Source organism: Indicator indicator, chromosome 1 (assembly GCF_027791375.1).
Source record: "Indicator indicator isolate 239-I01 chromosome 1, UM_Iind_1.1, whole genome shotgun sequence".
In the NCBI taxonomy this organism is placed as follows: domain Eukaryota; kingdom Metazoa; phylum Chordata; class Aves; order Piciformes; family Indicatoridae; genus Indicator; species Indicator indicator.
Window position 1 is genome coordinate 27,834,905 of NC_072010.1, and position 288,358 is coordinate 28,123,262.

At 39.9% G+C, this 288,358-nt stretch overlaps 4 protein-coding genes across 5 annotated transcripts; 2 read left to right on the forward strand and 2 right to left on the reverse strand.

Annotated features, from left to right (window-relative positions):
• Nucleotides 1-36,084: 36,084 nt before the first annotated feature.
• Nucleotides 36,085-165,383, forward strand: FREM2 (FRAS1 related extracellular matrix 2). Its single transcript, XM_054394198.1, has 24 exons — nt 36,085-41,236; nt 47,212-47,301; nt 109,791-109,937; nt 112,118-112,348; nt 115,021-115,146; nt 116,019-116,270; nt 131,502-131,651; nt 132,896-133,105; nt 133,371-133,568; nt 135,498-135,662; nt 135,740-135,922; nt 137,326-137,456; nt 138,320-138,478; nt 139,511-139,814; nt 140,886-141,017; nt 141,633-141,964; nt 151,161-151,353; nt 153,712-153,816; nt 154,947-155,074; nt 155,158-155,292; nt 160,202-160,328; nt 161,769-161,956; nt 162,829-162,975; nt 164,871-165,383. The coding sequence occupies exons 1-24, from the start codon at nt 36,085-36,087 to the stop codon at nt 165,381-165,383; spliced, it is 9,498 nt and encodes a 3,165-aa protein (XP_054250173.1).
• A 44,461-nt stretch (nt 165,384-209,844) lies between these two features.
• On the reverse strand, nt 209,845-220,211 carry STOML3 (stomatin like 3). The gene is made up of 7 exons (XM_054385481.1): nt 220,160-220,211; nt 216,042-216,145; nt 215,246-215,318; nt 213,446-213,528; nt 211,687-211,890; nt 210,185-210,319; nt 209,845-210,045 (listed from the first exon to the last, which is right to left on the reverse strand). Exons 1-7 carry the CDS (start codon nt 220,209-220,211, stop codon nt 209,845-209,847), a joined length of 852 nt encoding a protein of 283 aa, XP_054241456.1.
• A 9,535-nt stretch (nt 220,212-229,746) lies between these two features.
• On the reverse strand, nt 229,747-247,369 carry PROSER1 (proline and serine rich 1). 2 transcript variants are annotated; one of them, XM_054380669.1, is made up of 13 exons: nt 247,325-247,369; nt 243,084-243,149; nt 242,285-242,353; nt 241,866-241,960; nt 239,936-240,029; nt 239,313-239,423; nt 238,347-238,430; nt 237,335-237,413; nt 236,035-236,130; nt 235,862-235,906; nt 232,137-233,898; nt 231,348-231,495; nt 229,747-230,067 (listed from the first exon to the last, which is right to left on the reverse strand). In XM_054380669.1, the coding sequence occupies exons 1-13, from the start codon at nt 247,367-247,369 to the stop codon at nt 229,945-229,947; spliced, it is 2,817 nt and encodes a 938-aa protein (XP_054236644.1). In that variant the 3' UTR covers nt 229,747-229,944. The 2 variants fall into 2 exon arrangements, with proteins under 2 accessions (XP_054236644.1, XP_054236652.1); XM_054380677.1 differs by lacking the exon at nt 243,084-243,149.
• Nucleotides 247,370-248,356: 987 nt separating this feature from the next.
• Nucleotides 248,357-254,982, forward strand: NHLRC3 (NHL repeat containing 3). The gene is made up of 7 exons (XM_054386543.1): nt 248,357-248,419; nt 249,583-249,735; nt 250,570-250,717; nt 251,185-251,385; nt 252,499-252,590; nt 254,148-254,260; nt 254,751-254,982. The coding sequence occupies exons 1-7, from the start codon at nt 248,372-248,374 to the stop codon at nt 254,977-254,979; spliced, it is 984 nt and encodes a 327-aa protein (XP_054242518.1). The 5' UTR covers nt 248,357-248,371; the 3' UTR covers nt 254,980-254,982.
• Nucleotides 254,983-288,358: the final 33,376 nt, after the last annotated feature.

Here is a 288,358-nt window from a genome sequence, read left to right on the forward strand (position 1 = left end):
GCTAAAAACCTACAGCCTGTCTTAACAGGCCAACTAATTTTGCTGATAGTTTGTAGAGTAGCTACACTGCTTTCTTCTCCTAATTTCATTATGGACCTGGGTGTCCTGAGTGGTGTAGAAAGGGAGAATCCCTCAAAGAAATGATATATCAGTTTGAACACTCAAATGAGATGCGCTACTGGGGAGAACTATATAAGCAATGACCCTTTTTAATGCCCAGTCACACTGAAGGACCAGACAGAGATGGAATCAGGATCTTTCTTCTGGGATGGATGCACCCATGTAGGTCAGTACTGTGCCCAGGAATCAAAGGAATTCTGTCAAGTTTGATTTTAACAATGGACCATGAGAAATTCTTCATTAATTACAATCTGGAAACCAAGATCTGAAACACAGAACACATTATTATTGTCATTATAGACAAACCTAAATTTTACAGATGAAAAGGAGTGAAGTGTGAGGCAGAGAATGGAAGGGAAGAGTAGAAAAAGCAGAATGCCTCCTATGACATTTTGTTTTCTGCATGGCTATATCCAGATAGGTTTAAACACAGTTGAATATTTTCCTTTCAGAATGAGACTCAGGCTATAAGCTGTAGGACACTGGATTTCCCTTTATTAAAGATGTTATTTTTTCATTATCATGCTTTCTTGGTACTTGCAAAATTAGGTGTGATCATCAGTCCACCCACAGTTTTGTGTGTGAACTTATGTTAAAGAAACACTTTTCTCAAAGCTTGGGACATATCAAAGGCATTGTTTGAGATAACCACATTGCTGAGGGTTAAAAATGGAGTGTTTTAATGTCTTCAAAGTACTGCTCTAGCTTCTTCTGTCTCAACAATATCTCAGATGGAAAGCATGGAAAGTTAATAGTTAGCCTCAGTCAGGATTTGGACTTTTTCCCCTTGACTACAGCTCAGAGATTGTTTTAAATGTGTTATTCAATTTATTCATATTCCAGGGAATCCATGTGGTTTCTCACATCCTGTGGTAGCTCTTCCTTTACAAAGCTACCCTTCGTTTTGTGAGCTCTCAAAAAATTTGTAAAAGAACTTCTGGAAAACACAAAAACGTGTATGGTTTTACTGTGTGCTAATTGAATGCCCTGAAAAACATGCTAAGACATGGGATTCAGGGGATGACTCACTTCCACAGGCAACGCACACACATCTCTTTTCATCCATAGATTCTAGTACTTATAAATACAAATTCCCTTATAGTCCTTCCTAGTAATTTTTTTCTTAATTTCCACTTCAGCAATGAAGTAGAAATCATTGATTCAGCAATGAAGTGTCATCATTGATGTGTTACCAAACAAATAGTGGGCAAATTCCAAGGCTACACAGCACAAATTAAGTATGTCCTCTGCATTCTTCTGTCTCCAGAAACCTTCGTGTCCTGGGGAATTTTGAATTTCAGACCTTGACAACCCTCAGAAATTTCAGGGAGTTTTAGCATATGCTTATCATCAAACTCTTAATTAAAGTGTCCATGGAACAGCTACAGACATCTTACTGTGGCTCTGTGGGTCTCAGGCACCACAAGCCAGATTTCATTTTCCTCCACTAGTCATGAGCTGGTGAAAACTACTTGCTTTTACTTATTTAAAAAAAAATGAATTCAAATAAAAAGACAAACCCACACCAAACCAAACAAACAGGCCAAACTATTTTGCACTTTTAAAGCACAGTTCACCGGTGCATCAGTAGTGTTTCAGCCAGCCCCAGGAAGAAGTTAAATCCTTAATTTTTCATGTGGAGAGGTTGAAAGGGATCGTAACTGGATCCAACCTACTTAGAGAAATAAGGGACTGTCAAACTGGAGCGAGGGCTTCTGGTACTGTCACTCTTATTTGACTAGTATGCAGCAAAGACTGCCTTCTATCCTCCCACTGCATTGCCTTCTTTAGATTCCTTCCCTCCCTCTCTTCTTTCCTTCCTTCCTTCCTTCCTTCCTTCCTTCCTTCCTTCCTTCCTTCCTTCCTTCCTTCCTTCCTTCCTTCCTTCCTTCCTTCCTTCCTTCCTTCCTTCCTTCCGAATGCCTCCCAAATTCCTTCCTTCTGAATTCCTTTCTTCCTTCCTTTCGAATTCCTTTCTTCCTTCCTTCCGAATTCTTTTCTTCCTTCCTTCCAAATGCATCTCAAATTCCTTCCTTCCTAATTACTTCCAAATAATTTCTGATTTCCTTCCTTCTGAACTCTTTCCAAATTCCTTCCTTCCTTCCAAATTCTTTCTTTCCTAATTCCTTCCTTCCTTTCATGTGCATCCTCTCAAATTAAGCTTTTCATAGGCATTGGTGGAAGGTCCTTAATATTTCCATCACTACAATGTCACCATCCCTGGATGTGTTTAAAAGCCATATAGACCTGGTGCTTGGGGACACGGTGTAGTGACGGACTTAGTGGAGTTGGCGAACTGGCTGGCCTTGATGATCTCCAAGGTCCTTTCCAGCCTGGATGATTCTATGATTCTGTAATTCTGTGAACAAAGGTAATGTTAGCATACCAGCAAACATCAAAGTGTTTTTGTTTCCCAGTTGTAGTGATTTCTTTTGATAACAATAAATCGTACTTTGCTGCTACAGAGTTTCATGGAGAATGATAACAATAATGACAGACCTTAGGGACACATCTTGTCAAAAACAATACTCCTGGTAGCATTGTCATGTGCCTTCTATTTATCTTCTCAGTTACTCTAAACTGTAGTTCTCAAAATAGCATATGGCAAAAAACACTCATCAGATTCTCTTTTTAGCTAAGAGCATTTGGGCAGCTGGCTCACTCTTTCTTCCCCAAATAGCACCTTTACTCTTCTGCAAAGTTCAGTGGGAGTGTAATATGAAAATATACACATGGCATGACCTGGCATTCAGATGAAGAATTTAAATATAGGCCTAACTATTCTTGTCCTAAGCAAGCAAATGCCTTGAAACTTATCATATTCACATGCTTCAAAGTGCTATACTTGCATAGAAAATCTCATTGCTCTCTTAAAGCTATATAAGCAGAAAGATGATTGAGTGTGCTTGCAGCTCTTCACTGGGGAAGAAGTGGGGTATACAGCTGTCATCATGCTGCCTTGATAACAGAGATGACAGAATCTATCCAAGATTCAGAATGTAACTTGTTGTTTGGTTTTTTTTTTGTTTGTTTTAGAGTTTCTAATACTGGAAAAGCTATTCCAAACAAAAATAAAAATAATAATCATTTAAAACTACATAAAAATAATTAAACTATAAAACTACAATTCTCCATTTCTGCTCGCTGGAAATCTAGGTGGTGAAAAACAACTGAAGTGGCTGAATTTTGAAAAAAAAATATATATATATATAAATTAATCTTGTTAGAAATACTCAAACCTAGCAGGCTTTCCTTTTTATTTGAATGATACAATCAGCATCCAATATCTGTTTAGGAAAAGATCCACTAATTAAAGTGTGGAATCAGAGATAGCACATTACGTAAAATAGCAGAAATACTGTTTCTGATTCAAAAATAACTGAGGACCAAGTTACCCCAAATCTTTACAGACTACAGTTCTAACAAACACAGAGATGTCTGTAGTCCTACCACATGAATGCAAATCAGAAGGGAGAATGACCCACCTAATTTTTGCTGTTGTGATTTTTGTTTGTTTATTTTGATGGTGAGGTTTGGCACTTATTTTTCATGGAATCACGAGGGCCTTCAAGCTGAAAGGAAATATTTGAAGATCCTTTTACTGCTAATATTAAACTAGCCTTGGAATTTTCAAACAGCAGAGACAGTCTCCTAATCACAAAGTCGTAGACCTGAGAAGGGCAGTTGCTGAGTGCTCTTCACAACAGATAAGGGGCACTGAGCTGACAGTCAGCCAGTGAAAGTGAGCATTGTTTGGTTTATTGTCAGCTGCAAAAACAATAAAGTCACAATGATTGATACTACTCACAGAGCTAAGAATGATGATGAACTGAATGAATAAGGTGCAGGAGTGGGTAAAAAATAGTTACTGGGAAAAAATGGTTTTTGATATATTCTAAAAAAACTATTTCAAAAACAAGAAAAAAGATTCCTATTCTTAAAAAAAAAAAAAAAAGTATTAAAAAATAACAACAGCCAGCCTCAGGGAGAACATGAAACACAGTTAAGAAAGATAAATGGAAATATAAAAATGAGAGGAAAAGAAAGTTGACAGGCATTAACATACATTAGAATCTAGTCTGTGTGTGAATGAGTCAAGAGAAGCAAAAGCAGGTGAACTTAGAGAGTTTGTCAGTGTGCTTAAGAACAATAAGAAAGCTCGGAATTACATGTAATTATATCTAGAATAAAAGAAACACTAGGAAGGTGGATTTTTTCCTGCAATGGAAAGGGTGAAATTGTCAGTAAGAGAGAAAAAGTTGTGCTTAAAACACATACATTTATGACATATAAATAAAGTAGTCCTGGATGGACTTTTTCAGAGTTTATTCAGAGCTTTCCTTGTGCAGGCAAGTCAAATGATCTTTCCAGCTAATGACTGAGCATTTAAGAGATAGAAACTAAAGGCAAGGGTGTAGTGTTAGACATTTACACCACATAAATCAAAGCAAGAATCTTTGTTCTCTAAATTCTTTCTGCAGGACTGCAGAGCTTCTTAATTCATTCCGTTACTGGCATTGCACTTTCAGTTCAGGTTTGTCTCAAGCGCCATGAAAAAGACTAGACACCTGGGTATGATGCCAAATAGACCCAGTGGCACACATGGAGCTTGTTACTGTGAAGTAGCTGCATCTATTCATTCCATTCAAAAAAATGTTGTAAGGGTTAGCCAATAACTATAAATGCCACATTAAAATTGGAAGAGCTGTAATTGCATTTCACATTCACAATATCACTCAGAGCAGGTATTTAAATAAAACTGCTAACTTTTATATTCATTTTCTTATTTTAGTAAAGGATCTTAACTTGCAGAATAAGGCAGTATTGTCTCTAAAAGGTAGGCAGTATTGTCTCTAAAAAGTAGCAAAACTACAGCAAAGTTTTACTTGATACACTTTAGATTCATTATTTTTGTACCTGTTAAATTTGGAATGGTAATTTATTTGCTGAGAATTAGTAGCTACACTGCATTGATTAAAGAATTTTCCAGGCATTGCTCTGGCCTGGGAAACATGGTTGTTCGGAAGACAACAGCTACAATATCAGAAGTGTATCTACCCTTTTGGCTGAGTACTTCACATTCTAGAAACAGAGTAGCCACTAGAGCTAAGATCATTGAATCCATTCTCATTTTTCATCCCCTACTAGCCAGCACTGTTCACACAAAGCTACATCTTTGGAGTCAGTTTTGGAGAGTGATCACTGGGCACAGGTAGAGAGGTGCAGATGTCTCACTAAGAGTTAACACACTCTACAAGACATTATCCTTGCAGATGACACCAAGCTGTTTGGTGTTGTCAAAACAGCAGAGGGATAGGATGTCATCCAGAAGGACCTGGACAAGCTGGAGAGGTGTGCCCAGGTGAACCTCATGAAATTCAACAAGAGCAAGTGCAGGGTCCCACACCTGAGCTGGAACAATCCTCACTATCAATACAGACTGGGGGATGAGGTGATAGAAAGCAACCCTGAGGAAAAGGACTTGGGGGTGCTGATGGACAAGAAGCTGGACATGAGCAGGCAGTGTGCACTTACAGCCCAGAAGGCAAATCGCATCCTTGGCTGCATCAAAAGATGCATTGCCAGCAGATCCAGAGAGGTGATTCCACCACTTTGCTCTGGTGAGACCTCACCTGGAGTACTGTGTCCAGCTCTGAAGCCCTCAATGGAAGGAGATGGACCTGATGGAGTGGGTCCAGAGGAGGGCCACGAAAATGGTTAGGGGGTTGGAGCACCTCTGCTACAAGGATAAGCTGAAGGAGCGAGGCAGTTCAGCCTGGAGAAGAGGAGGCTCCAGGGAGCTCCAGTACCTGAAGGGGGCCTACAGGAAGGATGGAGAGAGACTGTTTACAAAGGCCTGCAGTGACAAGATAAGGGGCAATGGCTTCAAGCTAGAGAAGAGCAGATTTAGATTGGGTGTTAGGAACAAGCTCTTTACTATGACAGTAGTGGAACTCTGGAGAGTTGCCCAGAGAGGTGGTTGAGGCCCCCTCCCTGGAGATATGCAAGGTGAGGTTTGACGAGTCCCTGGACCACCTGATCTAGTTGAGGATGTCCCTGCTGACTGTGGGGAGGTTGGACTAGATGACCTTTGAAGACTCCAGACCATTCTACGATTCTATGATTCTGTGATTCTATGATTCTATGATCCTGGGATGTGTTACACCACCAGTTTCCTCTATGTCCCAAGACACTCAAATGAACAAAGGTCATTGTTCTGTTTGAAGCTTCCACAGTAAGAGTGGAACAGCCTACAGTATGACTGATCAGCATGAAGAGACATTCACTGGAAGGTTTCCTAGAGCTGCACCGCCTCCAAAACCCCAAGCTGTGCCTTGGAGACATCTACTCTGAGTAGTCCAACACAACCAGGGAAAGCCAATAGCTATATAGAGGACAAGGCATGACAGTGAGAGTTCATGGACCCTTTTATTTTACTTAGAAGTATAAACTTAACCAAGATCAGTTAGTTTCAAGACACTTGAAGTCTTTCATATCACCTTGGAGTGGTGTGGTTGCTCACTTTCTTCCAGCATTAGGTACTGTTTACATGCAGTCATGCCTGACTGGCTCACTGATGCCTAGAAGGAGCCTTCTGTATATGAATTATCAACGCTGGAGTTCATTGTTATCCTTTCCAAATACTTCATCTAAGAGACTTACCAACCATTCAGGATGAGCTTCTCCCTTTTTTCCTAAAGTCTTCTACATCTTCCAAATCAGTATGAAAGAGAGGTGGCAAGGTAGGACTAGGTAGACTGTGTTATTCATGATATGCCCATCAGTAGAATGAAATCTGGTCTTTAGAGTTACTAATTTGGGGCATCTTTCTCTGACTGCAGAAAACACATATAATGTAGTCTTATTTTATCATTTAAATTTCTTCTGAAAGATTGTGCTGGATTTTGTTTGATGCCCTGTGGGCCTGAGAACAGACTCTGTGTGTGTGGTATATGCAGCAAGGCAGCTGAGAAAACGTTTGCTAATCATATCATATTATGAACTTCTGAAGAGTTCTAAAGTATGTGAGGGCTATGTTGAGGTTGGGCAGATGTATTATTGGCCCCTCCAGTCTAGAGAAAGCAATTATAAAGATCAAAATAGGATCTCCCAGTTTCACAACATTGCATTTTACATTTACCTCTCTCTAAATCTTGGGTATACAATCTTTTGTTTCCACTTCAGGGCCGTCTGTTCTCATTCATTCACTTACTGGAAGAGATCCCCTCCCACCACTCAGTTCATTTTCTCTCACTTGCACTTCTGTTGTGTAATATTCCTTTTCACATACTCCTTTTGCCTCCAAAATTATGTTAAAATTAAACAGCAGTAGATATTAAATACAAAGCTGGATCCCTGTAGATTCAAAAACATAGCAAAAAGATGGTCTGAAAGCTTTACTGTAAAATTCAGACAGATTTGTATATTTAGGATTTTAGATTTGAGAGTTTGGAAAGCATCTGAGCAAAGTCTTAAGAAGGGATTTGAGAGACAATATGCCAGGAATGAAAACTGCAAAGACTGTTGTGGAGACCAGAAGAGTTGTAAAACGTGTACAGGAGATGGACAGATAGTGACTTCAAAATGTCACCACATGGAAGCAGCTGATAGAACAGGATTTGTGAGTAGGAGAGATCTCACAAAATGTTGGTCAAGTGAGAGTTGTGCGATGAAGACAGGAAGTCTAGATTCCCCTTATCCGAAAACAAGTGATACAAGTGTTACCCTCTTTCAATGTCTCTTTAATTTGAGGGAGGCAAGATGTTTAATACAGTGTAGGTGCTAAAAATTGTCAGGAAATCTAAAAATGGGACAGGTGTAACCTAACTTCTAACTATACATGAATCTAAATGTAGTGGAAAGCTTCCATCTTTCTTTTTCATTAATGATGAGGGGGCTGGTCTCTTCTCCCAGGCAACCAGCACCAGAACAAGAGGACACAGTCTCAAGCTGCGCCAGGGAAGGTTTAGGCTGGAGGTGAGGAGAAAGTTCTTCACAGAGAGAGTGGTTGGCCATTGGAATGTGCTGCCCAGGGAGGTGGTGGAGTCACCATCCCTGGAGGTGTTCAAGAGGGGATTGGACGTGGCACTTGGTGCCATGGTTTAGATAGTCATGAGGTTTAGGGTGACAGGTTGGACTCGATGATCTTTGAGGTCTCTTCCAGCCTTCTTGATTCTATGATTCTATGATTCTATGATGTATACATTTGCATATCCATAAATCCCTGATTCAGCATTATCTTCTCAGAAGGAGAAAGAGCTGGGATGCTACTTCTTATGTAGGACCATATTTTAAAGACAACTTGCACAGGATCCATCTAACTGACTACAGATGTCTGTATGTAATACATAAAAGTTTCTAATGCAGTCATTGCAGATGTAACTATTGAAATGAAGTTCATTTACCAATATGCAGGCTTCTATTTTACAAGGAGATTAATCTCACTCTCAGCTTCATCAACTGGCTTTATTTCCTCTGACTATCAGAGACTTGCACAACTGTTTCAGATGCAGTTATTTCTGTTCCAGAAATCCATATTTAAACAGGAGAGATCAAACCTTTAATGTGTTGATGCATTTAACTTTTGATACTTACAAGAACATCCCCAATGAAGAGGAACATTTACTATACCACAAAACTACTTCATATCTGAGTAACAATTAAATGCTTCCATATTCCCAGGTAATTTAATAATTTGTTGGTGAAAGCAGGAAAAATACTCAACCAGCCAACCAACCATACAAAAAGTTCCAGGAACATATAAATCCTTCCCAGAAGATATTTAACGTAAATGCTTGTCATGTAGACTAAAAGCATCAAACTACCCACAGGCCTTGTTATACTGAACTACTAAATCAAATTTGCTTCAATGACTTGGAAAATTTGTATAGGAGTAACATCCTTCTGCCTAGGAAGTCTGACTTCACAATTTATGATATTGTTAAATATTTAGTCGTGAATTAACAACATGAATTGCCATACTAAAACATTTTATTTGAGATCAGAGACCAGAAAGTTTATTTAAAAGTTTATTTGAGCCTGCAGTCTGGCTTGACAAGATTTGTAGCACACAATTAGAAAGCCAGCTGGTATATTCACAAAGATACAAGAAGGTTCCCTCTAACACAGATACACACCCTATCCATCTTATGATACATTTTAACTCTGCTCTTTTTGGAAATACGTAATCTGATGAAAAAACATATTTAACATGATCTACTAGAAAGCCAGAAAGTAAAAAAGAAAATACTATGTTTAGATCACTTTCAGAAGGTGACTTTGAGGAGTTTGAGTTGTATATTTCAAATAAACAAGTCCATCAAAAAGCATGGCCATAGCCTGGTGGAGTTACTGGATTCGTCCAAAGATCATTCTGAGGAAAACTTGAAGGAAAGAAGAAAAAAGAGCTGAAATAAAGACATCACTTGGTCTGTAAAGGTTTTCACATACAGTATCAACCAGATTGGAAAAGGCCTTAGAGATCATCAAGTCCAACCTATTACCTAACACCACCTGACAAATAAACCATGGCACCAAGTGCCACTTTCAATCTTTTTTTTAACACCTACAGGGATGGTGACTCCACCACCTCCCAGGGCAGCACATTCCAATGGCCAATTACTCTTTCTGTGAAGAACTGTCTCCTCACCTCGAGCTTAAACTTCCCCTGGCACAGTTTGAGACTGTGTCCTCTTGTTCTGGTGCTGGTTGCCTGGGAGAAGAGACCAACCCCCACCTGGCTACAACCTCCCTTCGGGTAGTTGTAGAGAGCAATAAGGCCTCCCTTGAGCCTCCTCTTCTCCAGGCTAAACAACCACAGCTCCTTCAGCCTCTCCTCACAGGGCTCATGCTCAAGACCTCTCACCAGCCTCATTGCCCTTCTCTGGACACATTTGAGCATCTCAATGTCCTTCTTAAATTGAGGAGCCCAGAACTGGACACAGTACTCAAGGTGTGGTCTAACCAGTGCTGAGTACAGGGGCACAATGACTTCCCTGTTCCTGCTATCCACACTATTTCTGATACAGGTCAGGATGCCACTGGCCTTCTTGGCCACCTTGGCATGCTGCTGTCAATCAGTACCCCCAGGTCCCTTTCTGTCTGGCTGCTCTCCAGCCACTCTGATCCCAGCCTGTAGCACTGCATGTAGTTGTTGTAGTCAAAGTGCAGCACCCAGCACTTGGACTTGTTGAATGCCATCCTGTTGGACTCTGCCCATCTCTCCAGCCTGTCAAGGTCCCTCTGCAGAGCCCTTCTTCCCTCTAACAGATCAACAGCTGCTCCCAGCTTGGTGTCATCTGCAAACTTACTAATGGTGGACTCTATCTCCTCATCCAGATCATCAATAAAGATATTAAACAGGATGGAGCCCAACTCTGATCCCTGGGAGACACCCCTGGTGACTGGCTGCCAGCTGGCAGTGGCACCATTCACCACCACTCTCTGGGCTCAGCCCTCCAGCCAGTTCCTAACCCAGCGCAGAGTGCTGCTGTCCAAGCCACAGGCTGACAGCTTGGCCAGGAGTTTGCTATGGGGGATGGTGTCAAAGGCCTTGCTGAAGTCCAGATAGACTACATCCACAGCCTGCCCCACATCCACCAGGTGGGTCACCTGGTCATCAAAGGAGCTCAGGTAGGTCAGGCAGGACCTGCCCCACCTAAATCCATGCTGGCTGGGCCTTGGCCATCCTGCAGGTGCACTGTGATTGCCCTCAAGATAACCTTGCATGGCAAGGCTGACAGGTCTGTAGTTTCCAGGTTCCTCCTTCCAGCCCCTCCTGTGGATGGGCATTACACTGGCCATCTTCCAGTCATCTGGGACCTCTCCAGTGAGCCAGGACCGGTGGTAAATGATGGACAGTGGCTTGATGAGCTCATCTGGAAGCTCTCTCACTACCCTAGGATAGATCCCATCCATTCCCATGGAATTGTGAGGATCCAAGTTGCTTAGCAAGTCTCTAACTGCCTTCTCCTGGATTACAGGAACACTATACTGCTCCCTGACCCCATCTACCAGTTCAGGAGGCCAGTTCTGAAGCCCTCCTGTCTTACCATTGAAAATTGAAGCAAAGAAGGTATTTAGTACCTCAGCCTTTTCATCATCTTTAGTCACAATATTCCCCTCCAAGTCCAATAAAGAGTGGAGGTCCTTCTTGCCCCTCTTTTTAGCATTAATATATTTACAAAAATGCTTTTTATTGTCCTTCACACAAGTAGCCAGTTTGAGTTCTAACTGGGCTTTTGCCTCTCTAATTTTTCTCCTGCATGACCTAACAACATCTTCAAACATATCTTCAGTTACTCCCCCCCTTCCCAAAGGTGATATACCCTCTATACCCTCTTTTTTCCCTTAATTCCTTCAAAAGATGCCTGCCCATCCAGGCTGGTCACTTTCCCTATTGGTCTAAGGACCACACAGGAGCTAGCCATAGCTATTTCCCCATGGTTAGGAGTACAAGTACTCAAAGGCAGGTAGCCTTTGAGTATGTAGACAGGTGGCAAGATTAGGAGAAGTTTCTTTTTCTTTCCTGCTAAAGTAGCCCTCATCTTGGCATTTCTTTACTTGTGAATGTTTGACTTTGCAGATTTATTTGTCTATTAATCTAGCAGGAGAAGGAGTAAAGGGAGGAGAAAGGGAATGTTAATGGAAAATCTTGTGTTTTTTAAAAAGGAAACTGACCCCCTTCAGCATATCCATTTTGTAGCACTATAGTGGCCCAGAATTCATCATCAGAATTCAGCAGTTTGGGTCCTTTTGAGTTAATAGTAGCACATTTGTCAACATCTGAATAAATCAAGAGGATGGAGGAGGGGTGCACTTTGCAGAAAAAAAAAAAAAACAAAACTGACAATAGAGGAGGTTCAGGAATCCTGAATCAGTTCCAGGCTCCATTTGCTAGAGACCCTTCTGACCACATCCACATTTGCTCCATTTCCCCCCTTGTCCTGACAGGATGGAAATTTTGCTCTTTACACAGTATGGTTTTATTCTAACACCTGCAGGCAATACTAGCTCTTCTCTCAGTTCTCATTTCTCTCTACTTTAGTCACTTGATTGCTTCTTTTCAGCTAAGTGCAAAAAAGAGTCTTTTCACAACTCTGGTGTCACAAGGATACTTGTAAGCCAGGAAATTATTTGTAGAGCAAGCCTGGCTCAGATCATGATCTTTAAGAAGACAAATTCCCCCATCCCGTCTCACATCAGACAATGCTGTAGTGAAGGGCCTAAAACTGAACCCAGTATTCTAGATGCAGCATCCTCAGTGCTGAGTACAGGAAGACAATCACTTCTCTAATCCTGCTGGCCACACTATTCCTGATACAGGCCAAGATGCTATTTACTTTCTTGGCCACCTGAGCACATTCAGCTGGCTGTCAACCAACATCCCCAGGTCCTTTTCTTCTGGGCAGCTTTTCAGTCACTCTTCCTCAAGCTGGAAGTGTTGCATGGGGTTGTTGTGACCCAAGTGCAGAATCTGGCACTTGTCCACGTTAAACCTCATACCTTAGCGTTGGTCCATCAATGCAGCCTGTCCAGATGCCTCTGTGAAGCCTCCCTACTCTCAAGCAGATCAAAACTCCTCTCCAACCTGGTGTCATCTGCAAACTTACTGAGGGTGTATTCAATCCCCTTATCCAGATAATTGACAAAGATACTAAATAGAACTGGCCCAAACGTTGGGCCCTCAGGAACACCATTTGTGACTGACTTCCAACTGGATTTAAATCCATTCAGCATCAGTCTTTGGGCCCAGACATCCACCCATTTTTTTAACCCAGAGAACAGTACACAAGGCACAGATGTTATGGTAGTATCACAGCAGGTAGATCATTGGCAATGGCAGTTGCTGACATCACCAGCCCAGGCTGGGGATAAAAAAAGGCTGTACCAGTTCAAGCTAGAAGACGAGCAGTCAAATGAGCAGTCAGATGAGCAAGGACAAAGGGCAGGGAGGGTGTGGGGACAAGGGATGGAGGGTGGCTGCTTTGTACCACAGCTGGACATCTGGACAGAGAAGCAGCAAGGTCATGGCACAATCCTGTGCTCTCCCACCTTTGCACTGAGGCTGAAGAGTTGCCAACATTCTACAGAACAGAGAAGACAGAACCAACACCTAACCCATGGTGTTCTTACATGGAGCTAAAAGCTCCTTAGTGCAATGGACAAAGGAACCTCTGTGCCCTTTTCACTGCATACCCTGGAGCTGAGCTCCTGGTACCCTAGTACTGCAGCAACCATGTGACAATGAGCAGAATGCTGGTGGTGATGGCTACCATGGTTGATCGAGAATGAATGTCTCTTGGCTATCAGGGAGGCATGGAATAGACAGCCTTAGTGTGAGTCTGGCAGAGCCCTGGCCAGGGAGGCAAAAGCTGCCTGTGACAACAGGGGTTGGCTGCTTCAACTCATGGTTCTCCTTTCTTTGGTAGCTGCAGATCCAGAGAGGAATATGAGCAGGTCACATCACACTTCTGTTTCCTTCCTTCTCTACTACTCAGCCAAGAAGTATAGCAAATTTCTACACAGATACTGATATAAGGATAAAGAAACACTTCATCCTATACCTCTACAGCTTACCTTTTATCCTTCAATAGATGTCATGGGTCTACGGGCAGCTGGAAGGTCCCCACAGTTGTGGACAAAAGGAGCTCTGCAGCAGCCAGCTCTTTCTTTTCTTTTTTTTCTTTTTTTTTCCCCTGAAACTTATCACAGAACGAGAAAAGTTCTTGGTTTTGCTGTCTCATTGGGAAACTTTTGGAGACTTTTCCTTACTGCATTTATTTCTTCATTATATTTAATTCAGATATCTCTATGTGTGTGTGTGCATGTAAATGCAGTACATATACATATCTAAAGTGTATCTACACAAAAATCAGAGAACACACCCTGGCAGGCAAAAGACACCAAGGACCTGAAGGGCTCCCCAAGAGCAACCTGCAAAGTCCAACAGACAAGCCACATATTTTACATTGGCCCAGCTGTTATTTTCCTCCTTAGCAGCAGAATTTCAGCTTAGCAGCACTGGTGAAGTCACAGAATGGTGCTGGTAAGGCTGAGAAGAAAGGTGGTATCTGAAGGGTATATGGCACACACTGCTGCACAGGACAAAGGTCCTTGATTTAGCATTGTGGTTTGTATTGGTGCTTCCTGAAGATGACATTGAGCTGGTAGCAGATGTTGATCTGTTAGAGGGTAGGAGGGCTCTGCAGAGGGACTTTGCCAGGCTGGATAGATGGGCAGAATCCAATGGCATGAGATTTAACACATCCACGTACAGGGTTCTACACATTGGCCACAACAACCCCATGCAGTGGTATAGGCTGGGGTCGGAGTGGCTGGAGAGCAGCCAGACAGAAAGGGACCTGGGGGTACTGGTTGACAGCTGGCTGAACATGAGCCAGCAGTGTGCCCACGTGGCCAAGAAGGCCAATGGCATCCTGGCCTGTATCAGACATAGTGTGGCCAGCAGGAGCAGGGAAGTCATTCTGCCCCTGTACTCAGCGCTGGTTAGACCACACCTCGAGTACCGTGTCCAGTTCTGGGCTCCTCAATTTAAGAAGGATATTGAGATGCTCAAACATGTCCAGAGAAGGGTAACAAAGCTGGTGAGGGGTCTGGAGCACAAGCCCTGTGAGCAGAGGCTGAGGGAGCTGTGGTTGTTTAGCCTGGAGAAGAGGAGGCTCAGGGGAGACCTTATTGCTGTCTACAACTACCTGAAGGGAGGTTGTAGCCAGATGGGGGTTGGTCTTTTCTCCCAGGCAACCAGTGACAGAACCAGAGGACACTGTGGTAGTTTTAGGCTATAACTTTTACATTTTCCAAAGATCTTGAACAGAAAGTGGTAAAATGTAAATAAATCACTACTGGGTGTAAAAAGGAAAATAATCAATCCATTGGACAGACAGCAAACATAAGCTAGCAATGAAAACTATCTTTCTCTCTCTTTGGGCTTTCTTGCTTTGGGAGACACTAACTTTTTTCTGCTTGACCTTGTCTGTGTTCTTTGTTTTGGCTGAGTATCCTAACAAAATAACTCTCTGCTGTTTCCTCTTGTCCCTTTGTGTCCAAAGTAGGGGGGCAGGGAGTAGGAAGCTATTAGCAGCTCCCCTCGTTTTTGGCCTCGTTTTTGTGCTGTTTATTAATTGTAAATATTATTATTATTAACTGTAAATATTGTATATTTTGTACATATTAATTGCATTCCACTTTAGACTGTAGTTTTGCTTGTAAATACAGCTTAATTTGCTTCCAAATGGGCTGATCTGGCAATTTAATGTTGGAGGGAATATTCAACCCACCACAACACAGTCTCAAGCTGTGCAGGGGGAAGTTTAGGCTTGACCTTGGAAAGAAGTTCTTCACGGAAAGAGTGATTGCCTATTGGAATGGGCTGCCCAGGAAGGTGGTAGAGTCAGACCCACAAGCACCATTAGTGCTTTACTGTGGCAAGGCAAAATAAAGCTTGACACACAGGTGAGAGAATTAACTCTGCTTAGTAACAGAGAAGACAGTAACCATGAGGACACTACCATGCTGTGCCAGCTCTTCCAATTGCTTTATTGCAATGGCATAAGCAACTATCACTTGCTGCTGTATGCTTTAGATATATTACTGAGAATTGTGGTGCCCTCCTAATTCCCTTGTGGTGCACCAGGAATGGGATAAACCAAACTGATGGTGCTCTCAAGAGTACATGCCATTCCTGGGCAATGGTGCTGCACATCAGAAAGCATCTGCCAGTTCCCTGTCTTCTCAGCATGCTCAGGGTAAAGGAAGGAAGATCTCTATGGTGCAGTTCCACTACACAGCATATAGTGAGTTAGATCTCTATCTTCCTTTGTGATGCTGGTCCACTAAAGATTAAATCTGTCTCACGTTAAATGAAATTCATGTAAATTGGACTGCTCCAGGGTTAAAGCTTCTGAATTTTAAAATATAATTAACATGTAAACAGGTTACAAATGCTGTAACTACAATTGATGAATATATTTGTCTAAAATAAAAAGCTTCTCAAGTTCTGAAGCTATATTTCCTGATAATAATAAATGAAGCATTTTGGAAATTATAAAAAATCTTGTAATGCCTTTTTAATACCTACAGGATCACAATTAGATGACCTGTCTGTTCCCTCTACAAATGGCAAGAAAAACTCTGAAAGCTTATCTCAGTTCACTGTTGTCATTGTCACTGAACATTTATGTGTGTGCATTGAGGGCTGGCTGCAAGCCAAAATGTGTGTGCATATGAGAAAGAACAGAGCTTCACTCTACTGTAAAGGCACTGCTAAGGTTATCAGCCCTTCCACTTGTTCTCCTACCTATAAATAGACTGAAACTTTTAGTTACTGTACAATCTCAACTACAAAGAATTTCTGAAGAGAATAATTGGGAGTAATAGTGTGGGCAGGAACAGCCAAACCATTTTGTCAGATTGGTTTAAAGCACTAAACCACTACGTTGCTAATGCTCATTCTGTCAAATTACATGAGGAAAACAAAGATCTGTAATTTTTGTTGGCCTGCAAAAGTAAAAGAAGGTGCAAGCCCTCAGCTTTAGAGATCAACTACAGTTGTATCCACCTCTGCATTACAATAAAACAACAAAAAGAATACCAGCCAAAACAGATGTGGTAACTTGCTTTTCATGGTAACTGCTATTTTTGAGCCCTCTGCTGGCATTTTACTTAACAAAACAAACAAACAAACAAAAAAGGTGCAATAGAAATGATCTGACTATACAAACAGTCACTTACAATTCAAATCATAACCTCATATTATCCAAAGCATAGCTTCTTTTCCAGGAGAAAATCTACCTTCTATCAGTTTCCACTTCCTTGGCCATTTTTATTCACTGTTGGTGGGGGATTTTCCTCCCCTCTCTCTCATTTCTCCATCTCCTTGAATGTTCAGCATTTCATAGATGAGACTAAGAGAAATGTGAGTTGTTAACATTTGGAGTGTACAGCCCTGACTTCCATCCTACTCATCCTCCTGCCACACTGCTTGTCCCTCCATCTCCTCCTGTTTGCTCTGCTCATGTAGACTTGAGATCTCAATTCCTTGAGAGCAGCAGCAGAGAGTAGGACATGCTCATCCCTACTGGGTAGCCTCTCACTTCTTGCTTTTCTTGTTGCAGCACTGAAGAAATTACTTTCTTCAGACAGTGCTCAAATCTGTTTTACAGTCCTTTTTCAGCAGCCTTCAGAATGACCATACATCTCCACTGAGCTGTGTAATTTATCAACAGACCATGATCCAGTCAAACCTGAATGAGTTATTTCATCCTTCTCCAGCTGTTCCTAATAAAGTGTCAGGCACTTCAGTCATTCCTGGCATTATCAAATCCTAAATCCTACTGAAATTACCTACAATATTATTCCTCTGATCTCCTCCAGGCCCAGGCAGGCTTACCTTAAAAATCCAGAGTGAATTCCATGTTATATCCTTGGGACATCTTCCCATGTGAAAAGGGTTCCTTTGTATATCCTCCTTGCATGAGAGCTCAGTTGTCTGACATCACAGATCAGGTTCGAGTTGTACTGAGATGCTTCTCACCTCTTTGCTTCTTTCAGTTGGTAATGCTTGCAGCTCTTATTTCATTATGCCAGAGGCACAGCAGAGAGACTAAAACCTGTAGTAGCATAAACGTGAAGAACAGAAAGAAGAACATGAGAGAAACAAGTACTTGTAGCAAGTCAGACACCAGGGAAAGGAGAAGGAGCCACTGGACAAGGCGGCAGCTGAACTGTTTCTTTGCTTTAATAGTGAAGGGAGGAGTCCTTAGAGCATTTTTTTTTTTTAATTCATAAACTGAGGCAGGAGAGAGCAGGTGGTAGTAGCTGATTGTTGCTGACTCCTGAATCTGATAGTACTGAAGAAGAGGAGTTCAGTCCTGGGCCTGAGCTTTGGCGATGAACATTCACCACCTGAGAAGGCTGGCACGTACCTATTTAGGAGGGGGCTGCTAATAGCTGACTTACATTTGACACAGGAAAGGAGAATCTGAGACAACATGAAGGGTGGGATTCAGGTGCCTAAACATGCCCAACAGCAGTTTTTCAGATGTCTTTGTATATTTTATCTTTCAATCTGCTATTCCATAAGGCTGTAGCTGCTCTTCCATCAGACCTGTGTCATATTTAGTAGCCCAGTGTGGTGCCTCAGCATGTGATACCTAAAATATCACTTGGTGCCTATGCTTAGACATCCAAATCACTCTCAAGGTCTTTAACCCAAAAGTCTGGGGAAGAGAGGACATGGAGTCAAGATATGAAGTGCTAAATATCTGATTTTCCAGCATTTTTACTTTATCTCTTTCTTTTTACAGTAAACTAGATTTTATATCAACGTTTACTGAGAGATCATCTACTACCAGCATGACATGCTACACAAGTACTGTTAATGTCTAAGAGACAGAACCACCCCTGAGAGATTACTGAGGGAATGCTGTCTGATCAACATCAAGTATAACTATTCATTCTGTCTGACTGTTTGTTAGGGCAGAATTTAATGCTTAAAGTAAAAGCAGATCAAATTGGCAGAGGGATGTTTCCATATTTCTGTCTACATTTGAGTGAAAGGGAAAAGAGGAAAGGAGTTTAATCAGTTCTTTCCTGAGCCCTGCAGTCTACTGATCATCCTGGCTCTAGCTTGGGAGATTCTTCTAGGAACAGTATGTCCTTTTGCTCAAGATCTGGGCAAAAGGAGCAGTTATTTACCAAGTTAAGGTTCAGCAAAGAAAATATTCTATTCAAGCCATCATTCTTTTTCTGGGCACACTCTTTTCTTCACCCATGGAGACAAGATGACCTCCAGTCTTGTGATATGAGCATGTGTATGCAGGGGCTGGTGTGCACCCCCAACACAAAAAAAAAAAAAAAAAAAACAAAAAAAAAACCAACCAAGCAGACCACAAAAAGACCACCAAAAAACCCAAAGCAACCAAACGAACGAACCAACAAAAAAAAAACCCACCTCCTCAAAAAACAAAACAAAACCAAAACAAACCCCCAAACAATCAAAAAAAAAATCAACCACAATCAGCCCCAAATTTATACCTGTTGGACATATATTGGACGTATTTTGGATACTTTACAGGAAAGTCAGGCAGTACAGCCCTGGGAGGACTCCAGGACAGCCTGTGACCCCTCCAGCCAAAAGACCGGATGTCGTTGTTTAGCTGAGTTTACCAAGGACTGTGAAGATATTCATCTAAGTGCTTTGAGCAGCACTTCTGGAATAGGGCTTAAACCACATATTTGCACTAGAGCTTAGCAACATTAGAAAACTTTTGTTTACTTTTTTATGTCTAGTGTTGTTTTTTATTTTTCTTCCAGTGGGAAATAGTGATACAGATAAATGTACTTAGAAATAAAAAAAAAAAATAACAAAACTCTGCTTGCTGATGAATCTATCTCCATGTGCGTAGCGTGTCCTGTATATCTACTGCTTATAAAAATATTGTTTCTTATAAAAGAGACTTCAGTTCTTATGAGTTCTTTTTCTTTTGCATGTTCAGATCCTACATTTTTCCACTTCCCCCCTGCCCCTTTTTTTTTTTTCTATGTCAAAGCCTTTTATTAAAACACCTACTTAAAACCACCCAAGAAGCACAATTCTGAACAGAAAGCCAGATTGCTAATCATCCTGTTAGTTCTGTTTGGAAAGCAATGAGAGTGGGTATGAAAGGTAGTAAATGGTAAAATCTACCAATAACTAGAAACAGAAATAAACAAAAGACAGCAAGACAGTTTAGCTGGTGTTAACAAAGATATATTCTGATTTCTGCAAAGTCCAACTAGAAGGTGACACTGATCCTTCATGCACACATACAAAGCCAGATTATAGAAGGGGCCACTCCCAAAGCAGCACATGTTCCATTAACTATCTTACTTTCAGATGGATCAAATATTTTAAAAGTGAGTGATGGAAAAGAACATTCTTCTTGCTTCACTTTGTTTGTTATGCAAAGAAAAGTCTTTTAAGAGTTTATGGTAGAAATACGTACAGGCAGTCTCCTGTGCCATGTCAGGTGGGTCTGTTCCCATCAAACGGAGTTTAACTGACATCTCAGCCTTTAGACTGTATCATTAAAGACCTTCCGGGATTTAGCTTGTCCTTCCTTGAGTGCACCACGTGTACACGGTTGCTTGAAGGCAGAGTAAGAGGTTTAGATCTGCACTGTCTCTATTTATGATTGACTAGCAGAGATTGCAAGGCCTCCCCAGGCAATCTCCTTTGTTGGATTAGACAAACAGGTATTTGGTCTAGGTTCAGTTAATCTCGCCCTGGGGCAGGAAGGTGGACTACCTGACCACCTGACATCCTTTTTAGTCCTATTTTTTCCTACAACTTTCTGATTCCTTCCTGATAAGTAGGCTGCTAGACTCTTCACAGAGTAGGGCACTAGAAAAAGATGAGGACCAAAACCCGAACTTGTAAAGGTATTCAGAATTTTAAACTTCATTTATTTCTGTGGAAACAGAGATCCTAAATTGTTCTGTAGAACATAGACTGAGCCCCAAACTATTGCTTTATCCTGGGTAAAATAAGAGAGACATAAAAAGACAAAAAATAACTTAAAGAAGGATCCCTTAACTCACTTAAGATTTGTGCAAGGTCTTCTTCTTAAAGATATCCATTCTTTGCCAGTTTTATTTATTGCTTAATATTGTATTTGACTGATCAGCGCATAGTCTCTATGTCATGATTAATTCAACTCCTATTGAAACAAAAGATTCAATTACTACTGAAGTATTGATGCTGCCCAGATTACACAAAATACCCATTGCAGGTGCCTGCCTTAGCCATTGCTACCACATCTCCTGTCTGGATGGCCCTGAACAGTAGATAGACTAAGTGACATACTATTCCCTTAAGCTTAAGTATCATAAATGCTTGCATTAAATATCTATATATTTTCTACTTATATTATTAGCTCATCCCTACTACTTAATGTATTTTCCTTTCTGCTGATTTAGAATCTAATCCTTTCAATAACTCAAGTAGTGGTCATTACACCCTATATGTTGGTGGATTATTTCACAGGAAATATAGATAGGACTTTTTCCTTCAGATTTTCTAACTATATTTTTTTCTTTAAATAATTATTTTTTTCACTGATAAACTGTTTACATTCCTCAAGAATACTATATTAAATGTTTTGGCTCATGCTCCCAAAGGTTGTGAAGAGATAAAGATTTTGCTGTTTTAGCACTTCCCTATAAACAGTATCACATTATCACAGTATATCAGAGGTTGGAAGGGACCTCAAGAGATCATCAGGTCCAACCCCCCTGCCAGAGCAGGATCACTTAGGGTAGTCCTCACAGGGATGCATCCAGGTGGGTTTTGAAAGTCTCCAGAGAAGGTGACTGTGTAACCTCCCTGGGCAGCCTGTTCCAGTGCTCTGTCAAGAAGTTTCTCCTCATGTTGAGGTGAAATGTTTAGCCTGGAGAAGAGGAGGCTCAGGGGTGACCTCATTGCTGTCTACAACTACCTGAAGGGAGGTTGTAGCCAGGAGGGGGTTGATCTCTTCTCCCAGGCAACCAGCACCTGAACAAGAGGACACAGTCTCAGGCTGCACCAGGGGAGGTTTGGGCTCAAGGTGAGGAGAAAGTTCTTCATGGAGAGAGTGGTTGGCCATTGGAATGTGCTGCCCAGGGAGGTGGTGGAGTCACCATCCCTGGAGGTGTTCAAGAGGGGATTGGACATGGCACTTGGTGACATTGTTTAGTGGTCAGGAGGTCTTGGGTGAGAGGTTGGACTTGATGATCCTTGAGGTCTTTTCCAACCTTATTGATTCTGTGATTCTGTGAAATCTTCTATGTTCAAGTTTGAACTATGTCACATATCCTATAACTCTAGCTGTTGTCATCAGAATTTCTGTTATTTTGTCCTATTGGTAAAACAATGCCAGAAAACTCAATTAGCTGAGGCAAGGCTGGATCATAAATTATGCAGAGGTAGACAATCCTGAATAATACTCACAGGCTTCAACCTCTGAATATTACAACTGCAGTTTAAGGTGTACATTATAATCTACATTGCAGAGATATGTCTGGCAGCAAACTATCTGAATGGTCATATTTCTACAGAATACTATTAAAGGAGTTATAATCCACTGAGTTTCCTTTGTTGCTGATTCATAAACAGGGAAAATTTCCTGAAGGACTGATTTCAGACTGAACACCATTATATGAATGAATTAGCATACTTTGGGCTGCTGCCAGCCCTTGAAACTTGGGCCCTCCTCAGGGTCACTTCACATCCACAGTCACACTGACACTGGAAGAGACCTACAGCATAGATTCTAAGCTCTATAAATAAAGTCCTGTTAGAATTGTAAGATGTACAAAGAAGCTATAATATAAAAAAAATGAAATGTCTTTACAAAAGAAGCTACAACACAAAAAAGTGATATATTTTCAGTGTGAAGTTCTGAACCTATATAGGGATTCATGTAAATGTTCTACATAATATTTAAACTCTCAGAATCTAAATCAGAAACTTTATTTCAAATATTTAGAAAAGCTACAGTGCAATTTTACTGTCTCTTTAAAAATAACTCTTACATAATTTAACAGTGTTGAGGACTGACTCATATCAAGATCTTTGAGATCAAATTTCTGAGCATTTTCTCCTGTTAAATATTCCTCAAAAATACCTGTACAACAAGGCTTCCAATTCTTGAGTTAAACTGTATGCTTAGGGCTCAAAATTGATCTTATCTATAGGAGTATAAAGCAGACATATTTCCCACACAATAGTGGTATTGAAGGGAATCTTAAAATAATTTAAAAATAATTTTAAGTAAAATAAGAATTGAAGTGCTTAAACACAGTTGCCTTTAAGGTGTCTGCAGTGCAGGTTCCTGCATGCCTCACTGTAATTAATGAAGAAAAATGAATTTTAAATTCAAGGGTAATTTGATCTGTATGAGATTCAACTTCAGGATTAAATTAGTGAATTCCACATTTATTGAAGATTTATCATATTGTCTTTAAAGAGAACTTGAAGTGACTGTGAAATGCAGGCATCTACATTCATTCCTTAATTCACATCCCCAATTAGAGTAAATTATCAGGCCACCCAGATACAGGAAGATTAATAAAGTTGGAAGGAGCAGAAAAAGGGCATTCATGAACTCAGTAACAGTGAGGTTACCACATGCCTAGCATGCTGGGATCTTTTGGGTAAAGAATATGTGTCTATAGAATCCTACAATTGTTTAGACTGGAAAAAAAAAACTTGTAAGATCATTGAGTTCAGCTATTAACCTTACACTACCGAGTCCTCTGCTAAACCATGTCCCTAAGCACTGCTTCTGCAGGTCTTTTAAATACCTTCACGGATGATGATTCAAGCCCTGTGTACGCAGCACAGCTCCCAAGCGTGGATTCAGGAACTGATTAACCAGGAAGGAACAGTTTGCTTTAGCACGACATAACAAGTGTAGTATGTTATCACATATCCTATGTTATTCTGATTGCATATCTCAGAGCCCTTCCCCTTTGTGGGAAGGTGTAAACAGGTTAATTTTTTTATGTTTATTTTTATTTTTTAAGACAAAAAAGATCTGGTTGAAGGTCTCTCAGAGAATGCTGACTTGACAAGATGAAAATGTTACCTGAAGGGAATTACCCCCAGGAAAACTGCCTTTCAAAAAAATGTCATTGTATTTTGTTAGCCAAACATTGCTGATCAATCAAAGCATTTTAGCAAAGTGTTATTTCCAAATTAATTGTGCTCATAGAAGCTTCTTATAGAACCACACTCTTGCTATAGCACTTTGATATTAACCAATGTGTGTATTTCAAGTGGAAACCTTGAGATTTGCTAGCTCTTTGAAGGTGATTTTTAAACTTTTTTGTTTACAAACCTATGGAGTTAGTCAGTCATAATCCAGCTGTACAATCTTGCAATAATTTATCTGTTTCATCTTCATTTTGACTATGTTGCAGCTAGGGTATTAAACCTACGAAGTGCCTTTCTGAACTAGCATCTTCACATGCCCAGTACTGAGGCTCTTCCTGAGATTTGTCCAATCAGAGAAAGGTTGGGTCATTTGTTTTATTTCATCTGCCTCTTCAGCAAGTGTTTGCAAGTCAGTCTAAGGTGTACAAATTCTTGTGGCAACTTTTGCTTTTTTAATAATTCTATTGACAAATCATACTTGAATATGAAGAAAAGGATTAAAGATTGTGCAATGCATTTATAATGTCCTTTCAGTATCATTCAATTCTATGGAAGCAGTGTTTGAGGACTGAGGTGGTGCTGGGCCAGGAATGAGCAAGAAGCAGAAGACAGAGTGTTGATGTGAAATCATACGTATTCAGTACACCATCAGTGAAACAATAGCTTCTGTATGTCTTAAGAAGTGTTTCTTCTTGCCTCCAATTCACCATGGTAGCAGGACGAAAACTCCTTCTGATGCTTCCATGCTTCCTTTTCCCTCCTCATGAATTACTCAATTCTTGATGCAGAAAATGAACTGAGGATGCTGAGCCTTAGTAAAATGCTTTTACTATAGTTCCTGCTCCCTCTGTGATGCGCAGTCTGTGCTTTTGTCTTTTTTGTTTATTACAGCCAGTGAGTGATTGCCAAACAGCCTGTGGTTCTAGTAGCACTACAGCTGTAGCAGTAGGGAGAGACTATTGTCTCAATTACCTGAGCAGGATAAATTATTTTCTGTCAAAACCCACATTGCTTCATTTTCTAGTATAGAAACTAGCTCCATTATGATACAGTGCAGTATAAAGGAGGAATATTCACAAATATAAAGGAAATTCAAACTTCTAACAAGTGTCAAGATGCGAGGTAGTTTCAGTAATAACATAGACAAAACCAAACTGGATTTTCCTTTTATGAATGTCAAGCCAGCCTTTTTACTCATATCCTGGTTAAACTAGATAGAAAGCTTCAGCACTGACATTTCAGTCATTATGATGTTTCTGTTTATTAAGTCTGGCTTTCACAGTTTGTTAGATTTCATTTCAGAATGCTGTTGATCTAACAGAGATACCATTAGTCATGAGATACTTAATGCTAGAGTAGATTTGTTAAGCTGGATTGCTGTGTAAGCACCAGCAATCAGGCAACACAATTAATCTGCCCCACTTCCCTACAGCTTCTTAGTTTGTCTGGGTAAGCTCTAATAAAATTGCATATATATGTGTGTATTATATATTGCATATGTGTATAAATATGTATTTATTACAAGATGGGGTTGACTGTCCCATTCTATATTCAGCATAGTTCATCAGTGGCTGTGCTTTTGTGGTGTGTAATTAGCAAAACTTCAGGCATGGTGGCATTTAATTACAAGTCCTGTAGATAAACAAAACTAAGACAAACACCATGAAATACTGTATTTTGCTGTATGTCATCAGTTACTCTCCAAAGCCATTTTTACTTCTGGTAAGAAATACTTACTTTGACTACTGTAATTTCAAGGCACTTCTGAATCTCTAGCATGTTATCCCTCTTCAAGATTAAGTACTGTTGTTCCCACATTATAGCAGATAGCAGAAAAGATTAATAATCATAGGCTTGTAAATACCAGGAATCTGATGTAAGTGATGTGTTTAGGTTCCCCACTGTATATAGCTAGGCACTGATAAAGGGCAATCCAGTCCTCACACCTTCAGTCATCCTTTCTTTAAGGATGAAAAGGATGCTCTTTTAGAGGGGTCTGTCTATTTTCATCCCCGTGCTGCATCTGACCTACTCACCCAGGCTTTTCTTGTAGTAAATGGAGATAGAGAGGCTTTCAGAGCATTATTCATCTTATTCTAAAGTAGATACCTAAGGTAGGTCAGATGAATTGCAAATTAAAGTACCTTTTCTTTCCACTAATAACAAAAGAAGCCTGGAATGATGAGCACAAAAGTGCCCTCTCTGTAGGCATCTGATGTTAGGTGTAATGAGAGCTTTCATTTACATCAGATTCAGAGCTATCCTGTGGGAGTGTGCTCATTTGAAGTGAATTGATGTTTTTGTGAAGTGAACAGTAAGAAAAGCTACCCAAAGAATTTATTTTTTCCTTCCTGCAATTTGTCTGATTTCCAGTGCTGAGATCCAGGGAGTAGAATTGTCAGTCATTAGATTGGGCAGTAACATGTTCTTCCTTCCATCAGGTCCTTTGCTAGTCTAGCTTTACTGGGAAGGACATAAGGTGTCTCAAAACTGCTCTGTAGCCTGGCATTTCCGGTAAGGGGGAGAAGCACTCTTTGATTGTCAAAAGCTTACAATCTACCTCCAGTGCTTCCTGAGAAGATAGAGCACTAATTTACCTGCCTATACATACTGGTTTACATCTTCCTTAAAACAAACAGACAAAAAAAGGCCACATGATCTTTATGGTATATCACTTCTTGTCTGTCTCCCAAACCTTTATATAAAACCAGTAACAACAGTGAAGTCATGGTGGATGGTCTATGACCTGTGAAATTTTATTTTGTAGAGATCTGTAAGGATTCAGTTATCTATGCATATGCCTTGGAAGTTTTTTCACTAGATTTTATACACACACTTTTCTCCTTGGTTTCAGGTCTGAGAAAGAAACATACATGCTTCTCAGCTGAAAACTTCACCACTGAGGCTGAGAAATCCTGATATATACATAGAAAAGCAGATATTTAAGAAAATTCTCAGACAGTAAGAAACTTAAGAAATATATTAAGTTGAAGTAATAGAGGAAATTTAACTTCCACAAATCCAAAATAATTCATTAGATGAAATAATGTAAGTTTTCTGGGGCATTTAAAATGGGGTCTGAACTAATACTCACCACCCAGGAAAACATTTTGCTGTATTCATTGCTGACCTCTGATCGGTCGACAGTAAGGGGCATAAAAGCAAATCCTAAACTAGATGTGTGATGCAGTATAACACATTACAGAGATTAAGGTTGTTATATAAATGTATGGCCTGGAACACCACATGTAGAAATGGTCACTTGCTTTGTGAGGATTTTGCTTAATTTAAATGATTTCACAAACGAGGGACCCTATAGATATATCTATGATGTGTTTACTGCTCATTTGGACCTTCAGTGTGGAGTTTAATCCATAATGGGCCCTGAACAGACAGTCTAAAAAAGACAAAAAGTTTTGCAGGTTCTTAAGGCATGTACAAAAAGAGCATGTACAAAAGCCCAAGGGTAACCAGGAAATTTGCCATACGTGGAAATAGTACAAAGATACAAAGGGTTTGTTTGGGTACAAGGCTAATCACAGGCTACATTGCAAGCAGTCGTGCCCTGTAAGGGTCGCAGCATTGTTTGTAGACATACAGTGAGTATGGAAGGCCTGATGGTGACCCAGTTCAAAACCTGTGTGTGCTGTGGATCAAGAATGTGTACCAACCACATACAATTCATCCATTGTTTGAAAGTCTTTCAAATAAAGCTGCCAATTTTACTTCCCTTAAAATGGCTGGAAATACCATTAAAAATGCAAATACTAAGGTTATCTGGCTGCAAATACTGATTTAGCTATCAAAGGCAATTGGCAGGATCTCCCTAGATGCTGTTGTGTAGCTCCTGGTGGGGATCTTGATTTACCTGCTTAATTGCAGATTTATGTGGTGTAGCAAGAGTAATCTTTATGGTGGGTGAGATACTGGTGGCCTCTGACCCCATCCCTCATTATTTGGTGAGTGTGTGTTTGCTAATTGAGATGTTAATGGCAAATAGCTTTTATTTTAAGACAAAGTTTTGTAACTAACTGATTTAAAGAGTAGGGGAGGCAGCTGCACATGCTGTATGCTCTATCATTAAGTGGGTCCAGAAACTCTTACTGCAAAACACAATTTTTTCCTCTCTATTTTCTGCCCATTTGGCTAAACATTCCTCTTGGAGGACTTTCAATTTCAGTCAAATTTTCAGTTATGAATCTGGCTTTCTAAGTCACTTCTGACAGGGACATTATAACGATGACCAGTGTTTTGAAACTGATAGTTAAGTGTTTTTCCTTGCTTGTAAACAAGCCACTCAGAAAACTCAAAGGTCACAGCATCAGCATTTGAACATGCTGCAACACCTGTGCTTTGGATTCCTTTCCATATCAGAGCATTGAAGAGAGCTGCATCACATGCAAACCTGAGAATGCTTAAGAACAAAGAATAGGAAACATAGTAAGTGTTTGACATCACTAACTGGATGTGAAAAGAGAGGGATGCTGCTTCTTGTCCTCTTCATAATCTTGAGGCTTAGTTCTCATTTACTTTCCATGCTGTGGCTGTCTAACATAAAGGCCAGGAGTTTATAGTCACAGGAAAATGTGTATTTGGCAGTGATACTGTTTGAATTATAATTTGATGAGATTGCCTGTGTGGGATGGTTTTGTTATGACAACTGAAGCTACAAAGATTAGATAAAATTTTTCTTATAAAGCAGGAGAGAGAAAATTACAGTGACGGGCATCTTAAGTTCTTAAACAACAGTTTCTTCGGCCTTTGATATACAATTTTAACAGTTACCAAAGGTCAGCACATAGATGGCAGGATCATCTTTCAACAGAATTTGTTTCAGTTTTTGAAACGTACCATAATATCCTGAATCATTAAAAACATTCAATCTGGGGATACCTGACAGCTTGTTTGACTGAAGTTCTGTACCTAGTTTAACAATCTTTACCATGGAAAGTGACTGTATACTATATAAAATGCACATTATGCCATATTTACAGCATTGGTGTGCATAAAAATATTTAGTTGATAGAAAAGAGCTCTGTTAATAGGCAAAAAGCAACGATTTGGTTGATATAAATTCAAATAATTCTAAATATTATTACTAAGTATAATTCTCTGTCTGTGCACAATTACTACACTGTTATCAATAATTCAATTTACTCACCCACAGACAAACATAACTTCCTTCCATAACACCAGCAGCCACCCAAACCACATAAAAAAGATAGCAACACACATATAGATATTGTTGCAATTGTTATGAGAAGAAAAATAGCATGCTCATGTTATTAAAGCCTCTTGGCCACTGAGGTCACTCCTTTAGAGAAAAATGACTGGCTTTTGAATGAATTGTCTTAATATGGTGAAATTACTTGGTGCAATAGTCTCACCCCATTCAGTTAAAACCAAAACACATGCAGAAAAAGATTAACCAGTGTACCCCCATGATGGAGGAACATCACCCTCTGAATGAAATTTTGGCAATGCATGACTTCATTTTACAGGAACTGGGCAACTTCTCTCTCAAGTTATTGTAGAGATTTATCATAAGAAAATTTATTTTGGGCAAATATTCTTAATTTTCTGTCTCTGTGGCAGGCCAAGAGAGAAGATAGGCTTATGTGGTCAAAGGCTTTTCTATGTTTCTCCAGTAATTTCTACTAAAAGTTACTACCTTTAGGTACAAGTCTTCTGTTGCTTTTTTAAAGGGGTAACAAATCATAATGGCTGGAACAGTGACACTGTCACTGAAAGACACCAAACTGTAGTCAGTAGAGAGAAATGGACTACTTCAAAAAGTTTCACCTCAGCTACCTTTAACATCTGTGGTAGAATTAAATGAATTTTAACTCCTACTTTTTAACTTCATACTTCTTAATGTAGAAATCAGATAGGGACTCATAAACAATTGTCACAAAAAATAAAATTTGATTCTCTCTCCATTTCTATCTAGCTGAGACCATTGTGCCATCAGCTGAATAACCTTTCCTCTAGAATCAACCAAGTGATCTTTAAGCCATTAATGTTTTCCACAGACTACACTAATAAAATGCCTGTATTGGAAACATCAAAATGTACACAAGCCACAGTGCAAAACAGATTTATTGAGAAGCCATTATCCATCCTTTATGAAAGTATAAAAACAGGAATAGAGAGGAAGGGAAAGAAACCTCTGTTGCAATATTTTGTAACAAGAGGCATGTATACCTAAAACAAACAAACAAACAAAAAAAACAAACACCAAAAAAACCCAGCAAAGTTGCATATGGTGTAACTACAAGAAAACAAATATTTTAAGACTGTTAGTGGAGCAGGAGGATGTAAATAGCTTCACCTGAATCTGATCTCTTAGCCACTAAGTTATTTCCATTCTCTTTGCTTTTTCAAATAAAGTCAGGAATGTTTCCCTACTTGTTAATAAAATACAAGCTCTTCACTGTACTGGAATTTCCATGATCTGTAATTAAAACATGGCAATATAAATTAGACAACTAGTATAGACACAGTTTAAAACCACAGAAAAAAACCCAAAACAAACAAGCAAAAAAAAAAAAAAAAAACCCAATGCAAAACAACAACAACAATAAATCCAACAAAAATCACAGACACAAAAAAAACCCAAGCCCCCATAAAAACCCAACCAAACAAATCAGCACTTCAGATAAATGTATAAATATGGAAGACTTGAATGTGTTGACCTTCCCCAGTATTTACCTGTAAATAATAAATTTCTTACCAATAATCCCTTGCTGATACATAATTTCAGTTATAATCCATATAAATATAGTCTATGGCAATACATACCCATAACAACATGTACCTGTTATGGATTGCATATTGAGAGCAACTTGTCATTGTCACCAGTGACAACATTTGGCCATTTCCCATCAAGAACATTTCCAGCCACCTACCACTTTCATCCAGGGGAAATCTTGCAAGAGACTCAATAATTTTTGAAAACAGCTGCGTTGCTTTGTTGCCTTTATTGCACATCAAAGAACATGTGTGTGTACATTAGAAAGTAACGTTGCAGGTTCCATAACTTCAAAGAGTCTAAACAGGGGACATAAACCATAGGCAAGGAAGTTTGTTGGAACAACTTATTTACACTAGTAAATTACCAAGTCTTTTCTCATTGTTAGTAGGAGATCAAGAAGTTGTATTTTGGCTTTGAAACAAAAAGAGTGATCAAAAGACAGAGAGGAAATAAATGTAAAGGAAAACACATTTCTTCCGATGAGATCTAAGGTGGGAAAGCCCTTGAAGAAAGTTGACTTGAAAAGTAGGTTTTCAAAGAACCAAGGTTGAAGTAAAAATAGTGCTTAGAGATACCTGGAGGGTGAGCAGGGCACTGGTGCTAGGTAAGTGAAAACAATTTCTGGGGCAGCAGCAGGAATATCCTAAGACAATGTTCTAAAAAGAGCTTTAGAAACATGGAGGGTGATTTTGGTTTGGGGTTTGGAGTGAATGCTGCCTAGGTCATATTTACTACAGGTACATGAAATGTAGCAACCAGCGTTATACTCATCCCAGCATCAACAGAAAATAATTTTGAGAACCAGTGATATAAGGGTTTCACAAGCCAAGGAATTAAACCTTATCCTGAGAGAAGGGAGTAAAGTTTCTTGACACTATGAGGTAAAGATTTACCTGAGGCAAAGGGAAATAAAGCTATTGATGCAAGCTTTAGCAGTGTTAGACCTTTCAGGAATATCTTTGCCTGCAAAACAGCAGATATTTGGACCAAAACAGTCATGAAAGATATGGAGAACAAGTTCAAGACAATGCCACATTTACAGAGGTGGTGTAATGAGTGTCTCAGGAAGAAGAGAGAGCATACTTGAGTCAGCTATCTGCCTCTTGAGATACTTGACATTAAAACCAAATATAACTGAAAGTCACTGTTTAGCAATATTTGTGCATATATCCATGCCGAAAAAAACCCCAACCAACCAACCAACCAAAACCTTACACCTGTTCATTTATAAATAGCAACTTGCACAATAATTCACTAATGAAGAGAAGAAAAAGTGACTATGGAAGCAATAGAAAGATTGATGGTTAAATAAAGCTACAGAGAGGTAACCAGGACACTCATCTGTCTTATTTAACGTTTTCAAATTTTTACTCTGTTTCAACAGACTATTTGTATAGGATTGTTCTTTGTTCTTTCAGAACCAAAACATCTGTCATGTTGTACATGATGACAGTTTTCTCTGTGTTGCAGCAGGTACTGTACATCTTGCTTTTTACTTGGTCTTCTGAGTGGTATTAGCAATATTCCTTAAAAAAATGGCAAGTGATCAAATGCTCATGTATCTCATCTGCAGTTTCCATCCTCCTAGTTTCCTTGGTAAGATAATTAATGTGCTTTGGCAAGAGACGGCATATCTTTGTGACTTGTAAGTTATTGTGCTATTTGGAAAATGTTTTAAAAAAATCTGGCAGCTTTATGCCCTATTTAGTCTCCTTTCCCACACTTTAATCATCACAATTATTTTTAATTTTTATTAATTTATTTCACAATAATGTCTGGAATTAATTCCATTTTTCAGCACAAAACTACAAAAAATAATGCAATAACAAAAACAAGGCTTTGCTACCACTAGGTTGTTAAGATTATAGTATATCAACAGAGGGCAGTCTTTGATAACTAAATTTATATGTAGACTTGGTGAACAGTAAGCTTCTGTTTGTTTTATACAGGAACTATGAGTTGTATACGTTTCAATAAAGAATATAAACCTGTGAGCCATCATCAAAAGCTGAAGCCTGATGCCTCAGAAGATGTTGCATTTAAAATGAGAATAGATTTGCATTCCTTTTGAATAGATTTGCATTCATTTTTAAATAAACAAATGTATTAAAATATAGATTTATCCTGCTGAACTTCACAAGTGATTTATTTCAGAAGAAACACTTGTCGCCAGATTTCCATGAACACACTTTTATTTATAAATACTTTGTTACATGAGCAGGTTTTCCTTGTCTTAAACTTCTGTTTCTGTTTTCTGTTTGGTATTCTGACTCAGAAATACAATGCAGTCATGTGGAAGAGCTGCAAGCTTTCCTGCAAAGATATTCAGATTGTTTTTCCCCCTGGTCAAATACCAGTCACTTTCTTCACCACAAATTTAGTTAAAAAGATCAATGGGGCTGTTTCTGGGCCCAATTATGATTTGTTACACTGACTTCAGAGACAAGTGGTAGGATTTGGCTTTACATCTATGTCATTAGGGCAGAGTCTGTCTAATATGAATTTTCCTCTATGATTTAAACACAAGTGTTGGCACAAGCCAACCAATCAACAGGCCAAGGAACATCCTTTCAAAATTCTTACCAATTCTATAATCTGAAGCAATTTTTATTTTATGTTGAGATATTTAAAAAAAAAAAGAAAAAACTCATCTTGCACTTTGTACTTGGACTGTAGTTCATGGGCTTGTTTAATAAGACAGAAACTGCAAAAAATAAAGAGGATTCCTAATGTTTGTATGTGGAGATGTAGTACTTGATGATGGAGATAACAGAATTCAAAGAATCTGACCCTGTATCCACTGAAAATAAGAAATTTTTGTATCACAATTGAGTCAATCCCATTCCTTCACTATTTTTCTCATGAATTATTATTTTTTTAATTTAGTAAGATAAATCTTTAAAAAAATTATTTGTTGGAATGCCCTTCTCCATTCGCTTTCAACAGAGGTATTTCAAAAGCTATTCCTTCATCTACCTGATTTGTTCAACTCTCTTTACCAATTGAAAAGAAACATTCCAGGTATGATCTCTTGACAAACACCACAACAAATATTGGACTGAGCTTAACGGAGAAGAGATTGCTTTGTCACAAATGTGGTTCAAAATACATCATCATTAAATAGAACATATTTTAAAGGTACATGTTTATCTGCTATCCCTAACAGTCCAAGAACATTAAAAAGTAAAACAAAATAGTGCACTTTCCAGTTTTTTCCTTTCTGCTAGAGCAAATAAAATAAATAATAATTTTAAAAGTCGGAGGTTTTTTAAAGTGATTTATTACACATTTCCACAAAGTTTCTCTGTGTACACATGGTTTAAGTGGCAAACTCTGCCAAAGGAAATTTGTTTTGTAAGAAAGGAAAATCTTCCTCCCTTGAAATGAATAAACATGAAGATTTCTACTGAACCAAACTTAGATGGCACACATTTCCTTACAGGTTAAGATCTTCACACCTATGCAGGCAGATATGCCTTCAAATCACCGTGATGCTACCTCAAAACTCTGTGCTAGGTCATTTGGTTTTGGATTGGCTTTGTTTGGTTAGTTGGTTTGTTTTGGTTTTTTGTTGGTTAGTTGTTGGGTTTTGTGTGTTTTGTGTGGTTTTGTTTGTTTGTTTAACATATTTATTTGTTTTAAAACAGAATCCATGACTTGACCATGGACCATTATATCTTGCAATTCTAGTCACTCCATCCTAAATATTGTCATCTCTGGCAAAAGTAGATATTCACACTATATTTGTGAAACTCTGGAAACCCTTGGTCTTGGGACTCAATATTTTCTACTCAATTATCTTCCTGAAAGCTTAGAAATAAGACATTAACTTGCTGAAATCCAAGGTGAACACTTCGTTATGGTGGAAAAATAGTATTGGTCTTGCTTAATTTATTAGATATTTAACTACTAGAATTACAACCTCCTGCAGCAGCATCCCAGTCCAGAATTCATCAGACTTAAGAGAGTAGCTTCCTGCAGTTTTCCACAGGCATGTCAACAATAGAATATAAAAATGTCTCAGAAACTACTAATCCAGTGTTCTAGAACAAGAGTCCACTGGCATCTTCCCACCCCAAACCAAGATGAATGTTGGAATGTATATGTATATGTATATGTATACGTGGCTGACTGTACCCACACCTGATATTCCACAATCATGTTTTCCATACAGAGAATAAGGTCACATGTGTTAATGTAGCTCTGCCACCAAAAGATTATTTTAAAAGAAGGCATCACAAATTTACACAGTCGTTTCCCAAAAGCCTTGAGTCGTCCTTGAATCTGCCCCTCCTTAGCAAATTTTCGCTTTTCTATTCTTAGAAATGTTTTGGAAAACTGACTGTGGATCAGTGTCATTAACAAGTAAGAATTTTAGCAGCTGTGAGAACAAACGAATAAAAAGTCTGAGACTGCTACAAGGAATTTTAAAAGGAAAGTAACTCCAGCAAGCTCAGGCTCTTATTAATATACTTTTAACTTCAGACACAAGATGGCAGAAATGCCATAAAGCTTTTTATTCACCTACTGCTGTGACTAGTCACCTCTGAGGAATGAAACTGGGTATTAACTAATGCGGCTTGCCCCGGAGATACTTGTCCGTTTTCGTCCTAGCGCGAAGGCAGGCGGTGCCGGCCGGCAGGTCTCCACACCGACACCCCGAGGCGCACGCCGCCCCCACGATTCTCCTCGCCTGACCAGCCCTGGTTTCCCTCCAGGCACCTTTCTCTCCACCGCATCCCCGGTTAACCTGGCTCGGCTACCGTGCAGCAGCTCTCCTGCAGCCGACAGGAACCGAGCAGGGCTGCTGCCGCCCCGCGCTCACCTGTCGCCCCCTATCCTGAATGGAAAGGAAAGGCAACCTCCATCCCTCCCCAGCAGCAACTCAGTCACAACCCCGCTCTAGCTGTGCCCCAAGGAGCTAGGATTTAAGGCGAGAACGCGGACGCTTAGCCCAGAGAAGGAGGGGAGCGGCGGTGCGCTCCCGCTGCCTCCCGGGGCCACAGAAGTGCACTCCTCCGCTGTGGGCAAAGCAGTACCGCCCTTCCCCCGGCATGAGGACTCCGGGAGGTCCCTGACACTTTTCCCGCGGTGGCTGCCGGCAAGGAGAGTTGCACCGTCAGGGTGATCCATGACCCCCCTTGCCTTCCGCTTCTTCCCGTTCCCTCTGGAACCTGGCCCGCAGCTTTCTCTCCTTCTCCTGAAGAACCTGTTGAGGAGGCGGGAAGGAGAGGCTGTCCCCACCGTAGTTTGCAAGATTGGCAAACTGCTCTGTCCAATCGTGCCAGAACAGCCTCGTCCCCCGTGGGTTCTCATTGGCCTCTCGGAGGCGCAGGGCGGAGTTTCGTATCTCCCCTCCCGAGCGGGCGCGCTACCCTCAGAGCGCGGCGTGTACGTGGGGTGAGAGGGTTCTGAGGGGCCGCTCCGGCGGCAGGAGGGGAGTCGTCACTCGGTCCCTGAAACGTGCAGACGCCGTTGCCAAGGATTCCCAGTGCTCGCTCCGCCGGCAAGGACCATGCAGGATCTCTCCGGCGTACCACGGCGGATGCTGGCTGGCTTGCTACTGCTGGCCGGCTGTGTCTGGATAGGGGCGCCGGAACCACCGCCAGGCAGCGCCGCGATCTCCTCACCGTGGGCACCGGAGGCGGCCCCTGTCGTGGTGGCGAACCGCGGGCTGCGAGTGCCCCTGGGCCGCTCCGCCTGGCTGGACCCCACGCGGGACTTGGTGCTGCAGGTGCAGCCGGGGGACCGGTGCCACCTCACCGTGCTGGACGAGGACCCGCTGTGGCTGCGCCCGGGCCGCCTGAGCCCCAGGCGCTTCCCCTGCGACTTCGGGGCCCGCGAGGTGCAGTACTCACACCTGGGCGGCCGCAGCCCCGCGCGGGACCGGGTCCGCCTGCAGCTACGGTACGACTCGCCGAGCCGCGCCATGGTGCTGCCCCTGGTGCTGGAGGTGGAGGTGCTCTTCACCCAGCTGGAGATCGTCACCCGCAACCTGCCCCTCACGGTGGAGCGCCTGCGGGGCACCAGCAATCCACTGGATGCCCGCAGCCTGGAGTTCGCCTTCGAGCCGAGCAGGCAGCGCTGCCGGGTGGGCCTGCTGCCGCTGCTGGCCGGGTTGCCCCGCTACGGAGAGATCCTCAACTACCCCCCGGCGGCGGCGGTGGCGGTGGCGGCAGCCGCTGGTGAGGCGGCGGGGAGCGGCCCGGTGCCCAGTTCGATGTGGGACTGCGAGGAGTTTCTGCGCCTGGGGCTGCGCTACAGGCACACAGCAGCCGGAGGCTCTCCCAACCGTGACCTAGTGCCGCTGGTGGCCGAGCTGCGGGAGGCAGTGGGCAGTGGGGCACTGCTGAAGCGTGAGTACTTCCAGGTGCTGGTGCGGATCCGGGCAGGGACTGAGAATGTGGCCCCTAAACCCAGCTTCATGGCCATGCTCATGATGGAGGTGGACCAGTTTGTCCTCACTGCTCTTACCCCTGACATGCTGGCAGCTGAGGATGTTGAGTCACCACCAGACCTGCTGCTCTTCAACATCACCTCTCCTTTTGGCCCAGGCCAGGGCCACATGGTCAGCACAGATGACCGGAGCTTGCCTGTCTCCTCCTTCAGCCAACGAGATGTGAGGGAACTGCGCATCGCCTACCAGCCACCCATGGAGGACTCCGATCGGGAACGTCTCTTTGAGCTTGAGCTGGAAGTGTTGGACCCAGAAGGTGCTGCCTCAGAGCCCTTTGCCTTTGTCATTGTGGTGAAGCCCATGAACACTCTGGCCCCTGTGGTGACCCGCAACACTGGCCTTGTGCTTTATGAGGGGCAGTCACGGCCTCTCTCAGGCCCTGGTCCCAGTCCTAACTTAGTGATCAGTGATGAGGATGACCTTGAGCAGGTGCGGGTGAGTGTGGTGGCAGGGCTGAGACATGGCCACCTCACTCTACTGGAGGACACTTCAGCACCTGCTGCCCCTCGTAAACACTTCACGGTGGCTGAGCTGGCAGCAGGCCGGGTCATTTATCAGCATGATGGCAGTGAGTCTCCACTCAGTGACAACCTCGTGCTGCGGCTGGAAGATGGTGGCTCTCGCCACACTGTCGAGTTCCTTTTCCCCATTACCCTGGTGCCCACTGATGACCAACCACCTCTACTCAATGCTAACACAGGGCTGGCCATGGCTGAGGGTGAAACAGTGCCCATCACCACCCGTGCTCTTAGTGCCACTGACATTGACTCACAGGATGCTATCTTGCTCTTCACAGTGCAGTCTGGCCCCACAGCTGGGCAGCTCCTCCTCCGTCAAGCACAACCACCTCCTGGCTGGGAAGAGGAAGAAGATGAGGGCTTTTCTTGGAGGAGAGTGCCAGGTTTAGCTGGGAGCTCCCTGATTTATGAAAAGCCAGTGAGAGAGTGGCTGCAGCAGGACATTGTGGAAGGGCGTCTCTATTACCACCACTTTGGGCCTCACAGCCCTGGTCCAGGGGTTGTGTTGGACCAGTTTGTCTTCAGAGTCCAGGATGACAATGACCCACCCAACCGCTCCGGGCCACAAACTTTTGTGATCCGGGTACATCCTGTGGACAGATTAGCCCCAGAGCTGCATAGTAGCAGCAGCCTACACTTAATCGTTGCAGAACAGCAGGTAACCCCACTGCGGAGGAAGCACTTGTGTTACACAGATCAGGATTCAGGGGACCGTGAACTCCACTACACAATAACTCAGCCCCCCACTGACACTGACACTAATCACCCTCCAGATATATATGGAGCCCGCCTTGGATCCCTTGTGCTGACTGAGGATCACTCTGTGGAAGTTACCCACTTCACCCAAGCCCAGATCAATCATCACAAGATCTCGTACCGTCCCCCGCAGGAAGAACTGGGGGTGGCCCCTCATTTGATTCAGTTTCAGTATCAAGTGCAAGATGCAGCTGGCAATGCAGCCAAAGGGACTTTCACCATATACCTGCAGCCTGTGGATAACCAGCCTCCTGAAATCACTAATACTGGCTTTACTTTGCCTGAAGGAGGCAGCCACGTCCTTAGATCAACTGAGCTAGATGCCAGTGACACAGACACTGAACTTGCCCGCCTGAGATTTATCCTTACCCAGGCTCCTCGGTATGGCCAGTTGCAGCTTTCTGGGTACAGTTTGATTCCAGGAGGTGTCTTTGGCCTGGAGGATATCAGACAAGGGAGGGTGGTGTATGTGCACAGTGGGGCAGAGGCCAACAGTGATGTCTGCAGGCTTGATGTGAGTGATGGCGTTCATTTTGTGCCCATCACACTGAAAATGAACGTGCACCCAGTTGATGATGAGGTTCCTAGTCTACGGCTGCCTCCGGGCACTCTTGGTTCCTACCTGGATGTGCTGGAGAATGGTGTTGCTGAAATCACAGCTAATGTCATTCAAGGCACAGATGAGGATACAGATGACTTAATGTTGACCTTTATTGTAGAGGATCCTCCTCAGCATGGAAGCATCCTGGTCCAAGGGGTGCCTGCAGAGAGATTTTCCCAGAGAGATCTGCTGGATGGTGCTGTGGTATATGCTCATACAGGTGGTGAAATAGGCCTTTTGCCCAAAGAAGATACCTTCAACCTTACTTTGTCTGACCTCTCTGAAGAGTGGAGCATCAGGGGCAATGTTGTTCAAGGAGTTTCTGTTTTGGTGACCATTCTTCCTGTTGACAGTCAAGCTCCTCAGATTTTTGTGGGGGAGCAGTTTATGGTAATGGAAGGTGACAAACAGCTCATTACTCCTGCTAACCTCAGGGCTGAAGATGTAGATACTCCTAGTGATGATATACTCTGCACCATTGTTGCTCAGCCCACCTCTGGGTATGTAGAGAACATCTCTCCGGCCCCGGGATCTGAAAAATCCAGAGCAGGTATAGCTATAAGTGCTTTTACCTTGAAAGACCTCCGTCAACGGCATATTTTTTATGTTCAAAGTATACATAAGGGTGTAGAACCTGTTGAAGACAGATTTGCTTTCCGCTGTTCTGATGGCATTAACTTTTCCCAGAGACATTTTTTCCCCGTTGTCATTATGCCAATCAATGATGAAGAGCCTGAAATTTTTGTGCGAGAGTTTATTGTGATGGAAGGCATGAGCTTGGTTATTGATACCCCTATCCTCAATGCAGTTGATGCAGACATACCTGCTGATGAGTTAATGTTTACAATCACCAGGCTTCCCAGGCATGGCCACATTGTGAACCAGCTGGTCAACGGAACTGTCCTAGTGGAGAGCTTCACCTTGGATCAGATAACCGAGAGCTCTAACATACTCTACGAACATGATGACTCTGAGACAAAGGAGGACAGTTTTGAAGTGAAAGTCACAGATGGTAAACATACCATTAGGAAAATGGTATTCATCATAGTTATTCCTGTAGATGATGAGACACCCAGAATGGCTATCAATGATGGTTTGGAGATTGAAATAGGGGAAACTAGAACTATTCATAACAGAATATTGAAGGCTACTGACCTGGATTCTGAAGATAAAACCTTGACATACATTATAAGATATGGGCCAAGACAAGGCCTTTTACAGAGAATAAAGCCTTCAGGTGGAGTTGAGAATATCACCCTGGGGATGAACTTCACCCAAGATGAAGTGGATAGAAACTTAATTCGCTATGTGCATTTTGGCCAGGAAGGAGTTCGTGATCTTATCAAGTTTGATGTGACAGATGGAATCAATCCTCTGATTGATCGCTACTTTTATGTGACAATAGGTAGCACCGATATCGTCTTCCCAGATGTAATCAGCAAAGGAGTTTCTTTGAAAGAAGGAGGGAAGGTGACCCTTACTACTGATTTACTTAGTACCAGTGACCTGAATAGTCCAGATGAGAACTTAGTTTTCACTATTACTAGAGCACCTGTTCGCGGTCATCTTGAATGCACAGATCAGCCTGGGGTACCCATTTCCACTTTTACTCAGCTCCTTTTAGCAGGCAATAAAGTCTATTACATTCACACTTCAGAAGATGAGGTGAAAATGGATAGTTTCGAGTTTGAAGTGACCGATGGCTATAACCCTGTATTTCGTACTTTCAGAATTTCTATCAGTGATGTGGACAATAAGAAACCTGTTGTCACAATCCATAACCTGGTGGTGAGTGAAAATGAATATAAACTAATAACCCCGTTTGAACTGACTGCAGAAGACAGAGATACACCTGACACATTGCTAAAATTTATCATCACCCAAATACCGGTTCATGGTCAGATCATGTTCAATAACTCCAAACCAGTCACTACCTTCACTAAAAAAGATCTAAATGAAAATCTAATCAGCTACAGACACGATGGCACAGAATCAGTTGAGGATAGCTTCTCTTTCACTGTTACGGATGGCACTCATACTGACTTCTATGTCTTCCCCAACACTGTGTTTGAAACGAGGAAGCCTCAGACTATGAAGATTCGAATCATGGCTGTGGACAACAGCGTACCTCAAATTGTAATAAACAAAGGTGCTCAGACACTCCGTATTCTGGCCACAGGTCACATTGGGTTTCTGATTACCAACAAGGTGCTCAAAGTGGAAGACAGAGACAGTTTACATGTTACTCTTAAAATCAGAATCATGGAGGGTCCACGCCATGGCTTCCTGATCCACCTGGGGAAAGGCAACCATAGCATCAGCCAGTTTACCCAAGGTATTACAATACTCCATGCTTTATTTAGATCACTGAGAACACACTTTTTCATGCTAAACTCTTTAATAGTGGTCTTATTTATAATTACTTTATTATTTTTCATTTCAGTTTGTTAATGTATTGCATCTGTGACAGCTTTAAATAGGAAAGGGGGTCTACTGGATAAGCAAAGAATGAAGGAGTGTCTGTGCTTTGGAGAGTTTACAGTCCAAGTTACTGCAATTTGGACTTTTTATCAGTGATAGAAATTTGTGTAGCAGAATTAGGCTGCATATGGTTCCAGATCTTTAGAAGCTGAGTGCCTTCTTTAAACAGTTTTGTTTAGAAAATGCTACAGGAATGGCCTAGCTATTATTAACTAATGGTCATACTTCATCTAAGGTATCAGTTAGCTATATAGTCTCAACATATTTACACGTAAAAGTAAAGTAATTTCCCAAACATAGGGAAATAATAAATTGTGAGTGCATTTGTTGCTTTAATTACACAAACCTTAACCACAAAGTGTTTGTGGTAAATTAAAAAGTAATGTAAATGTTTTTAAATTATGTCAGTGGTACTTACTCTTTATATGGAACTAAAATACTAGATTGTATAAATAGGATGAAAACCACATGTGCCATGTGTTCTGAAATAAAGCCTCAATGCTAGGCTGTGAAGTAAATTAATTAAAGGGGGAGCATTAGATATGCTCCAGAGAATTTTCTGTGTTACTTTGCAATGAGTTAATAGCAGGCTAATTAACAATGAAATGTGGTTTCTTGGAACCTCCTACAGCTGTGGCGTGAGCAGACAGCACAACAGCATGGAGACTCCAAGTTATAAGGGCTCAGGCAAGCTGAGCTGTGTAGGTGGTAAGGCTGGAGATCAGCTCATAGTAGGCTGTATTCTGTTTCACAGAGCTCATACTGTAACCTTTGTTACAGTCTTGGTTGTAGTGATGTTCTCATCAGATATACAAGGTCTTGCAAAAGGGCCTGGTGAACTTTCTAATGTCTGGGGTGCCTTAAGTTTTTCAGTCTCGGTGTAAAAACAAGGATGACAATGGACTGAACGTCTAAGCTTTGTAAGGCTTCAGTAGTCAACTGCGAGTAGTATTAAGAGTACTGTTGTGAAAATAAGTGAGAAACAGAAGAGAATGGGAGTGACCAAATAAACAGATTATAATTTTTTTCTTCATATATTAAAGAATGTAGAATTATTGAGTGTATGTTCCTTGGAAGGCGACCACTGCCATAGCACAGTGATATTCCACTGTTTTGAGGGCAGGGGGGCGGGGGCACTGAGCTTAGGTACATACTCAGTTCTCTTTTATGCCATGTGGGCCAGGTGTACATTTGTCCAATGACAAAAATTAATTTATTACTTGTCTCTCAGTGGGCAGTTTGACATGTGCCATGTTCACTGGTCTTCATGCAGGCTTCCTCAATATCCTAGGGCTGCCTGAGCTGTGTGATAAGCATGTAAGCAGTATTCCTTAGGAAAAATTTGGGTTTAAAGCTAGTGAGAATCCCCAGAAAGTGATATAACTTCATGAGTTCCCTGACAGTATAGGCACAAGCGTTCTAATTTGTGTTGAGCTGAAGAGTGTTTTTAAGAAATAGACATTTCTGCAATAATTTCATGCTTTGACCTCTATAAGCAAACACCTCCTGAGCACCTGTGTTATTTCTGTGGTATCTCTTTTCTGAGCTTCCTGAAAGCTTTTTACAATGGTTTGTGGTTTATGAAGCAAACATAAAAATATCTTATGAATGCAGGGCCAAGCACTTAAGTGAGAAGAGGTGTCAAAAAGGCTGCATAAATGGACGAAATCATCAAGCTCACTTAGAAGATAATGCATCTGCTGAGGACAGGAAAAAGAGAACTAACTGGGAGTGAAAGTTATGGATGAAAGGGCATGGCCATTTTCCTCAGATGCCCTCATGTCTTTTGCAGCTTTGGCTATGGAAGAAGTTGTGGGTGGCAGGGAAACAAAAATTCATGATTGAACCTAGAAAGCTACAGTTTTGAAAAGTAATGTGATACACAGAAGTCTCATGTAGACCGAGCTTCATACTCAAAACTGTGTGTAGTTCACTGTTGTTTCTTACCTTGCAGGCCACTACAGTTACTGTACAAAGCACTGTCAAATCCAGAGTAGTGGATTTTGACACTGTCTCCCATAAAATCCTCGTAGGTAAGCTCAGGAAGTATGGGTTGGAAGAGTGTATTGTGATATAAAACAAAAACTGACTAAACAATAGAGCTCAGAGGGTTGTGATCAATGGTATAGAGTCCAGCTGGAGACCTGTAAGTGGCGATGTTCTCCAGGGGTCAGTACTGAATCCACTCTTACTCAACATCTTCATCAACAACCTGGATGAGGGGGTAGAGTGTACCCTCAGCAAGCTTGCTGAGATATGAAACTGGAAGGATTGGCTGACACACCAGAAGGCTGTGTGGCCATTCAGCAAGATCTGGACAGATGAGAGAACTGGGCAAAGGGGAACCTAATGAGGGTCAACAAGAGTAAGTGTAAAGTCCTGGAGAGGAGCAATACCTTGCACCAGTACAGGTTAGGGCTTTACCTGCTGGAAAGCAGCTCCATGGAGAAGGATCTTGGAGTCCTGGTGGACAGTAAGTTATCCATGGGACAGCAGTATGCCCTTTTGGCCAAGAAGGCCAGTGGTATCCTGGGATGCATTAAGAAGAGTTCAGCCAGCAGGTCAAGGGAGGTTCTTCTCTCCCTCTGCTTTGCTCTGGTGAAGCCATATTTCTGGGCTCCCCAGTTCAAGAGGGACAGAGATATACTAGAGAGAGTCCAATGAAGGGCTACCAGGCTGATTAAGGGACAGGAATATCTGTCCTATGAGGAAAAGCTGAAAGACTGGGGCTGTTTAGTGTGAAAAAGAGAAGACTGAGAGGGGATCTTCTTAATGTTTACAAATGTCTGAAGCATGAGTGTCAATAAGAAGGGGCCAGTCTCTCTTCACTTGTGCCCTGTTATAGGAAGAGGGGCAACAGATGCAAACTGCTGGAACGCAGGAAGTTCCACCTCAACACGAGGTAAAACTCCTTTACTGTGAGGGTGACATGGCACTGGAACAGGCTGGCCAAAGAGATTGTGGACTCTCCTTCTCTAGAGACTCTCAAGACCCATCTAGACATGTTCCTGTGTGACCTGCCTGAGGCTTTGGCAGGATTGATCATCTCAATGATCTCTGGATGTCCCTCACAACCCCTCCCATTCTATGATTCTATCATTCTATGAATTGGTGCAGGGCTTCTAATTAGTATACAGCAAATACTTTTGCCACAAGTACAGTGGGTAATCTTTTGCTTGTGAGTCTCATAGGGTTAACTGTGATTGCTTAAAGAGGGTATTGGAATGTGAAAGAATTAACTTCTTGAAAAAAAGTACCTAAATACTGCAAATAGTTAGTGCTTTTTATTCTTTTGTATTTAATTGTTAAGATAATCTGAGAAACACACAGGCAAATGAAGTAACAAAATGAAATTCATTGAGCAGTTCCTAAGTTTAATTGGGGACATTCTGTTAATTCCTTTTACAAGTAAAACGAGCACTTTTAACTCATTATTATTTCTTTGTGCTTTATAATTACAATTTGGTGATAGCAAATGCAGAGAAAGTTTTAAAAAACACCACTTGCCATCAGATAATTTCTAGTCTAGTCCTATGGTAGGACAGAAATACATAGAAGTATATTGTATATGGATAATCATATTGTACTTGCCTCTGCAAGTCAGGACTGGAATTTGTTCATAGCAGATAACTCATTAAGATTAGATAATTTAAAAGTGGGAGAAGTCTATTAAGGAACTACCAAGCCTTTCACGTTTAAAGAAGTTTAGTTGTTTATAACAAGTAGGTAGCTGATAATGTTTTGAGTGACCAAGTGTGTCAGACTGCTGAGCACTGTTTTGGGAGTACCCAGTCCCATGTGGGAAAGTTTGTGAGTAAGGGCCAGGTCACATCCCACAGCTCTGCAGGTGTGTCAAGAAGTTAGGAAGTAGCAAAAGGAATAGTGGAGAGTAAGGATCTATTGTGACAATAATATAGCTTGGTTGATATGCCTGGTTGATATCTGCACTCCATGTAGCCTCCTGAGGCCAATGATACCTACATGGCTACTACTCCAGCCAAATAGACAGCGCTTTGGAAGCATTGATTTTGTTCAGCAGTGCTTTTTTATCTTCTCTTTCAGGCAATTGTTTTCAGAGAGATGAGCGACTTATGTTGTGAACTGCATTTGTTTCTTAAAGAACAATTAATGTATGTTTAAGAATAATTAATACATGTAACCTTTAAAAACCACATCACTTTTACATAATTTTAAATGGGAAATCAGTGCCCTAACCTAGCAGGAATAATGTTTTGTTTTTTTTTTTTTTGTAAATGGAAAATTATGTTAGAGAATTCCAATATCACATTAATATTACCAGGCACTGTAGTTACACAGTAATGAGTTATGCTTACAACTAGACAAGTTTTAGTATAACTAACATAACCTAATCAGCTCTGGAAAGAAATCATAGAATTGCTCAAGTGCTCTGAACATGTTCTTAATAGAAAACAGGTCATTCCTTTGCAATTCTTTTGACAAAATTAAGATATTTAGATGACAAGTGGCTTTTTCTAATGAGTTGTCCCAGTCCTGCAAACACTGGCTCAGCTGTTATCTTTACATATATGTTGGACTCATGGATTTTAATAAGGCTACCCACATGGGCGGAGCTGAGTACTTCTGCAACTGTTTGCACTATGAAAAATTTATTTACTCCACTGGCATATAGAGGTATTTATTTCCTCTTTCCAACCACATGAATTTATGATCTTTAACTTTCAAATATTTATGGAAGAGATTCTTTGATGATTTATATTTGCTGATAATACTCTTGTTTGCTCTAGAAGATGTCCTCAGATTCTTTGGAACTGAGAATTTTGCGAGGAGCTCTAACACAGGCACTTGCATGTGCACTCAAATGAGGGGGAGAACTTGGGTGGCTCTTGAGCTTTACTTGAATGCTATTAATTTCTATTAATTTCTAACACTTTTTCTTATAAAAAAGTACCAGATGTGGATTTTTGCCAACAGCAGCCATTCAAAGAGACTGACAAAAATTATTTTTTATGTATTACATGTTTCTCATCATTGCTCAAGGAGAGGAGAAAGCACAATATTATTAAATATTTGTTCACCTTTCCATACTTTATTACAATTGATGATTCAAAACTGTTCATTGATTTTTTTCTTATTGATGTCTTGCCTGTCTAATTGCATCTGTTTACATTCTTAATCAATCACTAAGTGCTTTAGCACTGTTTATAGCAGTTCTTGTAGGTTATATGCCATTACCTTTGAAAAAATGCTGGTAGGAAGGATGATCTGATGGAGAGGGGACCTAGAAAGAATGAGATCTCTCTAGTTTAAAATGTGTAGACATATCCTGTCTTAGAGGTAAGCCATGTGCCAGAAGTAATCTGTTTCTAGAGTGGGTTGTGTGGACTAATTTGTCTTTCCTCTTGGATGAAGGGTAGAACTTAAAATAGAAAATACCCTGAGTTTTGATTCCATTTCAGCCACGGATTTTCTGTGACCTCTACAGTACTTCTCAGAGTGAAGAGTGAGAGAATCAGTATCTTAGTGAAGATACAAATCTGTTTAAGAAAATGCACCACTGGAAATATGAAATAGTTCTGACTATTGAGTTCGTGTTTTTACATTTCCTTTCAGTTCTTTTTGTAGATACATCTTAAAGGAAAGAGGGCACTGAGGAGGGATAAGTAAAGGGAGGGGGAATGGTATCTGTAAAACCTCAGCACTGTTAATACTGAAATTCATGAATTCTGCTGAGGGACCTTGACCTCTCTCTTTGGAGACCAAACTATTTAATACATGTCAAGTTTTCCTATAACAGTTTCCTACCTTCAGCATTTAAAATAAAATCTATTTTTTCCTGTCTCTTTCCAGCTGATATTGATGATATGAAGATATGCTATGTATTACGAGGGGGTGACAATGCCACCAGTGACATTTTCCATTTCATGGTTGAAGATGGCGGTGAGTACCCATAAAATCTGTGCTTTTGTTGGTTTTTGAAAGAGAAAAGTCTAAGTATACTTTAGAAGTTTGAGAACAATGAATGTAATTGAGGGAAGTCCATGTTATCTCCTGGAATATGATTTTGGTTACGACTTTCCCATATTGTAGACTATTTCTGGTGATTACAAAGAGATGTGTCAATGAAAGGGTAATGACATCTAATGAAAAAGCACTCAAACTACTCTAGCAAGAAAGTGAAATTCTTGACATTTACTCAGATACTTGGGTTTTCTGTAATTTTAACTTTGTATTCTCTGTCCAGCCTCTTTACATGTAAATTCTGATAAGCTTTTTATCTTGAGCAACTTTCTAAATTTTGATTTGCAGTTATGGTTGCCTACCTCTTTAAAGGTTCCATCCGTATTCACTTGAACTCATTGTCTCTTATGTACATGTTGCATAGCATTTGAGTTCTGATTCTATCTGGCGTAACATTACAGAATCCTCAATGGCTTGTCAAAGGTCTTTGTCTTGTGACTGACTTGAATTCTTCTGACTGTTAATATTTTGCAGGATTGTGAAGGATGCAAAAGAAAATAATAAAATCAAATTGACTATAGTGGGATATATTCACTTGAGGGAAAAAAATTTTGGGGTTTGGGTTTTAGGTTTTTTTTGTGTAGAGCAAAGAACAGCTTAAGAAGTAAACAAAACACGTAAACAGACTTCTTGTTTCACATCCAAAGTCTATACTTAATGTGGGTATTCCTAAATGTAGCTATTCCTCTGTGGTAACAGGTGGCTAGATTATGTTACTTCTAATACCTATTTTAATATATGATATATAGCTCTGTGAGTAATTGGCAATGAATTTTACTGGCTGATTTAATAATACACTTCTTAGAAAAAAATGTTTCAAGTTAGCTTATTTTCACCTCCTGTACTTGGCTTGTGTTACTGCCTCACAAGAAGCACAGCCAATTAGTGGTATTAAGATCAGTGAATAGGGATTTGTCCTGTCTGTCGCAGATTGAACAGTTTTATCACCATCTATCAATGCTGGGAGTGGGATATTAAAGCATGTTCTCCTATTCATTGTTCTGGACAAGAACAGAAGAGACAGCACCTCTAAAGACTTTTGAAAATGTCTTAGCAAATTTTTCCTGCATCAGAGAACAAGTAGTGAGATAAGAATTTGTAGCACTTGACTTATTTTCTCAAAATGTTTTCTTTTAACTAAGATTTAGATCAGAGAAATTTAAAGCTAAGATAATGGAACATAAGATGCTATATTTTCTTATTAATACCACCATTTTCTTAGGACAGGTGTCACCAAAGGGTGACATTGTTCATGGTTTTCAAGTTAGAAGTTGTTCATCTCATAGGTGAACAAATTCTCAGTCCTGAGATATTTCAAGGTTTCATATCATGGGAGTAATTAAAGACGAAGAAAGTTTGCTCTCAGCAAACTGATTAATATGATTTCTTAAAACTGAGTTGTTGCTTGAGAAACCAACATTTGTGAGACTTCTTTTCATGATATTTGGACACTTTCTAGTGGCAAAAGTGTAGTTAAAGCAAATTGCATTTAATGTGTTCTGACTCTATACCAAGAATTTTTATTTCATTGGAAAGCTTACCTGACACATCTGCTCTTACTTGGCAGAGCTGTTAAGCCTGTCAATTATAACAGCATTCTATTTTTCATAAGACAAAGAATCATCATGATAACAAGGTGCTTACTGATTTTTTAGTGCCTTTGGAACTTTTGATGTTATCGTCTTGCAGACTACTTAGCTAGGTGGTAAGACAGCCTTTGCTTTCTTGGGGCTGTTTGTTGATGCTGGAAAGTGATCTGTGTTGCATTTCAGAGTATCTCTAATTCTCTGCTAGACTGAAGCTGGAAGAACTGCATTTAAAAGGGATGAAGTAGTGATCAAAATGTTTCTATCTGTCTGTTTGAAATAACTCAAATTTATTAGCAGTGTCTTTAGATCCTGTAATGGGTGAAAAATCCAGCAATTGAATCTAGCTATGTGTCTGCTCTCTTCAGAAAGACATCAAAGGCAGTGTTTTGCAGCTCAGGTATATTTTGACAGCATCTTTGTGGTACCAAGACTATTGTTTTAGAGGTTTTAATTTTAAACCAGATCACTCTGAGAGACTACACATACGTTCTAAGTGAAAGATGCAGCACAGACTACCAATATCCACAGCAGAATGGCCGACATCATACTTCTGCCTCTTGTATCAGGAATTTTGCAGTAGTAACGGGTCTGTGATGGCTACCACACGGCACTTAATGCTGTAAAATGAAACAAATGGAACTTCACTTAAGCGGAATTGTGCCCTAGCCCATAAGTGATCCAGTTGAAATCAAGAGATGTTTTGAGATGTGACTCAGTAAATGTATATGTGTTCATATGATTCAACTAATGTTGTTTTGAATATGCCTCAGTGATGGGAACCTACAATACCAGTCCATGCGTTCTTCAAATACCAGGAATTAGAAAGCTGGTTTTGGCCCATGCCTCCTGTTGCCTGGAAATACTTTACTATGTTTCTTGGAATACGTGCTCATGGTCTGTGACCAGCAAATAGAAGAAAATCATGACTTTCTCTGGCTCCATCTTTCGATGGCTGATCTGTCCCATTCATCATATGGTGGCTTATGCTAGGATATGCAGAAGCTCTTCTGTTGCTCTCTTAGATGGTCATAGTCTGATGGAGCCCTGAGTCTGTTATCTCAGGAAATTGCCTAGAGGTCAAGTACAAGGAATCACAAAACTGCTCCAGTGTGAATTCTGTTGGGGATATGGAACGTCATCTATCCTCTTACATGTGTCTAAAATGTATGGAAAGCAAATCAGGGCAAGAGCAGACTAGGTGGGTTAGTTAGGGAAAAATTGACAAATCAGCACTCTGCCAACTCCTTGCCTGCACAATTTCTCACAGTGGGAGTAAGGTGAGTGCCATGCTGCATACCAAATCTTGACCTAGGATACAAAAGCATGAAATATGGTAGTGGCACAAACTTGTTTACATACTGAATAAGGGAGAAAACTGCAGAAAGAACTGGTTGAGGTTTTAAGTTCTGAGAGTCTTATTGTCATCATCAATTACCTACATATGTATGGATGTAGCACTTTTCTGTCTTTAAATGGCATGTTTCATAAGAGTAATTTTTAAAAAGTGAAATAAATGGAACACAATTCAGCTATTATCACAAATATATTTAACGGTAGAAAATAATTTTATTTGGTATGTTTAGGGATTCATCCTCAGGACAATCTGCTATTAAGTGGATGAGCCCTCACAATTCTGTCATACTTGGAACAAGAAGGTGTTGTAGTATATTGGATGCTGCAGTTAGCTGTGTGATGCTTTGAAATAAACTACCATAGTCCATATTAACAATTTGCTTTCTCTTTTGTCTTGAATTTTGATCTTAAACTGATCACAGTGGAGACCTGTTGATACTGTGAAAGTGTTAAGTCAATTTTTGCAAAACTTTCAACAAAATGTGGATTTTTGCGGGTTTTGGTTTTGTTTGGGATTTTTTCACAAAGGTTGCAAAACAGTCTCAATTGAATCTCTTTCCTCAGAAGTGGCCTCTTTAGCAAGTGCAAGCATGTGACAGTGATGAATCTTGATGTTTTTATTATTAAATTCATCACTCAGTGATTAGTAAAGGAACCAAAATTACCTGAAGGCAAGGAAAACAGGATTTTTTTTTTTCCTGTGCAAAGGAAAAGAAGGAAATCCAGACTGATAGTTGAACTTCTGTATGTGTTTGTGCTATGTAAATTTGCACACCATTGGGAGACTCACTGGAATGAAAAAAAAAATCCATCAGAAAATGCTTGAGCCCTTTAATTAGAGAAAAACAGACTTATGGAGTAACTTAAATCTGGTAAATTTGATGAGAAGCTGCAGTGTCTGCAGCAACTTCATATTACTGAAAGCTCAGGGAAGCTGGATGTGTATGGCCATGTATATGCATAGAGTTGGTGCTTCAGCTATTCAAAATGTTACTAATCTTAGAAGGAAAACTGACACAGAAATTAGCTCCAGTGTGCAATGCTCTTGTGTCTATTTCAAAACAGTGCATGTTAGAATTTCACACAATATTCTTTGTGAGCTGCCTGAGGAATTTTTACTCCTTACATAGGAAACTTGGTCTGAAATTGCACAGTTAAAGCTGAAGTCCATTGTCTAGCTTTACTTTATGCTCTGCTTCTCTGAGGTTTGTTAATGTCGCTGCTGTAGGTCATAATAATTGAATGTGGATCTAAATGCCCAACTACCCAATCTGTGGAAGGAATTTTCTCATGAAATGTGCTGTTTCAAATAAAGAGAAACTGGTTGAACTGGTTTATGGTATGTTTTTTGCCAGATTCTACTGATTGTGGAGAGTAAAACAAACATACCCCAAAGCTGGAACTAAACTCAAACCCCAGCACAAATCCCATACCTCCAGAGGCAGTATCAGAGTCAAATACATTCCCTTGTCCAGCAATAGGTATTGGGACTGGGGTAGCAGTACCACAGCGATGTGTCAAATGCCAGTGAAAGATCAGCGCTTCTCTGTAGAGGATTATTGTTGCTTCCACTTTTGCTTCACACAAGAGCAATTCTTTATTGTTTTTAGGTGTTTTGATAACTCTGAAATGTAAAGTCAGTGAAGCAATATTCATCTCTTCTAAATATTGATCTACCCTAAGATATATTTAAAAATATGATCTTGTTGTTGATCTGCTTGTTAGATGCTTAGTGCTCTCATCACAGTAGTCTGCCTTCCACGTTCCTCCTCCTCCCCTGTCTGTCTTTTAATGCTTAGGAAACTGTCAACTAGGATTGCAGCATTCTTGTAAGAAATTTGTGTTACGTGCCTCAGTATGTTTTGTTGCAAGAGACTGGTGCCATACTAGCAATGTTTTGCATTATATTAAATTTTTCCTGTTTTGGAGGTAAAAAAAAAAAAAAATCACCCTTATTTGGGCTTTTTCAACCTGGAACGTTGGGGGAGAAAAAAAGGAAAAAGATAGATAAAATAGATTTTGCAAGGAGGAAACCATTTCCCTCTTCAGCCTTAATCTGAGTGATAATCTGTCCCTCCCTTACCTAACTTCCTTCTCTGTTTAGTGTTTAAGTGGAGTCCTCCAAACTGTTTCTGTAGGACTGCTAAATTGAGTTTTTCAATGCAGTGCCTCTAGGGTAGAATGGTTTCAAAGGGGAAGTAATGACAGATTCTCAAGGCTGTTTTAGAAATGAGAGGATCACTAGGGAAGGGAAGAAAGAATTTTTTTTTTTTTCAGGTTCTTGGGGCAGCCTTTCTGACTTAAAGCCAAAGTGTTGCAAAGCCAAGGCTCACTGAAACTGGTGATTTACATCATTAACTAAATCTCATTTAAACTTTTCATTACAGATCCCTGAATGCCTTAACACAGCACTGTATTTTCCTGGGCTAATATTTGGCTAACTCCCCACTGATTTAAGGATCTTTCAAAAACACTTCCCTGAAGTTAGCCTTTAAACATTATTTCTGGGAAAACGTCATTGATTTTTCCAAGTATGTTTAGGCAAAAAATGATGTTAATTAAAGAAGCACTGTTCTAGTGTTAGAGAAATTTTCCATTAAGTTTGTAAAATATAGTTATTTCATTAGTCATCCTTCATTTAACTAAATAAAAAAATATTTTTAGGAATTTCATGATTCTAGTATGGTTTATTCACTTGTGAGAGAATAATGCTACACTCCTGAGTATAATTATTAAAGTAAAACTGTTGTCAGTGCTGCTTTTCAAAGATGTAATACTGATGTGTTTTCTTGGGTGAGCTAACAGTGTAGGAACAGACATTTTGGACTCAATATCTGACAGTTCTTAAGGAAGCAGACTGGTAAAATATCATTGGGAATTATTTGCAGCATCCTTGCTTGACCTCACACATGGCATTTGGGCATGGTAGTCTTGGCAAGAAATATCAACTACATTTATCTTTGGCTTAAAAACGAGGGCATCACATGATTCCAATATGCCATCATTTGCCAAGTACTGTATTGGATTCTGGCCTGTTGCCAGGCTTGTTGCTGCTGTTTGATACACCCCAGGTTGGTGTCCAAACAATGTTACGCATGTCACGCTTCTTACTGTAAGTATTACCAGGGAATTTAAATAGTAGCTTGACACTACAATTTATATAAAACCCTAACAAACCAAATAGACTTTCAAAACAAACCTTTCTGTAAATAAAAAAGTATTTCCTGGGGGCATTGTTGTGAATGTGGCTGCAAAGCCATTGCGGAATTAGTATCTAGAAAATCTAGTACAAATCTTATCAATCTCTGTGGAAAGACTTTAATTGTCTTATGTGTCATTTATATTTTTTTCCTTTGTACTGGTGTTTTAGACTGCAGGAAATGATTGAATTTTCCATTTCTAACTTGACTATCACCTTATCCTCCAAATGCATACTTAGAAAAGGGTCTGCTATGTTGCACAGTATAAAATTACTTGAATAGGCCAACTGGTCTATTTGGAGCAGTGCATTTCAGAATAACCCCTAGGCTGGTGGTTTAGATTAAGGTTTAGGGCAGGGAGATCTTGGTTCCAGCTCTCTTTGAGTAAGGGCCAATAGTCTTGTCCTCCATGTAAAATGAGCACCCTGACTGTTGGGTTGGTTGAAGGGAAATGTTGCTACACCATCAGTTGGTGATAGACATTTTGCTAGTTTTAAGATGAGATCACTTGCTGATCACTTTGAAAGAACGATGTATTCCCAACAGAATTGGCCAGTTTAGCTCTTGAAGATGAATCCTGCTTGTTTTACCAATCTGAATAGTGCCATTGATTTCATTTGACTTGGTCAGGTGAGAGGAGAAAAGATAATGCTCAAGACAGCGCTATAAGTACTTAGCAGACTTTTTACTCAAAAATAATAATTTTATATAACAATTTTGCTTTTATATTCTTTGTAGGGCCCAGCTAGAAGCAAAAGAAGCATAACATTGAGTGGTAAAATTAGGTCAAAATGTAAGAATTAAAGGGATTAAGGAGACACACTAAGTTTAAGTGGAAGAACTGGGAATTCTCAGGAGTAATTCTGATTGTGAATGACATGAGAACCTGCAGAAAGACACAAATTCTTAAACTGAGTTATAATAAGCCTGTGAAATTATATTGGTTGTTGGTTTCAAGTATTTTTGATTTGGACAGAGTAAAGAGGTCTAGAGAAGAATGAAATGAGAGAAGGGACACTGGCTGCTGTCGAGGAACCCTGCTCACAGCAGCGTAGTTTGTTTGATTTCCCAGCCTGTTTTTACTGAGGGATTCTAAATAGCCCTCAGGACTAGTTAGGCATTTATCACTTCACTTGCCTGTTAACTGCATAGAGTCCCTGGAGTTCCCATTGAGGTTCATCAGATAAACAGATTAAATGTATCCAACAAGTTTCTGGATTTCTTTAAAATAAGTCTTAACCTATGAAAATACATGAAGAATCGATTTAAATTAAAAATGGTGAAAACATAACGATATCATACATTGTCATCCAGTTTTTACAATTTGTGCCTTTTAATTTACAGTGTTCTCATTATTGTAAGATTCTGTTTGACCTACTAAATTTTACAAAGACCATTCTCGCTTCATCAGTCTCTGTGTACTTTCTGAAAAAATGAAGGCATTAATTTCATAAGCCCAAATTGTGCTTGGATGATGTTTAGGTTTTTCCTGACATTGTATGAGTAAGTGAATTAATTAATTTGAGCTGTTTTGATTTTTGTTTGCGTTTGGTCTAGATGAGAATTTCTTAAGTCAGTATATTGTGGTTTGTTTTCTCTGGGCTTTTTTCAGCTAATCGTTCTTTTGCAGATCTAACTAATTAGTTTTGGTTTTAGTACTAGAAAGAATTTCATTTAGCAGTAGGCCCTTAGGAAGCTTTTTGAAAAGACAATTTTTAATTTTTTTTCCCCTTTCCAAAGAAGGATTTTAGCTTGTTTAAGTTCAAGTCATTAGTAAAACATTAATTCATTCATCTTGATACAGCATTGCCCTGAATGTTTGCCAGAATTCCATTCTCAGTAACTTTTAACTGAAGTACCAGCATAGCACTTTTGTCATTCTGCTGTGTAATGTGCATTTTCTTCAAGACTGTAGGAATGCTGTTACCACACACCTTGACGCCTCTTTAAAGCTTTGTAGTTAGGGTGTAACATAATAATTAGAGAGGGAATTGTAAGGATACTTTAAAGAAGTATTTGAAGCCTAATTCAACGCCTCGAGTGAGACTCTTTGTGCCTAAAGGTTTGTGGTTTGATCCTGCATTAATAAAATCTATGAGAATATTTTTTTTTCACTTACTACTGTGACGTTCAGCAGCAAGGTTGCTTTTATTTATTGTCCATAAACTCTTTTACCCGACAAGTTTTTGGCTTAGGGCCCCTAAAGCGTTTAACTTCTTATTCTGGTATCTCTGGTGGTATCAAGAGCCCACTAGTTAAAAAACCCACTGGAGTACTCTGCATATTATTTTAAGACTTTTCTGGACTTTGTGTTGAATTCATTCATTGTCTACACTGTCAAATCTCAGTAATGCTCATTACACTGTCTTGTCATTATGGTAGAGGATTTTTACTACTGTGTGCTCAGATATATCTCTCCTGAGAGAACTGCACTGGGAGTCTTTTTGGATAGAGATAAAGGAGCTTAATGAATGTCTTTTTGTTTGTTTTGTTTTGTTGTGTTGTGTTTTATTTTCCCCGGTGATGCACAAATGGATCACTCTCACAGTTTTCCGCAGGGATAGGTGATGCAGTATTGTACATTTAAGATCCAAATGGCAGAACTTACTTAGTGGGCACTTTGAGTGCGATTGTGTCCCACATTCATTCAAATCAAGTGGAGGTCCTTAAAGTGCTTAATTTGTAGTGATAATAAATTTAGGCTCCCTCCATAACCAGTGACAAAATAAGAGATACCTTGAGGGTGAGTAGATTTAGATGTGACACAGGATAACTTGCTCTGAATTCTAATTCAGTTTTACTCATATTTCCTTTTTCTTGTGTATTTGGAATTGCATAAATCATGTGATTATTAAAGAGGACAACTTTCAGCACTGGCTGCCATATTTACAGGTTAGGTGGTAAGGTGGATGTTTTCAAACTGATCTGGGCATTACATCAAACATAGGAAAGGACAGGAGATTGTCAGTGTTTGGTTTACTTAATCACTGCATACTATATTCATTGCTGATACTTGAGACCTGTTCTCAGTTTTCTCTGCTGCCTGAGGAAGCTTAAATAGATATTTCCTACAGAACTGCTGTAGCCTTTAGGCTATGGGAAATGTGAAGTGAATCGCTCTCATTGAAGCAGACTCATTTTACGTGGAATGAGTAATTGTTCACTGAGGAGCATAGGTCAGACATCATATCCCGCGGCATCAAAACCAGGCTCTTTTGGGCTACTTCTCAGCACTTGTGAGTTCTCTGTTCCACCCAGCAGCGTGGAAAAGTCTCTTCCTTCGTCATCTTCCATTATGTGAAAGCCTAGCACCCTATTTTTTCCTGGCCCCTAGGAATTTCCACTTAACACCTGTGTGGGAGATCATCCAGCTAAGTTTTGAGCTTTCTGGCCTCCATCTTAATCCAAACTTTATTTTTATTTTCTTTTGTCCTTTTCTGCTTCCTGCTTGCTGCCATAGCCTGGTTGTATCAAGAATCATTGAAAGCTAATCAGATGGCTACCAGATGACTAGATCGGATGGGGACAGAAAGATACCTATTCTTAGAAGGAACTGGGAAAAAAATGAGTTTGCCTGTGCTCCTGCAGACTACTGTTGTTTCTATACTAGTGGCAACTTGAAATGAGTTAAAGTGAGGAACTGCTTTTGGCACTGTTTTGCTACCAATGAAAAAGCATGGGCAAAAAGAGCTGTGCTTGATCCTCCTGAATGCATTCTGAGAGGAGCGAATCTTTCACCTTTCAGAGTACCTGGAACAGACAGACATTAGGCATTAAACTGAAGCTATGTAGACTGCAGTGACTGAAAGGGCCTAAACCCAAGGGATTGTAATCAGCGTTGGGACCTATCAACCTTACTCATTGTTTTCAAGTCTGTTATGGGTTTAGTCCTATTCATCTAAACATCTGAGATACGTAACTGATTAGCACAGTCAGCCCTGGAACTATCTCTAATTACTGAATTACTGAAATCTCAAGCAACTGCCTACCTTCTGGAGCTGCCTGCTTATAAGGAAACCTCGCTCACCTCAAGAAACTTCAGAAGTTCCTCTTATGTGTGATGAATCTGTTCTCTGTTGAACAGTCTTCCCTTGGTTTCCACAACTGAAAAAGAGAAAAAAGCCAGATCTGTGGATTTGCTTTATATTTTTAGTATGAATATGTGCGTTATGTGCGTTATATGTGTGTTAGCTGTTTGGGACAGAGCTGCATTTCCTATCTGGAATATACTTTTGCAAATGCAGATGTACCCTTATTTGACCACACATGCCTTTGCTTGATCCTCTTATCAATAGGTAGGGTATTATTCTGCCAAAAAAAAAAAAAACACAAACCCACCAAAAAAACCCCAAAAAAACAAATAAAAAAAAAAACCAACAAAAAACCTTCTATGCTGTTTTTTTTTTCCCTGCAGTACTAATTTTCTTTCTTTGCATGGAATAGGTCCACATTGGCACATAACATGTTGTAAGATGTCTATTATAAGGCTTAGTTAAATTTCATGTATTTATACCTTTTGAGTACTTCTGAAAAATAATAATTTTCGTGTGGTTTAATTTCTTCACAGTATTCATTTTGACTTGTGAGTTTTTTAAACAATGCTGTTCATGTAGCGTAGTTCTTTGGTTTCATTCAATGAACTGAGTTGCAAGTACTCCCAGCTTAAGTCCAGTTCTGCTTTTATTCTTCTTTATTTTCATCCTGTTTGATGACTCTAGAATAAGTATATCTATGGTGTGGTTGAGTATTAAGTATGAAGATAATCACAAAGAGTTAATACAGGCCTTTTTTCACAGCATTTGACACAGCAACACAGGACAAAATAAGCTTAAGCATTTAATCAACACTGAATTTCATAGAATGACAGTTTGGACAGCTTGAAATGTTTTATTTGAAGGATCATGGATCTTGTCAGCTTTCACAAAAGCTGGGAAGTGTGATTTCCTGACAGGCCTTGTTTCATGAAACTTTGCAATAATGATGATTTTGCTAAATAAAGAGTCTAAGCTGCTTCTGGTCTGCTGGCAGTTTTTGAATGCTTGGTTTCTGTGGTTTACCTGTAAGAGGCAGTGGAGTAAAAAGGGCCAGTGCTGGAAGTTGAATAAATTAACAATTCAAATTAGAGATGGGAATGCAGTTTTAAGAGTGAATGGACTTAACCAGTAGCAGATTTTCAAGGTAAATGGTGAATTCTCCTGCAGTCTTCAAGAACAGGTATCCTACTGAAAAAAACCTGACCTGTCAAATTATATCCTGCACAAAGTTACTTGATATGACTTCATGTTTTCTTAATACAGAAGCTCAAGCTAAACCATTATAAGTACTTCTTTGGGCCTTGAAATCTATGGAGAAGGAGTTTATAGAAGGCCTCAGCTATTACTCATTTTGTATGCGACTAGAGTCAGCAGCAAAGCTCACCTGGAGTTCAGTGTGGAAAAACTGGAAAGAAAATATATGTAATTTGCATGAAGTTCTTGTGGGTGCCATTCTTTTAAAGTGTGTATTTAAGAAACAATCCTTCCTCCTCCCTGAACCCTCTACAAGATCCTCAAGGAAATTAAGAAGTGCTATTGTGAAAGTCATAGAAGGACCTTTAAATCACATAGCTGAAAAGCTAAGAATTTAAAGAAGATAATATAAAAGCTGAATGGTATGGCTCTTAAAATCTGTGGATTATGTCTTTTCTTATAGTCATTAGTAACATTATTTGCTTAGTATTTCAACATACAGTCTTATCCCTGTCCCACCCACCCACATTCTTGTAAAGTATATCTTCTTAATCTTAATGTTATCTTAACATTTTTCACCTCTGGGAAGTTTTCGCAAGAAATTCTAAAAGTAAGCAGCAGTTAAAAAGAAAACAACAGAAAAGAACACCCAAAGCTAAAAATTTGTACTGGTCTTGCTGAATTGTAATACAACCTTTTTCTTTTAACTATTAAAAAGCTGGAATTTGCCAAATTTTAACTATTTTTTAATGTCCTAAACCACTTGCTGTGCCAGCTTTTCTGAAAATGTTATGTGTAAATGTAGGTGAAATATCTTTTAGAATTAATTGTTTATCCTGCTCTTCTAAATACGGATTATTCTGGCGTAATCAAGTGAAATAACTCCATCCTTGTGTAAAAGAAAGCAGGGTAGCCAGCTTTCCATCCCTTCTGCAGAAAAGTTATTTCCACAAAGGTTATGCAACATGTTCTGCCTGATTAGTGTGTTACTCAGAAGACTTCAGCAGATCAGAATTAGATTTCCTGTTCATCACACTAGTGTCTGGCTTCTCTCTGGATTCCCTGCAACATGTTACCAAATCAAGGGGATATGGATGACTTTCTGCTGTGATTAGATCTTATGGCTCTCTGGTTGCCCATGCATGGTTACTTTGCTTTTGCTTGACTATGACGCCTTGAACTAATAGCCTGTAAGTAAATGTTTTGTAGTCTGCTATAAAAGGACTACATATATGTGGAATACATATATGTGTGCATAAATATATACATGTATAAGGGGCTGAATATAGTCCTTAAGCCAACTAGTCTCTTCAAGTTCATAGAGCAGGTAACATACTCTAATGGGGTATCTTTCTTTCCTGTTACACTTCTATTTTTTCCCATATTATGCTGAGGCTGCTTTGGTGAGTAGCATGGTTCACAGTTAAATCTTGAACTTTGAATTCCTGACATGCCTGAACTGGCTTTCTACCTGAAGAAAAACAAGTATTCCTCTTTCAGTACTTAGCTTTACATAAACAGGCCTTTACCCTGACCTTTGCCTATAGATACTGTTATCCAGTCAGCTAGCTGCACTGGAAGGAGGCAGAGCATAGTGCCTCAAGCAGCAGTCAGTGTTGAAATACAGAAAAAAATGCACATTTCTTCTGCATAGGAAATACTCTAGTTCTTATGAAAAAGAATTATCTGGGAGGTATGATGGTCAGGAAATTTTTTTCACATTTCTACAAAATAGTCCTCAGATCAACTTTTAGCTGTCATTGTTCCTAGTATCTACTTCTCCCAGGCCCAACCCAGCTTCCCAGTGTAGCACTGATAAGAGATCCTCAGAAAGGTAAAAAACCCAGGTGTAAGGATTAAGAGTAAAATGAAATATTTGGGGTGGGCTTTCAGTGGAAAGTGGTGTCCATGAATAAATTCAGAATAATTGTTTTTAATTATATTTTTTTAAGTAGCTTTTACTCTGGGTGTATTTGAAAAGCCTTTAATTACCTATTGTACAGTTTAGTAATATTTGCCTTCTTCTTTTCTAAGGTAAAAAAAAAAAAACAGTTCTTTTCTACTACATAAATACACTCTCTCTGAGAATTCCCCTTTGGGCAGTGTTATTCAGATCCATTCCAAAATACAAGACCTGTGTACTAAATTGAATTGAACGGGATACATGAGAGGAACAAAAGTATGATTAATTATATGTGCTAACATATTTGCTGTACTTCAGGCTAGCTGCATACCTTAGAGTAGCAGAACCCACTAGATATACCATGCTAAATAAATGTCAAGCGTTGCAAAAACCTACATTACAATCCCTTAATTGCTGGAGTTTGAGTGGTAGCTAAATCAAGCTAGCACAGGTACACTATCATGTACTTGCACTAATATCTTAATTTTGCTTTGTAGATACGTGTTTGTTTAATAAGATTTGGCCAAGTTCAGAGTGGGCTAGCAGCATACTTCCCTGGGCAGTTGTTTGTTTGGGGTTTTGTGTATTTTTTGTTGTTTATTTGTTTGGTTGTTTTGGTTGTTTTTCTTGTTGTTGCTCTTGTTTGATGTTTGTTTTGCTTGGGGTTTTTTTAATTGAAGATCTAAAGAGGCAACATATTTTAGCAGTCTGCTTATTTCAACATCATAACAAAAAAATTAATCTCCTCAGTGTAAAATCAGATTTTGCTCTTTCAAATTCATAAAGAAAATACAAAAGGTGGGAATAATTTAACAAAGATGTCTGAATCTGTGGTTCCAATTTTAATGGCACTTTTTGCGATCCTTTTATAGTTAATGGAGTTGTTAATCTGATTAAGGGTGATTCCAGCTAATTAAGTAGCTGAATTTCTTCCCTGGGATGGGTGCTCGTTCCCAGGGTAAGGGAGGCCTGAAACAAATACAAAAATTTAGACATCTAAAGATGAAAGCGATAAATCCCTATCCTCATCAGTTTTATTTGTGGGTGCAGGTGGTAAAAAACATTTCAAACCAGTTTCTAACTATCATCTTAATTGGATAAAAAAGATCATAAAAGGATAAGTATACATAGTTGGAAGCATCTGTTTTAAAATATTTGAAGTACTTGCTCAAAGCAGTGTAAGCTCCCTTGGAGTATAATAGAATCTCCTTGGGAACTTCCATTTGCCAAATATTTGTCTGTGCATTCTATTGTTAAGTGTCTGATTACAATGATATATGTGTGACCTCATCACTTTTGATACTATCATAGCTAGCAAAACAGTATTTGTCACCCTGCTTACTGGTGCATTAATGATCAATCAGCCAGTGCTCATGGGCATGGACATTTTGAAAAACTAAAGGTGTGTGTCCTTGATATGTTATGGTTCGTACTACTTCACTGAACCTCCCAGGAATTAACTCATGATCTTTAACTTGTTTTGATTTAGGGTCTAGTTCCAGGCAGTTGTTTCTTTGATTAAAAAAATGTAACAAAATGACCAAGATTCTCTTTCCCCCAGGTTTTTGCTTCCTATTTTACCACATTGTGTAGTTCTTAAAAATATGCATGTTTGTGATTAAACAGTTAATTTAAATGTTTTTTTTCTCCAAATCAAATATACATTCCTGCTGACAGTGAGGAAAATATATCTACAAGAAATACACTAAGTTTGCATGGGCAGTTCCCTGCTTTAGATAGTTGGGGATCTAGATGATACCCTTGATTTAAATTCTCATTTAGATTTAGAAACTGAAATGCAAAAATGAAAGAAAAGCACAGTCTGGGTGATTTACTCAGATTATGTAAGGCAAATGTCACACTATCAGAAATCAACCCATCACAAGAAAAGTACTGAAACAAAGGCATCACCTTTGAATATACCATACCAAAGAAGCAAGTACCATGAATTGTACTGTTAAATTAAAACTAATATGAAACAAAAGTGAAAATTAGGGGAACAAGCGGCTGAGCTTCCCTGCAGTGTGGGCACTTCCTTAAATCAGCAGAAAACAGCCTAGAGGTTGCTAAAAGTTAAATATATCTTTTTTGTCACAGAAATGAATATTGCTGTTCTTGTGTCCCCTGGAGGACAAGGACTTATAAAGCTTGCTGTAATATATGTATTATGGTAGTTAAAAATGGACTATTCAAAACATTGAAAGTTTTTATATCATGTTAATACAAATAATTAAAATTTCCTTATTCCACTAGGATACTCCTGAAATCAAAAAAGGTAGAGAATTTGTCAGAAGTCCAAATCAGGTTTATCAAAATCAGTCTTTCTCAAAGCCCTTCCCAAACAATTGTTAGATTACTGTGTACATCAGCAAGCTCAGATGGTTTTGTGCATTAGATGTGGGTTAGGCAACAGGAAAGATTAGTAGAGATTAACATTAATTATCTGTCATTAACAGGATATAGTGAAGATGCTGCAGTTTTTTTCATGAGGAGTTGGTGGTAATCTGTAAATGTGTGTGAGCAGCAAGGGGGCATCCTTACAAATAACAAACTCCAGAGTCTTTTGGCCTAGAGAAAACCAGAAACTTGCAGGAAGCCCAAAAATATCCCAGAGTAAACAACACTTACAATCTACCAGCTGCCCCGTACCCGCATTCTTACACCATTTGAGTGAGAGACGTGTTTGAGCATCAGAGGGAGGAACCTACAAACAATCAAGGTGCAGCTTATTTCAAACAGGTCATTGAACAAAGATAGATGAATTCTGTGTCACCACAGTGTCCCTTGAGGAGGAAGTCTACAGGATCCATCCATCTACGGGTGCCTGGATGTACAGTGGAGTTGCTCACTGGAGTTGCTGAGTTCCTGCAAAATACGTAGGTCCTGAACATTATTGTGGACAATCATTGTGACATTTGTTTTATAAAAGATTATGGTTGCTGTAAAGGAGAGTGATTGTTGAAAAGGTTTGCTAGGGATCCTCATCTACTGGTTTTCTTTGTGCAGGGAGAAATAAAGAACAAAAATATTTTAGATTCACAGAATCACAGAATTAACCAGGTTGGAAAAGACCTTCAAGATCATCTAGTCCAACCTATCACCCAACACCATCTAATCAGCTAAACCATGGCACTAAGTGCCTCATCCAGTCTTATTTTAAACACTTCCAGGGAGGGTGACTCCACCACCTCCCTGGGCAGCCCATTCCAACAGCCAATCAGTCTTTCTGTGAAGAATTTCTTCCTAACATCCAGCCTAAACCTCCCCTGGTGCAGCTTGAGACTCTGTCCTCTCGTTCTGTCACTGGTTGCCTGCGAGAAGAGACCAACCCCCACCTGGCTACAGCCTCCCTTCAGGTAGTTGTAGATATCAATAAGGTCTCCCCTGAGCCTCCTCTTCTCCAGGCTAAACAACCCCAGCTCCCTCAACCTTTCCTCACAGGGCTTGTGCTCCAGACCCCTCACCAGCTTTGTTGCTCTTCTCTGGACATGTTCAAGCAACTCAACATCTTTCTTGAACTGAGGGGTCCAGAACTGGACACAGTACTTAAGGCATGGCCTAACCAGTGCTGAGTACAGGGGCAGAATGACTTCCTTGCTTCTGCTGGCCACAGATTGATGAGAACAACACTGTTCTACACATTCTACATTGAAATCATTAAATGTTTTTGAAAGGCTGGTCTTTATAAGGAAGTTAATCTAAAAGTAATTATCTAGGATCCTTTTTTTGGTTGTGGTTAATAAAAACCATATAAACTGAGAAACGCTCCAGCCTGTTGTGGTACATCTTGGTCACTGGTGGAAGTTCGAAAATAGTTGCTTCTATGCACACAGTTCCGTAACTCCAACATAGAGTTTCCTTTGCTGAAATTAATTTTGTGGAGAAATTTAAGTGTGAATTACGTTAAAAATAAGTAATAATAATAATAAAAAAATGATTGGGCCAAATAATTGAGGCTCTATTTTAAAAGAGATATGACATTAAATGGAGCTAAAAGTAGAATGCAGGTTTTGACACTGGGTAATTTGGAATCACACATGGAGGGATTCTGTAAAATTCTATAATTTTCCTTAGCTGAGAAAACTCTGCAGTTCTTTTCACCTTTATGGTATTATCATGGTGTGCTCCGAATTTCTGAGTGTATCAGAAGTGTCTATTACATTTATCAGAGACTGGTGACTGTACTGTTAATCTGTGTCATCTAAACTGCTCCTCCCTAATTTGAGTGCATATTTTTTTAAGTTTAAATATGTGTTATTCATAACCCCAAAATTTAGATTCTGCTTTTTGCTGTTCCTGGTGCTTAGAGATGGTCATAGATCCACTTTATTTCTTTATAAACTTAATTGCTGTAATATATTCTGTAGATACTGGGAACAGTTTTAATGAGCTGAGGGAATTAATAGAAGTATGATTGTGTTATCTTTGTCTTCACTGTAAATTTGGCAAACCACTTTCATATGCGGTGGCCATTCATTTTATCTAAATAGTTGGGAAAGAACAGAGAGATAATTTTGCTGAAGTCAAATACCAAGAAGTTATGATTCAGATAAAATAAAATGCTTAGAGATGCAGGTAAAATTTTTTATCTACAATATATAATCCTTTAATACACCAAGTGATTAGAGAAAATAGGGAGTTGAGCACTGAAGATTACAAAATTGAAAACAAAATACTACAAATGCTTAATAAATATTTAACTACATTTTTCTAAATACCTGTGAGTAGTGTCCTGCTCATGTTGTTTATGCTTATGTGCATGCAAGAAATGCAAGAAACTATTAGCAGTGAATTAAATTAAAAAAAAAAAAAAGTTTATATATAAATACTCTCAGCTTTTAGGTACAAATAAATAATATGATTAGAAAAGAATCAGGTGCTATCCCAATATTTTTGTGTCTTTAAGTGGAGAAACTATATGGTTTAGAGATGAAGTTGTTAAAATAAATTTTATTTCTAATTCATAAAAATTGAAGGATCATAGGATCATTTTGTTTGGAAAAGACCTCTAAGATCATTGAGTCCAGCCATCTTACCAGCCAGCCTTACACCATCCTGGCCATTAAACCATATCCCAAAGTGCCATGTCCACATGTTTCTTGAACACCTCCAGGGACAGTGACTCCACTGTCTCCCTTGTCATCCTTTGCTAATGCCTGCCCACCCTTCCAGTAAAGAAATTTTTTCCTACTATCCAATCTAAACCTTCCCTGGGACAATTTGAGGCCATTTTCTCTCCCTCTTATCTCTTGATCCTAGGGAGAAGGGACTGACTACTACCTCGCTATAGCCTCCTTTCAGGTAAGTGTAGAGAGCAACAATGTTTCCTTTCAGGCTTCTCATCTCTGGAAGAATTTTGTCAGCTGCTCCTCATAAGACTTGTTCTCCAGACCCTTGATCAATCACCTTTGTTGCTCTTCTCTGGACATGCTCCAGCAAGTCAATGTCCTTCTTGTAGTGAGGGGCCCAAAACTAAACCCAATATTTGAGGTGCAGCTCACCAGTGCTGAGTACAGGGGCACAATAACTTCCCTACTCCTACTGGCCACACTATTCCTGATACAAGCCAGGATGTTGTTTGCCTTCTTGGCCACCTGGGCTCACTTTGCTAACTCATGTTCAGCCCGTTGTCAATCAGCACCCCCAGGTCCAAATTCTTCACGCTCAGTATGTGATTTCATGCAAGCCATAGAATCACGGAATAAGAGTGTTTCGAAGGCACCTCTGGAGTTCATGTAGTCTAATAGCCCTCCACAGAGAGGCACCAACTGGAGCAGGGTGTGCAGTAATGAACCTAGTCAAGTTTTGAATAACTCCAAGGATGGAGATTTCACAGCGTCTCCGGACAATCTGACCCACTGTTTGAATACCCTTACAGTAAAGAAGTTTTTCCTGTATTTGAATTCATCTTATAATTCGATTTGTCCGTGTTGTTTCTCATGCTTTCACTGGGCACCTCTGAGAAGGGATTGGCTCCCTCTCATTACACCTTCCTATCAGGTATTTTTGTGTATTGGTAAGTTTCCCACTTGAGCCTTCTCTTCTCCAGGCTGAACAATCCCAGCTCTTTCAATCTCTTCTTGTACCTTAGGGTCTTTAGTTCCGTAATCATCTTTGTAGCCCTTCACTGGGCCTGCTCTACTATGTCCTTGTCTCTTTTGAACTAGGGAATCCAGAGCTATATACTGCCTGTGCTGACCATAATGGAAGGATCACCTACTTTGACCTACTGCCAGGTCATCCCAAATGCATCCCAGGATGCTGCTGCTGTTCATACCATTATGTATCAATCAAGATTACCAGAAGCTTGTACTGTGGCAGTAAGAAATAAAAAATACCTGTAGCTTCATTTAGCCACGAAGAAGCAAGACTAACTTTTCAAGTGTACAAAGTATCATGAATGTTAGTGGCTTACAAAATTTTTTGCAAGAAGCATTTCCAACTTAATGTGAATCACTGGTAAGTGAGCTAGGACTAGAAACTGGTTTCAGGATTCAACATGGAAATGGATCTGTAAGAATAAAGCACATTTCAGTAGGATTGTGGAGAAATCATGTAAAAGGCTGAATGAGCAACTCACAGGATTTCTTACTGTTTAATACTTTGGCTCATGATGAAGCAATTGCAAGTTATTGTTTTCTCTCTCCTCTCTTTGTATGAGTTGAGTATTATGTGCTGGAGCATAGAGATTACTCTCCAAAATGGCTGGTAAAATTAGAAGAATCACAGATTTGGGAGGCAAACTTGAAAGTGTTAATTTTTAATTTCAATTTAACTATCTAAAATTAGGGGATATCAAAATAATCACATAAGGGGTATGAAATTATATTCTAAAAATGTCTGAACTATGATAAAAGTGTGCTGCTTTACAGCTGGAATGAATTCCATCCCTAATTTTTAGTTTAGATCAATGAACTGCATGCTGTTTGTCTGAGGGGAGTAAGAGGGGGAGAGGAAATCCATTACCATGTCACCTAGCACTTAACTCTTACAAATGAAACCTCCAGAGCTTTGTTTAGATAATGTTGGTACCTGTGCAGGGTATTTCAGGTCTTACACTGAACAAATAGCCTTTGGAGTGATTTGATTGTCTCCATCATCTGCTTATGGAGTTTAGAGCAGCTGGGTTTCTCCCTTAAAGTGTAGTTCAATGATGCGGTCAAATTGACTCGATGACTCGCTGCTGTCACAAGAGAGCCACTCTCTCTCCCTTATCCTTTTCTATCTCATCTTACACCAGTTTATAGCATACTAAGTTGATTCAACTAACTGTCCTGGGAGAATGCCAGCAGCTTTTTAGACTAAGTGAATGGTAGGTGTTGAATTGGTTTACCAGGCAAGTAGTGATGAGCAGCAGGGAGACCACACAGCTAGCAATGTGTGGACTAGAGAAGGTGATAGAGAACTGGGGTTTTCCAAGTTGAGGCTTTGATCTGTCAGATAGGTTCACCTCGGTTGTCCATCCGCACTGCTTCAGGCTTAGTTCAGGTGGGGGTTCACAGACTGCTTGAGGCAACAGAAACTGTTCTGCCTACCAAAAGGGAAGTCCCAGCTCCCCTTTGCATCTGGCTGTACCTGCTCCTTGTTTTGGCACTGCTGACTGCAGGCATACACAAAAATACAGATTGCCTCTGTCTACAGCATCTCATAATTAAGACCATTTTGCTACTACACTCTTGGGCTCAGGCTAAGGTTTAATAGTTAAATTAACAAACAGCTCTGTAGCTACTATTATAGAACTTTCATTACAGATTTTACTGGCTGGTGGCTTAAAACACATCTCCATTAGCATCTACTCAAGTTTTTCTTCTGGAGAGAAAATGCTTTTTTGGAAGTTTGAGTATGCCATGAAAGGTAGTATATTTTTGAATAATGTGATAAAAATTAAAAGAAGAAAATAATGAATAAACCAGGAAAATGGTGGAAAATTGCACACATCTGTGATATTTATGAGAAAAATCATCTTAATCTGTACATAAAGAAAAAAATTCCAATGTTATGTGTAGCATTACGCACTTTATTTATGCCTTTTCATTCATAATATTTTAATCACTTTCATTAAATGTTTAAATAATTTTAATTGCTCAATAAAGGAAACTTCTGTTTTTCCTTAGAATGTTGCATTGATGTTAGTGATGGATTTAGCTTGGAATTGAGGTAACAAGTGATGAAAATATAACTTAATTGCTCTTGTGGAAGGAACATTTTCCTGCAAATTGATTATCACTAGACCAAAAGTAGATTAAACATCTTAAGTACATTACACAAGATGGTGGTATGCATGTTGTAGGAGACGTACAGTTTGATTATTGAAATGACAGGTTGTGCACCTGTATGTTCTAACATTATAATCCTATAATACTTGTGCAATAGAAAGATTCAACTGGCCATATCTTGTGTTCTGCCAAAATAAATGTCATCCCTTACACCAACCATTTGATTAATAAGTTGAGCGTGGCACCCATGGAAAGAATAGACGATTGAAACAGTATCTCCTTTAGAGACATAAAACAAACAAAGAGTGATGAACCAAGTCATCAGGTAAATGCTTCAGTGTTTGAGCAAAGACTAGTGGAGAACTACATCAGAGGATTTTTCAAGAGTTAGCTTTGCTGCCTGAGTTAGGCTATGCAAACATTTCCACAGAGCAGGCTGGTGGGGGAAGGGTTACCCATGCCCCAGAGATTCAGGTAAACTGAAATAAGGGAATTAATGTTCATAGAGTCATAGAATGGTTTGGGTTGGAGGGGACCTTTAGAGATCATCTGGTTCCAAACCCCTGCTATGGGCAGTGAGCTTCCCACTAGACCAGGTTGCTCAAAACCCCATTGCACCTGGCTTTTAATAGTTCCAGGCTTGAAGCCTTCACAACTTCTCTGGGCAACCTGTTGCAGTGCCTCACCACCCTCATGAGGAAGAATTTCCTCCTAATGCATAGTCTAAACCTGGCTTCTTCCAGCTTGAAGCCATTACTCCTCATCCTGTCACTATGTGCCTTTGTAGAAAGTCCTTTTCCAACTATCTTGGAGGCCCCCTTGAAATACTGGAAGGCTTAACTGACATTTATGAATATATATTTTATATTTTTAAGTTACCAGTTCAATGAACAAGGAAAACAATTAATACAGAAGCTCTGAGCAGTCTAATTTTGTGCAAACTGACTGTTCTTGTGTGACCTCTTTTTCAGTCAGTAGCCATCCATTGCTGTCTCTAACACTGCTGGGAAAAATCCAGAGATGTTGCTGTAATAAAACAAGAAATTGCAGCATGTTTGTTCAGACATGCAGTGTCTTTAGAGATACCAATTTACTCTGACATTTTACTATCCCTTTTGCGTAACAAAGAAAATGTTGCCTCTGGAGATTTTTTTCTGAAGATGTCTCTGTTTAGAAACAGTACATGCAGGTGCATGCCAAATTTTCTGTTTGGGTTTGTGCTTGGTGTTGCAATGTTTTTGAATCTAACATATTTTCATACTGTGCAGCAAATCGCTGTGTTTTACATTTTCATATGCAAGAATGACAAGGTGTTTCTGTTTTCCCAGACAGTGTCATAAAGAGCTGGTTTGTGGCTTAATAGAGATGATTTTGATGAACAAAACATTATGGCAGTGTTGCAGTTAACCCATTTATTTTTCCATAGAGATGAAACGTAATCGTTCTCACTTCTGCGGAAGGTGATATGGTAAGATGACTTCTAAAACCATTTTGAACATCCACAGTGATTCTGGGCTGCACCAAAGGATGTCTAAACTCTCTATACATGATGGATGGTGCGTGTAAATCACAGCAACATAATTGTAAGGTAGAATAACGACTGTAGAGAGGTAACTGAACTGGCTTTACCATCTGGGCCAGATACTAGTAACACTGGAGCCACAACAGCATGGAATTCAGCTTCATCTGTTAGAGTCTGTTGTCCTAGGGGCAGTTGTTCATGCTCAGTTCTGCCTTGCCACTGCCATACACATATTTTGACTAGTTTAGAGTGGGGTGCCATGTATCTGTATGTGCTGCAGTTGCTTATTTGGATTGCAGTGCACGATGCCAACACATGGTGCCAAAAGCTTGATGGGTATGGCCACCCTCACTTTTCTCTGTGCTCAGGGTAGGTATGATGTATGAACCACTGCCTCTCAGCATCATAGGAACATTCTGCCCCAGTGAACTGACTGGGATGTAAGTAAGGCAAAGGAATCTTTGTGACGTCAAGGATCTGGACATTATTTTGTTGGTTATCCTCTTTTCTGGTTAAAAGCTAATATTTTTGCCTTTGACCAAAGGTACCTAAGCTTGTTGATGCTACTTGTCACAAGTTTTGTCTGTAAGATCTTCTTGAAGATAGTGCTAGGATTGCTAAAGTATTGACCATATTTGAAAAAAACAAGTTTTGACAGTCACTTACTGAGGAAATAGGTATGGTGGTTTAATATGTTACTAAATCCCTTTCTGCCAGAGGTAGGTGCCTTTTTGCAGAGTTAGCAGAGTGGTATGCATATGTTAGTAACTCCAGTGTTAGTCCAGCTCTGTAGAACTGCAAGTTTCAAGATGCTGAACTATGAATACGTCTTTTAGGGGCAGGGATGTATACTCTGCTTCACTGCTAGAAGTCAGCCAGTATTGTAGGAAGGGGGTGAACAGCTGTGTGGGGTAGTGTCTTAAAGCTGCTACAGCAAGATTTGCCAGGGCTTGCTGCTCAGATATGGTCATGAGATCAAGATTGGTATCAGAATGTACAGTACCATGCAATTAATTAATAAACTTTAGTCACACTTCATTTGAAATGTATGTTGATGTGTCTGGCATGTCCAAGTTGATACTGACTGCTGTCCTGATTGTACACAGATTTAAAATGCCAGATTGACAGTCTAATTGTCATTCAATCCACCACCCTCCTAATTGTACTCTCTGTATTTTTCATTGCAATTATGGAAATTATGGCATGTTAGTACAATACAGATTATGAATAATATGTTATGAAAAGAAATCCTCTATTTCAGTAAGCATACACAGAAAATTTCAAATTTTAACTGGATTTTAAAAATGTGCAGTTGTAACAAAGTAAAATAAGTTCAAGTTCACTTGTTAGCAGATTGTTCTAAAGTCTGACTTCTCTGAACTTGATGTAGGAGAGTCAGACCTGCATACTTTAAATAAATATTGCTGTAAAGGATAACATAATGATCATTGCAGTACTAGAAATTATTTTTATTACATAAATATTTGTATTACCTATAGCTGTCATATGAAATTAAGAATATACAGAATTGAATTTATATCTCACAGCCTAATGTAAGCAATCATGGAATGCTTTGTTGAGATAATTGAAATATAAACATAGTGATTGGCAAGTAAAGTTGTGAAGATAAAGGGGGAGTACAAGAGGAAGTGACATGCAGCATAAAAAAGATAAAACTATGGGCAATTGGTTTGGAGAAATTGGGAAGATGTATTGGTGCAGATGGAACTGTACATGTGAAAAAGCTTGACTTCCACTTTTGAACTGTTGTAGAGAAAGAACAAAGACAAAGGAGATATTCATACAGAAGAAGAGAAAGACTGAAAAGGAAGGTGCCATACATCCAAAAAACACTTAGAAAAAAATGGGAGTTTTAAGTTGTTATGAAATTAATTAAAGTAATAAAAGGAATTTTCCCTGGAGGAACATGAAATTTCAATGCTATCTGTGGCACTGCAGTAAAAAATGGTGATAATTTAGGAGGTCTAGATTTACAGTAATCAAAATGGGAAGTGAAACTGATGTGAAGATTTCTATGTAATTTGTCTTTTTGTTCTGTTCTTTCTTTGCCAGCTAGAGCACATATCTCTTCCATAACTTACATTGTGTTCTTAACTAGACGTTCTCTTTTCTTTTAACAAAAAAAAGGGCTTAGTTTGGAATATCAAGTTGAAATGTCACTCTTTCTGGTTACTTTTTACGTATGCCTTTGTTTCTTCTTGTGTGTTTTAATGAGAGATCTCTGAATTCAGCAGAAATATGTTCTTGACACTTTAAAAGGAAAAATGTGTAAGAGAATATCCTTTGCCTTCAACTTTCATCTCTTCCACTATGTGTTTGTTTGGTATATCAAGAAGTTCTTCATTAGATGAAACTAGTGTGGTTTCCATGAAGCTGATTGGAATGTTTGCTGAAATGCAGGCTGGCCACTAGAAGTTCCTGAGGGTCTATTATCACTGCAGCTAGGTCAAAGAGCTGGTCTCATCATGCAAGTGATTCAGTGTTCATACTGCAGGGCTGCAGTCAACTCAAGAGTGTAGCCATCTGTGCTGAGATTGCCAGAGCTGAAGATGCTCTGAGATGGCGTTTTGTTCAAAGTTGTTAGAGTTTCAGAACAAACCCTAGTGTTGAAGTGGTGTTCTTGGCTTACACAGGAGTGCGCTGTGCTCTCTTTGAGCTGTGCCAGCACCCAACATGCTCCAATGACTACTTCAGACAGAAAGACCTGGAAACTCAGTGAAAAAGGAGGTTGGTGGCATGATGTAAGGTAGAGTAAGTTTTAGCACAATGATCTCATCATTTGAGTGTGGATGCAGCAAAGTGGAGACAGATACTTAATGAAGCAATGACTGCCTGTTCTCTACATGGGGAGCTGAGCATCTCATGCAAATGGATATACAGATATTCTAAATAGTCTCATTCTGTCTCTGTTCTTGACTATTCCTGTTCAGCCACATACCTCTTTCTGAAGAGGTTTTAGCTTTGTGTATCTTCAGATGGATGACTGCTTAACCAGACCAGTTCCCTATAATGCCCATTAGTTAATGCTTCACCAAGTGATTGCAGTATTAGGCATCTCTGAAACAAATAAACCATTATAAATCATTATAATTAGAATTTATGCATATGGAGATATATTGAACTGGAACTTTTGGGAGTCTAACATGAATGCTAGTTTGCACTGGTCTGCCAAGAGCTGTGGCTGATCACATTGTTATTATCAAGTAAAACGTAGGTGTCCAGTATAGAGTTGGGATTTTGGGAAGTATTTGCTCCTTTGGCTGCAGTCACTGAGGATGAGGCCTAGAGCTTTTGTTATGCAATAGTAAGGGCAATAGCATACTGATTTCTATAGCCATTACAGAAGGTTGGGAAAGTACTGCTGTCATCATGTTGGCTGCTTCCTAGCAAGCAAGGAAAATACAGAATGCTTTGTGCTTCCACATCCCTGCATGGCAGAAGGAAGAGAAGCTGCTGCATTATAGATGTGTGATGCTGTTAAACACTTGGCCATTTAGGTGCTTTTGGTTTTATCAAATTTGAAGAAATTCTAGTAATTCATTAAAATTTAGAATAAAATCTTGTTTCTTCATCAATCTCATGTTCATCTCAAGAATAATAAACAGCAAGTTTTGCTATTAATAAATGTTGATGAAATGATGAAATCAAGCATGGGAAAAGTTAAATGTGAAAGTAGACATAAACTCCAGAAACAGTGTAACTCCTTGCAAGACAGGTTGCCCTAGAAATATAAACCAATTGTTTTGTCTTCATGCCACTTGAGTTCTGTCACTGAAACAATCATCTCTGCTGAGCTTGTCACCTCTGTGGCCATAAAGTGGAGTTGACGCCTTGCTGTATAACTGGAGATCTTGATACTGTTCTCCTAGCCTAGCACTAGAGATGGATGTGAAGTTTCACCAAAAAGCAGTGGCTCCTGACTCATTCAGATGTTTCTGAAAATTTTATCTGGTAAGGGAGAACTTCAGAGAGGAATTCAGGATTAATTATATAAGCAAACTCACAGTTATTTGCAGGCTGAACTAATTGCTTCCACCCTGTGCTAAACTTGACCTGATGCCCTGTATAGTTGCTTGCCTATCTGCACATCATCCTCCCCAGCATGTCTCATAATTCCCTTGTTATTATTCTTCCATTTTCTGGGTTTTCCCAGGCCCCTTAACCTTAACCCTGGATAATACAGAGTTAAGTGTAATTCTGTATTGCTAGAACTTTATTTCAAAATGTACAAGAGAGAATACAATGCTGGTTATGCCCAGTCTGAAGTGTTACAGTTGATTTTTCTCCTGGTGAGAGAAATGCCAGCAGACTGGTCTTTTGTCACAAGAGTGTATACAGTTACATGTGTCCTTTGTAGGATAGGATTTTTTCAGTAACCCGATTAAGGAGGCGTGTAAAAATGCATTTTTCATTTTTAAAGAAAACTGATCCTACTTTATTTAAAGCAAAACAATTCTGAGAAATTATTTTCTTCTCAAGTCCCTTCAGTGTGGTCACTGGTCCCTCTCTGGTCACTTAAGAAGATCTTAATCTACTGTGCATGAGTAGAAAATAAGGTTTGGAGTAAGGCACTAGACCAGGCTGAGATTAAAATCTCTGTGCAGTTTTTCAGTCGTGTCTCATCTGGATGGTAATCTTGGGTATAACCCTTAGTCTTGCTGTCACAGTTTATGCTGGTAGAAAAGAATTCCTCCATCTCCTTTTTGTTGTCCTTATTTAGCCTACAACATTTTTAAACTGTCTTTCAAGAAGGGGACTTATTTCATCTAATTTTGATTTGTTTTAGGTGTCTGGTTTGGGATGAGATGAATCCTACCCTTTGTTCACTAGAGACAGACCTTTAAGGAACTGAAGTATGACAATTATACTGCAGATTTCCACCTTTGTCCTGCCTCTTAATATATCCTAGAACATTCTGATCTCTCCCAGAGTAGACTAACCTATGGTTTGGAATATGGCTAATATATCACAAATAGAGAGTGATAGCCTGGTTGCAAACCATATTTACATGGATGTAATCTTATCCTTTTGAGATTTTCTTGGCCTTGTTGTGTGTGTGTGTAAAATATTATTCAGTCCAGTGTAATCCAATGGTGAGGTAGGGGGGAAACAAGCACCAAATATAATGTTTGTAAAATGCAGCATAATATTCCTCAGGCTGCTTGCAGTGCTTGCCATACATTCTGACTGTACTGCTGTACTGTCTCTTCAGGTGTCTTCAGTGTCTTGGACTTGTATTATAAATTTGTATACATAAAAATCATGTAGTTGCCAGAACTGATGTAGACTGTAGAAGGAAAACTAGATGAGGTCTGATACGATGGATTGCAGGCTGGAAAGCTGCAACTCGTAAGCTAGCAGTGGAAACACAGGTGGTCATGACAAACATATGAACTCCACAGAGGGCTTCACAACAAAAGATGACCAAAGTGCAGGGAGTCGTGTGCAGGGAGCTGTGTGTAGGGAATCTTCAGAACAGTGCTTTACTGAAACTGGAGGGGAGCACACATGGCACTAATCCAGGAAACCTCACCTTTGTATTCCTGGACGGGACCGCCCTGAGGAACTGCATTGGGACTATGTGTTTGATTTGCTTAGTGTAATTCTTAAGGGCTGTGATGAACACGTTTGTGCCGTTTATTACTGGCAGGCCTCGCAAAGGAATTCTCATTTTATTTGGAATCCAGGAGTGGCTTGGGGAACTAGCAGAGGGTTAATAACTGCAAAGCTTCAAGGCACATGAATCCCTTATGGTGCCTGCTCACAGCCTAATACACTGTTTGCCAGTGGGCTGTGTGTGTTGCCTGATGGAAAAGGCCAAACCCTATGGTGCCTGGGCTATGACACTAAGCTGTTGCTAGAGAGCATACGTTTTAGCAGTGTTGGTCATGACTGACTTGCTGGTTGTATCCTTGTGGCCATGTAACATAACTTCTCTCCTGCTCTGTCAAAACATGCCGAAGTCGGTCCTTGATTGCAGCTCACCTCTGGGACATGGTGGTGTGAAGTACAAAAAAGACCCAGGGCATGATACTGCAGGTGTTCAAGGCAAAGGCTCAGCCATGGGGATCATTTTCTACTCACTTAACAAGATCTGTTCTCACAGTAAACCAGCACCACCCTTAATAGCCAGGAAGTTCTTAACAGCCTCCTAAAGCGAGGCTGCAGTGTAAAAGTTTGTGTTGGTTTTGCACCAGATCTGACACATTAACAACATACTTTTCTATCGCCTTTCCCTCTCCTTTTCTCTCTCCCTTTTCCTCTTCCTCTCCCTGTATTTTGTTTGGTGTGTACGTCTGTGGCCACTGGAAAAGGGAACTTTAAACTTAGAGCACTGTGCTGTATTCACAATCTAGTACTGGGATGGGTACTCTATTTGGGCCAAATTTTTAGGCAGCTAGGTAAAATGAAAGAGATAATCATCTGAATTTTAAAAACCTAAGCATTGCCCCGTTTTTTTCCTCAGAGTCAGAAATGTGGAATGAATCTTGTAAAACACTGAAACAGAAAGTTTTTTGGCTTTGTAACAAAAATTATACTTAAATCCTTTTAGGAGGTACATTAACATTCATACACCTTTTTTTTTTTTTTTCCCTCTAGATAATGACATTAGCATAAGCTCCAAAAATATTTGTTAGCAAACTGACAGATATTTTCTGATTACCACAATTTTACATATTTATTGTGGTGAATGTATGCTAAACATACATTAAGCAGTGGTTTTAAATCACCTTTCTTTTTTTTTTTTTTCCTTTTTCTTCCCCTGCCCTTTCTGGCATAAAGTACATAAACCTTGAAAGATAATTTTTAACCTAGGAGTTACCCATTCATTAGCAAAGTTGAAAGCAGGATACATTAAGTAGTTGTTTCCTGACCTCAGAGAGAGCTGCCTGTGTGCTTTCAGATCTGTGTCCAATAATTGGTCCTACCTAGGGGGAAGAAAAGAAGAAAGAAACCACACAGACTGAGTGAATGACCACTGAAGGGTGCTTCCAGAGTAATAGCTGGCTTCTGGCAATGCTCCTGTTCATGTGACACAGTTTGAAATACCTTTTATGTTACCCAGGGATGTCTCCTACCTTAAGCCTTTAAAAGGTTGTTCTTGAAAAGCAGGAATATTTATTAGTTAGTGGGCTGAATCTTTAATCTTAGTGTTTATGCTGGGAGAAAAAATATTAGAGGACTTTGAATAAATGAAAATATGGGGGGTAGGAAAAAGATAATTTTCTGAACTTTATTTTCTACAGGTATACCAGACTGCTAACAGAAAACTTTGCCATTTAGTTAAGTTACTTAAACGCTTTTCCTGCAATTTAGGATTCTAGAATTGTTTTTAGTTTGTGCCTTGCCTATGTATAAAATCTGCTAAATGCGGAAGGTTAGTGCTTTTACTTTGAGCTGACTGCCTTGGCAAAGGGCAACCCATTCTAAACCCACTACTAATCCTACTACTACTAAGTCTTTGTCCTGGAGAGTCACTCTAGAGTGCCTTTGATTTGTCCATTTTCACTTCGCCTAAACTGACTTGAACAGAGTGAACTCAATTATACTGCTAATGATATGTCAAGGAAGAAAATAACCTTAAAACTGTAAGGAATGATGCTTTTGGAAGGTTTAATATGTGCATTTTAAAAGAGGTATTTGGTCAGTCCTTTGAATAACATTCTTGTGTTGCTCCTCTGAAGGTAATAAACTGCAAGTAGAAATGAGAGCATCTGAAAAACCTTAGCTTGTTTCCTTTATGGAACTTGTTAGTATTTTACACTTCACATAGCTTGACTGGCAAAAAATATTCAGGTTGTTTTGCATCCTATCTATATAACCTTTTCCACTTCTTCATTCTCCTTGGTATTATTTCTGAATTCTTTCTGTCATATTGAAGATGGTATCATGAAGGCTCATAGCATCCTTTTGGCTCATGCTGCAGGTAATGAATATAAGGAAAAACACTGAGTATTTGCATTCCACCTCTTCTGCAGTGTATCATCTTGGCTGAATTGGCAGAGAACAGGAATTAAGAGGGGCTGATACCATACACTCCAACACACTCTTTAAGAAGGGTGCTGGTCAGCTGGTCAGAGGAGTAGTGCCTGCATCCTTGTACAGTAGAGACTGAACTGAGTCAGGGATTGCATCATGTCTGTACCAAGACTGAGTGCAGGCTGTGCCCTTTCAGCATTTGACTGGTAAGGGAGAAGAGAGAATGTTTACTGCAAGGCACAAAGCTTCAAGGAACTGGGTTGTGGTAACAAGAAACAGTTTTTGTGCTGGAGTTGCACAAGGACTAAGTATTCTGATGATACTTTGAATGAATGATTTTTATGTGGCCTTTAGCTCACAGTGCTGATAGGAGGTGGATGCTGTGAAACTCATGCTGGGAACTAAGATGAAAAGTTTGGAAGTGAAGAGGATGTCTACATGCTTTAGCAGATAAGGATTTGGAAGAAAAAGAAGCATGTAAATGTACTTTTCTAAAAATATCCAATAAGAGGACAGTTAGGTTTGTACACATTTGGCAGGTTAGTGATGGGAGTTAATACTCATGTAGCCCCAGATACTTTAGAAAGAGTTCAAGTTTCAAGAACAGAAGGAGATAGGAATAAAAAAAGCAAACCTGGAAAACCACTACAGTAGGGAAATTTTTATCTGCAATACATTTCCAAATGCAGTTCAGCACATGTATCTACTTCTCATCTCTTGTCTATGGGAGAAGGCAAGATACACAGAATAATAATCAGCAGAAGAGACAGAGTTTCTCAATGGGCCCTTATTTTTCTTGCCATTTTAATCTCTTTCTCAGGTTAGATGTATCATGTAGCTAAACTGTTCAGGAAAAGAAAATATTGAAATGAGTTTTCCTACAGGTGGGTTAGTGCCTTTCTGGTTTGCCAGGAGATGTCATCACAAGACTGAGCCTCTTTGTCCAGGAGCTGTGCAGCACCCTTCCTTAATCCTTCAAACCCTTGCCAACTCATGACTGCCAGAAATGACTGCAGCATTTGAGTGTGTATTTTCTGGCTAGCAGCATGTGTAGGCTAACAAAGTGTTTCGAAGTGTTAAGTCGTCACACAGAGGAAGCAGGACTTGCTGAGACACCTTTCTGAAGAACTGATTCTCCTTGAGCTCTGCTGGCAACACAGAAGAAGTGCTTGAAGACTCTTCAGTTGGCGGAGGTAACAATGATGCCTGTGGCAATTCGAAAATAACAATGACAATGCACTAAATAATGTAACACAAGTATCTTGTAGGCAAGGTTGCAGGTACTCCATACACCTACAGTTGCAGAATCCAGCCTGTCTATTGTGTTCCACAACGGAAGGGTATGGTTTACAAAAGCATCCAGTGTTAACCTAATTCTGTCCTTGATGAATAAACATAGGATATTTACCATTGATCTTATCAGATTCAGAAAATTTACTGAATTTTAAAATTTAAAAACATGTTCCTGGTCCTTATAATCAAGAAAAGAGTTTTAAGAATGACTTGCCTAAAACTGCATATCTTGCAATAGTGCAAGTAGATCAATGAGGTAACCTTCTGGCCTCTAGCTGCTCTTTCACAACAATGCAGGTTTTCCATAGATCCCGAATCATCTCTGCCAGCCTGTGCTGACATCTGGTTTCCATAGCCATCTTAAATTACTCTAGATGCCAGTGCTTAGGCATCTGAATCACATAAATACCATATTTTTTTTTCTTCTGAAATCTGTAAACATGCTGTAGCAGCTATCATACATATGACCTTTCCCACACATGCATCTCAGTAAGTTAACACCAAGGGTCTCTTAGACAATCATCACAGAAACAGCTGTGGTGATTTAAGATATCATTGTCCTTCAGCTGTTCATTACTAAATCTCTGCTGAAGGCTGCAACCCCAAAGAAGAGTCAACAGAACTCTCTTTTTCTGCTTCACTGTAATGCCACCTGAGTTACTTTAAATTCCTGATGAAGGGGGTCTAAAATAAGATGATTCATTTGTGCTAGAGTAGATGAGGCAAGCTCACAATATTGATTCATTTGCATTGCTAGAGGGATGATGGGCAGCCAAGATATGCTGGCTTCTAATACCATTTCATTAATTTCTTTAGTGAATATCTGTCTGCAGCCTAAAACTAAATGTAACAGCTTAAATAGCTGCAGTGATATAGTTAATCTTCACGTGCTCACTCCAGTAGTTTACAGCATTGCCCCCATCAAAGACTAACTGTACACCAAAATCTCTGGCTTGCCAGTTGCTCATCTCTCAGGTTACCCAGCTGGCCTGTTTGATGGATACTGGAATTACTTTAATGCTCTGAAACCAGAAATGCAGGCACATCATTAAACAGTCTGCCTTTTGCATCATAATGTTATAAAACGGAAGTTGATTCTCACTAGAGTTTACTTAAACTCAAGGCCCCCTTCAGACTTTTAACATGTAACTATCTGCTGTGGATTTTCCACCTGTCTGTAGTAGTTTGGGACATTCTTGAAGCATGTGAATTCAATTTCCCTTCAAGTGTGCAGCTTTTTGCTTACTGACGTTTGCCCATGATGAGTCCCATGGAAAGCATCAGGGCCCATGGAGAGCTGCCAGCTGCCAGCAGTGGGGAGGGCAGGCAGGAGCTGTCTTCTGTTGATGTTTGGTTTGTACTTTGCCCTGTAGCGTGAGTCATTCCCTTCTCAAGAGGACAAGGTCTTAAAGGGTATCCTTCTCACAGAAGTGAGAAGACTGCTCTTGTACTACTTTGGTTATCTGAAGAAAGTTGAGAATGGGCCAAAACTAGTGGTGTACTAAGGACAACACAGCAAAAAGAAGCAAAGTATCATGGTGGAAGGAAATTATCAGCTGCAAGAGGGAACTCATTACAGCAGTAGAGAGGGTACTGCATGTATAAATGCTGCAATAAAACACAAACTTACTGGTTGCTTGCCACAAATTGCTTTCATGGTGCTCTTCCAGAACTTTTTAGACCATATGATAACCTAGTGGTGATAATTCTTCCTTGTGTATAAAAAGAAATGGTTTGTGTCAAAATCCCTCTGTAATTTTTTGCAGGGACTACTTTTTTATTACTAGAGGCCAATTTTGTCAAAATTACAGAAGTTTTGCAAAATCCACATTCGATTCAGTGCCTGATTTGATTATTTGGTAAAGACTTTGGCTCTAAATGTACAAATATCATCAACAAATCTCTTTAAAGAGCTGATTATTGCAATTGAAGCTGTCACTTTGAGAAATGGGATGAGATTATAAGGTCAATATGACAGATGCTTTGTTAAATGAAAACGTATGTGACATGGTAAAGCATCCAGCATAAAGCTTTATTTTCAGTTTGTTCAGTGTGTAAAACTTCTTCATGGCTATTTTGCAAGACACAGTACTTGTACGCTGTGTTTAGTTTCACTCATCAATCAAATCAACTCTTATGTTATGCCTGCAGTTGGATTAGAAGTACACAGATATTGCTGGTAGTAAAAACATGCCACTGTCAGCACAAGGCAAGTTAGAGTGGAGAACGGAGACTGCATTTTAGGACCTGTTTTCTGGCTGAGGATTAATGCAATAATCTCCTATTAAATAAGGATGGGTATCTAAAAGTTTTACAGATTACATGATTCTGAAATGCCATCAAGAGCTTTAAAAGAATTTACATCTGAACAGCTGCCCAATATGTCATTCAGATGACTTGAAATAAGAACGAAGGAATTGATAAACCTACAGAAATGTATTCAGGACTAGGAAACAGAGCTTGAAAACCAGAGATGCCTGACAGAAAGCCCGTGTAGAAATTTGTGGAATGTCATGTTTAAAACTGAGTTTTTTGATGGCTGTCTCTGCTGTCATCATTATTTTGCATTCGGACTTTTTGTTTGCTGAGAATCAAAGTTGACATATACTGGGTTTATTGTAAAGTTGTTACGTTTAGGAAGCTGGCTTGATGGATAAACTGTCAACTTCATTTACTTAAGATGTGAGCTTGTGGAGATGGCAAAGAGAATGTGTTTCTGATAAAGCACAGAGCATTGCACTGGGACAGGGAAGCAGTCCTGGAGAACATGTTGGGACATGAGTGATGGTGTGGCTATTCTCTTTCGTGCTGGTCTTACTGCACTTCCCCCACTGCCTTCTTATAGCATTCAAACACCTTTCAGGAGGAGTACATGAACAAACACAATTAGCATCTGACAAAAAATGTTCTTTCTTTCATTCTCTCCTTGGGGCAAAATGGTGTGTGCAGTGTAGCCTATCATATTTTGTGGGTTTTTTAAATGTATATGTTATACATTTGTTAAAGAGAAATCAGAGGTGTATACTGTGACTCAGGCTGAAAGATGTGTGATGGCTCTTCATTCCCATAAGAGTTAATTTCACAGACTCAGACTAGCTCCCAAGCAAGCTGTGTGTCCTGCACAGACAGGCTGTACCTTCAGGAGGAAAAAAAAAAAAAATCTTATGCCTGAGGAGTATTGACAAGCCAGTTGAACTGGAGCTTTAAGCAGTATTTTAAATATGTTTGATCCAGAATACAGAGTACCTTGAAAGAAGGTGGTTTGGTTTTTTTGTTTAAACGTAAGTCAAAGTTCAGTGAGAAGTCATCAAAAAGAGTGTTTAACAAGAAGACTGGACATAACCTTTAAAGTCTTTGTTGGTCAGATGAATGGGTGTGTTTGCTATCATTTGGCATTATGCCCTGTGGGCTGAAGGCCACGTGTTAAGGATAGGCCACATCACTGTGACCATGACAGAAGTGATAAAAACAAGTATAATTGTTTCTTCTGCAATTACTGATAAAAACAAGGCCTTGCCCACTGACATAATCCTTCCTTTTGCCTTCAAACATAAAACAGTCCAAGCTGTTTATGAAGTAGCCTATTATTTTTACAACAGTTCACAACAAAAGTAAGCCTTCTGTACCTAAACTGCCATCATTAAAATCAGAAGTGGACCAACATTCATTTTTCAAAGCTAATATCTTGGACATAATGAAATTTAGATTCAGTCCTAGCCAGTCATAATACTTGATTTAAAGCTTGCCGTCACAATACAGCTTCTATTGTTACAACGATTGTTACAACAATTGTTCTTAAAAATTCAGTGCAACATGTGCTTGCTTTGACTTTCTTTAAAGATGCCACCTCTCACAGAACAATATCTACAAGCAGTGCTTTGTGCCATCTGCTTGCCCACAAGATCTCCATCTTCCATTCCTTCAGCATGATAAACTACTCTATGATTTCAGAAAGGTATGTTGTGTCACATACCTATCTGTCACATATATATCTGTCTCCAAGAAGAAACTGATTAGCGTAGAGGTTTTAACTCTGAACTAGGTGAGGAGATTCCCATTTATGATTACATAGTCATAAGGTTAACTTTCATTTATTCTTGCAAAGGCCCAAATATTCAGACTTGACTGCTGTTGTCTGTAAAGGCTGATACCAATAAAATTGAGAAGGATTACATTAGATTACATTCTACTCATTGAGCATGCAAGGATAGCTATTTTGCAGATGTGATCTGTTCTTAGAAAAGCAGATATTCAGGAACATAAGCAAGATTTGAAAGTATACCCAAGAGCATGTCAGCTACAAAGCTTTTCACTTTTATTAGCTGACTGCAGTTTTGAGAGACGTCTCCTGTGCAAAGATGAAGTCTACATTAGTGGTGACAATTTCTGCAGGGAAAAAAAAATATTTTCTTTTGTCCTCTGTTGATATCAAGTGGCCACAGGGATGTTATTAGAGCTAAAATGTCATATATCCTAAATGCAAAAGCGAAAAAATTTTGGCTAGCTGCTTGCACTGCAGTTGCATTCATGCCAGAATATATCACCTACAAGACTTTTAGAACTTCATGTTTCTTATCCATTCGTCAGTCAGAGTTTAAAAAAAAAAAAAAAAGAACTGTCTTGTAGTTCCTTGTTTGACTGAGTCCTCATTTTTTCAAAAGAACACTTGCAACCAATATTTAGAAGTATAAACCTGTTGTTAATGCCTTGCTCCTGCTAGGTTCAGAAAGTACTTAGAACCATAGCTGAGAAAGACATGTCTTTTATTCCTGTTGAGATTGAAATAAAACAGGACATCAATTTTGTTTCATAATGAAAACAAAAGCTACTTAGATGTGTTCACAAACTCCACTGGAGGAGTACCCTGCAACCGTTTTTTTTTCTTAGTACAAATATACAAGGCTGTGTCCAGTTCTGGGCCCCTCAGTTCAAGAAAGATGTTGAGCTGCTTGAACATGTCCAGAGGAGGGCAACAAACTTGATGAGGGGTCTGAGGCAGAAGCCCTATGAGGAGAAGCTGAGGGAGCTGGGGTTGTTTATCCTGGAGAAGAAGAGGCTCAGGGGAGACCTTATTGCTGTCTACAACTAGCTGAAGGGTGGTTATAGCCAGGTGGGGATTGGTCTCTTCTCCCAGGCAACCAGCAAGAGAGCAAAAGGACACAATCTCAAGTTGTGCAAGGGGAAGTTTAGTCTTGATCTTAGAAAAAAGTTCTTCACGGAAAGAGTGACTGCCCATTGGAATGGGCTGCCCAGGGAGGTGTTGGGGTCAGCGTCCCTGGAGGTGTTTAAGAAAAGACTGGATGAGGCACTTGGTGCCATGGTGTAGCTGATTAGATAGGGTTGGATGATCAGTTTGACTTGATGATCTTGGAGGTCTCTTCCAACATGGCTGATTCTGTGATTCTGGGTTTCAAACACATTAGAGATATATTAAGTGACTAAGAATCATTGAATGATTTAGGTTGAAAAGACCCTTTAAAAAGCTGCAAGGATGGAGACTCCACAACCTCTCTAGTCAACCAGGCTAAACATCCTTACAGGAAAGAAGCTTTTTTTTTCATATTTGCATGCATCTTGTAATTGAGTTTGTCCTTGTTATTTCTTGCACTTTCAGTGGGCAGCTGGGCTCCCTCTCTTTACACATTGCATTGTTAAGTTTCTTTCCTTCTTTTCTCCAGGTTGAACAATACCCAGTTCGCAGTCTCTCCTCCGTATGTCAGATGTTGCATTTCCTTAATCATCTTTGTGGCCATTTGCTGGACTTGGTCAAATATGTCCATGTCTTGCTTGTACCGAGGAATCCAGAAATAGGCCCAGCACTCCACATGCATCTCACCAGTGCTGAGTAGTTGGGAAGGATTTTCGTCTTTATCTGCTGACAATGTTCTCCTTAGTTCACCCTGTGATGTTGTTGCCCTTTTTTTGCCTCGAGGGTGCATGGGCAGCTTGTTGCCCACCAGTATTCCCAAATTTTTTTTTTTTGAAAACTGCTTTCCAGTCAGTCAGTCCCCAGCCTGTACTTTTGCATAAGGTTTTTCCTCCCCAGGGGCAGGATGTGGTTGAACCTTATTTGCTTGCTGTCAGCCCATTTCTGTAGCCTGTCAAAGTCCCTCAGTAGCAGCACACCCATCTGATATATCGGCCATTCCCCGTTTTGTACCATCTGAAAACTTGCCGTGGGTACAACTTGCCCCATCATCCAGGTCTTTAATCATCCCAAGAGTGTTAGTGTACCCTTGGGGTACACCATTAGTGACTGGTCTCCGGCTTGACTCAGACAGCTGATCACAACTTTAAGGCCATTCATTCACCCAGTTTTCAATCCATCATGCTGCCTGCTTACCTAAGTCTCAGATTCATCAGGCATGATTTCGTCTTTGTAACTCCATACTTGCTCGTCCCTATCACCTTGTCTTTCATGTGTTTGGAAATGGTTTCCAGGATAGTTTGTTCCATCAACGTCCTAGCGATCAAAGAGAGGCTCACCTGCCTTTAGTTCACTGGATCCTCCTCCTTATCTTTCTTGAAGATAGGCATGACTGTGAAATTCTGCTTGAACAACACATTAAACAAATTAGAAAATACTGATGAAAAAGCAAAGTGAAGCCATGTTACTCAATACTGCTAATCCCTAAAAAATCACATAGTGTCAAAACAGAAAAAAAATCACAACTTCTTTGTATCTTTAGGTTAATACTCATGTTACTGATGCTGATTTTGAAAGCTGTACTTTACACAGAGTTTTATATTGAGATCCTACCTACTTGATGGATATGATGTTAATTACATGAGATTACAGCACTTGGGCTGCTGGAAGCAAGTTTTTTTTCATTCTCTCTCCATTCTTCTTCTGGGGATATCTGAGATTCCTACAGTTATACTCCTGTCACGGCTCTTGTATAAGACAAGACCCATTTGTGTGGTGTGATACTTGCCAAAAACAAGTAGAAAATTCCCCATTTAAAGTAGAAAGTAAACAAAAAGGAGCCTTTTAAAAATTGATTTGCCTTCTTAGCTAACTGTGGGTTATGTGTAATATTTTGACTATTTAATATAAACCAGAAAACATTTCACAGGATATCTTGTACTTAAAAATACAAACTGGCTAATTTTAGTATGCTTAAAAGATACCAAAGTCAAAACCTGGTACTGCAAGCTATTATTTCTCTTTAGTTAGTGAACAGAGAAACTGATAAACACCTGAGAAGGTTCCTGCAATTAAATCAGCCAATGAGATGATATAATAATATAATCTGTTGGTCTAGATGTTGATTATTGTGTTTCATATAGTAAGGCCCTGAAATGCCATGCTTGGTTCCATTATGTAATGAGAGAATGAACCTCCTTCAGTTTCTGTTGCTGGTTATTTTTCATTCATGGACCTGTTTTCCTCTGTGTCTGGAATGAATACCATCACCTTTTGTGCGCAAATTATACATATTTTAAAGACTAATTTTTATGAGCACCTACTGACTGTGTAAGCAGAAAGCCTTGCTTGTCTGTAGGTGCAGATTAATCTAAAACACAGTGCAACTGAGTCTGATCTGAGATTCTTTTTATGCCCTCCATGAACTTCATGCAAGGGAATGTGGTGATCCTCTTGCATACGCTGTCATGTACTATTAAAACATCACTGCATTTAAAACAAACTTGAACAAACATGAAACGCTGAGATAGTTTAATTGGTGCCAAAGGTTAATGTGAAGTTTATTTTGTGTGTGTGTCTTGGATACTGTATTGACTGTAACACAACCAAGAGGAACAAAGAAACTAAAGAACTCAGAGTACATTTTCTTCACTGATTTGCCCTGGTGTCTGTCACAGTCAGGCATATATGTTAATTCTCTAGTATGTAAATAAACAATGAAGACAAAGGACTTTCCAGAAAATATATGTTACTGGCTCAAGCACTCACATGCTTATATCTATATGTATACTTTTAATGTCCATAGGAGTACTAGACTGAAGAAAATCACTATGTGTGTTTACAGGGCTAGTGTATATGGAAGGAGCATTCACTTGAAGCATTGCAGAATAAACCTGCTAATGCACAGATTTTAGTTTTCAGATGAAACCCATATTCTTCATCTTTTATTCTTCTTTAAAGGCTGGACAACCCAAACTCTTTCAGCCTTCACAGGAGAGGCATTCCAGCACACTGATCATTTTTGTGGCTTTCTCTGGTCCTGCTGCAACATGTTCATGCTTTACTTGTGCTGAGGACTCCAGAGCTGGAGACAGTATTCCACGTGAGGTCTAACCAGAGCAAAGTGGTAGAATCACCTCTTTTGACCTGATGGTAATGCTTCTTTTGATGCAGCCAGGATACAATCTGCCTTCTGGGCTGTGAGCTCACATTTCTTAATACTTGTTTAGATTTTCATATTTAGCACATTGTTACAAGTGATACACTATTAATCAGGGAAGTTCCTTTTTTGGGGGAGGGGGGGTGGGGTTGTGGGGTGGAGAGGGGATTAGTCTGCAAAGCAAACAAAACAGTCTTCTGTCCATGTAGTTTATTTTTTCAATCATACAGTCACTTCAAAATTGATTCTTGTGGGTGCTTTATATGCTTCATGTTTGCCTGCTATAGGTAGGTGTCTGTGGAAATGTGAATAAGACATGAGTTTAAGGGACTTTATTTTTAAACGGTTAGATTTTTGTGTGTGTGCTTTTCCTATTAGGACATAAAATGTCCATTCCATAGGGTGACTTCTGATTTTTAAAGTGGGTGACTGGCGGGCAATTAGATGCAAGGTAGTGCCTCACAAATGATCAGAGCAAGTTGCAAGATTTCAGAGAGCTCCATCCTTCAGTTGCATCAGTTTCCTGTCCAATGAATCTTATGGAAAGGACCCTTAACAGAAAACTTGGGTATCTGTAGGTTTTCTTTTCTCTTGGGAAGCATTGTAAGGCTGGAACCTTTATGACCTCTTTAAATGGTTGCCACAACAACTCCTGGTTTCCATCAGGAATCGTTTTCATGTTGTGAAAAGTGATGTGATTTGTGTCAGCATCAAAGTGTGTGTTCTTTGATTACAGCCTGCGTTAGTGTAACGGGTTAAACTGCCTGTTGCCCTACAACACTGAAGTCAGGGCAAGTAATACACAAAAAACTCTGGGTTGAGATAAAGAGTTGCGATTAAAAGATTTTCATATAAATGTGATAACACAATACACAATTACCTTAGCCTATTGGCAGAAAACACACAGCAAAATTCAAAAAGCAGCAGCAAGCAGAAGCCAGCAAGCTGACCCACTCCCACCCATCCCACAGCCAACCCCACAGAAAAAAAAACACAAAAAACAACAAACAACACTCAAAAGTGGAACCCAAAGGCAGCAATCAGAACAGGAAGGCTCTTATGTTGCAACCTGAACTTCAAGCCCCATAATACTTTGCTCCAGCCAGCACTTTCATTTTGAAGCTAGGATTAGGGCAAGATGGTTTTCAATAACAGCTGCAGATTTCAACTCAGCCCATGGCAGCTAGATATAAGACTCCGCAATGAAATTGTTTCTTAGTGGAAATAACATGGAAAACTCACTTTTTTGGAATAGTGGCCAGATTTACACTCTACCACTAATCTATACCAGCAAGGAATGACAGCCTAAGGGTTTATGAAATTTCAGCATCAAGAGACAGAATTGCTGTCCAGTGCATCAGTCCTGCCCTCTCTCCACCCAGGTATTTGTCACTGTAATGCTGTGCTACGCTGCTCCCTTACACTGGCACAACCGTTCTTATTGCTTTGCCATTGTCAGACGAATCACCCAAATTGAACTCTTTCTTTCTGCATTTAGTTCTACTATAGGTAGTTTCCCAGAGTGGTTCCTTAAATGGGCATGCAGCCATTTAAAGAACACACACTTATGCCAGTCCCAGGAAAGAGAAGAGCAGAAGTTGGGACTGAGCGTTTGTGGAAAAACAGGGAGTTCATTCCTTAAACAGTGCTTAGTGTATACTTTTTGAATGAAGCCATGGCTCAGGGATGCGTTTTCAGTCAGTTTCACTTATTCATTAGGTTCGGTTTAACCTATTCAGTTGGAACTATCCCCACTATCAATAAAGGCTGGAGAATGAGGTGACAGAAAACAGCCCTGCAGAAAAGGGCTCCAAGGTGCTGATGGATGAGAAACTGGACACGAGCAGTCAGTGTGAGCTTGCATCTCAGAAGACTAATTGCATCCTAGGCTGCATCTAAAGATGCGTTCCCAGCAGATTCAGAGAGCTGATTCCCCCACTTTGCTCTGGTAAGACTTCACCTGGAGTACAGCATTCAGCTCTAGAGTCCTCAATACAGGAAGGACATGGACCTGATGGACTGGGTCAAGAAGAGGGCCACAAAAATAATCAGGGGGTTGGAGTACCTCTGCTGCAAAGACAGGCTGACAGAGCTGGGGGTCTTCAGCCTAGGGAAGAGAAGGCTTCAAGGAGACCTAATAGCAGCCTTCCAGTACCTTAAGGGGGCCTACAAGAGGGATGGAGAGAGACTGTTTACAAAGGCCTGCAGTGATAGGATGAGGGACATTGGTTTCAAACTAGAGAAGAGCAGATTTAGATTGGATGTTAGGAAAGAATTCTTTCCCATGAGGTACAGGTTGCCCAGGGAGGTAGTTGAGACCTCGTGCCTGTAGATGTTCAAGATGAGGATCAACAGGGCTCTGGGCAACCTGATCTTAGTTGAGGATGTTCCTTTAAAGGGACATTATAGAATCATAGAATCATAGAATGTTCTGGGTTGGAAGGGACCTCCGAAGGTCATCTAGTCCAACCTCCTCTGAAGTAAGCAGGGGCAGAGGTGCTCCAACGCCCTGATCATTTTCATGGCCCTCCACTGGAACTGCTCCATCAGGTCCATGTCCTTCCTATATTGAGGGCTCCAGACCTGGACACAGTACTCCAGGTGAGGTCTCATCAGAGCAAAGTGGGATAATCACCTGTCTGAATCTGTTGGCAATGCATCTTTAGATGCAACCCAGGATGCAATTGGCCTACTGGGCTGCAAGCTCACACTGACTGCTCATGTCCAGCTTCTCATCCATCAGCACCCCCAAGTCCTTTTCCACAGGGTTGCTTTCTATCACCTCATCCTCCAGCCTGTATTGATAGTGAAGATTGTTCTGGCTTAGGTGCAGAACCCTGCACTTGCTCTTGTTAAACTTCATGAGGTTCCCACCTCTTCAGGTTCTCTCTGGATGGCATCACATCCCTCTGGCATATTGACAGCACCACTCAGCTTGGTGTCATCTGCAAACTTGCTGATTTTGCACTCAATCCCACTGTCTGTATCATTGATAAAAATATTAAACTGTACTGGTCCCAGTACAGACCCCTGAGGGACACCACTTGTCATTGCTGTCCATCTGGACTTGAAGCCATTGACCATCCAGCCATTACTTATCCACTGAAGAGTCCACCCATCAAATCCATATCTCTCCAACTTGGCAAGTAGGATGTTGTGGTGGACTGTGTCAAAAGCCTTGCAGAAGTCCAGATAAATCCACATCCATAGGTCACCCCTTATCCACTGACATAGTCACTTTATCATAGAAAGCCACTAGGTTGGTCAGGCAGGATTTGTCCCCAGTAAAGCCATGCTGGGTGTCTTGAATCACCTCCCTGTCCTCCATGTGCCTCAGCACAGCATCCGGGAGGATCTGTTCCATGATCTTCCCAGGCATGGAGGTGAGGCTGACAGGTCAGCAGTTCCCAGGGTCCTCCTTTCTACCCTTTTTAGAAATGAGTGTCCCTTTAGAGGATGGCCTTTAGAGGTTCCTTCCAACCCAAAACATTCTATGAGTCTGTGATTCTATGATTCAGAGACCAACACTGTGAAACAGAAACTACCTCCTTCGCGTGAGATGTTACTGTCCTACCCAGTTTGTATATTGCTTCAGGCTGCCTGTTTAACACAGGCTTTTATCCACACATTCATCTCAAAGATACAGTGCCAAGAGGTAGGGTTTGCAAATCTCTCTTTTAGCAGTAGAGTCAGCTGTTGTGTAATATGAGATTTGTTTTTCAATCTGCATACTTCTTGCCCTGGGGTCAAAAAAAAAAAATGTTGTGTGTGTGAGTTTGTGCTAGGTTGAAGACATACAAAGTTAGATATAAATGCATGTTTCTGAATGTGTCTCATTGTCTAAGGTCGCATTGTGGTTCATGATGATCTAGATGGTACAGTCAGGAATTACAAAACCATTCAGCTGATGTGAATGTCTTCTGTAGGATAAGCTGAATAGCTCTCAAGACACTATTGGGCAGAATTCAATTCCCTCAGCACAGGACTGAGTGCACTGTGAGGGACTCCACCCAACTCTGTCCAACCCCAGTCCCGGAGGGCATGGATTTCCTGTCCATCCTGTGTTATATTTGCCAGCCTTCTGCAGATGTTCCAGATACCTTAAAGGATCTCCAGTGGCCCTGAATACCTATCTTTAGACAACGGAATTCTAATCCAGTGACTAGACTTTGACTGGCTGTAACGGATGCTTAGGATAGCTATTTTAGGATGCAGATATCTGCAGTGTCCAAAGTTAGGTGAAACAAATCCCAATAAATGCTTTTCAAAAAAACCTGCCTGGTGTAGCATGAGTGTAATTCAATGCAGTAATGTCTCCCTACATAGAAAGTCCTGGAGTGAATGTGGGAGAAAGCTTACAGCTGCTGCTGGCAAGAACATTAAAGGAACTGTGGCTACTAGTACAGGTCTACAGCCTTGATCATTTGTAAATGGAAAGGATTTAGGCTGTGGTTACAGCTATGAGCTAAGTATATTTACCTGGCAAAGCCTTCTGTGATGAGATGTTAAAGGGTTGCATGAGTAATAAGTTCAGTAGAGAGAACAGATATAGGAGTGCTGTAGGCACCAAAAAGAATTTTCTGCTTGGATATTTCTTTGTTTGTCAGAACAACACCCTCCTCGATCTCTTTACTTATTGGGGTGTTTCTCATGAGTCAAGCTGTGTGGAACCAGCAGGGGCTTGATAGTGTCCAGCCCAGTGGCTTGACATTCTCCAGGTGAAAGTCTGAGTCATGCAAAATGACAGCTCGGTGTGTTATACTAACTTAAAGTGTGTTCTTCAAGGTAGGAGAGGTTGTCTGACATTACTGTGTTTGGAACAGTATACATTTTTCATTTAAGAGCAGGGTGCTTGGTCTTGATTTACTGGCAGAATGGGAAGTTTTAATTGTGTGTCTTGGGAAACAGTATGAACTGATTTCTTGTGTATGCTGTGGGAGTCTGCTGCAGTCTGGGATAAGATTCATGGGGAATCCCTCTTAGAAACACTCCCTGTAGGGATTGAAGTTGGAGGCAGATAGAAAGGAACCATTAATATGTTAAACGTGACTCCAGAGATCTGCAGTGTATTTAATTTTGCTCCATACAGTGAAAGAGCATTTGTATTATTATTATCTAAAATACTATTGTTATTATTATCACCCATCTTATTATTTCAGAGAGCCAAAGAGAATTAATCCTGCCTACATACATTCCTCTAGCTTTGAGGAAAAAGACTTGTAATTTCTGTGAGATGAAAAATATATCCCAATGCATAATGTGAACATTTAAAAAAGTATAAATTTTGTGGAGTGTGGTACTATGAGCATATTTGTTCACATTTATATTGCTGATACGAAGTACATGTCACTGGTGAACACCTGGTATAGATGTCCGTGCACTTCAGTGGTGACAGAGCAGCACAACAAATATTGACAAGGTCTTCCTTCATCTTAATGAACAATCATTACTCCATTTGCTTCAGCTGAACTACAGAATGAGTCTGATTTTGAATACAGAGTGAATGTAGCATACTCAGCAAAGAGTTTAACTGAGCATTCAGGCCCTGCACATTCCTACGAGTCTGTGTGTGTGTGTATGTATCAACATAGACTTGCATATACAGAAACACAGAGTGATAAAGGTTGGAAGAGACCTCTGGAGATCATCTAGTCCAATGCCCCTGCCACATGCATATATAATTCTTTTGTTAATGATATATACAGAGAGAAGATAGAGAAAGAGACAGAAAAAAAAATTTGTACTGTAGGAACATATTTATGTCCCAGATCCGTGGGTTCTCATGTTAAAGTGTATTCTAACATGTACAAAGAAAGCTGCCTTAAGTTCATCAGGTGAAATGCATATGATTTCTTAAAAATATAGGATACATAGCTATTGGAAAGAAATCCAGGTTCTTCCCAAAATGTACACAAAAAAAGTAATTCTGCATGGTCAAAAAAAATTGTGTCCATCTTTTGTACATATCAAGTGTAAAATTCTTCAGCGTTATAAATGTTCTTTGTGTTCCACACAAATCATCCTTAACATTGATTGGTCATACTGTGTTGTTTGCTGACAACTAGACCTCACAGTGCCTGTTGGGCAGATTGAAACCACAGAAATGAAGGCTCAACTTGAGTTCACAGTTGGTTTTTGAACTATTGTGATGAAACTCTAGAAGTGAAGGGAATTGTAGAAATTATATTCTCTAAAACATAAATGTTTAGAATTTTTCATCTCCTGTAAATAGTAATATTCTTACAAATATTTAAGCATCTAAATATTATACTTACTACAGTGAGGAAATGTTTACTTTGTTGAATATGTCTCTGAAAGAGCTGTAAGTACTGTAAGCTGTTTCCTTGTCACACTATTGAGATTTCATAGGGAGACAATGAAAATGTTCATACACTATTGTCTTATTGAGCTAAATATTGTACATTTCTTATCATGGAATCGTAGAATTGTTTGATTTGGAAAAGACTTTTAAGATAGAGTCCAACCATTATCTAACAACCAAGCCTGGTGCTAAATCATGTCCCTTAGCACCACATTTCTGCATCTTTTAAACACCTCCAGGGACGGGAATTCAACCCATTCCTTTCCACTTTTTGATAACTCTTCCATTGAAGTAGTTTCTTTTGACATCTAATGTAAACCTTCCTTGGTGCAACTTGATGCCGTTTCCTCTCATTCTATAACTTGTTACCAAGGCAAACAAACGAACACCTACCTGGCTCCAGCCTCCTTTTTAGTATTTGCAGAGAGCGATAAGGTCTCTCTTCAGCCTCCTTTTCTCCAGACTAAACAACCCCAGTTTCCTCAGCTGCTCTTTGTAAGACCAGTTCTCCAGACCCTTTGCCAGTTCTGTTGCCCTACTCTCAACTCTGGTACCTCAATGTCTTTCTTGTAGTGAGGGCATCAAAACTGAAGACTCAAGGTATGGCCTCACTGAGGCATTCTTGACTGTTAAATGTCAAAACCTTTTCTGTATTTACTCAAATGTAAATTTCCTTAACATTTCTTAGATCGAATTCTGCAGCAAAGGGGAAGAATACTCAAGTAAATCCCCTGACAGGATGCCTCCTGCTGCCTATTACTCATATTGAGTCCTTATGATGGAGAGATGGTATTGAATTGCTTCGGGATAGGTCCTGAGAGATATAAAAGCATGCAAAGTACTCTTCCCATTGTCATAAAGTGGCCATTTTGCCACTCTGAATTCAGTACTCAGTATTCAGTTAACACACAACTGCTACCTCGACTTCAGATTTCACACTGAAAGAGTCTCGTTTTATGTGAGATGATAAAAAAATTTACAGGTCTTGAATGAGTAAAATTGAATAATAGTTTAAATATTATGCTCACTGACCTTTTTTTTTATTGATATATGATGCTTACTTAAACATGCACTGTTATTTAGTTTTTGTTTCAGAGTTTTAGAAAAACAATAACATTTTATTTTCAAATTTTATATTAGTTTTCTTTTCAGAAATATTTTAGGTGTGTGTACTTTATAATATCTTTAAAATATATTAATGATACAGTGTTCAAAACATTGCTAAAGTACATTTCCTTTTATCTAACCATCATATCAGACTTATTTCTTTCCATCACGCTACATTATGATTCTTTCTGTAAATTTTTTTTTTTTTACAAATCTTCCCATAGGTTGCTGCTGACTTTGCAAGTGATTATAAGAGTTCACTTGTGTGCCAAACAGACGAAAAAAGTCTTATCCAAAATATTAGAATGCAGAGGGCATTCTGGAATTCATATGATTAATTCACACTACATTTGCGCTATTTGTATTAATATGAGGATTTTTTTTCTTTTTTTACATTTTGCAGTGGGTTTTCTAGAAAACTATGTCAAGTGGCATTTTTGTCATCAAATTTGATTTGATGTAAGCAGAAAGTTAGATCTGGCAAAAATGTATTAGTGATGCAGGAATCCACTGTTTTGCTACCTGTTAGAGTTATTCTTCAAACTTACTCTGTTCTTTCAAATGGTTTTCTTTTCACCCCTGAAACTCTTTTTTTTGTGTCACGTTTTACTGTGATTTACTGCTCTGAAAAAATTATCCTCTGGCATACTGTTGAAAGCTATGGAGAAAGATGCATTTTAAATCAAGCCTAGATAAATTCTATCAGATCAACACTAAGACAGAGTTATGGAGGAAAGTAAAAGTTAGAGTCAGCCTGAAAGACAGTCAAATATGTGAGATTAAAAAAGTTCTGAAGCAAATGAGTGTTACAGTGCTAATATGGTACAGTATGTACACAAAAGAGATGAATGGTCTCACTAGTTCCTTGCAGAGTAGTAGTTTTATTTTGAAAAGTGGCAGATAGAGCCATGAGTGAGATGAAATTATGTTCATTTTAATATCAAACTATGTCATCTTTGGGAAACAGAGCAGAGAGAACACATATTTGAGGATTTGGTTAGATCTAAAATGTACAGTGGTTTTTTCATTGCTAAAATAAAGTAAATCTTCCTGCTTGCCAGATGAATACTATTAAGTAACTATGTAGTTAAAACAAATCCTTTTCAGAACACATGAAAAATGGTTGATATGCCAAGTCAGTGTTATCAATGAAATTCCTTAATGATTTTGTTACCAATCCTGGGTTCACTACAGCTTCTCTTTAGCATTTCTTTTTGCATGAACAACTGCATAAATCACAGAATTTCCCAAGGTGTAAGGACTTCCCTGCTGATAAATTCCAGTCTGCCTGATCAGGGTCTTGCCCAAGCCAAGTCTTCTCTACTTATTCTAGGCTTGGTCTTGAAGTAGACTTTTACAGGCAGTATATTAGTACTCAGAAAGTAGAAAGCCAATATTATAAATCCAGCCTTGCTCAACACTGTAGAATTTAGGCAAATAACACGTTTGCTTTGAAATAAAGGAGGAAAAAGTTTAAGCATAGCCTGAATGAAATGCCAGGTCCACTTCCATGCCATGAAGTTTGCCATGCTGTTCTCCAATACATTTAAATTATTTCTGTTCTGCTTATCGAAATGTGACTCAGAGAAAGCTGAGGACACTTTGAAGACACTGGTGTGAAAACTGGCTGTGAAATTTGTTTGACATATTGCTAGCTCTATCCTCGTCTCTCTTTGTTGAATAACATTAAAGATTGGAAGACTTGGCCTTTATTATACCTTTGTGTAAGCAGTCGCTATATTTAACCTCAAAGGCATGAAGTGACAGACCAGACTGAAAAAATGACATGGGTAGGAAAGAGTCAGTCAAGTGTATCCAGCAACCTGTAGAATGCACTGCAAAAGAATACTAAAAGAACTCAAGATAAAATCTACCGTCCTCATTTACTTCCCACTAGCCAAAAATAAACCTTTTCTAAAGTCTTCAGAGTGATGTGGTCCCTTACTGAATAACTCAGGATAGAGTTTAACTATTTCAGGAGTCAGCAATCATCAGTGCTGAGTAGCCTAAGCAGAGCATCAAACTGGTAAAGTTTTGATTCTTGAATGGTTGACTCTAGTGGCATTGCCCTGTGCTATGTAGATATACCAGCTCGAATGGAGCTTGTTTGCATGGCTCTAACAGGAGGCATTTATTGTGTCTTATCCCCACATTCATGTGCTAAGGCACATTAAGGTATCTTGGTGATTGTAGATTGAAATATCTGTCAATAAAAGAATGAGACTACAATATAGGCCTCTTTAATATAAGCACGGAATAAAGCACATGTGCATTGAACAAGTAGTTTCTGAGACAGTACACGCTCAAGTTTCATTTCACTGTTCCCTCTCATGTTCTTTAACACAAGGACTTTTATCACACTTATCCTGAAAGTTGCTTATTAACTAGAAAGTGAAAGGAAAGTGTTTTCCCATGGTTATGTTAGAATGTATTTTGATTACTGTCCTTCCAGGAAGCTACTCAGTATGTGAAGAGGTGAGGAACAGAGCTATTTTTCCTATTTCAGCAGCTAAGGAATCCATAACATTTGTGAATTTAATAGCATGAGATCAGGCATGTCTAAAGGATTAGAAATATGCTTGGACAAAGACTTTTCAAGGTCTTGTAATGTTTAAGTCAAAGTGCTTAAAAAGATTTAATGGACTCTACAGTCCAGAGGAGGTCTCACAGTTTTAGTCAACAATTTTTGAAGGGCTCCACCATAGGAGATGAAGAGAAGAGCAAGAATCTTATGCTTTGAAGCTAAGAATCTGGAGATTAATGAGTTTATGATGTGAAATAGCAATAAGGCTTTCTGTCACAACAGGGGATGGGAAGCAGTGACTTGGAAGATGCCTTTTAGCTAGATTTCCTACAGTCAAACAGAGATCCCATATCATTCCTGATGTGAAACTTGCTGGGGAAGACTGAGTGAATTTGGACTAGAGAATCTTGAAAGTAAGATGAGAGTCGTTGAAGTTACTCTACTACTGTTTCCCCCTCTCTTTGGATATGAAAGATACCTAAAGAATAACTGGAATGATTAAAAGATAAATGGTTATAGAAGAATAGGTGAAACCACTCTTTTCAATGACCTGAGCTGATAGCACTTTCAGCTGATACAACTACACTTGCTAGCTGGGGCACTGAGAGTGATAGAATTGCAGTTTAAAAACAAAGGCCAGGTTTTATCTATTGAGGTTTAATAACACTTATATCCATTGGACTTCTCAAACAAGATTGGTAATATTCTCCCTTTTGAAAAGGCAGGAGAAAGAGACCTGGATAGACAAATTATTTTCTTAAATAGGTTACATTGTAGATACTTCTTTGTAAAACCTGAGGCATGAGTCCACCCTTGTGAGTGGAAAGATTGGACTGACCAGTAGACCAACATAAAAACACAAAAGTTTCTTTAGCACAGAGAAGCCTATAACAGGTAGGAAGTTGAGGATCTGATTTAGCAAGGTTTGGGCATTTGTATGACTAAGTTACAAATATTAAAGTAATTGAAACTTTATTATGTCTCACATAACTTTTCAAATCTATCTGTAAGCAGATAAGAATTCACTGACATATTTTTCTTTAATATATGTCCATTTATGTGGCATAGATTGTTTTGCACAGGAGGGTCAGCAGTGGATTGTTTTCAGCCTGACCAGTGAAACTTTCTTAGACTGCTTCAAATGTACATCTTCCCAGAAGTGTTAAACAGTTGCCCAGCACTCAGTGGCATTTTATATACTGCATAGTTATCTGTGTGAAGATTAATATTTCTGCCATCCCATCTTCTCTTGTTAAATCAATTGATGTCCATGCCTGTTCAGTCCTATAGAACAGAGGAAAAACATCCACTCAGTGCAATTTGTGCATCTAACTCTTATGCATCTCATTAACCAAGTCTGTAATTTTCTTCTATAATTATAGTAAAAAGTGAAATATGTATCCTCAAGAGACAGCTAGGGGAGAGATTATCTCCCTAAACAGTGAAGTTTTCACAAAGTACTTTGAGAGCAATACATAGCTACAACTATTTAAGTAGTCATCTATACTTATCTAGCAGGAAGGCTGCCCAGGTTGATTTGATCTGGGATGTCCTTTTAATCTCACTGAGCAACTGGTGAGTGTTGCCATTTTATCACCTCTGGCCTATGCTCCCATCTCCACTGTTCTTCATGGCCTTGTGGTCCCTGGGGCTTCTCTGGCATTCCTGGAATGACATTTTCAAACCTATGGACCTCAGTGTCCAGCATGTTGCTGCATCCTGCAAGGAGTAGGGATCCTAACAGGTAGAAAGGCCATTGTCATATTTAGCAGGGGAAAGAATACCATTATTTTGAACAGCCTTAACAACTTTTGTTTTGAACAACTTTAACACCCCCAGCCAAAAGGAGGAGGTAGGTGATGACAACTCAGCACTGTCATCAACATGGTTCAGATTGCTTCAGGCTGAAGTGAAAGAAGTTTTCCCAGAGACTTCCCAAGCCCCCCTAGTTGTGCTGCAGCTCGAGGAACCGCTCTGGTTTGTGTGTCAGTGATGTTATCAGAAGCAGCAGGCGACATGCGGGAGGCTGAGGTCATGTCCTGACAGGCGAGTGCTATGCAACTCCCTTTCAAGAAAGGATGGGAAACACCTTTCTTTAAAACAGAGAAATATTTGTGCTAGCTGGCATGTTAAAACTGCTGTGATTGCACCTCCACACATTTCCTTACAAACTGTTAAGGCAAAAAATGTAAAATTAAGAGCACTGATACCGCGGCCTTCATCTGCCTGTATGTGATAACCAGCAGGTTTGGTGGGAGCTCAGCTTGATTTGACAAAATCATTACCCCCCTGACCTTTGGGAAAAAGCTGAAGCTTTTTAATTTCTGAATACATGTGGGAGAATGGTCATGGAAATCTTGATCAGGGATTTTTCAAAAGCCTGAGTAATGCCAAATAAGCTTCAACTTGGCATGCCAGAAAACACACTGTGGTATTTGAAGGTCAACATGTAATTTTTGAAAAGAATCTTCCCAAACCTATTAGAGAGAAAGGGATTTTTATGTGAATACACCCTTCACTTATCAAGCCATTGCAGAATACTTCTAGTACATTAAGACAGGGAATAATATCTAAAATAGTAATCTCTTTTCAAATGAGTAAAATGTGAACTGCATAAATAAATGAGTTTTTAGTATTTATTGTGTGCTAAAACCATAAATATAATTCTAAAAATGCCATTTTTCTAGTGACAGTTTTAATTTAATTTAACTACTTATCTCAAAGCATAAGTGAAGATTATCTGCATCTGCAGAGAGAAGGAGTGAGGTAGAAATAATGTGTTGGAAGCAATGTACTATCCAGATTAAGTTGTCATAATTTCATGATCACTTCTGTCCTCTGTCCCTCTGCTTTATGTCTTTTGAGCTTCTCTCTTGGGAAATGCACAGTCGTATTATTCTGGAGTTTCTATTCTTCATTTCAGAAGTAGTTTCCTGTACTTAATTTTGATATTTAACTAAATTTCTGACATCTTAACGTGAATCTCATAAGGAATTTTTGACTTCTCTACATTTATAGTTTTTGCCTTGTAATATACATTGTGACTGCAGCATAGGAATCTGAGGTAAGATAAGAATACCAGAGTATAATGTAATATAATTGCTGCCTTAGGAATACACAGTTATGTTCCATAGGATAGGCCTCAAGTAAGACTAAAGACTTGTCATGATATTTAAAAAAAAATATTTCTTTCCTCAGCAGAACTAAAGCATTTGAATACCTCTCTCCAAGGCTTGTCTTAAGGCAAAGCTACAGTAATTTAAAAAGGAACCTTTTTTTTTTTTTTTTGTCCTTGGCTATATCAACAATTTTCTATGTTTTGAATTTTTCATTCTCTCCTTCCTGAACAGGATTAAATCACCTGCAAAAGGTTATAGGTTTGGCATAGCTTAAAAAGGATCAAAGTTTCTTTGGTCAAATAATATTAAAAGTTAAGTATTTGAGATTACCTGGTACAATTACTCTGAAGTGAATTAAAAGTAAATGTTAAATGAACCTGCCTGACATTTGTTCTCCTCCAGTCAGTCGGGCATTTTATTTGTTGCATTGCCAGAACAGAAAAGGAACCAAAATTCAAGTCTATGGAAGAGAATTCTTAATAAAGAAAAACAGTTCAATCACTTTGACATGAAGTTAAAAGAATAGTTTTCCTATCAGTTCCTAGGGAGTTGCAGCATGCCCACTTGATAAAATGGAAACGCTGTTTCATTTTGTTTAAAGTTTTGCAAACAACAGGGGTTTTTTAATCCTTCTTGCATACATTTTCCTCTTAAGGAAAATCTGTAAAATTTGAGTTTTATGATTCTGAATTGTCATCTGAAATGGAGAATTCTCTGCAAAAACAGCATTCAACACTTAGAATTAAAAAGTTCAACTACTTCTTCAAGGGAAGTTTGCCAATTTGACACAAATGCCAGTTTAAAATTCATTATGAAAAAGTAGAGGCCTCAGTTTCAGGTGGCATCCACTCATATGCCCTGGTTATAAGCATGAGAATGATGTTGAGAGCTGTAAATTATTAGGCACATGTGGAGTTTGCAGTAGCAGATTCTAAATTAAAATGTCACAGAATCACAGAACATTAGGAGTTGGAAGGGACCTCCAGATGTCATTGAGTCCAACCCCCTTGCCAAAGCAGGATCACCTAGGGCAGGTAGGAATGCATCCAGGCAGGTTTTGAAAGTCTCCAGAGAAGGAGAAGCCACAACCTCTCTGGGCAGCCTGTTCCAGTGCTCCGTCACTCTCACCATAAAGTGTCTCCTCAAGTTGAGGGGGAACCTCCTGTGTTCCAGCTTGTACCCGTGGTTTCTTTCCTTATCACTGGTACCTCAGGTATTTATAGATGTTGATAAGATCCCCTCCCAGCCTTCTCTTCTCAAGACTAAACAGTCCCGGTTCTCTCAGTCTTTCTTCATCAGAGAGATGTTCCATTCCCACAATCATCCTCATACCTCTCTGATGGACTCTGTCCTGAATTGGGGAGCCCAAAACTGGACACAGTATTTCAGGTGTGGTCTCATCAGGACAGAGTAAAAGGGGAGGAGAACCTCCCTAGGTCTGATGGACATACTTGGATGCCATTGGCCCTCTTGGCCAGCAGCACACGTTGCTGTCCCTTTATTTTCCCAGAACAAAAGAATTTTTTAAAGTAGAACAATATTAAACAAATAAATGTTTTGATTACATTTCTTCTGGTTCATATCCTATTGGAATCCCTTTTGTTTGTGAGGTTGCAGTGCTCTTTTCTGTTACTATTCATTAGTTTCATGCTGAGGGTGCTACCTAACCCTCAAATTTAACGCTGTCTGATTAGGCTTTAAATGTAGTTTTTCTACAGGCTAATATGTGTGCAGCACTGCTTTAAAGGTGGAAACCAGAAAAAAGTCCCATATGAGGCAGTAAGGAAGCTAGTGAAGCTAAACCCGTTATTCTGTGAGACAAGGAAATGAAACTTGCTTCAATTCAGCTGGAGCCTAGTTTTTGGGAGAAGTTGTCTGGCGCCACAAAGCACATTAGTAAGCAGAGACCTGAAGACTATTAAGTTTATTTTAAGAATGTGTTGCCAAAGATCTAATAAATTTACTTACTGCTGCAGGCCATGCATGCATGAAGCCTTGCTAATCCAGGTGGTGAGGTTTTTTCCTTCAGAGGGAGGTGCAGGGTGTGGATCTTTAGGTAAAAAGGTATTCTGCTTTAGGTAATAGGGACATTGTTTAATGATAGTATTGACAGCTTGAGTAGTATGTTTGGGATTTCTCTACTCAAAAGAAGTTTAAATTATTTTTCTGATGCAAAGTTAGTTTGACTACGCAAAGTACTATCTAGTTTAATGACAGTTTGGAAATAACTTTATAATAACAGAATAATTCTTCTAAACTAAATAGAATTTTTGTTGTTATTTTAAAATATTCCATAGATTGCTTTTAAAATGTTTGAATTTCCAAGTTTACCATATTACAGTTCAGGACTAGTCATATCTTCACTTTTATTTTCCCCATTCAGTCCCTTAGAAACAGTTACACAGCAAAATGTAGTCTTTCTTCTGCTTCATTCTGTCATCTCATAAATTCATTATAATACCAAATTTTGCTTCTGCCTGTTGCTTAAGAATTTCTTAGAGTTCTGCCTTCCAGGTGCCAGCCTGTTGGTGACTGCTCGACCTCAAATGCTGGCCAAAATTGAGTGTGTTCAGCATAGCTAACCACCTTCTATCTTTAAAGGCTTTCAAACACAGACAGTGCTACAACCTTCTTTTTTTTTTTAATGATATGATTCAAACTGGATTCTCCTTATCTGCTTTGCTCCTTTCTTCAAAAGCTCACAGCCTCTTGGTGCAACCAACAGAGTGAAGGTATGCTGGCTCTTGGTGAACTAATTCCTACCGAACTGATTTAAACTGAAATTAATTGATATTAAACTGAAATGCTGTGGCTGAAGAGCGAGTACATGCTTGCTTCCAGTTTCCATACATGAATACCTGGATAATTTCCTGCAGAAGAACTGTTCACAGACTTAAATTGGGAATTACTTAAATTAACCCAGCATGAATGTCCAGACTGTTCTTGAAGACATCCTTAGTTACGCTTAGCTGAATTTTACTAGGATCAAAATTTAGTATGCACTATCTAGACTTTACATTCATGTCTCTTCTCTCACTTCCCCTTCTCTTTTTTGTAACAAAGCAACTATACAGTTTTCTTCAGATATTTTTTCTGCTACGTGACTTCAAGCATTTGCGTAGTCTGAGTCCTGGCAAGTGCAGCCATTCCAACTTGTTTCATGGGGGAGGATATAAAGCAGGAGCGAAAAAGAGTTACAGAAACTACTGAAAGACGGAAACTGTCTGCAGTTCATTGGATACCAGCAATTACACACCAGGCAAGCCAAGTCCATAACGCTGGGAAGTGTGTGTTTTCTCATGAGAAGTCAGAGAAAGCATTGTTTTAGTCCCTAATCACTAAGGGCTAGTTTAGGGGGTTGGTTTTGGTTGTTCTGCAAATATATTGCGTTACAGTGCCAGATAGAGTGCAGAAGGGTACAGAGTTCAGCACATTGTTTTAGGGACTTGAGTGCATTTGAAAAAGATTTATAAAGGTGAAGCACTGTAATGGTTTTCTAATTGAATAAAATTATTAATTAGTTTATTCATTGCTTAAGCAAATTGAAAAGCATGATAATGGTATATTTTGTGTGCTGAGTTTAATTAAGCATTTCACTTCTACAAATAAATAGGTTTTCTATATGAAATTAAGACAGTCTTACAGAATATGCCTTTTCTGATGATTACAGCAAAGGGAGTAGCATATGTAGAATCATAGAATAATTTGGATTGTAAGGGAACTTTAAGGGTGTCTAGTCCAATGATGTGCTGCCCCAATGCACAGAACATTTATTATCTACTTTAAATAGTTTTATTCTTTTTTAAATTTTTTTTTTAATAGTTGCTCAGACAAAAGATTTATTTGAGACCTTTGCCTTTTTAACCTGGAGCTAGAATGTACTGGGACTGTGACACAGTATGGCAAATCAGTCGTTGAAACTATCTGTTTTGAGCTAGACCTATTATATCTTTTCTATATTTATTCTGACTAGCAGAACCACAGGATTGTATGTTCCTTCTCTAGTCTGGCAAAAAACATTGTTTATACAAAACATAAATAATAACTAGCAAAAAAATGTGGAGATAGGAAAACTTGGGCAGTGCTAGGGCTGACAGGGAGCTTAACGGCTAAATGAGAAATCTTGATGTTCGGAACTAAGTTTTCTATATTGCACATCAGATTTTACTGGTAATAGAACTGTTGAGTAACTTTATCCTGGTATATGTTAAAGTGGCTGGGCACAAAGAAAGTGTAATCACCGGATGCAACACATATCTAAAAATGGATGATTCTTTCCTCTCCCTCTGTGTTTTCTCTCAAGACTGAATTCAAATTCAGGAGTAGGTTTCCTTTTTCTGATGTTTCGTGTACCTGCTGCAGTAAGGTGATCAATAGCAAGAAGGACAGAATACTACAGACTTCAGTAACTATGTCTGAATGTTTTGAACCAGTACAGAAAGACTACAACTCTTGCAGACATGCAGGCAAGTCAGCAAGCAGTGGCGAACCTGGAAATAGCTGCAGGAAAAGGAAGGAAACATGGTTTTTAGAAATGTCTTGCAATGCTTTTAATTTTGCCATACAATGGTTCCTGAACTATAGGTGGACCATTAATATTTCACAGTTGCTCTAGGTCTCCTTACTAACATCCTTTTGCAGTCTGCTTAGGAAACAAAATCAGAAGAGAAAGGAGAAAAGACTAATAATACAATTTTAGAGAAATTAGTTTCCTAGTTCTTTATTCAGTAGATCCTTTTTTTTTCCTCTCTCTGTCTTGTGCTTGATATATGTTCTTTGCCCTGGAAGAATTTATAGGTTGGGTTTTTTTACCCATTAAAAACCCACACTATAGCTGTGAAGCTCTCCAAGTAGCAGACAGCTGTGTTTGTACAGACATAACTTGTGAACCCAATGAGTCTGTGTGGCTATGGTTATACAGGTTGGGCACCCTTTAACTGATTCATCTTTGTCTGCTTATGCTGTGGACACCATACAAGGAAGCCAATATCTGTATCAAGATAAATCAATTTCTATTGTGTCAGTAAGTGAACTCTGGTGTAGTAGTATGCTTTCATTTATGAACTAGGGTTCTGGGCTGGATCCTAGGGACAGAAATGGTGTTCAAGAGACATTATTTTATGTAGAGAGAGATTTTATCTTCACATTGCCCAAGGATCTGTGGAGAATATTGCAACTGATTCCTTCTCTGGGCTCTTTGCACCATGATAGAACGTTTTGTATTTCTGGTGGAGGTTTTATATTTAAAGATATCTGAGCGGCATGGTTAGAAAGATAAATGTGACTATTCATTTTAATATTTTGCCTTTAACAAGTTTATTGACCAAGTCCTCTTCTACCTCCTCTTTTTTAATTTCGAGTAACCAAAACTGATGTTTCTGGATGACTTGATCTTTCTGGTAATTTCTGATTCTATGAGCTATGCAAAAATAATATATTACTGTTTTAAGACAAGTGACCAATTTGCTGACAGGAATCCTTCAGAGAACAATTCTAGGTGACATCCACCTTTGACTTGTGGTATTCAGGCAAATCTTCTCAGAGAATATTGTCCCCAGCAGTCTCAGTCATGAAGCCACAGTTATGAAGTCACTTTCTCACCTACCTTACTCTAGATCCTTAGCTTCAGTTTCTTACAAAGTATGTTTCTCACATCTGTCGCCATCTCATTTCTTGTAAATATCTCACTGCACAATGTCCTGTCTAGCATCTTCTGATTTAGCACTGCTGCACTCTATTCTTCGGCAAAATTCAAGAAACAAGTTTTCATGCATCACTATAGCAACATCTTGCCAACCACATCTCATTACTATATAAGCAAAGTTACTTTGGATTTACTTCATTGTAATATAGGCCTCCTTCCTTTAGTTTAGTTTTAAAAGGAGTCTGTTAATGGCTTCCCTCATTGAACTCCTGATGTATTTGTATTTGTATTTGTGCTGCAAGCACTTTCTTGGGAGAGAAACAAAAGCAAACCTGTCATTGTACTATGGTGTCTTAATCATTTGCCTAGCAGCTGAATGCCTGACCATTCCCAAGGGAAGTGCTAGTGTGCAATGCAAAATGCATTTGTATAAAGAAATATTATTTTAGGATAAATAATAAAATAAGAAATCAAATTAAGATAGCATCTACAATTTTATTTACAATATTTTATAATTTCTGAAAGCTAAGCTGTTAATATTCTTCACAGATCATATGTTTGTGTGGTGCTTGGTTGTGCCCTAAAACGAGACATAGCCTTAAAATGTGCCTCTTTCCTATAAATAAAGTTTAGGATTTCTAGCACAGAAGTAAATACTTGAAATTGGATAAGATGTATCATATGCTTCTTGCTCTGTTGTGTCAGAAGTCTGTAATAATAATAAAACCAGCAAGTATAACAATAGTAACATCTACAACAACAACATTAGTTTTATTCTATGAAGACATTGGACCATGACATGACTTGTATAATTTAGAAAACATTTCTTCCGAACACGGAAAGCAGAGAGTGAAGAAAGCCTGATCTAAAATATCTATACCATTTACGTTAAATTCTAAATCTAAATCTGATGGTTTTAGTACTGCACGTTCTAAAATGTCAGCAATATATGTTTCAGGGCAGAAGTAGATTATATTATAGACCTGTAGGGTTGCTGGCAGCCCTCTAGAAATAATAATTTGTCTGTTTGTTTTTACTTTAAGAAAAAATAGGTGTTTTTATTAAAATATTAATAATAGAATTAAAACAATCTTGAACCTTTTATATTGCCTCTTTTTTATTTTTCCCTTCCTGGATTTCATCTTCTCATTAGCTGTCTAACTTGATATGCTTCAGCCATTTCCAATGTTGAATGTTTGCAGGGCAAGCAGCATGATACTCCAGTGACCATTTCCCTATGTTTGTTTACACAGTTGCCTTTATGTGAGATTACATGAGTGTGGTTGGTTTTCTTTTGTTTGTTTGTTTGTTTTTTTCTAGTAGACAGGTCAGTAAAGAGCTATAAAGGCTTATCTTTGAAGCAGAGTGGAAGCATACGGAAGGGGTACAGAAGGGGTACCTATTTTTTCAAGGGATAGAATGGAAGAAACTGGAAGGGGAAAGCCAACCTCCCTTTGACTCTTCCTCCAGTAGTGAAGTCATGAGTGACTTGAAATTCTTGGATATGTTTTTCTATTGTTCAGAGGAATTTATTCACTGGCTTGTGTACAGAAGTGTTAACTTCTAAAAGGAATTCCTTGCACGCTTCAGTCAGTACCTGAACAAATGTTGTTCTGTAGCAGCACCTTGTGGGAAGGAAATCAGACTACAATCTTTCAGAAAAGCCAGTTTTCCCAAAAGTACAGTTGCTGAGTGGGCATCTGGCCTCAGTGAGCTGAACAGGTTATTTTATTCTTGCTGTGGAAGTTAGAAGATTCTCCTGAGTAATAACATACCCATCTAATAGCATGATATACTGCAGAACTTGATTTGCCATGCCCCCTTATCTGTGACACCCAGAATCCCTAGACTGACAAGAAATACCTTTTTACTGTGGAAGATGGGTTAACTGTACAACAGAAACTAAAGAGATGCCCTATTGTATCAGAAATGTGCTAATATAATTTCAGATGTTCAGTTTGTTGTACAAATACTTCATTTATAATCAATGAAATGGGTGCTAGCTCTTTTTAGCTATTACCTTTCCAACAGACAAAAAACCCCCAACTATCATTTTTAACTGAACCGTAGAGTACCATCTGTTTGCATTCATTGTTTATGGATTGCTTTTTTTTTAGACTAAGTAAAACTCCATGAAACCTGCCATTTCATTAAACATTTCTTCTTGGTTTATAATTGTACAAAACCCATTCACTGTAGACACAACAGCTTAATTTCTGCTGGGAGCAACACATTAGACTTAGATTTTAGGCTGGTGCGTAGCGTTCTGCAGCTGGAGTTAAATGACTTCCATATTGTCCTCTCCAAAACTTTGCAGGATGCTTCCTGTATTCCTGCACTGCCTTGGATTCAGAAAGGGAGCCTACTTCTTTTAATAAATGCATGGACATTTTTCGTTGGAAACTATGAAGGTTCTTTATTGTGAGAGTAAATATAGTTTTCATCTTAAGGACAGTGCCACCAACAGCTGCCAGTCAGAGGTACTGACTTGGTCTGTGTTAACTGTCCAGTTTTCCTAGCTGAGTCTCAAGCTTGTTGTGCTGTACTATCAGTTACCGGTGTTTGAGTGTGCAGAAACCATCCATGTTCAGTGAGACTGCAGGGAAACCGTTGTGCTACTGATAAGGATTTTCCAATGCTTCTGGCAGTCTGATTATACCAAGGAAGTTCTGTGTGATGTTGGGAAATACCATCTGGGTCTGCAGAAACTAACATTATCCATAAATTTTGTAATATTTTGAAAAAATAATCTCAAATATATTCTGATTAATATCTTTCTTCCTTTTTTTTTTCTGGTTCTCTTGAAAAAGAAGAAAATTAGCTTACTCTGTAATTAATGTGACTAGTTTGTACGCACCTAAGATAAAATATTTGCTCCTATGCGTACTGAATGCATCATAGTTGAGTTCTTTACCTGTTATTATTTCTTAGTTTTAAATCTTTAAAAGCTTTGCAATGTAATATGTAGCTAAGATACACATCTTAGCCAGGATTCAGGTTACATTAACCTCAAAAGACAAAGTGGTATTTAACAGAAAAAAAAAAACTTAGTAAGTATATCTTTATAATTCTGTTTTGCAGGAGGTAATAAACTGAAGAATCAACATTTTCGCCTAAATTGGGCATGGATCTCCTTAGAGAAAGAGTATTATTTAGTAAATGAAGATTCCAAATATCTTGATGTTGTTCTCAAACGGCGAGGTTACCTGGGAGAAACCTCTTTTATAAGTAAGTTCAATTTTAACCTTACTGGTTGCTTCTATAAAACTCTGGACAGCTAGCTGATAAAATATACCAGTACAGCTGTGTCCTTTTACTGCTGTTTCATACTAAGCAAGCTAGATTCAAAAGAGTTGATTTATTTATTAAACTAAGTATCCATTGTTATATTGTATTGGTGAGTATTGTATTGGTGAGTATTGCTAAATACATTATTTCATTGATTTTATGATGAAATTTTCACTGCTTTTTGGTTTGTTTTCAGCAATTAATTTTTGACTTAGCAACTCAAGACCCAGTCCTTCTTTCTTTGATTTGATTGATACTGTTACATTTGTTACACAAAATACAATTCCTATCCACATTTTATTTTTCCTCTAATGAGAAGATGCAGTTGTATCAATTGGAAAACCAACAATAAGCATAGATCTTTCACCAGAAAGGCTATTGTGAACTGTTCTGATTAGCAGCTATGAGCATTAGGCTTGTTTACTTCAATGTTGGCATTAAATGGAAGCTGATAAAGGAGATGTTAAAAGCTGTTTACAGTGTCTGGGGAGAGAAAAGGTGAAAAAAGATTGTGTTATCACATTCTGCAACCTCACACCTGTCTCTAACTTCTGGATGTTTTCCCATCCTCTTTCTAGTAATGCATTTGGACCAGGGAGCATTATCCTTGTATGGTTTCATGTCAAAACCTCTGTTGAGCTTACATTGCTTTAAAAAGACAGTCAATTTAAAGCTGATTTTGAATAGATGTGTAAGCATTTACCTGACATGGAGCACAAGCTCATGCTTAGAAATTTGGTTTCTGTTTAAATCTCTTTCTGAATAAGAATCTGAGTTTCAGATATTAGCTTGTGGTTAGGACACCTGTTTTGGCACAAGATTTGGGGCATATAAGCATCAACTAACTGGATCTAACTTAAAAAGCTCTGATTTGAACAGTAAATTAACCTTGATAATGTATTTATTTTTAAAAAATAATAAGAGATTGATTTAATACCAAATTGAGGATATGAAGTTTAAATTAATTACTGGTACTGATTGACAGGTATTGATTTGACTTTTAATCCTTCAAATAAAATGTTTACAAAATTTTCTATTTATGGATTCAAGTTCAGTTTCTGAATTGAGCTGACTCAGCATCCAGCAAAAGCAGTTTGAATAACTTACCTCTAACTACTTTAATTCTGCAAAATGGAATTACAGGGTTGGAAATGAAAGACACTGCTTAAGATGCTTGCTGGTCTTTCTGGTCAAGGTGCAGTGCCAAAGGGGCTAAAAGGGTTACAGCTTATGTAAAATAGTGGCTATGACTTAGGAGGAGACATAAGCAAGCAAAAACAAAGATTTGTCGAGAAAGGTTGCAAGAAACAGTTGAAGACAGTTCTGAAATATTGTCTAATTTCCATGAAGGTCTGTCAGACAGTCTTTAAACTGGGAGGAAAACACCAAGGAAGAGCCATTTTAGAGCAGCCTGGGTCTGAATCTGCAACGTCTGTGCTGTCTCAGTGGGATGAGCTGTATTGCATTTTATCCTATAGCTTTACAGTTTCCACTTGACTTAGATTTAATGATTGTCATTACACAGATGTTGAAATAAGAGGATAATAATTTTTTTAAATGCTTATTTTAGTGGCAATGACCACAATGGTTCAAATTTTACATCTTCTTTTATCCGTGTCCTGTATGTTTTACCCCTTTGTGTCTTTGTGTTTTCCTTAGCTTTCCCCTTGAAGGCTGAACTTTACAGGTGTGCTTTTTATCTTTCCTAAGAGAAATAAGTATTTTTAAGGGTTTCAGGCAGCATGTTGTTTAGACATTCTGGAACCAGAAAATTTAGAATGTTACAGTCGAGGGTGGGGGGCAGAAATCTGTTTGCCTTTTGTGGCATCCATAGTTGAATTATGGAGAAATAAAAGCTTGATATTAACCTCAGAGGATGCAGAGTTTTTCTAGTAGATAATTTTGCTTTGACTTATTCTGTCCAAACTGCCTTCTGTAATGTTAATTGATGTGCTTCCACCATGATGTGTGACACCAATATAAAAAAGAGTAGCAGAATTGGCTTGAACAGTCTTGAACTGTGAAAACATGTTTTTTAAAAACTACTCTTTTAAATATGATATAATGAAAGAAAAATTACAAGTGACATTTTTAATGACCTTAATTTCTGATTTTGACAGGTATTAGCACCAAAGATGGTACTGCCAAGAAAGATAAAGACTTCAGAGGAAAGGCCCAGAAGCAGGTGCAGTTTAATCCTGGCCAAACCTTAGCTACATGGCGAGTACGGATTTTGAGTGATGGTGAACATGAACAGTCTGAGTCCTTTCAAATTGTTCTTTCTGAACCTGTCATGGCAGTTCTGGAATTTCCTGATGTATCCACAGTGGAAATTATTGACCCAGGAGATGGTAAGAACCTTTCCAGACCTGTACTGCCAATACATCAAAAGATAAATTGGAGAGCAAATGCTATGAGTAACAATGGATAGTAAATCTTACCTTTCCTCAGAATATTTCTGAAGAATGACTTGGGCATTTGGTAGCCATTTGTCCTCTATCCCTTTAAGTGATTCATGAATATGTAACTAAGGCAACATGCTTCTATGACATACTTGCATTTTTCCCATGATATATTATTTCCATCATGCAGATTAGTTGCATCAGTTAGTCCTTAATATCAAGCTGAGAAGCTTAGTAAGGGCAAGTTTCACTAGACCAAATACAGCACAAGCTGTGTCAAGAACAAATAAAATTTTGGTTAAATGTAAATGAAGAAAGAAGCTGATTAAGAAAGGGAAAAATCAAAAACAAACCACAGCAAAAATTAGAACATGCTGTAGTTCTTTGCTTTTCACATGCATCCAGGCACTTGAACCTATGGGCATGGCCATACAAAACTGTCCTTAAGGAATCTTTCAAGTATTGGATGACTGTAACAGATTCTTTTATATAATCTTCCCTAATTAACATTTGAAGAAGTCTGGGCAGGAAAACTGTCAGAGGTTTCAAAGTTCCTAGTTCCAAATGCAAACTAAATCAGATATTATGTGACATCCATATTTAATCACTGAGAAAACTTGAAAAGCACAGAAATTCACAGCAAATGTGTGATTTTTTTTTTATAGTCCTGGAGAATTTGTAGTAATTATGGGTAAAGTGTGGCTGTACAGGAGAAAATCAAATGCACCACTGCAAATCAAGGAACTTTAAAGGGAAGGACTAGCATTCCTAATAATCTCTTAAAGTACAGGTTATAAAAAGTTCAGATGATAACTGCATACTAATCATCAAAAGTTTTATTCTGCTTCCAGTGAAAATGACTTTAAAGGGCATTGTTTGGGGTAATGTAGTCTTTACACCACCATAGTGAGTTGATTTGGAAAGCTGTACCAGCCTCTTGCTGTATGGAATACTAGGTAATGTTTTATTCCAAAAAGAAGTTGCATAAGGATGTGGGTTTTTTGAAGGATACAGTTTTTCTTTTTGCCAACTTCGCTCTGAAGGGAGAATGAAATTAATAAATTGATGGGGTTAGTTATTAATGCAATTAATAAATTGAGGGGGTTTTATTGTTACCTTTTGTTTTACTTTGAAACAAAAAGGCAGTGATTTAGTGTTTTTCTCATGGAATTTTTGACTTGCTGGAATAGTGAAAGTGTCTAGATCTTATCAAACCTGAATTATGGCATTTTTAAGGCAAGCTTTTGACCTCAAGACCTTAAGTCATGCTAGTAGTATTTTCCAGTTGGAGAAATAAAACCTGGAAAGAAGTCACGTGATAGTTTTTAGAATATTGTTTGACAAAGTACTCAGAAATAAGGATAATATTTGCTGTGTACAGATATCTGGTACCACTTGATCTGATATTATACTGAATTATATTGTTTGCATTGCAGTCATGTTAATGAAACTGTAAAGGTGCTTTATAATTACATGTATTATTAATGAACTTTTGTTCTTGGGTTTTTGAGAGAACAAGAATAAAACTTATCCTTCATTCCAATCAGAGCATGTGGTGGGTTGAAATTACCCTCCAACTAATTGGAAATTACCCCCAGAGTAAATTCCCAAAGAAAAAACAAACTCAGAACTTGGAAGCAAAATGAAAGTTATATTTACAAAAGGTAAGCTAAAATCTAGAAGTATAAAATGAAATGAATATGTACGAAATATATTTACATATATTTACAACTCAACAATCAGAAATACCCTCCTGGGCAGTCCAGGGGGACCGTTAGCAACCTCCTCCCCTCCCTCTCTTGCCTTCCTGGTACTCACACATAGTAGTCAAAACAGAGATTATCCCAGCAAGGCCACAGAGAGAGAAAAGTTGCAAGCAGAAGTGACAGAAGAAGAAAGAAGAGTGAGCTATCTGTACAACTGAATATAAGTATAAGCTAGTCAGAGAATAAATGGAATGATATATACCTATCAGTTGCTGTTCTGTGTCCAGTGGTAATCTATTTACTTTTTTACTCTAAATCTATGGAAAATCCCAACTCTTATTTTGCAATTAGGAACTAGGCTAAAGTTCCACCTTCAAATTATAACAGAGCATAAAACTCAGTGATGCTAATATGAGTAGAAAATCATGAAGGAGTTTAAAGTGCATTTTAGTGGATTTTTTCCTTGAAAATTCCTAACGTTCTTTGGTCTGATACATTTTAAGGTGAGACTGTTTTCAAGACTACTGACTGTATTTAATCGGTCTCCTTGTGGTAAATCAGTAGTGCAGACATGTAGCCAACTCAAATCAAATGTTCAAGTCAGAGTAAGTTGTCAAGAGCTCAGTTTTGCATCCTCAATATCAAATTCTTTTTGTGGTTATCCTCAGGAAGTAAGTTAAAGAATGGCCTTGCAGAATGACTTGCTGTGTGTGAGCTCTGCTATTGATATTTCCATGATTAACAGTTAATAATGAAATACTATGGAAATAATAAAAATATATCAGCCACTGCTGATAAATATGAGTTATTTGTTCCACTTTAGAATATGCTAAAATGCTCTTAGCTCCTAGCTATTTTGCAGATGATTTTATGAGGCCATAAATCTACATAAACAAATGCATCTGTTCTTTGCAGAATCAACTGTCTTTATTCCTCAGTCCACCTATACTATTGAAGAAGATGTTGGTGAGTTATTTATTCCGGTCAGAAGAAGTGGAGATGTGAGCCAGGAGCTGATGGTTATCTGCTACACACAACATGGTACAGAAACTACTCACTGAAACAAAGGCAAAAATAGAAAAGAGACCAAAAAGCAAAAATATTAGTTCCATCTATTGCACAATAAAATTGTTTGTAATTATTAATTAATTTTTCATCTAAATATCTTCAGTCCCACTGGAAATGTGTTAACCTTTGCAATTTGACTTAGATAATTATTGAATACAGCTGAAGAATTACCATGTTCCAAGATTATGCCATTTTTGAGAAGAGGATTTGTGTTCTTTAACTTTTTTGCAACACTTTTATATGCATCCTCATATCATGAGAGCTAAATGCCCTGTGGTGTTTGCCTATGACATCCTTTACTTGTTTGTATCTTGAAAAAAATTGTTGTAAAAGATAACTGTCTTTCAATCTCTTATTGATTATATACAAAGTATGGGGTCTCTGCACCTGTGTTTTTATTATTATTTATCCTCTGCAGAGATGAAGCAACATTTTTTATGAGGTAATCTGGAATCAAAATACTTTTTTTTCCATCAAATTCTATCTAAAAGAGTTAATTTCTGCTCCACCTATACTTTCACTGGGTAAAATATACTAAGGGAGTTATCTGGTAATCACAATCCCCACAGAGTCTCCTTTGTTGGTCTGTCTGTAGTGGCAGACTACAATATTCCTTCTGACTGAAAAGATGCAAATTAATTCAAGGAAGCATGTGCTTACATTGAATCATATACAGATTAGTTTGTCCAGAGTCCTCCAAAATGTAGCCTGGTCAGAGGTTTCAGCCCAGTTTATCACCTGAAAGTAAATAGAAATTAAAAGATAGGGAAAATAAAATTTGTCTTCTGTGAGAAGATCATTATAACCATGGTATATGTAGTGACTGTTTTCCTTTTATGCCACAGGAACAGCATCTGGCACTGCCCCAACATCTGTGCTTTCTTACTCCGACTACATATCCAGGCCTGAGGATCACAACAGCATTCTACGTTTTGACAAAGATGAACAAGAGAAAATGTGTCGGGTTGTCATCATAGATGATTCCTTGTATGAAGAGGCTGAGACTTTTGATGTTTTGCTGAGCATGCCAATGGGTGGAAGACTTGGTGCAGAATTTCCAAGCACTCGAATTACCATTGTACCTGACAAGGATGACGGTAAGATAACATGTAATAAAGTGACATTCCCAGTTCAGGATAGAAACTACAAATAGCATCACACTCAAATCTGCAGGTAGAAATTGGATTTTTTGCACTTCTTCCTGGTTGCTAAAACATTTGCTGGTTCCATCTTGAGATTTGAAAATACCAGTAGAAAGCTATGTGAGTTTTTTTAAGTATTCAATATTGATATTTTATTGTCTGAGAAAATCAAATGAGCAGTGACTGGGAGTGAGAAGATGCACCTTTCCAGAATACCAAAGCAATAGGTGCATTCTAAAATATCATCCTGCATGGGCACCTGTGTGCATGTTATTCTGAGATTGTGTCCACAAAGCCATTGCATTATGCTCCAAAGGACCATATTAGAGGCCCTGATGGACCAGAAGCCAGCTAGCAGCTAGAGACAAGCTATATTCTTTCTGATTTGGTGCTGCATTTAATTTGCTGCCTAGAAGCGTTCATGTATGCTTCCTTTGTCTTTTTATTAAACCAAATAATCAAAAGACAGTAATGTTGCTTTAGAAATTGACCCAGTAAGAAAGTGCTGACAGAACGATGTCCTTTGTTCAAGTGGTTGATAGTTTTGACACATTGCTTTGAAAGGGACATTTATGGTGATTAGAGGGAGGTCTGTGACTAAGAAAGAGTAGAATCAACACACTGTGTTACCAACTGCTTTCAAAAACACATGGTATAGCAACTCTCTAGGAGTGGTAGCAAAAATATTTCCTGGTACATTTGCCCTCACTTACACATGAAGTTTGGAGGCTGACATCTCAACTGTAAATTCTGTGATAGGAATACTGAGAAGCTATTTTAGTCCACTCTATGAAGCCATAAACCATCTATTGTGACATTTTCCTATTTCCTAAAGACTAAGGTGAGGAATTATGTAGTACAGCACACTTTGAAAGTCTGATGCCAATGTAGATTTTATCAGCACAGTTATTATCAGCACAGTGATTCCTCTCTACTTAAGGGTATAAAAGGCAGCTCTTACAGGCAGGAAGTTAACACACATCTAATTGCATCATAACTACTCAGTCTGCCTGAAATTTCTCCCGTGTAATCCTGTGTCAGAGGTGTCTTTGTTTTCTCTGTGGAGTGTTTGGGCAATCGTGGCATTAATGAATACAACAGCTTGAAATAACACCTGTTATAAGGTAAGAGATCATATATCGAATGCCAACTGAAATAGAAGAATGTTTATCTGAATTTGCTGTGATAGCAAATACAGGTTTATTTGTTTAGGGGGCTTACAACAATTTGATTTTTTAAAATAATTTTGATGAAACGATGAATTTTACAGTTTGTAGATAGCACAGCATAGAATATTGGGAGACCAGGTATTAAAAGGTATATCTAAGAAGAAGCTGATGACCCAACTTCTGAAGGTGTTCTGACTGCTTAAAATGTATGCAGTATGTTTGGGATGGGGTGAATATTTCTCCAGGAGATTATTTAAAACAGAGATGAGCTGAAATTAGAGCATCTAAATTCAATGGAAACCTTAGTGCCTGGGAGGGCATTTCAACATTTAAAATACGATGCTTTTATTCATACGCTTCTACAGTAATTTTAACAGTAACCTGGAGTGGCTTTGTATAAGAAATTATGAAAGTTAATCACAACATAGCACAGAACTTTAACAGCTTATGAAAATCTCACAAGATATTAGGGAATTTAACAAGACATCTGTATTTCTACACGGCTATTAGAAAACATAGGAAGTAATTTGATTTGTATACCACCATTCAGTTTTACATCTGCATTTATGAGCACAACTTGCCTCAATCCTACAAATGTCTTAACAGGAATTATATAACAAATGATGATCATTGTATGGAATTTATTAAAAAAGCCGTGGAAGTGTTTGGGACATTAGAGTAGAAGATTTTCATTATGTAACAGCTAAAACATCTACATTTTTTGGTAAGAGTAAACAATATTTTTATATTGAAAAATAAGGGTGCTTTGAAGGGTAGGCTTGGATAATTTTTCACAAAGGTTTGCCTTTTGCACCCAAAACATTGCATGTCAGACTTGAAATAGTGTGACAGAACTAATTTTTTTTGCTTTCAGTATTAAGGCAAGTACTCCCACAGAAAATTCCAGTGTTCAAAAACTCACTGACAGTTGACTTACTAGTAAAGTTTCCTACCACATGCCTTTATTTTGTTTGTTAACACAGTGCTCAATACTTTTCCAAGATCTATTGAGCTGCTTGTTCAATAACAAGCAGAGTACAGACTAGAGAGTAGATAAACTACAAGTTATACCTTCCATGTTTATTTCAGTATTGAGTACAGACTAGAGAGTAGATAAACTACAAGTTATACCTTCCATGTTTATTCCAGTATTCACATACCTATATTTACATACTTACATCAGAGTGTATAAACAGACCTATTTATGTAACATATAAAATTTAACACCCTAGGAGTTCTGATTGAAAGACTGCGTTAAATAAGCAGAGGATTTTAAGCAGCATTGGTTATTGTTGTTTGCAGCATACAAAATTAATTTAAATAGATTAAAGCAGTAGGCTATGTAAAATAAAAAGCATTTTCTTTAGCTTTTAACCATAAAATTTAACTCAGATTATGCCTAAGATAGAGAGGGATAAAAGCTTTAGCATATGTATAATAGCCAATGAGTTACAGTAATTTTATCGTACTGAATTCTGTAGTTCATTTTAGTCTCTACTTCACATCTACTGATGGATTTCTTTCTCTGTGTTTGTTTAAAGATATCTACTACTTAACAAAGTTTCTTTGGGCAAATGTCACAGCATGTCATTAAGCTGTGATTTCTCCAAGTACTGTGACTGGATTAACATTATTAATTGACTTCTTCAGGTCAGAAGATACAAATAGCAAAGGTCAAAGTTTAATAATACTACATGAGATCTTTCCTGTGGAAGTCAAGTCAGCACTAGCAACGTTACCTTATCTCCTCTGGCATTCAATGCAAGTTAATTAGGAAACATTTGCCTTCAGTACCTATTATCAAAGTCTTTTCTTGTTTTATTTCTAGAGAAGGCCCTTAGGGTCTAACTAAAATACCTGAGTTGCTGTACAATCATGACAATAAACAAAAAGTAAAGGAGGCGTACTCAACTTTTTAGTGAGCCAGAGTACATTAAAGAAATTCCTGGCAACTGAACACTTTAATTAGGGATTATACAATTGTGCTGCTGCGCTGCCAAAGCAAAATATGAGAAATAAAAAAAATCATGGTATGTAGAACATGCATAGATGTATTTATATATTGTGAATGTGATTTTAAAATTAGTCTTGCTGTTCAGACATTTCTTAATTTGGAAAGGACTATTCCTGATACATCCTGAAGTCAGAGACAGGTAGGAGAAAAAAGGATTAAGTTAATGAAATACACAGCAAAGTAAGTTGTGCATACAAATGTTTGGTTCAAAGTTACATGTGTCACTACATTTTAAGCACTAAAAAATAAAAACATGAATCTGTTTGAGTCAGAGGTGATAGTTACAAACCATGAACCACTGGAAGTAAAAAGCATTCAGGGAAAGACCTATGCAAATAATTTACTTTTGGAGTAGCTGTAATCTCACTTGTTACTAGACACCTATACATTCAGACAATTCATTGAAGAAGGACATGCCAGGATCCTTCTACAGGTAATGAGAAAGTATACTCCTAGGAGTTATCTCATCCTAGAAGTATCTAAAACATTGAGATCAATCAGTGTGGGTACCTGGTGCATCTGAATACAATGATTTCTGATAATAGATACAAGCCCTACTCTTAGAAATTTGCCAGCCAATCCAATGTCATAAGCACTACAGGTAATGAAGGAAAGATTTTTTTCTAATTTTATGTTAAAATAGCTCCTACTATGAAATGCCATTAAACAATGAAGAGATACATAGCTATTCCTGCTTCATTAAATGGTTATGATTTCTAAAGAATAATCTAGTTGAAATCTAAATAAATGAATGCTGAGTATTTCAATAGATAATTGGATGGTCAAGACAAAATCCAAAACCAGGCAAAAAACCTCAACCATTTTCCCATAAAATTGTGAACTTGTGTTACTAAATCTAGGTAGAAGTGATGGGTTGAGCTAATTGCTTTCATGCATCTCAAGGATTTGAGAAATCAACAGAAATCCCTCAAGAATTTGAGGTCAACAGGACAGACTTTTCATAAATAGAGAGCATAGATCAGCATAATGGTCTTTCAGAAAAGGCACTTTTATGCACCTAGGAAAAGGCAGATAAGGTTATTGTGCATTTTGCATTCCCCTGGAAGAGAGGAGTCCTGGAGCTTAATCTCAGACCCTGAAACCACTCAGACCCATCTTCCATTGAAATGCCTTGATCCCCAGGCTCACAGCAACTAAGCAAGATCAGTCTCGAAGTGCTCTGTGTGTTTCCAAACTGAAGCTGTGACTCTGAAATAGTTTCAAAGATGCATAGAAAAAAAAAAAAAAGAGATCCCATGCTTTTGTTAGTAGTCATCTGGAAATAAAACACATATAATTTGGTTCCAACACTAACATTGTTGCAGTGTTGTTGTGCAACAAGTCTAATAGAAAATGCTTTTGTCCTTGCAACAATTCTTGCAGTCAAGCATCTGCTCTCTCATGGTCAAGTGCTTTGGTTATTGAGCTGCTGATTTGGACTCTTTTTTACTTAACTCTGTTTTGTGTTGCTGCCATCTTGGTTTCTAATCACATTTGGGAACCAGAAACAAAGAGATGTGATGAATACACAACTGGAAGTTTGCAGATAAGAAGAGAATGCATACAATTATTTGGTTTGCTTCAAGTTTTTTTTGTCAGTGGCTGTCTTTCCATGTGATTTTAATTACATGCTACTGTATTTAGTATTGCCATGAGAACACACCACCTTGCAGCCAGGCTAACAAACAGTCATCTTGCCTTAGTGGAATTGTTGAAGCCTCATGCTGTTCACAGCAGGAAGTACATTAAATACATTTGTTCAACTTCATTCACACTAGATGGGCAAGCAGCCATTCAGACTTCTTGACATTTCTACATCAAGGCTGGGAAAGCAGGAATCAGGTTTATGTTGGAGGTTTGCTTACCATTTTATTTATACCTACTCAGCAGAATCGATCACTTCTATCATCCACATGATAGAGGATAGCACTATCGGGGAATATTTCACAGCTGAGGAAAATGGATGGTAGCATTTATAATGCAGAAAGTCACTGTTAGAAGCCAAACAGAACAGAGTAGTTCTTTAGTCTTCTGGAGATGCCTTTAAAACATTTTCTGTCACTCCCCCTACAGTTAATTAAACTTATGAAGTCCTTAGACCATGTTCTAGAAATCAGTAGCCACTAGCACTTTTCCATCTTACTTGGAGTAGTAAAGTCCATATTGACTGCATTGCTACATTGTAAATATAGGCTTTGTATTGTCTCCCAGTAGGCATACAGTGTCAGCTAACTTTCAGTATTGTACTGGGCCAAATCTCCAGCTGATGATAATTAAATATTTAATTAGTACCATAGTTTGTCAGAGGGACATCCTTATCTCACAAAGCTATCTGGAATCTCATTTCCACTGGCCTTTGAGGCAAGCAATCAAAAATGTCTTTCTGGTTTTGACAATAGGTGTGTCATAACCTTAAACTGAATAGGTGGGCGCTTGTTCTTGGTAGTTAGTATCTGCTAGCCTATTTGTACAATTTTAGTTACAACCTGAACACTACAGACAGAATATGCCCAGTGTTATATTACAGACTGGAGTCATCATTTGGCCAAGTATGCTTCAGTTTTCTCTGGAGTTGACTAAAATAATGAACTAGTTGCTTGTTTTGTCCTCTATATGTCCATCTTTTACTACTTTTCCCCTTTTCTATTTCTACAGTTCCTGTCGATCTGGTGTCTCTGGCCCTTCTGCAAAGCTTTTAATTTCTTTTGTCCTTTCATTAAGTAAAATCTCTGTGTGACCCCTCCCCTTTCCCTGCCTGTGGCAGGTGCCAGATTGGCTACTAATCAAGGGAAAACGTGGAAGGCAGCCAATTTATGACAACATGTTATACTCCCAGTTTTCTTTCAAATAGTTTCTTATTATCACCAGTCCAACAGAGTGAAAAATGTTCAGTTTGTGATAGCCTTAAAGATTTTAGAAAATCCTTGTTTGCTGTCGGTCGTAGAAATAAATTCATGTCATATCTTGCAGTAGGACATTCTACAGAGGCAACCAGATGCATTTAAGATTTGCTTTTCTAGCATTACCTGGCAGTTTATTATATATGTGTGTCTGCAGGTACACAGGCATTATATATGTGAAGTAGAGATGTTGGATTAATCTCATCTTCGCTTAGGTGCTCAGTAACTAGATAAGTAGTCCAACCTTACGATCTATGTTCCTTTGATAGGTAAGGAAGGCAAAGCAGAAAGTACTTTGTCATACCTATTTCAGAAGGACTTTGGGATACTGGTAGATAAAAAATTGAATATGAGCCAGCAATGTGCAGCCAGTTGTTTCCTGGGTTGCATCAAAAGAAGCGCAGCCAGGTGGTAAATGGAGATGATTCTGCCTGTCTTCTCTGCTCTTGTGAGACCCCACCTGGAGTAGTATGTCCAGCTCTAGAGACCTCAGCACAGGAAGGATATGGACCTGTTGGAGCAGGTCCAGAGAAGGGTCAGAAGAATGATCAGGAACTGGAATGCCTCTCCTCTGAGGAAAGGCTGAAGGTTGGGGTTGTTCAGCCTGGAGAAGAGCAGGATCTCCATGGAGACATTATTACAGCCTTTCAATACATAAAGGGGGCTTACAAGACAGAGAGAGACTCTCTTTACCAAGGCCTGTAGTGACAGGGCAAGGGACAATAGTTTTAAACCGGAAGAGGGTAGATTTGGATTGGATATAGAAAAGACATTTTATAGGATTCTTAAGGAATTCACCTACTTTCAGAATATATTTACTCTTATAAAGGCCCAAGATTTCTGTCTTTGCTATTGAGCCTCCATAATTTCTTCTCTTTCTTCCTATCAGTGCTCATTACCAAACAATAAATTGCTTGTTTATCATTCATTCGCCTTGGTAACACTCAATGCCAGCCACTGGAAATCTCAGCTGTGGAGAAAACATAGTTTTCATCGCTATGACTTTGGGCTTTGAAATCTGAGAGATCAGAGTCATCATTTAAGTGGATGATGTTGCAACATATTATAAACATAACATCCATGGAATGGGCTACTGTGAGTTTGTGGTTGTGTTTCTTGATGTAGGTGTAAGGACAACTATTTGGAAGAGAAAAACTGAAAATACTTTCCTCAGAAAACCCCTGGTTTTGCAAATATACTTATTACACTCAAACCCATTCTGCAGACTGCTTTGTCTGCTATAGACCTAGTAGCAAACTAATGATCAACTAAAATGTGAAAAACATAGTTAGAAATGGCTACATGCTGTATCTTTGTGTAGCCTAATTTCTATAATGCTGCTCAGGTTTTCCTACCGTTTCTGTCTGTAGGAGTTCTCTTTTTTAATCTTCTATATGAAATACTGTGAGCTCCTTTGCACTTAGCCTCCTTGTACAGTGTCTTTGTGTGTGGTATATATAAATACTACTGCCAAGCCCTCACATTCATCTGTCTACCTCTGTTTCATCAGTTCATTGAGAATTTGTTACTGATTCCATTTTCTTGGCCTCTTACATAAAAATAATCTCATTCGTTTAAAAACTAGAACATGTAGAAGATTCTGAGTTTGTTTCACGCTTTGTGGGAGGTCTAGCCAACAGGAAAAAGGTATGTGAAAGTCAAATGGTTGCTGCGGGCAATACCATCAGTTTGGGTGTGTCCCCAGATTACAAAGTGTCTGCTTCTTTAGCCATTAGTGTTTATATTTTTATTTACATTGGTAAATGAGGCAAATGTCTGGATTATGGAATAGGTTGAGCAACAGATTGTAGATCGATGCATTTACAGCACAAAAAAAAAACTTTTGACCCTGTCCTCAGAATCTGAACGTAGGAAAAGCTCCTCTGACACCTGTGATGGTTCCAGTGATGTCAAGGTCTCTATGTTTTATCCTAAAGGTATGTGCAAGGATCATAACAGTGCTACTTCTAGAATAAATACTTTCATACATCTATGTTAGTTCACATAAAGAAGACTTTGGTATTTTGGAAAGCAAACCAACAAAGATAAATTAATTGTTTCCAAGAGAAGGCACTCGAGTGAGTGAGGCCTCATTTGGAGGACTCTGTTTAGTTCTGGGCTTTCCAGCTCAAGAAGGACAGAGAACTGCTTGAGCAGATACAGAAAAGGTCTACAAAGCTGACTGGGGGACTAGAACATCTGTCTATGAAGAAAGGCTGAGGGACTTTGGGCGTTTTAGCCTGGAAAAGAGAAGACTGAGGGCCCATCTTATTAATACTTATCAATACTGAAAGGGTGGATGTCAGGAGGATGGGGCCAGTCTTTTTTCAGTGGTGCCCAGCAACAGAACAAAAGGTAATAGGTACAAACTTGGACATAAGGAGTTTTAACTAAACATGAGAAGGAACTTCTTTATGTTGAGGGTGGTAGAGCACTGGAACAGGCTGCCTAGATCAATGGTGGAATCTCCATCTCTGAAGTCATTCAAAACCCACACAGATACCATTCTGTCCAATCTGCTGTGGGTGAATGTGTTCTCATGGTGGGGGGCTGGACTATCTAGATCTAGATCTCCACAGGTCTCTTCCAACCCCAATCGTTCTGTGATTCTGTGACACAGCATGGCTTCATGCACTGGGATATTTTCACTCTCCATGGTTCAGGCATAATCTGTAGATCCTCTACTTACTACTAAAACATTATGAGCTGCAGCCCAATATTAAGCAAAATCAGAATTAGCTCAGTTTTTCAGGCTGCAAAGTATTCTTTAGTCCATCCTTGTAGTGTGAATGGGACTGACAAGAAGTAAATAGTATGTTACCAGAGATAGGATATCACTCTAGCCATTTTACTGCCATCCTGAGTCTTGCAGCTAGGGCTACAGACTACTTCCTTCGCTGTGCTACTTTGCTTGTGTTTGAATTTTGCTTATTCATGTAGCAGAGAGGTTACATATGGATTCCATGCCTGCTAGGCAGGTGCTGCTGGTGGTGACACTGTGTGTAGAGAAACTAAAGCATGGATGCACTTTAAGACAAAGGGGGAGTTAAAATGTAAACATCTGTACCGAATTAAAATGTATCATAAATGAATTAAAATTGAATCATATATAATGTTATTCACAGCAGTGATGGATCTCAATTCACACTGTGTTACTCTACTAAAATTACAGAGTAAAGCTGTGTAAAATGAGAATAATTCAATGATGACCCAGTGCTGTCAATGCATGGCATTGACAACATTTTAAATGCTGTTTTTCTTACAAAATTGAACTGGGTTTTGTAAAGATTGCATTAATTTGGGTTTCTCCTTCTACTTAAAATGGTTGCAGTATCCTTTAAAAATCATTCTAAGTTGCTAGACAGAAATGGACTGTTGAGACATATGGAAATACAGACTTTATTTGCTCAAGATAATGTGTGTGGTGATTTGGCTGCAGCTAGTAACTTTGATTCTGAAGTGAATTTACTTTTTGATTGGAAAAGTTATGACAACAGTGTTAAGAAAAAGGAAGTTGTTAAGACTGCAACAAATGAATTTGAAAAGTAATCTGTTTTGACCACATCAAATAAAAAGATATTGGCATTTGCACAATAGGTACCTGCTCCAGAACTGAGCTCTGACTGTAATCTTGACCCCTGCTTCTACAGCATTCAGCAAAAATAAATGACTTGGCAAATTAAATTCATTGTGCTGAATGGAAGCTCAGTTGGTGCATAGCTTCCAGTGCATGTAAATAGCTGTAAGATGGTGCTACCTAGTTTCAGATGTTAAAGTCCTCTTGATGGTATCATGATAAAAGCTTTTTGTAATGGACAGTTTTTCTGAGCTTTTTCCTTCTTTTAGCATGCATGTGTAAGAGAGATCACAGAAGTTAGCCTTTACTGCCATTAAACAGTAAATGTGCATTTTTTCTCAAAGTTAATGGAAATCTGGTTCTGAACTGGTCTATCTGGACTTCATGTTCAAAAAGGGTGGAGTCTCGTGTTAAAGACTCAGCAGGTGTGATACTGAAATGCAAGTAAGCATTGTGTAGGGATTTATATACATTGTCTCACTATGAGCCAGATCAGGTCTGGAGGAAAACTGGCCATGTTTGTCTGTTGTTATGTCCAAGTTAATTAGGTGTTCCAGCCATCAGGGCTCCTTACTTTAAACCCAGGATTGCACTAGCATGTCTAGGTTATACCAGAACAGCCTAGTAAGTTTACAAAACACTGTTTTGCACTTTCTACTTCACCACAACAGATTTCAGCTGACTCTGGCAACTCATAATATTCACCACGTAGCCCTGCTTGTACTGTGCATGGAATCACAGGATCACAGGTTGTTAGGGGTTGGAAGGGACCTCTGGAGATCTTTGAGTCCAATGCCCCTGCCAGAGCGGGACCATAGAATCTAGCACAGGTTGCACAGGAACACATCCAGACAGGGCTGAAAAGTCTCTGGAGAAAGAGAACTCCACAACCTCTCTGGGGAACCTGTTCCAGTGCTCTGTCACCCTTACAGTAAAGAAGTTCTTCCTCATGCTGAGGTGAAACTTCCTGTGCTGTTGTTTACATCCACTGCCCCTTGTCCTATCACAGACCGCAAGTGAGCCGAGGCTGTCCCTTCCTTCCTGACACCCAGCCCTCAGATATTTATAGACACTGATTAGATCCCCTCTAAGTCTTCTCTTCTCCTGACTAAACAGCCCCAGATCTCTCATCCATTCCTCATAAGGCAGTGCTCCAGTCCCTCCATCATCCTCGTAGCCCTCCGTTGGACTCTCTCAAACAGATCCCTGTCCCTCTTAAACTGGGGATCCCAGAACTGGATGCAATATTCCAGGTGGGGCCTCACTAGGGTAGAGCAGAGGGGGAGAAGAACCTCTCTCAATCTGCTGGACACATTCTTCTTAATGCATCCCAGGATCCCGTTGGCCCTCTTGGCCACAAGGGCACATTGCTGTCCCATGGGTAACTTCTTGTCCCCTAGAACTTCCAGGTCCTTCTCCACAGGGCTGCTCTCCAGCAGATCACCTCCTAACCTATACTGGTGCAGTTTATTTTCCTTCCCAGATGCAGGACTCTGCATTTATCCTTGTTGAGCCTCATTAGGTTCCTTTCTGCCCAGCTCTCCAGTCTGTCCAAGTCTCACTGAATGGCCACACAGCCTTCAGGTATATCAGCCAAGCCTCCCAGTTTGGTATCATCAGCAAACTTGCTGAGCAGAGATGCTGTCTGTCTGTTTGTCTCTCCCATCATCAGTGCCATTTATAAAGATGTTGAACGGGACTGGACACAGAACTGATCCTTGGGGGACTCCACTAGTTACTCATGCTAGTCATTTTCAAATGTCATTTGTAGATGAAAGAAGGCAAAAGCTTTTAGGAATAAATAGTTCAACACCAGTAGAAAAGGTCAACCATGAGTTCAGTTGTAATGTCGGCCTCTTCTGGCTCCAAAAATCTATGTATGTCACAATGGCAGGTCTTCTTCTCCTCAGAATATGTACATATGTACAAACATATGTATGTATCTGTCACTGGAAACACATAGTACTGGAAATCACTTTAGTGTTAAGGATTGTCAAAGTGTCAGCACAGGAGACTCTGTTCTTTTGTGTTTCTCCTAACTGTCCTGCCTTGCATATTATTTACACTGTCAGTCCAAACTGATTGTGACACTTTGCATATCTTGCAACCAATCTACTTTTTTGCCATGTCCTCCCTCTAAGCATATCATTTTAGAAACAAAAGCTTGCTTGGAAATAAATATTTTTTGTGCAATTGCTTTGATTTTCTGGTACAGGTTCAAAGACAGACCTATTTCTAAAGAGCATCAGAAGTGTGTTTGTTTTCCTGTTTGAAGACTGTCTAGTGCTGTAGTTGATATACACTCCTGACTGTATAAGTGCAAAGGCAAGACAAAGATTTCATTTCTGTGTGAAGAAACCTGGAACTAAAGCTTCTAATCTTTCTCCCCTAATTATTGTAACTCCATGCCAGTAAAATCTATGGGTCTGAACAACAAAAAAAAAAAACAACCTAAAAATACTTCCTCTTATTTCTGTAAGAGGAACCATTAAATTTGCAGTGGTCTCTCTTCAGAGTGATTACTAGATTAAAGATTTGCTGTAAGTGAGCCTGCAGTCATTGAGCAGAGTGCTTTCCAGTTGTGACCTGAGAAAGACAATGCTTTCCCTGTTAGTAGCTTGGCTTTGGTACTTACCCTGGGGAGCTACTGACACAGCTTTACAGGAAATGAATGTACAAAACGTTTGTAAGTATTTGTTTCCTAGCATGGGTAACCATGCAGAGTGTGTCTTTCATTGAAGATACATGCCTCAAAAAGTGTGAAAAAAATCACCCTGGAATAAAGGCAAGCTAACTGGGTGTTTAGGCATTTTTATGTATGAGAATTCTTCAGCTGCATTAAAGCATTAGGATAACACTATAGGAAACAAACAACATTTTCTTTTATATATTCCATCTAGATTAAGGCAAATCATTCAAGTTCTCTGTGTTGTCAGCGAGTAGAAGGGAATGATTCCACATCTCCTCAAATTTTTCTTAATGTAGTGAGTGAGCCATTTCACCTCTCCTTCTGTATGTTCATTGTTCTGGGAAACCTCCGGGAGTGGCCTATCTTTGTCCTTGCAAACTGATAGCAAGCAGTCTGTGAATGTTAGTACCTTTCACCTATGTGCTTAAAGTGAGGTGCAGCCAAGTCCAGATCTAATTCCAGAACTACTGGGACAGCAATACAGAGAGAACAGGATTATAACAATGAGATAAGACTCAGAAAAGTGTGCTGAACTTTAAGAATACTTGTGTAGGAAATTACATGCATTAGGTTTGACAATATTTTTAGCTGTTGGCACGTTCAGAACCATTTGGTCTTAATAGGCATCCTGTGTTTTTAACCTCTTTGAGGCTGAATGAGTCCGTGTCCATCTTGAGAATTTTACATCATTGTCTGTCTGAAATGTCACATTTCTTTGCAGATCTAATACCCAGATCTGGAGTATCCCTCTAAGTAGAACTCTTATCAAAGTTAATAGTAGTTGTATAAAAAGGTTCAGAGAGTATCCTATTCACCTATTAAAAGTGTTTCAGATAAGATCTTCATAGTCTCAAATATAAATGCAACTACTGACAACGCAGTCTCTATGGGCAATCAATGTAACACTAACGTGTGTCAGTCTGTGTACACAAATAACACACACATTTAAATACATATCATAAATCCAACATTTTAAATTGGAACTGAAAGCCTTTTTATCTACTAAATGTATACATTTGCTAAGTTTGTCTTTCATCCTGCAAAGACTGATGACATTAATAATGCTCAAGAAGGTCTGTGAACTATTTTTCAGTAAAGACATTCAGGTCCATCCATTTGGTACAACCCATTATTTTACTTTTATCAGATGAGTAGAGAGGCAGCTGCTTTTGTTTCACTGATGTGGAATATGAAGAGGGTTGGGGTTTTTTTGCCTGGGGATTTTTAGTTATTTCTTTTGTCAGTTGTGAAATACAGGAAAAATCTTGAAAGCGGGAGAATAAATGCTTTCTCCAAAACTTCTAATTTAACTCTGGAATGCAGCTCCCAAATACTTATAAACTGATGCCTTCTAAGATGAAATTCTGGTTTGTAGTAACCAAGTAACTACTTTATATTACTTCTGGTTAGTTTTAATTAAATTCCTATTTTTACATTTTTCAATGTTCTATAAAAACAGGAAAAAACCTCTTCAGAATACATCTTCATAATATCCACTTTTATTGAGCTCAGTTGTAGTCTGAAGCAGGTTCTTCAATTCCAAAATATTTGTTCCATTGTAATAGAAGGCATAGGTTTTGCAACATACATATAATCTGAATAAAATTTGACTGAATCATGGAAATGATGGACCCAGTTTCCACTTATGATTAAAAAGGATTTGTATCTCCTCGTTTGAGTAAATTGTAACTTTTCTGTATGGTAAGCATAGCTCTTTTCCAATAATTTCCTTTGATTTTCCTTTTTTCTTCTATGCTTGATGAAGGAGAAGTGCCACTGATAGAACACTGATTAATTGCTGTGATCTTTGTCCACTTAATTTGAGTTGGCCATCTGCTTTGTGGTATTTTCAAGCATAACCTCATGTTAATAATAAATTCTCACTAGGCAACATAAGAAAACTGTAATGAAATAGAAAGAAAAAATTTTTGCAGGTTTCCTGGATCTTGAGGAAGGTAGTTACAGTTTCTGCTGCACAGTGGGGTAACTGAGGCACTGGGCTGTGCATTCTTACTCTCATAAATTTGAAATGGGAGTGATGGAAGGGATAGAAAAGGAAAGCTGATATACATCCAGCATGGAGCTGTTCTATGTTTTTAAACCTGTTTCCCTGTGAAATTGCTGTGGGTAGAAAAACTGAAAAAGGGAGGAAAAACTCAGGATAAACAGTATGTCTGTTAAGTGATAACATTTAACTTCCTTTGCTTTTTGCTCTTCTTTCTTATAAACTGTGAAACTTAAATATTAAGATAAAAGACCGTTCACATTCCACTTTATGTGAAATAAGATGGATTTTGTTTTAAATGCTAGATGCGGGGGAACTAAAATTAAGTGTTTGCCCCTTTGGTTAGCTGGAAAACATTTCCAAAATCAACTCCAGTTATATATCATGTTCTAGTCTGGTTTTAGTAACAGGAATCTGTAAGAACATTCAAGTTGTTTCATTATCTGTATTCACCTTTGTCTCTTTGCACCAAAGTAAAAAATGCAAGGAATTTTCTGGCTTGTGCACAGGACTCAACTCAAAGAAATTTAATGAGATAACACATTTTGTTTTGCACAGATTCATAACTGCTGACACACATAGTTGAAAATGTGGTAAGCAAGAAAGGAGCACAGTGCTGATACAACAATAATTGTCCCAAACCAGGCACACCAATACTTGAAAGAAGCTAAAAATACCTAGAAAAAATTCTAAACCCTATTAAAAAAAAAAAAATCTGTTTCATCTACTGAGAAGAATGAAGTATTCTGCATTCTCTAATGCAGATTTTATTCTCTCTTATTACCTTCAACATAAGGTTGAACATTTATAGATATTGTTCCTCTTTCACCAGAACCATCATTCTATTTTGGAAATGATGAATACTATGTTGATGAGAGTGCTGGCTATATTGAGGTACGTGTCTGGAGGACTGGGACTGATCTGTCTAAAGCTGCCTCTGTTACAGTGAGGTCTCGCAAATCTGAACCAATAACTGCAGAGGGTAAGTTATTATTTTGGTCTGGTTTCATAGTACATCTCAATGTATGTCAAAAGATACACCTTTATGTGTGTCTTGCTCTTAGCAGATATTTCTTCTCAGAAAAGATAGTTACAGAATTTCTTTTACAGAAACAGTAGGAACCAATGTGCAGTACAGAGAAATACCTTCAAATCCTCATACAAAATACAATCCCACAAAGACAGCTGATAACTGCCTCAACAGCATACTCTGGGCACAAAGTTATAATCAGTGGCAATGTGCAGTTTGCTCCTCTCGTTACTGTTGGCAATGAGAAATTACTATCTAGTAACCTGTTCAGCAAGGGGATTGCTACAGCTGTGTGGTTCAGTCATGCTTTGACAGAACTTTTGTCTGCAAAAGCAAGTGTTGGTGTACTTTTTTTTCCCCCACAAACCACAATATTTAAAGCTAAGACTTTCCTATAGGAAGAACATAAACAGTATCTTCCTTAGATGTTTATTCTGAGTGCAACTGGGTAGCAGTTTATCTTCTGAGCTAATTTTCAGTGAGGCAAAACTGCATAAAACATTACTGTTATTTCAGGAATATCTGAACATCATATGTATGTATCATTTGTAGCATATACAACAAATGTCATTTCTCATTAAAAAGAAAATAATGACACATGAAAAAAAATATGAATACTTCATTTCTGAACTTGCTTACAGGATCTGATGTCTTTATCTCATCCTGAATATGAAATGTCCTTATAATAAGAATCTTAATTCATTGTGCTAGGACCTCTAGTATTCAAAAGTTGAATAGTGCAGCTCTTGGGATCTCTAGTCTCTTGGTCACAGCCTGAAAGCTCTGACATGGCTGGCTGCCTTTACAGCCATAAACCTGGTTCTGGGTCTTACATAGTGCAGCAATGGATGTGGTGCGCTGAGCTACTAGTCTTGGCATCTTGTCTTAGAGGTTTAGCTCTAGGGTAGAGTGGCAATAAGTGTTAGTTTACCAAAGAACAGAATAAGCTCCGTTTTGTGACTTGAATTGTTAGACAAAAAGTAGCTTAATAATGACTTGGTTTATTGTATAGTACAATGTAGATGGTCAAAAGATGTTTTTGCTTGACATGACTGCCAAAATTTGGCAAATTTTAAAATTACATTTAAAGAAAAAATAAATGTACCTACAATTAACTGCCTACTGATAGATATATTTTTTATTACATTTAATGCTGTTTATGAAATTAATATTTTTTATCTCTTTTCCATTGGTAGCTGGAGTGGATTATGTAGCCATTAGTCGCAATTTGGATTTTTCCCCTGGAGTCAATATGCAGACATTCCGTATGGTAATTCTGGATGACCTTGGGCAGCCAGTGTTGGAAGGAACTGAGAAGTTTGAGCTTGTGCTAAGGATGCCTATGAATGCTGCCCTTGGTGAACCCAGCAAGGCCACCATCTTCATTAATGACTCAGTGTCTGACTGTGAGTGATAATTCTTTTTACCTTTTCACATTTATGCAGGAGTTGAATGACTGCAATACACAAATAGTGCTTGTCCCTTCAAATTGCACCAAAGACAGTGAATCTACATTTCAGCTACAGATGGTGTGTTAAGTCATTTGTTTACTAGCTGCTTATGTCATGTATGTGTTGCAATGTAACATAGCTGAATTTGAAATAGTGGAGGGAAGATATGTTAACTTCTACAATTAGATTTTACAAATGCTTTTTATGTTTTTCTACCCAGTGCCTAAAATGCAGTTTAAAGAATCTGTATATGTAGGCAATGAAAATGATGGACAGATTTCTGCCACGATATATAGGAGTGGAGATACCCGATACACATCCACTGTGAGATGCTATACAAGGCAAGGCTCAGCTCAGGTAATGATGGACTTTGAAGAACGTCCTAACACTGACAGTTCCATCATCACATTCCTTCCTGGTAAGCTCCTGATCTTATTTTAGAAGCCTTTAGTCTACCTTGTTTTGTTTTGGTTTGCTTTGCTTTATTTTGTGTGTTTTTCTGGTTTGTTTAGTTTTATTTTAATTATGTCTTCTCATAAAGTAGTGCCATAAACATCACTCTGGAAAACCAAGTTCTTTTCCATACCTAATGGACACAGTGCACAGAAATTGCATTGTCTGTTTTTACTTCACTTCTGACCTGGAGTGATAATCAATAAGGATCAAAAGGACATATCTTCAGCAGGGGTGTGGAACTAGATGATCTTTGAAGTCCCCTCCAATCCAAATCATTCTACAATTTTATGATTCTATGATCTTTTTGATAGTAGAAGCAGGATCAACATAACATAGTTACAGAAGCACAGACATGCTGTCAGAAAGGAAATCCTGCTCTTTGTAAATCTGATTTCTGGTAAATACATTTGACATGCACTGAAATCAGTAACAGGTCTTTCAACAGGGATAGAGCTCTCTAAGTTCTGTTTGAATTTTTCTTTCCCACTAAGTCTTTCCTAAGGCTGTTCACCAATGTCAGGTACTTAATATCTCACACCAGAGATGAAATACAAGTAGAATAGATGTTACTACCTTGAAAGAATATTGGACAATAACTTATATTTGTGCAGAAGACAGTCTAGTCTCTTAAAGTTTACATATGTGTAATATTTTACAAGTCCTAAACAAGTTCTGTCATCAGCATGACATCCTTGGTATGCCCATATCATAGAAATGGCAACCTTCATATTTCTGTAGAAATGTATCATAGCCCTCCTGTAAAGTGAGTTATTCATTCTGTCTTTATTTAGAGCTGGTCTCAGCATTTAGTGTTGTCATGTGCTCTATACCTTAGCCCATCGTTTCTGCACAACCAGGAAGGGGAATCCAACTTGTTAGGATTAATGGATCTGGGTCCCTTAGAAAGTTACATGGCAATTTCACTACAGTTTTCACTTTTCCCATGTAACAATGAACAGAGTGGATATTTTGAATTTTTTCTCCTCCTAATGGATAATTTCTTTTCTATAGGGGGGAAAAAACAACCTCAGAAAAAATGAGCAGTCAATGTCCTGCTCTTGTTCTTCACCTGGAGGAGCCTTGCTCATATTTGCATGTATAATAATGAAAAAATACGTTAAATTGACCTCATCTCTCCCATATGCTGTGCTGTTGTTTTTCTCAGGGATGTAGGAGTCATTCTCATGATGATGAGCCCACTAAGTCTAACACTGAAAGCTAGATGCTGAACATCACTCATACTTGCCCTGTTCTTGTAGAAGACTTAAGACAAGGCCTTTTTCCCAGAGTCTCTGAACATCTAATTAAACTCTAGACACATTGATTTTTGAGTGCTCAAATTGAGCATTTTGAAGCTTCAAAGCATTTTTAAGGCATTGTCACTTGCAATCAGTGGGAGTTTAAAAGACATTAAAATCAAGTGGAATAATATAAGTGAAGGTCTATAGTTGGAGAGTTGGAAGTTGAAGAGAATCAAAAGAAAACTAAAATGAACAAACTCCCAGGACAAAGTTAGTATTACTGAAAGTTTCTGTTACTCTGCTTTCTTGTGCAAGTGTTTATTTTTCAAAGGCACACTGGGTGAGATCACTCAGAAGGGATATTTTATTCTAAGATAAAATTAAAGGAACAATACATGTGAAGTGGGCATACCAAACAGAAACTTGTCTTAGAGAAGTCCCAAAATGGGGATTTCCACTTTAATGAGTTTTCAAATAAAAGTAATCATTGCTAATTCCACTTTAACTATTATTGGTCATTAATCTGTATGGTGTCAAGATGGATGCCTAGGCCAGCAGAAGCAGCCTGTGGTTCCTTGAGCTTTGAGAGATGTGCTGTTATAGGGCAAAGAACATATAAGTTCTGTATATTACCTTCAGAATGATTGCAGGTGAAACTGAGAAGCCTTGCACACTGGTGCTGATGGACGATACTTTCCATGAAGAAGAGGAAGAACTACGTTTGGTTCTTGGCACTCCAAGAAGTGATTCTTCCTTTGGTGCCTGTATTGGTGAACAAAATGAGACACTGATAAGGATTCAAGATGATGCAGACAGTAAGAAATTATTTTGTTGTTACTGGCTTTTGGAAGCCCATTTGTGTGCTCTAAAAACATTCATATTCTAATTACAGAGGCTATTATTAAGTTTGGTGAGACCAAATTCAGTGTAAGTGAACCAAAGGACATAAGGCAAGTAGCAGTTGTAAAAATCCCAGTGCTTCGTCTGGGAGACACTTCCAAAGTTTCTGTTGTGAGAGTTCATACAAAGGATGGATCGGCTGCTTCTGGAGAAGATTATCACCCTATATCAGAAGGTAGGATCCCTCAGATGATTATCACATCCTACTATTTGTTTTTATTCATGATAGTAAGATAATGTTTGTAAAATGAACTAACTTTATGAATAGAATACTTTGCAACCACATCTATTAATACATTTTGCTATTCAAATTCAGTATGGACATGATCCCATGTGGTATGCCACAGCCTAATTGCTCTTGGAATACTAGATATCAGTCAAGATATTTACAAATGAATTGTGCTTCCTTTGAAAATATCTGTAGCTCAAGAAACTGTGAAAGAAATATGTGTCACTTTAGTAACATTTGCAAAGTGTAATACCATTACTCTGCAAAAGCATCTACTCACAGGGTATGATTGTGTAGTTGTTAATGGCTTTTACTCTGTGTAGGAATTAATGTCTGTTTCTATTCATTTTTCTGTTTCCATAATTCTTAAACTTGTATCTCCTCACTAGTGATGAATAAGGAGTGAAGTTGTGCAACAGAATAAGAAATTTCTGAGTTGATAAACTTCTTTCCATTAGTATCCCACCCACATGGTATAGTGAATGACTAACAGTTTGTAGTACTGTGAGGTTTTTTCCTTCTAAATCTGCTTCACCACAGGCTGCAGGGGAATCTTTGCTCCAGTGACTGGAGAGCACCTCCCTCCCCCGCCTTCTGCACTGACCTTGGTGTCTGCAAAGTTCTTTCTCTCAGGTTTTCTCATGCTTCCAGCTGCAGCTGCTGTCGCACAGCAATTGTTTTGCCCTTCTTAAATGTGTTACCCCAGAGGCACTGCCATCATTTCTGATGGACTCAGCCTTGACCAGTGGCAGGTCCATCTTGAAGCCCATTGGCAGCCCATTTGTATTGGCTCTATCAGGCACAGGGGAAGCTTCTGGCATTGTCTCACAGAAGCCACCCCTGCTACCAAAACCTTGCCACTCAAACACAAAGATTGAACAAACTTTTTGTCCACCAAGACCTTCAAAGTATTTTCAGAGACAATGCTTTTCTTCTAACTGTAGATTTGTGTCTTAGTATATACCACTCTGTTAAAATACATTTTGTTTGAGTAAGACCTGGCAGTATTTTTGTATTTAGAATTCTTCAGTCCTTTGGTCATTCACATTACCTTAATTTATTTATTAATTAGTCTCAGATAATTTTCAAAATATTAAGTTCTATTAGACTAAATCTTGGTCTTTGCAGATTTATTTTGATGATGATAATACTTAATTTTCAGTGATTTCCACATTTCCACTGCTATTCATTATTATATGTTTTTTTTATCATCAAAATATATGAGCTAAATATATGAACAATTGTGTTTTGAAAATTGAGTGTTGACTGCCATCTCTCATGGCTGGGCCTAGGGTTACAGTGTATTATGAACAAGAGATTTATTTGTAAGTGTCTCACTGTATTTTTAGAAATTGAGTTTAAGGAGGGTGAAACACAGCACTTTGTGGAGATTGAAATTCTCTTTGATGGAATAAGGGAGATGAGAGAAGCCTTCACTGTTCACCTGAAGCCTGATGAGAACATGGTGGCAGAAATACAGGTAACAAATTCAATCAAAGTCCTCTAAAACAAAATCTGCTAAATAGACCTTGCTTTCTGGCTCATAGCTTTACATACACCATCCTGGCTTGTATCTTAAAAGACAAAGATGATCATCCCAGCTGACACAACGGAATTGCCTAGGCAATAATATTTATAGGCTCATTGAAACAATGAAAGATGAAAGTCTTCAGAATAATCAGTTCAGACACATTCTTCTTATAGAATCAGTCCTCTTGGAAACATGCTTTGGCAATACACTGTAACCTTTATGCTCTAAAAAGAAGAAGTAGGTGAAATACAACTTCTGCTATCAAAACCATGTCAATATTATTCTTCCTGTGTGAAAAGGAATAGCTGCATATCATTGTTATTTAATATTATACCATAGAGACTTTTAATTTAAGCAATATATTCCTCTGATTCTGCATAAAATGTTCTTCAGACTCTTTGACTGCTTCATCACTGTCACACCATATATAGTCTAATTCCAGGTAGGCAGACAGCAGATACACAGCCTATGCTGATGACAAACATTTCCACCAGGCATTGAATCATATAGTGCACATTTGGGTTCTACCAGAATACTGAAGTGATTAAAGAAAGCTGGGATGCAAGGTTAAAGCTTTTGGTATCTTCACTGTTCAAAACTGAAAAAAAAAGGTCATTTTAGCTCTTGCTTTTGTAGTCTGTAATATATTTTCCAATGCTTCAACCTTTTCACAATAATTCCTGTTGCAGTTAAGAAGAACTTATTTCAGAACAATGTTTCAAAGACTAGACATATTCTGATAAAGGTCCATCTTGGATCCCCCTGTTTATTTAAATGTTGACAGAAAACTGTTTCTGTCTTTTCATTGTCAGACAGCCAAGGCCATTGTTTACATTGAAGAAATGAACAGCATGGCAGATGTCACCTTTCCCTCTGTCCCTCAAGTTGCATCCCTTCTGATATACGATGATACTTCTAGAGCTAAAGACAGAACCAGTCCCATAGCTGGCTATCCTGTCGTCTGTATCACAGTGAGTATCTGTGGAAAGATGGAACAAAATCAGTATATGGGTTTTGCTCAGTGGATTTTAGGCACTTGGTAGCAATTCATATTGTTGAAACATTTGAGTTCAAGGTAGAACTATTCTAATAACACATGAGTTCAAGACACAAATATCCTACGAACTAATCTAATTTGTCTGGATAATGAATGAATTTTCAGGAGGACAAAAAGCATCGAAAGATATTTCGTTTGTTCAATCACTAAAAACAATTTGATACTCATGCAATGTCTATGATTACATAGCCTTACTGCTTCCTGCATTATCTCCCTAATTTGCAGAGTTAAAATCACTGGAGATAACAGATGAGCCATTGTTTTCAGAGTGCCACAGAGTAAAAAATGGGTATTTTGTTGAAGTGCTACAGGCTTCTTTCACTGTAATTTTACAACTGAAAGGTTTGCATGAATACTCAAATGCACCGAGGAAGGTTTTGGTCCATCTGCATCTTCAGTTTGTTTCTCACATCATTCCTTATGCACAGGAATGGATCATATGTTGAATGGTTTTCCTAAGTAAAACAAAAGAAATCTTGAAATTCACATTATGTTTGAAGAATTAGGTCAGAGAGGTGGTAGAGTTGTCATTCCTGGAGGTGTTCAAGAAGCATGTAGATGTGGTTATTCGGTATACACTTTAGTGGCCACTGTAATTGGGTTACAGTTGGATTTGATAATCCGAGAGGACTTTTCCAACCGTAATGATTCTATGATTCTATGATTCAAGTTAAAGTAGCAGGTGGGAGTGTCGTTTGTGCCTTCCTAGTTATGTTATGTATTCACCCATAAACCATAATTTAAAATAATATTTTTATTTCAGTGAGATAATTTGACCTGTCTTTTAATCTCCCATAACACTGCTAAAAGTGTCACTGTCAAAATAAGGTGATTTCTCAAGAGATTTACTGGGATTCTGAATTACATTTTGTTGTTGAGTTTGATAAATTAAAATTCCTTTGGCATGAAGGAAGTAAATTGTTAACACGTTTGCCTTGTTCTGCAGGCTTGTAATCCTAAATATGAAGACTTTGACAAGACTGGCTCTATATGTGCCAGTGAGAACATCAATAATACTCTGACACAATACCGGTGGCTTGTAAGTGCACCCACTGGTCCTGATGGTGTGACTAGCCCCATGAAGGATGTTGACTTTGATACCTTCTTCACTTCCTCCAAGATGATTACACTTGACTCCATTTACTTTCAAGCTGGTTCTCGTGTCCAGTGTGCAGCTCGTGCTGTGAATTCAGATGGAAATGCAGGTCTTGAGCTTATGAGCACTATTGTAACTATAAGCACATCAGAAGGTAAGACATCATCACCCATTGCAAAACCACTGACCATCCTAACAAAATCTGATTACATGATTAGATGTTTTAACATTACACTCTCAGTTTTTCTTCTTCATTACTTCATAGAAGTAATGCAAAAATTCTCTTCTTAACACAGCAGAGAATTTGTAAAATTATTGTCACCTTTAAATAGTTATCCTCATAGCAAACTTGTTTGTTCAGGGAAACAGTATATAAAGTGGATTGGAATTAGTGAAACCTGGTTTCTGTTGGCTTTTGATTTCAACAGTAGTAATGTTGCAACACAATCTCATCTGCTATTAGGCATTGGAGAACCCACATAGGAGTGCTATGATGAATGCCTAGCCAGAAGAATTCTTCATTTGACATTCAGGCCTCACTGTACATCTCACTGTACACAGTCTTCCTTGACTAAGGACTAAAGTGACTAGTGTGCAATTACAGGGCATAGATAACATTTTTTCATGGTTGAGATATTCATAATATTCATCCTTCTTCTTTCTCTGATATTCTCTTTCTCTGATTCTCTAATACCTAACCAACGACGATGCTGCATTTTCAGCCTGTCTCTCAGTTATTGTACTTTACCTCCTTTGTCCAGCCAACTCTTTTTTTGTGAAACTTGACTGAATAATGTTATAAAGCATAGGTGAAGAACAGACATGCACATGGATACAGTCTGATAACGTGTTATTTTGTTGCATCACAGATAGTTTGCTTTATTGTATAATATGGTGAATGAGTAATTATCAGCAATAAAGGTAAATTACAACACAGTGTATTCTATTACCCTTCTGCAGCCATGTTGCATTCGTTGTGTCATCTCTGCTGCTTTTGTAGCTGCATTAACATGAGTAATGATTTCTGTTGGAATGCTCTTTTGCATAAATTCCTCTTCAAACCTCTGGTAAATGCTGTTCAAAGCATTTGCCTGTTGATCAAGAAAATTTGGGTGTTTTGGAAAGTTGTACAGTGAAAAAAGGTGCATCTAAAAGCAGTGCAAAGAAAAGTATGGGTTGCTTCTTCGGGACATAAAGTAAAGTTGCCTTCCTTTTTTAACTTTAGGTCTTTGTCAACCACGTATGTCAGGAGTAGTTGGAGCAGAACCATTCTCTGCCAAATTGCGCTATACTGGCCCAGAGGATCCTGATTATGCCAACCTCATCAAACTGACAGTCACAATGCCGCATATTGATGGTATGATAAAATCCCTTGTGGAGCTGAAAGAACTCATACACCAAAGTGCTATTCGAGCCATTTTATTGGTCATGGTATTTTCAACAGAAAAAATAATACTGTAATCTTTTACGATGTGAGACCAGAGAACGATGTGATGAATGTACAAGTTCAGTTTGCAACAAGGTGCATAAGATACTGTATTGATACCTAGTCTTTGATGTGAAGATTAAATGTTTTCAGACTAATTGAGGAGTTTATATAAATTGGGCTAGACCTACACTTTGTAAAACTTCTTTGAAGAGCACAGAATAACTTACTCTTAAAAAAAAATATAAAACCACTTAATTACTATATACTTCTGAAAAAAATCACACAAAATCCTGATTGGAAAATATGTTGGAGATTTAGAAGTATTTTATTTGTCATTTTATAATATAAAGAAATGATTATTTTGCATAACGTTCTTATATGCAATCATATTAAATGTCTTTGAATTCTTAAGTATCTTAATTACTGTAAATACAAAATACAGAAACGTTGCATAACATGCTTAGTGTTTGGCAAACTTTGTCTAAATTAATCAGCTCTGACCACTGAAATTTAGTGATAGTGCTCTAAATTAATGTTTTTTAGGCATGTTGCCTGTTATTTCTACAAGAGAGCTCTCCAACTTTGAGCTGACACTTAGCCCAGATGGAACTAGAGTTGGAAACCATAAATGCTCCAACCTGTTGGATTACACAGAAGTGAAGACCCATCATGGTTTCTTAACCGATGCTACCAAAAATCCAGGTGTAATTGGAGAGACCATTCCCTACCAGTATAGCTCAATAATTAGAGGTCTCAATACCTTACGCTTCTACCGCAATCTGAATCTGGAAGCCTGCTTATGGGAGTTTGTTAGCTATTATGACATGTCCGAGCTCCTCACAGATTGTGGAGGCACCATTGGGACGGATGGACAGGTACGAGAGTGAAACTTCATTTTGTACTGTGTTCTTTAAATGGAAGATTTCCCTTATAGAAATAATTTGGTTTAGAATTAATTTAGTTGAAAAGTGTTATTATTTTCTTAACAAGAAATAGATTTCCCCTAAGGCCAGCTTATTTCTTAAAGCTACCAATATCCATTAAATACTAGTAGTTTATACAGTGAAATCCTTGTCCAGTTGAAATTAAGGGGATAATTTAGTTTCAGTCAAATTTGCTATGATTTTTCTCCCAATACAGTTTTGAAGTATTTGAGGACAAATCAATCCCACTTTTACTGTGAAATGAGCTACCTTAGTCTTTTTTTAAAAAGCCTTCTAATGGGTTGCATTTAACACATCGATAGGACTAGGCTATTTAGTATTAGTTGTGGTGTATCTTAAAAAGAGTTTTAAAAAATTGGAGAGCCTTCTTCTGATAACAATGTAGTGCAATGTCCTGCCAGCTGCTTGGCTCTGCTGATCTCTTGCTCACTGGGTAGCATGACCAATAAGTGCAGACAGCAGAGTGGTCTCACATTGCCCAGCAGAAAGTTCCTTGGTCGGGGAGCAAAAAGAAGTTGCTAGTGTGGAATGGCTGCCATTAAGGTAGCATTGTGAAAATGATTGGGGAATTAAAACAAAGAGCTTGGAAACATCTTCAGCTGTCCTTTGAAAAATTTCTAGAAATTTATACTAATGTGCAAAAGGGTCTAAGATTTCTTCTGGTGCAGTGACAGTGAACTTAATCCCTATGTTTTTCTAGTATAATTACTGCATAAGCCTATCTGATCCCACTGAAGTATCACAGTATCACAGTATATCAGAGGTTGGAAGGGACCTTAGAGATCATCAGGTCCAACACCCCTGCCAGAGCAGGATCACTTAGGGTAGTCTGCCCAGGAATGCATCCAGGTGCATGGACACAACCCCCTGGGCAGCCTGTTCCTGTGCTCTGTCACCCTCGCTGTAAAGAACTTTCTCATGTTGAGGTGAAATCTTCTATGCTCAAGTTTGAACCCATTGCTCCTTGTCTTATCACTGTGAACCACCGGAAAGAGCCTGGCCCCCTCCAGGCTGAAGTACAAAAACTGTACCTATGGAGATCAATCCTTTATGACACTGGAAAGTCTCTTAGGGGAGTAATCCTACAGGGTGAAAGAAAGACTGGAAATGCAGTATCTCATTTCAGAGAAGTCCATTCACAGCATGACAGCTGTTGGTAAAGCTAACTCCCTTTCCTGACTAACTAACCTTGCTTGTTGAGCCACTGTGGAAAGGATGATGCCACTGTGTGAAATGACCATAGCTTTTTGCTTTTTAACAGGTGTTCATTTTGTCAGGGACCCACCTGCTTGTTAGACTTCAGTCTGACTTTGTGAGTCCCGAATGACATGAGGCCTTAACAGATGAGAATAGTCTGTCACTGCCCAAAGAAAGCATAAGTGCCAATGGACATATATCAGATACTTAACAGATGCAAAATCCTTGATGGATATGTCATCTCAGTGCTCTGTTGTTAGTTCTGGTTCCTTTTCTATTACAGAGACCAGTTCAAGGTCTCTGCCTTGATGTTGGAAGCTCATTGTTGGTGCATTTGCTTGGGGCTGCCCCTCTGCTACAGGCAGATCCTCCTACAGGTGCATTCCACTGAAATGATGAACCTGTCAAATGGAAAAGGAAGGCATGCAAGTGTGGGATGTAAACCTTACACATACCCACAAGATAAAAATGACAGTAGTCTTCACTGCTCTTAGAATGATTTCATTTCTTCGACTCATCATTCCTTTGACCGTCTCCTTATGCCTACGCAGTATGCAACTGTATATTCTTATTTTCTGCACATCATAATCATAAGCACATAAGCTCACACAGCTGCCTGCAGCTGTAACACTGGTGACCTATGCAAGCCACTTCTCCCACAGTGAAAAGGAAGGAAGACCTAGTATACTTTCCATTTTAAATACTTTTGTGTCTTTTCAAGAAAAGAATGAGTAGCTAGTTTAGACAAATGTGTGTCTAAAAAAAACTATATATGTCTACATGCATATATAGAGAGAAGAAAATAAGCACTATTGCAACATTTTAGTAAATTAGAAGAACTTATACATTCCATTGTGGAGAGCAAGCATAAATGGTAATGTTAGGTGCGTAATTTCAAAGCAGAGAGGGATTAACATGAGGCATGAAAGCAGTTGAAACTGCCTTGTAGGTTGTGGCTAAAAGGTTACAGTGTGTTAAGTGAAATATCAAGCTGAATTACTTCTAGCAGTGAAGCACTGCCCCACAGCCAGTATGCGCTTCACTGCCCTGCCTGTTTCCCCCACCTCCATTTAATTCTTCTCCGAGTTTGGTCTTTATCTTCACATGACCCCCTCCAGCTGAGAGGGGAGGCAGTCAGTGCCCTATCTCTGTGGTCCTTACCATTGTTGGTTTTTTCTCCTCCAGTGAACAATTAATAATCCTCCTCTGTGAGAGGAAAGCTGGCAGCTATGGTTTTCACCATGGTTTCTTTTTTTTAGCACACAAAGGAAGCTTAAATTCTATTGTACAGACAGAACAGATAAATAACAAAAACTGCTCAAATTTGCCAGATATTTTGGCTAGATCTTTAAGCTCAAGATTCTGTTCCATGATTCTAGCAGTCTGGTACCTGTATGGTCAAACAAAGTGAGCACTGTGGATTCAGACAGATTTCACAAAAACAACTGGCAATATGTTGTGTGATGCCAACCTTTGCTTTATAGGAGCTCCTGCTATGGTAAGGGAAGAAGATGAACTTCAGTCAGCAAGAAGTGAGGTGGGAGACCTGCAGCTGGTGTACTTCTTCTGGCAGTGTTCCTAGTATTTGCTGCAGGCTGCAGCTGTCTTACCCAGTTCCCATGAACTCATGAACTGTCATAATACATACAGAGAAGGTCTTAGTTTTCTTAGAGACCTTTTGCTTGTGACCCATTCTCTTTCTCAATTACGCTGTGCATGAGCAAACCCTGTGTGAGAGTTAGATGTAGCATGCCTTTCAATATACAGCTTGATGCTTTGTTCTGTGATCTGCCCTTATTCACCAGATCTTAAAAATCAGACATTTGTGTATTTAAATATGGATTTAGATGTGCAGCTTAAGGAACATATTTAAAACTAAAGGCCCGCTCCCCTATAAATTGAACTAATTTATGTGGATTCTGTCCTGGTTAAAGTTACAGTCAGCTTTGATGATTAGCAACAACAGTTTTCTTTTGGACAACCTGTAGTCATAGCCTAAAATCCAGTGCCTGTCTTTGGATATGTATAGGCCTTAAAAATGCAGAAGTCTCCTATCCAAAGGCTGTCTTCCTGTATTTTCCAGTAATTAATAAAGGTTGGACTTTACTTCATGAAGACATTGTAAGACTACAGACATTTTAAGCCTACAGATATCTCACATACTAAAGATACAGGTGCTAGAAGAGTGACAGATATTCAGGAAAAGAAGTCGGAAAAAAAAGTGAAAACCAAACAAGCAGCTATCCTTTATTAAAGTATATATTGAAGTGTCAGTCTAGACTTATTTGATAGAGTGTGAAGTGTCATTTGATCTAATCTTCTACTGTTTTAACTGTTTGCTGTATCCAGACTGTTTGAAGGCTTCTGTGCAGCTCTGGCCAAGTATTTATACGTCAATGTTGCTTTCTCTAGTTCCAGTCCATTGCCAGACTTGGCATAGTGAAGCAAAAAATTTACCACTCAAACAAATTCTATTAACAGCTAGTTAAGCAAGTCTTTGACAGAAACAAGAAGGTAAAGAACATATATTAAAATACTTGAATCTATAAATCTCCAGATTTATATCTGGAGGTACTGTAGTTGAGTACAGCTGAGCAATTTGTTTTATTCTCTAACAAAACAAAAAAAGTTATTTCTGGCCAAAACTAAAAATGTCTCTCTTCCAATATATTCAGTTCACAATTATGCTACACATGTTATGGCACTGAGTGTTTGAAAATCCCATCTGAAAACAGATTTTAAAATCACTAACATATTGCCACATCTTATATGAAGCAGCTTGCAGAGGTGTTTTATTACACAGAAACGGTGTATTTTCACTTTCATACTTTAAGGGGAAAAGTCACCTCTTCTGAAAACCTCAGTAAATGCTGTAAAATGCAAATAGACTTATTTTTATGTTTGATTCAGCCCCCAGGATTAAGTTTAAGAAAACCCTTCAACTTGTATTCCTTTGACACAGAAGTTCACTAACAGTCAAACCTTTTTTTTTCTCCAGCTGCAAATACATGCATTTAGAAAGTGCTGTGAATTAAAAACTCTACTATAAAGTTAATGTACCAGCTAGTGCGACAAAGTCAGAGGTTAAAGTATTCAAGAAGATGGCATTTCAAGGCTGTATTGCAGTCTCCTCTCCATTCAGACTTCTTTAAACAAACCTGCTTTGCATTTCACCTGTGACCCTACCTGGCTGCATGCCTTCTTGGGGCCAAATCCTAGCTGTTGTGTAAACAGCTAATTGATAACATTGTTAAGCTTGTTTGTCTCAAATTCATGGATGTAGCAAGTAAATGCAAGAAAATGAGGCTTAGGGTAATTTGGAGGACAAAAATACAAATTTTTATGAAAAGTTGTTTTCATTGTGATATGCAATACAAAACATAAACTTGTGCTACTTCTAATTTCTAATTCTGATTTTATCAGTGCACACACACACTGACTGCCAAGATCAGCCCTCTGGGAATGTAAGACAGATAAATAAACCACAATATGAATGTAGAACAGAGTCCATGCCCCAAAGCCTTAACTGAAAATATTTTTTGTTGTAAATACTCTCACTAGTTACATGACAGATTCTCAAACTAACGATGGATTTTTACTTAATTAAGTTTGACAGTTTGCACCAGAAAGGGGAACAAAAGAAGAACACCTACAGAAACTCCCATTAATATTTCCTAAGTCTTAAATGGGAATTGTTAATATTCAGAATTAGACCTTATGCTCTGTGATAATTTATCTTTCAAAGAAAATGCATGAAACTTCACTTTATGTCAAAGTCTAGTATAAATCATGTTCTTCCTTCACACAAATGAATTTTGAGATGCAGTATTTGAGTGATTTGTGATCTACATTTTTTTTCAGATATTAACTGTAAGAGTCCCTTCCTTGCCTGAAAGAGTTTTTGTCTTCTCTCTTCTCCAGTTCTCCAGACCTGGCACAGAGCATTAGACACGATTTCCTCAGTTTAGCTGAGGTGTACCTGTAGTTTGTATTTCCTGAAATCACAAGGCTGAAAGTCACACCCACTTATTGTTGTTTAAAATTAAAGTTAATGGATATAATTTTGTCAGTGCAGCTGATAAAATCTCCTGTGCATAGAATGCATAGATACATAATGCACCTGTTCTGTCTCTCCACAGCAATTAAGCTGATCCTACACTTACACAGCTCATTACCATTTTGGTTTCATCAGTGTCACACTGATGAAAATATGAACAGCTGGCTACTTTCAATAGGCTTTGCAGGCAGTGCTGGGAAATAAAGATAACTCAATGGAAAGAATGTTTCCTCATGTTCGCCTAAACAACATTATTATGAAGGCTACAGAAGACCCCTCCATCTGTGTAGCACATTCCATCAACCCATTTTTTGGAGATCTGCTCACTTAATCTGACACAGTTTTCCTCTGCAGTTAATTTCTTCTTTTTATTTTAATTTTTACTATATCAAAAAGATCCTCTGTATTTCATCTAGCATGTCTTAAGACTTCTTTTTTCTTCCTGCTGAAGATTCGTGGCATTTTCCTTTATAGCAAGAAAAGAGAGGGCCTTGTAAGTTTCACTTTCCTTTCAGGAGAGGGAGAACTATTTATGCAGTAATTCTCTGGCTCTCATATGTTAGGTTTTCCCCACACCTCCAAATCCATGAGTACCCAAAGAACAATTTCTGTGCATAAAAACTCCCAGTCAGATGGTTTAGCAAGAGCTCCTTCCTATCCCTACATGTTCTGAATCACACATAAGGGAAGCTATACTGACGGAAGTGCATAGACATTCATAAATACAGTAATAAATTCTCAACCTGACCATATATCTCTTACTAATTTTTACTAGAAAAGAATAACTTTCTAAATTCCAGGGTCATAAAAATGGAGACAATTCTTTGGTTTCAGATTTTCCCAGACAGACTTGCCCCAGAAGAGAGCCTACTGCTAAATTTCCACCAGTACCAATGAGTTAAGCCTACTAACCCTGTATCACCATTGAACAGAGGCAAAAGCCCCTAAAATATGGCTTACAAACTCCATTAATAAATTGCTTTATGTACAGCATATATGAAGAGCTGGTGATACCTCGTGCTTGAAAATCAAGGCAAGCTTTGAAAGAAGTGTTTTCTTTTATTGAGGTGCATAAGATACTGAACTAGAAGAGGTTTTGAGGATAACTCTGCCCAGGCCCTTGCTTTAACTCTATATAATGTGGCTCAACACTAGTAAACTTCATCTAAAAACTAATAGGATTTCATGGCCTCACTACTCTTATTGAATGCCACCAAAACAGGGGCTAGAAATTCTTCTGATTTCTAGTATGTATTTGTCATGGCCTTCTTATGGCTGTTTGTTCCCATGTCAGCACCATCTTTCTTCGGTGGCCCTTCTCTGCTGTTCATCTCCTGATGTGTATAGACAGCATTCTTATTCCCTCTTGGCCTTTGTTGTACTTGGCTAAACAACCTGACTCTTTTAGTCTCTTCTCATCAGGTACTTTTACCATTCCTTTGATAATGTTGATTTCTTTTTCTGCAGTCTACAATGCAAATTAGGCTTTTTCAAGCACGGATGATCAAAGCTGTTCCAGATAAGCTTCTCACTAGTGCTCTGTATAGTGGCATGCGTGCTTCTAATTTCCACCCCATTCCTCAGTTTATCTTGGGATCATATCACATAGAGAGGGTAGGAAGGTCATGGTTATGATGTGATCAACTCACATACCAAATTTTTCTCCCCCCGCTTTTGGTACTAAGCAGTGTCTTTCATTTCTACCAGAAATCCTTGTCACTAGTATCTATAACCTTATACTTCATGCTGTAAATTCTCATCTCAATTCTATTATTCTAGTCCTCAGGGTCATTAAATCAAGGTGATATTCCACTCTTCCTCTACATTATCATTAAGCATTATGTGTGCTTCTTTTCAAGAGGTTAAAGGGCATCTATTAAATCTTTGTCCACAGAGTCTACCTTTGACTCCTTACAAGCAATTTCAGATCTTTGACTTCAGTGTCTAATTCTTACTGTACAATATGCAGATGTCAAACAACCAAAAAAAAAACCACACAAGGAAAGCCAACATAGTTTCTCTCTGGTGACTTTTCAATAGTAACACATTTGTTATACCAAATGTATTCAGATCTTGATATTGTACCAGGATATTACAACTATTTAAGTTTACTCCTGAATCAAAGGCAAACCATGATGCGCTGCAGAGTTGCATCATACCTAGATTTTTTTTTAACAGAAGTGAGAATTCTGTGTTATTATTTAGAACAATTTAGTAAATCCATGTCTGAAATAATTGCTCAGATATCCATGTAAGTATTTCAAAGTTAAACTTACATCTTAAATAGTGCTAAAGAATAATATTTTTGTCTAACTCTGATTTGTCATCCAATACGTAGAGAGAAAAAAATAACATTTTTGTTCTAAGTAGAAGTTCTTGATTGTAGTTATGTAAAACTATCAAAGAAGCATTGATATAAAATTATCTAGAACTGTAACATCTGTTATTATCTACCAGGCTGCTTTATGGCATAACCCTATGTGTTTCCAGACTGCCTACACCCTAAATGTTAGCACACTCTATAGAACAATGTGAACAGCGTAAGTGGAAAGGAGTTTGGTAGCATAGTGTGTAGATCAAGGACTGTCATGCACAAAAGTGAGTTGTGGCAACTGCAAACATTTGCTGTAAAGAACTCCTTAATCACTTCAGAGTAGTTAATGACTACAAGTAATACATTCATGGTTTCAAAGTATTACTAAAAGTTTTGTCTGGCATTCGGAAATCTAAAGCAGCCATAAGGTTAATGGATATTCATCCCCCTGGCATGCCACTGGGTGAACCCAGAAACAGTTTGATTTTTGCACAGCTTGTAAAGTTCTTTGAATGCTGGGGCTTTTAATAGTGCAGAACACTCTTCAGAAGCACGTAAGATAATCACTCCAGGGAAATGTTCAGATGTACGAATTTACTTATGAAATTTCTATTGGAAGTAAATGAGTGTTCAACACCATTTAATTCTTTGAAAAATTTCCTGCTAGGGGATGATCTCAATGCCTTTCTTTCCATGTCTTTCTAAGAAAATCTAGCATGTTCTAAAAGGATCCACACTGCACATTTCTAATCAGACAGATGTGAATGAAAAAGTATTTTTAATAAAACGTAAAAGCAAAGTCTCCATCTATCATGCAAGAGCCATCTTAAGGGGTGAAATTTTACTCATGCTGTTCTTCTCGCCTTTTTTTTTAATCCAAATATGTATAAAGAATATGCAATTCTCTGATAATTACAGTGCTATTTTTGTACAATACATGCATAAAGGGTCTATTTTAAAATCTATTTCAATTTGTGTATTATTTTTATTTCTTTCAAACAGTGATAAACAGTATGGTTTGTGTGTTTGCATGAGAGCTTTTATCTGTGCACAAAAGAACAAATAGTTCTAGAGATGATTAAGTATGGTCCAAGGACTCAGTCTTGCAATGACATCTGATCAAATTCAGGGTCTTCCAGAAGAGCTTCTTAGAGCATAGTAATGTAAAAATATAGGCAAAAGAGTTGGCTAAGGCACAAGGACAGAACAAATACCTGAAAAAATGTTTAAAGCCTTAATTTGTAGCCAAACTGTTTATGTATTAAAAAGAAAAAAAAAAAAAAAGGAGATAAGTCAAAATTGAGGAGTTTGTTTTATCAGAACACGTTCCATTTGAAATTAAAAAAAAGTGGAATTAGAAGGGGTTGAATCTCATCTGAAATCCGTTGAAATCCATTGATATTTTGCACTTCACCTGTAATTTGCACAATGAGAGGACTTGATTCAGTCACAATATTTATTTCAAATTCTGTCTTCCGTTTCTCTTGCATTCTGATACCTGTGCAACGCTGCTAGCACTAATGACCGGTAACTTAAGTAAATAATTTTCCACTTTACAGGTCCTCAACCTAGTACAGTCCTATGTCACGCTGAGAGTCCCCTTGTACGTCTCTTACGTTTTCCACTCTCCGGTGGGTGTAGGAGGCTGGCAGCATTTCGACCTGCAGTCAGAACTCCGGCTGACTTTTGTGTATGACACTGCCATCCTGTGGACGGATGGGATCGGTAGCCCACCTGAGGCAGAGCTCCAAGGTGAGTGCTGGATTTATTTCCATCAAATTCATGTTCTCTTACTAAAAGTATGATCTGAACACAGTAGGATGGTTTTTCAGTAATTCTAATATTATAAAATAAGTAGTAAAATCGTTTATTATCGTTTTATTATCAGTTGAAAGCAATCAGTCATTTCCTAGCACTCACAGTGCTCTGCTGGGGTGTTTATGAAAACTGTGTAAATTTGACTTCAGTTCTTCTATTGCAAAGAAATATAATTGTCTTGTTATGTTTGAAGTACACATGCAAAAATTAATACATTTATTTCAACTCAGAACATGAAGGTTAACTATATATTCACATTCTGTGTTACCACACAAGTTGTTTGCACTTGAATGGAAAAGAAACAAACAAATAAAAAACTTTCTATGATGTCATTTTTTTCTGGACATGAATGTACAGTTTCAGAAACTTTTGATATTTTGAAAACGTTACTTGTGAAACATCCAAAAGATACAGGGAAATACAGAATGGGTATAATAACCTGTCCTATATGTTAGAGTAGTTAACTGTCAAACATTCTTTAAATGTGAGAGTGTCAATAAATGCTTGTGAGTATAATTAATCAGCAAAGCAAACTCTATCAATGAAGCATTTATCTTTTCCCAAAAAGTAATTTATTGTTTCAATACAGTAACATACAGAGGTCTGTGAGAGATTAAAATGTATAGTTACACCTATATGCTGCTTTGTTCTACTCATGCAGATTTGCTTAGGATTTCTCAGCATTAAGCTTCAGATATTCCACATCTGTCTCAGCCTAATCTAGAATACAGGCACCAGCTGTAATTATGTGCATACACTCACACAGTTTCAGGACTCCAGTGAACATAAAACCGTTGTTGTTTCTGCAACGTATTTATAGGAACTACAGAATTCATTGCTATGTAGTTTCTGTCCTCATGTTAATAGCAGGAAATCAGGAGTGGCAAGGGGAATCTACAGTGCATGAAGAATGAAGCACATGTCACGCCATGCCTAAAGAATAAGCCACATGCCAGAAATCATATGATCTACTAGTCACCAAATAACAAAAAGAGCTAATCCTTAGTCTCAACAGCTATGTGGCATGTCTATGCCACCGTTTTCCCATATTTGATGCTTTAGTTTTTTACTTCTCTATTTAAGGAGCTGGTGGCTAAGTCTTTGAAAATACTGAACATTGGCAGCTCCCTTTAAAAACAGCCAGCAGAAAACAAAATCATAAGCAATGCGAGGTAGTGGAAGGTAGGCCCCCAACATATCTAACTTGGGCAATAGTTTCTTCACAACTTTGCACACTGAGCAGCTGTTTTTATGGGCAGAGAGAGATTAACTAGTTTTCCATTTGATTCCATACTTCTGGATACATGGAATTATTCTACATAAACTCTACATAGAACTACAAAGCAGTCAAGGTCTTCTAAAGCCATAATTCATGCATATATATATTTCTAATGTACCAGTAACAGGTGACTTTTCTTGTGTATGGTACACATTCACGTTGGTGAATCTGGTAGGCTTCTGACATATTCGTGGAGGAACATTCCTGTTTCCTTCTGGCTCCTGATAGGCAATATGGTGGCACATCACTGACTCTCTGTAAGGGAGTGCTGGAGGAAACATCTGAACTCTGAGGCTTTGCAGAACACTAGAGGAAAGGGACATGGCTTCAGACTACAGCAATAAAACACTTCTGACGTATAAACAAGACCTTGTAACCTGGAATTAGGAAACATTAGGCCTGTATTTCAGGCCAGACTCATGCCAGAAAATTCCAGCAATGCAAAGCTTGTCAAAATGAGTTTCACAGATTTAAGCACACTCAAACAAATTGTCATGGAAGTCACAACTTCTACAAACTGCTACAGCTAAATGCATATAGGTGCTGCCTTGGGACATTAGATGGAGAAGCGCTGATAAAAAAATATCTCTGAAGCAGCTTTCATTGGTGGGAGTCAGCTTGAATACCTGGGGGAAACAAAATAATTGTTCCTCTGCAAAACACCCTGGCAGCTGACCATGCTGTTGCCTAAACATGAGCAGAGACCGTGCTGTGGATTTTCCTTAGCCTAGTAGAATGTCTGTGGGAGTCCATGAGAACATGTGAAAACATGACTTTGCAGGGAAGCTCTGTATGTGCTCTGGAAGGCTAAAGCATTGTGAAAACTCTAGGCCCCACTGTTGAAATTATTCTTTGAGAAGAATTGAGTCAATCCAAAAGGTACCAGTGGGCCCCATCCCAAACACCTGACATGACAAAGGGAAACGAAAGAGTGGGGCTGGTGTTTCATAGGAGTGTGATGTATTTGTCATCTGCAAGTGGAATAACCATTATGAATTGGCTTCTGCTGCCAGGCTCCCTGTACCCAACCAGCATGCGTATTAGCGAAGAGGGGCGCTTGGTTGTCAACTTCAAGACTGAAGCCCGGTTTCATGGTCTGTTTGTGATGTCCCATCCTGGTAAGCTTAATCTACACTTTAGCAATACTATAAGAACAAGACACCCCTCCCAAGTTTTATATTGTTAATTTTTCTTTTTTCTGCTACTGATCTATGGTTTTTTGTTTACTGTGCTCTTCAGATGAGGATTTTTCCTCTTCTCAGCATTTCTTACTTGTCATTGATGATTGTATGCAAACTTAAATGAAATATGGTTGAATCTGATGGAAAGCAGATAGTTCCACTTGACTGAGAGCTCAGTCTAGGCCATTCTGTCCACTAGGGATTTATGTAAATATGTGTTTCCAATCCAAAAGCTATGATTAGCTATTTACTTATGTTGCCCTAGGAATTTAAATAGCATGAAAATTTGTTTTCTAACTTACAGCTTTTCTACATTACTTAGAATTTTTCAGAGAGTAAGAAAAGGTCTTGTACAGGTTGTATCTCTGTGTTAAAACATTCTCATTGCCATTCAATTAGTCTTTGCTGAGGACCTGATCCTGCAATTTAATCTGTTTAAACCCACTGCCTTTATTGAGAATAATCACAGGTGTAAGACTCTGTCTACAGATAGAAATCTGAGCAGGAATGCCAACCATGGAAAAGATTATCCAAGTAAATTAAATCTGTTGAACAATAGTGAGAAGGGGAAAAAGACAATTTGAAGAAATCTCTTTTAGTTTTATTAACTTAGAAAACTCATTCGTATGCTTCTAGTTTTTCTCAGCTGTCCTCTAGCATGTTAGCTTTTGCCTATCAGGCAGAGCCAAAAGAGTTATATTGCTAGGAGAAAAGGCTTTGTCTTCCCTGGGCTGACATTCCAAGTTTACAACAGAAGGGATTATAGATCTTTGCCTTTCCACTCTCTACTGTTTCGCCTGTCATTAAATTTAATCTTCATACAGCTCTTGTTGTGTAGCCTCAAAAGCAACTGTTTATTAGGCTCTTGAACAAGAATCAAGAGGGCCTAGCTGTGTTGTCTGTAATTGGTTTTTGTTAGTTTCAGTTAATAAAACCCAGTGCCCTGTGAAAGTATTAACATCAGCTATGGCATTATGGTTTATGAATAATTGGGAATGTTTTTCAGGCTCTGAGAGTTTGCAATGAAGTACTAAAGGTGACAAATGTGTCTTTTGGCATGTTTTTAGCTTCATCTCTAACTTCCATGGTTATGTCAACTGATCACCCAGGCCTGACATTTAGCCTCAGCCTCACCAGAAGTGAGCCAACGTACAACCAACCAGTACAGCAGTGGAGCTTTGTGTCAGACTTTGCGGTAAAACCTCAGCTTTCACTGTCTTCTGTTGCCCCAGCATGTGAGTCAGGATGTTGGTGGAACAGTTCTCTCTCTCTCTTCAGGTTCGGGACTATTCTGGAATGTACACTGTGAAGCTGATAGCTTGTACCACTGCTCCACATCAGGAGTACAGCCTACCAGTGATCTGCCATCCTAGAGAGCCGATCACATTTGATCTGGATATCCGATTCCAACAGGTACCACCCCGATGATACCTTTGTCATCTCTCCTTTTGAGTTTAATTCCCAAACTGCCTTTGTTCAACTTGTAATGATGGCACTAGAAAATAAATTTCTTGTGTGATGGTTTAATGCTTTTCCTGGAGTCCAAAAGCCCAAAAGGAAGAGATTTAGATTTTCTTCTCCCTTTTTCCCAGTAGGGTAAAAGCAAATTAGGCAGGAGAAAGGAGAGGTAGAATCATGACAGAAATGATCTGGAATCAGCTTGAAAGTAAAAAAAGGTAATTTTTTAACAGAATATATATATAGCATTTGAGTAACAGGGGAGGTTACAAATGTATAAGGAAAAGGGCAAATAGAAAAATATACAAAAACCAGGCCCAGCTGGCATTGGATTCCCTTGATGCAAATGGATTCAGTTCTTCAGAAGGTGCGGATGCAGCATGGAGGCAAGCTACGTGGTAGCTCAGGAAGCAGGAATGGCAGGGACTCGTCAAGCAGGCAAGGCAGGGGGAAAGAGGGTGAATGAAGAAAATGGTCCCCTTTAAATAGGCTTTCTGGACAGGAAGGGGGAGTGGAATAGAGCTTTGTCCCAGGGGACCCCTCCTCCTGGGAGATGGAAGCACAGATCTCTCTCTCTGCCCACCTGGATCAGGTTTCTTTTATCCACCCAAGGGCTGGGTTCTTTTCAGCCCCCACCAAGGATGAGTGTAACCTGGGACAATTTGCTTATAAGCAAACTAATTCCTAGGTTGGTAAGACAGCACATACTCCTCTCCTGCTATTTAACCAATTTTACCCATCTGGGAAAGTCTAATGTAGGAGCTCAAATGTTTGGGGTTTATATTTTCCTCAGTGCATGGCCAGTTGTAAGTTCATTGGCACTGGGGGTGAGGGGAGATAGTTACTACTACATGAACTAACCTTTCAGATTTCTTTGCTTGTCAATTGGCTTTGGTGTGAAATAGTTTTATCAGATAATTTAGAAAATATAAAAGTAATCTGAAAAGCTTTTCATCTGACAGAAAGATCACAGCTAGGTTTCTGGTATTAAAAGTGGGTCCTCCAGCTGAAGATTCATTCACTCCTAAGGTAGGATTTCCTCCACTGACTGTAGAGGAAGTGTAGGTAGCCAACATTGGTAAAACACTTAAAGATTTAATAAAGTAAGACAAATCACATCTAGTAATATGGGTTATATGGTATCATGGGAATAAGCAAACAGCATACCTTTCACAAAGCCCAGCTGTAAACTCTGTAGCTGGGAACAAAATATGAAGAAATAGACTCTGTTGTGTAAACTATTGACTGAAAAAAACCTTGGAGTCATGTTGGGCAATTAACAGAACATAAACTGCCAGTTTAGAGTATTACCAAAAGGGCTAGCGTGACCATGGGGTGTATAAGGAGGAAGTTATTTTAATTTCTGTTATTTGGAGCCAACAGAACTAATACTGGAACAGTGTGGCAGTGGTTTCATGCTCATTAATAGTATGTATGTATGCTATTAAATCATCTTACAGTATAAATCTGATCTGTATCAGTCAGGGACACACAATCACTTTTCTGTTGAATTAGCCAGAGAGCACAAGGGAATGTATGCAGTCTTTATGCTTTCATTTGGCATGATGCCACCTATGGGAGAACAGATGATTCCCGATATGGCATTAAGTCCTGGTGAAGCAGAGAGATGATACATGATCTGACATGAAACCTTCTTTCTCAGAGTTAACCAGCAAAACATTTTGAAAAAGTTTGAATGAGGGGTGTGGGGGGAAGTTATACTAGTTCAGTACTTCAGTTTTTGTCTGATATTTCTAATCTGCTTCTGGGAACTCTAAAGCAGTTCACAGCAATGATATATCACAGCTTGTCTCTGGTCCTAGTATAAACAAGAAGGATGTTGATAATGCAAAGAAAATTCAAAAGAGCTGCAAAAATCAATGCAAAATGGGCCATTTAGTCTAGGGAGAGACATAACTCTTGTCTGGAAGAAACCTACAACCGAGAACTAAGAAAAATTACTAAGGTTGTATCAGATAAAGCTTTAATAATATAGTGGAAGTTCCAGGTACATGAATTCAAAATAAGGATAAAGTGCAAAACTGCAAGTGTCATAATCACTAAGGACTGGGGCCAGTTAGTCCCCTATCACCAGCAATTTTCAAACCAAGACCAGTTCTTTTTCTTGAGATTCTCATTCTTAAAAAATTCAGAAAATTCCATGGCCTGTGACAGTAATTCCCTGTGATCGTAGATTGAAAGATTATGTGGATTTAAAGCAGGTCCCATAAAAGCAACAAGAGGAGAATGAGACAAGGAGAACTTATTGCAGCCTCCCAAGTATATAAAGGGAGTATATAAAGAAAAACAGAGAGAGACCTTTAACCAGGAGCTAAAGTGACAGGGAAAGGGACAGCTGAAGAAAGGTAGATTTAGACTGGACATAAGGAATACAATTTTTTGGGTGGAACAGGTTGCCCAGAGAAGTTGTGGATGTCCCCTCCCTGAAAGTGTTTATGGTTAGGTTGGATGTGGCTTTGAGCAGCCTGGTCTAGAGGAATACGTCCATGGTCATGGTAAGGGGGTTGGACTGGATGATCCTAAACCATTCTATGAGTCAGTGACTACAGGTGCCACAAGTGGACCAAAGTGACTCAGACTGTAATGTCCAGTGGTTAAATGATGGCAGGACAGGAGTTGTTTCTCCCAGTTCTTAGTCTAGTGCTTCAACTGCTACACTGAATTATCTTGTTGGGCCTTTTACCATGAGGCTTTTCATTTTCCTGGAAAATTTTTGCTCCGATTTCCTTCACAGTTATTGTCACTGTTCACAAGTCAAAGACTATTTTAAGAATGATACATCAAGAAGACAATATATTTGCTGTCTCCCCTCTGAAGATTTTGGGTTGACATTTTCTTCTTTAACATGTCTGCCTAAATTGTTTTTCCATCCTCTTTGACCCTTGAAGAGGAAGGCAGGTAGCCTCAAACACTAGTGAAGATGGTATTACCACTATTCACTTTGAGATTTCCTGAAAATGAACAGCATTCAACCTCCAAGCTCCTGCTTTATCTCAATCCTTTCAGCATCCCCTTTCTTTAAATGTGCATGACTATTTCTTGTCAGAAGTACTTCCATAACTGGGATACTTACTGCCATGGCATGGGCACATCACAAGAGCTATTTGCCTCCTGAGGTACCAAATATCTCATGGGCTTTGGTCCCATGAAGGATGGGATGTCTGCCATGAGTGATATGCATTGTCTTTAAATTATCTGTATGCAAAGTTGATGGATGTGGCAAATAGGCAGAATACATTGACAGTGCTTATTCTCACCCAGCCTTAATGTGTCACACTCACTGATAATTTTTTTAAGAACTTTTGTTTGAAACACTTCAAATGCACATGGAAATAATTACATTTAAACTACTGTCATAAATAACAGCTATGTGGCAGCACTGAGATGTGCACGTAAAACTTGAATAGAAATAGTAACTTAAAATAGAAAGCCTAAGAGATGTATTCATGTCTATATGCACAGTATTTATCCAGGCCATTGCTCTTAACATTGTTGTAAGCTGTGTGACTGAAGTCCAGTGCCTTTAGCTGAAATCACACTTCTTGGTTCCCATTCAGTGGACATTTACTTTGCCCAGGAAGGGCTTGATGAGGCCATTCTCATTTTTTTTCAGAACCACAGCTAGAAAGCAATTGTGCCAGTCAGGTATCTTGCGGTCCTATAGTCTAAATCCTAGGCATTTTGAAGAAAGTATTGCAAGAGAATGAAAATGACTTTTTAAAATTACTGTTTCTGGGAAAAAGCTATGAGGGTAGGGTTCCTGTTTCTGAGCAGTAGCAGTGGGTTTGCAAAAAGTATTTCAGTTATACATTCATCTTGCCAAATTCTGTTGCTGTGACTCTGCTGTGAAAAAGGGATTTGAAGAGGAGTAAATGTATGAGCTGTATAACTTGCAGCAATAGTTTCTATTGGTATTGTTGAATCTCATTCCATCAGCCCTTTGTCCCTAAGCCAGCAAGAATGTTTCCTTTTCTGTTTTCCTTCCTTTCCACACATATATACATAAATATACATGTGTTAGCATTTTTTTGTTCAGTGGCCTCTTGCTCTTTTCTTTTTTTTTAAATATGTACATCTTCCGTGTTGTTTCCTCAGGTATACTTCTTCGTTTTGAACTTTCCTCAGTTCTTCTGTTCACTGTATTCTTTCCCTTTTATTATGCCATGTCCTTGCACAGTTTGCCTTCTGACTCAAGTTGTATGGCCCAGTGAGAACCTTTTGCTGATATCAATCATTTACTTTGTTTGTGTAATGTAATCAAGAAAGAACCATAGATAACTGTGTCAAGTATATAAAGATAAATATTAGTATAAAAAGTTATTCAAATGGTTTGCTGCATTTTCACATGCATACTCTGATATCCTGCAGTACATCAGAGGAACTGATACTTGCAAATAAATCCTCAGCAACGTGCACTTTCAAATAATTGGCAGAGGATCAGAAGCCAAGGTGGAACTTGTGTGTAAGAATGAAAATGGGATAAAGAAAACACACTGTGATGAGTCAGAGGAAGACAAGTTATTGAGGGAAATATTTTCCTCATGTTGCCCCCACACATAAATTGCCCTGGGCACCTTCTTGGCTGAGATTTGGAAAAATGTGGTGGGAACAAACTAACCTAGAATCCTATCAAATATCACAGAGGTAGATAACCCAAAGGTTGTATGCATGTGAAACATACAGCAGTATAGGTCTAGTACAAAGAAATCTTTTTTTGCTAAACTGTATTACCACATGTAGATGTGTGGAGATGATAAATTATGTACACTGAGAGAAGATCATGCCATGTTTCAAGAGCCATTAAAGAATATTTGTTGAAGAGCCTTATGCTGTTGTGTTTTAGGTCAGTGACCCAGTGGCTGCTGAGTTCAGCTTGAACACCCAGATGTTCCTCCTCTCCAAAAAGACACTGTGGCTATCTGATGGCTCAATGGGCTTTGGGCAAGAAAGTGATGTTGCTTTCTCAGAAGGTATAATTGTGCACAGAAAATGCACATTTAATATATATTCACAGAATTAACCAGGCTGGAAAAGACCTTCAAGATCATCTAGTCCAACCTATCACCCAACACTATCTAATCAACTAAACCATATTCCACACTGCCAGTATCAGTATCCTGCTTCAGGCAAAACAAGATAGAGTAAGGCTTTGGACTTGCTGCTTGTGTTCCTTTGCATTTGCCTTTTCTACCTGGCAGTTTACATTGGAGCTATTGGCCAATCTGCACTGAAGCTGTTATGTTTGAGGGTTACAGGACTGGTGCTATTTCTCATAAGCTGAGTGCTTTATAAACATTGGCTGACATTATGAACATTCCTAGTAGATGAGTAAATATTACACAGTCTTTTTGTTGTAGGTGAGTGTACTAGGTGTGGCTGGGATGGGGTTAACTTTCTTAAATAGCAGCCATTAAGGAGCGATGTTTTGAATCTGTGGCTGATAGCATGCCAGTGTTTTCGCTACTGCTGAACAGTGCTTGCGCAGCATCAAGGCTTTCTGCCTTCCCCCTGTCCTCCACTGAGTAGGCTTGGGGTGGGAAGATTGATTCAGTTGCTACATCTGTCAGTGGACCTAAGCAGTCCCTTTATTTTCTATTTTGCTTGAGTGCCAGCACCTTGAATACACAACCATCTTTTGTGATGTATTTGCACAGTCTCTTGAACAGCAGGTACCTGAATCTCTTTCTCACTCAAACTCTGCAGTTGCCCCAGATTCTTGTCAAAGCAACATGACATTTCTCCTTTCCTTCTCAGTATTCAACCTTCCTAACCGCCTTCACTCGCATGGGTCTGACCATGGTGCAGAGTGTACTTTTCTTGCCTGTGTAGCAGAGTCCCAGGTTATATGTACAGGCCTGCCAGCATGTCTTACCTTAAACATTATCGGAGAGCTGAAATGCAATTACCACAGTAGGGAGCAAAGTCTCAGAAATTTTCTCTGTGACTTTTCATAACGTTCATTTCACTTGTACAGTTATGCCAGTCTGACCAAGTGTAAGTAACAGGATTCTACTGACATAAGAAAGAACAGCTCTTCAGCAAAGTGAATTATCAGGAGGCCAAAACCTACATTCTGATCTGGTGCAGAGGAGTACATAGTATTCCTTTAAGTTGCTTTTTGAATGAAAAGCCCAATATAGTCCAGAATTAAAGTAGCTCCTGAGATGGTTCAGGTTATAGCAACAGCAAACAGCCTCCTACTGCTTCAGTGTGGTCCAGTGTGCACAGAAGAGTGCACACTCTGGTCATGGCCTTTGACAGCCCTCTACAGAGGAAGCTGGGTAGCAAGGTGTCTTTGGATGTAGTCACATTGACTGCACTAAGCTTATCAACTAGACTTACTAACTTAGCCTCAGTACTATATTCAATGTTCCAGTGAATGGGATGTGAACTGTGTGCACTGTTCACAGGTGATATCATATATGGTCGGGTGATGGTGGATCCAGTGCAGAATTTGGGTGATTCTTTCTACTGTAGCATCGAGAAGGTTTTCCTGTGCACAGGAGCTGATGGATATGTACCCAAATACAATCCATCCAACACTGAATATGGGTGCCTTGCAGATTCTCCAACCCTTCTGTACAGGTTTAAGATTGTGGTAAGTGTTCTAATCCTGGGAGCATGCACATGTGTATTCTTTGCTGTTTTTCTAACTTCTTTTTAATCCAAAGCCAACTGTCCTTTAAAATGTTCTTGATGGCACCAATTTTTTGACTCAAGTTCTGGGCTAACATGAACTGATGCAGGCAGTATCTTAAATTTCTCTCTCCTGGTTCTATTCTTAATCTTTCTGTGGACTCTCATCATTTAGAGTTTGACCTGAGTTAGAGAATCCCAAGATAGCTTTTTCTGTGTATGTCCATTGACCATAAAGGGAGTCTTAGGAGACATGCAGGTTAAGGACTGGAATTTATTTTATGTTTAATCATCCAGAATTCAAGTGTATAAAGTTAGTCATACAAATTAGTCAATAGGGAAAGAGGGATACCTCTAAAGCTGTTTTAGAATGTCTATTTACCTTATAGAGTAAGCCTAGATGGCTACAGACCTGATGCCCAACTTTTAGAGAGTTAACTTTAAGTAAGATAATTGTCTGATTGTCTAAACTAACTTATATGAATGTTTGTTAATAGAAACGAAGGGTAGCTTCTTAAGATTTCTTAAATTTTCTTTCAGACCACATTTATGTATCTTTGTTTTATTTCTGAAATGTATCTGTGGTTGTTCTCTAGTGCTTCCTCCATGTATTTCAACAATCTCTTCAGGCAAGAAATTAGATAGAAGTTAGTACAAGTCAGATGTGACCACAACAGTTTCTCATCTCTTTTCTCTTGGTATTACAGTGGATTGCATAAAATAGAATGTATAAATTACACATTTTATACATTGTGTATAAATATCACAACTGCTTTTCCTGAAAGAAATAAACCTGTGTTTTTCAAACTTCTTTTCCTTCCCATGGCCATGTAGGACAAAGCTCAGCCAGAGACACAAGCCACAAGCTTTGGAAATGTGCTTTTTAATGCAAAGCTCGCAATAGATGATCCTGAAGCAATTCCCTTAGTTAAACAGCCAGGCTCTGATGGATTTAAAGTAGACTCAACTCCTCTGTTTCAGGTATGGTTTCTGTATCTTACTGGCAAGAGTACTGAATCAAGAAAAAAACACTTGCACAAGTGTTGTTAGCAGTAAGTCCTACTGAAGCCAATAGGAATGTTTATTCTGATTCCAGTAACAAACAGAATTATAAATGCTATAAAATTTCTAGGTATAAAACCTGGAGCACTTACTAAGAGATTTCTGTGGGGATACTATGCTTTTCTCTTATTTAATTCCACAGTTTAACCAGAAATAATGCAGGTTATTCTTACACATTTCTTCCAAAACTTGGGTAAGTTTCTTGTTACGCAACATTTTTTTTTCTTCCCATCTCACTTGTCAAAGACAAAAAAATAAAAGAATCAGAAGCATTTATAGTGAACTTCATCAAAACCTAGTTGATACTCAGTGGTTTTTGTGCAATTCTTTCCTTGAAAACTTGCACAATGTGAAACATCCAAGCACTGGAAAATCTAGAAATTGACAACTAAAAGTTCAACTACTTCATAAGTAAACATAGTCCTTCATCTCTGTGCTTTCCTCTCTTTTATCTATATATACCAGCCAGGAGTTGTCTTGTCTTTATTTATCTCTTTAACATTTGCAAAATTGCATGAAAAACTCAACTGTGTGAATTAGTAGAGAAGATACTGAAGAGACTTTAATACTACTCCTGGCCACTTCAGTATTAAAGGTCCCATTGTAAGCAATGGAGTATTCAAGAGAAAAGCCTACTTGTGAGTATAAAAAGGATTTTGTAATCTGCCACCATGAAAATGAAATCCCATTTTTTATAAGAATCCATTTCCAAGAATGCAGTGATTTTTGGTCCTTATTCTGTCAAAAGAATAGGATTACAAAGAAACATCATTATATCCTGAGCAAGACTTGGAAAAACAGAAGTAAAACAGAAAATACATTATTTCTTACAATAACAAATCTTGGCTGCAACCACTGAAATTGTCAGTGTTCAGACAATCCTACTGGACCTTGTGGAAGCCAAATATACTATGCATCCAGAAAAGACAAGACAAATTCAAGGAAGATAGCATGTTACAACAGGAAAAAAGGTAATCAGTTTAGACTGAGAGAGGGGAGATTTAGACTAGACACAAGGAAGCCATTTTTTACAATGAGGGTGATTAAACACTGGAACAGGCTGCCCATAGAGCTGTAGATGCCCCATCCCTGGAAACATTCAAGGTCAACTTGGACAGTGCTCTGAGCCCCTACGGTTAAAATTGTCCCTGCTCACTGCAGGGGAGGTAGACTACATGAACTTTAATGGTCCCTTCCAACCCTAAGCATTCTGTGATCTAGACAGACTTCAAGGAATTATGCAATTACAAAATGAACAAGGTTCTCAGGGACCTCTGCAGACTGCGCATTCCAAACCCATGATGAAGGTAACGTCACCTAGAGCAGGCTGCCCAGGACCATGCCCAGTTGGATTTTTAGTATCTCCAAAGGCAGAGACTCCACAGCTTCCATTGTTCAACCATCCTCACAGTAAAAAAATGGTTTTCTTATGCTAAGATGGAAATAAATCCACAGCCAGGGCCTAGTCATCTAGCTGACCGAGAGGTCCTCTTCTGCAGCCTGTCTACAGCTGAGGTTCTTTATGTGGACATAGGTACTAACAGTACCAAAACAATGCCAAGGCTATGCTTCTTCATCTGCACCTGATAGCCATAGAGCGTGGCCTTGGAGAGGAACAGAGTCTAGCAGCTCTTAAAATTTTGGCAGAAAACGTGATGCTTCTCACGTACACTGGCACATAGTGGAGGCTTATCTGTGAATGATATTGGAAGTACTTGTCCACGCAATCAATTCAGAGCAAGGATTGATTTCCTCTGTGTACAGTGCCATCTGGAACGTGTATATGTCTGAATACAAGAAATATGTCTTTCTAGGTGTCTTTGGGGAGAGAGTGGTATGTCCATACAATCTACACTGTACGTTCAAAAGAGAATGCTAACCGTGGGATTGGCAAAAGAAGCGTGGAGCACCAGTACCACTCACTCTTCAGCGGTGGGATCCCAGGAGCATCCACACAGAGACGTCAGAAGAGGGGAGCTGAGCAGGACCCAGAACTCGTAAAAGATATTGGAGTAGAAAACAACCGAGGAACAAACATACAGCACATAGCACTAGAGCGCACCAGCAAGAAACAGGTTCCTCAAAGGGAGGTTGCGGTCAATGGCATCCTCCCCAGAGAACTGAATAACCAAGGTGCAGGGGTCAGCATAATCACAATCATTGGTGGAGCTGCTGCCATTTGCCTTGCCATCTGCTTAGTTGCAATCATCGTTTTGCTGCTAAAATGGAAACAAAATTCTGAGAAGAAGGAAGCGACAAAGGAGTCGGGCAGCGATGAACCAATGATGCTACCTTATAATTACACCAGTGACAGCTCAGAGGTTTGATTCCAAGACTGAAGGATTCAAGCCGGAGTCTCCAGAGTGCCTCAAAATAAAAAAGACTTGAACTGCACTTTGTTAGCAGTTAGCAGATCGTGGTGGCTCATAAAGCGTTCATATGATCCTAGGTGTACTTGAAATTTTTCATCCTGAGCTCATGCTGCCATTATCAACAATAGAAGAATCCATACCAAATCTCCCACTTTGCACAACAGGTAATCCTGATGTCCCTCTACCATGCACTGATCTTCAGCCGCAATTCAAGGAACTGCATTGTAAGGGAGAGATTTGAGTTGGTTTTTGTTAGTTTGTTTGTTGATGGGGTTTTTTTATTATTTTATTTTATGACATTTCAAAAAAGCAGAAGAAACTATCCCAAGGTGCTATATTTCCTGTCTGAAATGAGAGAGGAAATCTGTTTCTTCAGAAACACAGAATACTTGAGAGGAGAAATCCTTACACTCTTCAGTTAAGTTTTTAACTGTTTCTCATGAAGAACTCAATGTCTACAATTAGTCTGAAAGGTGATGAAATGTCTTAGGTGTGAATCCTCCCTCCTATAAGTTTTTGAGTTCACTTAAGCTATACCATTGATTTATTATTGTTTATTTTTAATTATGTGTGACTGAACATTTTCAAAAGACAGCTAGATTAGGCAGTGTAACATAAACAATTGCATGTCACAGGATGCAATACACAAACTTTTCTGCAAATTCTTATTCAGCTATTTAATCTGAAATTTTTTTCTTCTCCTATTTATGTTTATATAAAGCCAAAGAATGAAACAAATCCATGAAGATTTTTTTTTTCACAGAAACTGGACACTTTTGTCACTGTAAGTTTATAATGGATCATGGAAATGCTGTGAGGTAAATTACATCTCTTAGTGCATATCCACTGCTGGGAAATGGAAGCATTAGTGTTTCAGTACCTAGAGAAGATGATAGAGTTAGATTCAAAATGCAGAGGACAAGGTTCTGCCTGAACTGAGCCGAAGAATCATGATACTGAATCCAGCATGTGATTATATCAGTTGCCATATTAAATGGCAACAAAGTGAAGAAAAATTTAACATGTGATTGAATCAAGTAAATATTTATTGCTGTATAATCATAGCATATCTTGACAAAGGTGCTGGGTCATTGTCGGGCATTTTTTAACAAGTTACTTACTTTTGCAAGAGTCATTCTAACTGTCTCTTAGCATGCTTGATTGAGATAGCATGACAGCCTGGTGGTCCACAGAAGTTTGGATCAGCAGTGTCCCATGTCAGTTCTTATCCCAAAAAGACCTATTCTGTCCCAATCCCACATCATGCTGAATATTTGGATACGAATGTCATGTAACTTTCAGGACAAATTGTCCCGTTTGTCACACTACTGTTACATACAAATGAGTTCATTCTTTATAGTTAACTCTATGAACTCTATAAAAACTGAATCAGGACGTTGAGGCTGTTGCTGCTCCCTTCCACCAGCTCATGGAGGTTGGTGCAGGCAGCCCCCAAACTATCTTCATCTGCAATATACTTGACCCCTGGTGTTCTGAGGACCATACTGCAGCAATCTGAGTTAGCAGAACAGGATTCAACTTGGAAGCAGGCTGGCTGCAGGCACACAATGCTGCCTCTGAACTAATAAATCCATTCAATAGGTTTCCTGGCCCGGCAGTGGTGATCTGGCAACACAAATAGTCCTGACCTAGAAATTCTGCACAATTGTTCTCTGAGCCATAAAACCTCAGAAATGTGGAGGTCTACTAGCCTAGGAATATCTGTGCTATGGTTCATGATACAGTATGAATATGGTCACAGAGGGACTCACACTGTTATCTCTTTCTCTGAATTTATATTGTGACTTCATTTAGTAAGATTTCATCAGTTTTTCACCAAATGAATCAGGTCAGAATCTGTCCTACCTTTTCTAAGTTTTCTGAAGACTGTGATTCAGACTGCTTAACTGAAGGATGTCTGCAGCAACCCAAGAGTCAAACTCCATTACTGAAATCATGCAGTTGTATTTTATTTTAATTAATCTGAGTTCTAGCCTGCAAAAATTATCCACAAGACGTGCCCAGTGCAGTAGAGCTTTTCCCTAGTCACCTGACATTAATTTACTCTTTTAATGAAGTTCCTGGTTTTGTGATCTGTGTATTATGTGTGCAAGATTGATAAAAGACTTAACCCACCCACAGATACGGTTTTTTACATTTTAAGTTCACCACTGAGTTGTGAATGTGATCTAAGGTCAAATTTGCCTTTGTGCCAATGTGTGGAATCATTATGATAATGAGAAATGCAAATTTTTTCTCACAGAACTTGTGTGTTTGGATAAGACCAGTCAGTAATTTTACAGTAAAATGGGACACATGTAAATAATAGAACATTTTAATATTTATAAAATGCTTGTTTTGTATAAGCAAAGAAAATCTTGAAAATATATATATATGAAATACAGAAATTAGGTGTTTATCAGTAAAATTATTTTTCTGCTTCTGAATTTTAACGGAATGAAATATTGGTAAAGTTGCTTGCAGGTAAAGTCTTTTTTTTAAGGTATTATTTCTTTATGTACAATCTCATCAAAAAACATGTGTTCTACAAGCCAAATATTAAGCCTGATAAACAACTTGATCTCTGCTTTGAACAGCATCTGATTACAACTCTGTTAAATGTTCAGATTCATGGGAATTATCAGACTAATGTTTTTCTAACAATATATAAAGCAATAATGCAAACTTGGGATAACAAAGGAAAACACAAAGCAAACACTGAAAGGCTGGACAAGCATGAGTAAGATTCATGAGTCAGATACCAAAGTTCTCTGCCTGAGAAAAAAAAATCCCAGTGTTTTCTGTGAGGCTTGCTGGACTTGTCCCATTCTCAAAAACTTGGATTTCTTACAATTCAGTGAATACATCTGTAACAACTTGCCTTTTTTATTATGGCTTCAAGGTTTTAGATTTCAACAAGATATTTTGGAGGCTTATTAACATTTTCCCTTCTACTTAACAAGTGGCCTTGTTTATACTAACCTGAATAAGTGCCTCATTCCCAGTTATGTGCATAAATACATTAATATTTATCTATCCATGCAATAAACTGAGTATATTTTATATATATATTTAATCTATTTCCATATTATGTATTCAATCCTCTTTTCCCTGGAGATGTTTATTCTGCTAGCAGTAATACTGTTTGTTAAACCATTTATACAGCAATTACTGTGTTTAAATTTGTTATCAAGCTGTCAAATACCTTTCCATGCATATTTATTTGGAACAGTTTTTTGCTTATGTCTGTGGCTGTGATATTTGCCATTTGTATCAGGAAAAAAAAATAAAACTACTTCTGTTTTGGTTACTGAGCTAAAATCTGTGCGTGGATATCACACTGTGGAGAGGGGTCAGTAGTACAGTCTTAAGGACAACTAATTTGTCACATTGATGGAAGAACATAAACTTACTCCTGTGTTTACAATAAATCTCACTGCTTTGTTCCTGAACTGATTGTTTTCTGGTCGTGAAGTGTTCAGCACAGGAGTTGTTTTTTAATCATTGTGGTTGCACTCATGTCTCAGAGAAGGGATTTTCTGTCACTTTCATAAATCTCTAGATACCTGCCAGTCCTCTGCAGGTTGGATTGCCTTGTCACTGCGTGTTGACAAGGTTTATTGTGCTAAACTCTAATGACAAGTAAAGGTGAGTCTGCACGAAGCAACTCTCCTGTTCCTGCAGCACTGGTGTTGCTGTCAGTTATTTCTTTTGCCAGCTCATTAGATTTTTTTTCCCAGTGGCAAATATATCAGCTTAGAAATATATGAGATGTAGACACTTACCATTTTATATATACATACCATGATACAGAAAGAAAAGGGAACTCTGAAACTTTCCCCTTTCATCCTACTCTTTGTAAAGTAGACAGCACAGACCTCTGATTTTTGTGTGAACTTAGGCAGGTACCCACCTCCTTCACTGTCAGAAAGCTGTGCTTTATGACTAGTTGCATGAGTGATGCAGTGTATTTACCAACTGCTATAAGGAAGGATCAGTTATCAGGCAGTGATTCGCTGTGTCTGTTGCCTTCTACTGTCTAAACCTGACTGAGCAGAGCCATGCAGTGTTGTATCTGTGAGCTCTGTGTTGTGATTTCTGCCAATGCCAATCAGGTTGGAACTGTTTCTGTTCTGCTGCAATATAAATAGATATATATGATGTAAATTAGTAAAGATTCTGGTCACAGGACTATAGCACCATCAGTTTATCAGAGGGCATTGATTTCCCATTCTGAGATCATCCACAGTGATCAAGTCTTGTCCACATTTGGTTTTGGCATTTAGTGGCATTCCAGTTAAGACTAGTGTCTGAGATTATGATCCAGGAGGTCCAGAATGACTTTCTCTTCACAGCCTAATACATTTCAGAATTTGCAAGAACCATGTTTTTTTTCAAAGCATTCTCACTGTCTTTGGAAAGAATAACTCAGCTCCTACCCCTAAAGAATTCAGCTCCTACCACTGAATGCTTTATCTTTGACAGCTGTTCAGTAAATTACTCTCAAGTGATTGGCTGTTTGAGGTTTTGTTTTCTTATTATTTATCTCAGGAGACAGTGCATTCAGAGTTTATCTTGCACTAGTCTTGCTTTGGTAAGTTACCACTGAATTCCAATAAAGATGAAGGGAACAACTTAGAAGTTCTTAAATTATGCATCTCATTTCATAGCCAGTGTTCAAACAAGTGCTGGTTTCCTGCTGTCTCCTGTTCCATACATTTTCACAATCCAGAGTATTTTCCACAGTTTTGGACACAAACTTGAGCATAGAAAGTTCCATCTAACATAAAGAGGAACTTCTCTGACTTTGAAGGTGGTAGAGCTCTGGAACAGGATGTCCAGAAATGACTCCATCTCTGGAGTCATTCAAAACCCACCTGGACTGTGTCCTGTGCAGCCTGCTCTAAGTGAAAGTGTTCTGGCAGGGAGGTTGGACTAGATGATCTCCAGAAGCCCCTTCCAACCCCCACCATTCTGTGATCCTGTAAGTTTGCATATAAGGCATGACTTTGTACCGGTGTAAGTTGAAGTTCTCCAGTTAAACTAGTGCAACTGGAAGATCAGGTGTAACTGTCGTCTCTAGTGTCTTTTTGCCATTTATGTAGCAAAGCTCTAACTCAGTTACCACAGAAGGCAAGGGGAACCATTCTGGAAAAGTTCATGAGGTAGCTAAGCCTTTAATGTATAAATTTCTGCTTTTCTCCCACTTGCATTCCCCTATTTTTTTTTTTTTAAACCATATAATGGAAAATGGAAATAAATGTGACAACAAATGACAGAATTACAAAAGGAGTGTCCTCCCCATAAAGAGAGATGAAATAGGTAAGACTCTCTTCCACTCTTCAGTCTCAGAAATAAATACTCAAGGGTTAATATTACAAGAGATGCTTTAAATACTGAATGCAACAAAATCAAAATACATCCATTAAAATTCAGAAAAGCCTCATTACTGATGGATGATGGTATTGGGTTGGAAGAGACTCAAAGGTCATCCTGTCCAGCCCTCCCTCAGTGGGCAGGGTCACTTTCAACCAGCTCAGGCTGCCCAGGGCCACATTGAGTCTGATCTTGAACTTCTCCAGGGACAGAGCCTCAACCACATCCCTGGGCAACCTGTTCCACTATTTTACCACTCTCGCTGTTAAAAACTTCTTCATTATGTCCAATACAAATCTCCCCTGCTCCAGTTTCAAAGCATTACCCCTCATCCCATTGCTAGGATGCTAGCTCTTCCCAGCTCTCCCGGAGGTCCCCTTCAGATATGGAAATGTAGTCATAATGTCTCCTGAAAAAATTTGTGAAACAAATTTCCTTTTGTGAAACAAAAGGATAAAAAGTCCTTTGCAAACAGCTGTTTGCTTCAACTGCTAGTTCAGAAAGCCCGAACTAGAAAAATCTGGGAGAATGCAGAAGGAGGATCCAGATTTTCATCTTCTCTTTCCTTTATCTTCCCTACAACTCCACTACTGGGTACTATCAGAGGCAGCTCACTCAACCCAGAAGAGCCACTCTCATGCCTTAACAGTTGTACAAACAGCCACCAGTCTCCGGCTTGGAATTCATAATATGAAGTACAAAAAAAATATAATGTTTGGGTTTGGGTGGGTTTTTGGGAGGGGGCAAGAAGGAATGAAAGTTTCCATTTATCAGCATCCTGGGTTTTCTGGTATGCCTGCACCTCACATCGGCCTGCACCTCCCGCTGAGAGTTGCTTGAAACAGTAGCATGAGTCAATAGCCTCTTCCTGGCACATGCCCTGTGAAGACTTAGGCTCTGGATAGAATGAGGCAAAGCATGTGGGGAGAGGAAACAGGAGGCAGAGGTAAAAGATACTGTTGATGATTTTATTTACCTTGTAAACATGATCTGTTTATTCTCTGTTGTTTGTAACAAAAGGTTAAAAGAGTATTTCTTGGACTATCTGCTTCACTGATGTATTTTAAACTTCTGTTTCTAATGGCACCAGAATGATCCTGGCAAGAAAGAAACATAAACACCAAATTATTTAAAAGTAGTAGGCCACGGGGATGTGGGTGGGCTTCTCTTCCATTACTTGGTATGAGACTTGGATTTCAATACATCAAGCTACACTCTGCCCTATGGGGACTGGTCCACAGTACTGTCAAGCCCATGAGAGTACTGCAGAGGCTGGAGTAGGGTTAGGCTAATTGTTCAGAAGCCTCCAAACAGAGCCACAAGATCCATCTTCAGGGACAAAATTATGCTATGCCAGGGGGGCTGGCTTCATAGGAGGTGTCTCCTATGCCCATATCACATAGCAGCATCACACAGCAATGCCATGGACCACATCATCAACAATGAACAGAGTCTCACAGAGACAGAATACCTCTGGTCTACCATTGTCAAGATGTTGAAATGCTTTCTGCAAACTTCTGCCTTGATCAGAAATGGGGCCTCCTAGTAGGAGAAAGGGAAAGATTTGTATCCATCCTCAAAGAGCAGCAACTGCAGAGAGCTATGCAGTATTTTTCCAGGCACATGGAAACTGCCTATACATCATGCATACAGCAGCTTCCATGTACCCAGGACTTACCAGAGCTGCCAAATGAGGCCCTCAGTATCTCAAGCAACCCTAATGTACTGAAGTTTGCAGTACAGCACAGGTGCTCTTGGAGCTCAAATGCACCCCAGGAAACCTTTTCCATCTCAGGTTATAATGTCAGCCACTAATTCATCATGCTGCATAGGGAGTGTGTTCATTTTTGTCATGTCTTCCAAGACTTCAGAAGCAAAATTCTCAGCAGACCAAGTTCATTTCACATAAATGGCACTTAGGTGGACCTCAGTGACAAGGTCCAAAAAAACCCAATTCATGGACTGTACTGTGGTGTCTGTTATCAGAGATCAGCCAGAAGAAGTTTGTGTGCACACCTCTTGCAACAGCTGCTGCACTCATTTATTAATATTTCCTTAGCTGTGATTTTCCTGTAGGATCACCAATGACAGCTTCTCTTTGAGCTCTTTTGGCTCATTGCGCTGCAGCTTGGATTTTTTCCTTTTCCATTTGGTTCTCAAAATGAAGGTGCCAGGGAGAGAGTTTTCCCTCGGGAAATTTCAGTTTCCTCAGGAATTGTGCGTTGATATCCATAACATCATTATGAATGGTAAGTGTGATGCCAACAATTCATGTAGGCATTGCCTGTCATTCCCACCTGGAACTGTCAGCTGTGGTAATATGCATTATTCCAGTCTCCTCATGAAGTGGCTGAGGAGTTTTTATTCTCCAGCAAAATGATTGGTTTCAGTGAATGCTTGCAGCAGATGCAGATGCATGCACACAAACACATGCACATGGAATATGTTTTTACTATTGTAAAAATGTTATATAGATTTTATTAAGAAATAGATGCATTAAACTTTAGGCATAGTTCTATATAATGTGTGCATTTTATGGGGTATGTAATAGTTAGCAATACATGTAAATAGTACACATTTTATGTGTGCATTTATATTTTTGTGTTACACAATACAATGCTTTTGTTTGTATATAATCCCTTGGATAAAAACACACAGATGAAGGTAAGCAGAATTCAAGGTGTATTTGCTTGTAAGGAATCACAACAACCAGATCCACAACCAAAATCTGAGAATGCACCTCCCAGTGCTTGAGGTCACGAAGATTGGTTTGATACATTCTGCTGGAGTCCAAAATAAGTAAACTGGTGGCATTCAGGGCTATGCACCATATTGTGATCACCAGCTGCAGTGGTTGCTCTTGGCATGAGCTTTTCTGTCCTGGTCTACTGCAGGATGTCAGGGAGCAGCACTACCATCCCTTCAAAACACCTCATGTTTGAAAAGCAGCAAGTAAATGCATGAGAAATAGAAAAGTTAAATGACAGAAGTTCTCTAAAACTCCATGCTTCAGTGCTGCTTCTATTTTATTTGATATCAAAACGCTGCACTAACAGGATTTCCCCCTCCTGGGCACCCTTGCACTGAGGGCTGGAAGACAACAGCCATGGCAGCAGTTTCTCTCTGCACCGCTGGTCTGTCAGCTCCCCTTCTGCAACTGCCATGGGCTGGTTTTGACTGCTCATTAGCAAAATGGCCTGGAAATGCCCCCAAACAATGGGAAGGCAGCAGGCTCGCTCAGTGATCCTGCGCCTCCAAAGGCCAGTGACAAGTGATGCTGCCAGAGTTTGGGCCACGTGAGGCCTCTCTTCCTGGTCCTTTTACATTTGGTGAAGGTATGAACTTAAAAGCTAATCAGCTGCCCCGGGGAATGAGGGAATTTGGCTGCTTAACAAAGAGGAGCTGTCTGCTGTCGGACACAGTCCAAGATTTCTCAAAAGCACAACAAAGGTGCCACTTTATTCCCACATGAGTGCTCGTGGACATGGGCCTTCACTCTTTGGTGGGCAAGGCAGGTTATTTTGGTCCAGCTCAGACCAACCCTGGCTGTCCCTCTGGAGCACTCAAACATAACTTTCAGTCTGCTTCTTGTTAAATCAGTTATGGCGATTAGTCATGGAATGAAGTGAACAGGAGAGCTCAAGACCCAGGGAGCATCCTACCTGGTGACTCACCAACACTGGCTGAAAAAAGGCCTTTTTTTTTCTTTTTTTTTTTTTTTTCCACTGTCACACAGTGTGAGGCAAACCTGCTGCTTAAAATAGATTGGGAAGTTTGGAAAAAAAGAGATAAATGTGCATTTTAAAGAGAAGTAGGCAGGCCACCAGGGTGCCTGCAGATTAAAAGGCACCTGTTTGCAGTAACAGTTTCACAGAACCAGGCTGAGTATTCAGAAAGATCTTCATTTTATGGCTCAAGAACAAACAATTCTATCATCTTCTCTAATTTATTTCTTTTGGGGGAGTTGCTCCATAAATATTTGGCAAATGTAAATTCATTCTCCTTTTTGCCTAGTGCACTTTTAAGAGAAACCCCCAGAGCCGTGTTTGTCTTCCTGATAAACTGGTCACACTCTGAAATTTATCATTAAGAAAATAAAAGTACTAAAATAAAATAAATTAAAATAAAACTGAAGTAAACTCAAAACACCAGTAAAAATCAAACAGCTAAAATGCACACTTGCATTTTACAATTTTTATAAAACATTAAAGTACTGGGGGGAAAAAATTGCATCACAACTGACCAGGAGTTTGTCAGAGTCTTGTAAAATCAACCCTTATGTCATCAGCAAATAACATTGCAAAAATGGGGAAAACAAATACCCTTTGGTGTTGACACAATCATGAACGGAAGAGATATATACAATTGTCTATGACCTGGGCTTAGCCATTGTTGTCTTCATTCAGTATCATTTTTTCTTTGTTATCATCTTGGTTTCCTTTTATTGTACTTTTTACTATACTTCTTTTACTATACTTCTTTTACTGTACTTTTGTTTCTGCCATCAAATGCTGAAAACATGCCACCTTCTGTTCTTTCAGGATATTACACAGTCCCAAGAAAACTTTCAACCTTTGGAGACCTCCATAAAATAAGAGCCTATATGTGCACAGATACATGTACTTGCATGTAAACCTTTGTATGCATATATCTCTCAAATCCCTCTGACCCATCACAATCTCTTTATTTAGAGGCTTTTCTTTAGCTAATTGCTCTTGGTTGCATTCCAGCTGATGCATTTCCAAAGACACTCAAAATTAGATCAATTCCAGTGACTGTTGCTGGAAAGTAAAGGGGGAGGTGGAGGGTGATACTTCATCCACACTCTCTGTATCTGTATCTGCTTTTTTGTCTTGTTACCCTAAGCTCCTTCACCTCCATGTGTACACCCACAGGTATATATTTCAGAGCTGTTCTGGGAACAGCCCTTTCTGTGTGCTTTCATGGATATAGGAATGCTGAAGAGCTTTCCTCCAGGGCACCCTGGTCATCTTTACTTGCACAGTACCACAAAAAAGCTCTGGGATGGGGAGATAATAGCACATCTTCAGTCTCAAAGATTTGCTTTTGTGTTTCATGACTTTTAACTTGCGTTCTTGTGCTGCTGATTATTTCTTCCCCCAGCCCATCCTCACCCCCCCATCCCCCAATCCCTCTTCCCCCCATCCCTGTCTTTCCTCCCCCCCCCCCCAAAAAACAACAACAAAACCCCAACAAAGAAAAACACAACAAACAACAATAATAATAATAACAATAAAACCCACACACAACCAACCCACAAGGGGCATTTTGTGCCACTCTTCCTCCACAAGTTTATCCCAGTATCTTAGTCTTCTGTTACCCCAGTTAAAGCACAGCATTATGGCAACGAGCATATTCCTCTACACAGATTTTCCTACCCATATTTCCTCTACTGCCATTTAAGGAATTTCCATAACTGTAGATGAATTTGGACTTTGGCAAGACTTGGCTCGCTTTCCAAACTTCAAGGTATGAGAAATGTTTTATTTTCTTTTCTCTAACCAGTAACAACTGGCGTGCTTCTTTCTAACAAGCTAGAGCTGTGTTCAAACGTCTCAGCTTCTTTTCACTGAGGACTTTGCAGTGGAAGACCATGTAAGTCAGGAGATAGTTCTGTGTTAGGTGATGGAGGTGAAGAGTAACACATCAGTGAGGGCAGGAGGACATAAATAGCCACAGAAATGGTGTTTGTGGGCCACCATTGCAGGCAGATAGAGAGGTGGTCAGGATGCATCTCTCAGGGCTTCACAAAAAGAAGGAATGTCTTTTCTCTTTATCTGCATTCACACGAGGAGTGTTTTCCTGAGCTCGTAGTTGCATTCTTCTGTATTTTATACGCATTATCTTGTTTTCCTATGATCTTGGACTGCACTGTGTAGGGGATCCTGCCTGTTTGACTCCTCAGAGAGGGCACTTTCAGATATCTGAGTTACAGATAGAGTTATTTATTCCTCAAGAGCATTGTAAATACAATTAAGTCAGACATTATTTCAGCTATAACCCCACAGCAGAACAGCCATCTACAGACTGTAAAGAAGAAGGGTAAAATAAATACATCTTCAAAGGTGCATTTTTTTCTCTACGTTCTTTTGACCTCTGCAATACGTTAGCCAAAGACTCACTGCTGATTCCTATGTGCCAGAAAGGTGTTAGCATTCCTAAATAGTTGGCCTTACATTGCAATACCTTAAAGGACTTTAATTCATATTAGAAGTGAAGCTAGGCCTCTGCCTACTGTGAAATATGGAGCACTTAAAGATTATTTAAAATAATCGTTCCCCCTCCTTTCTAGTCCTCTAGGTGGAATTCAGCTGGAATAGAGAACAGAGGCCCCACGTTTTCAAGGCATCTGTTTTCCCAGATAAGCTCTTGAGTCACAGGGAGGGGGAAGAGAGTGTTGCAGTAAATCAGAGACCATGACACATGGAGTGGGGTCAGGCCTCTGCAATAATCACTTCAGAAAGGATGCAAATGAGATAAGCCTTGTTCTTGGCAATAAACTGCAGTGGTCAGCACAAAGCATTTCATCTTGCAATCCAGGCTCTAATGCCCTGAGGCTGATGTAGCTAGGCAGCACAAGGTGTTCATGACTAGCTCTGAATTGTTCTGCCAAAGGAGTTTATTAAAACTTACCCTTAAATTATGGCTTGACCAGCACTGCTTTTACTGGTGCATTTTCTTGCAAAATGGTAGATTGGGCAGTAGGTTAAAAGCTGGATAGAAACTTAAATTTGTATCCAGACGAGTTGTTTGTGAAGACAGTGGATTAAAAGGTGTAATTTCAAGAGGTGAGTGGCTCTCAGTATCCCAAGTCAAATGCCACCAGAGACCTCTCAGAAGAAAACATGTCTGATTCTGAACTACTAGTGGATTACCTGGGACATTTAGGGGGGGGGATATTTTATACTTTTTTTCTCTTTCTTATTTACACACAAGTGCTTAAGCACTCCTTACAGCAGCCTGGGATAGGTGACTCCGCTAGAGCAACCCAAATTACTTTTTAAAACCCGCTAGCTCTGGTGACCGTGCTGGAATTCAGGTGCACAGCTCATGTTCAAGTGGCCCGCACCGTGGAGAGCCACCTGCGGGCGTGTGAATCCGGAGCTGCCACCCCCTCACTCATAGCACCTGCCCGGGAGCTAGAAGCGAGACTGACGATGGTTTCGCAGTCCTTCATGACAGCTTGCTTCCGTGCTGGTGCGCACAGCTCCCGCTGGATGGCACCAGGACTCTGCATGTGCGTCTCTGCTGGAGGCCGGGATGCTTCCCCTCAGGGTCCCTTACTCTCGCCCATCACTAGGCTAAGCGATGCTTTCCAGACACAGCAAGACCGTGGAAGCAAAAAGATAGGTAGAAAATCAGATGTGAAAGCTATTCCTGAAGATGCGGCATGCTGTCACAGGCAATATTTTCAAAGGGGCACCTAATTTTTTTGTTCATTCAGGGGTGTGTTACCAAGATAGGTAACGTGTGGCTGCTATTTCTGAATAATCTCTTAGAGGATAATCACAGGTGTGGAATACACAATATAGTAGGACATGTGCTCATTTATTAGCAAGGAGAGATCCTTCCAATATGTCCTGACTAAACAAACAGAAACATTTTTTGTGTTCATATCTTGTTATTGTTTTGCCGTTGTATAGAAGGTACAATGTGTAAACCACATTAATGTGGGTGGGGTATGTCTAACCCAATTGCCATCAGCAGGGCTTTGGGGACATCCAGCCAGTCCCCTTCTGAAGGCATCACTATTCCCCTCTGTACCCAAGACATGGAAAGGGTATCTAAGCTGTCCTGTTCATCATTTTGCTGGAGGTGGTTTTCTGCAAAATTGGGCATTGTTCACCCACATAGCTGCCCAAGTAACTGATGGCTATAAAGGATCAGAGGTCTGTGGGTAAATTTCTGCAGAAAGAAGAGTTCAGCATACATTACCTGAATAACTGTCCCACCAAGCTGCTGCTAAAGTCATCCAGATCTTACTCCTCTGTAACAGCACAAGCGGGTGCTCTGCCTGCTACCTGGGGAGATACTGAAGCTCCTGACACTAAAACATGGTGCAGCTGGGCAGCTTCTCTTTTCCAGAACAAAAAGAACTCTGCTGACACTCATATCGTACCTCCTTTCCCCCTTTCTCTTTGAATTTTGTTCTTGAACATTCAAAACAAGGCATCAAAAAAAGTAGGACAGCATCTGATCTGCCAGTGGAGCTGATTTAAACATGCTTGAGTGTGACAGAGGTCAGAGTGGAGCCTTCTCTCAGGCTTGGGAAGCTTTCTTGTGCCTCATGCTTCTCCGAGTTACTGGGGGAAGTGAATCTTTTAGATTTAATTTGCAGATCAGAGCAAGGAAAGGTGCCAGTGGCAGATAGGCATGTGGCTAGCTCTGGTCATACATGGTATGTGATCTTTTTCTCCTTTTGTTTATGAAATATTTTTTTTATTATTATAGCTGTGCAATTGCCTGACACATCAGAGTATCTCCAGTTAACAAGTCAGGAAATGCAAGGAATCAGGGTCAGTAATAGCTACAAATTACTTCTCTAAATTTTGCCTGCACAAAAATGCTGCTTTTCCTTTATTTGATTATATGCTTCCAAATCCACAGAACTGGCTGCATAGCTTGAATTCTTATTCTTCTAAGCTAGTTAAAATTTTGGCTTTTGTCACTGCTATATTCTAGACGCCCTTTGTTTTATTAACTTATTCTTATATTTAATTCCCTGAGGAGACTATTATGTTCATTACAGTCTAAAGAATGGAGAAGTCAGGAAAGATTAAAATGTTTGGATTAAAATGTTTGAAATATATTAGTTTTTGCAGGTAGTCTATATTGGGCCTTGAGCAACCTGACCAGGTGGGTGGTGTCCCTGCCCATGGCAGGGAAGTTGGAACTAGATGACCTTTAAGGTGCTTTCCAACCCAAACCATTCTATGATTCTATGATTCTATGATTTGTTACAGATGGCAGCAAGGAAAAACATGGTTGCCTTTGTTTTTTATAATGAAATTGAAAAAAAAAAAAGAAAAAGAAACCCACAAAGTATGGAATTGAGAATAAGATCCTAGACAAAGTGTCAGGATGTTTGGGTCCAATGTCAGTACCCCATCTACCCTGTATGATTTGTGCCAAGTTGTTTTCTTCCTAATTTTCATCAGTTCTTTGCTTTCACATGGAGAGAAAGAGCAACCTGCATGCTCAGACACCTCCTTCCCTCCTGGCCATGACCTGTACAATGGCTTTTTCTCTGAGCAAGGCTCTAGTTGGTATAGTTATTAAATTTGACCCTCATTTCTTAGAGGTGCCAAAAGCCATGAATTTATGAATAAGGTAGTTAACAAAACCAAAAACAAAACAAACAAACAAAAAAAAAAAAAAAACCCACAAAAAAATCCCCCAAACTAGGATGCATTATTACAGCAGGGTAAAATACTATGTCAATAGCATAATGCAATTACTGCTTGACCTAGAAGAAAACCCACATTGTCTTAAATAGGTTACTTTTGCATCATTTTACATTCCTAGAAGCAGTGTTGGGTTTCTACAATTCTCATAAATCCTAAATTTTTTTTTTTACTTTTTTATGTGATGCTGTATTGAGAAAATCACAGAACTGAGCCTATCCATTGGGAAAAATGAAAGGAAAAAAAATGAGAAAAATTAAGCTGCTTTCTTAATTTCCTCAGTGAAAACAGAAATCATCTTTTAAATAGGTGACCTTTTTTTTTTTTCCAGGGGTTACAAGTGGGAGCAATGTATGCAGACCATTTGAAGAAAATATAGGAAAAAAAGGACATTTTTTCTTGGCAAAAGAAATGAGATTAACTTTTTAATTCATGACCTAGATTACAGTAAAGAAAAAAACATAACATTTAAACTTACATTTTCAATATACATAGATGCTAAAGAGAAGTTATCCTGCTGTTAAGAGGAAGCTTTCCAATTAGACCCACACTTCATGGTCTGCTCTTGAAAAAGGATTTCAGAATCTAATTTTCTGAAATGTCAGACGTGAAATACTGCCTTTTGTGTTTGTCACAATTCTCTGTATCTCAGCAAAGAGGATATCACTACAGTGCTTATTTGTAAAATGTGCTTTTGAAGCTGTCCTTTGTACCCTTCTGCCAGGCAGAGGTGAAAAAGTGCAGGAAAGTAAAAGAAGAATTTGGTCTTGTTAGTATTTGGGCAGATTAAGAGGAAGAAGCCTTTTGGAAGCACTTCAAGACAAAGAATAAAAACTATTTCTGTTGCTCAAAACACAGTGAAAGCCTACAAACTTCAAATGAGGCTGCTGATAGAAGAGACAGTATATATTCAAAATAAAGCAAGTCAGTCTTCCTGAGTTCAGGGTTCACTACTTACTGCTTACACATACCTCAGTCCCAGACTGTGCTTTCCATGTGCAGTGCTGTCGGTCAGCTGAAGGGTCAGTAGCACACCTGGTGAAAAGTGGACAATCAGTAAATAGAAAAAGACTTTGCCTCTAGAAAAACAACAGGAACATAAGATGAGTTTTCTGTGTTGTCTCTTCCTTTCATGTGCTCAAGGCCTTTAACTTAGAGAATTTTAATTTTTTAAAATGTCTAAGTTCTACTTCATTATGTTATATTTTATTGTGGCTTGGGATGTGCATACTTTGAATTTACTAGAAATCACAATCCCAGCCAGTCTGAAAAATCTGTGATATCAGAGAACTGATGCAATGATCATTTTATACAAACTCAGAGACAGACAAATGAAGCATAAGAAAATTTAAGTTTAGTTACATAAATGGTTACATACACACTTTTGTGTTTGTGAGAGATAGTGATGAAAATCCCTATTTAATTACAGCCACTGGTGCATGTTTTGGAGAAAAAAAATACTTCTTTTGAGTCAGAACCTCTTCTTAAATTCAAGTATAAAATGATTATGCAACATATTGCTATGGGTAGCCATTATGCACACACATATATCCATTTATACTTCATAGAGAAGCAAATTTGTGCAAATCCTATTGAAAACAAGTGAAGGCAAAAAATGGATTTTATGAGATCCCCTTTAAAAAGTGATCTGTGAAATTGCCTGTCTGTGAGTTCACACATGGCTATCTGTATAGCTGTGCAAACAGACCTCAGTCCCTTGACATACAAGCCCATTCAGACAATGGAAAGCTCCTCTCTTCCCCTCAGGGAAAGACTGGCACAACAGGAAGATTTTGGTGTGACCCCCACAGTGCAAAGCTACTTTCCCTGTGACTTCAGGAGTAAGAAATCTATGTTGGTTGTGTTGCAGTCTTCTGCATATTGTTAACTTTTCAGCTGGGATAACTCCTTTGGTGTTTCTAGAAGAAAGGACAGTCACCCTCTGGATGTTAATTTTTTGGTGTTTTTGTTTGTTTGTTTTTTTTTTTTTTGGTTGGTCAGTTTTGGGTTGTTGGTTTTGTGTTGTTGGGTTTTTTAGTTGGTTGGGGGGTTTGTTGTTGTTTTTTCTTTTTTTTTTTCCTTCTTGGTAGGATTTTTTTGGGGAGTTTTGTTATTTTTCATCTGGAGCAAAAATAAAGGCTCATTCATACTCATTTCTTGTTCTGCTTTACTGACTGAGATTGCTCAGGGATTGAATCAAACCTTACCTTGGACAGCAGCCATGTAAGACCTGGAAGACTTTGAAAATGACAAGAGCCTTAACATGGTCCATAGCTACTGCATCTCTTAACTAACTTCCTCCATTGTCTTCTCTTTGGTCATGCAAGAGTGAGAAGTTCTTATTTTACCAGCTGCAAGTTTAATAACCCCATTCTGCTCCACAGGCAGAGCATGACCCCAAGCCTTGTTTCAAAGAGAGCTTCTTGTCCCACAAAACTTTTATCTTTATTGTGAGAACAGACCAGCTTTGTGGGGGAAAAATCTCCACTCTTCCTCACCAGCAAGCTTGGGTTTGGGAGGCCAGAGGCCCTGAGGAAAATTATGTGCTTTTGATATGGAAAGAAATATTTTTTTTTCAGTACATAAATGCAGAAAGGATGATAAGGAGGGAGGGAAGAGTGAAAATAACTTTGGTCTTACCAGTTCCCATTTCTGATCTGTTTTAAAACATTTTCCAAAGAGCATGATTTGGACCCTGAGGATCCACAGGCACCTTTTGTCACCTTCTCTCCCCTTACTGACAGCTGAAGTGAAAGTGGAAGCCAGAAGAGGAAGGGTGAAGGCAACTGGCTGTCTCTTGAAAAGGCCCATACCTAGGCAAAAGTTAGCTTTTATTGATAAAGAGTTTGAAGCCAGAAATATTCTTGTTGCTACTGCTGCTGGTACTTTCTGTGACCACCAATGGACAGAAAATACTTGCCATTCATCTTGTGTTGTTTCATAGAGATACCACATTTGTTACACATGAATTATGAAATAATGAACTAGTTTGTTGACACCTTCTTTTCCTCTGCCTCCTTGTCTTGAAGCAGCTCCTGCTGTAAATGAAAAGCAAGGCAAGGGATGTGTCTTAGGAACTGGGTGAGGCGAGGTGGGCTGGCATGACTGTGGGTTACAAACCCTTTCTGTGAGGATGAATCCATCTTACAAAAAATGGAGTGCTAATTTAATGCACCCATTGCTAATAATGAAAGACACAGATTCAAATGTGGTGCATTAAAGAGCAGTTTATCCCCAGAACTTGTGAGCAGTCATGTGATCATTTCTGGGATTTGATCTTCCTTTAAATCAGATGGGCAATTTTCCATTCTCATGAGTCAACAAAGTTATGTTTGGGAAACAACAATTCACTGAAGGCTTGCAAAAATGGAACTAAATCAAAGCTGCAGTTTGTTCTTTCATTTGCCTTTGATGAAAACTGGTTCCTCTACAAAGAATTATTCTTCTGATTTCTCCCCCACCACCACCATTCTGCCTTTTATGGCATTGTGTATCTTTCTTGCAGTCTGGAATGCCTTCAGCTGGTAAGTCATCTTATGTGCTTATGCTAAGATGAAACCAATTACCCTCTGGAAAAGCCCTCTGTCTTGACCACACAGGAAACTTTGGGTGAGTAGCTCAGAGCAAAACCTCCATTTCCACTGAACTTAAAGCAGATGAACACCTTCAAGCACTAGGGATTTTATCTCAGTTGTACAGGCAGATTTCCAGCACAGTTCTTTGGTGCTATCTAAACCAGGAGATTTCTCTCACCTTTACTGATCGAACTGTGGAGATGCCTAGAGTTAAGTAATGGCATAGAGAACGAATCTGTCGCTTGCATTTGTCCCCTTTTAGAGGTGCTTTACAATCTTTCTTTTAGCCATGGTGTCTTCTTTGATTTTGGGATTGCCTTTGCAGTGTTTGTGAAAGCTGTCTGCACATGACTTTTAGTTGTGAGAAAAGAGAATGAATAATTAAAATTGTGTCTTAGTCCAGAATGTCTCTCCTCATGCTATTAATTTGTGCATCACTACCACATCCATCATTATTGGTTGCACAGTTTTGCAAGTTATTAATAAATAACTACCTGTTCTTTGTTGCAATCTTCCATCAGCCCATTTCCCTGCAACCTGCACCTCAAGAGTAGATTGACAGTGGCTGTTTGGTGTTTCTTTTTCACAGATGGTTTGGAGTTTTCCAATGGATAGGCTGATATTTTTGATGAGCTTTTGTTCACTGTTGTCCAACACACAGCAAGCATCATTATATGTAAATTTGATTTTTAATTCCTCACTCCTAACAAATCCCTTGAAAGAGAAAGTAGGAAAAGTGAATGGTCTTGACAGGCAATCAACAAAGCCTGTCTCTTGGACTACTAAAAATTTTGTGTAACATTAAAGAGGTAGAAAGATTAAAACTGCCTTTTAAAGGCACCTTTAGGTGGATGATCTCCATTCAATAACCAATAATAAAAACTGTCCTACTAAAGCACGATATTCATTCTGTTCACCTTTAGTTTATGACATTTACTGAATAGCAAAGCCCTGGGAAAGAGCACCTCTCCTTTCTGTAAGTGATTTATGCTCCAAAGAAAGCAACAATTTCCCTTTTGGGAGAGCTTCTGTATTTGTATTCTAGTGGAGAATTATATATGTTGGTATTGGTTTTTCTAGTTGGACAAATTCCTGGGTTTAAGAAATAGATGCAGCTCTTAGACAAAACCTGTGAGTCATGTTAAAGGTCTTTCAAACTGACCTGGTTTTCACCAGGGTAAAGTGTGTTCTAGTACTCACCATAGCTGGAGTAGAACTTTAATGAGATATTTCGGCAGTCGGGTCAAATTCTGCACCCCTTCCATGTAAGCTCACCTTTGAGGTTATCTCCAGCCCCAAATACTCATTTCTTTTCTTGAGGTTTTAGTCAGGAGCAGACTCTGGCCTGCAGTCTGGTGTTGATCTCCAGTGTCAAAATCAGTGTGAAAAATGTAGCCCCATAGAAACTTGATATTGAAGTACCTATGTGCATCTCAAGGCACATTTCATCTTCAAAGCACAGGCTTTGTTGTCACTAATAAAATCCTAGAGGAAATGGGGACTGAGATTTTTCTGAGGTAGTTCACAGTCTCAGAGTATATCAGAGGTTGGAAGGGACCTCAAGAGATCATCAGGTCCAACCCCCCTGCCAGAGCAGGATCACTTAGGGTAGTCTGCACAAGAATGCATCCAGGTGGGTTTTGAAAGTCTCCAGAGAAGGAGACTCCACAACCCACCTGGGCAGCCTGTTCCAGTGCTCTGTCACCCTCACTGTAAAGAAGTTTCTCCTCATGTTGAGGTAAAATCTTCTGTGTTCAAGTTTGAACCCATCGCCCTCACCAGGGCAGAGTAGAGAGGTAGAACTTCCCTAGACCTGCTGGACACACCTTTCTTGATGCACCCCAGGATCCCATTGGCTCTCTTGGCCACAAGAGCACATTGTTGTTCCATGGAGAACTTGCTGTCTACCAGCACTCAAAGATCTTTTTCTGTGGAGCTGCTTTCCAGCAGGGCAGCCCCTAACCTGTACTGGTGCCTGTTGTTATTTTTCCCCAGATGCAGGACCCTGCACTTGTCCTTATTAAACTTCATGAGGTTTGCCTGCACCCAGCTCTCCAGCCTGTCCAGGTCATGTTGGATGGCAGCACAGCCTGACAGGTGTCAGCCAACTCCCCCAGTTTTGTATCATCAGTGAACTTGCTGAGGGTACTCTCAATGCCCTCATCCAGGTCGTTGATAAAGATATTGAACAAAACTGGACCCAGTACTGATCTCTGGGGGACACCACTTGCCACAGGCCTCCAAGTTGACTCTGCGACCTCCAAGTTGACTCTGCCTAGTTGTATGTGAGAAACACAAGATGCTGAATATATTAGGTATGTGAAACCGAACATTATGTCAGGAAATTGTCATCATGATGCTTAAATATCAGATCTGGCTTGTGGTTGGCTAGCTGAGATTATGGGTAGTGTAGATTCAGGGAATACAGATATTCATAAATCCATATTTGATATTAAGAAGTCAGGTAACTAGCTGTGTCTTAACGCATAGCCACTGGGCAGAAGAATGTGATTTTCTATGGCATGAAATGGGGGATTAGTTCATTTTTCTACACAAAAAGAATTATTCACCCAGTAAGAAAGACATAATTGAGTACCTTTTGTTGAATGATTGTAATAATATTATCAAAGCACTCCAGCTGTTTTTTGGGGCCTCAGCCATGTGGCTCTGAAGCTAGTAGGTTTGTATATGACTTTGTGGGGTTTTTCCTTTTATCCTCTTCAGGTCAAACCAGGGGCTCTGGCACAGGATCTGTTCAAAAAGAGCAGTCAGCTCTATGTTGTGCTAGTCACCGAAAGCAGAGAGCTTTATAAGGAGACAATTCAAAGCACTTGCATCCTCCTGTCTTCCAAGAAAGGCTACATTTTCATTCAAACAGCTAAGTCTATATACGCACCAAGTTCCAAAGGTTACAGTCCAAATGCTGCATTTCAGGTGTTGAATACAGATGTTACAAGGGCATGAATAGAAGAAGTGATAATGGCTTGATCCTTCCCTCTGTAAATCCTTCTCCTTTAACCCCAGCTATCTCTGTGCTTACAAGCCAGTCCAGAATTTAAACTTGCCTACTGCAGCCAAGGCCTCTGCAGGGTCTGCACCACACATTGCAGCAACCCATGTGGAAATGCTACCTGAGTCAAAAAGTTGCTCTCCCTTTTAATGGGAGCCAGACAAAATCTGCTCCTCTACGTTCAAAAAGATGAATAATAACTTTCCTTTGGAAAACAAAATTGTGAGAAACCTGCAAAAAACTCCTATTGCTTCTGCTTGCAACAACAGCAGAAATATCCTTTCTGCTTTAAAAAGAAGGCTGTTTTGTTACTTAACTATTTAAGCAACAAGAGAGGGCAGTCAAAAACATTCTTGAGTTTGTCTGCAGGCCTTGGCTGCAGAAGAAATACAGAAGTGAGCAAAGCTCCCTAAGTATTTTATGGAATTTGCTTCAAAAGTTATCTGTTGGTCATGTAAGATATAAAACCTCTGGAAGAATGAATTCTGTTTTGAAATGTCTTAGACTTCTTTTCATCAAAACAAAGTGTTTTCTCAAAAATTCAGTAATTCAAATTAGAGCTTGTAGTTATTACTATGTAGAAAGGGCAGCAATAACTATATGTGAACAAACTTACTCTTTTTTTATGCAGTAAAATACAAGATCTTCATTCTGGACAATGCTATTCGGCCAGCAGATGACACAGTTACAGTTTCTGTTCTAATAAGTGTTTAAAACCCACTGTTTATGAGTGCTTCTTCAGCACAGAACTAAGAAAAACATTCACAAAAGATCTAAAACTATAGCTCCTCCCCAGAAGTCAGTATTTACTTACTGTGAGATATCCCTAATCATTTTTGGCCAGTATCAGGAGCATGGAGGGAAAAGTAACATGAGTATTAAAGTGGGAAAGTAAGCTGAGTGGTTTATCTTCCTTAGAACTAGTATATGAACTTGAGCTTTTGGATATAAATGTTTGACACTTGGTGCATGATTTTATGTTTATTTTCTCTCTCTCAACAGAATTCAAAAGGAACAGTGGTTAGAAAATCAGACCAGAAAATAAAACCAGGATCCAGTGAAAACTGAAATACCTGACATTGCTGAGTATGTTATATGCTATGCCTTGTGCATTAAAACAGTTCACAAATCAAAATGTCTCTTGCAGCAGAAATGTCTTCAAGCTAAAAACAAGAGTCTTGCCCTTCCTTTCCCACCTCTCTGCTCTGATCCCCTGTTTTCCTCTTTTCTTCTTTTCTGAGTGTATTTTGTGCTTTAACATTTCTGCAGAACAGGAGACTGCAGGCAGTTTTGCTCTGATCACACCTGAGAAGCACCAAGGAGCACTGTGAGTTCATGACAGCAGTGAGCCAAGCCTGGTTGCTCTGGGGCCTCTTGCTGTCTGGGGTCTACATCTGAGCTGGTGACCCAACACTCCCTTCTCTGACACTGGAGAGAGAGCCACATATTTAGGCTGTGATTCTTCTGACCTGTTTTATATACATGCCTGTGTCAGGGTGAGATGTAGCATGTCTCACACTGTTTCTCTCCAGTGGCTGTAGAAGAGTCCAAGCGAACACACACAGATGAAAGACCTCACAGTAATGTCTAAAGTGAGGAGGACAAACCCCACCTCTTATTAGAATGATCAAAATGTCCAGATTCATCTTCTTTAGCTGTTTAACTACTTAAGACTTTTTACCTTCTGAGTTGCTTGAATTACTTTTCAAAATTGTCCTTCTGTCACCATGAAGGAGAGATTGAGCCTATGGTTAATATCTCTTTACCTTTAAGAAGCTCTTCTTGGAGAGATGAGTCCAGACTTTAATGTTAATATTGTATTGTCAATTAGCAACATTTATCCTGGTAAGAACCAGTTTAGCAAACTAATTAAATATGTGCTCAACCAACATGACTACATTCAGGAGAGCACTTCTGTAAGGGCTCTGTTTGCAAAGTGTAATTAATTACCTCTGATTTAAAACAGTCAAACTTTTGCTTAATACTCAGTGTGTTCTGGCATGCTAGATTCATTTTGACATCACAGGGAAGATAAGCCATAGGAAATATATGATGAGTTGTCTATTTATGAGAGCTTTTCAAAGGCAGAGCTTGTAACACATGGCTTGCAAATTCATTACTTTGCAGCTCCTCATAAAGTCTTTTTGAGTGTTTCCAGGGATATTTGGAAATACGTTGCTGGCACCTTCCAGCAAAGAAAAATCTATTAAAATATTAGTTTGGGATGAGATCAAAGCAAGGACAATATTAGCATTTAGTGATAATTTAAACACTTAGCATCATAAAGTATCTGAGAAATTGTAAGCAAAATTTTTCCTGCTGAATCTGAACTTTCAGCCTGGAACTTGGAAAATCAAAGCCTGGTTTCATCAATACGAAATGTCTAAAGTTTCATCATTATGAAATGTCTGCTGAATTTGAAGTTAAAAGCTATGGCAAGAGAATATTTGATTTGTACTTTAAATATATTAAGTCATAACTCTCTGTTAATAGATATACTGCAGTGATTAAACCTGGCTGTAGTCATCTAGTAAGGACAAGAATCACAGTGTTTCAGTGCTATCTCTGACCACAGAAGGAAAACTCTGGTTTTGTGTGCTTTCCACTTATATTTGAAAAAAACCCAAACTTTATGTCTATACAGACATAATAACTTAAATGTTTTTCACAAAACATCATTTCTTTTGAAGGGCTCTCCTACTGTAAAAAAAAAAATGGAGATGAGCTCCATTTTAAAATCATTGTAATTCTGGCTAGAGTTCTCACTGAAGAGTGGAATGAAAAAAAAAGGCAGAAAAAAAACCAACCAACCAAAAAAGCTACCTGCTTGATTTTTTGGTTTGTTGGTTTGGTTTGGTTTGGTTTGGTTTTCTGCCAGTAGAATTCAATTTGGATGTTTATTGGAATTGTTCTTTAAAGGCTTTTTAAAGAAAAGTAAGGGCAATGAGGAAAAAAGTAAAAACTTAGAAATTTAACAATTCAAGGTAAAATATGGCTTGATGTATTTGCACTGAAATTATGCTTTCCTGTAAAATCTACTGTGCATTGGTTTTTGGGGTTTGGTTTGGATTGGGGTTTTTCCATAAAAGAAGAAGAAACCCTCAGGATTATATGAAAATCTCACCTTAACAAAGCTGGGTTTGCCTTAGCTACTGGATGTAACAGAATAGTGGAGACTAATGTACCCTCTGCAAACACCTGCATCCAGCAGCACTGGTTAGGCCACACCTTGAGTACTGTGTCCAGTTCTGGGCTCCTCGATTAAAGAAGGACATTGAGATACTTGAACGTGTCCAGAGAAGGGCAACGAGGCTGGTGAGAGGTCTTGAGCACGAGCCCTGTGAGGAGTGGTTGAGGGAGCTGGGACTGTTTAGCCTGGAGAAGAGGAGGCTCAGGGGAGACCTTATTGCTCTCTACAACTACCTGAAAGGAGGTTGTAGCCAAGGAGGTTGTAGCCAGGTGGGGGTTTGGTCTCTTCTCCCAGCCAACCAGCACCAGAACGAGAGGACACAGACTCAAGCTGTGTCAGGGGAAGTTTAAGCTCGAGGTGAGGAGAAAGTTCTTCACAGAAAGAGTAATTGGCCATTGGAATGTGCTGCCCAGGGAGGTGGTGGAGTCACCGTCCCTGGAGGTGTTCAAAAAAAGATTGGATGTGGCACTTGGAGCCATGGTTTAGTTGACAGGCATTAGACAATAGGTTGGACTTGATCTCTGAGGCCATTTCCTCACTCAACCCATTTCAGAGTGGGTTTACTTCAGTCTGCTGGTAGTCCAGGGCAATTAATGCCCTTTTACAGTTAGAGCTTATCTTGTGGTTTATACTCATTGCAAATAAACTAATTTTGTGTGCTCAAAGACTACTCCACTCTGTGAAGCAAAGCATAACAAGGGAAGATGATTAGGAGATTTTCTTCAGAAGTGCACTGCTGATTGAGACTAAACCATCCTCTCACTGCAGCTGCATCCTCTCAGTCAGTGTTGCTACATGCCAAGAGTTTATGGTACGTTTCAAATTCACGTGTCATGATGTTTTGCCTTCTCTATTTTTATGCAGAACTTCCATCTTTTGAAGACAAACTCATCCCAGTTCAGCCATACTACCACATCGAGACTGAAATCTTTGTGTTTGATAGCGGGCCAAAGCAAGTGTGCTCACAGCAACACTATTTTAGGAGGCAGATGAACTTTGCAGCTTCTCCCTTTTTCTTGTCTTTAACAATGAACCAGCTTCGGGCTTTACTTGAATCTGACTTGAATTTTAATTTTCAAGCTATTTGTTACAGATGGCATGCCTACAGATATCCCCATTTCATTTCAGCATGACTAGTCAGATTTATACTTGTCTTTTATTAATGTAATGATTCATCTCCTCACTTGTCTTCCTTCCAAAGACATTCTTATGTGAAACCAATTCAAGGTGTTGCATATGTGAGATTTTGCAAAACTGATGAAAATGAGAAAAAAAGTTTTTTTTCCAGGCCTGCAACAACACCTATCAGTAAGTACTGCAGTTTGGTGAAACTATTTTGATTTATCCAAGGTAAGCTGAATATTGTCAGAAATTATTGAAATATAGACCCCTCTAATACCAACATCATGCTATAAGCAACAATTTTAAAATTATAATGGCAACAATCTAGTAAAGGCTGTCAGACTTTTTTTCACTTTTGCTTTAGATTCAAAATGGAGCAGGGGCTTTAAATACACAGCTTTTGGAAGACAAATCAAGAAAGAGTATTTCCACTCTAGAAAGATTTATATGTTGCTGTTGCCCCTGTAGAAACTGCAAGTGAGCACACTATGCCTTAGCTGATACAGTCTGTAATATTTAGATTGATCTTCTCGTCTCTTCTCTTGTGAGGTATAATCCTTCAATGAAAATGACCAATCTTCACTGCAAAATTTGCTCATGCTATAGTTTGTGACAGTCTTTTTCATCTGATGCCTTCCTGTGCACAAACTTAATCTCGGGTGTGGGATTCACATTCCCAAACACAAATGTCCAGTTCCTGTTTGGTCTTCTATGCTGCTCCAGAAGTGCTCAGGTCTCCTCTAAGTGCTATCCTACACAGCCTGCCCCGTATAAAGAGCTCTGTGAAGACAGCTAAGATGTCCTAGTCCATCTGAAGTGGCACCAGACACCTCTATGAGCACAAACACACTGCTTCCCTTGAGATCTTGTTTGACCATATGCCTCAGCCACAGCTACTCTTTCCATACAACATTACTAATTGAACGTTAGTATTTTAGCATACTCTGTACTTCAGCTTCCTGAGCTGTCAGTCTGAAGATAAAGCATATGTCTTACAGCTACAATGCAGTGCAGAGATGCATCTAGCCTTTGTGAGTCCTGCCTGCCCTCTCATTCCTTCCCACAGTTTTATCAGACCATGACACTTGGCATATGTACAAGTACAATACAGTTCAAAGAGCTTGGTCTTGCTGTTCATCTGCAACATAAGCCTGGAGCATACCTGGCCAGAAGTGTTTCAGTGGCTGTTTGCCTTTCTTTCCTAGAGGGCAGATAGTTCCAGAGTTCATCACAGGAGATTTGTGAAGATATTTGCTCGCAGCAGTGCTAAGCATGTTGAGTAGGCCCCCAGATGTCTTAGAGCTACCCACAAGTGAGCACTACATTGAGTTAAACGCAGTAGTTAATGGGTTATTTGAGTTGTAGCAAGTGCTGGTGTTGGTTGTAGGAGGCTTAAGTGAGAGGTATAACTTCAGTGCTGACCTCTGAAGCTGAATCTTGAAAAATGAAAGGTCTTTGGGGAGGGATCCTATTTTGATTGTTTAAAATATTAATCTTGAAAACAAAAATTATGGATGCTATGGTAATATGCAAGGACATAGTTATTTCTCCACTAGGAACTTGTACTGTGATGAGATGAGAGAAGAGGAACTCAGCAACATGAAGTTTGTGAAATCTCCTTATGCTGTTGATCTGTCTAACACCAAAAAGTATTTTCTGCCTGGAGCCCCCTTCTCTGTTGTTTTATGTAGTATTTATCTGACTATGTCCACTTCCCTCCATATATCTGCCTGATTTATAAAAACCTTACCTGACCCAGTGGGAACTCTGTAGGACACAGGCCTTCAGAAATAAGTCCAACACAAAGCTACTGTTTGCTTGTCTGGTTTGTTCAAGTTCGAACCCATTGTTCCTTGTCTTATCACTGTGAACCCCCAAAAAAAGCCTGACTCCCTCCACTTGACAGCCATATGATATGTATTTTCCTGGTATTTTCCTGGCATGAAGGATGGAAATAGGACTGTAATGAATATCACCATAAGAAGTGACAGAAAATGATGAGAAGAAGGTGAAGAAAAAATTCCTAATCAATGCAGTCAGTAGTCTGCATCTGGGCACTCAGAGGGTTCAATTGCATGCACAATATAAAAAGGGAATAAAGCTGTCTAAGTACAAAATCACTGTGATTTTGAGCCATTGATTCTCATTCCAAAAGAGTCAACTCTGAAAAATATCAAGTGCAAGCACAGCAAAAGACAAAATAGGATGAGAGAATAAAGTAATTAAAATTCTGTCTTTTGATGCCAGGTTCTGATAATGAAGTCTCAGCAAACATTCATCTCATTCCTAAGCATGTGCTGCAAGATATGAATTCAGGGTGATTTTCTATACTGACTCCTGAGGGACACTTTACTCACTCTGTCCCTTTCCTCCCTGACAGGTAAAGGCTGAAGAGGGAAAAGAAAAATTAGAATCACCTGAAACCCATATCAGAGTGAAAGATATCAGTCTGCTTCCCTGAACTGCTTCAGTATTAGCATCCCACATGCTATTGTGGCACCTGGACATAACTTACATATTACTTTGAGTTATATTCATCAGTCTGGCAATGGAAGCATTAACTATTTCTATTATATGGTAAAAAAAAAAAAATATAGTAGCATATCAGTAGTATATCTGAGAAATTATCCAGCCTAGAACACCTATCTAGTTACTAATACAAGGGAAACTAGAAGGGCTCCAGCAAAGAGCAGCAGAGATGATTGGTATCTTAGTACCAGTATCTGGTTGGGGCCCCATCCCTGGAGGTGTTTAAGGCCAGGCTGGATGAGGCTCTGGCCAGCCTGATCTAGTGTGAGGTGTCCCTGCCCATGGCAGGGAGGTTGGAACTAGATGATCCTTGTGGTCCCTTCCAACCCTGACTGATTCTATGATTCTACACCTGACCTGCCAGCAGACTGCTTGTTCAGTGCAGTGAAGAGGCTAGAAGTGAGCTAACAGCAATCTAAAATTATTTGAAGAGGAATTACAGACTTAATGGAGACAAACTGTACCGGGATAGTGCTATGCAATATAAGAAGGGACAAAGGTTACATATTATGGCCTGGAAAGTTCATTTTGAAAAAAATATCTTCACTACTGGTGAATGCAATATTGGAAGGGATTTCCCAGGCAGTTCAGGGAATTGTCATCCTTACAAGCATTCAGCACTCACCTAGAGAAGACTACATCTGACTTAATCTTATACTAGTGATTGCTCATTTTAGAGCAGGCAGTGTGACTAGAGATCTCTAGGTCCCTTCTAGAAAATATTTCTGTGTCTCTGTTATTTTTATCTATTTGCGTGTATTTGGAGGCATGTAGTATACAAACCTTTGCATTTTTTTTTTCTTCTGAAGAAGGATACATAAATATAATTTGTAGTCTGTAGTTTCTAATACAGTGTAGGGCAAACAGGTCCCTATGGGGTAATGTTTGTCTGCATAATTATGTGGGGTTTTTTGAAAGATATTAAACTCACAGCCTCTAAAGATTAATTCCTAGACAGATAACTTCTATGATTGTCCTGAAGGATCAAACCCCCAAACATGCCCTAGCCCAGACAGTGGGCTAAGCACCTGTGAATGTGCTAACCTGGACAGTTCCTGGGGTCCAGACGGCCAAGGTGAATGTATAGCAGGTGTGATTAACAGTGTAAGCACCTGTGAGTGTACTAACCTGGACACTTCCTGGGGTGCAGATGAACATGTACCATGTGTAATTAACTTTGTAACACAGCTGCGACCTGTGTGTGCCCCTGGCCATGTTTGGATATGCCCCATCCCATAGGTCCAGTTATCAGGGTTCTGTGTTACCAAAGGGCATTCATTGTCTTGGGACAGTATTTAAACCAGCCAAGAAGTCAGGCAGCTTGCCTTGTTCTCACGCAGACAGCAACAAGAGCCAAATGCTGCCTGAGTAGCAGCTGAAGAACCTGCTCTAGCAGACCAACAACTTCACCCAGGCCTTGCACCTGGACCAAGGCAGAAAGAGGAAAAGCTGCAAGGGAATTGAATCCCAGAAGAGGCTACAGCCCAGCGAGGGAGCACACAAGAGAGAGGCTCTTAGCCCTCTCTGAGCCAAGGTCTGCTCGAATCACAGCCACAGCATCTAGGAAGATGCCAGGCAGAGGAGCAAGTTGTGAGTCCCCAGCCAGTCTGCCACGGAATCCCAGTTGTGGGAAAACCACAGATCACAGCAGCTGTATCTCCAATTTGAATTGCTGTATTGGAAATGTTAGACCTGTGCTTAAATCATTTAACTGTCTTGATATGTGGAGTGCAAAACCCACAACCGAATAATTGAACCTGTGAAGACATTTTGTAAATAAGTTACAGTGGTGTTTGAGATACCACCACCAGGAAATTTTAATTATAAAATACATAAAAATATACATTTTAATTACAATGATATCTATGACAAATTGATTTCTCTTAATCCAGATCTTGTTCTTCCCCACTCTTTACAATCTGTATTTTTTCCTCATAATAAGCCAATATTGAATATTGCTTTTGTTGATCTGAATCCCATAAATACCCTTTTTTTTTTTTTTTCAGCTATTACAGAACTGCCCACCTTGTTGTGAGTAGATCATAAGATTCTGTCACTGCAATTGGAAAACCTAGCTGTATTCTAGGGGACCTTGAATATCTCAGAGATTGTCTTTTATAGTTACCTATTGTTTATTTCATTAATAACACATAGTTCTTATATTACCATTATTCCATGTTACCTGTACCCAGTGTTAGTTAACAGGTAGATCATCATTATCTCCAACAGACAGTGTCATGAAGGATTACTGAAGTCATTGGCTGTTACAGCCCTAAACAGCATCGTGAAATTGGGCACTAAGAACAGCTCTATAAATGGAAAAGTGAGGAAGCAATCCTGCACAGCCTGGAACCGGGAATGCAAAATATTTATCTTGCTGAAAGAGACAAATGTGTTCATGGATACATTCCAGAAGTGAATCTGTTGAATGTCAAATATGTTTAATCCTCTTCTCTCTCTCTTCATCCTAATTTCTCTTGGCAGTTTAAATTTCCTAGCACAATAAGCACTATGACCACCAGTTCCCACTTATTTTCAATAGTACTCTGGTATATTAGAGAAATCCCTAGGAGTTAAATTTAGGTTGGGGGATTTATTTGCATAGGATGATTTAGCATAGGATTGGAATTACTGCTGCCAGGCTCTGTGAAGACTCAGTGTTTGTGGAGAGGTGGTGGGGGACACTGCTGGAGCTCAGTAGTAAAGCTCTCTCCTAAACTTTGGTTACCTAAAAAACACAGTGAGGATTTCAGACCGGGCTTTGTTTCTTCCCAAGCCCCATACATTGTGTGTTTAGGAAAGCTGAAGGTATTTTGTTCCGTCCTGCCACTGTGTCTGTTTTCCAGTCCTTTGAGAGCCCATGAATATAATTAAAATAAAATGGGAAGTAAATAATTAAAGATGGAATTAAATCAGTTAAGGACCAGCCTGTGATACTCTGTTGTGAATAATACTTTTTTTGGTTGAAGCCTCCTGCTCCAACCTTTCCATACCATGTGAAAGGTTCAGTAGAAATTACAGACTAAATAAAGCTGAAAACTCACTTGACATGATGACCTGGTTATTGTAGTAGACAAAAATAAGGCTGCCACCTGGGACTGCCTTCTCAAGCTGTAACACTGAGTGAAAAGTGGTAGATTTGCTTTCAAACCCAGGCCACAGGACCAGAGCAGCAGAGGCTTACCAACACAATCCTGTGCTGGTCTCCTTCAGGCTAGTCGTATGCAGGACTGGGAATTAAAACTATTAAGTGCTATGAGAGGATAATAAATTTTAAACAGAAATGGTCTCAGAAAATTTTGTGTGTGTGTATATATATATATATATAAAATTATGCAGCATAAATTTCTAGTTTAGTATGTATTCACAATGTTTGATTTCTCTTTGTTTCTGCCTTGCAGGTGGTGGCAAAGGGACAAGCTGAGCTTTGGGGAAGGGTCCCCTTTTCAAACAAAATAATGGACCTTAAAATCACCAAGAAGGGGGCGTCCTCCTTTTGCTTTTTAGCTTAATGCTTCATTGTGAATGAGGGTCACCATGAGATTGTGGCTGATTTTGTATGGGTAGGTGTTATAGATATCTGCAAAGGAAAGGTACTTTCAAAGCAAGTAGCTTCCATTATTGTATTCCAAAATGAAAACAAAAACACGGGGGGTATTGGAAGAGCAAGTGCAGGCCTGAGGTTAAAAAGAGGAAGACTTTTTTTTTTTTTTCTCTAAAAGGGAGTCATCAGGGTTCTTGCTAAAAGATATTCCTGAGGAAGGCTCTCAGGAGTGGTGGCAGAGACAGCCTTCTTCCATAGAATAGGCTGTGCCTCAAAGAGGTGAAAAATACAATTTTATGCAGATGAACCCTCCCCTTTGCGAGTGTCTGCGTATTAGAAACCCTCAGGGAAATACCAGTACAACTGCTGAGGGGCAGAAGCTCTTTGAAATGTTGTCTTTTTTGTCATGAGATATCCTATGACAGAAAGCAAAGCAATTTATTGGGGTGGAGGAAGGGGGAAATGAAGTAATTTTTCGAGCTTTTTCATTTCTGTTACAGTAACGTTGGAAATGAAGCTTGAACAAAATAGGCCCTCTAAGCCTTTCTTGCACTTCCTCCTCTTCTTTTATTTTTGGTACCATAATGTAAAATGAAAAAAGTAAGTTAAGGGAATATTTCCTAATAGCATGAACGACAATTGCTCAAAAGTGTCAACCATCTAAAATTACTTTTTCTTCCCCCTCCCCTCCCAAAAAAAAATTTTTGGGAAAAAAAAAAAAAAGAATGTGATAGTCCATTTGGAAAGAAAGTTTTACAGAAAAAAATATCCATCTCTAGCATACAAGCCAATTATTCATTTTCATGATGACAAAAGGCATTTATGTTTAAGTTGGCATTTCTGTTAGTCATTCCTTATGAATTTCCTAATCACCATGGCTGCTTTCTCCCAAACCACAGAAGTGTCTGTATTAGATATTCACCGAATCTGAGCTCAGTCACATACAGAAAAACTGAAGTCTGAGACAGGAAAGAGATAGTACTATTACAGAAAGGTTTAAATCAGTGAATTTTGTGTGTTAGTCCTTTGTTGCTTTTCACAGCAATTTTGTTTCCACCAGAAAATAACAAAATTAGGTTGAAGGCCCTACTTCAGCCAAACCCCTTGCGTGCATTTGTAACTTCCATTGGTGCTTAAGTGTAATTGAAAGGCAGTGTCCAATATCCTACACACACACACATCATTTAACCTTCCACATTTTCTTCCAGCAAGAGATATCTCTATCTACACATTCCAAAACAAAAGATCCCACATAGACATACCACAAAACAGGAACATCCCTCAGCCTTTGACTGCTAGCTGCCACAGCTGACAGTATTCTTCAAAGCCTGAAGAGGCTTTGCTTTTTGCTAACAAATGTCACATTTTGTTTCAATCTTTTCTATTTAGATTAAAGTGAGAACAGAACAAGAGAAATAGGAACCAACAGAAAGCATCAATTTGCTGATTGAAACAGACCATGAGGGAACAGTTGCCTTAGCTGTGGTTGATAAAGCAGTTTTTATTCTGAACAAGAAAAATAAACTTACAGCCAAGAAAGTAAGATATTTCTAAGAGAAAAGTATCCCAGGATGGTGGGGGTTGGAAGGGACCTCCGTCTAGTTCAATCCCCATCCCCCCAAATATCATGTCTAACAGTCAAGCAAATTTAACCATGACTAATGAGAGAATAAAAATGTAATTAATGGCTATTAATTGCTTAGTTGTAGCTTTGTTAAAGTTGAACATGGTTTTGCTTTTGCAGTTTAGGATCTACTTAAGATGAATGCTATATTTCAGATGGGGATTTCCATGCTGCAGATGATGACAAATTTGTAATTAAAAAAGCACTCCCCAGCTAAAACATCCCTCAGTTTTAATGTCAATTTCCAAATGCAGCTTGTACCACCAGCTTGTCTTGCTTCTGCAAGTCAAAGACTACAATAAATTTTTTAATACATATAAAAAAAAACCCAAAACCCAAACTTTCTGGAAGCGTGCACAATCAATCTGTGGTATTTTATTTGGCAGGTATTTAATGCTATGAATTCATATGATCTTGGATGTTCTCCAGGTGGTGGTGCAAATAGTGTTCAAGTTTTTACTGATGCTGGCCTGGCCTATTTATCAGATACAATTAAATCCAACCTGCGAGAAGGTACTTGCCATCTGTCATCTGCCCTTTACTTCAGATATTTGTTCAAGATCACTCTAGATCTGAGGAGGCTGATTGCTTAAAAATCAGAAACATTTTATTTGTGACGATGTAAACATTTCTCTTGCCTGTGGATTTTTCTTCTTTTTGTTCTCCCACTGGGTGCTGGCAGACCATGGCTGCTGGTCCTTTGGTGTCCAGCTCAGCTGGGACAGACTGCAGTTGGCTGAGGATGAAACTATGGATCTTCTGTTAAAGAGATGAAGCCTAAGATGGTTTTTCTATGAATGCCCTGAATGGTCATGCTGTTGCTGTCGTGGTATCATGACCAAGCTTTTCTGTTCCCAGGCTATAAATGTCTCCAGGTTACTAGAAGGCAGAAGAGATTTTGTGTTGGACAGCAAAGGTGATGACTATTTGACTTTGTCCCCAAGGAATCTGGATAAACTTGTCTCCTGTCTCCATTCTCTAGGTAACAGTTTGTCAGAGCTGTTTACTTTCCCTGTGTTCAACAGGACTTTATGGCCATTGAACTGTCCTTTGAAGATGCTTATTTGTGACTCTCAGACATAAAGAAAGCCTAGTTGACAAGCTTAAGCAAGATACCTGGGTTTTGCACCTTTTGAGTAGTTTAGAGAACTAATTTTGCCTCACGACTCTTAGTGAGGTAGGCAGCTAATTTTCCAATTAAAACCCACTTAGGAAAGTTAAATGGAGCAGGATGTTTCATATCACCATTACCAAGCCTGAAGACTCAAATTCTTCAAAGCAAGACATCTGTTCAGGGGAGATGCTCACTGCTGCATATAAAGATCTACAGGTTCCAGTGTTCCAAAGATATCCTTGGTTGATCTCTCCCTGTTGAGTGGCTTAGAGCCTGGCACAAAGGATCTTGAGCAGGTTAGAAATACCCTGTTCTGTGCAGTCTTTTATAGCCTTTTCTATGGAAAATTCGTCTTTCAAAAGCTTTCTGAAGTCCACAGAATAAATGAATGGAAAACAGATTTTGGATAGATATGTTTTCTATATTCTTGTTCTGGTGAAATATTTGCTGAATATATATAAGGAAGAAGAAGTTTGTGGTGAATAAAGTTCAGCCTTGGTCCCTTGTAGTAGAAATTAGGGCAAGGGTCAGAAGGGTATTTAATTAAATACATGGCCATCCTTAATACATATTGCTGTCCCCACTGGCACTTCTTCCCATGATGTGTCAGAACCATGCGTCCTGTGCTTGCAGACAGAAAGGCAGGCACATCTTTTAGAGGCAGTTGCTGGCAGGGCATAATGACAGGGAGCTGGAGCACAGCATCCTGCAAAGGTGGCTACAGAGTTTTGGGTTCTGAAGCCTATTCAGTTGGGGAAGGTTTGCCCAGGTTTGTGCTCTCAGGGACTGTCTCCTTTAGGGATGAAGAAAGAGGGCAGAATAAAGAAAACATCTGAAACCAGAATATATAGAGTGTTAGCAAAGATGTTCCTGTTAATCTAGGGTTTTGTTGTGATTTTTTTGTTTGTTTATTTTCCTGCAGTTGGTGATGCCTTCAGACCAGTGTGTTTATCACGATGAGCACAAGGAAGTAAAGGTTCTGCTGTACTTTGGTGAGGTAAATAAACCCAATGATTTTGCTGTCTCTGCCATTTCAGGTAGTGTATACAGACTTCTTTGTAAAGCTAGTCATTTTTTGGTTTCGCACTCTGTTATCTTCCTGTGATTTTTGTCAGCTTAGTTGAAAGAGGGTAGAGGAGAGGAAGAAGGCAAACATCCATCTTTTTGAAATCCTTTTTGGATTTCATAAAACATAGCCCAAGTTTGAGATTTGGTCTTTGGCGCCCCAAGAAAAAACCTGGAGAAATCTCCTGTAGCCAGAAGAGATGCTTTTTGGCCAAGAATAACAGAGGTTTAGCTGGATGTCCTGCAAATTCCACATGGATGTCTTGCATGTGAACTTCAGTATTTATGGACTGAGATCCATATAGTGACAAACAAATGCAAACATCAAACCCCTTAGTTTCTGTGTGTGTGTATTTCCACATATTTTGGATAGGGACTCCACCATTCATTTATTTGAATAGCTTCACCTCCGCAACCAAAGCAGGGTGATCCCTACAGAAAGTATACATAGGGTAGTAATGTTTGGGTTTTTTTTTAATAAGAAAATAGGCAACTAAAAAAACTGAACGTGTTATTGCTGCATTGACTATGTTAAATGATTTGTGTATTTAATATAGGTCTATAAAGCTAACCCTGACAGCATGATTTTACTGTGGGATGTGTGTATCCTGGTGGCCACCAGTACAGGATAGGCTGTGAACGTGTATTACACCAGTTGCTCCTGTGCAAGGTGGCGTTAAGCAAAAGCTGAAAAGTAAACCCCAAAATAGTGATGATGTGAGTCTGAATCAGACAGTTTCAGGCAAACAAAACCTACACACACCTCACAAAACTACCTTATCAGGTTTAGCTCATCCAAAAAAATCTTCCAGTAAAATAATGGAAGGAAACACCTTCAGGTGGAGGCTGCAGCTATCAGGATTAACTCACTTATGCCATCAGAAACAAGCATTCAACAGCTAGTACAGGCACATAAGGAACTGACTGGGGAGAAAGAGTTTACTCACTGTAACTATTTTTCCTTTTTTCCCCCAGCTCACAAGTGGACCAGACCCAGACTGTGTATCGTTTGGGGCAAAGAAAATCAATTTCATGGGCTTGGTTCAGCCATCAAATGCCATCCTTCATAGTTTTTACAACCCTGGTAAGGGCACAGAAAAATTGTACATAACTGATTGAAAGAGAAGGAATTCCAGCCAGCTGAAAGGTGGCTTTGAGGTAGTGTGTGAAATCACATGATTTTGTCAAGTGTTAAATAACCTACCTCCAATAATGTCTGCTACTACCATAGCTTAAGATCATTTAAATAGAGATCCTCTCTGGAAGGGTCTGGTATTGCAAATGTCTTGAAAATACAAACTTTTACACTCACAGATTTTGAAATCAGGTTTCCTGTTTCTCGTGGTGCTTTTAAGCATGTTCCACTCACATTATGTTTTCAATCAATCTTCCTATGGATTTTACATAGGCAATCGTAGAGTTTTGGTTTGTGTGCTTGATGGGGAAACCAGTCTCATTCCACATTCAAGGAAGGTTAAATGCAAATCAACTCCATTTTCTAGAGTTATGTAAACAATATTTGAAAATTAGGTCAAATCTCTAATTTGCCCAATGCCAAGGGACAGTTAACACTAGGTTTAAATCACCAGCTATTGGTGATACTATCTCCTTCTTCTAAAAGATGAAGCTCTAAAAGATCTAAAGGTCTAAAGATGCTTTTAAGAGGGAAAAAAATACAAATGAGAAGAGTGCAACCTCAAAAAAAAACCCTCACAACCTCACCCAAGAAAACACAAAACATGCCCACAAAATAACACACCCAAAGAAAGAAAAACAACAAAACAAAAACCAACACAAACCCAAAAGCGAAACCAAACAACAAAACACAACAACAGCAACAACAAAAGAAACCAACCAAACAAACAACTAGAAGAAACAACCCAGTCTGTTGCCCAGCTGAAAGGCAGAGTGATCCCTGTACTCTAGGTACCTAGTCTTTGTGGACTGCTGATGTATATCTAATCACTTAGTGCTCTGATTTCTCTGAAACAGGGAAAAAGTGGACTGCGCATGTAGTTGCTACTGCATAGGTTTTTCCCTCTGAACTCTGAGACAAGCTCTTTTGTTTCTTCTCCACAGACAGAAAGTGTAGTGTATTCTATTCTCCCAGGCTTAGTGCCATGCTTTCAAAGGTGTGCCATGTTTCCAAAGGTATGCCATGCCAGTGTTGGCCAGTGTGCAGAAGGTAAGGAATGACTAAATAGGCCAGTCTAAAAGAAGACAGTTTCTTTTAAGAACCATTAACATGAGAATTGTTAATCCTGGAAAGGACCATTAAAATTATCCTAATGCATTCTCTAGTATGCATGGTACCAAACTGAAGTATTGTTTTAAGATATCCAGGATTGATTTGATATTTTGATGGGATGTATGTATACATCTGCATATGCAGGTAAAAACTCTCCATAGCACTTCAGTGAGTTGTTCTGCCATTATATATTATTCTGTTACAATGTTGAGTGAATAAGCATGTTTAAACTGTATCTAATTATCCATGTCTACAAAGACAGATGTATCATTTACTTTTTTCACTCTAGGTTCCTGCCCAAGACAAAGGTCAACTTTCAGTAAAGCCATAAAACAAAACACATGCTTTAGTTTTGTATGCTACCAGCCTATTGCAGAGTATGGTAAAGAATGAAAGCCAAATGTCAAATTATTTTGAATTATTAAATTATTATTATTATTAGTTTAAATTATTATGTCAGTTTACACTAATTTAAATTTAAATGAGTGTAATTCTTCTTAATAAGGATTATTTATTTGCTCAAACCTCTCCTGAAATGAATAAGGTTTCTAAATCTGGCTTTGAGTCTGAGCAGATGAAATCAAGTCTTGTGCTACCTCAGTGATCAGGAGTGGGATGAAAGGAAAAAATAAAAGCCTCAAAAGATGCAGTGGGATGCTAGGGAAAGAAAGCATGGATGACATTATATTACACAGTTTAGAAGGGACCCAGGATGTCAGCACTACCACCACCCCTTACATCCCTAACGTTAGAGAGCGGAGATAAAGAGCAGGCTTTGCATGAAATGCCATACATAGCTCAGAAGATCTTGCAGAGCTGGACAAATATTTTTTTTCCTTGTTAAACTTCATTTCTGGCCTCTTCCTTAGCCTGAAGTTGGAAGAGCTGCTGAAAAAGAAAAAAAAAAAAAAAAAAAAAACAAAAAAAAACAACCAAAACTGCCAAAACTGGTTAAGCAGCTTTGGTATGTTAGATGCTAACAGGACACACACACACACACAAAACAAAACCAAAAACAACCCACAAAACTCCACAAAACAAACAAACAAACTCCACAACAACATAATCACATAGTACCTTCCTTGAAAAAAATGCATGAAAAGAATACAAATACAGAGGTTGTTGGTTTATACCTGACTTTCTAAAAGCATCTTAGGTATGCTGGATTACTATCCTGTTGACTTTCATACCCCCTTAATTTCAGAATATATAGTACACTGGTCTCTGTATAAAAATCTTGCAAGAGCATAGCTGGTTTTCAGGTTTTGGATGCAAAGTCATGTTTCTGTCTGGCCCTACTCATCGCTGTCTGTTGCAGAGTGTAGTTTGTCAATAATACACAGAAGAATGGTTTTGATTACTGTGAGGTGAAAATCTATAGAATCCTTAAAACAAGTAAGTATCAAAAGGTTTTTCTTCTTTTATTCACCTGGAGGAAAACTAAATTGACTAATCTAGTTCTCCTAGTTCTCCTTTTCTGGAGACTTTCAAAACCCACCTGGATGCATTCCTATGTGGGCTACCCTAAGTGATCCTGCTTTGGCGGGGGGGTGGACCTGATGATCTCTTGAGGTCCCTTCCAACCTCTGATATACTGTGATACTGTGTAAATGTTAGCCAGTATGAGCCGTGCAGATGCTTTCCCTTATTATAGAAAGCAGGGTCAGACAGACTTCTACACTAGGCTTGCAAGAACACTGATTTCTTGCAAGGCTCATTTGAAACAGCTGCCTCACTGTTAAGTCCATCTCAGGGGTAGGTTCCTTTGGTTCACATGATGAAGCAATCCCAGAGCACATGAGCTTCAACCCATTCAGGTGGAACTAAACAAGAAAACACATTCCATCTGCATTCACTTTATGGCTCCAAACTGGAGTTAGTTTAAGACAAACCCTCCAAAGCTATGCATAGTGCAGATACTGAGATTTCTGCATGAGCTGCTTCACTTTATGAACTGCTGTTATTGAGCCACACTTTTTTCTGTGGTAGGCATATCCAATGGCCTCTGTTTTGATACTAGACAAAGATTTTAAATGAGTGTTAATTAATTATTAAGCACTTGTAACCCTTGCAGAACAGGCTGAGTTGCTCATAATGATTCGCCTGAAGTCAGTGAACAAAGGAAAACTTAGAAAATTTTCATTTAATAACTGTGGTAACAACAAAGAAGACCTTCTATTTCTTTAGGCTGCAGTGTAAAGATTGGCACTGTTCTCAGACAATATCTTTTTGCAGGCCTCCCACCCAGCTGTCTCCATGTGAACTTTATCAGCAGCATCACTGAACACTGATATTCTCAAAGTAATTTCTAGAAAGGCTGTCAGCTGACATCTCAGACTTCAATCACAGTGGCATTGTGTGATTGCCGGTTTTGAGTCTGGGAGACAGACATTGCCTTTAAAAAGTAATTTTAAAGATTTCAAAATCTTCCCTGCCCAGAACAGAGTAATTCTCTCAATCCTTTGATCTTTATCCTTGGGACTGGTGATATCACCCCATATGTGCCGTGACACATAACATCTTATCCGTGTCCAAAGTCTATCCAGTTCCTATACAAAAATCAGGACCACACTTTGTAAACCCAGAGACATCATCAGTCATACTCAAGGATTTCCATATGCAAATTACAATGTGCCTAGCAATCAGAACACCAGCTGTGGGAGATTACAGTACCATGATGGAAAGCTTCATTATCTCTCCAGAAAACCTACAAGATCTAAGAGGATTTAGAGTTCTTGCCCCCAGTGCATTTGTGCTCACAACTTGCAAGCCAGCACTGGAAAGGTTTTGCTTCTTGGAAGGTGGGAGATAACATTATTTGAATCTGAAGTGGAAGAGATGACTCCTCCCATTCCCACCTCATTCTTTTTTATGCCTTTAAAATTCCCTTTGGTTTGTACTGTACAAGACAAACTTATGAGCATCAGTATGCTGTGAAGAATCTTTGGGAAAAGATGGGAAGAGACGATGATGATGAAAATAGAAGGCATTGCTTCCAAATCAATTCATGATTGAGCTGAAGTTTCTATCTTCTGTGTTTTCTCTGGCTATTTTGAGAAAGGTTGGTCTCTGCTGCCAGCACCAAGGGTAGGTGAGGATTAGTAAGGTAAAACCTGATTCTCTTGACCGCAGGTACTGTTTCAGTATCAATCCTTACAAATAAAGGCTTGGTTCAAAAGGCAGATGGAAACACTTGCGTTTGGGAGTCAGCAAAAAGAGAATTTTGCAGAGTAAAAAAATTTTTTTGTGCTCAGAGTACTTCACTTATTAATAGAATGAGTGCCTGTATTTTGGATGGCTAATGTTTATGCTGTCCTACAAACCCTTTAGAGGACTGCATGGCCCATACAAAATAGCACAAAATCCTTTTTTTTTTTTTCTTCCCTCCCTCATTATAGATTCTAAAACTTGAAGTAGTTGTTATCCTTAAATTCCACTTGGATACTTCAGAATATTATCTTTTAATTGGATTTAAAACAATGTAATTATTATTCTTTTAATTGTCAATTTAGAACTGAAAATTACAGAGTAACTTGTTAAAGTAGTAGCTCAAATGCTTATGATCCCTGGACTGGGAACAGTTTTAGGCCATTTGTGAAACATGAGACAAGGAACACCACCGCAATTTAAACACAGTGAACGTGAGGTATAGCATCATCATTTTCTCAAGTAATTCTCATCCACCTTTGCATTCCTTGAACACTATGAAAATTCAGTGTAGCTTGTAGAAGAGGAACAATAGACAAGTCTTAGAATTTTTGAGAAAACCTGTAATGCTGCATTATTCTATTATACATTAGCTATATGCTAAACCAGCATATAGCACTGAAGACTGACTTTTATTTATATGTAAAATAAATGCAAATTTTAACATATGAGTACTTAAGAGAGGGGGCCTGATTCAACAGATATCTGCTAAAGACAGTATTACAAAGAGAAGTTTAATCTCCAAACCAGTCACACAATCCCTGAAGCTACATGGCCTCGCACCACAGAAAACTGGGATACATACTGAGGATACTCTGTTGAATCTAAAGACCCCTTCACTGTGTCTCATTGGTGTTCACTGGGGCATTTTGTGCTCCTTGAGAAAATGAATAGAAAATTAGCTCAAGCTTTCATTGTGTTACTCAAACCACAGGTACAGCCTGGTTTGTCCCAGCTTGGCACTGGCTCTTCCCAAAGTTTATTCAATACTCAGTCCTTGGCTAGTACAACCCCTCCTGATCTCAGAGATTCCTTGGTGGAGGGATACAACCTCATGAGGTTTTCCCTTGTGGACTTGGAGGTGTTTAAGGCCAGGCTGGATGAGGCTCTGGCCAGCCTGATCTAGTGTGAGGTGTCCTTGCCCATGGCAGAGGGGTTGGAGCTAGATGATCCTTGTGGTCCCTTCCAAGCCTGACTGATTCTATGATTCTATGACTTTCTTGTGTTCACCTGCAGGACTTCATGAACACACCTGACAACTTCTGCTTCTTCTAAAGGATTGCTCTGCTCCATACACCTGTCTGTGTGACTCGACTCCTATCTGTTTTTTTCTGGTAAAGTCATCAGAGTGGCACCTGAAACATTGCAGAGCTGCCTCTGTTGCTATCTGTTTCGCTGACTGCAGCATCTGCTTGTAGATGCACGAGAGGGTGGTGATAATATAACAAAAATTGTAATTACTCTACTAGTTAGTTTGTTTATTGTCACTGACTACTGAAGAGAGAGCAGGCATTTGTCTCCCTGATCTATTATACAACAGTGCAATTAACCTGCCGGGGGGTTGGACTAGAGGATCTCTCCAGGTCCCTTCCAGACCCTAGCATTCTGTGATTCTGTGGAATGAAAAAATACCATGCTTTCAGAGCTGATTAATTGCTGCAATCATTGTTACTGGACAGAGGCCCAGAAATTTGTGGGGGGACAGAAAGAAGACTGGGCAATTATAGACGTACCAGGTAAAGCTTGTATTACACTGCTGCTGAAAAAAACCAACCAACCAAACAAACAAACAAAAAACCCCAAACAAACCAGAAATACTAAGACTCATGCTTCATCACTTCAGTGTATTTCTGAGTTTAATTGTGAGTCCTCATGTAGGGGACCGAGTGACTCTGCCCACACCATAGCAGGATTTCCATACACTGGAACTGGAAGTGACCAGGCATCAGGGATGAATGTGCCTGGCCTGGCCTGACATAGGAGCCATGCATGAGCTAGTTAGTGCTGGTACCTCACTAAGAGCAGGGAATTGCTTTTCAATTGCACTCTGAAGTCATAAGACTTTCAAGCTTTTTTTTTTTTTCCCATGAATTTAATTAGTTTGCATTACTTAAAAAAAAGAAAAGAAGAATCAGACACAAATGTGTGGTTACATTTTCCTAAAGCATTGCTTCTTCTGTGGCTATTCAAACAGCTCTGTAGTGAAGATGCAAATTTGTTGGGGAAAGGTGGTTTTGCTGCCACAGTTATAAAGACTTCCACATATGGCAAAGTAAGTTGATGAAAAATCAATCACGAAAACTTCTTTTCTTAAGATAAGAAAAAAAGTTGTAGAAAATGTTTTGCTCACACTGTTAAGTAGATGACCTGCAAAGGCAGGTTTTACTTTTTTAGTTTGCCAGCAAAATGCCACTTGGCAGTCATGTCTCAAGTAGAGACAAGCTGCAATCAAATGCTGTGTTTGCTGAACAGGTCACCGTCTTTGTGCCAGCAGCTACTGAGCACAAAATTTGCCACATGGACTGCTTGTGTTACCCTGCAGTAAAAATAAGACAGGCCTGTATCAGCAATATCATAATTTGTTAATCCATGTCATTGTGGTTAATTTTGAGTCAAACAACCCTAGTGGATATAAGAGGCAGCAGTGACCCTTGAATGGGAAAGATACTACATGGCAGCATCACCTACCAGAACAGCAAGTCTGCAAGAGCCTTCAGATTCATAGCAGACAGCCCATCATAGTGTGCCAGCAATGTGAGCTGCTTCACTCTTTTTGAAGTCTGTAAACTCAGGGATTATAGCAGCTGAACTCAGATACCAGCCATGCCCCCTGCTCAGCTGCCAGGCACTACATGGGGGGAGAGTGAGGAAGGCTTACTTTATAAAACCCTGCACCACTGTTTCATGATATATAAGAGAATACCTCTAAGGCTAGGGGGACAAACCCTTCTTTTCACTTCATAGGATTTGAGTTAAATACCAGCATTTGACCCTTTTGCTGTGTGGAGTACATCCAGAGCTCAGAAGTCCTCCCTTAGCAGACAATTCACCAAAAAATTGTTACGTTGAAGACTCTGCAAAATGTGGTGAAAGCATCATTAAAATTTCATACCAAGTCTAACAAGCATTTTACATGTTTTATTACATTCTACATACTCTCTTCATTTTTCACTTGAGATGTGTCTAAGCTGAAAGTGTTTTGTGCCTGAGCTTTGCAAATGCAGTCTCCTGATGTGGGAGCTACGTGTGGTTAGTCAACTGTTTTGACTCTTCTTTTTGGTACAGAGAACCCAGTCATGTGTCTACTTTAATTTTGGTAATCTGGAACTCCTTGCTTCCTAGGAAACCCTTTAGACCTCTGCCCAAGTAACTAGTGTAGAACAGTCTCTATCCCCCTCTATTTTTCTGCCACAAACTCTCAAGCATATTTATAGGGAGAGGAAAGACAATGGTGGAATTATTCTCTGCTGCCAAGGTTGTTAGTGTCTGCAAGTAACGGAGCTGAAGACCTGCTGGAGACTCAGCCAGCACCATGGAGGCCTGCTTGAGGGCTTTAGAAGCGTTCATTTCTCCTTCTGCTGCCACAACCTGCAAAGTAAGAGAAATGGAAATGACACAGTAATACTGTGGTAAAATCCACTTTTAGAATGGAGAGAAAACAAACAAGCATTTGGATGCCTGGGACGATGATTCAGGAGCTTGGGGTAGACATTGCTGTGGATCTCACCTTTGCTCTTGCCTCTCGAGCAGCCTCTGCTTCAGCTGCCATTGCCCTCTGCATGGCCACAGGAATTCTGACGTCTTTGATCTCCACTCGAGCCACTTTGATTCCCCAGTGTTCCGTGGCACTGTCAAGGATAGCCTTAAGGACAAACACACAGCCCACCATAAAAAGCAGAGTGAGGACAGAGAGATCACAATATCACAGTATCAGAGTATATCAGAGGTTGGAAGGGACCTCAAGAGATCATCAGGTCCAACCCCCCTGCCAGAGCAGGATCACTTAGGGTAGTCTGCACAGGAATGCATCCAGGTGGGTTTTGAAAGCCTACAGAGACGGAGACTCCACAATCTCCCTGGGCAGCCTGTTCCAGTGCTCTGTCACCCTCACTGTAAAGAAGTTTCTCCTCGTGTTGAGGTGAAATCTTCTATGTTCAAGTTTGAACCCATTGTTCCTTGTCTTATCACTATGAACCACCAAAAAGAGCCTGGCCCCCTCCTCCTGACACCCACCCCTCACATATTTATACACATTGATGAGATCCCCTCTCAGTCTTCTCTTCTCATGGCACACCCTGCTGCTTGGACAGAAAAGAAGGCTGCATGTGAAACTGCACAACAGAAAGGTGGAGCCCTCCAGGAGCGCTAACACCCAAGGTGTTGTACTATGACCTCAGGAAACTCCTTGCTGATCAACACTAGTATCATCTATTTGGCTTTTCTAGTGCTTCCAAAATTATAATCTCCATCTTTTCTTTAGGTGGACACTTAGCAAACTTCTCCCTTTTACAGAGTAATACTACAGAGGCTTCTAGCCAGCACAACATTGTTAAAGCACATAAAGACACCTATGGGTGAAAGACACAGCACAGCCCTGCAGCACTGACATGCTCCTCTGTGCTCAGACTGCAAAGTGCTACTACAGTCCATATCACCAGTGTGTCCCTGGCTCTGCCCATGGTTACTCTCCTGGATGCAGAGGAGTACAATCTCTCTTTGATTTGATTGTGTCTCATCTCTGACTGAAAAGAGTAAATCAGGTTTTGGATTTCTTCTCTGCTCCTTCCTAGGCTACCAATTAAAAATGCAAAACAGATTTTAAAGTCATAAAATAGCTGCTCAGTTCTGCACTTCTAGTTGTTATGACAGGAGATATAAGCCTTGCCTTGATGAAATCTCAATCAAGGGTCTGCTCAAGATAGAGCTTCCCACAAGCAGCAGACTTCTTTCTCACTGCTTGCAGTAACCTCTGTGGAAAGATTAAAATTATTTATTCAAGTCACTGGATGATTTCAGAATTTTAGTTACTTCTTGATAGAAGATAACTCTTCTACAGAAACCTGGGGAAATACTTTTGGAATAACTGTTTTTGACACTAAGTAATGGGATGTATAATTGGGGAAAAAAATTGTTAACATTGATGAAGAAAGAAAGAGAAATTATTTCCAATTTACTACTCCCAAGAACATGTCTTCATGCTTGTTAGTGACTTTTGAGAGATAGATTTACCTGGATACCATGTGCAATCTCCTCACGACCTGCCAGGAGCTGAGCCAAGCTCTGTGTACCTAGAACATTTCTCAGGGTTGTCTGTGCCAAGAGGGAGGTAGCTGAGTGGACATCAGTGATGTTAGCAACAGCGCTGACAGCACTGTGTATCCTGTAATACACCACCCCATCAACTTGGGTAGTAACAGCATCTTTTGTGAGAATCTGCATTCAAGAAATGTACAGAATTATAAAAGGATCCAACAACACATCCTTTGTCAAGGAAGAGCAATCATGTTTCCCCTCCCCCCCATAAAACAGACTCTGATAATTCAAGAGAACTAATAATTTGGTTTGATTTCTTTGTCATCCCCCTGAGAAATTACTTCAAGGCAGCTATTCCAGCGTCACTGAAGTTTAAACTGAGGCAAAATGTTGTACACAGCTTTTAAGCAACTGTTTCAATAGCAAGCAAATCTCATCAGATTAATTTCTTCTACAGTAATTAAGGATGGTTATCTTCTTCCTTTCTTGTAGCAGGGGCCATTAATGATTTTATACAATGTGTGCACTTGGGAAGATCTCTGATACTTCCCCAAAACGACGTATTTGTAAGAAACAGCAGAGAATTAAAACAAAAAAATAAAAGCAAAGTGCAAGAAATTTTGAGGAAAAACCTCTGGAAAATATTTAAATATTCATAAAGGAGTTGTGTCACCTTTGCCAGACAAGTCCCCTATACCTCAGTAGCCACTTGGCCTCATCAGAGCACTAACAATACCGTCTCTTCCCTCCTCAGCATCATCTGCCTGAAAGTAAATGCTTCACAGAAGCCCTGCCTACCAGTGCAGCCTTGCCAAAAGCTGTTAGCCTTGTACAGCCCAAGTTCTGCAACCATCTTCCTTTTGACCTTTTCATCACATGCACTCCTGCAATCTGCACTCTGAGCAAAGGATTTTTGTGATTAATTATGGAAAGATAATGGTTCAATGAACAGCTCCTGGGGAACACAGTGGGAAATCCCAAAGGGTTCCTGAGGCCACCTCTTTCCCCTCTGCTCTTCGTGTAAGGAAGGAGACAACAGTGCCAGCACCATGATCAGAAGCATTGTACTGCAGCTGGGCTGGGCACACATGGAGTAAAAATCTTTATCAGGAGGATAGAAATTGCTCAGCAACTGGTTCTTTGGATTAAATGCTTTAGTCAGTGTTTGTCAATACACCCCACCATTCCTGCTTGAAACAGTTTTGTGTATGATTTTTCTGCTAATTCCTGTTAATTTAAGATTTGTCACCCATGTGTAAGTTGTCTTTTCAGAAATGTGACTACCCTCAAGCAGAGACTACCATGCTATTGAAAGTTTGTTTGAGTGAGCTGCATGTCAGATCCAATTTTATTAAGACAGTCATTTCTGACTATCTTACACTAGTTCATTACTTCATTTCAGTATTTGGAATAACAATACAACTGGGAATTTCTTAGACTCTCGCCTCCTGTCCTCTCTGTCTCTCATTTGCAGTTCTAACCCTCTTCCCTTTGATCTCACAGTTCTGAACATCAAGCAAGAGGAGTTTGCTTGACCTGCAGTGATGAATCTGCAGGTTCTCCTATGTAGAAGTTTTGTAAGCAGTTTAGAAGTCAGCAGATGCAGCAAATAAGTTAAATCTTATATGGTGGCTCACAGCTGCAAGATGATAGAACACCTGCGTTGTCTCTGATCATGCCAAGAATCAGCTTCACTTTTTATTTCTGTCTTAGATGGCTGCTAGGGAATAGTTACCTCTTGTGGAGGAATGCTACATGTAACTGTTCTAAGGTCAACCTTGATAAACGTATCTGTACATGGAATTATGAAGATCAAACCTGAAAAATAAAATTAATTAGATTAAACACTTTTGAAAGCTAGGTCTAGAACTAGGTATCCTGTAAACAATGCACAGATGGAAATATCCACAGAATGGGGAATGAGTCCACCATCAGAATTTAATGACCCAAGGCAGATTGCAGTTCTGGTCTCAAATCTGTCATGAGACTCTTGGCAAAACTTCCTTCCATGTCTTTGTTTCTTTTCCTTTTTAAATCATAACCCGTTTCTGGTACAGCATGTGTGTCCCCAGGAAAGACATCCCCCATCACCTGCAGGCTCCCACACAAAGAATGTTATCTCATGTTATCTCATGTGAAGGAGTCCCCACTTTCCCTACATTGGAAAGGGAGACTTGACATAAATATCTTTACAATCTCAGCAATTTGCTTAGGTGCAAATTGCATGCAGAAGAGTCATGCAGAAGAGTCATGCAGAAGAGCTCTGCACCTGCCCAAGCTGCTCTTTGGACCACTCAGTTTTCATTTGATAAGGACAGCACTTGAAAAGGATGGTTTCTTTCAAATTCCAGTTTGCTTAATTTCATTGCACAGAAGGTAACTGCCCCAATGCAAATTGTTGGGTTTGGTTTGTACTTGAGTGTTGTAACCTGACTCTAGGTAACCATAACAAACCTGGTATTGATGCAGTGTCCCTGCCCTGATACATTCACTGTTTTCAGAGCAGAAGACAGATGAACAGCTGGCAGCAACAAAGAGTATTGGAAGCGAGGTACAGTGAGAGTGGCCACAGTCACTCAAAAAAGTCTGTGGTGGAACTTCAATGAGGAAGATCTCATTGAAATTTCCCTGGTCATCTGCCAGCTCCTGCAGCATGAGCTCAACCTTCTGTTATCCAATCTACTCAACAGCAAAGCCATATATGGTATCAAGGTCTTCAGCCTTCAGGTTTGTGCTGTGGGGTGGCTTCACCTTCTCTTGAGAAAAACAGCCTGCAGGCAGAGGAACTGCAGCAGAGAGGACCATCACATCCCCCTCTTATGGTATCACAGAATCACAGAATACATCTGGTTGGAAGAGACCTCAAAGATCATCCTTGATCCAGTACTGAAGGGTCAACACTGAACCATGCTCCTAAACACTTAAGCACCCCCAGGGACAGTGACTCCACCACTGCCTTGGGCAGACCATTCTAATGTTTGAGAACCCTTTCAGTGAAGAAATATTTCCTAATATCCAGCCTTAACCTCCCTGGTGCGGCTTGTAACCTTTTCCTCTACTCCTGTCACTTGACACCAAGGAGAAGAGGCTGGCCCCCTCCTCACTCCAACCTCCCTTCAGGTATTTGTAGAGAGTGATGAGGTCTCCCCTCAGCCTCCTCTTCTCTGGACTGAAGAACCCCAGCTCCCTCAGACACTCCTCATAGGCCATGTGTTCCAGGCCCTTGGAGAGCCTCATTGCCCTTCTCTGGACACACTCCATCACCTTGATATCCTTCTTGTAGTGAGGGGCCCAGAACTAACACAATACTTGAGGCGTGGCCTGAAAAGTGCTGAGTACAGGGGGATGATCACCTCCCGGTTTCTGCTGGCCACAATGTTTCTAATGCGAGCCAGGATTCTGTTGGCTTTCTTGGCCACGTGAGCACCCCACAAAGAAGGACCTCTGCAATTCTCTATGCAGCCAGAGTGCATCACAATAAAAAAAAAAAAAAAAAGAGCACTGCATCATAACAGAATGAAACTGCATGCATCACCTGGTCCCTTTGCTTTCTTAGACAGTATACGTCCCAGCCGAAAGACAACAGCACGTTCGTATTCTCTGATGACCTAGGAAAATATTTTACATTTACAATTTTACAACTAATTAGAATCATAGAATCAATTAATAGAATTAATTCTAGTTCTGCTCTCTAGTCTGAATTTTGAAATCTTCGGCGTCCACAACTAATGTGCGAAAAAGTACAAACAATGATTGGAATCATCCAACAAAGCTTCCAATCACCAGGCATTTGGCTTTTTCTCCTCACCTCATGCTTTGATGGAAAAACTCAGACCATAGCCCTGTAAATAGGTCACAAAACAAATCAAACACATTAGTGTATCAGGACCTGGTGTTCAGGGCAATCACTCTGGTAACTCACCCCTAAAAATTGCTTTAAATTAATCATATTATGCCCATGTCTGGAAGGGGCATTTCATGGGTTTAGGTTATACAGCTGCTCAATGCCACTCTTCTAATGTACTCACGTTAATCACTCTTGCTGGCAGCATCATATACAAGTTCTTCAGAAAAAGTCTGTAGATTTATTCTCCCAGTGTTACAATGGATGTTGAAATTGCAAGAAATTAAAAGAGTAAGTTGTGGTGATACAGAAAATCAGTGGAAGAACATGAATCTTGGTCCCAAACCACATCTTTGCTGCAAGCCCTTATGATTCCAAAAAATGAATTTAAAGTGCCTTGCCATAACAAAATCAATAAATCAAAAAACGTAAGTAACAGTGATGATAATAAAACATTCTTTATGTGCCTCAGAACCCACTAACTTACCTTGACACATGCCCAGATGGAAATAGGAAAGGTAATAAGCACCAGAAGGAATGAAAGGGAAACCAGGATCCAGCCACAGATACCAATTCCTCCCTGCCTGCTGGCTATTAAAAAAATAAGGAAGAGGAGAAATTAATGAAAAATTTGAAAAGAGTTATCCAAGAGATGTAGATCTGGCTCAGGGCAATCATGAGAGACTGCAAAGTCCACAGAGAGTCACACCTTCTTCCTCCCTGCCATGAGTTACAGAAAGCCACAAAAGGTCTAAACAAGGATCCAACCTTACAGCCACTCTACCCAAAAGGTTAGAAGGATCAGAAAGTACATTTTGCAATAAGAAATATAGAGGAAAAATGCCGAAGTCGGGGGCTGTGAAGGAGAAATAAATCATTGGATGAAGTGTCTATGGATATAGAATCATAGAATGGTCTGGGCTGCAAGGGACCTCCAAAGGTCATCTAGTCCAACCTCCCCACAGTCAGCAGGGACATCCTCAACTAGACCAGGTTGTCCAGGGCCTTGTCGAACCTCACCTTGAATATATGGAGGGAAGGGGCCTCAACCACCTCCCTGGGCAACCTGTTCCAGTGTTCCATCATTGCACCATGGCTGGGGTAGAAGATTTAATTTGTATGAAATAGACAACAAGGCAAATGAGGGAACTGCTGCTGTCTTTGGATGAACATTTTGAGGAATATTGATGGACCAGTTAATCCACTGGACCATCAGCTTCAAAATCAGTGCCTGTCAAAATGCAGGCTTATGCTTTCTCAGTAGTTTTCTCACTGCATTCATTTCATTTCATCCCAAAATTTCACAAAATGCAATTTCATTATTTCATTATAATGAAATCAAAATATGTATCAAAATAATTTCATTATTTTAATGCTTGAAGAGAAGGCAGCGGTGAGTTGTTGTTCAAGGACTGAAAGTTTGGGAGGCCCTTTGTAAGAAAAAGGTGGTCAAAGAGCAACTCTCTTTGAAGTGGGGAGGGGCTGGGGCTGCTGAGGTACTCAAAGAGGCATGTAAGAGGGCAAACAGGACATTCCTGTCACCAGAACAGAGTGCTGTAAGGTCAGCTGAATTTTGCTAGTGCAGAAATGCCTTGGATCAGGAGAGAAAAGCAGAAGCAGCAGGGATACAGGTTGGTCTAGCCCCAGGGGCTACTCAACTGCCAGATCTGGGGCAGAAAAGGATTTTTGCAGGCATGAACATCAGCAGATGGGAAGCTGAACACCACAACCTATGTTTCCCAGTGCAAGGGGAAGAGGCAGGAGAGAGGGAAGAAGACTCAGGTCTCTTCAGAGAACCTCCTCCATGTTGATGGAAAGATGTGGTGTGTTAATGGACATGTTATTTGAAAGATGAAGGCCAGCACTGGGAATTTCTGACAGGAGACATAATTCATATGCAGATAAAAACTGATAAATAGAACATAAACCAATTCATTTTATACTTTGTGAGAAAAAGCTTGTCACCACAGTGAAACAGCATGAGGCTACCTGATATGTAAGGCACAAGCTAACAGACCAGCAAAGCAGGACTGGCAGGTTTGTCAGAAAGCCCCTAGCAGCTGCAGAGAAGACACAAGACAGCCCTCTTGCAGCTCCTTCCTCCCTTGGGTACCTCAGCACACAGCTGGCCTACGCCTGCTGGCAGTGTGAATTGCAGACCAGGGTGTTACAACCAAGCCCTTTGCTGCTTGCAGTTTTGCACATTGTATTTCTGAGGTACCTTCTGCACATTTAGTTGCTCACACATAAATACATTTGCATCCAAGTTTCAGGCCTCTCTGGGAGCACAGAACTGTGCACTGGGAGCCCATCTTTCTTCCCAACCCTTTCCAACAAACAGCAATTTGAAATCCCTGGCTATTTCGTAAGGTATCATTAGCAATTCTGCAGCCAGTGGTAGGAATGATTTGAGGAGTTCCCCTGAGTAAATTACCATGCAAACCTTCAGGTCATGTGCATGAAGATAGAACTTTTAAGATTTAATTGTGAAAACCTTTAATGCATCATGTTATGAGCTTCATGTTATACCAGTGGTATGTCAGGTTACAACAGGTAAATGAAGTGCCAATGGGCAGGTGTTTTATTAATCAGGTGAAAGAGATCAAGAAAACTCCCAAACAGGCCATAATTCATAATTATTAATCTAAAACATGGGAAAATTAATAATGAAGGGGTGTTTTTATTCAGTGGAACTCAACATTTCACACTCTCTATTTCATCGAAATGAGTAGTTTGCAGGAAAATGCCAGAAGATCTTTTTCTCCAGTGTCAAATTTGATTATGAAGAACCTCCTCAAAAGTAATTTTGGACTGTAGTATTATCTGCCACCACTCACATGAGACCACTGTGAAGACACCTGTTAGGAATGACACAGTCTACAGTCAGGGGAGAATGGCTGGGAACAAATGCCTGCATTCTGCAGATAGATACTTGTGCAGCGGAGAAGATGTAGGGGTGCACTATATCACTTATGATAGAATGGTAGGGGTCAGAAAGGATCCCTGGAGATCCTCTAGTCCAATTCACATGCTAAAGCACCTTTGCCTAGATCAGATTGCACGGGAACATGTCTAGGAGTGTTTTGAAAATCTCCAGAGAAGAAGACGACTCCGTTTCTCTGTCACTCTCAAAGTGGTTTATCCTTATAACCACTATAGGCAAAAATCCCAAACTTGACAAAGTACAGTTAAATCCTTCTCCATAAGAACAGTTCTAGAGATTTTGATGCCAGCTAAAAACATAGATTCCAGTGAGAAAAGCAGGGTATGAAAGTATGTCTTCCTAATAGAAAATCGAGATCTAGCTCCCCAAAAGATCACAGGATCAGAGGATGTTAGGGGTTGGAAGGGACCTCTGGAGATCTTCGAGTCCAACTCCCCTGCCAGAGCAGGACTATAGAATCTGGCATAGGTCACACAGGAACACATCCAGACCGGTCTTGAAAGTCTCCAGAGAAGGACACTCCACAACCTCTCTGGGGAGCCTGCTCCAGTGCTCTGTGACCCTTACAGTAAAGAAGTTCCTCCCTCGATCTGCTGGACACATTCTTCTTAATGCACCCCAGGACACCACAGATATTCTCTGATTATCCCAAACTTCCAAACAATTTAACCACAAGATTTTACAGAGACTTAAATTATTTAAAGAGAATTTTAAAAACACAACAGTGTTAATAGAAAAACATGACAGTGAAGTGTAAGGATCAGTCACAACCTAATGTATCAATCACCTGGTTCTGCCATGCCTGTATGTGGGTTATAATAGTCATAACCACCCAAAAAACTCACTTGGGTCTACAGTTGAGAATAAATCAAGATTTGCAATGCTCTGCAATATGTGAGAGGCCATGAATCAGCTGTTGTGGAAAAGATAAAGGACACCTGCAGTGTGTCCCTCATTTTTTTTCTTGATACATGCATCCTGTTATATCATAAACACACCCGATACCCAAAATCATGATGTGTGTGTCAAACTGGAAAAGAAATTAAAAGCTCATGACCAAGTTGTCTTGTGAAGAATAAAAAGAGCCACAGGCAAAAATCTCTCAAGTCTCCTACAGTAAAAAAGAGATAGAATAGACTCAGAGTCTTGTACCCACTATGTGCCCTTCTGCTTTATACAATCACCCAAATCATTCCTGCCAAGGCTCATGCTCACCCCACCACACTATCCATATTTATAGCCAGACACAGTGGTGAAACAGCACACACTGCCAGCAACAGTTTGGTTTGGCAGCAGTTCTTTTGGTTGAAGAGACCACCATCATGCAAGTGCAAGCACATTAAGTGTCCTTTTTTGGCTGAAAAGTTCTTCTACCTTCCCTAATTCATGTATACTTTCCCCTTTCCACCCTGCCCCTACTTCAGGAAGTGTACCAAGAGCCCCAGGTTTTCAGTCCCTGGGGTCACTTTGCTGGAAAATAGATTCTGATGTACACTGGCAGGGCAGTATGAGGCAATTTACTCAGTGGCAGATTCCAAATTTTCATCTCCAGCCTATTTGGGAGACATAATAAATACCTAGGATCAAACATACTTTTTTTGCTTGGTTTTGGTTCTTTTAATTATTATTGAATAAGAAAACACACATAAAGTGAGGCTTACCAATTAGATGTTCCACGTTGTTTTTCTTCGGTGTCTCTCTCTGGGGATCCATCAGATTCAAGGGAAGCTCTGACCCCTCACAGGCAAGACAGCAGCATGTCTGGAAACTGCACAGTGCTCACACAATGCATGAAGAGAGAGGCAGGGTGAGAGGAGAAATCCCCAGTTGTACAAGAGCCCTCTGTGAGTTAGTTGCCTGGGTGAGGAGGGTATGTTTACAAAAACAAAGACTTATGGATTAGGGTTGTCTCTGATGTAACTCCACAGTCTTCTGGCTGGAGATGCACTCAACCCAGCTGATTTTAGACTCCCACAAAATCTAAACTGGAAATTTTCTAAGAATCAGTAACATCTGCCACCAGAGATAAAAAAAAAGGACACAACAGAACGAGAGGGGCCTGGAACACAAACCCTATGAGGAGAGGCTGAGGGAGCTGGGGGTGTTCAGCCTGGTGAAGAAGAGGCTCAGGGGTGACCTCATTGCTGTCTACAGCTACCTGAGGGGAGGTTGTAGCCAGGTGGGGGTTGGTCTCTTCTCCCAGGCAACCAGCAGCAGAATGAGGGGACACAGTCTCAAGTTGTGCCAGGGGAGGTATAGGCTGGATGTTAAGAGGAAGTTCTTCACAGAGAGGGTGATTGCCCATTGGAATGGGCTGCCCAGGGAGGTGCTGGAGTCGCCATCACTGGAGACGTTCGAGAGAAAACTGGATGAGGCACTTAGTGTTGATTGGATAGGGCTGGGTGATAGGTTGGACTGGATGATCTTGGAGGTCTCTTCCAACCTGGTTGATTCTGTGATTCTAAGATAAAAGAGAACAAGTCCTGTGAGGAGCAGCTGAGAGACCTGAGCCTAGAGAAAAGGAGGCTCAGGGCAAACACTATTGCTGTCTACAACTACCCGAAAGGAGGTTGTAGCAAGGTGAGCCTTTGGTCTCTTCTCTCAAGTAACAAGCAAGAGGATATGAGGAAATGGTGTCAAATTGCACAAGGGGAGGTTTAGGTTGGATGATAGGAAAAACTTCTTCACAGAAAGGGTTGTCAAGCACTGGAACAGGCTGCCCAGGAAGTGGTTGAGACATCATCCCTAGAGGTATTTAAAAGAGATGCAGACATAGTGCTAAGGGACATGATTTAGAGGTGGACTTAGCAGTGCTAGGTTAACGGTTTCACTCAACAACCTTAAAGGTCTTTCACAACCTAAATAATTCCATGATTCTATAAAGCCAGGGAATGCAGACTGAGTACTGCTTCTCTGCTGGACCCCTCTTAGTATGGGGTTCAGCTACTGTTCTCATCTTAAATAGTAGCAACATAAAAAATCCTCCAGGTGAGGTCCCCATGCTGGGTAGTATAGGTCATCACACCCTTCTTGATACTTCCCATCACTATAGGGCAATCCCTGTTGTGCTAGATAACTTTAAAATCGTAGTAGTGGCATTTCATCTCCAAAGTCTTAAAATTTTCACAGGTTCACAGATTGCATCAGGATGGAAGGCACCCTCAAAAGTAATTTTGGCCAGCCTCCCTGCAGTGAGCATGGACACCTCCAACTAGATCAGGCTCCCCAGAGACACATCAAGTCTGATCTTAATGTCTCCAGACACAGGGCCTCAATCACATTGCTGGGGAACCTGTTCCAGTATTTCACCATTCTCATTGTAAAGAACTCATTAGGTCTAACCTAAATTTACTCTCCTCCTTTAAAATCATTGTCCCTCATCCTATCATTACAAGCCCTTCTAAACAGTCCTTCCCCAGCCTTCATGTAGGTCCACTTCAAATACTGAAATGCTGCTGAAAGGTGTCCCCAGAGCCATCTTTTCTCCAGGATGAATGGCCCCAACTCTCTCAGCCTGTGATCATAGGAGAGGTGCTCCAACCCTCTGATCATCGTCGTGGCCCTCCTCTTGGACCTGCTCCAGCTGGTCCATGTCCCTCTTGTGTTGGGGCCTCAGGGCTGGACACAGTACTCTAGGTGAGGTCTCACCAAAGCAGAGTGGTAATCTGCTGACCGTGCTTCTTTTGATTCAGCCCAGGATCTGATTTGCATTCTGGGCTGCAAGTGTGTGTTGTTGGCTCATGTTCAGCTTCTTATCCACCAATACCTCCAAGTCCTTTTGTGCAGGACTGTTCTCAATTTCACCATCACTCAGCCTGTCAGGATTGTCCTGAACCAGGTGCAAGACCTTGCACTTTGCCTTATCGAACCTCATGAGATTCTCCTTAGCCCACTTCTCCAGTCTGTCCAAGTCCCTCTGGATAGCATCCTGTCCTTCACTCTTATCAGCCACACCATTTGCCTTGGTATCATCTGCAAACTTCCTGAGGGTGCACTGTCTCACTGTCTATATTATTGCTGAAGACATTGAACAGCACTGGTACCCATACAGACCCTTTGAGGGACACCACTTGTCACCTGTCTCATTGACAGGACATTGAGCCATTGTCCTTTACCAGGTTCAGCTCTAGCTGTGCTTTGGGCTTCCTGACCTCATCCCTACACAACCAGGCAATATTCCTATACTCCTCCCAGGTTATCTGTACCTGCTTGCACTACCTGTGCAGTTCCCTCTTGCTCTTTATTTTGACCAGGTCTCTATTCAGACATGCTGGTCTCTTCCCTTCCTTGCCTGATTTCTGACTCACAGGGATCAAGAGGTCTTACTCTCAAAGGACAATATCCTTAATGACCTGCGAGCTCTGCTCTGCTCCTCTGTCCCTAAGGATTCTTTCCCATGGGGTCCTACTGACAATAACTCCTTAAGTAGCTGGAAGTTTGCCTTCCTAAAATTTGGAGTCCTCACTATACTTCTTGCCTGTCCCATATCCCTTAGGACTGCTGATTCCACCAGTGCACGATCACTGCAGCCCAGGCTGCCCCTAACCTTGACATCACTGATGAGTTCTCTTGCACTTATGACCATCAGATCCAGTACTGCATTTCCTCAGGTATGACTATCACCTGGCCCAAGAAGTTACCATCTAGGCACTGCAAGAGTCTCCTCAATTGCCTACATCTTATTGTTCCCCCAAATAAGAGTGTTTTTCACAAAATGCTTTTGGATATTGATATTCAAGCCATACATTATCTTTTCAGACTGTCATTTTTGAAGGCTGCAGCAGCAGCAAGCAGTCTTCTCAAAGGACACAAAACTGTTGCTTGTTGTCTCAAAAATGTTGAGAGGTTCTTTTCATATGCAATCCATAATTTTGACATACACCTGCATTAATTATACAGCCGTATTCTGTGGGCATCCCATCCCATCTAGACTATCTTTGAAGATCTGGCTCCAAATTAATTTCATTTAAGTCCTTTCCCCTGCAAGGAATCACATTAGTCCCAGAGGGGTCATTCAAAGCTGAATCCTTTTTCTTAGCTTCACTGAGACAAAACTATACCATGGTACAGATGTTTTAAATCAGTGTAAACCATAAGCACAATCAGCTTGCAAAACTGGGGTTGCCATGCTTATTGCAACACCCTCACAAATATGTGACAATATCCAGGTGAAGTAATTTGTACCATTTTCCTCATTAGATTCCTTCTTGTACTGAGCTGTAAGGTCGAACCTGTTCAGCACAGATGTCTACTAGCAGGGAAGCAAGGGTGAACAATTTGAATTAAAATGTGCTTTCATTATTTCAGAAGCAAAACCATAATGTGCAACACTGCCTCAACACTTTTAATTTACAGCAACTCAGTTTATTGAAAATATGCCAAACCATCTGAATGCCACCATCTACATAGCTGCTTATACAACCAGACACATTTTAACATGTTTTGCTCATCTAACAGAAATAATTGCTCCCTGCTGTTTACTGATAATTCCCTAGGGTGCCTGTAAATATATTCCTTGAAAGGTGACTAAAGCAGATGGTGTTTTTCTTTTATGTTCAGAAACATCTCTGTATTAGTTTCTCCAAGTTAACTTCTCCTGAACTTTTGTTCCCTCTTTCAAAAATTTGAAGACAGAGGCAGGGCAATGTCAATCCTTCCTCTGTTATGCTGCATGGGGGCATATGGATAACTTGTGTCCCAAAGTGCTCTAAAATACTCAGAGAAGAAAACATGTGAGGGCTGCAGGGCAAAGCAGATTGCAAACTAAGCTGCAAGTTCACTGGTGCTCTGCAGCATGGCACAGCGCTGTATCAAACCTGAACATAGATTTCCCCTCAACATGAGGAGAAACTTCTTTACAGAGAGGGTGACAGAGCACTGGAACAGGCTCCACAGGGGGGTTGCAGAGTCTCCTCTGGAGACTTTCAAAACCCACCTGGATGCTTTCCTGTGTGGACTGCCCTGAGTAATCCTGCTCTGGCAAGTCCCTTCCAACCTCTGATATACTGTGATCATTGCATAGTACTACAAAGAAAACCAGTTTGAGTTCAAAGCTACTTTTTAGCAGGACTTAGTGACTCAGAAGAAACATGAGATAAACATGTTTGGGCTTGGTGGTAACTCAATGATTTCTGTAGTGTGCTGATATAGCTAAAGCCTTCAATGCCTGTTCTGAAAGCAGCATAAAGGCTCAGGTCAGACATGATGATGAAGTGCTTATGTGTAAGCAGGCTATTCTCCAACTGCTACCTTTGTAAATGGCACCAGTCCTTTACAATTTCCCTGAGGTGTCCCATTGCTCCCATTTATCACATCATCCAGTTGCAGAGATATAGTCTACAGACCCAACACCCACTTCAAAGTCTGTAAAAACCAGAATGGTAATTACTACACATAGTTTTCTAAATTCTGGGTTAGGGATAAGTTAAGCAATCTGGACATCCATAAATCTGTGGGTCCCAATGGGATGCACCCCTGGGTGCTAAGGGAGATGGTGGAAGTCATTGCTAGGCCACTGTCCATCATTGGTAAATCGTGGGGAACAGGAGATGCCCAAGGATTGGGAGAAAGCAAACATCACCCCCGTCTTCAAAAAGGGCAAGGAGGACCTGGGTAACTATGAATAAGTCACCTCCATACCTGGAAAGGTGATGGAACGACTTATGCTGAACACTGCCTCTAGGCAAATGAAGGATGAGACAGTCATTCGGAGCAGTCAACATGGTTTTACCAAAGGAGAAGCCATGTTTGACTAATCTGAGCCCTTTATGAGGACATAACCAGGTAGATAGATGATGGTAGTGCAGTGGATGAGGTTTACCTTCATTTCAGTAAAGCATTTGACACCATCTCCCACAGCATCCTTGCAGCTAAACCGAGGAAGTATGGTTGGAATGATCAGGTAGTGAGGTGGATTGGGAACGGGTAGAAGGAAAGAAGTCAGAGAGTTGTGGTCAATGGGACAGAGTCTAGTTGGAAGCGTGTAACTAGTGGAGTCTCTCAGGGGTTGGCACTGCAACTAGTGCTATTCAACATATTCATCAGCAACCTAGGCAAGGGAACAGAGTGCACTGGCAGCAAGTTTGCTGATGACACAAAACTGGGTGGAGTGGCTGATACAGATGAAGGGTTGGGTGGGGAGGAATCAAATGAAATACAAGTTTAGAGTCTTGCATCTGGGAAAGAAACCCTTGAACCAGTATAGGTTGGAGTCTGACCTGTTAGTGAGGAGCTCTGGGAAAAAGGACCTGGCAGTCCTGGTGACCATGAGCCGGCAATGGGTCCTTGTGGCCAAAAAGGCCAAAGGCATTCCGGGGTGCGTTAAAGGGATGTGGGCAGTAGGTCCAGAGAGGTTCTCCTCCTCCTCCCCTACTTTGCCCTGGTGAGGTCACACCTGGAATATTGTGTCTAGTTCTGGACCCCTCAGTTCAAGGACAGGGAACTGCTTGGAAGAGCTCAGAACAGAGCCACAAAGATGATCAACATCTCCTTTATGGAACATCTTTTTTACAAGGAAAGGCTGAGCTTGGAGGAGACTGAGGGGGGAATCTCATTAATCTTTACCTGAAGGGTAACTGTGAAGCAGACAGCCAGGCCACTGATAGGACAAGGAGCAATGAGTGCAAGTTGGAGCATAGGAGGTTCCACATAAACACAAGGAAAAAACTTTTTCACTGTGAGGATGATAGCACTGCAACAGGCTGGCCAGAGATGCTGTAGTATCTCCAGCCAAGGAGAACCTGCCTGGACATGTTTCCGTATGACCTAGGTGATCCTGCTCCAGCACAGAGCTTGGACTAGGTGATCTTCGAAGGTCCCCTTTCAACACCTAATATTCTAGGATTCTGCAAAATAGTGCTCACCCTGAAGCTATCAAGTCATTGGGCAGTCTGCACCTGAGAGCTGTAGGTTTCTGTCTCTTTCTGACCATTTTAGGCCCATACTACTTTCTTTTCCATGCCACTCCCTAAGGACGTCTCAGCCTAGGCATTTTCTGGCCTTGAATTCTGCCTAGACACTAGCCTCTGCTTCAGGCTTATCATTACATTCCCTCAGGGGAAAAATTAGAAGGGGCAGGAGACAGAAAATCAATAGTACTATCCTCTTGCTTATAGAAGCACGCCCCTCCCACTCCTTCTCCCTGAGAAAAGGGCTGAAGATGGGTAGATGAGAGGGGGTACCCCTTTAGCTACACTTCACTAGAGCATGAGTAAATATGAAACTAAGGGGTTGATTCCATCTGAGTCTAGAAAGGAAGGCAATTTGCAAGAAAGTAAGCAGACTGATACCACAGTGAGTTTCCTTCCAGGCCCAGCCAAAGTCCCAGCCCTCATTTGCAAATCAGAGGAAGAGAACAGCAAAATTGCTGTTTCTCTCATATTCACTACAGCTGCAATGGAAGCATTTGATAGAAATAACTGAAACTTGTATTTGCAAACACAATCCCAGTATGTTCTTAGATTTTATTTAAAAGAACATTTTGCTACATCTCATCTTTGCAGTCTGTCAACATGGCTGAAATACAGCAGTGATAGGAAACTTGAATAATGAAAAAAAAAATTAAAAAAACCATAGCTCGCCCAGAGTTAAGTCATACAGCAACAGCCCTTTCCCAGAACAGGCTCAGCGTAAGATCCAGCATGGTTTGGCTCAGGAGCAGACTTCTTCGCTTTTTTTAAATGGTGCTCAAGTAAACATGAAAAAGTCAGGACTAACCATTCCCTTCAGAAATTCCAAGGCTGGGTCCCAGGAGTTTGCTGCAATGCAGAACAGAGACTTTATTCCTGAAGTGAAAAAAAATTAATAAAAGAACAATTTTATATTCAGACAAATATTTAAGAAATTGAAATTTACCCTCAATGATAACTACTGGAAAGTTCAATTTCCACAACCCTGCTCAATATGATTCAGTAAGAACCTGAGTGTATTCAAGGCAAAAAACCCTTGATAGTTTAATGACTCTTAGCCTGTTTTTTCACTTATCTAAACACTCATGTCAACCTCCTATTAAAACTATACTAGCAGTGCATGAAATACTCTTTTCTGGGTAAAGTGGCTGGACACCACTTAACAAGTACATTGTTTCAGGAGAATAGCACCAAACACAGTGGATATTCACTATTTCTCACCTGTATTCATTTGGAGAAACACAGCTTCAACCTTTTAGGTATTCTCTGTCTAAAGTTCAGACAGAAATAAAAGTGACAGCCCACAGCCCATGACCACTCAGTAGATGCTTTCATAACCAGACCTACAAACTACTTACTTTTTCATAAAGCATTGTGTAACAGCTGATGTCTGGTACTTATTTTTGACTACCAGGTAATGTGAATTAAACTTTGATTGTTTGAAGGGAAAACTAGGACTCAAACCAGAGATCAAACTCAGCACCTCAGTGAAGTTACAAAATGCTTACTGACTTGGAGCCACTTTATATCCACAGCTATGGGACGAAAGCCAATTTCCTCTTAAATGTATATCTATATTTTTATTTTCTCCTCCAACTGATCTACAAACCTACAAAGAACAAGTCATAAAAAGAATGAGAATGAAAGATGGTAGAGATTGTTTTCTACAGGTTTCATGAGTCAAGATACAAAGCACTGATTTTAAGAGCAGTTCAAAGTGGAGAATCATTAGAATTCAACAGGTTTCACACAACAAAAAAGTGCAACTTTTCATCTGTAAAGTACTTTGTAAATTTGATTATCAAATGCAAGGTTACCTAACTGCTGACACACTATCAAGGACACTATTCAGTGTTTTATCTAAACACTTCATAGGATTTTTTTTTTAATATTTCTATTCTCACTCTTTTGGAAACAAATTTCACAATTCAGTATAAAGTTCAGCACTGCAAGAAAACATCAAAAGCAAGATCAAACATTAGGAAGTTTCTTAGTAAAAACAAGTTTATTCATCTGTATTTCAGGCAAATATGTAAATAGTCAGCAAAGCCTTTTCATCATGACTGTAAACTTTTTATTAAAAAAACTGTTTTAAAAACCAATACAGGAATTTCTGTTAATGTTCTAAAAATGTCTGTTCACATCTTGAAAGAAAATACATTAGCAACATCTCCCAGCAGAATTTTATCTTTAAAAAAGTAAAACTCTAGGTGCAGAGCTTTTCTACAGTATAGTATCCTCTACGTTTTAATTTAATCACAGGATTGAATATCATTCATCTCAGTTCTCTAGAACATGACCAAGAGTTTCTTACACAGATGATATTCAATGATGTGTTACACATTGCCACAGGTACTAACATTATTAGAAGAGTGCACAACTGAATTTCACTAACAAAACAAGACCTTCCTATATGCTGCATCATAACCCTTCCTAATCCATACAGTTAATTTAGCTATATGCCTTTAAAATTATGCACGTTTTCCAAGGAAAAATACTAAAAAAAAAAAATCCATGTTCCAAATTCTGCTCCCACTTATATTCACAGGGTAATAAGCACCATAAAGTTGTGGCTTACAGCCAAGAAGCATGTAGAGAACCAGTGAGTTTATGAGTATAAGGGAGAGAAGAACTTGACCCATGTCTGTAAACATTCACAGAAGTCTGCAGTCAAAAGTGCTGGATAGGCAGCCTATCCACAGAACAATTATTTCATTCACAGAGAGGTGTGGGGGCAAGGGGAATGTTATGGAACGTTATTTTAGAAGCAAATTAAAATGCTTTTATATACTTTGGAAAGATGTATTCTCAGCTAGCTAAACCATACTCCAGTATAACATACTTCACTTTTACCCAAATACAGTACAGCATTATCTTCTAGCTCTCCTGATCAGGTTCAGACAAAGGAGTAGTCAATTCAACAGCAGGCCCTTCCTTAACAGTATTTTAAAGCATAAGAAAACCCCCACACTCCTCTGACCTACTCTCCTCTTTAACATACTACTGATGTCAAGTGGAGATTCTCACACATACGAAGAAAAGATGCAAAGAACCATAAACTGACTTCAACCTACGCACACACAAGTGTGCGTCTAGACAAAAGACTGTCTACAGCTTTAAGCATCTCGTTTCGGTCTTCATCTCATCCTATGCTAGCCACATGGACTATACAAAACATAACAGGACAGGTGCTCACACACTCTCAGTGTAGTTCTTCTCCCCATTTGGTTTGACAGCAACTCCTCTATTTACATTAATATCTCTTTGAATGTCCCTGATCCTGTAAGAAACCAAACATTCAACTCAAACTAGAGAGTCAAGCATGCTCAGTAATTCACAGGACCAGACTTTAAATCAATTAAATGCAATCATAAATTAGATTTTGACATCTGACACAGCCTCCTTTAATCATTTTACTTTTGTGTTTTCCCCCTTTCCCCAATTCAGACCATGTTCCCGCTAACATGGAGACAGCCTTCAAAGTGAATAGGATCAGGCTTTGTCAAGCAACCATTGCAGTCTTTAAAAATGTCTGGTATTTATTGCCATCCACTCTGGGGCAGACTTGTCTGCAATGAAAATGGTGTTCCTGGTGTTGATGGATAGTTAGCAAAACCTTCAGGCTGAGCTGTATAGTTCTCCAGAGCAGAAGCAGAATGTGCCTTTAAGGAAGAGAAGTTGTTAGGAAACAGCACTGACAAAACCAAAGCAACAAACAAAAATCTGTATCAAGCAAAATTACAGGCAAAATATCAGTCCTATTCAAGCCAAACCAAACCAAGTATAATCTGAAGTATGCAAAGAACTGAGCTGAGCAACACACCTATATGCAGATGTTAAGATATAATGCAATTATTGCTCTGAAATACCAGAGGATGAGGAAAGCAGTCAGATTAAGAGGAAAAATGAAGAGGTGTTAATGGCATTCGCTTCCCAGTGGAGTAAGCCACAGCTGATTTGGAAGGCATAGCTTAATCAAGAGCTGCAGTATTTGACTGACTTTGAACTTCATCTTCATTGCTCAAGTGGCTAAGAGTTAATTTTAGTGATTGGAACTCGCAAACAAGAACAATGTGGTTTCCTTAAGGCAATCTGCATACATGGATTTCTACAGAATAAATAAATTCCTGTAAAAGCACCATGGCCTTGATTAAGTAATATGCTTTTTTATTGATCTATTTCTCTTGATATGCAAAAAATATCTGACGATATTGTGCTTACTTCGATACATGCTCCATTTAAACTGTCATGGAAGACAAAGCATTAATTGAAGACACTCAACTGTCTCTTTTAGTATTTTGTAGAGGACAAATTCCCTACCAGAATCCCTAAACTGTACAGAGGCTGTTTTTAACAAAAATCAAAATAAACGAATACAAACTCTGATGATAGTTTCAGTTAACTTACACAGGCTGATGACTGAAACAAGTTGTTTCATGGACAAAGATGAAACTACACATTACATCAACCACCGCAAGTTTGTATTGTAACAGCTGCATTTATGGGAACTATCAAGACAACCACAGCAAACAAATTCAAGACAATCTGATTGCCTGTGTAGAGAGGCACATAACTCACAACAAAGTGGTCTTCCACAGAAGTACAAGTATTAAAATGTCAGACTGCAATTGAGCACAGATTTTTGTAACTAAGTGGTAAATTTATTAGATTTAGCACAAACAAAAATTTAATTTGCATGTCTTCTGCTTTTTTTCTTTCAAAAAGAGTTAAATCAAATTCCTAAGATCCAGAAGCACTGCACACTGGCCTTGAGTGTAAAGTTACTATGAGTTGTGCTTCATCATCCTTGTAACAAGTTTTCAAACAGGTTAGGGGTTTTCATCACTTACTGACTTAAAGTAATCCCAAGAAGTTAACACACAAATACATGCTCAAATAGTTACTGGAAGCAAAACAGTATTAACAAACTTAAGAACATTACCTGTAGCAATGCTGACTGCGCAGCTGCACTGTGCTGCAATTCCTGCAAAGAAGACTGTGTAGCACTTTGGGGAAAGCCAGGGATACCAGGGAGAGATAAAAGACCAGGAAAAACCGCATTTCCTGGTGCCTGTAGTCCAGATGTCAGGCTGAAAGAACGTCAAAAAAATGTGGCTGTTATTAGGAACGCCTGCATCATGCTTTATCCTATTTCTCTCTCTCTAAGCTTATGTCTATATACATTAAACGTCTTTTTTTCTAAACCTCATAAAAGCCAGAATTTCCAAACAGAAGCTGGGTAGACACTGGGCACAAATCATTCATGTACACACAAACCAAGACTGTCAGGGGCTCACCCAAGAAGGGAACTCAGAAATCGCTGTGCCTACAATTTGCACACTTAATCTTCACAGGCAAAAGTTAATGTTGAGTACTTCCTTAAAACACAGGAGCATCTAAGATACTACCTGCTATTACCTGGATGTCTCAATGGATGCCCATGCGGAATCCATTCTTGTAAAAGCCTAGGGGACGCCAAGTGTCCTCATCTGGGAAAAACATCACTTGGCACCTCGCTGGATTAGACTGTCATAACAGGGACTACCGAGGACAGCCTATTTAGTAACTATCAGTTTCTATTTGAAGACAGGTGGCAATTTACTGGTGAATTAACTTCAAAAATTAACTGCAATTACTATGAGTGAAATAATGTCTATGCCTAAAGTAAAACCAGTTATTTGATCAGGAGAAAAAGAAATGGGTCTGATCTCCTTTACAAACAGAAACATACCCAGCCTGCGCAACAAGTGCAGAGTTGAAGTTTGAGCTAAAGGCCGAGGCAAACCCTGGCAGGACTGGAGCTGGAGACGGGGCTGTGGCAGCTGCTGGTAACGGTGCAACTGCTGCTACTGCAGAAGATGCCTGGAGGCCAGGGAAAGAAGGGAGAGCAGGAGTGACAGAGGGTGTGTTAGAGACAGGAAAACCAGGGAAGGATGGGTTTGATGATCCCAGAGGTCCCTGGGCAACAGAAAAAAGGGACGGGACAGCACTGGACAAGTTAAGCGAGAAGGGTGGAGCAGAGACTGTTGCCGAGGCGGCGAGTCCTGAGAGTACGGCGGCAGTGGAACTCACATGAGGAGCAGACACAGCCGAAGCAGTTGTAGACGGATTAGATAACAAGGAGCCTGGGAGAGTGACGGGTGGTGTAAGTGCTGGATTACCAGTAAAAGCAAAGTTACTGGTTAGAGATGTAAAAGGAGGAAGACCATTGAACACAGGCGCAATGGGAGCAGAGGAGCCATGAGGGGTGAGGGAAATGGAAGCCAGAGAACTGGAATTGTTTAGAGAAGCACTCAAGGAGGAGAGACCTGATAGTGCTGGATTCAGGGAACTGGGTAAACTGACTGGCACTGATGCTGCTGAGGTGTACGCACGCCCGAGCACTGACAGTCCTATACTGCCATGAGAAGGGCCAGACGAATGCGAAGGACCTTTGAAGGCTGAGAGAGTAGGACTCATGGGTTCGGTTTTGACCAGAACTGGGATACTTGTGGCACCTGGGGCTGATGAGAGCTGTTGGTCGGGATTAGCAGGACTTGTGCCATGCAAGAGGGAGGCTGATGAGCCACAGTTGACTGGCATAATCGATGGTGAAGTGGTTAAAGGTGACTGGGAAGGCAGTGTTGGAGGAGTGGAACTTGAATTGGCTACAGATGGGGATGGAAGACCTGGAAAAATGGCCTGTGCAGGTGTGGAGGAACGTTGTGGGGTGGTGGTGGCTGATGGAGTATAACATTTGTTGACAGAGGAAGTGGGAATGTCAGAGCTTTGATTAGCAAGAGCAGATAAAGAAGCAAGCTCACTTGTCATAGCAGAAGGTAAAGCAGATGAATTGATTAATGAAGTGTCATTGGATGTCAGAAATCCCTTTAAGACAGACAAAATTGGATTAGGCAAGCTAAGTGAACCAGGAACAGTAGTGGCAGAAGAATTAGCGATTGTAGATGGAATAGGACTAGAAATCCCTTGGGCATTGGGTGGCAAGGACAAAGGTAGGCCAGGAAAAACTGATGACAATGGAGTGGGATTACTAGCAGAAGCAATTGAAGAGGTTGCAGAAAATGGGAGGCCAGTAAACGGTGCAGTAGCAGATGCGAAAGCTTCACTAGGTACAGGCGTGGCACATGGGGTGGAAGAACCTTGTGGAGCTGGCGTAGCAGTGGGTATAGAAGCCAGTCCAGAAAAAACTGCAGGGACAGGGGTAGAGGTTGCACTATGAACAGATGTGACAGGAACACCAGGCAATGAAAGGGATTTGATGACAGTAGGGGTTGTGGTGGATGGCTGAGATGTATGGATGGAAGAGGAGACCTGTCCTGGGAAAACAGGAAGGACAGGGGTAGACATATTCAACCCAGAGATGATTGGAGTTGCAGGTGCTAATGGATGGCTTATGGCCTTGACAGGTGATGGGGTAGGGACTGGAGTAGCAGCAGGTGTTGAAGGATTAGAACCATGAGGAGTAAAGAGCTGATTCGCTTGTGCAGAAAAAGCTGCAAAGAAATAAAACCAGTAAGAATACTTTGAACTGTCATAAATGTTTGAAATCAACACAAAGACATTTTATATAGCATTTCAACATATGATACACAGGCAATAGCTAACACAGTGTCTGTATATAGACTATCAACACTGAAGGCTATGAAAACAAAACAAAAAGTACATACAAACACAACACACAGGTTGTACATCACATAGGCTACCACTCCACTTTAGACACAGTGATGTCTGCTACCTCTTCATGATCTCATGCAAGACAGTTAGATACTTAAATATACTCTGAAAGAATGTCTAAGGGATATTAGTAAACACCCTCCATCCGGTCCCTAACATCTGGCAGTACCAAAACCAGATCCAATATTGCATTAGCATCAGATCACCTGGGCTCTCTACATCCACTGTCACTGAAGGTCAGAATTTCCTTCAGAACCAGTTAAGTCAATGAATCATGATTCCAGAGATTAGTCAACAACTGAAGAAAGCTGATTTCAGATGCTGGTATTTTTCTCTGCTTCAAAATTGGGTCATTCTCTTCACTGTGTTTCCTTCAGATTTTGATTCTAAGAAGGTACACTTATGTTTCAGACTGCAGTATTAGGCTAATATTGGCACTTGACTATCAACAAATATAAGTCTTTAGTCAGGTGTCTAAAATTGAAGCGAGCAGCTGCCACTAGGAATATCAGCTTCTATCAACCCTACAAAGTCAAAGAGACATCAGTCAAGCTATAGGAGAACAAGCAGGCATACTGCAAACAGGGATGTGGAAGTTAATGTAAAGAAGCTGCAGTTATCGATACCGGCGTGTCAAGCGCCTTGATATGCCTCTATCTAGTTTCTTGTGGAATATGAATGTGTGAATTAGTCTTTCCTCTTGAAGAACCCTAACTAATTTTTTTAACTGCAAGCCAATCACTGGTCCAACCAGTTAAACTCATCAACTGTAACACCTTAGATTCCTCTCATACACAAATTCTACATAAAAACACACAAACCCCAAACCAGAATCTTTAAAATAAAATCTTGAACCCAAGTTGATACGACAAATTCCTCTGAAACCAGCAAGTTTGCAAACAATTTTGGTTTACATATTCTTTTCCAAAAGCCTACACCCAGATTGCTCAGCTATGGATTCTCTTCTTTCCTCACCCTGTTTCCAAGTTGAACAGTTGTTAATCCTGACAGCCAAGATAATCACTACTGAAATACAGTTGAAATAGAACTCAGAGTTTATGGTAATTTTATCCATTTTGGGTATTTGTTATTATGCCTGACAGTAGATCTTCAGTTTTTCTTTGTCAAACAAAGTATTATCAACACCTTTGCATAAGTAATGGGCTTTAAGTAATTTACTATGACGACTTGTACAAAGTGTACCAAGTACCACACAAATAAAGACACAAAAAACACCACCAAGCCAAGCATGCACAACTCTTCTGCAAAAAGAACTGGATATCAAAGGGTAAGATAAAAGTGAAGATAAATGTAGTCAGATATAACAGTCTAAGACAAGACATTCTACATGTATTTCAAACAAACTATAAATAAACAATCTGTCTTGCTTCTATTTCTAGCTTCCCATTGTAACTAATATATGAAATTAAAATGTGAATGAGTTCTCAAATAGATGTCCAAACTTTTAACAACTGGAAAGATAGTGTTTCAGTGCACTGCATTGCAAAGCATAATTTGATTTAGTTTTTTTTACATAATTTCTCACATACTTACATGCTGAAGAATAAAACTTTAATGAGCAAACACAAAAGGATGAATTTTAATGTTTAAATGTCCTAAGTGCCTGAGAAGAATTTTTCCTCAACTCTCAAGGGATCCTACTCCAACAGTAGTTAAATACTTAGAGGTTTATGAAAATCCCACTAAGTAAGTTTTTTCATTATTGGTTCAGAAAATGTCAGACAGAAACAACAAAAATTCCCCTGTGGATTTGCAATTTACCTTGATTTTGGGAAGGTTTTGCCTGACTGGAAAGATCCTCATTTTCTAAACAGACAAAAACAATTAGTTATTTAAAAGCAAGTGAAACTCCAGCAATGAATGATCCACTCACAACAATGAAATAAAAAAAAAAAATAAAGATGATTGGAATTTTAAAGGGATGCATGCTTCACCTGATACCACTTGATTAGCAGTGTATGGTGGAGGAGCTGGTAAGCCTGGAGCTACGACATTAGACGCTGGAACTAAGCCAGCATTGTTGTAAGCACCTAAAACAACAAATGCAGCACACGTCTCAGTTTTCAGAAGAATCCGTATCTAAATGAAACAGTAAGTGCCTTTTCCTTTAAAATAACATTTTCAATCCTTTTGCCAATGTCTGCCGGAATGACTTGCATTGTGATACAAAATTTAGGAAGGGCAGTCCCCTGAAAAAGCCTGGAGTCAGGTTTCAATTGCTTTCAATTCTATTTTGCCTGAAAAACTCAAAGGGGAGTAGTGATTCAGTGTCTGCACCTTCATTTCATCTTTTTCTATTCCTAACTTACAGGCTGTTGCAACTCTTCCTTTAACATTAAAGCTTTGACAAACAAAAGAGCCAAACATACATCAGTGGTCACGACCAATCCTCCAACACTAGGCAGAAAATTCAGAAAACAATGTCCCATCTCAAATGCTTAGACTATCATTCTTCAATTTTTTTTCACTGTTAAAAATTCAAAGTATTTTAATATAAAACTTATTGTACTCATTGTATGCATTTCTAATATACAAATGCATCATCAGTTATGAGTTAGACTGTCACAAGATTTTTTTTTAAAAACCATGATGCAACCTAAGTAAGGCCCTGAAACCAAAGAAGCTGTTTCATATCCTATAATGTATGAACACTTACAATCCAGTCCTTGGCCAAATTTTGTGACATGATTTACTTGCTATAGGATTTGTTTAATATGAATTTCAGCTGGTTCTCAAGTTTCCTGTGGAGAAACTTTCTGAGGAGCAAGCAATTTGTATGGCACAAATCATCAGATTTACTTTACTTGAGCGAGTTCATCCCTCTGCAAGTTCATACATACTCTACCTGGTTCAGAGCTGTGTCTGACCATCTCTCTATATCTGGTGCAACAGCAAGAAGTCAACAGAATGCCAAGCTGAAGCCCAAACCTTGGTCAAACATCACCACAAATATGTAGCCCTAGTCTTGTCTAACATGCACAATGCCTGCCATAAGTGAAATATTTTGTCATCAAAACAGGACTCTATTTTCCTTATGATGTGGATGCTGGAAAAAGAAGCCAGTTATTGCTCTTTTTATCAGCTCTGCAGTCATGACAGGAAGAGGCAGTACCCAAAGCATGCTTAGGGAGCAATAAGCCAATTCAGATATGATCTTGGTCAGAGAAACTGACAATTACTAAAAATCAATTAGATGAAATAATAACATCAAGATATTACACATAGAAGCCTTACTTGGTGCAATTGTTGCATGTGGCCGACATGGTGGGATGGGGTATGGAACTGGTTTGTGTGGATTGTAGGTTGATGGAGCCTACATAAACAAAAAAGAAATGAAAGAAGTAATAGTGAAAGCATTACCTAACGTTTCTCAGACAAAACACTAAAATTCAGATACTACTATAGACAGCTGCTCTTCACTGGAAAAATATTTGATATGAACTTTCTTTACAATATCCATAGTCACTGAAAATATTTCACTCTCTCTGAAAATAATGAAAGCAACATTACTGGTATACTTTTAGATTTCAATATAATATTCAGCATAGGTGGGAAAGGGAATTCCTTCCTGCCTTGTAGTCTTCACACTGTATAGTCTTGGACTGACTTCTCAGTTTAAAGATTAACACATTTAAAACTAAAAATTACTTATGAAGGCATCTGTGCCTTTAAAATAACACATCCTAGTGGGAAATATCTTATAAAAGTGAAAATAAAACACTAGGACAATACCTGAAAGTACTCTCAGATTCACTGAAAGTTTGTCTTACATGCTTAAACATTTTGAAATGCAGGTTAGCTGTGTTGTTAAGAAGCAAGAGCCTCCTCCTCTAAAGCACTGCTGTAATTGAAGTTTGGAAGATGCAGGCATTTTTTAAGTTTATGTGAGCAACTCTCAGACGCTGTAACAAAAATTTGTACATATTTTTATCTAAAACTTGCACTAGCTTACCATGGACTACTAAAAATATTTCTAGTTTTCTCTTCTGCTACTCTAATTTAAATTATGCCACATACATTGTATCCTCTAGAGGATCTGGCTTCCCACAGATACAAACTAGAGCTTTTTTTTTTTTAAATACTAGGTCATATTATCTTTGTTATGTACCATTTAGCATTGCTTATATTGCTGCTCTACAGTCTTCTAGCAACATAACAGCATTTTATATCAAAGCCTCACTGGATTGGCTGCTGGTTGGATTTTTTTTCTTAATGTTTCATTTATTTATTCATTTATTAGACATACTGGTTTGGATGGTCCAAGTATACGGGCTGCTATTCCTTTTCCTTCATTAGTACATTCTTCTGTATCCTTTTTGATAGGGGTTCCCTGAAACAAGAGAAAAGTATTAATTTAGAATCACGGAATCATTTTGATAGGAAAGGACTTTTTAAGATCGACTCCAACCACCATCTATGAATAGTCTGGCGCTAAACTATGTCCTTTAGCAGTACATCTCTGAATCTTTTGAACATCTCCACGGATGGCGATTCAACCATTCCCTTAGGGACTTTATTCCCACGTTTAATAACCTTTTCAGTGAAGAAGTTCATAAATCTTGCTGTAGAATTTCTCCCATATTTGATTTTTTTTTTACTAAGCAACATGCAAGTTTTTTAATATTCTGAAAGTGATACTTAACCATGTTTGTTGGGAAAAAGAAACTGCATTTTAGGTTTACAAAATGCTAAGTATAAGCATTCCAGTAGTTTGGTTTACAACACTGAACTTCTGTAAAGAGACAAGTATTCATTAAACAGTCCACGTTTCTGACATAATTGCCATTCTGCATTTTGACTTGTGCACAAGGTCAGTTACATTTTACAGTCCATTAAGAGCACACAGGTTGTTCAAGAACTACACTAACATTAGTAGTAGTACTGTATTGCCCATTAGGTCATCTTATCAATCTACCATTGAGATGTTTTTACGTATCTTCTCACTCTGACAAATACTGCTGTAGTTCACAGTGTTTGCCTTAGATGAACACCATCTTACTTATGCAGCAATCTTTACTTGAAGCATAGAAAGAACGGGCAAACAAAAATAACCCAGGTTCCCTATAAATGTGGAATGGGGAAATACAGAAGAACACCACTGATTTTGATTCCACTCTTTTTTCCATGTATGTGAATTCTGGTTTAAGATGTAACTCTAATAAATCCTAAATCAAGGATGCTGTGAAAAGCGAAGGCATATAATCACGCTTACTGGAAAAATTCCGTTTATGCGGCTTGGTTTGCCCTTGGGATAAGGGTTGCCAGGAATCATGCCACAGGATGATATCATAGCATGAGGAGCCTTACAACCTGTTTTTGAAGCCTGCAAAATAATCAAGAAAGGGCATTAGTTGCTATCAAATTTAATGCTTTAAAGAAGCTAAATACTATTTCATGATATTTACACTGCAAGAGTCAACCTGCATGGAACAAGTCAAAGCTTTGTCTCAAAATTTCTTCTCAAATAGTCCAAATAGTGTGAGGTTCTACCAAAGTCTCCTTTGTTTTGAGTAACTCTACTTGTACCAGCTCTGCTTCCACTGAACTTGGGGTTAAACACTCGATGTTCCCTAAAACAAATGCAGACACTTTCCTTCAACATTGGTTGTCATTCTATGCTCCTTTTTCCATAGGATTCTAATGCTTGACAGAAACTTCCCCTTTTTTGGCACATGTACTACATAGCTTGTAGCTTTTTGCAGGTGCTTCTCTCGGCTTGTCTTTCACCAGTAGTTCCCAGCAGTCCTCACAGTAAGTCCCGACCCCACAATGAACATAACAATGGAAGCAATACTGTATTTGACAGAATGAAGGATACTAGAGTATCTTGACTACCTGTTCAAGAATTCTTCTGCATCTTTTCTTCTCTGACATATTAATTCTGAAGAGATCTTCAATAAGGCGGTAATTCTGTGCATCAACAATGTTGCTATAAATAAAGACATTGACAGGCACTTACTGCCATTTCAAATGTGTATCAGAATGCACGACTGAAAAGTGATCAACGCTTATTGAGCCAGTATCCAACAGTGCATTAAAAAACATGATTATTTCAGATTGTAATATTACTATTATTTTACACCAACACCCCCGGGCTTAAATATGGAGTTCATATCTGTAAGTAAAGCATATTACTAGAATTAAGTATCAATATAGAACAGTGGACAACAATGGCTAAACTTACTGCAAAACTAACTATCTTGACAAAACGCTTTTTGCGTCAACACAGCTCATTAGAAAGCTTTAATTGCTACAGAACACAATTCCCAGTATGGAAGAAAACCAGCAGCTGCTCACTTTGCCACTGTTTCTTGAAGGACTAGCAGAGAAACAAGTTTGCACCGTATTTACTCTAGAATGAAAAAGAATAAACTCCTGGCAATATTTCCATATTCTGCAGAATCAGTGAAATGTCTCATACAGTTCTATAAAGAATTCTTTCTCTCTCCTTGTTCATCTCCCAAATTAACACTAGACACACCAAACAAAAAGTGCAAGTACCAGGAGCCTAATGCCTGATTCTGCCTGCTTTTTTCAAAACTCTGACCACAGTACCTATACTGCTGTCAAACATTACCTGCCCCATCTGAACCACTGTAAATACAACATAGTCCCAAAAAGGAGTTCTCAAAGCAGGATATTAGAAGAAATGGAATGAATAGAATGAATTGACATGAAAAACACCTTAAAGAATTATACTAAAATGGGAATAATTTTTAGCTTTGTTCTCTAATTTTGATTAGAAAATTAAGTAGTATACAGATTTGGGCAGGGACTTCTATATCATGACTCCCTTCTTATGCTCTTACACTACAGAAACTCAACAGAGCTAAAGAAGTTACCAAGCTTTCCTCCCACACCAGCTTAAGTGTAGCAACTGAAGAGTTAGTCCAAGTGACAATGTCATTTCAAGAAGCAAGACATGTTAGTTTAATGTGCCACTGGACTTCCTTTAAGCTGCCTGTTTTGTTTTGGTCTGAAAAAGACTGAGAGCATTCACAGAGCTTCCTTAAAGCTCAACTCCAAAAGCAAGATCATGTCTATATCCTCAGTCTTGTTTTATGAATATTCATGTAAGTAATTTATATGCCTCAACATGTACAAACTAGCTGCAATAAACATTCATATGCAAAGCAGACATACTTAATGCAAAAAAAACCCACAACAGAACAAAATTTCATATAATAAATCCTCTAAACCAGGCAGGAGAGCTCCCATAGAAGCATATGTGAAAGACATCCTTTGAAGCATCTGTGTTCAGTAAAAACTCTAACTTTCTGTGTAAAAATAAATTCAGAATATCTACAAATCTACTAAAGGTATTAGATCTCCAAATTGAATGTGTCAATTTAAGAGATGTATTAACTCATTTTTACATATGTAGTATCTACAGAGCTTTTCAAATGCAAAAGAGTCAATTCCCAGGATACTCTGATCTCAAGCATTTCCATTCCAGTGAGCACAAATAAGCTTAAGGCCCTCTTCATTCTCTAAATGATTTGAAGATCACTGTTAGAAACACTGGCAAAAGTGGCAGTTCTTCAAGCAGGCAGACGTCCACATAGAAGAATGATCAAGGCTCTGATGAACTACAGAATTTTTCACAATGTCTATTTCCAATTCTTCTTCTTACACCCTCATCAATGATATATGTTTTCCTTTAACTGCCCACAATGCTTCCTTCTGGAACTACCTTGAATTTTATATACTGTAACATTAGTAAAAACAATATAACTTAAGGAAATACAACACGAGAGATACTTACGAAGCTAAGATTTCAAGGGCAATAAGTTTATCTCTACTGAACGTGAAGCAGTTGAGAATATTAACCATTTTTGATGCCGGCACTGCCACTATTTTCTGGTAAGTAAGCAAAAAGAAAAAATGCATATAAAATAAGACACTACAATTACTTAAAATCTAGAACGCTACGCTGTAACAGCTTCATATTACATATCTGTAACAATAGTACAGAGTGGAAGACAGGAAAGAAAAGATACTTCAGTCAGAAAAAAAGTGGTTAAAAGTAAGCAGTTTTGTATTTTGATGCCACTAAAAAAAGAAGAGATGAAAAGGAAACTTGGAAGATAGACCCACCAATCAGTTGCAAAAGGAGACATCACAAAACTAAAATAAGATAAAGAGGGTAAATTCACTCTAAAAGACTATGTCACAAGAACTTACATGTTGTAAAGCCTTGATTGCCTTGAGCTGTGGTTCAGCCCAGGAAAAGTATCTCAGCAACTCAACAACCTGCAACAGAAAGGCTTTCAATTAATCTTTTATAGATAGTAAAAAACTATGCTAGCAGTATCAGTAATGAAATTTCATTTTTTGGAGTATAGTTATATATTGCTAAAACAAACATGACTGTCTGATGCTTGGTTACATCAGAACCTACCAGCATCTAAAGTTCTTTTGATTTTTAAGCAGGCATCTACAAATAGTTATAAGATTGATTTTTTTCTATACAAATATTTAAAATACATACTCCTCTCTATGTATTTGTTTACATGCACAACTGCCACAGTATTAAAAAAACCACAACAAATCATTCAAAAAGTTTATAAACATTCAGTATCTCAAAACAGTATTTACCATTCATGCAAAAAACCAAACAAAAACTACAACACCCTACAAAACCAAAGCAAGAGAAGAAAAGGAAACTGGAAAAAAAATCCACATAGCATCAGAATAAGCTGGATACTTATTACTACATGCCAGTTCAGAAAATATATGCAACATAATCCTAAATTCCATTACAATAAATTTCTCAGATTTTACACACACACAAATGAAAACATAATGATTTTGATAATAAAACAACTTGGAGTTATTTTAAACAGTTTTAGCTGATATAAACATAACAAATTAAATCTCCCCAGTTATTAATAAAGTATGGACTGGAGATGCTGGCATTCTATATTACTGAATACATAAAATCAATAGCTTCCATTAAACCCAGAACAGTGTCAACTTTTACCTGTTCACTAGAAAAGTATCCATGAACATATTCAATAGCTTTTAATTTGTACTCAGTCAATACAGCCTAGAAGATACAGGAAAAAAAGATGTACAATTAATCCCTCAAATTACAGAACAACCATCTGCTAGACTAGTCTATTAATCTACAAAAATCTGACCTTACAAAGTGACATTTGCATCAATTACACTGCAGTATTACTAGGGAACACTATATTCCTTAGATAATTGAGAGAAAAATGAGAAGCAGATGTAAGTTAAATCTTCTGTTTAAAAAAAGCACTCATTTTTTTACTTATTTCATTTTGCTATTTTTTCATTGTTTAGAGTTGTACTGAGAGAATATCACCACTCTTCTTTTTGCCTCAAAGGTTTGCTTCATGCTTATATTAAAGAAGATAATGCAGTTGATTATTCATACAATCTTTGTATGTGCCCTGTAAATAACTAGCAAAGCATCTTCGATGAATTTATAAAACAACTGGATAACAATTTTTTACAGACAATTATGTATACAAGCAAGCTTGCTCCAAAGGTTGGTGTTGTCTTATTATCACCTTCCCATAGTTCCAACTTCATTATGTAACATACAGAACAAAGAAAGCAATGTAGCTTAACACACTTTGGCCATCACTTTGGACTAAGTGGCAAGAGAGTTCTGTTGATAAACACGTGGGCTATCTAATCCAGGGCTTTCTCTGTCTCCTCACAGCTAGCACACTGATACAGCAACACAATGTAAAGACAACAGGTAACAGCTGAATCCCTGACTAAACTAACAGAAGCATCTTTCTTCCCCAGTTTCTAAGCCCCCCATCTATTGCTAGCTCTCACACTTACTCTCAAATTACCTCCAGCTTTCACCCACACCCCTAACTTCTTCCCCCAACTGCCCTAAAACCTACCTCTATTCCTTCTTTTTTGTCCTTGTCCCTCCACACAGACAGATGTGAAGTTCTCTATCACAGCAACCTGACTGTGGCACACTCAAGTTCGCTAGCACACTGTTTGAAGCAACCCCCTTCCTTTCTGTACACTGATTAAGACACTGACTAGCAGAAACATTGCAGTAACAGGGTAAAAAGAACTTCCATCTTCATGGTATTTTTTAACTCTCTTTTTCCTCTTTATATATTTTGTTAAAAAAAGGCCTTGTATGTCATACAGCAACTTACCAAAGCAAATGTCAGTCTTCCTCCTCAAATCAACTAAATGATGTTACAATAAGAACACGAACAAAAAACACCTATATGCATGTTTACAAAAACACAGAAAAGCCCAAAACAAACAACAAAAACAAACAAAAAACACTCTATGTCAATAATTATGAATATATATGGGGAAAGATATACCTAACCTACACATTAAGACATTAAAATAATGGTTCCTCCTAATTGTAGGACTGATCTTTACCTTTGTAAACACTTTTACAGTTCCCCACAGCATCCTTCTCTAAGCTGAAGAGACATGAATTTGATGGGTGGACTGTCCAGTGGATAAGGAATTGGTTGAATGATCGCATCCAAAGATTAGTGGTCAATAACTCAATGTCTGGATGAAGATGGATGGCAAGAGGTGTCCCTTCAAGGGTCCATATAGAGACCAGTGCTTGTTCATTATCTTCAGCAATGAGACAGCAAAACTACGTGCAAGCTGAGTGGTGCAGTTCACAAGACTGAGGAAAGAGATGCCATCCAGAGGGACCTGGACAGGCTGGAGAAGTGGGCTCAGGAGAATCGCATGAAGTTTAATGAGGCAAAGTGCAAGGTCCTGCACCTAGGTCAGGGCAATCCTTGGTATCAGTACAGGCTGAGGGATGATGAAATGAGAGCAGCCCTGCAGGAAAGGACTTCGTGGTAGTGGTGGATAAGACGCTGGACATGAGTCAATGAATACATGCAGCCAAGAAGGCAAAACACATTCTGGGTTACATCAAAAGAAGCATGGTGGCAGATTGAGAGAGGTGATTCTGCCACTCTGCTCTGGTGAGACCTTACCTGGAGTACTGTATCCAGCTATGGGACCCCCCAAAACAAGAGGGACATGGCCCTGCTGGAGATGGTCCAAAGGAGGGCAACAAAGGTGATCAGAAGGCCAGAGCACTGCTCCTATGCAGACAAGCTGAAAGAGTTGGGGCTGGGAAAGAGTTCAGCCTGGAGAAAAGAAAGCTCTGGGGAGACCTTATAGCTTCATCTCAATATCTGGAGAGGACCTACAGGAAGGCTAGGTAAGGACTGTTTACAAGGGCTTGTAGCAACAGGATGAGGGGCAAGGGTTTTAAACTGGAGCAGAGTAGACTTACATTAGACATTAGGAAGAAGTTCTTTACAATGAGAGTGGTAAAACAATGGAATAGGTTGCCCAAGGATGTGGTCGAGACCCCATCCCTGAAGACATTCAAGATCAGATTTGATGTGTCCCTGGGCAGCCTGATCTAGTTGGAGGTGTCCCTGCTTACTGCAGGAAGGCTGGACAAGATGACCTTTGAGGGTCCCTTCTAACCTGACGCAATCTGTGATTCTCTGAAAATTAAATGCACCAACAGAAGTGTCTCATGAATCCCATAACAAAGAAGGTTGTATCACTGAATTAGGAATGAAGTTTAAACAAGGACCTAGCAACAAAGCTACAAAATAAGTATTTGGAAAATTAATATTACAACAGCACAGCTATTATTTACATAGCACTGACCCTTAGGTCAACAATGTCAAGTTTACAGGAATACAGGCAGACAGCATACAGGAAACAATTGCCTAAAATCACATGTCAAAATCCCTTTGTTTGAAGTCTTTAACAATCAGAGAGCATACTCTGAAGGGCCGCACTGCAGCAGTAATATCTGAAACATTACTCCCTCCCACTATCGATTCTGAGGGAACATATTCACATGCAAACTGTTCCCTGATGTTTTTCCCCCAGACTTTCCATAAAAATTTTTAGGTTGGAAGTCTACCCCCTGAAGTATCTTAGACTGTCACTTTTGGGGGGGGGAGGGGGCAGCTGGTTACAGAGCACAGAAGATACCTGTTTTATAACCAAGAATTTGTGACCATGACCTTATGTGAAAATGCTAATAAGTGCAGTTGTGATAAAGACTCATCCCTGGGGCTTTCATGCACAACGGCTTATACCTCAATACTTCTAAAACAATAGAACTACAACTGCACTCATGATGAAGAGAAATTGACACGAAATTATAATCTGTAGCACATAAGCTCAAATAATAATAATAATAAAAAAATCACCTCTCCTAGACAACCCATTATAACAAAAAAACACCCATTACAAAAATGCTATGGATTCCTTTTATGCCATAAAATAACCTTACCCAAAACACTTTCACTCCATGACAGTATTAGCAGAACACATAACTGATCGACTGTGACACTTAAATCACTTAACTACAGCAAAATACATCATTCCAGGTAAGACAGAAACCACTATTCTCAGAGGTTCTAATTTCTTCTCCCTCTTTTTTTCCACTTCCAGCATGTGGGGGACTGTTTCAACCACTAACCTCTATCTTTCCTGTTAAAAATGGGCCTGTGCAGAGAAAAAAAAACAAAAAAAAAAGAGAGACCTGCCAGGCAACAGTTTAAGTTTGCACATCTCTGCTTCCTGTAACTAGAAAGTATTTTACTCAGTTTTTAACAGTAGATGCTCATGCATAAATTAGAGCATGCATGAAAACCCAGGATTTCACATCCTGGAGGAAGGCATGCATGCTTGTAAGCTGTGGCTCTGAACAAGGACAGCTGAGCAGAGCTTTAACACCAACCCTCCTCATGTCATACTCGTGTGTTGTATCTCCTAAACCAACCTTAAAACAGTGGATACCTCAAAATTTTAAGTCCCCATCTGCACTCAAGTCAAACAAATCCAGTCTCTCTCCCCAGACAAGAGATACTTGTCACTTTTAGCTTTTCTTCATCATCCTTGACAGTAAAGGTGCTGTGATAAACATTCAAGTGTGCTCAGTAACAGCAGCCTGAACATTCAGTCCCAGTCTTCTGAGAAAATAAAAATAGATCAAGTACGCTACAGCAACTTTACACTGACATAGCAGGAAAAGAAAAGTTACACCAGCAACACAGGATTACAGTTCTTCACAACGGGATCAAAATTAGTTTTTATTGAATCCTGAAGTGATTATTAAAACACACAAGCTCCTGATTATTGTGTTCATCCACAGTAATATCCTACCACCAAATGGTTAAACCAGCATATAAAACGAGAAGTTACCTTTCTTATTTCATCCAGCACGGTTTCAAAAGATTTCTTATCCATCTTTACTAGTTCATTCAATGCAGATACTTAAACATGAAGGGGAGAAAAATGTAAAATAAAAAAAATACAATTTCCTGGCAACGACCTATCAGAAACAAACAAAAAAAAAAAGCCACCACACACACAAAACCCCAAAAGCAGCTCAGGAAGGTCAGCCTGAAATCTTCCCAGCCCCTGGGAACTTCGTGCTGACGTCTTTGCAATGCTGACACAAAACAAGAGACAAAGGCGAATACGCCGGGCACTGCTCGCCGCCTCAGAGGTGACCCGCGCCCGCTCGCTACCCTTTCCGAGGCCGCTCTCGCCGGCAGAGGAAGGGCCTGGGGCAGCTAGGCCGCGGCCCCTCGGAGAGCAGCGCAACGACCCCGCACAGCACCGATCCCCTCAGCACGCGGCGCCGAGGCCCGGCCGGCCCGCGCCCGCCTGCGGGGCGCCCCCACGCTCCATCGCCCGCTGCGCCGCCACACTTCGACCCCGGCGCTCAGAGGCCGAGGCGCTTCCCAGCGGCCCCCAGGCAAAACAGAGCAACCGACCGAGACACCCCAGGAAGGGAGGGTGCAGCGCGGAACCCGGAGCCACTAACAGAGCACCCCACTCCACCCGTCCTGCCTCTCCACCGTCGCACTCCTATGACATCAGAGAGAAGGGGCCAAGGCCCCTCTCCATGCTGTTCGGCAACAAACAGTGCCTGCACAGAAGCGGCAGAAACTCGAAGCCGGCTTGCCCTTCTCCCAACGCCAAGCCTTTGCGCCGAAACTCTGAGAGCCACTGAAGGCCGTCGCTGTGCCATTTCCTGGCCTGTCTCTGCGGTGCTGGCACTCGGGTTGGAGCCGGCACGGCTTAGGGCAGCCCAGGGCCCGCAGAAACTGCGCAAGGAAGCGAGAACCCTTTATTCCTGCCCCCCGGTGGCGGGAGGAGGGTTCAGTCACGTGGGTGCCATGGCTTCTCGGCCCACCCACCCCTGCCCGTGAGACGGAAGCGGCTGCCAGGCGGTGGTTAGGGATGGCAGTTGTCTTGCTCGTTCTCCTCGCCCTGCTTTGGGGCGCGCAGGTGGGCGGCGGCCAGGGCGTGCCCATCTTCGCGGCCTGAGGAAAAGTGGGTGGGCGGGAGAGAGAGGGTGAGGAGTGCTGAGAGTTTTGTGCGGGTACTCTTTTTACGGCTTTGCGCCCGAAGGCAGATGCCGGGGGACAGGGACGACGGACAGCCGGGAGGGACGCGCTTGGCGGCGGTGGAGACGGGGCCGCGGTCCCCTTCGATCTGCGCGGGGACCTGTCGGAGCGTGGGAGTGCAGACAGGGACCCAGGACGCGTTTGGTCCTGGTGCCTTCCCGCACCTCTGCTAGTTCGTGTCAGTCTAGGCGGAGGCATGTTTGTGTGGCTTTACTGCCCTTCTGAGGAAATGCCTGTGCCGGGTTCTAAGCAATGTTGTGCTCTGCTTACACGAGGGGAAAACGTAATGATCGCTAAGTTAATAACTTTGCATCTCTTAAGCTGTTCCCCTGCTTACCCCTACTTACGGCGAGGCAATTGGCAGAAACGCTAAATAGCCCTCCTCTGTCAGGATTCAACACTTGCAAGTTCTTAGCTCTAGTCTGATCTTGTTTCAGTGCTTTGGTTGCAGCAGTGCAGTTGTGCTTAGCTTCCATTCTGCTGGAAAATAGATCAAAAAGGTGGAAGTCTGTTGTGGTTTTTTGTTGTTTTTGGGTTTTTTCCCCCTCCATTATCCTTTAAAATGTATACACTGGCACGAGTTACGCCATTCCTGGTATCTTACACTTCCCCATTTCCAAGATCTAGTCTTCTGCCTTGACCCGTGTTTTTCCTTTATTCTGTTTTTCCTATTTTCATACCATCTTGAATTAGTTATTGATTCTTTTGCATTTGGAACCATTTCTACCATTTTCCTCATTTTGGAGTGTGCTTACAGATATCAGTAGCACCCCGATGTAAGAAATGTCAGGGTATATTTTCTGCCTTGTAATTCTAGAGTTCCCCAATCCAAAGAATTTCATTTGCTAATTTCCAGTTTGTTGAAATTTTCCCATTTGCAGTCCAAAAGCCTAGCTACAAGCCTATCTCTGTTTATCTATATTAATTTAAATTCAATAAAACAATTTACAGTGCCTCAATACACAGTTACTTTCCACTGCTGGTCCTTCTGATGCCATCATCATGAAATTTAACTACTAGTTGTTAATTATTTTACATTTTCAGGTTTCACAAGCATTTAATTACACCCCATCTTGGAAGGGACAGCAACAGATGTACAAACTGGACATAGGCTGGCCTAAAATTCCAGAATACTTCACTGGCCAAACGTTTTGTGTTGCTGTTGACTCTCTTCATGGTTTGGTCTATGTGGGACAAGTGAGTGAGAAAACAGTATTTCTTTCCTTGCAGTTCTAGTGTAGTTTTGCCTGTTTTAGCTTACACATATGTGTATATGTGTCTGTATACATACATGTGAATAGTGAGTGTATCAAAATTAGTTAAAATAGAAGTATAGATGTTTTCTTGATTTAAGTTCTTTAAAGCAGCTCTGGCACCATGTTTGTGTTTTTTAAAGCATTAAATTCCTGTAGTATGAATGCATGATACAACTTAACTGAGTTACAGTAGCTTTTCTTAACTGTAAGGTAAAATGTGATTCTGGGACAATCGAATTTTCCATTCTTTCAGCCTTTGTCTTGTGAAATCAAAACCACACAGCTCTTTCAGCCAGTTCCAGTAACTGGAGTTCATGTATTTGCTTTACTCAGTTTCATGCATCTGTATCTCTAGATCACAGACAATACATTCTCTCCATGGAAATTGGTGGGATTTAATTATAAAGCATGGTATGAGTACTTGAGTGTCATGCAGCTAACAAGTACAGTTACAGTTTTTCGTGCCTGTGTTACACTTGGCATATTTTTCAACAAGAACGTTAAAATGATGATTCAAAATTAAGACCATGATAATTTCAGGAGCTTGGCTGCTCTGAAAATTCTACTTGTGTGTTTGAAGTTGAAACTCTAGAATGAGTGGAAAGTTTTGCATTTGCATGAACTTAGACCCTTTCCATTTCTAGCTGAAAAAAATGAGATCTAGCAGACAGTCTCAGGAGATTCTTATGATCATTTAAACCTTGCAAAGAGGAATTTTCATAAATATAATTATTTCCTTAATATTATTTCTTAATAGACGTTTTTGCCTTTTCAGAGGGGAGACAATGTGCCAAAGGTACTTGTATTCTCAGAGGAAGGCTATTTTCTTTATTCCTGGAATAATACTGTTGAAATGCCTCATGGTATCTTTGTATTGAACACTGCAACAGATAGTTCACTATGGATCACAGATGTTGGAACAGGTATGTATGGTGCTGATAGGAAAGTATTAGATGGGGAAGAAAATGCTAGTAGTGCAGATACTACTTTTAAAACTCATTCATTTAAGTCAGTTCTGCCATGAACAAACTTCTCAGGTGCTGCACAAAATGCTCTGAAGGTTCATGGTTGTGTTGTGTGTTTGCTTATAGCTTCTGAACATAGTAAACACTGCCCTCTGCCCCCAGGAGAAGTATCAGAAGAAAAAAAAAATCTTCTGGCTAGACTTGCTGTCTGTCCTAGGTTTGGTGACCCTAATAAAATGGAAGCATATTGTTGTAGCCTATGGCCACAGCCATGTTCTCACTATAGGATTTTGTCTTCCTTTAATTAAGATTAAAGAGTTGTGAGTTTTAAGAGATTTATTTTTGTCACTTTTGTAGGCAATTGTACTTCCTTCTTTGTTTTATTAAGATTTTTTGCACCTTTTTTTTTTTTTTTTTTAATCCAGGAAAATATGGGCACACTGTGAAACAGTACAGCCCTTCAGGTAAACTGCTGCAGGTCTTGGGCACACCAGGTAATGCTGGTTCCAGTTTGATTCCCCTACAATTTGATCAACCAGCAGAGGTCTTTGTGGAGGAGAGTGGAGATATGTATGTCGTGGATGGGGACGGAGGAATGAATAACAGATTGCTCAAACTATCCAATGGTATGGGAAAACAAACTTCTGCAGTAGATGACCATTGAAAACTGAGTTTTAAATAGCATGGTTTGAGAGTACTTAGAAGCAAGAATTAGGTAGAGCTGTCATTGAACATGCATTTGAAGACTTTGTTGAATCAGATCCTGGTTTATTGCCTGTCACTTCAGAAGAACTCTCCTCACTGTTTATGATAAGAAGCTTAGAGAATGAGTTTGTGCAGTCTTCAAGAGAGAATGCTAAGTGGGATTCTTATTGCTGTCTTCAAGTCAGTGGGGAGGGTATAGAGAAGATACAGACACTTATTTCTTGGAGATGAACAGTGAGGAATGAAGAACACCAAGCAAAAAGTGTAAAGGAGTGTATCACTGTTCAGCTTTTGGAGGAACAGATTCACAGGGAGGATGATCAGACAATGAATAGTTTGCTCAGAGATGTGCAATCTGCACTCTTGAAGATGCTCAAAATTTTATGAGTTATGAGCAACCTGATCTAACTTCAGAGTTGGATTTCTTAACAAGGCTAGTCCTGATTTGAGAAGAGGATTGGACCAAATAGTGTTCTGAAGATCTTTTATACTTAAATTATTTGGTGATTATAATTAGTTTGCTCATATTCCCAAGTTAGATGGTCATTGTTGGTTAGGGCTGTAAGTGAGGAGTTTACACATGCCTACAGTTGGGAAAAACTGGAGGAGCTACAGTTTCTCCTTTGTACTATCACAAAACATGTAGTTTCCTAGTTAAAACTGACTTAAAACTGCCAAGTTATAAATGTAAAAAATCAGTTTGGTAAGCAATTGAATATTCTAATCAGCCAACTATTTTTCTTCTTTTGTTTTCAAACACAGCCTTTTATTGTGGCTGTTGTGTAGTAGTGGCTACATTTCTGTAACCATAATCCTGAAACCACAAATAACAAACCAGTAGTCACTGTAGTAGTTCCAATATTTCTTGAGTTTATGTATTTGGAGTATTGTGTTTAAAAATTCTGTGTTTAGAAATGTCACCTTTTAAAAAATGAAGTAACTTTGCCAGGAAATTACTTACAGCTTGTCATTTCCTTACTTTGATTTTTTTTTTTTTTAACTTTTTTTTTTTTTTCATGGTGCTCACTGTTTAGATTATCAAGAGATATGGCTGACTGGAACAAATGGGACTGGCATTGGACAGTTCAAGATTCCTCACAGCGTAACACTGGATCCTTTTGGACGGGTAAAGAATTAAAGGGAGAATTTTTTTTTTCATCTTCCACTGGATTTGTTTACAGTATTTGAACAAAACAAATAATTTTTCTTTTTTTAATTGAACTGTTGTCGTGTGGGCCATTTTATTGGGATTACAGTTTTCAATGTTATATTGTCAATGTTACATGGTCAAGAGCTGAAGTCTTATACTGCAGATCCTACTGAAGTAGCTAGCTCCAAGGTTAGCACAAGGGTTCTGGGCAGCTACATTGTCAATGTCCATGCTAACAACAGACTGTTCCTCCTGCAGCTCCAAACAAGCTATCATCCTATGAGTACAGGAGAATTATGCTCTGTGATAAATATCTACCCGAGCACCTAGGTTTCTTCAGGGGACTTTAATTTCGTATTTAGAAATTCCAGATAAGCTTAAGATGATAGTAAGGCTTTGGCTAGGTTGTGGACATCAGTCCTTTTCTGCATGTGGTTTCAAACATTCATGAATCTGCTTCTACCAGGTGTTAATTGTAGTCTGGCTTTTGCTCTGCTACTCTTGTAGAGGAATTGTGCAGTCATTCCTTAATCTGTGTCAGGGAAAATAAAACATCCTAAGTCACTAGTTGATGCTGCTGATGCTGTGTGAACCCAAATAAGAAGCATATACGATAATCACTTTTCTGCTAAAACTGGCAAGGTGGGAGAGAGAGGTGGAGGGAGATGTTCAATTTGTGTTGAAGGGTAGACACAGTATATACATTCAAAGACAGCAACTGCAATGGGCTATGGTTTTATTGCCAGTGTAGTGTCAATCGTCAGCCTAGGTTAAAATTGTTAATTCCTCAGAAGTCTAAGAGAATGCTGTAGTAGTGTTTTATTTAAAAACACTGATGAAAGATCTCAAGCCAACCTGTTTATTGTTCCCTTTTGGGTGATATCCCAGAAAACTAATGAAGCTTGTTGGTGAGACTGATGGGTTGTCAACACCTAACACTTCCATAATTGTAGTATAAGAAATGCCTTCACTGGAACCAGTGGTATTGCTAGCTTGCATTGTTTGGAAACCCAGTTAGGAATAGGTGGGACAAAGACAAGCTCCACCAAACTGATTACACAAAAACACGCTGAAAAGCTCTTAAAGTTGTTCAGTATTTATAGTAGCATCACACATACCAAGAGTGTTTGCAGATCCAGTCATTATGGGCCTGGATCATGAAATGAGACTACTGCTGAAAAAGAAATCGTTAGCTGTTGACAGAGCAGTATCTTTAGAATTAAATAGGTAGGAATACATCCTCACTGGAAGGGGGGAAAATACCTACTAAATATGTCCTTATCATAGCCACAAAAATGAAGAGAAGGCACCGATTTCACTGTTAAAGTAGTATAAAATAATCTGTATATCTTAACTATGTGCTAGTTTTATTTTATACCTGAAACTCATATTTACTTAACGTAGTTTTGAGTGGGGAGACACATTCTTCTAGGGTATGCTTCCATTTTTACTACAGGATACTTTGCTCATGTAAGAAACTAATACATTGGATTTGTTCTATTTGTGAACAGCCACAATTTTTGTTCTTAACAGGTATGGGTTGCAGACAGAGACAACAAAAGAATCCAAGTTTTTGATAAAGTCACAGGGGAATGGCTTGGGTCTTGGAGCAGCTGTTTTTCAGAAGATGGACCCTATTCTGTCAGGTATTGTTGAACAACTCTAGAAGCATGCAATTATGTAAATCAAGTGTATATTTACTGGTGAATTAAAATGTTGCTATTTAATGCCTGATGACAAGGAGCTATCCAGTATAACTAAAAGCACGCTGGGCCCTAATCACATGCAAAGCTTTGTGCAGCTGTATCTTGACAGGGAATTCCTGGCTTTTTAACGAGTCCTATGGATTTGAGTAGAGGATTAGAAACTTATTTTAAGGTTGTTGTGTGTTGTCAACCTTACTGTTGCAGCTTTTGTAGGAAGAGAGATTGTCGTGAATGACTTTTCTGTAGCATAATCTGTCTCAAGGAGCTGCCAACAGGTAGACCAAGGCTTGTGATTTAATTCTTAGTGTTTCATTCATTTAGTCTGTGGTAACCTTCCAAAACTTGACTGTTAAGGAGGTTTTGTATGCTTAAAAGTACATGGTTGTATTCATAGGGAGTTCACAATTCAAAATGTATTTCTCTTTCACAGATTTACTGCTGATTACAAATACCTGATTGTAGCTCAGCTGAATATCAACCGGTTAGCAATCTTGGCAGCACCACCAGTTGGCTCTATTAGGGACTGTGTTATGGTCAACACAATCCAGCTGGCAGATGAAACCAAACCACACCTTGTGGATGTCGACATGAAGAGTGGAGCAATCTATGTTGCAGAGATTGGAGCACAGCAAGTACAAAAGTACATGCCCTTGAGCTGATGGTTTCCCACAACTGCCATGGCACAAGCTGTGTGATATACAAGACCTGTGAGCACATTTCATTGAGTTTTCTGTAGTATCTGTATCTCTTTTGTTGGGCAAGTACAGAATATTGTACTTCCGGAACTGTAGAATTAAGAATCTGTCCTGGCTGTGCTGCAGTGCTGGGGAAGTATTTTATCTTGAGCTGTGTCACTTTAACCCCATCCAGCAACTAAACCTTCACCAGACAGCCACTTGTTCAGTCTCTCTCCACACTCCTAGCAGGATGGCAAAAAGAATCATGAAATAAAAATACTAAGGCTCATGGGTTGTGATAAAGACAATAGGTCAGAAAAGGAATAAAATAATAATAAAGAGAATAATAATTAAAAAATGATTAGAATATAAAAAGCAAGTAATGCCCAGCTAGTTACCCATCAGTGGCCCAGGACAGCTTTCCCTCCAGTTTGTGTACTGAGCTTGACATTGTATGATAAGGAATATCCCTTTGTCCAGTTTGGGTCAGCTGTCCTGTCTGTGTTGTGACCCAACTTTTTGTGACCCCCACCTCAGCCAACTGGCTGACAGGGCATGAGAAGCTGAACAGTCCTTGATATAGCATAAACACTACGTAGCAACAACTAAAATATCAGTGTGTTATCAACTTTGTTCTCACACCAAGTCCAAACCAGCACTGTACTGTCTACTAGGAAGAAAATTAACTCTGTTCCAGCTGAAACCAAGACAAGCTGTTACTCATTTTAGTAATGCTATGGTCGGTTTTCCTTTTGTGGCTGGCAATCAGAAAATGACTTTGAAAGGCAGCTTAATTTTATTATATAAAACTTTACAAACACAGCTGCTGTTCCTAAATACAGGGGGTCGTCTTGGGGCTCTTCTGCTTAGCCTGTGTGTGTTGCTGCCTGAAATATTTCAGGAAAGGCAAGCACCTCCTTTTAATGTTTCTTCACTTGTTTTTGATTTTTAGGTTTTTTTTTAGATCAGTTGTGCTGATAGTGCCTAACACTGAATATAGGAATGCATTATGTTGAATTAAGATGCTGCTGGATACTGATGTCAGTGCTGATATTGGCATCTACCTTAGGTGCCTTATGACATAAGCACTGAAATCTAAGATTTCACCTCTGGCTAAAGTGGTGAAGTATGCAGTAACCTTAAGTTAAACTGGTATCAGGCACTTTAAAAATACATGCACAGCAGTCAAGTACTGATTCTTAACTAAAATCAATTCTTAACCTGATTTTATGTATATCAGCATGAGTTGTGTTCTGAGAGATTTCATAGTGGAATATGTGGAAGCTCAACTCACTGAAGTTCTTCAAAATAAGCAAATTCCAGTTTGCTAGGAAAGTCTTAAATCAGCATTAGGGACTGGGAGACACCTGATTTTCCCTCTGTTTCCTTGAAGATCTGTCAGTGCATTGTTTTGATTTGGGGATTTCTGACTGATTTATATCCAGAAGTTAGAATTCATCGACTCCACTAGTGTCTAGAGTTAAATTGTTACACTTTATCTTAGCTGATGTCTTCAAGCTCTGTCATAAAAAGTGTTGTTTCCTTCCATTCCCACTCCAGGGAGGTTCTGTTTTCTTTACATGTTGTTGCTACAAGATTTTAAGGTAGTTCACTTTATAGTGTAGAGGGAACTGGGTATAGGAAAATGGGATGGGGAAAATGGCAGGGCAGAAATGAGACAGTGAATAACTGATTACCTCTGTGGACCCACATTCCATATTTATCTATCTACTAGCTCTTCAAAACATTTGGGAGGATTTTTGCTGTTTCCACATGCTGATTCTACTGTGTGTACTATTTTAATGCTAAGTACCAGCTAAGAGAGGCATTTTTTTTTCTACTTCCTTAGAAAGGGAATATGAGAAATAGAATTATTCTCATGGGAAGCATTCAATTCAGGGAATGTTATCAAAAGCAAATTCTTGATTTGGCAGGTTTTAAACTATGATCACAAATTTGTGGGTCAGCAGGTGGAAAAGCTGTCCAGAAAATTCAGATTCATATTTTCTGTGGAAAGTAACTCAGCTGTGGAACCTGATGGCCTGATTTCAGTAGTATTTAAGATAAATGTATTCAATGTGAATGCTTTGTTGTTGGTTACATCCACAATAACAAAAGCAGGTCTTACTGGGCTGCTCTCAGGCAGGCCTTAGAACCTGAACTTCAGGGTTTTACACTAGCAAATGTGGTCCATCATTTGCATGACCTTGAATGGGAGCTAGTAAGCAATATTTATTGTCTGTAAAAACAGCAGTACTTTCTCTAGATCTCGATGGATAGGTCCACATTGCTTTGCAGTGTATTGTGTGGATTTTCTAAGTTTCCGTTAGCTCAGGGAGCTCTGCTTTGTGTGCATTTTAACTATTTTTCACCTACACAAGGTGAATTTCTTTTTTGAGAATATTACAATAATATCATTAACTAATTTGATCTTATCTTGGTGATGTAAGGAGTCCAGGCATATTCATCCTTCCTCACCACATTCTCTCTATTTATTTTTTCCTTTGTTACATCCATTTAAAACAGAACTCGAAGCTCTCCAGGAACATGCTTCTGTGTTCCATAAAAGGAGTAGTGCAATTTTGGATGTTGATGAGTAAGTTATTCCTAGAAATTTGCATTTGCTGTGTGAATTTGTTCTCAAGTCTCTTTTTACGTGGGCTTTTGCAGCCCCTAGAAATGGGAGCATTCATGCAGTTTTGTCTGGCTTTACTGAAAAGTGTTCTGCCTCTAGGCATTTGGGTGTCTGTGATAAAAAGGGATGTTATTAACTAGTGGAAGATGTTTAGACTCCTTTTTACCTCTGTGTCTATGACCAGAATGAGAAAATTACTGATTTGTGCACTAACTTGCTAATTATCTGAAGATTTTATTATGTATCAACTTGAAACTGGTTTCTGAAAATTTGCATTATAGCATAATTTGATAAAATAAACGGAGCACTATGAAAGGCTTGGACTCTTCATTTCTGTTCTAATACCAATAATATTCCATTGGAGTGGATTACTTTTCCAAATACGGGGTCCTCAGCACTTTGATAAGGTATTTAATAATTTCCAATACCAATTCAAATGTAGTCTAAAATTCCATGTTGTCTTTATGTGTTAGTATTTCTGTACCTCATCTCTTTTGCATCCTGATTTATGTATCAAAAAGGCACAAATATTTCTCCCAGATGTTTGAGTAATTACTAAGATGGGGTAATAAATTACATAAGTGCCAAGTATAAAAGACATATTTAAACTTTATATTCTTTAAACACTAATAAGGAAATCAGGCCAACAAAACACTTCTTAATATAGAATCATGTTTTATTTCCAGAAAAGATTTACCAAGCAATCTGTTTAGTTCTCAGAAGACTAAGAATCCCCACAGATTAGAAATGCTTGCATAAGTATTACACTATGCTGCACTACACTACACTACATTGCACTACAGCGTTAACTAGGCAAGAAAGAAAACCTAACATGATTGCTAGAACCCCCTGAAAATCTGATTTTAGTGAGTAAGTGCCAACTTCTAAGTAAGAGAAATAATCACAGGACTATCCAAGAATATTCCACAGGAATAAGCCATGTTTTGTGTTTTGATGTCTCCAACTTTGCAGATGGTTTTTAGTTTGTTTGGTGGTGGTTTTTTTTTTTTTTTAATTAATCCTTTTCTTTGGGTAAGTGGCTAGGTTAGAATGATGTTCCAGCAAGCTATGACCAAATGATCTAATCCTCTCTCCTCTGATTCTACGGTCTGCTACTACAGTTCATCTTGATTGTTCTGACATGCGAACCAGCCCCTTTTTCCTGTGTTACTGTAGCCAGCAATTTACTAACAATGTCTGTCTGGCCAAAACAAAAGAAGCCTGAATCAAATTTGTGCCATGCACAATCAGCTCAGTGAGGCTGAAGTGTCTTAATAAAAGCTGAAGTGGAAGGTGTGCAGGTATGTCTGTGGGTCTGCTCATTAAGTGTAAGCTCACCACCTGAAAGTGGTTATTAACCTTTTTGAAGCATTAAAGTAATTCATTGACACTAAACTTGCCTAACAGTTTGTAACTCGAGAAGCCTTCACAAGTGATCGATCACCAGTGTTTGCAATTGCTGAAGCTGCTTGTTTAATACATAAGAGGGCACCAAATCCCCACTGATGCTTGGCATTCTCAGTGTATTATACTAGCAAATGCAAATAGCTGTTGATTTCTGGAAACTTGGAATAAATGGACAAAGATAATTAATCATTCCAGACTTCCTTTCTCTTTTCAAAATAGAGTGCTTTAAACATAATCAGAGAATTCTATTACTTTTTTTTTTTTTGCATATTAATGTTGGATTTATATCTATCATTTATTTCCATTGCTTTTCCTAGGAAAAAAAAATCAGTAATGCAGTGTCCAGGGTCAACTGGGTATGGTGAATTGATTCTTTTAGTCCTTATGGCATTGATTTCAGCGGAATTTCTTCTGATATGTTGCTTTGGAAACACAATAATTTATAATAGCATAACTGTAGCAGCATAATTATACCAAGAGAGCAATGCCATTATATTTCCCTGCAGAGGTGACCCTGAGAGAGATTAGAGCTAAGCTTAGTGGATCTCCTTCACCAGTTTTCTTCCACGCCTTCTTTCTCAGCCTTTATCTAAAAACCTTGCTCCAATTTTATATTCCTAGCAGTTGTAATAAAGAAGTTTGAAGACTGACTTTTCTTCAGGTTAAGGGACTATAAATATTTGAGCCTTTCAGTGTTCATAAAGCTTCAAAGTCATGTTGTTTATTTGAAATTTTAAAGTAGGAACATAGAATCATAGAATGGTATGGGTTGGAAGGGACTTCTGATGGTCATCCAGTCCAACCCCCTCTGCAGTAAGCAGGGCCATCCTCAACTAGATCAGGTTGCCCAGAGCCCTGTCGAGCCTCACCTTGAATATCTCCAGGGATGGAGCCCAAACCACATCCTTGGGCAACTGGTTCCAGTGTTCCACCACCCTCATAGTAAAGAACCTGTTCCTAACATCCAATCTAAATCTGATTTTTTCTAGTTTGAAACTGTTGCCCCTTGACCTATCACCATAGGCCTTTGTAAACAGTCTCACCATCCTTCTTGTAGGCCCCTTCAGGTACTGGAAGGCTGCTATTAGGTTTCCCCAGAGCCTCCTCTTCTCCAGGCTGAACAATCTCAACTCCCTCAGCCTGTCCTGATAGCAGAGGTGTTCCAATCCCCTGATAATTCTCATGGCCTTTCTCTGGACTAGCTCCATCAGGTCCATGTCCTTCCTATATTGAGGGCTCCCAGACCTGGATGCAGTACTCCAGATGAGGTCTCACCAGACCAAAGTGGCAAAATCGCCTCACTTGACCTCCTGGCCACACATCTTTTGATGCAACCCAGGTTATGATTTGTCTTCTGGGCTGCAAGCGCATGCTGTCTGCTTGTGTCCAGCTTCTTGTCCATCAGCACCCCTAAGTCCTTTTCCACAGGACTGCTTTCTATCACCTCATCCCCCAGTCTGTATTGGTAGTGAGGATTGGTCTGGCCAGGTGCAGAACCCTGCACTTGCTCTTATTGAACTTCATGAGGTTGACCTGGGCCCACCTCTCCAGCTTGTCCAGGTCCCTCTGGTGTTATCAACAACACCACTCAGCTTGGTGTCATCTGCAAACTTGCTGATGGTGCACTCAATCCCACTGTCTATATCATTGATAAAAATATTAAACAGCATAGGTTCCAGTAATGGACCCCAGAGGGACACCACTTGTCACTGCTCTCCATCTGGAGTTCAAGCCATCGGGCACCACCCTCTGCATGCAACCATCCATCTGATTCCTTATCCACCAAACAGTCCACCCATCAAATCCATATCTTTCCAACTTGGCAAGTAGGATGTTTTGGGGGACCGTGTCAAAGACCTTGCAGAAGTCCAGATAGATCACATCCACAGGTCATCCCTTATCCACTGACATAGCCACTTGATCATAGAAAGCCACTAGGTTGGTCAGGCATATTAATGTGTGCACAAATAGTAATTTGTGCACACAGGATGGTCAGTTACCACATTAAGGTAACCCTGATACAAATGAGATGTTGAGTAGATGTTCTTTAGCATAAGATCACCTGTTTTGAGGCCCTGGAAATCAAATATAATTGTGTAACTGGATCTGGAAAACAGGGGTAAAAAACTTCACCCAGTTACATCAGGAATAAGCCTATTAATTCTGTCTGAGCTATAATAGGATCTCTTTCAAACAAAGACTTGAATAACTAAGGTCTGTATATTTCAATCCTTCCTATTAGTCAATAAACATAATTGGAAATGGAAGGCTTCATATGTCTTCAACCTTACATTTTCTGTTTTCAGCTACCTTAGAGACCTAATCTGGAACTAATTTTTTTTTCCTATCCCACATGGAGTCATTTACAGATGGTGACTGAATCATCACTTGTTCTATTCCTTGCCTAAACTTCATATATTGTAAAACTTGCCTTGCAGTGGAAAACTGGTGAGGCTTTAATTTCACAATGTTTTCATAGTACTTTTTATTAAAGACAAACAAATCCAAAAGAGTGTTTATTATATGACAGGAAGTCTGAGTATTAGAACTGCAAGCACTAAACCTGTCTGTGTACTGTACAGGTCTAGCACTATCTCCACATGGTCTGATGGGGCTGAATTTGTTTCTGCTACTAGCTCTCAGTACAGTACTGAGAAGAGAAGACTGAGAGGGGATCTGATCAATGTCTATAAATATCTGAGGGGTGGGTGTCAAGTGGAGGGGGCTAGGCTCTTTTCAGTGGTTCACAGTTGTAAGACAAGGAACAACGGGTTCAAACTAGAACATAGAAGATTTCACCTCAACATGAGAAGAAACTTTATAGTGAGGGTGACAGAGCACTGGAAGAGGCTCCCCAGGGGCGTTGTGGAGTCTCCTTCTCTGGAGACTTTCCAAACCCCCCTGGATGTGTTCCTGTGCAGACTACCCTAAAGTGATCCTGCTCTGGCAGGGGGTTTGGACCTGATGATCTCTTGAGGTCCCTTCCAACCTCTGATATACTGTGATACTGTGATACTGTCTCTGACAGTTGTCAAAGGATTTGGGTGACTAGGTGGTCAAAGTGTAAAGGACTCCTTCTGGAAGAATAGAGCAGAATAGATAGTGAAGTTTTCTAAAAATTCCCATGCTGTTAACATTTTTTGACAGTGTTAATTGGAAGATCTGGCTGAAATTGAAGTGTCAGTAAATGTCTTATTAAAACAAACTGATAACTTGCTAGCAGGTGTTCACTTCATTATGGTCATTAAGTATTTTCAAATGATTTCTGAAATACTAACTTCTGCTTAGAACTGCCTCCACACCAGAGGAAAGAAAAAAAGTCATATATGGGTTTAAGAAAGAAAAACAAAACCAAAAAACCCAAACACACTTATGTGTGAAGATTCTAACAGAACTGATGGCTCTACCTGACCAACTGATATGAACCATAATGAAAGATTAGATTTAATGGGTATGCAATCACAAAATCTATTATGGACCTTTCAAAGAATCCCTGAGCAGCTATGTTAGGATGATGTGGCTAATAAAGTTTGCTTGAATTTTCAAAAGACTTCTTTCAACGTCTCTTGCCAAGTGTCCATAAAGACATTGTGTGGAATAAGAAAGAAAGGATAATTGTGGAAGACTAATCAGAAGACTTTAAGTATATTAATAAGTAGATCATTGCTGCTCAATATATTAATAAATGATCTGGAAATGGACTTGCAAAGTCGGGGCAAGCTAGTCAGGCTTGAGAGTAAAGACAAAAGATGGAAAGAGTTGCAGAAGGATATCATGAGATTGAATGACTGGCCAATAAAAAGGCAGAAGGAATAGGTACAATCAGTAAAAAGAAGTCTAATTTTATACATAGACTACGATAGCTCTGATATATTTTGCCATTAAGAATTTGCCCAGACTTGTAAAAAAATGATTCATGAACATATCAACTTACAAACTCAGTGGCAGTCTGTAAACAATGAGAACAATGGGCAGTACTTGGAAAATAGCAGATGGTCAAACAGAATGCACTGTAAGGTAATTGTATGAATTCTAGTGCATGTTCATTTTGAATACTGCAGGCAAATCTGATTCTTCTTCCCCCTACTAATCTTAGGAAGGCTGTGGAACTAGAAATAGCAGGGAAAGGCAAGAAGGGTCTTTAAAATCCTTGATGTATCCAGCTGCCATGTTCAGTATCATCAGCATTATATCCTTTAAGGCATCTGTATGAACAGACCTTTTTCCCTATAGCCACTGCTCTGAACTAGTTTAGCTTCAGAACACTGTGGGGCTGTACACCCTGCTGGTGTGCAAAGGTGGGGTGGAGAATGAAGATGGGCAGAGGCATGTGCTGTTACACAGAAGAAGCTAGCTTGAAAAGAAAATAAAAATTTGCAAATACTCTAAGGTTTTAGTGTTGAAGGTGCTTTCTGAACATACAGTCACAAAGTCAGTTCATTGATCTTAACCAAAAATCAAAGGTTTTGGCAAAGGAGGCCAGGGGTTACCCATACTTCAGTCTGGTCAGTTTTGATGTTCTCCCCAAGGGGCGTGCTCTGGCTGACTATGGCACCCATCCACTGTCCCAGAGATGAAAAGCACTATACCTGCTGCATCAGGTAACAAAATTGCAAAACACACTACATTTTTCTGTAACACATCATGGCAGTAGCACAAACATAGGCTAATTTCTGTTCAAAGATTTGAGTACTTGAAAAATCTTGGAATTAAAATGAAGGTGCTCCTTCAAATGTTTTAGTAATTTTCAGGCAAAGCATAATGCTGATGTTCATGCTGGTTCTTTTTCCTGTGCATTGGTGTAGCTGGAATCAGCAGGCACAAGATGACTGTTAGCTCCAAAATAGGGCCTCTTCCCAGCTGCAATGTTCATAGCAATGGGTAACTGATCCACAAGCAAATGCCCATATTTATCTCTACAGGGATGCTAAAAAGAGGAAAGAAGGAAGATATCATCGTATGAGGGGTCTGTGCTTCAATGTGTATAAATCTTAAAGCAGAAATCTGTCTTTAATCAATTGAGAAGACCTGGAATTCAGAGGGAAGAGGGAGGAATGATTCTGCCTAGCATATTCCACCCTAGCTCTGTAATAAGGCTTGCAGCATCTTACTTCATGCCCAATCTAATTTCAGAGCTTTTAGGAATGAAAACTTTAGAAAATTGTTCTGAGAGTGGAACATTATACTGTAACTAAGGGTTGTCATAATGTGCCTCCAGGGTGTTGCCTTAACAGGGCTTTGTGAGAGTGGATGCTACCAAACAAAAACAGGAGAAAGAAAGTTTAAATTATCTATAAGCCAGATAACAAGCTAGAGGAATTAAAAATATTTGGGACAACTTAAAAAGTGGCACATTTCAATTAATTTGAAAATGCTGGCCTCTGTTCTTACAGGGATGCATGGTGCAGCAGTGAGGTCCTGATTTTCATTTTGTCCAGTCTCCTTGTCATAGATTGCCTTCTTTCTCATAGACAATTGAGTTTTGTGGAAACATGGGACACAGCCAATATTTATCAAACACCTTTTATTAATTAAGCTGTTCCTGTTAATAGAGTCAAGCTGTTATGATTAATAGCAGATAAGTATTTCATAGCACCTCTACCTCCCTGCTGCTCCAAGTGCTTAGGGACACAGCTGCCATGTTGGAGCACCATTTGGGTGGCCCACCCCAGCTCTCTGTGGAGTATAGGGTCACCCCAGTGCACTGGTGATGAGAAAGTCCCTCAGGGGGTCCTGTGCTTCATGTGGTACCTACATGCCCTGTGGTCCCTGCATGTATGTGACAGCCACTACCTCCCCCGATGCAGTGGAGCTGTATGACTGCTGCTTAGTGTGGCCAGTCAACCCTGTCCCCATCTGACCACTGTGGATCTACCTCTGGAGCTCACCCAGTTGCAGAGATTTGCCACGCAGAGCCCCCAGCATGTACTTACCTTCTTTCTGCCCTGCTGCTTTCTGATCACTGTTTCTCTATTCCCACACAGTTATTAGCAATGCACAAGTCTTTGTCCTGCACACAGCTCCCCAGCAGTGCGTGGGAGAGGAGGGCAGATGCAGGTCAGGAAACCATGACAGTACTGGAGTGGTTTATGTTAAAAAAGTCTCTTTTTGTAACCAAGTATTGCAAAGAAAGACACAGCTTATGTGAAAAGGCAGACTTGCTGGCCAGCTAGGAGGGGCCACCAGGCTGTCTTAGGAAGGCTGCCAGGTGCTGTGAAACCCACACAGCTCTACAAAGCAGTCATATAAGGTCTAGTGCATCATTCCTGCTTCTTCCTATGCCCTTCCTGTTCTGCACCAAACCTGAGGGCTCTACAATCTTGACAGCTGCTCTCTAAGCACCACCTTCCCTATCCAACAGAGGAAGCAATCATGCTACTGTTGTAAAACTCATAATGACCTGTAGAGCATCATCAGGCTGGAGAACTGGGTGCAGGCAAACCTCATGAAGTTTAATAAGGACAAGTGCAAGGTCCTACATCCAGGGAGAAATAACAACAGGCACCAGTGCAGGTTAGGGGCTGCCCTGTTGGAAAGCAGCTCCACAGAGAAAGACCTTGGAGTGCTGGTGGACAGCAAGTTCTCCATGGAACAACAATGTGCTCCTGTGGCCAAGAAAGCCAATGGGATCCTGGGGTGCATTAAGAAAGGTGTGTCCAGCAGGTCTAGGGAGGTTCTTCTACCTCTCTACTCTGCCCTAGTGAGATCACACCTGGAATACTGTGTCCAGTTTTGGGCTCCCCAATTCAAGAGAGACAGAGAACTGCTGGAGAGAATCCAATGGAGAGCCATGAGGATGATTAGGGGACTTGAGCATCTCTCCTATGAAGAGAGATTGAGATCCCTGGGGCTGTTTAGTCTTGAGAAGACTGAGAGGGGATCTGATCAATGTCTATAAATATCTGAGGGGTGGGTGTCAAGTGGAGGGGGCCAGGCTCTTTTTGCTGGTTCACACTGATAAGACAAGGAACAATGGCTTCAAACTAGAACATAGAAGATTTCACCTAGGCATGAGGAGAAACGTCTTTACAGTGAAGGTGGCAGAGCACTGGAACAGGCTGCACCAGGGGGTTGTGGAGTCTCCTTCTCTGGAGACTTTCAAAACCCACCACTTAGGATAGTCCATGTTCCTGTGTGGACTATCCTAGGTGATCCTGCTTTGATAGTGGGGTTGGATCTGATGATCTTTTGAGGTCTCTTCCAACCTCTGATATACTGTGATACTGTGATCTGCAAGGAAAAGATTGTATCTCCTGTTAGTGCCCGTGTGGCAGTTTAAAATGGGAGACCAGCTTCCAGCTTCTGGGTATGCAAGGCCTTCTTTTTTAAACAACTATCTCACTAGCCATAACAAAGGATATTACCTCTCCCAGAAAATCTCAACTTACTCCAAAACCATGTCATGTAACAAATTCCAGGTTTTACGTATTGCATCTTCTAAACATGAACACACACACACACACACACAGAGTGTATATAGACAAATATTTCAGGAGAGGTGTATGTAGCAGATTCAGTATGTGCAATCTAACACTCATACATATGTATGTTATTTTTATTTAATTTTTATTGATCTAGTCTGGGTCACAGGCATACTGGGAGAGAAGAGTGGAATAATGAAATTGCCAAAGCCACTCAATATCAGCAGCAGTTCCCTGCTGTGTTTGCATTGTGCATACATGCAACAGAGACAGCCCTTGCCCTGGCAGCTATTGCAAAGAGAATGGGCTGGTGTAAAAGAAAAGCAGTATATAATTCAGTATTATATATTATATAATCAGTATTATGTAGTATATATTCAGAGGCAAATAAGCCAATATGAAGGCTCCATGCTTTCAAAAGGAGGTCTATTTTGGTGTCAGGAATCCATTACATCAGCTCACATGTGCCAAGAAATACTGCACCAGTCTAACTCACTGTGTTAATTCCAGTATATGGGTTTTTAATATATCTTACAATATCCTCATTTCTCACTATTTTGCCTGGGGGGAAATTTCATCTAGGATAAGAAAGAAGTCATAGCTGCCTGACCCAAAATCTTTATCACAGAAGAAACATTTGTAGCTTGATCTAAAAATCTCAAACCCTGTAATTATTTCAAGACAAAACCAAAAAGTGCTTGGCATTATAGAGAACATGAAATGAGACCTGTGCCTTGCAAAGAGAGCTTAACATAAGCACATTACAAATAATGGAAACATGGGAAAAATTAAGATGAAGGAAATTCTAAGAACCTTCTAAAAATGTTATTATAAACATATGTGTTAGCCTGTGGAAAGATTTAATTTTCACTGTAATGTTGTGAGAGGTGAATCCAAGCAAACAAAGCATTCAAAGTCAAGAAATCTAGTGGCATTTAATGAAAGTATGAGTCCATGTGGCAGCCTGGAAACATATCCTTTTTGTTAGATAAAGCTTTATACAAGCCTAGTCAAATTAAATGTGATTAGTGGGGCACCTATTTAAAGAGCTATCCCGGGGATAACGGTTCCAAATCTGAAGTGTAGGATAGGCTCCAGATCAGGAGTGGCGATTGGTGATATTTAAATAAACACCAGCAGGCCGAGTGGCCAGTAATCCCACTGCTCATCCCTTGTCAGTCCATGCTCCTTGGCAAGGCTGAGTGGCAAAACTGGGTACATCCTCTGAAGCGTAATAATTAAATGGGCTGCATCCTGAACGCCTGGGTGTTCAAAATGCAAATGCTGCTGCTTTCTGAAACTCAGCAGAGAATTTATTAGCCTTTTTTAGAGATAATCAGATGCGGTGGGGGAAGGATGAAGGGTAAAACTGAAGCAACGCTGGCAACCCAGAAACTGTGGGATCAATGGGATTGAGTTGATTTGTTCTTGTTAAGGGATAAGACTATTTTAGCTACTGCAGTTCCTTTGATTGCCTGGTCTTAGTTTTTTTACCAGATGAAAGCAAACCTGGAGCCTTGTGTTGTCCCTTACTTTTTGTTTTCCTGCTCACTGCACAAAGGAGGGGAATGAAACAAAAAGGTAATCTGGTTGCTGCTCCTGCACCCCCCAAGGAGCACAGGTGCCTCCCCACATCCTGGGGAGCTCTCCCAGTGCCCACCATGGGAGACATTTGCTTTGCAGCAACCCAGCCACTGCCAGACTACCCAGAGAGGGACAGGGCAAGACAAACAGCCCTGATCCTTCCAGTGTTATACAGATGTCTTACTTGAGATCAGTGTTAGACCCTAGCTTCTGGTGTTCCGTTCCTCTCAACAACGCTCCTGAAGAAACACCCAGGGACTATGGTGGCCGTATGAAAATATGAACTGTGTGAAAAGTAAAGCCAATTTTGTCACCAAGCTGAGAGTTTCTAACATTGTCCTTGATTAGATGCTGGTTTTGTTTGCTTTTGACCTCTGAAACTGAACTGTTCAGGCTGAAATCATCCATGTAGTGGATTTGCTTTATCTTCTGCTGAAATCAGTGACTTCTAAGAGAATATATTGCTTCTTACTTGTATAGAAGAATTATAAAACATGGAGAAACTCTAATGTCTTCCTACTAAATATGGCTCTAAATTCAGCAAAAGGCACATCCTCTGCATGAGATAATTTCCACTTGTTATTCCCATGGAAATTATGTGCATGTTTGGCTGTGCAGTGAGCCTGGGCATGTCTGAGAAACAGGGAGCTAGAGGAGGAGAATCCAGGAGAGGACAATGAATAAGGCAAGAGCCCCTGGGGAGAAAGTAAATTGGCATCATGTTATTAAAGATTATAGCCATGATGCATGTGTGGAAAGGACAGATTTAGGGTAATACAGATGGCACTAATTCTGACACTTCCTAGGTTTTTGTCTCCTTGAGTTAGTGGACTTAATAAGATTTTAAATGTGCATATATGCATGTAACGTAATGGGTTTCGACAATGTCTCTTTCACCTGCTAATCCTGTTCATGAGTCACAATACCTCAACACACAATATCACTCAATGAAAATAACTGTTGTACAAAGTGAACCCTAAGACAGAGCTGAGGAGAACATAAAATCAGTGCAAAGTGGGCTTCTGGTGTTACTAAGAAAGAAAATAATCCTTGTAACCAGAGGTGGGCTGCTTCTGCAGATCTTATTCTCTCTTTACAGATTTCCTTATAGCTATGTCTGATGGTGTTTCCAGTGTATATGCTTAAGTGAAGGGGAGAAAAGTTTTCACTGGAAGTCTCAAGAATGCACAATAAAGATGTTTCTCTAGAGTATTTTATAGATTCTGGTGAGCAGATACTTTTTGGTTGGTCCTTTTGTCTTCTTAACATCTTATTACTTTACCTGTTAAGATTTTATGAGTAGTCTTATCTTGCTAAAATTTGAAAATCAAATGCCTTTTAATTTAAATGAGAATGATTTGATGGTAGTGTCTGCTGGATTCGTTAAAATAAATCAAAACACACTCACTGTGACTGAAATTGTCTTGAAAGCAGAAAAGCAGTTACACTGTAAATCTGTGGGGGTGGAGGTGATGAATTACACTGTGAAAGAAAATGAAAACCAGATGGCACTTGCCAAACACCAACGCAGTGCAATTATGCATAGAGGGGAGGCATAACCACATAACACATATACAAACCTGCTACCTAGATCCCCACCAGACTGCTGAGCAGAGTGAAGTTTGAGTTTTCCTAAGGTGTTTGGTGGCATCAGGCTTTTGCGAGATGAAGACAAAGCAGCGTCTTGGGCTGAACAAGTCCAGGAAAGAGATGAGATAGTGGATGGGCAGTTTGCCAGGAGCTCCCTGCTGCAGGGTTTGGAGCCCCACCAGGGCCTATGAGGAAAGGAGCTGCTGGCTGCGCTGATAACAGGATGTGTGTGTGGGGGGGTATAGGGTGTTGAAGTCTGAGTTTGAACAATGTGATCTTCCCTACTGCCTTCACTACAACTCAGGCATGGGCCTGATGACCACAGATATTTTTAAAACTGCAACTTCAGCAGCATTATGAGTCCAAACTTGGTATAGGAAAAATCCAGACATCATATAGAAAGAAACAAAACTTGTAGGAAAGGTTAAAACTCTGACTGCACTGCAAGCAAGAATAAAATTGTCACTGACAGCCGCAGCAGAAACAGGATTTTCTCCTATGAAAATATGCCACATATTTTGTTGTTGCTAGTATGACCCCAATCCTTAGGACCATAGCAAACCCAAGCAGACACAACCTGGTGATGAGAGACTGAGATCAGAGCTAGGCTGTTTCTTCTGCTCCACAGTTTACAAGAAGGGAAGTGAAGCTGTAAGTGAACAGAAGCTTTTCCACAGCAAATTATTGCTTATTAAATGTTGTTAAATTTCCTTACAACATTAAAGTAGATTTTCCAATCAACAGATGAATCATTCCCCTAACCCTCTTTATTTTGCCAACAGACCAGTAAAAAGACCCAGCTGATACACAGCTTGGCATACTGCCATTTTATGATTTTATTTACTCTCATAATTGCTTGTTGTTCTCTTTTGGTTTTGGAAGTCAATGGATTATAGTAATCGCTTTGCATACTGTATTTCTCTTTCAGACCTTAGATCTAGAAAGGCATTTGGACCAGTTTCCTTGTAAGTGAACCACAGCAGGGGCATGCCATTTGTATTTAGAGATATCTAGGTTAATTTTTATTATCAACATCTGCATCATTAAAGAGGAAAAATCCGTTCCCAAGACAATCTGGGGATTTCCCATCACCTAAAAGGTCATGGCACTTCAGAATTAAGACCTCATCATCTCTAGGTGACTATTCTGGCTGGTTTTTTTCCAGTTAAAGTATCTTGTGATATGGTCATATGAGTGCTTTATCATTGAATTAAGCGATTTATAGAAGACACATCTTCCTTGGCTAAAATCTTCCAGCCTGTGGCTAAGATGAAGTAACTGACAGCATATCTTCTGCAAAGGAGCTGGGTAAAGGATAAATTCCTGACACATCTGGTGAGCCAGCCAAACAGGGGTAGCACCCTGCTGGACCTGCTCTTTGTGAACAGAAAAGGACTTGTGGATGATGTAACAGCTGGAGGCCATCTGGGGCACAGCAATCATAAAATGATGGAGTTCTCTGTTATTGGAGAAGTAAAGAGGGAGGTCAGCAGAACTGCCACCTTGGAATTCCAGTGGGCAGATTTGGGCCTGTTTTGGGGACTGATTGACAGAATCCCATGGAAGGCAATCCTAAAGGTTCAAGGAGTAAGTCTTAAAGGTACAAGAACAGACTGTCCCCATGTGCTGAAAGGTGAGGCAGCAGGAAAGAAGACCAGCCTGGATGAATAGAGAGATTTGGTTGCAACTCAGGATAAAAAAGAAGAGTTTATGGTCGCTGGAAGAAGGGACAAACTGCTCAGGAGGATTATAAAGGTGTTGTGAAGCTACACAACGAGAAAATTAGAAAGGTCAAAGCCCAACCAGAAATTAATCTGGCTTCAGCTGTTAAAGACAACAACAAATGTTTCTACATGCACATTAACAACAAATGGAGAACTAAAAAGAATTCCCATCCTTTACTGAATGCATGGGGGGAACATAGCAGTCACAGATGAGGAAAAGGCTCAGGTACTCAATACCTTCTTTGCCTCAGTCTTTAGTAGTGGGACCAATTGCTTACAGGATACCCAGTCCCCTGAGCTGAAAGATAGAGATGAGGAGCAGAATGAAGCCCTCACGATCCAAGAGGAGATAGTGACCTGCTGCATCACTTAGACATACACAAGTCCATGGGGCCAGATGGCAAATACACAAGGGTACTGAGGGAGCTGGTGGAAGTGCCCAGCAGATCACTTTCCATCATTTACCAGCAGCCCTGGCTAACCAGGAAGGTCTCAGTTGACAGGAATCTGGTAAATGTGACACCCACCTACAAGAAGGGCTGGAAGACAGATCTGGGGAACTACAGACCTGTCAGTCTGACCTCACTGCCAGGGAAGGTCATGGAGCAAGTCATTTTGAGTGCCAGTATACAGCACGTGCAGGGAAACCAGGTGCTCAGGCCAAGTGAGCATGGATTCATGAAGGGAAGGTCCTAGCTGACAAACCTGGTCTCCTTCTACAACAAGGTGACTTACTTAGTGGATGAGGGAAAGGCAGTTGATGTTTTTTAGCTGGACTTTAGTAATGTTTTTGACACTGTCTTCCACAGCACCCTCCTGAGGAAACTGGCTGCTCATGGCTTGGATGGGTGGCTGCTTCACTGGGTATAAAACCTGGCTGATGTCTAGGTACAAAAAGTGGTGGCGAATGAAATTAAATTCAGTGGGTGGCCAGTCACTAGTGGTGTTCCCCAGGGCTCAGTTCCCTTTAGTCCCTTTATCAATGACCTGGAAAAGGCTCTGCAAAGGGATCTGAACAGGCTGGATCAATGGGCCAAGGCCAACTTGTATGAAATTCAACAAAGTCAAGTGCTGGATCCTGCACCTGGGTCACAGCAACCTCATGCAATGCTACAAGTTTGGGAAAGAGTGGCTGGAAAACTGCCCAGCAGAGAAAAACCTAAGGGTATTGATCAACAGCTGGCTGAATGTGAGCCAGCAGTGTGCTCCAGTGGACAAGAAGACCTCTATCAGGAATAGTGTGACAAGCAGGACCAGGGAAGTGATTGTCCCACTGTACTCAACACTGATTAGGCCACACTGTGGCTGTGAGTACTGTGTTCAGCTTAGAGGTCCTCATTACAAGAAAGACATTGAGGTCCTGGAGCAGGACCAGACAAGGACAATGAAGCTATCAAGGAGTCTGAAGAACATGTCTTATGAGGAGTGAATGAGGGAGCTAGGATTCTTTAGTCTGGAGAAGAGGAGGCTGAGGGGAGACCTTATTGCTTTCTACAACTACCTGAAAGGAGGTTGTAGCAAGGTGGTTGTCAGTATCTTCCCCCTAGTAACAACTGATAGCAAGAAAGGAAGTGGCCTGAAGTTGCACCATAAGAAATTTGGACTGGATATTAGAAGAAACTTCTTCACTGAAAGGGTTATCAAACACTAGATTAGGGTCCTCAGGGAAGATGTTCATTCCCGGGGGTGTTTAAAAGACACATAGATGTGCTAAAGGACGTGGTTTAGTAGTGGACTTGGTAGTTATGTAATGATTGGACTTGATGATCTTAAAGGAAATTGAAGTGATTCTATGATTCTACGAAGGTACAAATCAAAACAGGAGAGGCTAAGAGATCATTTAGGTATGCATCTGTAGGTGTTCTGCCATGCTCAAGGTGAAAAAGTTTGGGCCATTTACATTGCAAAACTGATCCCTTCTTCAGCTGGGGTCAGTGTGACATGTCACAATACAGAAAGCCTCTCCACCTTTGTGCAGGCCAGAGTCTAACAGGTCAGTCAGCTATTTTACTTGCAAAACCTTCCTGTCAGTTGTGGCTAGGGCTAGGCACAGCAGCTTGCCTCTGCCTGCAAGCTGGTGCTGACCTTGGATGTGCAGCTCCCACCTAGTACTCTCCATGGGAAAAAAACTTTGCTTTTTTTCCTTTGGGCACGTAGAGGGAAGTTTTCATTCTAGTGTCTATTCCAAGCTACACAGCAAAGTCTATGTCCACACTATTAACAATAATAATAGAGAAGGTTTGGTCCCTATCACTGAATAACATGGACTGTCTCATACCCACACTACCCAGAGCATGTCCCTTCCGTAGCAATCCCATCTCATCCTTCATGTTCTTTAGAGCCTTGCTGGTGCCCCTTCAGTGATGGAATCATGATCTGGGGAGGTGGGAGGGGTGAGGAGCTTTAGCTTCTTTTTCTGAAACAATACAATGCTTGCTCTGCAGCTGTGAAAGGCACAGAAATGAGTGTGGGTGTTTTATTCACACTAGTGTGTGGTCTAAAGATATGTCAGTGTTAGAGGGTCAAGTTCACCCATGGTGCATTCTGAGAGGAGTTGCTGAGAAAAACTCTCCCCAGAAGAATGCCTTGGCTCTGTCTTGGAAAAACTTGTTAGATTGGTCAAGTTAGCCTGTGAACAAACAAAAAATTCACCAGAGTAGAGCTGGAGATCAGTGCTCAGCTCTGCTCCCTGTCCTACATTTATTTAGCTGTTCTAGCATAGCAGGAGTCAGTACCTTATTTTAGCCAGAACAGCGATACCAAATGAACAGAAAGGGAGTGATATGAGTCATGTCCAACATTGTGCACACTCACTCCCTGCAAGGAAGCAGACATACTCATCAGATTCTGTTCATTTAATAATAAAAATTTGTTTGTTTGGTTGGGTTTTTTTAAGTATATTTTCATAGATATTTCTGACAGGGAAGCAATCTGATGTGTCTCAAGTCAAAGTGCCTCTTGGGACTTCTCTTGGGGAACTCAGTGCATGCCCCACATCCTGCTCAAGTTCCCATCTGAAATGATGGTTTCATCTTATGCAAGCACCCAATTTTCTTGAGAGTATACTTGAAAATGAATACTGCAGCACAGTCATGGAAATTCCTCTCTTTTTAATAGGATTTTCTGCCTGGCCAATAAATAAATTGTCTTTCAAATGAAAGCTTTCTTTGACTCTTGTTCTCCCACTGGATTCCTGCCCAGCCAAGAAAGGAGGAAACCCAAGAGAAGTTCTGCTCTCTCTGACAATGATCAATGATGTTGAGTGACATGGAATGGCAATATCATAATTTGTTTATTTATTGATTTGCCATCACTAGTCTCTGTTGTATTGCTGCCTGCTGTCTCTCTCCATTGCTTCAAAAGGACTACTACACTTCGTGGTGGTGTCTTTTTCTTCCCAGTAGCTCTGCCACGTTTTGTTGCTGATGTTGTCTGCTGACTTGTATCCCCGAGGACAGTTTTCTGCCATCATCATCCTTTATCTGTCTGTCACATTATAGGTAAGATCCTAATGTCTGCCTGTCTCAGAGTCCCAGGACTCTTACTGGAAGTATTTGACAAGATTAATATTTGCCTCTCTTTTCCAGTGCCCCAGTAAGGACTTGGCACTGACACAGGTTCAGAAAGTTGAAACAATCAGATGGTTTAATTTATTTAAGTGACAGTTACAACAAATTCAGGGTTGCCAGTGGTAAATGTACTAACTGCAAGATTGATCTGAGGATTAATAAATCCTGGGTAACATCCCACAAAGCTGGAGATGCAAACCTTTACAATAACTTCAATATATAACAGAAATGCAGCAAAAGTTAAGTCAAATAACGAAGGTACCATTTTTTGTCAAGATGTGTGTCTCTGCCTTGGGTGGAGGAAAAGGAACACAGCCCAGCAACCATCCTCATCTCTGTCTTCCCCCCCTACTGCTGCTGCTGCTCCTGGTATTAGCACACACCTACTGCAGCAGCTGCACCTCTTACTGCTGGTTCTGGTGGCAGTGCCCTGCACACTGAGAGACTTCACTCTTGTGGTTTTTATACCCCAGCCCCAACTATCTCCAGCTTTAAGGTGATGTTTAGCATGATTTGGGAGGAGAGTTGAGTAACACAGCCATGTATGTTTAGCCTGTACTCTGGGCTCATTAGCATACAAATAGATGCTAATTTTAGTATTAAAATTGCAGTTAATAAGGCAAAGGTCTTCACTCAGGCACTCTGGCCTACAAAACATGTAACTGAATCTGTTTTGAAGTTGAGTGTTTATGTTATTTTAGCCTTGCTTCATTGGTTTTAGCCAAAACAGGGCCATCTTATCTTCACAAGCCTCTCTACTTTAGCTGTTAGCAGGCCAGATTTGCAGATCTTCATTTAACACAAACATCTGATGACTGTAAATGACCTTGGTCCTGAATTGCATTCAATCAACCTCGCCAGGGTAAGCTAGAATATTATCTCACACTGGTTTAGGATTATCTCTTGCAGTCCTTTTTTCCTAGAGGTGGGTGAATGGATGTAAAAATGAGAAAAATGGAAAAATTAATGAAAGCAGAAGGTCTGCACAACCCAGAAGGGTAAAATGCTGATTTAACCACCACTGCTTTATATAAAAGATCATTTCTGTGCTATGTAGACAGAAGCTCCTCAAACCAACAAATACCCATTTTTATTTATCTGTGAGGCAACTAGCATAGCAGTAGTGCTTCTGAACATAGATGATAATTCACTTCTGGCACTATCTTATGCTGTGTTGATATGAAAACACAATGCTGATTTTGTTTGTTTGCTTTGTATAAGGAGATTGATGCTAAATTTCCCCTTGCAAATCCAACAGGATGGTTGTGGTTTAAGATAATTGCTTAGCTGTAAAAATGCAGTTGGTTCTGGCACTGAGAGTTTGCCTTTGATGTGCCTCAGGTTAATCTCCTGAAATTGAGAACCAATTTGGTCAATGAGTCATCATTCACTTATTTATTTATTTAAATTTAAAATAATCAAGGTAGTTTCCCAAGGCTCCATAGACCTACCATAATAAATTATGCAAAAATACCATTAAGTTAAACCTCAGCACTTCAGTCAACCAGCTATCCACCTCCGTTGTCAGCTGGAAAACAGGTGGCTCCTCTGAAAACCCTCCCACGTGAATGTCTTTTGCAGTGTGCCTGGAAAGTCAGCAAATGTGATGTCTTCAAAAGGAAAATAGGAATAATTTCCAGAGACATCAAATATAGCACTTTGCAAGTGATGTGCTTTTTGTAGTTTCTAGCTCCTACAGCTTCTGAAGAGAGACCATTTCTTGGTGTTTCAGGTCCAGCCCAAGCAGACTTTGTACACTCAAAACCGAGTGTGTGACAGGATGTGACACTCTTAATCCAAACTAATGAACACAGAAAATAAGTAAAACTGCAAGGGAAGACTACAGATACATTCTCTCTGTTTTCCCAGGCTTCAGCCAAGGCCACATCCCAAACAGGGAGAACTGTTGAGCTCAGTCTTTCAGCATTTTGGTAAAGCAGCAGCCTCATGGGAATGCTAAGCACCCTGGGACCTATATTGTTTCCTGTGTCATCCTGAAGGTCACTTACCCTCTTCAGTATTTTTTGAATAAAAGAATACTTATAACACAGAAAAGTAAAGGACTGTAGACTGTTCCCATATATTCTGGAATTTCAAAATCAGAAGCGGGATCATCTGTTAGACATACTATTAACTGTGGTTGTATACTGCCATTTCTGACATGGCTTTGCTGAAGTCTCCAAAACAACTCAGCTCTCAAAGCTTGTAAGAGCACTGAAAAATTATTCAAGGATCAGGCAGTACAGTCCAGAGAATGGATGTAGAAGAGTCTGATACTGGTTCTGATGAAATTACCAGCATGCGTAATTAAATCATATCTATACATGCTGTATTTCAGCAAAGCTGTGTTTAAGCTTTTATTCTTGAAAGACAACAACTATTCCATCTTTCCCCCAGGTGAATACAATTTTGGTATGTTCATAGGTAAACCAGGTCCAGCAGCTGCAGGTTTAATTAAACATTTGTCTAACTACCTAACAAGACAGTGATATATCTTCATAGCATCTGGCAGTTTAACTATTCACTAGTCATGCTATAATCAGCGTGCTGGTGATTTAATAGAAGACTGTTCTAATGTAGTACCAGATGGTCCTTCTGACAGACAAGGGGAATGACAATTTCTGTCATGTTTTCTTCAAGGGTAGCAGAGCACTCAAAAAGATCCTTCTTGGAACACAAAGCTGATGACATTTACTGTTCTCAGAAATCAATGGCTTTGGATTTTGCTATGTGGAGCAAGTTCGATTCAGGAATTTCCCATGAAAAGTTTTACTTAGCTTTCCTTGTTTATTTCTCCTATTCTGTGAAGACATTAGATGCTTACTGTGTTTGCAGAAGAGCTTTGTGTAAGTCATTGTTAGCGTCCCAAGGTCCTGTGGGACAGGAGGAGGTAGGGAATGTCTGAGTAGTGCTGAGAGAGGTCTGCTCTGCAGTGAGGTCTGTGAGCTGACCCATTGCTGTCTCAGTGGAGCTTTAAATTAGCCGAGACACTACACAAGTGACTCTTTGCTACAGCTCCATTCATTAGAGAAATTAACTTTTCAAAGAAGCTAGTGAAATGACAATGCCAATAAAATGAGGAATATCCATGGAGGAGAAAATTAAAAGGCAGAGACATTTTTGCCATTGATAAATGAAGGCAATTATACCATAGCCAGTGGAAAATTTCAATAATCTTCAGTATTGTTCTACAGTTTATAAAAGACTTTAATGGAATTGGTAGTCAGACTATAGGAAGCTTGTTATCAAAGGATGTCCTGTAACTAAGAATCTCTCGAGGAAGATACCCTGTGTGACACATATCTCAGTGATTCTTTCATTTTGAAGTTGGATATCAGCCTGGTGGGCCAAAGTGTCCTTCATGACAGGTATCAATCATGTTCCAGGTGAGCTCCAACTAACGTTTTGAACATTAAAACTCACTGACTAATTTTCATTCAGCCTTCGTACAATTTCTTTCTCTTAAATAATAGAACTTTGATTGATCCATTCATCTATACTGTCAAAATACTAGTGTAGGGACTCCTAACAGACTGTTACCTTTTTGGCATGAGCAACACACTCTACTAATACCCTAACTCCCCCTCTACAGAGAACAACTACTCTTAACTTGAAGCACTTTCAAAATATATCCAGAGTGATGGACATCTCGAACTACTTTTATGGGCTCCTGCAGGGATCCTGGATGGAAAAGCATTACAAGTTGAGGAGTAGTGATCTGAATAACAGTGAACTTGCAGAGGTGCAGTTCTGTTCTGTGCTGTACAGCATCACCTTCAGGCCTATGCCCATAATTATGCAGGTCTCTCAGTGCAGGGCAGACACAGCTGGGTGATGGTTGCAGAGGAGCCTGCAGGCAGCTCCCACGCCGTACCAGTGATTACACACCTGCGTGGCCTTGCCTTTATCAAGGATGCAGCAACACGTTCTCATGAGAACATCCTCTCTGTTTGACAGTAGAAATGATTAATAGACTTGTTTTCTTGCAAGAAAATCCTATAAGAGCTTGAATGACCAGAACGGACTAATCCTTCCTACCGATGGGGTCTGCAGGGCACGCTGCACGTGGATGGGAGGCCTGCACGATGCCGCACAACTCAGGATTCCTGGCATTTAAAGGGACGTAAGATTAACTATACTTTTTTCCCCTATACTGCTAGCTCTAATAAGTAATATTTTATATGATACTCTACAGAATCCAGGTGCCTTTCTTACCGGGATCATAACCTCCTGGTGCAAACCACGTTGCAGTCAGCAGGTCCCGGTTAGAAACGCCTTTCTGGAGAAAGGCTATCGAGGGAGAGGGAAACCGGGTGCCTGGCTGGCCCGCACGCAGGTCTGGGGGGGAGCTGCAAAGTGCATAGCCCCAGTGGCTGCCACGGTGGCTTAGGGAAGCGAGGGAGTGGGGAAGTTTCCTGGGCGCGTCAGGCCAGCTGAAGCATCGGCGTGTCTCTGAAATCATGAGGCATGGTAATGGAAGGTCAGGGCAAGCATGCCCTGGGTTTGTTTGTGCTTGAGGCGATGCCGACCCAGGTAGCCCCGCGGGTGGGGGGAAGCGAGCGGCCGGGATGCCGGGGAGGTGGGGGGTGGGTGCTGCTGTCGGGGCTGCGGAGGTGGGATGGGGACTACGGGGGCTCCCGGGAGGCGGAGGGGGCGGAGGAATCGAGGGGTCCGGTCGCCGGTGACTGCTGGGACAAGGGGATTGGACGAAGGGTACCCGCCGGGGAGACGCGCCTTCCATCGCCGCTCGCCTCTCTCCGCAACCGTCCTGGACCTGCCCCTCTCGCACGCCGCACACGCAGTGGCGGGGGGACGGGGTCTGGAGGCTGCACGCTGCTGTCCGCTCGCAATGCGCTGCGGTCTTCTGCATATGCGACGGGTTATGGCTCTGCCCCGCAGCGGGGCAGGGGGAACCTTCATGCACGGAAACCTGGCCCGTTACCCAAAGAAGAGACTCCTAGAATCATTTCGGTTGGAAAATGCCTTTAAGATCATAAAGTCCAACCATTACCTAACTCTACAGAGTCCACTACTAAACTATGTCATAGAATCATAGAATCCTAGAATGTTAAGGGTTGGAAGGGACCTTGAAAGATCACCTAGCCCAACCCTGCTGTCAGAGCAGGATCACCTAGGGCAGGCCACACAGGAACACATCTGGGTTGGCTTTTAAAGTCTCCAGAGAAGGAGATTCCACAACCTTTCTGGGCAGCCTGTTCCAGTGCTCTGTCACCTTCCCTGTAAAGAAGGTTCTCCTCATGTTGAGGTGGAACTTCCTGTGTTCTAGCTTACATGCATTATTCCTTCTCCTATTACTGGGTGCCACTGGAAAGATCCTGTCTCCTTCCTCTTTGACACTTACCCCTCAGATATTTATAGACATTAATAAGACCCCCTCTCATTAATAAGATCCCCTCTCAAGCCTTCTCTTCTCCAGAATAAACAGTCCCAGTTCTCTTGGTCTTTCTTCATAGGAGAGATATTCAAGTCATCGTAGCTCATCATTGAACTCTCTCCAGTAGATGGCTGTCTTTCTTGAACTGGGGAGCCCCAAACTGGATGCTGTATTCCATGTGTGGTCTCACCAGGGCAGAGTAAAAGGCAAGGAGAGCCTCCCTAGACCTGCTGAACACATTTTTACTAATGCACCCCAGAATATCATTTGCTTTCTTGGCCACAAGGGCATATTGCTGTCCAATAGATAATTTACTGTCCACCAGGAAAACCCCTAATCTGTACTGGTGCCTGATGTTATTGCTCCCAAGGTGCAGGACTCTGCACTCGTCCTTATTGAACTTAATGAGGTTCACCATCACCAAGCTCTCTAGCCTGTCCAGATCTGCTTGGATAGCAGCACAGCTTTCAGGTGTGCACCCCTCCCAGTTTTGTATCATCAGCAAACTTGGTAGGGATGCACTCTGTCCCCTCATTAATGAAGATACTGAACAAAGCTGGACCCAATACTGGTCCCTGAGGAACACCACTGGCCACAGGCCTCCAACTTGACTCTGTACTGATGATCACAACCCTCTGAATTCTGTTGTTGAGCCAGTTATCAATTCACCTGACAGTCCAATCATCTATCCCATATATTCTGAGTTTTTTTATGAGAATGTAATAGTAGACTGTCAAATGCTTTACCCATGTTAAGGTATATGACATTCACTGTTCTCACTTTTTCTACCCATTTGGTCATGCCTTTGTAGAAGGGTATCAAATTAGTCAAGTAAGATTTCCCCTTAGTAAATCCATTTTGGCTACTCCTGATAACCTTTTTTTCTTTCATGTGGCTAGAGATGGTCTCCAGAATGAGCTGCTCCATCATCTTATCTGGGATAGAAGTGAGGCTCACGGGTCTGTAGGTGGATGGGTCTTCCTTCTTGCGTTTTTTGAAGACTGGAGTGACACTGGCTTTCTTCCAGTCTCCAGGCACCTCTCCTGTTATCCATAATTTTTCAAAAATGGTGGATGGCAGATCAGCAACATCAGCCAATTTCCTCAGCACACATGGATGCACCCCATTGGGGCCCATGGAATTGTGCAGTTTCAGTTTGGCCAAGTGATCTCTAACATAATTTTCACCGACCAGTTGAATGTCATCCTCCCTCCAGTTTTGCTCTCTTATTCCCAGTGACTGAGATTCCTGTGGGCTGGTCTCAGGAATGAAGACTGAAGAAGGCATTCAGCAATTCTGCCATCTCTGCATGTTCTGTTTTCATATCTTTGGTGAGACACTGGAACAGGTTGCCCAGGGAGGTGGTAGAAGCCCCATCCCTGGAGGTTTTTAAGGCCAGGCTGGGTGTGGCTGTGAGCAATCTGATGTAGTGTGAGATGTCCCTGCCCATGGCAGAGGGGTTGGAACTAGATGATCCTTGAGGTCCCTTCCAACCCTAACAATTCTATGATTCAATGATCTCTTGCCTCATTTAGCAATGGTCCCCCTTTTTCTCTGTTCCTTTTCTCATTAATATATTTGAAGAACCTCCTCTTGTTTTCTTTTACCTCCCTAGCCAGAATAAGTTCCAAGAGACCCTTTGCCTTTTTTACTGTATCTCTACATATTCTGGCAGCATTTCTATAATCCTCCTATTTGACCAGACCCTTTTTCCACATGTTGCAAAATTTCCTCTTCCATTTGATTTCTTTTTTTTTACGAGCTCCTTGTTTATCCATGCAGGTCTCCTGCTCCCTTTACATGATTTTTTTTTTTTTTTAAGGGAATACACCTGTCACAGTTTCACAGTATCACAGTACATTAGAGGTTGGAAGGGACCTCCAGAGATCATCAAGTCTGAACACCCTGCCAAAGCAGGATCACTTGCAGTCCGCAAAGGAATGCATCCATGTGGGTTTTGAAAGTCTCCAAGGAAGGACACTCCACAACCTCCCTGGGGAGCCTGTTCCATTGCTTCATCACACACACTGTAAAGAAGCTTCTCCTCATGTTGAGGTTAAATCTTCTATGTTCAAGCTTGAACCTGTTTTTTATTGTGTTATAATTGTGCACGACCGAAAGGATCCTGGCCCCCTCCACTTGACACCCACCCCTCAGGTATTTATGCACATTTATGAGATCCCCTCTCAGTCTTCTCTTCTCAAGACTAAACAGCCCCAGGGATCTCAGTCTCTCTTCATAGGAGAGATGCTCAAGTCTCCTAATCATCCTCCTGGCTTTCTGTTGGATTCTCTCTAGCAGTCCTCTGTCTCTCTTGAACTGGGGAGCCCAAAACTGGACACAGTATTCCAGGTGTGGTTGCACCAAGGCAGAGTAGAGAGGTAGAAGAACCTCCATAGACCAGCTGGACACACCTTTCTTAATGCACCCCAGGATCCCATTGTCTCTCTTGGCCACAAGAGCACATTGTTGTTCCATGGAGAACTTGCTGTCCACCAGCACTCGAAGATCTTTCTCTGTGGAGCTGCTTTCCAGCAGGGCAGCCCCTAACCTGTACTGGTGCCTGTTGTTATTCCTCTCCAGATGTAGGACCTTGCACTTGTCCTTATTAAACTTCATGAGGTTTGCCTGCACCCAGCTCTCCAGCCTGTCCAGGTCACGTTGGATGGCTTCACAGCCTGACAGGTGTCAGCCAACCCCCCCAGTTTTGTATCATCAGTGAACTTGCTGAGGGTACTCTCAATGCCCTCATCCAGGTCACTGATAAAGATAATGAACAAAACTGGACCCCATACTGATCCCTGGGAAAACCACTGGCCATAGGTCTCCAAGTTGTCTCTGTGCCACTGAAGACAACCCTCTGAACTCTGTTGTGGAGCCAGTTTTCAATCCACCTCACTGACCAACCATCTATGCCGCATGAAGATGTTATGGGAGACAGTATCAAAAGCTTTACTGAAGTCAAGATATATGACATCCACTGCTCTTCCCTCATCTACCCACTTGGTCATAACTTTATAGAAGGCTATCAGATTGGTTAGACAGGATCTCCCCTTGGTAAATCCACTTTGCCTACTCCTGATAGCCTTCTTGTCTTCCATGTGGTTAGAGATGACCTCCAGTATGGGCTGCTCAATCATTTTTCCTGGGATGGAGGTGAGGCTGACTGGTCTGTAATTACCTGTGTCCTCCTTGCCTTTTTTGAAGACTGGAGTGACATTTGCTTTCTTCCAGTCATCAGGCACCTTTCCTGTTCTCCATGACTTTTCAAAGATGATGGAGAGAGGTTCAGCAACGGTATCAGCCAGCTCTCTCAGCACTTGTGGATGCATCCCATCAGGGCCCATGGACTTGTTTGTCTTGAGATGGTATAAGAGATCTCTGACCTGGTCCTGATTGACCAGAAGAGTGTCCTCATCCATCCAGTTCTGCTCCTTTGTTTCTAGAGACTGAGGTTCCTGAAGACTGGTCTTAGGAGTAAAGACTGAGGCAAAGAAGGCATTCAGCAACTCTGCCATCTCTGCATCATCAGTTACCATATCTCCCATCTCATTCAGCAGTAGGCCTACCTTTTGCCTGCTCTTCCTTTTATCATTGATGTATTTGAAAAAACTCTTCTTGTTCTCTTTCACCTCCCTGGCAAGGTTCAGTTCCAAGACAGCCTTGGCCTTCCTTGTTGCATGTCTACATTCTCTGGATATGTCTCTATAATCCTCCTAATTGATTAGACCTTTTTTCCACATATTGTAAACCTCCTTTTTCTTTTTGAGTTTCACTAAGAGTCCCTTGCTTATCCATGCAGGTCTTCTGCTTGCCTTTTACTTGATTTTTATCAAGGGAATACCTTTTTCTTGAGCTTGGAGAAGGTAATGTTTGCATATTAACTAGCTCTCTTGGGCCCCCCTTCCTTCCAGAGCCCTATCCCACTGGATATTTCTAAGTACAGTCTTGAAGAGGGCAAAGTTAGCCCTCTTAAAGTCCAGGGTTGAAATTTTACTTATCGCCTTGTTTCTTTTTCTTTTGATGTTAAACTCTAACATGTCAAGATCACTACAACCAAGATTACCCCCAACCTTGACATCTACAACCAGTCCTTCTTTGTTTGTTAATACCAGGTCCAACATTGCACTTCTCCTTGTTGTTTCCTCAACTACTTGCAGGAGAAAGTTGTCATCGATGCACTGCAGGAACCTTTTGCACTGTTTGTGCTTGGCTGTGTGATCTTTCCAACTAATATCAGAGTGGTTGAAGTCACCCATGAGTACCAGGGCACTTGATCTTGAGGCTACTTTCAGCTGCCTGTAGAAGGCCTCATCAGTAGCCTCTCCTAGTTTGGTGGTCTGTAGTAAACCCCCACAACTGTATCATCCGTGTTTGTACGTCGCTTCACTCTTACCCATAAGTTTTCAATGCTTTTATCATCTCCCCCTGGGTTGAGCTCAACACATTCTAGTTGCTTACTCACATAGAGAGCAACTCCACCACCTCACCTTGTCAGTCTGTCCTTCCTGACAAGTACATAATCGTCCATAACCACATTCCAGTTGTGCAAGCCATACTACCACGTCTCTAATCATGATGAGATCATAGCCCAGTGACTGCATCCAGATTTCTAGTTCATTTTGCTTATTTCCCATGCTTCTTGCATTGGTATATAGACACTTCAGAGACTTAGCAGAGGAGCATATGTTATCATTATCATGGAATCAGTCAGGGTTGGAAGGGACCACAAGGATCATCCAGTTCCAACCCCCTGCCACGGACAGGGACACCTCACACTAAATCAGGATGCCTAGAGCCTCATCCAGCCTGGCCTTAAACACCTCCAGGGATGGGGCCTCAACCACCTCCCTGGACAACCAATTCCAGGGTCTCACCACTCTCATGCTGAAGAGCTTCTTCCTCATGTTCAGTCTGAATCTCCCCACTTCCAGCTTTGTTCCATTCCCCCTAGTCCTATCACTACCTGATATCCTAAAAAGTCCCTCCCCAGCTTTCTTGTAGGCCCCCTTCAGATACTGGAAGGCCACAATAAGGTCACCTCATGTGGTGGTTTGAGCTCTGAGTTTAGGAGCTCAAATGATAATAGATATAAATTCCTCCCCCAGCCCTTCTCCCTTTTTTTCTCAGCAGGGTGGAGAGGGAGAGAAGAAGAAAAAAAAAAAAACAAAACTCATGAAAGAAATATTCTGAAGTCGGTTTGGAAGTAGGAGGAGTAAATTCTTTTCTTTTTTCACAAAAGGGAAAGGAAAAAAATTATTTTTTTACATATATATATATATCAGTAACAAGGGGGGGGGGGGGTTCACAGAGGTGAGGGATGAGGGTAAGTGGGAAGAAAAATATACAAAACCAAACCTGGATGGCCTTGTGTTCCCCTGGATGTCGGTGGATTCAGCTGAGAGAGAGAAAGGGCCCCAGCCACGTGGTCCGGTGCAGGAGACAGTGACAGCAACAGCAGCAGGAAGTCCTCTCGAGCAGACGAGGGAGGAAAAAATGGAAGAGCAGCAAGATATCCGCCCCTTTTATAAGTTTGCTGGACAGGAAGGGGAAGTGGAATAGACCACCTCTGAGTCAGGGGACCACCTTCTCCCAGCAGGGGAGGGGCCAAGCCCTCCCCAGATTAAATTTCTTTTGTCCACCTGGGGCTGGGTTCTTCTCACCCCCATCCAGGATGGGTGTGCCCCAGCACACCTCGGAGCCTTCTCCTCTCCAGATCGAACAGCCCCAACTCTTTCAGTCTGTTCTCATAGGAGAGGTGCTCCAGCCCTCTGATCATTTTCATGCCCCTTCTGCGGACATGATCCAGTATGTCCATAGTCGTCTTATAATAGGGGCTCCAGAACTGGATGCAGCACTCCACATGGGGTCTCACCAGAGCAGACTAGATGGGGAGAATCACTTCCCTCAACCTGCTGGCCACCTGGGCTTCTCTTGATGCAGCCCAGGATCTGGTTGGCTTTCTAGGCTGCAAGTGCGCACTGGTGGCTCATACAATCATAGAATCAGTCAGGGTGACTCCACCACCTCCCTGGGCAGCACATTCCAATGTCTAACAACTCTCTCCATGAAGAACTTTCTCCTCATCTCAAGCCTAAAGTTCCCCTGGCGCAGCTTGAGACTGTGTCCTCTTGTTCTGGTGCTGGTTGCCTGGGAGAAGAGACCAACCCCCTCCTGGCTACAACCTCCCTTCAGGTAGTTGTAGACAGCGATGAGGTCTCCCCTGAGCCTCCTCCTCTCCAGGCTAAACAATCCCAGCTCTTTCAGCCTCTCCTCATAGGGTTTGTGTTCAAGGCCTCTCACCAGCCTCGCTGCCCATCTCTGGACACGTTCAAGTATCTCAATGTCCTTCTTAAATTGAGGGGCCCAGAACTGGACAGAGTACTCGAGGTGCAGCCTAACCAGTGCTGTGTATAGGGGAAGAATAATCTCCCTGTTCCTGCTGACCACACTATTCTTGATGCAGGCCAGGATGCCATTGGCTCTCTTGGCCACCTGGGCACACTGCTGGCTCATGTTCAGGCAGCTGTCAACCAGTACCCCCAGGTCCCTTTCCGCCTGGCTGCTCTCCAGCCACTCCAACCCCAGTCTGTAGCGCTGCATGGGGTTGTTGTAGCCAAAGTGCAGCACCCGGCACTTGGACTTGTTGAATGCCATCCTGTTGGACTCTGGCCATCTGTCCAGCCGGTCAAGGTTCCTCTGCAGAGCCCTTCTACCTCCTTACCAATCAACACCTGCTCCCAACCTGGTGTCATCTGCAAATTTACTGATGACTGACTCAATCCCCTCATCCAGATCATCAATGAAGATATTAAACAGGATGGGGCCCAGCACTGATCCCTGGGGGACACCACTAGTGACTGGCTTCCAGCTGACAGTGGCACCATTCACCACCACTCTCTGGGCACAGCCGTCCAGCCAGTTCCTAATCCAGCACAGAGTACTCGTCTTCCTAATCCTCCACAGAGTCCAAGCCATGGGCTGTCAGCTTGGCCAGGAGTTTGCTGTGGGGAATGGTGTCAAAGGCCTTGCTGAAGTACAGGTAGACTACATCAACAGCCTTCCGTACATCCACCAGGCTGGTCACCTGATCATAGAAGGAGATCAGGTTGGTGAGGCAGGACCTGCCCTTCCAATCCGTATTGGCTGAACCTGATCCCTTGGCCATCCTTCAGGTGCGCAGTGATTTCCCCCAAGATGATCTCCTCCATAATTTTCACTGGCACAAAAGTCAGGCTGACAAGTCTGTAGTTCCCAGGTTCTTCTGTTCGTCCCTTCTTGTGGATGGGCGTCACATTGGCCAGTTTCCAGTCTTCTGGGACCTCTCCAGTGAGCCAGGACTGGTGGAAAATGATGGGGAGAGGCTTGGCCAGCTCATCTGCCAGCTCTCTCAGTACTCTAGGATGGATCCCATCTGGTCCCATGGACTTGTGAGTATCCAAGTGGCTCAGAAAGTCCTGAACTAATTCCTCATGGAATTCAGGGGGACTATACTGCTCCCTTATCCCATCTACCAGTTCAGGAGGCCAGTTATCCTGAAGTCCTCCTGCCTTACTGTTGAAAATCGAGGCAAAGAAGATATTTAGAACCTCAGCTTTTTCCTCATCTTTAGTATACAACGTTTCCCTCCAAGTCCAATAAAGAGTAGAGGTTCTTCTTGCCCCTCTTTTTAGCATTAATATATTTATAAAAATGCTTTTTATTGTCTTTCACAGAAGTGGCCATTTTGAGTTATAACTGGGCTTTTGCCTCTCTAATTTTTCTTCTACATGATCTAGCAACATCCTTAAACATATCACTAGTTGCTTCCCCCCCTTTCCAAAGGTGATAAACCCTCTTTTTTTCCCTTAAATCCTTCAGGAGCTCCTTGCTCATCCAGGCCGGTCGTCTTCCCCGCCGGCTCATCTTTTGGCACGTGGGAACTGCCAATTCCTGTGCCTTTAAGAGCTCCTGTTTGAAGAAGGTCCAACCGTCCTGGACCCCTTTCTTCTTAAGGGCTGCTACCCAGGGTACTTTCCTCATAAGTTGCTTAAACA

Excerpts from the sequence above, each read along its gene's own strand:
- STOML3 (XM_054385481.1), bottom strand. The coding sequence starts at position 220,211 with ATGGATCCCCAGAGAGAGACACCGAAGAAAAACAACGTGGAACATCTA. Across the intron at positions 216,146-220,159 it reads CAACGTGGAACATCTAATTG|CCAGCAGGCAGGGAGGAATT; the intron begins GTAAGCCTCACT and ends TTTTTTTAATAG. Across the intron at positions 213,529-215,245 it reads TAAGAAAGCAAAGGGACCAG|GTTTGATCTTCATAATTCCA; the intron begins GTGATGCATGCA and ends TTTATTTTTCAG.
- FREM2 (XM_054394198.1), top strand. The coding sequence starts at position 36,085 with ATGCAGGATCTCTCCGGCGTACCACGGCGGATGCTGGCTGGCTTGCTA. Across the intron at positions 139,815-140,885 it reads AACTATAAGCACATCAGAAG|GTCTTTGTCAACCACGTATG; the intron begins GTAAGACATCAT and ends TTTTAACTTTAG. Across the intron at positions 160,329-161,768 it reads TGATGTTGCTTTCTCAGAAG|GTGATATCATATATGGTCGG; the intron begins GTATAATTGTGC and ends CACTGTTCACAG.
- NHLRC3 (XM_054386543.1), top strand. The coding sequence starts at position 248,372 with ATGGCAGTTGTCTTGCTCGTTCTCCTCGCCCTGCTTTGGGGCGCGCAG. Across the intron at positions 248,420-249,582 it reads CCCTGCTTTGGGGCGCGCAG|GTTTCACAAGCATTTAATTA; the intron begins GTGGGCGGCGGC and ends TTACATTTTCAG. Across the intron at positions 250,718-251,184 it reads GATCACAGATGTTGGAACAG|GAAAATATGGGCACACTGTG; the intron begins GTATGTATGGTG and ends TTTTTAATCCAG.
- PROSER1 (XM_054380669.1), bottom strand. The coding sequence starts at position 247,369 with ATGGATAAGAAATCTTTTGAAACCGTGCTGGATGAAATAAGAAAG. Across the intron at positions 243,150-247,324 it reads TGCTGGATGAAATAAGAAAG|GCTGTATTGACTGAGTACAA; the intron begins GTAACTTCTCGT and ends TGTATCTTCTAG. Across the intron at positions 233,899-235,861 it reads AAAACCTTCCCAAAATCAAG|CTTTTTCTGCACAAGCGAAT; the intron begins GTAAATTGCAAA and ends ATTTCTTTGCAG.